The sequence below is a fragment of the Phascolarctos cinereus genome, unplaced genomic scaffold, assembly GCF_003287225.1.
Source record: "Phascolarctos cinereus isolate Bilbo 61053 unplaced genomic scaffold, phaCin_HiC Scaffold_2;HRSCAF=192, whole genome shotgun sequence".
Lineage (NCBI taxonomy): Eukaryota > Metazoa > Chordata > Mammalia > Diprotodontia > Phascolarctidae > Phascolarctos > Phascolarctos cinereus.
In genome coordinates this window covers 329,648,828-329,924,753 of record NW_027555625.1, presented here as the reverse complement: position 1 = coordinate 329,924,753, position 275,926 = coordinate 329,648,828, and the positions used below count along the sequence as shown (strand labels likewise).

Here is a 275,926-nt window from a genome sequence, read left to right as displayed (position 1 = left end):
CCCAGGACTTGGAAGAGCTCAAAAGGGATCTTGAGAAGCAAGTAAGGGAAGTAGAGGAAAAACTGGGAAGAGAAATGAGAGTGATGCAAGAAAATCATGAAAAACAAGTCAACAGCTTGCTAAAGGAGACCCCAAAAAATACTGAAGAAAATAACACCTTAAAAAATAGCCTAACCCAAATGGCAAAAGAGGTCCAAAAAGCCAATGAGGAGAAATGCCCTAAAAAGAAAAATTGGCCAAATGGAAAAGGAAGTCCAAAAGATTACTGAAGAAAATACTTCCTTAAAAATTAGAATAGAGCAATTGGAAGCAGTGACTTTATGAGAAATCAAGACAGTAAACAAATCCAAAAGAATGAAAAATTAGAAAACAATGTGAAATATCTCATTGGAAAAACAACTGACCTGGAAAATAGATCCAGGAGAGAGAATTTAAAAATTATTGGACTATCTGAAAGCCATGATCAAAAAAAGAGCCTAGACATCATCTTTCAAGAAATTATCAAGGAAAACTGCCCTGATATATTAGAACCAGAGGGCAAAATAGAAATTGAAAGAATCCACAGATCTCCTCCTGAAAGAGATCCCCAAAGGAAAACTCCTAGGAATAGTATAGCCAAATTCCAGAGTTCCCAGGTCAAGGAGAAAATATTACAAGCTGCCAGAAGGAAACAGTTCAAGTACTGTGGAAACACAATCAGGATAACACAAGATTTAGCAGCTTCTACATTAAAGGACCACAGGGCATGGAATATAATATTCCGGAGGGCAAAGGAGATAGGATTACAACCAAGAATCACCTACCCAGCAAAACTGAGTATAATCCTTCAGGGGAAAAAATGGTCATTCAGTGAAATAGAGGACTTTCAAGCATTCTTGATGAAAAGACCAGAGCTGAATAGAAAATTTGACTTTCAAATACAGGACTCAAGTGGAACATGAAGAGGTAAACAGGAAAGAGAAATCATAAGAGACTTATTAAGATTGAACTGTTTACATTCCTGCATGGAAAGATGATATTTATAACTCATGAGAACTTTGTCAATATTAGGGTAGTTGGAGGAAAAAATTATATGTATGTATATGTAGATAGATAGATAGAGGGCACAGGGTGAGTTGAAGATTAAGGGGTCATATCTGGAGAATAAAATTAAGGGATGAGAGAGGATGATACTGGAGAAGAAGAAAGGGAGAAGTAGAATGGGGTAAATTATCTCACAAAAAAAAAAACAGAAAAGAAAAGTCTCTTACAGTGGAGGGGAAACAGGGGAAGGTGAGAGGGAATGAGTGAATCTTATTCTCATAGGATTTGGCTTAAGGAGGGAATAATACACATTCAATTGGGTATGGAAATCTGTCTTACCCTACAGGAAAATAGGGGAGAGGGAGAGAGAGAGGAGAGAGAGCAGGGGATGATAGAGAGGAGGGCAGATTGGGAAAGGAGGTAATCAGAAGAAATACTTCTGAGGAGGGACAGGGTCAAAAAAAGAATAGAATAAATGGGAGGGCAGGATAGGATTAAGGGAAACAGAGTTAGTTTTTCACAACATGTCTACTATGGATGTGTTTTGCATAACTGCACATGTACAACCTATATTGAGTTGCTTGCCTTTTCAATGAGGGTGGGTGGGGAGGGAGAAAGAGAAAAAATTTGAAACCTAAAGTTTTAAAAACATATGTTTAAAAAAATGTTTTCACATGCTACTGGGAAATAAGAAATACAGGAAATGGGGTACAGAAGTCTATCCTGCCCTACAGGAAAATAGAAGGGGAAGTGGATAAGAGAAGGGGAGAGATAGAAGAGAGGAGAGACTAGGGGAAGGGATATTCAGAATGCATGCCATCTTGGGGTGGGGGAAGGGGGGAGATGGGGTGAAAATTTGGAACTCAAAAACTTGTGGAAGGGAATGTTGAAAACTAAAAATAAATAAATTTATATCAAAAAAAATGAAAGAAAAGTTTTTGCACAAACAAAGCCAATGCAACTAAGATTAGAAGGAAGGTAGAAAATTGGGAAAGAATTTTTACAACCAGTCTCTCTGATAAAGGCCTCATTTCTAAAATATATAGAGAATTAAGACAAATTTATAAGAACACAAGCCATTCCCCAATTGATAAATTCAAAGGATAAAAAGTCAGAAAGAAATTAAAGCCATCTATAGTCACATGAAAAAATGCTCTAGATCGTTATTGATTAGAGAATTGCAAATCAAAACAACTCTGAGGTACCACATCACACCTATCAGATTGGCCAACATGACAAAACAGGAAAATGATAAATGTTGGAGAAGATGTGGGAACACTAATACATTGTTGGTGGAGTTGTGAAATGATCCAACCATTTTGGAGAACAATTTGGAACTGTGCCCAAAGGGCTACAAAAATATGCATACCCTTTGATCCAGCAAAAGCACTTCTAGGGCTATATCCCAAAGAGATCAAACAAATGGGAAAAGAACCCACATGTACAAAAATATTCATAGCAGCTCTTTTTGTGGTGGCAAAGAATTGGAAATTGAGAGGATGCCCATCAATTGGGGAATGGCTGAGCAAGTTGTGGTATATGAATGTAATGGAGTACTATTGTGCTATAAGAAATGACTTCAGAAAAACCTGGAAAGACCTATATGGTCTGATGCTGAGTGAAGTGAGCAGAACCAAGAGGACTTTGTACACAATAACAGCCACATTATGCAATGACTAACATTGTTAAACTGAACCCTTCTCAGCATTACAAGGACCTAAGACATCTCCAGAGGCCTCAGGATGGAAAATGCTATCCACATCCAAAGAAAGAACTATGGAAGTTGAATCGCTATCACTTATTTTTACCTTCTGTTGAGTTTTGTTTCATCTTTCTGATGATTCCTCCTATTGGTTTTAATTTTTACTTACAACTTCACTAATGTGAAAATATGTTTAATAGCAATGTAAATGTAAAGCCTATATCAGATTGTGGGGAGGGTAGGGGGGGATGAAGGGGAAGAAAAATTTTCAACTTAAAAGCATATGGAAGTGATTGTTGATAAATCAATAAATTAATAAAATGGGGAAAAAATAAAATAATAAAATAAATTTAAAAAAAGAACTTTTTATTCTAAACAAAGTATAAACAGCCACGCTGGGTTGGGGGGAGTAGAAACAAGGGTGAAGGGAAATTGAACATTCTGAGCCAAGGTGAGAGAAGCAGGTATGAGTGTGATGTGAGTTTTGGCCATGCTAGGTTGTGCTTAGGAAAGAGATGTGATTTACTGCCAAGACTGTACTTAAAACCTTCCTGCATGATGGAGTGTGTCAGAGCTTGGGCCTCAGTGGTGTAGCTCTTGAGAACCCAGAGTTACTTCCATACCGCAGTGAGATTGTCTAGAGGATAAGGCTAAGCAATGTGTTGGAGATGAGGCCAGTGCAGTGAAATGGTCAGTGATCAGGGCTCCAAGTCAGAAAGATAAAGTTTCAAATCTTCCCTCTGACATAATACTGGCTGTGTGACCCTGGCAGGTCATTTAACCTATAGTCTCCAAGCTACAGAAGAGTTTCTGTTTGGCATTGGTAAAGAGAATTTCCTTACTAGAGAGCTCCCTATATTAATGAAATCATAGATATTGACTTCAAAAAAAGTTAGAAGTATAAGTTGTAGTTAGGGGCAACTAGGTGATGCAGTGGATAAAGTGCCAGGCCTGGAATCAGGAAAACTCATTTTCCTAAGTTCAAATCTGGCCTCAGATACTTACTAGCTATTTGACCCTGGGCAAGTCACTTACCCCTGTTGGCCTCGGTTTCCTCATCATGAGCTGGAGAAGGATGGTAAACCACTACAGTATCTTTGCCACCAGAAGGGGTCATGAAGAGTCAAACTGAAAAACAACTGAACAACAGCAAATAAATTGGGGCTGAAACAGGACTAAGAAATTATTCAATAAGTAGTAGGTAGTGAAAAGCCACTAAAGTTTTTGATGATCTATAATTAGCATCAGCCTTGCCTTGTGCCACAGTTACATCCTTCATAGACATTCTGAGTCCTTTAACCCCTTTACTCTCTTTCCAAGTGAGTGTTATTCTTGCCTGAAGGTAGCCAGACCTTCCTGATGTCATTGGTCCTCTTCAAGAACAAAGGACAAACAGCAATCTGTCAGTAGTAGTAGCTGATCCACTGAGGACCCAACTGGTCAGTTCCAGTTAGGCAATGCTACTTGCTTGCTTGCTTCCTTCCTTCTTTCCTTCCTCCCTCCCTCCCTCCCTCCACATGGAGAATCATACCCTTACATGTGGGTAGGAATATAAATTTCTAAAAATAGAGCTCTATTGGGCCAGGCTTTGATGAAGCCCATTTGGATTCAAATGGAGCTCCTTGACTATTCCTTGAACCCAAATCACTCTGGCTCTCACTGATTGGCCAATGATGGGTCCCAGCCCAAGCTGGGTTTGGGTTTTGATGGCTCAGAGTGAGTATAAATAGCAAGTGTTTCTATTCTGGCTAGAAACCCTGAGGGTCTTCCCCTCCCAGATTGATTTTTTTTTTTTGAGTAGGTGAAAGGGGCCATTTTTTACTTCATTTCTTACCTAGTCTTAATTACGGATTGAATGTTACCTCAGATGAACTGAGACCTAAGAAAGACTTTACCTTAAAAAGGGCCAAGGTCTCTCCTTGCATCCTGGGCTATCTCCAGTCCTCCTCATCTATGTCTTGCCACTGGACCCATATGGCAGTGGAGGAGAGAGTGAGTCTGGTGACTTTGCACAGCTCTCCCTCACTTAAATCCAATTCACCCGGAAGTCAAGATACCTTCCTGATGTCATTGGTTCTCTTCAACAACAAAGGAAAAACAACAACCTGTTCTTGCCTGAAGGTAACCAGGCAGAAGGGCAGAGTTGGGGATTGGGAAGTGAGGGAAAAAAGACTTCAGAGGTTTTGCCTTCATCTCACACCAGAGATATGGTATCAAAAGATTGGGGGACTCCATGCCTTTGCCTGTTAGAGAAACTGGTGGACGACCACATTACCACGATACAGAGCCATGAAGAAACAGGAGGTAAAAGAAGTGGAGACAAGGGGGAAGAGAGAGACAGAGAGGAGAGACATATAGAGACAAAGACAGAGAGAGGCATAGAGCACCCCCTGAGGCAGGACTTAGGGGTAGTGGGGGCTCCACAAAAGAAACCTTCATGTTTAGGACTCTATGACTTTGAGAAATTTATATATGTATATACACACACACACACACACACACACAGAGACATATGTGTGTGTGTGTGTGTGTGTGCAAAGTCCCTCACATATAAAGACCATAAATGGGTGATTGTGTGTAACAAACACATGGAAACAAGTCTCCCACATTTTAGGTTAAAAAGGGATCAAAACTAGGCATGTAAAATCCCTACAGTTAAGAAATTAGAGAAATAAGGGAGTTTTCCCCCAGAGTTGCATTCCGTAAGAGGATAGGTACCCTACTGACAGGTTTAATAGGAAGAGTTCAAGCATCTGTTTTGTTTCCTCCTTAAAAGCAAGAACAAAACAAATCACTAAAAAATTTCTTTTCTGATATTGTGAACCATGGGCTTTCAAACAGAGAGTTAATCTCTGCATACTGGGGTGGGAATTGAAGTAGGATGAATAGATTTTTCTGGTTTTCCTGGATGGGAGTTCTGAGATGAGAGGGAAAAAAGGCTCATAAAGTTCTCTAAAAGTGTACTAGAAACCTTTCCATCCCTAGAAGCTCTTTGGTGCAAAGCAAAGCACGTAAATGGCTGTTTCTAAAGTGACTAGGAATCAGGATGTGCATGGAAATGTGTGGTGGGTTTTTTTTTTATGTTTTGTTGTTGTTGTTGTTGTGGAGTTCATTTCCAATCAACACAAACATTTCAACTACAGAGAAGAATAAGAAAGAGTGAAGAGACTAAAGGAAGTGGGGGTAAGCCACATGAATGTCTCATAAATAAGGGTGAAAACTTTGACACTTCATAGCACCCCAACCACCATCAAACCAGTTTCAGAGAGACCTTTCAATTAACTAGTTAACCTACAAGCATTTATTAAATGCCTACTATGTATCATGTGCTATGCTAAGTTCTGAGAATACAAAGTCAAAAATGAAATAGTCCTTATTCTCAGAGAACTTGCATTCTATTGAGGGAGACAACAAATATACATATGTAGGTTTTAAAAAGCTTCCTAATCTTCTTCGTGGAATTGTATGAGCTGACCTTTATCAGAAGGGGATACTTCCCATGGAGTTAGATATGTACCCTAGAATTCAGAAGAAACTCCTCTGATTCACCAGGGACTGGGACTACATCATAATGGTTGGTTTAGACCTAAGAGGACAAACTCTTATAGGGAGAACCCTCTCCCTCTATCCCCCTGCCTCAATCTCATAATCTATAAAATGAGGTGTGGAAATACTTTCAACTTTAAGACTCTTTACAAGTATGTTTTCTCCTTTTGACTTCTAGAGAGCCAGAAGTGTTTCTTCTCCATTCCACCACAGCCTTAGTGACCACTTTCAGCAGAAGCACAAGGCAGGTAGAGGCATCTGCTTGCCTAGAGACTGACATTTCTTTTTTTTTAATTAATTAATTTACTTTTAGTTATCAATATTCACTTCCATAAGTGAAAACAAAACAAAACAGAAGAAAAAATAGCAAATAGTACACTTAGATCTGCATTCAAACTCCATAGTTCTTTCTTTGGATGTATATAGCATTTTCCAGAATGAGACTTTTGGAGTTGCCTTAGATCCCTGAGCTGCTAAGAGCCAAGTCTGTCGAAGTCAGCCATCTCACAACGTGGCTGTTATTGTGTACAGTGTTCTCCTGGTTCTGCCCACTTCACTCAGCAGCAGTTCACACAAGTCTTTCCAGGTTTTTCTGGAGTTCATTTGCTCATCATTTTTTACAGCACAATAATATTCCATTACATTCATATACTTGTTCAGCCGTTCCCCAATTGATGGGCATCTCCTCAATTTCCAATTCTTTGCCACCACAAGAACTGCTATAAATAGAGACTGACATTTCTTAAAATTCTAATTTCTAGCAGCCTTCTTCTGCCTCTGTGTGTGTGTGTGTGTGTGTGTGTGTGTGTGTGTGTGTGTGTGCAGGATAGGGACTAGCAACTTGAAAAAGCAATGTTTTACTGCCTTGGGGTTACTTTGTATGTTATTCCAGTTTGAAAGTTTTTGAAATTCGGTCAGACATCAGCCACCAAGAGGAAGATTTCCTTCCTCTCACAATTCTCAGAGAAGAGAACAGCTAATAGGCTTTTGCAAGTAAAGGACTAAAGTCATTCCAAGAAGTGACTGAGAGATCTGGACCTTGACAATCCTCTATAATAATTACAGTGAGTGGCTGGTAACAGTGCAAGTCTGAAGTGAATGGGAAATATCTGTTCAGAAGGCTCTCAGAGGATTTTGACCTTCCCGGGCAATATCATCATGAATGTAACTAATGTCTCCTCAGACACATCCTCATTCCCCACCCTGCTGCACTCGTTTTAGACTTCTTTTGGTTTCTCTGCCATGTTTTTCCTCAGGTACCTCCCCCAAACTATTTTCAGCTTTCTTTTGTATATTGTCTTGTCCCATTAGATTGCAAGATCCTTTAAAAGGCAGGGGCTGTCTTTTTTTTTTCTATTCATACCCCCAGTGCTTAGCACAGTGCCTGACACATCGTAGCTGCTTAATAAAAGTTTATTGACTGACTGACTAATGGGTAATTTGAGTATTTTATGTCCCCTTCAAATATTTGTTCATGTATGTCTATACATGTTATGCAGTTTTGGGGATGGAGGAAATAGAAAACTGTACTCATACCCCTATACCTTTGTGAGAAGAGACTGTTACCAAACCTTAGACATGAGCCATACCTAAGCTTTGTTTTGAGATTGAGTTAGGTGCAGTGCAGAGGGAGAAAGTGACCCCTCTGGGGTCAGGCCTCCCCAAGATCAAACCTGAGTCATATGAATCTAGACTCCCTCTGTGGGGGACCCTGAGCCACAAGGTATACAAGATAATTTCTCATGGGATAGCTACTAGAAGCTGGGAGAGGTAGAGAGAAAACAGATAAAGCCTTATATATGACATAGTATTTAAGCTAGTAGTAAGTACATAGGTAGAAAATGGAAAAGCTGGGAACTAAACCCAGGTCCTCTGCCTCAAAATCACCAGGACTTTCCGCACTGTAATGTAATGAATTTGGGAGAGGGTATGTGTGAGGAGCCTCAGAGATAAGGCTGGGAGGAGGTAGGGAGAGGCTCTAACAGTATCTGGTGGTGCTAGAATGATTGTGTGGGAGTAGGACAACCTCTTGGAGTTTCCCAGCATTCTTACAACCTAAAGTGTATGGGAAAGAGGGGGAGAAGGAAGGGGGAAAGGGAGAAGAGGGAAGAGGTAAAAGGAGAAGAAAGGAGGAGGAGAACACATTCTGAATGTAAGGAGGTAAAATCAATGCTGAGGGGTAATCTTGGTTTGGAAATCCCAGGAGCAACTGCTTTTGAAATTGTCAGGAAAACAGAGGTGGAGGAGGGATGACTCAAAGGGAGGGATGTGCACAGGAGAAGATATACCCCAAGGCTCAGAGAAAGAAGCAAATCAGCGGGCCAGAGATAAGAATTCTTAGAAGTGGGAAAGAGGGAATGGAAAAGAAGGGCCTCTGGATATTTTCAGGTCTAAATGCTGCCTACCAGACCATAGTATGTCTCACTTATCAGAGAAACGGGAAGGCAATGTATCTAGGCCTGGAACCCAGCTTGGGGACTGTCGCAATGTACAGCCCAGGAACTCTCCTCCCTGGTCAATAGAGTGAGACAGGCCAGGGTATCTTACGTCTGGTGAGGAGAGTCTGGCTCTGTCTGTACACTTAGAGTGCAGCCAAGTCATTACAGCCATAGACTCATCCCTGGGAAAGGAAAGACGTAAGTAAGGGTTCATTCTGTGTGTGTGCAGCCCCTGGAGGATAAAATTTTTTTAAAAGTAGAGATGACCTCAATCACTCAGCCAGGATAAATGTCTCTCTTCCAGAGCCATACAGACCATAATACATCCCCACCTTTGCATTCTGTTCCATTCATATTTACATCTTTGAGTAAACTCTCCGTAGAGATGATTCTCAAAGCCAAACCCAATGGAAGTCTTCCTCTGATTCTTTTCAAGTTTTGTGCTTACAAGGGTACTGCTCAATCCATCCCTCTGTTATTGTTCACTTTCATTACATGATTGACCAGCCTCCTTTCCTAGTCATATTAACATAACAATAATAATAATAATAATAATAATAATAATAATAATAATAATAATAATGATACCTTATATAACAGGTACTTTATTGAAAACTAACTGGGAAGGTAGTAGTATAGTTTGGCCTACCAAGTCAAATGTTTTTTCATATCAAACCACAAGCACAGTGGAATCTTTCAGTCAACTGTGAAATGATAAAGATAGTCCACTGTCGAATATCACTTGCAAAAGCCTATTTGTTCCTCACTAATACCCTCATCAAGGGTACTCTGTTATCATTGTTCAGTTGTTTCCATTACAGCTGACTCTTTGTGACCCCTTTTGGGGTTTTCTTGGCAAAGGTACTGGCATGGTTTGTCATTTCCTTCTCCAGCTCATTTTACAGATGAGGAAAGTGAGGCAAACAGGGTTAAATGACTTACCCAGCATCACACAGCAAGTAAGTGACTGAAGCTGTATTTGAATTCAGGCCTTCTGACTCCAAGCCTGATGCTCTAACTACTGTGTCACCTAGCTGCTGTGTACTCTGCATTCCAGTATAAATAACTTCTACAAAAATTCCTTCATAAATGGGAGAGTGGGCATAGGTCAACAGTTGATAACTAATATGCAAATACACATATACACATACATATTTGTGTATACATGTATATACATACACATATGCATATGTTGTATATGGGTGTAGGCACACAAATATATTGCACTTTCCAAACTTTAAAATGTTATATAAATGTTATTAGCATTATTATCATTATTAGTTATTGATATTCTCTCAGTGACCTTTTTTCAGTATTAATAAGATTTGAGGTTTTTTGGTTTGGGTTTTTTTTTTTCTTGCACATTTCCCCAAATACCTGGGCCTGGATTATGAATGCCTAGTGGAAAAGAACAACGGATTCCATTTCCCATGGGGCCTTGCACACCTAGGGCAGGGAATTGGAAAAGAGATTTTTGAAGATTCATGTAGGATTGCCGTGAGGTAGAGGAGGATTAGTGAGATTCTTCTGGGAATAATAGCAACTGGCAGTGATACTTATTTCCTAAGGTGAGCTAATTGGAAGTTTCATGAAGAAAGGGAGTAAGAAAGAGGGTTGCAGATACTACCAGGAACATTTTTCAAGCAGAGATGTCAAGGCTGTCTGTACTGAAGGTTCCAAATTTCCACATTCTGCCTCCCTTCTCCAAGGGAGTTATGAATCTTTTGCAAGAAAGCTACCCTGGGGAGAAGGATAATATAAATGTACTCATTCAGGAATATGGCCGAGATTGTTTTCTGTTGTTTTACTATTCTTTTGGGTTAATGAGATATTACTGGATCCAAAATGCTACTCTATGAAGATATTAACAATAATGGTATTCTCAGTTGATACTAGCACCCTTATTTCCAACCCCTCCAAAAAATAAAGGTTTTCTTAGTCACAGGAATAAGTTGGTTTACTATTCATTTTATCCTGATTAAATGCTTTACTGTTTGAATGCTTTCCTTTGCCTGAGTCTGTTTACACAGTGACCAACTGAATCCCTGGAACTAAGTGAACTTCAAATGTTTCTAGTTTCTGAAACGAGTGGAGAGAAAAGCAAGCCAGACAAATCCAGTGCTTTAAATCTGGTAACGTGGGTCTAACATTGATTGGACCACAAGCTATAATTAGATTTACATAATACTTCATAATTACCAAATGTTTTCACACCCATTCTCTCCTTTAATCCTCACAAGAAACTCCATGAGGTAGTCAATTTAATTAAATTCAGCTTGGATTTATTAAATGCCTACTATATGGCCAGCACTATGCTAGGTTCTAGGGATGCAAAGTCAAAACAAAATGATCTCTGCCCTCAAGGAGCTTACTTTCAATTGGGAGAAAACAACATATATGCAGATAAATATTATATATATGCATATATATACATGTACACAATATATATTATAGAGTAGATAAAAAGTATTTTCATGAGATAACGAGGAAAACTAATATCTTGAATTGGTAGTTTATGAAATTATAAAATTACAAAATAGTACTTGCGGGGAAAGACCATGATTGGCGAGTGGGAAGTGGGGCAGCAATCATATTTTAATAAGACACAGAAGGCAGTGGCAAAAAGTGGAAAGGGATACCAAGGCAAATCGCGCTGTGGGGACAGGGAATGGGATGGTGAAGGGAGGCAGCATGGGCAAAAAGATAGGGAGGAAGAAAGGCAGAGACATCACTCATATAACCATAGATTAGAGTTGGGAGCACTAGACAGCATGGATCCAGTGGAAATGGAAAAGGGCTGGGAGGCAGGAGTCTGAGGTCTCGTTTTTATAGGTTTTTTGGTAAAAACAGGCCAACTCCTATCTGTGCCACCTTAGGGTCAGTTCATTTACACATACAAATCATCTCAAAGTTATCAGTAAAACTTCAAAGTCATCACCCCAAATCTATCAGCCTCTTTTTGTTGTTTTGCTGATCTGGAATTATGGAGGCCTGGATTTTGTCTGGAATTTACATGTCACAGGACCAGAAACCTTGACAAGCAGTGCCTAGATGATTTCTCCTGATTCAGCTCATATTACCAGGATGTAAATTTTAGTTAATATATGATACAATTTATAAATTATACTCCTTTGATCTTTGGGATGCTTTGTATATGACTTCCAGGTTCTCCTTTGCAATCTAATTTCCTACTAAATCTTAGTGATTAAAAGAGGAGTGGACGGTCAGGGAGACCAGAACAAGATAAAATTTAACACATACCTGAAAGGATCAGACAAGGTCTTGTTTGGGAAGTGGCACCTGAACTGAATATTAGTATCATTGATATTGATCAGTATTACTGATATCAGTATTATTATTGCCCCCATTTTACACACAAGGAAAGTAGTTCCCAGGCTCTTTTTCCACCACACCTTTCTTTTGGTGGTTAATGGGTTAATGAGATATTACTGGATCCAAAATGCTATTCTATGAAGATATTAACAATAAGGGTATTCGCAGTTGATACTAGCACCCTCATTTCCAACCCCTCCAATAATAAAGGTTTTCTTAGTCACAGGAGTAAACTGAAGGAACTCAGTGTCACAAGAGATTTATTGTTTTTGTTTTTGTTGATGTTTTTGAGATGGTTCAGTTGATTTGCCCTAGATCACACAGTCAGTTTCTGAGGACGGATTTAAACTCAAGTCTTTTTAACTCCAGATCTAACAGTCTATCTACTTCATAACCTATGAAAGTGTCCTTTGATACTGGATGGAGCCATCATTGCTTCAATGTTGGTAACTTTTCCCTCTGTGGCAGACCATGGGCCCTCTATTCCTTCTTATTCAGTATTATTCCCTTTTATTTTTTTCTATAAAGTCCCTATAGAGGATTCTCCCAATGCGCTGAAGACATCTTCTTATTCTTTTAGTATTTCAAGGGAACCGCTTGGACTGTTTGTCCATTACCTCTCATTCCTATTCTATGACCAGGTCATCTCCTTTTTCATTCATTCATACCCTCCATAATGGCTTCTATACCACTTTTCTTACAGAAGTTATCATTGGCAATATAGCATACAGTCAGATTCTACTAACCATGAATTTTCTATGTCATTTTGGGCTCTCTGTAATCTTAATTCTTCTGAAATCATGATATTCCACAGTTCACAACTATATGGTATCATTGAGAAAACTGGTGTTAAAGAGGTAGGTTTTTGCCATAGCAAGCAACTTCAAATTATTGAAATAATGTCCCATTTCACAAGTGTAATCCAGCCTGATCTCCTCCTAACTTACTAAGTTCAAGACACAGTTCATTACTCATCTGCAGCTTCTATCTAGGATGTACCAACACGACAGCTGTTAAGTCAATCACTGGCAAATAACTACGAAATAACACATTTTTGTCAATTTTGTTTTTCTGATGTTGATAAGAATGATTATATAGTCGACAGGAGGCCAGGGTCAGAGTTAAGAAAACCTAGGTTCAAGCCCTGTCTCCAAAAAAATACTAGCATTGTGACCTTTAGTAAATCACCTGATCTCTCAGTGCATTAGACAATTCTTTAAGACAATAAATTAGTGATGAGTTCATTTATATAGGCAGTATTCACAACAGGAGTTCTGTACATTAATGAAATCACAGGTCCAGACTTAAAAAAAATAACAAAAAACAAAATCCATGGATCTCTTTCATTTTACTATAGATTTCACTGAGCATATTATATAATTTGGCCAGGGGGAGGAGGGGTTATGTGATTAGTAAATATCACCTGCAAATCAATTAATCTGAGAAGATATACATACTGGAAATATAAGTAGATTCATGGAGGTTTAGAAAAATTCCCAAATGACTGATCCAAAGTAGGTTCTTAGTAGGAACAAGGACTTTGGCGGGGGGAGGGCAGGTCTTAATGCTACTACTTTTGGCTAAAGGCTGCTAAGGCATATTTTCTGAAGTTATTCAGGAATGCTTGAGAGTGATGTTCCAAAGAGGACAACCTTGACCCACTCCTATCCCTCCCAACTCTCCTGTCAAAACCTGGGTGATTGGGATCAATTCAGGAGTTTGTTCCTAGTTATTTAGGTTTCTGACAGAAAAAGATCAGATACCTTCAAATTCCCAAAGCATTCACTAGAAAATCAAAAAGAGTTATATCTGCGTGTGGTTTTGTCCTCCCTCAGTTCCCAATCTCACTGCTAGCATTCAAGTAAGCAGACTAGGTAGATTCAAAGGCCATCTGGATTTTAATGCATATCACACAAATATTGTGAAAATACTTAGAATCATGTGGTTTACTTCTCACAGATCAGCAAGGAACATTTTGCAGTCTATCGTTAGGAAATGCCTCAGAGAGAGAAAACTGATGAGAGATACAAGACTATTTGTCTTCCTAAAGATATCTTTGACAGGACTCTCTTACATATTCATGACAAATTCAGAACAGATCTGAAACAAGTACATAAGTGGTAGCAGTTTTAAAAAGCATTCATATTCTGCTGCTATGAGCAGGGAAATGGGGAGTGAGTAACAGCACAGTTGGCTTCCCCTCCATCCATTTCCACATGAGGAAATGGGTAATGCATGTGAGCAGGACAGGTAACAGTTGAGAGAGTCTCTGCCCTCCTAGGAAAGCGCAGTGGGGGAAGTCAATGCAAGGGAGCCCTTGGCTTCTCAGTGTTTGCCTTAGTCTGTCAATCTAGTTCAGCGTATAGACTCCATATGGGTAGGACACTTCTCTACCTTTAATCTCAGCCATTCTCCCACCTGTCCACCAAGTCACAGCCTTTCTTCTATTCTGACTGTTCCTCTGTCTTGCACTTGCTTGGCTTCTTGTCTTTCCTTGCCCCCCAGCCCCCTCTGAGGTCAACATCAGACAAAAAAAATATTACTGGGTAGTTCAATCTCATTAGAACTTAGAAAGTACTGGAAAAAGACTTGCCCACTCATAGGCTGCTGTGTCCCCCTCTCTCTTTGTTCTGTAGCAAACCCTTTTTTGAGGAGCTCCACAAAAATGATTTTATTGATATACGTAAGTATATGTGTATATGTATGTATGCATATGTATGTGTGTATGTGTGTGTGTATATATATATATATATATATATACATACTTACCAATATATGCATATATATGTAAATGTATGTATAAACGTGCATTCTGGCCCCACTCTCGTAAGGTGAGACAAGCTACACCAGCCCTTAGGATTCCAGGGTACACTGAGAAGTTTGTTAGTATCTCTTTTCCCAATGGTTTGAGCCCCCACCAGCTGTTTCCTCCTATTCTTAGTGGCCTATGACTAGCCCTCAGTATTATTTAACCACTTAACAGCAGGTGGCTTTTACAAAGGGATAGATATTTTACAAACACTTTCTCCAAAATATAAATATTTTCTCCAAAATCTCAAGGACATACTATCTCCTATCTCTGGTCCCTGGGACTCAAAAAACTTAGCTCAGTTTTTACATAGCATTAGTCTCACGGAGTCCATGTCCAGATGTGACATAACAGCCAGACAAATCCATTGCAGAACGGTCCTCCCAAAGGCCATGCCTGAAAATCACTCTTTGTACTTTGGGGCATTCATGCTCAGTTGGCTGTCATACCATGATTGAATTCTGACTCCCAGATTGCTATGGCTCCTATTCCTGACCAAGATCATAAACCTATTCTTTCTTCACCTGGAATGAAAAATAAGAAATGAAAAGGCCCAGGAGGCCTCATTTCTAGTGGGCTTCTTGGCCCTGGAGGAGAGGGAGGGAAGAAGGCTCCACGGCTTTTCAATTTACAGCATCATCTCTCATGCGGCACTGTCACGCCACCAGAGCGCAGCTGAAAATGGTGGGCAGAAAGAGGCAAAGAACAAGTAACTGAAGCATGTAAGTCTTTTGGAATGCCCCCAAAACCAATCATCAAAGAGCCTCCCTTTTAAACTATGGTTAGCTGGCTGGAACCAGTTACAGAATGTCTGCTTATTCTCTTAGTGTCTCCAAAGTACTTCTCTGATTCATCAGTATTCTCCCAGAAGGAGTCTCCCTCCCTTTGCACATGGAGAGGCACAGTTCCAGGAGCTCTGCAGATGTGCTAGTCAATCAATCAGTCAATAAACATTTATTAAGCACCTACTGTGAGCCAACATCCCTCATTACGTATACACATACATCACTCACATGTTGATATCAATTTGGCAAATGGGTAAAATATTTCCTACTCCCTTCCTGCTCACATGCAAGGATCTACAGGGAGGGGACAGAAACCAAGGGAAACATTTAAATATGAAAATCCATTTGGTGTACATAGTACCCAGGAAGAAAAAGAATAAATTTCTGAAGGGGAGAGAGAGGAAAGATGTTCTTCAGCTTTCACATGGGATGGGAGATAGATTTCATCAGATCTGCCAACTGATTGGATATGGTAGAAAAGGGAGAAGAGAGAGGCAAGGATGACTTCAAGGTCACAAACTTGGGTGCCTCAACACTTCATCAGAGCATATATCACAAACTAATAGTTTTACATGACAAATACAAATAGACCTATCTCCTCATGAGGAACTTCTGTTCCAAAGATCGTATGAGGAGATTGTGGCTAAGGTACTAAAAAGAAACATAAATGATCTAAAGATCCCAAGTCAAGTAGTTTATTCGGGCAAGAATATTCAAGGAAGAATGTGGCTTCATGGGCAACCTAAGGGGAGGTATAGGCATACTATGGGATATGTACCCTAATCAAGAGCCCAGATCTTTTCAGTTTCTGTCCTTACAGATATAAGATATATATATATATATATATATATATATAGATATATATAAGATATATATATATAATATATATATAGATATATATATATATATATATATATATATATATATATATATATATATATATATATATATATGGATATATATATATATATATAGATATATATATATATGGAGAGAGAGAGAGAGAGAGAGAGAGAGAGAGATACAGATATAGATATATAGATATATAGATATATCAGTGTTGCTGGGCATTTCCTCCCAAGGACCAAGTGGGAGGGAGCCTTTGGGGCAGTCAATCAGCAGGTCATCTGTTCTATCCCTACTCCTACCCCCATTGACCACAAGGGTATTGTGATTAGGAAAGTTTGCTAACCTTGTATCCCTGGATTAGAGGAAGCATGCTAAACTGATTAAGATCATAATCTTGATCCTTCACCTAAATATAGATAACTAAACCAGTAGTGGGTATACAGGAACTTCCCTGCACTTAGGTGGGTCAATCAGTGGTCACACATGGAGTCACTCATTTCTGTTATCTAGGTCCTAGAAATCTGCCAGTTGTCCCAGATGGGCAAGAGAAAGCCTATACTTCCGGGTATGCTCAGTTGTGAATGGCTTTATTTCTGGAATTCCTGGAGCCCCACAGCTCCTGGCCTTTGAACAGAATTGGCCAATTGTGCTGTTAAGGAGTGATGTTAGAGGAAAAAATCACAGAATATCGAAATTGGAAGAGGTTTTAGCTCACTCAGCTCTCCTAATTCAACCTGTTTCTGGACAAGAATCTCAACTCTAACCTCTTTAACATGATCATCCAGTCTTTTCTTGAGGACCTCTAGAGAGTGGGGAGCCCACTTTATCTCAAGGCTGCCCATTCCACTTTTGGGTAGCTCTAATCACTCAGAAGTTTTTCCTTAACTCAAACCAAAATTTATTTCTTTGTTATTTTCTTCCATTGCTTCTAGGGAGGGACCTGCTTATTCAGGACTATGGGTCCTTTGGGTCATTTGCGAAGGAGGCAGGCTGTTTCTGTTGCCTTGACCAATGATTCTTCTATGTTTACCTGAGGCAATCATAAAGAAGGTGAGTCCCAGTTGTCTGGAATTACGTGAGCAGACACATGGCATAAAGTCCCATAGAAATGTACATATTATGAGGTCATATATATGGACACACAGAATAAGCTCATATACATGGGTGCAGCATGAGGTCACATGTGCAGACACATGGCAATAGGCTACCGGGAACAGTTGAAGCTTGGACATAAACACCCAATTCCCTTAACTGCTTTGTTTTCTGAAGAGTGATATTTCTGGCATCTACTCCAGGGTGGGTCAGCCCGGGCAGCCCAGGGGACTGTTGTAGCCAGGCAGATGGGAGGTGGAGGCTGCACCCCGAATGACGAAGATAATTGAGGCAGAAAACACCCCACACTAATTTATTAATCTCTGCTGTCAGCGGGTGTGCCGGGGAGTTTCCCAGGATGTCAGAGGATTGGAAAACAACAAGAAGTGGAAAAGTCCCAGGCAAAGGAGGGTTGGTGGCAGAAGGAAGAACATGTGAAGGCTCCCAATATTCCTTCTTCATGTTTGACCAGGGAGACAGAGAATCTACTGAAAGTGTACCCTTGTGTCAGACTGGCGTCTTCAGGCATTCAGGTCACTCACTGCTGCTTCTATTCTTTCTGAACACAGAAAAAAAAAACATGTGTCCCCTCCTCCCCCAGTCTCCTTTTCCCTAGAGACCTGTTCTACAACACTAGAGTCATAGAACATAGCCTTGGGGAAAAAAGAAAGGAAGGAAGGAAGGAAGGAAGGAAGGAAGGAAGGAAGGAAGGAAGGAAGGAAGGAAGGAAGGAAGGAAGGAAGGAAGGAAAAGAGGGACAGAGAAAGAAAGGATAACTCAAGAAACCATCTAGTCTAACCCTCTCTATTCCCACTCCAAATTTTACAGAGGAAGAAATTAAGAGTTTATGATACAATAGGAAGAGCATTGGATTTGGGATCAGAGACACAGGTTTGAAATATGGCTTTGTTACTACTTCTATGAGCTTGGACAAGTCACTGCTTGTTTCTAAGCCTCATTTTACCCATCTGTAAAATGAGAATGTTAGACTAGATTATCTCTAGGGTCCTTTCTAGTGTCTAATTCTTTGATCCTTAGGGATTTGCCGAAAGGTCCCAGAACAGGGGTGGGGAACCTGTGGCCTCGAGGCCACATGTGGCCTTCTAGGTCCTTGGGTGCCGCCTTTTGACTGAGTCCAAGTTTTACAGAACAAATCCTTTTATTAAGGGGATTTGTTCTGTGAAGTTTGGATTCAGTCAAAAGGCCACACTTGAAGACCTGGAGGAACACATGTGGTCTCCAGGCCGCAGGTTCCCCACCCCTGTCCCAGAGTGAATTAATTGTAAATCTGAAACCTGAATCCAGGACTTCTTCCTTCCAGACTAATGTCCTTCTCTCCCTCCCTCCCTCCCTTCCTTCCTTCCTTCCTTTCTTCTCCCATTCTCCTTCCCTTCCTTCCTTCTTCCCTTATCCTCTCTGCCCCTCCCCCTGCTTTTCCCACTCTCTCTCCCCCACCACTCTCTGTCTCTGTCTCTCTCTCTCTGTCCCCTACACACACATAGATACACAACTCCCCACCTCTTTTTCCACCCTCTCTCATTTTGAGGAAGCAAACCAGTGAGCCAGTGCATAGCAGCATAAACATGTCTTCTGTGGTAGAAGAAGGTTGGGAAGCCTGTGCCATGAAAAAATGGCTACTCTGGGGTAGCAGCATGTGGGAGTTACACATAGGGATTATTTGTCCATAGCTTCTAAGCACAAGTCAGAAACTAAAGTTTCTGAGAGCAGCTTTCACAGACCGGAATGCAACAATAACCAGCCCACTTCCAGAGCTCCTGCAGAAACATATGGCAGAAGTAGACATGTTCCCATTGAGCTCAAGTTTAAGAGCTTCCAAGTTTAAGGGTTAAAGGGTCAGACCTAAAGAGAGATTTCCTGATACAGTGTGTTCTTTGGAGGAAGAAGAGAATTGTTCACTTAGTTCCTAAGGAGACTTTTACTTAAGAGAGAAAAGCTAATGAGTTACTCAAACAGTGAAGTCCGATGGGAAGGGCCTGATGGCTTGTTCAGAAGCCTATAAAATAAGTTTACCTTCTGGAGGAAGTCACAACCATAGGGTAATACTATGAGTCCTGGGAGGATTGTGTAGGGAGGGCTCTATGGTAAAGAGATCTCACTAGAATGACAAAGGTTGCTGTGATAGCAGTTCCAAGTTCCCTTTCCTTCCTGGGGAGCTGATAAGCTGAGTGCTTTATATTTTTTTACATCAAGTTATAGGCTCCTGTGAATATTTTGAGTTTTCTGCATTTCCTGTGGGGTGAACAAGGGTGTCCTATATCCAATTTACATGTATTACCTCAAATACTGATACAGGAATTGGGGACCCATTTACCACATTTACCACATAGACATAAACTGTACCTGAGCTTTATTTTGGACATTTCATTGAGTAACTCTAGGCAGGAGACATGAGCCAAAGAGAGATAATTATCCTCTTGAATTGGACTTTGGGTTCCACATGAGCTCAGGGTCTGGGGGTTGGAAGAGGGAACCTGGCCCATGAGTTACATAATACATGTTTTATTGAGGCTCTTTTTTTATATAACATCACACTTCTCCCTCCATTAGAAACTTTCCTTGCAATCTAAGACATCTCCAAAAGTCTCATGATGGAAAATATTATCCACATCCAGAGAAAGAACTATGGAGTTTGAATGCAAATTGAAGCAGACTATTTGCTCTTTTTTTCCTCTTTTGTTTTGTTTTATTTCTTCTTTCTTGTGGTTCCTCCTACTGGTTCTAATTCTTCTTTACAATGTGACTAATGTGAAAATATGTTTAATAAGAATGTATATGTAGAGCCTATATCAGATTGCATGCCGTCTTGGGGAGGGAGGGAGAGAAAATTTAAAACTCAAAAGCTTAAGAAAGTGAATGTGGAAAACTAAAAATGAATTAACAAAAAAAAAAGAAACTTTCCTTGCAACAAAGAAAAGCTAAACAACCAAAGTAAACATGTCTAACCATGTATATACCTCATCCTAGACCTAGAGTTCACTACCTCTCTACTGATATGAGAAGCATACTCTACCAATAGTTTCCTGAAGTCACGATTAGTTACTGCATTAATCAAGGCAAGATTCATGGGCAGCAGACCCAGGAGAAGCAAAGAAAATGTTGGTGGTCCTAGAGGTTCAGAGGCCTGGATTGCCTCTCCACATATTATTTTCCAATCATTTATCTAATCCTTATGCCATAATCTCAGCAATATCATGCCTTTTGTTCTTCCTATTGTAGATGGCTAAGATGACCCAGGAGACAGAATAAAATACAAGACTCCCATCCAGGCACGCACAATACAAAAGAGAATGTATATGCATAAAAGCTACAAATAAGCTATTATTAGAAGAAATCAACATCATTTTTATTAGAGATGATTGAGGCAGGAATTGAGAGGAATAGGTAGGACATTCAAGGCAGTAGAAATGACAGCACAAAGGTATAGAAGAAGGTGGTCTCAGGAAATCACACCATAGGCCTCTAGAGCTATTCTGTGTAAGGCATTAGTGGTAAGAAGAAACAAACTCTGGAGCAATATGGTGGGACTCGATTGTATAGTATGTTCTATGCAGACTAAGAAGTTCAGACGGAATTCCATAAGCCATGACACTGAAAGTATTAGAACAGCCAAAGTGACATCAGCAACCCACCGAAGTCTTCTGACACATCAACATGGTGTGGAAATGGCCCTAGGACCTCACAGGCTTTACCAGTAAAGCACACACTCTGAAAGGTTTTCAAGTACAGACTGAATAAAGGACCAGCCTAAGCTGAGCTGGGAGAGGCTTATTAAAAGACATTTGGCCCCACTGGAGGAGCTTGTTTCGTACAGAGAGTCAACGATCTCTGTAGGAAGAGGCCGGGCTCATAGTGTCATCACATCGTGTGTCTTTTGCCATTTCATGATGCTGTAAAATAATAGATTGTGATTACATTTGTTATTTTGTTCCTAAGACTAGTTCAAAAGAAAAGCCTTTATTTTTTGAACCAAGAGACCTTGATGAGAAAAGTAATCATCAGTTAGACAATGTAAGAGAGAATAGGAATGATTGATGGAGGAAAGTCCCAGAGGAAACTGGGAAGACTGGAATGGAGTCTGTAGATGGAGCAGTGGAGACTCTGAGAAAAGAGAGGGGTCACATCTTTAAAAATCAGAGAGAAGGAAGAGAGGATAGGTGAAGGTGAGGGAAACAGGAGGAGCTCTCAGATGTTGCAGAGGGCAAGTTAAATCATCTTCTGAGTAGAAAACCAGGAGGTGAGTTCATCTGCTGAGAGAGTGAGGGATGGAGGTGGAGCCAGGAGATGGAGGAGAGACCAGAAAGTTTGGAACAGCCACTGGGAGGAATGCAACAGGAAAAGAGCAAAATAAAAGGGTTATTGAATAGCTTTTTCCTCTGAGAACTTGGGAGCTCAAGCAGCCCAGACCTGTGGTGCCCTAGGATGGTCAGGAGAGGGTGCCATGAGCCCAGACGTCCAGATTTTGAAAAGCCTTTCTGTCCCAGAGCTGAGCCAGAGTCTCAAGGCGTCTTTTGCCTATGAATTTAGCCTTAAAAGGCAAAGCCACAGTCAAACACTCCCTTCATCCCAGCCATCCCTAATTATAAACAGAGGGTGACAAGGGGCTCTCAGGCCTTCAGTTTGCTTTTCATATGACTGTCCCAGTGATGGTTTAGGTGATGGGATTCAAAGAGTCAGCCACACAAGTAGCTAACCAGTAGTTCATTAATCTGTCAATGAGCAAGATTTTATTAAGTCCTTACTATGCTAGGCACTGTGCTTGGCTAGGAATATAATTACAAAAGAAAAAAAAACAATCCCTACTTACAAGGAATCTACATTCTAATGGAGGAGACAAATACATATGCAGTACACATACATATAAAAGAAAATACAGCATAAATATGAAGTGAATGAATATATACAATACATGCACATATATGTATATATTACATATATTCATTCATTTTATATTTATGCAACATGTTTCTATGCGTATATGTGTATTGTATATATGTATGCATATATATACACATATACATACATATATGATTTAAATACAAAGTGGTTTGGGAGGGAGGCCACTACCGGTTGGGAGATGCTTTACCAAGAAAGTGCTGTTTGGACTGCGTCTTTAAGGAGAGAAGTACTCTCTCTAAGGTGGAGGTAAGGAGAGAATGTATTCCAGACATTGGGAATTCCAGCCTGTACAAAGGCCTGGTAGAATTGACAGGACTTGGCAACTAATTAGATACAGGGTTTGGGGGAGGTGTGAGAGAGTGAGGAGTCGAAGATGACACATAGATTTTGAGTTTGGTATACCCTTGACAATCACAAGGAAGCTGCCCAGCTCTCCCAGTGACTCCATATTGTTTTCTCAGGCTTGACACTGTCCCCTAGAGCAAGCAGTTCCAGAGAGAGAAAAGGATCCTGGGTTTGGAGTCAGAAGACCTTGGTTAAAATTTCTGCTCTGCTACTTGCTACTTGTGTGACCCTTGGACAAGTCACTTTACCTCTTTGGGCCTCAGGTCCCTCAATTATAAAATGAAGGGATTGGACTAAATGACTTCTGAAATACCTTCTAGCTCTAAATCTTTGATCCTATCCTATGATTTCTCTTCATATCTCTTAGGTATGCATTCCATTATATGACCATATCGATTTTAGCCACCACATTCCTAGACTTGGTATGCCCTGCCACATGTTCCTTTAGGTTCTTATCCAGTTTCTTCCTAAATATTTTTTTCAGTGCCATCTTCTAATTGCAAATGGCTCCTAGTTGGCAGAATGTATTTACATATGCTATCAAAGTTCATCTATTGTTAAATCGGAAAAGGAAATGAGCCAAGTATGTGGTAAAAATGAGGGCCAAAGAAGAGAAAGTCCAAGCGTGCCACTGGTACCTACTAAATGTAAAAATATGTATAGTAAAGTCTCCCATGAAGTGGGTATATCTTTGGTGGGGAACATATGGCTAATAATCCACAGAATGATAAGACATGGGTGGGTTGCAGTCTTCACCAGTGGGGGAAATATCCATATCAAAGAGATCATAGATCCAATGGAGCATTGAAATGTATCCTGTACTATGCTTTACATGTATCATGTAATACATTCCCTGTTATATCTCAACACAGTAATATAACCATATCCCATATGTAATAGGGAGGTCCTCCCAAACATCCAGAAACACTACCTTAGACCATTGATTGCTCTCTAGAAAAGAACTATTCTTTTCCATCAAAGTGCTGTCATTGTCATAAATGTTTTCTTAATTAAATCATCTCTCCCATCCTTTTCCAATTCCCCCACCAATCTCCTTATGATGAAGGCAACCCTTACCAGTGATGTTGCCAAGGATTTAAAGACTAGCTTCAGGAAGGTCAGCTGCCCCAGAATGTGGGTGGATAAAAGACAGCAGACAGCAATGCTGCCACAGTTGGAGGTGCTAATGAAACTATCCTAAGACACCTAGGCTTTTGTGGCACCCCAAACTCTGTGACCACCCCCTTGCAATTTCTATAGCTCCTCACCTAGCCTGTGAATGATTTCCATTAGAGGTTATCCTCTAGGTTTTGGGGAGTGGGGTAGAGTCCATAGTACTGGTGTTACTGCAAGGGTCCCATTACTGATGCCTCTCAAGAGTTCAGATGCCATTGTCAAGGTGGTGTGAGCTAGGATTGACTCAGTGGTTCAGACTAGTCAGGCAATTAGACAATAAGCATTTATTAAATGCCTACTCTGTGCCAGGCACTGTTCTAAGTGCTGAGGATACAAAGAAGAATAAAAGGACCTCTGTGCTCAAGGAGCTCACAATCTAATATTCACAACATGCAAACGACTGTGTACAAACAAGCTAAATATAGGATGAATAGGAACTATCTGATAAAGAGAAAGTGCTAAAATTCAGGGGGATTGGGAAAGCCTTCCCATGGAAGGTAGAATTTTAGCTGAGACTTGAAGGAAACCAGGAAAGCCAGGAGGTGGAGATTAGGAGGGAGAACATTCCAGGTATGAGGGACAGCCAGTGAAAATGCCTGGAGTCTGGAAATGGAACACCTTGTTCAAGAAACAGGAAGGAGATTAGTGTCAATGAATCATGGAGTACATTTTGGAGGTGTATGTGTAGGAAGACAGAAAAGGTAGGAATGGAATAGGTTATGATGGACTTTGAAAGACAAATAGGCGTTCATTTTTGGTCCTTGAGGTGATAGGGAGCTGCTAGAATTTATTAAGAAGGGAGGGGTGCGTGATCAGAAGATCACTTTGACAGCTGAGGAGGATGGATTGGAGTGGAGAAAGACTTAGGGCAGGTTATTGCAATAGACAAGGCATGAAGTGAAGAGGGTCTACACCAGGGTGGTGGCAGTGTCAGAGAAGAGAAGGGAGAATATTTGAGAGGTGTTACAAAGATAAAATTTATAAGTCTTGGTAACATATTGGACATGGGGAAGGGTGAGAGAAAGTGAGGGGTCCAACATAACACCTAGGTTGCAAGCCTGCTTGACTGACAGGATTGTCAAGTACCCTTGACAACAATAGGAAAGTTAGGAAAAGGAGAGTATTTGAGAGGAAGGATGAGTCCAGTTTGGGATGCATTGAACTTAAGATGTCTATGGGACATCCAATTCAAAATGTCTACTAGGCAGTTGGAGATGTGGGATTCAAAGTCAGGAGAGAGTTGAGGGCTGGTTAAGTAGATTTGAAAAGCATCAGCATAGAAATGATGTTGAAATGAAATGAGACACTTGTAGACTATCTGATACTTAACAAAATTAAAAGAACACATGAAAGGTACTCAACAAAAGATGCAGTCCTGGTTGACACATTCACAACCTCTATTGTGCTCATATGGAATTGCATCTGATCTGAAGAGTGTGTTAATTCTCATAGCAGTAGGACGTGTCAAGTTTGAAGGCTGACGTTTTTATTCCCTGGGTGACCAGAAAGCTGTGATTATGGTTTGAACCTTAGCCTCGTGGACCGATCAAGTGTCAGTGACAGCTTTCTTGCCTTTTAGGGAAAATCTAGCCTAACATAAATGGCAGGGACCCTAGTTGATATTACTCTTTCCACACAATAATTCTGCCATCACTGACCTTGTGACAGAGTCATCATCATCCATCCCTTTGGTATTTTCTTTAACCAAGATCTCAGGAGCTTACCACACAGGACAGTGCACCAGATATTCCCAGGGAGACACACGACAGAGAAACATAAATAGAGACACACAAGGAAAACCGCCAAAGCAGAGGCTCTTCAAAGCCATTTTGCTTGGTCCCAAAAAGGCCTCATCTATCTCTTTTGACTTCTCTCTTCTCAACACACTTATTTCTTTGGTTACAATATAAAGTCCAATCTAGGAGCAAAATCCTAGAGGCGTAGGCAAACTGCCTCCTGGTAGTCTGGGAGAGTAGGAGAGAGACATGTCTTTACTATGAAGTGACCTAAATTTAGAGGTTACCAAAAAGATAGACAAAGAGTCTTTGGGTGAAGGCAACACACAAGCCACATAAAGATGCTATTATTGTTATATTGCTAAGTTTAAACTCTGTCCATCTCTCAGTTGACACAGAGGTTATACACACATACACACATTGTGTTCACTAGAAAGAAAGCAAGCTGCCTTCCTGTTTCCACAGTTTCACTGCTCTGTCTCTCTGATTACAGAAACTAAGTCCAGTGTTCTTTCCACTATATTGACTCTCAATACTAATAGTAATTGCTAGCATTTATAGAGCGCTTAAGAATTGCAAAGTACTTTACAAATATCTCATTTTATCCTCACAACAACCCTGGGAAGTAGGGGTATTATCATCCCCATTATATGAATTAGGAAGCTGAAGTAGGCAAAGGTTAAGTGATTTGCCCACGGCCACCCAGCTAGTAAGTGTCTGAAGCTGGATTCAAACTCCTATCTTCCTGGCTGTAGGCTCTGCACTCTATCCACTGCGCCACCTAGCTCTCTCACTCGGCACCTACACATGAAGGCTGTACAACCACTTCTTTTTTTCAGTATTTTATTTTTTCCCCAGCTACATGCAAAAAATTTTTTAACGTTTTTTTTTTAAAATTTGAGTTCCAAGTTCTCTGTCTTCCTCCCTCCCCATCCCTCCTCATTGAGAAGGTAAGCAATCTGACATAGATTATACATGTGCAGTCATGCAAAACATATCCATAATAGTCATGTTGTGAAAGAAAACATAGACCAAAAAAAGAACTGAAGAAAAATAAAGTAAAAAAAAAGTATGCTTCCGTCTGCATTTAGACACCATCAGTTCTTTCTCTGGGGATGGGTAGCATTTTTCCTCCATAATTCCTTCAGAATGTACAACCACTTCTTGGGGAGAAATTGTAGAGAGAATTCCTACTCATCTGTAGGTGGGAGTAAGGTCCCTTTCACTTCTGATATTCTGTGATTTTATAATCTCTGCTAATATCTTTAAATCTCATTTGAAATGAAACTTTATTTTCTAATGAAACACAGTGTGTGTGTGTGTGTGTGTGTGTGTGTGTGTGTGTGTATGTAACCTATGTGTCAACTGAGGAGAGATGGACAGAGTTTAAACTTAGAAATATAGCAATAATAGCATTTTTATGTGGCTTGTGTCTTGCCTTCATCCAAAGAGTCTCTATCTTTTTGGTAACCTCTAAATTTAGGTCACTCCAGAGCAGTCATGCCAAAGACACAGTTCAGAGAGTGTAGAAAGCATAGTAGAAAGTTGTAGAGGGAGGGTGGCTAACACACCTGCTAGAAACCAATGTAACCACTAGGTATGTTTGAACATAAACATATTTAATACAAAAATAGACATGAGAGACCTTTGTTTACCATTAACCTTTAAGGAGCAGACTCACATCTGGGTACACAAGGACTCTCTTTGGACTAAAGATGCCAGAAAGCTTCAAGATAGAGGTGATGTTCGCTGGGAAAGGCTCCTGACTGTGCCTTCCTGGAAGGTTTGTGCATGAGGTACACAAGGTAGAAACATCTCTCTGGCAACATTTAAAGAGCCAGATGAAAAAAGAGTCAGAAGAGAGAGGAACTGTTGTGAATGTGGAGGAGGGGGAGAAACGGACATGCAAGATTTCTCCCCCTTCTACCAGTTTGTAGGTGAAGTATTGTCCTATAGCAACTAGTGTAGATCAAACTCATTATTTCTGATAAAAATAGTATGGAAAGGTGAACAGAACAACAATCGCCTGTGAAACTTAGTTAAGGTTCCTGGCAGTATGTGATGGCCTCAGGACCCCAGGAATTGTAGCAACAGGCTCTAATAATAGCTAACCTTTATAAAAGGCTTTAAGGTTTGCAAAGCACTTTACATGATGTCTGATCCTCACAACAACCTTGTAAAGCAGGTACTATTGTCCCCATTTTACAGATGAGGAAACCGAGGCTGAGAGAGGTCAAGTAAACTTGTCCAGAGTCACACAGCTAGTTTTTGAATGCTGGTCTTCCCCAAACCTAGCACTCTTCATTGCATCGACTCCTAGTAATGTCTCTCTACTCCCCTCTGTAAGTCACTGAGCTATTCCCTCCCCCTTAGTGTGGGAAGATAGAAATGTCAATGAAAGTGACGTCCTATGCATTGAAGCAGCTAGGGACATGTGAAGAGGTTGGACTGTAGCCTGGAATGGGGAGCAGGAATTGGGGTGGAAGCAATGGCCCTGTTTTGTGTTGTTTGATGTTTCTTAATAACACAGTATCATCTATTTTAAGTAAATTGTTATTTTTGTGCTAGGACGTGAAGTCAAATGATTCACAGAATCAACTACTTTGAGATTTGGAAGGTACCTCAGGAGTCATCTTGTTCAACAATCGCACAAAGAAACCCCCACTATACTGACAAGTGGTCATCAAGCTCATTCACAGACTTCTCACGAGGAGGAAACCACACCCCACCCCCCATCCCACCCCCCCACACAGAGAGTGAGCTCCTGAGGCAATCTGTTCCACTTTTGGATAGCTCTTAATTGTCAAGAAATTTTTCCTAATGAAAATCTTAAATTTCCCTCTTTGCTACTATGTCTGCTTTTGGGACCACACAGAACAAATTGAATCCCTCTTTGATGTGACAGCCCTTCAAATACTTTTACTTTTTTGGGGGGCAGGGGAGGCAATCGAAGTTAAGTGACTTTTTTCAGGGTCATACAGCTAGCAAATATCTGAAGTCAGGTTTGAACTCAGCTCCTCCTGACTCCAGGGCTGGTGCTCTATCTACTGCGCTACCTAGCTGTTCCCCTTAACATACTTTTAGATAGCTATTATGTGTGTCCCCTTTCCCCTCTTTTCTCCCTTTAACATACACAGTTCCTCCAATCAAGCCTCCTATGTCGTGGAATCAGTGCTAGGTAGTGAAGTGGATAGGACACCAGGACTGGAGTCAGGAAAGATCTAATGCAAATCTGGCTTCAGACACTTCCTAGTTGTGTGATCCTAGGCAAGTTACTTAACCTCTGGCTGCCTGACCTCCCAGTGTTGTTGTTAGGATCCAATAAGATAATATTTGTAAAGTACTTTACAAAGCTTAAAGCATGATAGAAATACTAGCTTTGCTGCTGCGGCTGCTGCTAATGCTAATGATGATGATGATTGCCCGCCTCTGGACACTCATCATCATATAAAAATCTTTCTTAAGCTGTGATGACCAAAACTGAATACATTATTTCAGAGTTCTGATGAGATAGAGTACAATGAGTCTATCACCTCCCTGTTCCTAGAAGCTATGCTCCTGCCCTGCCTCCCTTTAATGCCCAAGATTGTATTATCTTTTTTGGATGGCACATCACACTGCTGACTTATTCTGAACTTGCACTCCACTAAAAACCCCCAGATCTTTTTCAGAACAGCTTCTGTCTACCCATGCCTCTCTCATTTAATATTTGTGAAACTGATATTTTTCCCTAAATGAAAATTTTGAATTTATTCCCACTGAATTTGATCTTTTTTTGCAGGGAGGAGAGGAGGCAATTGAGGTTAAATGACTTGCCCAGGGTCATAGCTAGTAGGTGTTGAGTATCTGAGGTTGGATTTGAACTCAGGTTCTCCTGACTCCATGGCTGGTGCTCTATCCACTGGGCCATCTAGCTGGCCCTTGAATTAGATTTTATCAAATCCAGTCCAACACTATACGCTGCCACAATCATTTTGGATCCTGGCTTCATCATCTACTGTGTTATCTATCCCTCCCAGCTTTTTGTCATATACAAAAAAGCATATGAGCACGTCTTCTATACCTTTATCCAAGTCATTAATAAAAATAAACATTTGATATGGAGCCAAATACAAATCTCTGGGATACCCTCCACTGGAGATTTCCTGCCATATTGACTTCAAAACAAGACAATTGCTCTTGGAGCCCAGTCACCTCTCAGATTGTCTAATTTGTCTCATCATCTCCATAATAGGAACATGAGATACTTTGTCAAAAGCTTTGCTAAAATCTATCCACAGCATTTCTCTCATATACTAGGTTAGTAATACTGTCAAAAAAAAAAAAAGAAATGAGGTTAGTCTGGTGTGATCTCTTCTTGTCAAAGCTATGCCAACTATTTAAAAACCATCTTTTCCTTTCTTAGACATTTAGCAATCATCTCTTGAAAGACCTATTCTAGAATTTTCCCCAAGAACCAAAGTCAAAGTCACTCCCCTTTGGCAGGATTCCATTTGCCTTTCTCCAGTTTTATGGTTCCTCTCCTATTTTCCATGGTCTTTCAAATATCACTGACAATTGCTCAGCAAATACAATTGTCAGTTCTTTCAGGACCAGGATATGGTTCATCTGAGCCAGGTGACTTGAGGAGGAGAAAACTTGGGGCTCATGAGCATTAACCAGAACATATTGAACCCAAAATTGACATTGGAAGATTGGAAGGAGGTAGAGCCAAATGTACAGGCAAGGACATAAATGAGGCTGGGACAAGTTCAATATTAAGGTACGTTCTCACAATATCAATAGTGAAGGCCTTGACAGGCAGTGGAATTGAAACTTCTTTAGAGCTCCTAGTCTGCATCTATCAGCCCCTGCTCATGTGCAGAGCTCAGCCAGGCTTCCATAGTTCCCACAGTTCCCACCTTAACATAGGAAGTCTCAGTCACTGGCCTGACAGTCAGTGCCTTTGACCCTGCTACTGCCACCACTCACCATTTTACCTAGTTTAAGGATGGGGCTCCATTGATTATCCCACCCCACTTAAAAGTAATTACCTTTGTTAGCTAAGCATACGTCTTTTTAAAAACAGTTTATCATTTTTATCTTTTAAATAATAGGTATTTTTTTTAAAAATTAACCTGTCCCTCCTATTGCTTCAGATTGAACAAAACAAAAACGAAGCCCTCCATACAAATGTCCAAAAGTGTATGGCCCTTTGTATTTTAAGTTTATCACCTTTCTGTCAGGAGGACAGTAGTGTTTCATTGTTTAACCTTATGATTTATCATTGTGATGACTAAAGTTCTAGTCTTTCAAAATTGTTTTTCTCTATAATGTTGTTTTCATTGTGTAAATTGTTTTCATATTTATGCTCTTCATAAAGCCCTTCCCAGGTTCCTCTGAAATTGTCTATCATCATTTCTTGTCATATTATAATATTCCATTATATTCTCAAACTACAACTTATTTAATCATTCTCTTAAAAAAAGGATTTCCAATTTTTGGCTAGTCTGGGAAAAAGCTAGATTTTTACACATTTGGATCTTTTTTATCTTTCTTTGATTTTTTTGCAGTAGGGGCCCAGTAATGTTATAATAGGGTTTAATGGCATGCATAGTTTGGTAACTTTCTAGTCAAATGTTCCAAATTGCTTCCTAGCTGGACGAATTCATAGCTTCACCAATAGTGTACCTGTTTTCCCACAGTCCTTCCAACATTTGTCATTTTCCACCTTTGTCACCTTTGCCAGTCTGATAGGTATGACATAGAACCTTAAAGTTTCTTTAATCTGTACTTTAATTATTAGTGATTGAGCATTTTTGTGTGATTTTTAATAGCTTGGATTTCTCATTTGAAAGCTGCCATTTCATATTCTTTGACCATTTCTCTGTTGGGGAATGGCTCTTGGTCTTATAAATCTTACAGTCACATATGTGTGTGTGTGTGTGTGTGTGTGTGTGTGTGTGTGTGTGTGTGTGTGTGTGTATTGGATATAAGATTTTCATCAGAGAAACTTGTTGCAAAGATTTTTTTTCCGGTTACCCTTTTCCCTTCCAATTTTTGCTACGTTGGATTTATTTGGGTGAAAACTTCTAAATTTTATATAATCAAAATTGCCCATTTTATCTTATGTAATACTTTCTATTACTTGTTCAGTCATGAATTCTTTCATTATCCACATGACTGAAAACAATTTCTTCTTATAAGAACACTTCTTGATTTAATTAGTCAATTAGAACTGGCTGTGAACAGGGCCTGTGTACCTCTTTGAATCAATCAAAGCCATTGTGTGAGAGAGTTGTCCTATTCTGGGGAACTTGTGTAAAAAGAAGGAGCTATCTCAGAACTGAAGAGGGATTACTGGGGTCTAGAAATAGAGGAAAGAGTAGAGTCATACAGAGCTGATCCAGAAAAAAACAGCAGCCCAGGAGTAGCCAATGAGAGGGGAAAGAAAAGGTGGGCTCAATGACAAAGAAGGGCCAAATGGAGGAGGGTCATTGCCCCTGCAGGCACCTTCAGAGCAGAAAATTTGGGCTGATGCCACTGTTGTACCCACCTACTCAAAGACTGAGAGATGGAGCAGCTAGGTGGTACAGTGAATAGAGTGGATAAACGCCCCGGAGTCAGGAGGACCTGAGTTCAAATCCAACCTCAAACACTTGACACTTTCTAGCTGTGTGACCCTGGGCAAGTCAGTTAACCCCAACTGCCTCACCAAAAAAACAAACAAACAAACAAACGAATGAATGAATGAATGAACAAATGAATGAATGAATAAGACTAAGGGATGTTTGAGAAAAGGTCTGCTTTTCCCCCAACTTCCACCCTCCAGTGCCCATCTATCCATAGCCACTGTCATGTAATCTACTTCCTAATTACCTAATGTACCTGATAACTTGAATCTTGTCTCAGGCACAAAGAGTTCAGGATCTCTGTCTATTTCTTTGTCTCTGTCTCTCTGTCTCTGTCTTTATCTCTGTTTCTGTCTCTCTGTACATATATACATATATATATGTATATATATATTATACATACATATATACATACATATATATGTATGTATGTATATATATATATACACATACATATGTCATATATATGATATCATATCTATATTAACCTGGAAGATCAGACCAAGGCTGGCTAATATACAATCTAACCCACTTAAGCTATATGACCCCAATGATGTTGCCTCCAGCACCACCCTAAACAGGAGGATGTATATATGTACGTACATAAGTATGTATGTGTCTCTGTATATGTATAATATACATGTATATATACATATAGAAATTATGTGCATATACACACATATGTATGTATGTATGTATGTATGTATGAATGTATGTGGATACTTAAGGTAAAAAGCCAAATCTTTTTCTAAATGTTAGAAATTGTTCTCTCTGGGAGTTTAGAGCAATTGTGATTATATTCAACTTTTTATCTAAAATTCCCTGTAGCCACAAAGGAGGGAGCCACATGGATTTTAGGCACCATCATATTACCCCTAGACTTAGACTAAGTTAATTATTGTAACAGAGTGTTATACTAGATATCTCTTTCCCAACCCTATGTTGCATTCTTCTCGGCAATCGACTTCTCCGAAAAGAACCAGCACACCGACCACAGCAATACAGGAAATACATTCTTTGCTGCATTCTAATAAATGTATTCACCTTTCTTTCTTGAAGTCTTGGTCGGGGAAGAAGGAGTATAAGCTCCCATAAGCTTATACTTACATGCACGAAGTCATGAGTTTGGAATTTTAGCAATTTATTCATGTCTATTGCCTCACTAACTTCCTATCTGTTTACTTAGCTATAAAATTGTGGGGTTGGATTAGAATAGGGGCTCTTTACCTTAGAGGACAATTTAGGTATTTTGGCGAAGCACATGGATCCCTTCTCGAGATAATATTTAATCCTGGGGATCCCCTCTCCTACACGTAGAATGCTAGCCCTTGCCACATTTCTTCTTTCCTAAATCCTCACCTTTCCTTTAGGGCCTGGATTTAGGCCTGACTCTTTTTGGAAGTCTTCCCTAGCTCGTTCTATGCCCTCTAAGCCCAGGTTCAGTGAAAGGTGGCATCAGGGGGAGGATGGAACAGGTAGGGAAGACTTCTCAGAGGAGATGGACCTGAAGTTAGGCCCTGAAAGGAGGGGAGAGCACCCAGGGAGGCCAAGTTTCGTAGGTCAGCATTCTAGGTGGAGTAAACAATAGCCTATAGCTCTATAAGTATCCTGTTTAGGGTGGTCCCGGAGACTTTTATATCACATGGCAGCTTCATTGGGGTGAGCTGGCCTAAGAGCGTCAGTGTGGATATTAACTAGCTTTGGTCTGGTTTCAGGTTATGAGGGGTTAAGCACAGAGGATTCATGGTCAGACAGTTTTATAATAGTCATTTCTTAGGAAACCACAGAGGATTCATGGTCAGATAGTTTGTTCACGATCAGTTACAAGAAAACTAGGGAATAGGGACACTGATATATAGATGTGGAGGCTAGCTGGAATATAAGCTCCAAATTAGAGGTTCCACAGGAACATTCTTTTCTGAGTGGGTTCTCTAGAAGAACTGAATTTGTCATAACTCACAAACCAGAGAATATTCTGATACAGTCCAAGGGCATATAAGAAGAGATGATTCTGGCCTGAAAACCATCAGTGAACAGTCTGAAAGTCCAGTGAGTTAGCAGTTACAGGAAATTGAGCATCTGGATTCAATCATGTCTCTCCCACATCCTCAGCGCTACTCTGATCTCCTGCAGTCTGTGCTGCTTCAAGGGCAGCTTCAACTCTAGCCTTCCTATCAGGGAAACTTAAGGGTTAAATACACAAATATTGTGCCCATTAATCCCCAGCAAGCCACCAGTGGTCCTCTGGGTATAGGTGAGGCCTGAAAAACTCTGTGAACTCTATTTTCCCTTGTACATCATTCCCTTGTACAAAAGGAGGACTCACAGCCTTCACAGAATCATGTCATCTCAAAACAAGAAAGACCCTTAACCAAATCAGTACCTGAGCAAGTATGTCCTCTTCAAGATGTGGCCATTTTGCTTCCTCTTGGTGATCTCCAGCGACAGAGCTTGTCCCGCCTTCTAAGGTAACCCATTCCATGTTTGGACAGCTCTAATCATTTGGAAGATTTTCCTCATGTTGAGCCAAAGTCTTACCTTTCCAACCTCCTACCTCTTGTTTCTAGTTCTGCCCTTTGGGGCCAAACAGAAAATGTTAAATTCCTCTACTCCATGGCAACCCTTGAAACACTTATAGAAACTATCATGTCCCTCCTTAGTTTCTTCCCAACTTCCCCCCAGCTAAATAACTTTATCCTTCAATATTCCTCATAGAGCAGAGTTTCTAGTAGAACAGGGACTGGCTCATGTCCAGAATGTATCAGCACACTCGGCTGGTGCAAATTCCCAAGCTGGAGAGGCTTAAGAACCTGATTCCAAGGAGTCCTGATGACATGCAATGGAAATGCCTTGGAGAGACTTGAGTGTGTGTCAAGTATGCAGTCTGTAACTGGTTCTAATCTGTTTATCACATGGTCTAGAGAAGCCTTTTCAATCATCTGTGTAAGTGGAACTAGGGGTGTCTTCAAAAAGGCGTTAATCAGCCTCGGCTTAGGCTCTTGCCCCATTCTCTTTGTCTCTGCCTCGTGGCTTTGCTCCTTCCCTCATTATGTCTGGTGAGAGAAAGGGGAGAGAGAGACCTCGGGGTCTTCTCCTTCCTGAGACCATGTGGCTCGGTGAAATGGACCTTGGTCCTTGACCTCTATATTTATTCTTTTTCATTCTAGGTGGACTCATTAGAGCCTCTAATCTTGTGAGCTTCAAAAGGTCAGGAGGGAGCCCTCATGCACCACTAGGTTTCCATAGCCAGTGCCACATCAATGGCCTAAGGAGCAAGGAGTGACCTTTGGGACCCAGTTCAGTAGTAGCAGAGACAAAGACTCTTGTGGCTGTAATTATACCTTTGGATGTACCTTGGTGGGATCAAGTAGGAACAGAGCTAAATTTGAGCCCGCTTTCCTCAGAAACTGAAGGGGGATAGAGAAGAATATGGCTCTGATGCGGGGAAGGAGGAAATGTTTGTACATTTGTTCTGGCAAAATCTTCAAAATATATATCTTTTTGTAAAATCTAAATGATGTTAACTAGGCAAGTGGAACTGGGGTGCTAGGCACCGGAATCCAACAGTGGTGGTGGTGGTGGTGGGAGCAGAGACAGTGGAGCCTCAAGCTGATGAGCCCAGCCCTTCCTGGATTTCTATAACCTTGAGGGACAGATGTAGCTAGCCTGGCTCTGGGAGCATGACTCAGAGCACATTTACTACACTAGTCATCCAGCCAGTGAGGTTGACTTTCACTGGACTTGTTGAAATGCGATGTCCACAATTCAACACAGTAATTCTAGGACTCTCTGAGGACCTCTTCCCATTCATAGGACCATTAGATCTAGACCTAAAAGGAGACCTTGGTGTACATTCAGTCTAAGACACTCATTTTACAGATGAGACCCTAGAGGCCCAGGGAAGTAAAGTGACTTGTCCAAGGCCATTGACAGAGGTTTTAAGTGTCAGAGGTCACATCTGAACCCTGCCCCCTGCTCCAGAATCAATCTTCTTTCTACTGGACCATTTTGTCTTTCAGGCTTTCTCTGGGCCATCTCTGTGCCGTCTCTGCATGCAGAGAGAGGCTTCCTAGAGAAAGTGGCATTCATCTGGGCCATGAAGGATGAGAAGGGTTTCATGGAGATTCAGATGGAAAGATAAGAAGTTTCAGGCATAGGGAATGTAAGTTAAGACCAAGAGAAAGGGGGCAACTAGGTGGCACAATGGATAGAGCACCGGCCCTGGATTCAGGAGGACCTGAGTTCAAATCTGATCTCAGACACATAACACTTACTAGCTGTGTGACCCTGGACAAGTCACTTAACTCCATTGCCTAGCGAGAAAGAAAGAAAGAAAGAGAGAGAGAGGAGAGAGAGAGAGAGAGAGAGAGAGAGAGAGAAGAGAGAGAGAGAGAGAGAGAGGAGAGAAGAAAGAAGAAAGAAAAAGAAAGAAAGAAAGAAAGAAAGAAAGAAAGAAAGAAAGAAAGAAAGAAAGAAAGAAAGAAAGAAAAGAAAGAAAGAAAGAAAGAAAGAAAGAAAGAAAGAAAGAAAGAAAGAAAGAAAAAAAGAAAGAAAGAAAGAGACCAAGAGAAAGGAAGCCAGATTCAGAGAATAGCAAATCTTCTGGCAGGGCTGTAACATAGAGTATGTGAGGAAGAGGTCTAGCTACACCTTGAGACCAGCTGTAGCCACTGGAAAGTACTAGGGAATGCAGCTAGTGGTTAGCATGGTGGACATGGGGTAGTAATTCACTCTAATACAGTTAAAGCACTTTTCCCTGAGTGGTGAGAAAGACTGTAGTTATTGAGGAGCAGCAAGGTGGCACAGTGGATAGAACACCGGTCCTGGAGTTTAGAGGACACGAGTTCAAATCCAGCCTCAGACACAACACTTACTAGCTGTGTGACCCAAATCACTTAACCCCAAACACCTTGCCAAAAAAAAAAAAAGACTGTAGTTATTGGGGAAAGTATGTAACAACTGGGCTGGTGGTCCATACAAATAGCCACACTTGTGCTGCACCCATAGCTAACCACTTGGCAGTCTTTGGTTCTCTTTAGATAGCAGAAGCCAAAGAACAAGCCAGGTGTGGGTTGGCATACCACACATCCACCTGGCACCTACCACCCACACTACTTCTTTGCTATATATGCATCACCATAACTTCCCAGAAACTGAAAAGGGAGATATTTTCCATTGCTATACCTCAAATAAGAGCAGCTAGGTGGTGCAGTGGATAAAGCACCAGGAGTCAGGAAGAACTAAGTTCAAATCCAGCCTCAAATACTTACTAGGTATGTGACCCTAGGCAAGTCACTTAACTTTGTTTGCCTCAGTTTCCTCATCTATAAAATGATCTGGAGGAGGAAATGGCAAATGACTCCAGCATCTTTTCCAAGAAACCCCTAAATAGGGTCATGAAGAATCAGACACAGCTTAAATGAGTAAACAATAATAACAACAATACCGTAAGTGGAGTCCCTCCACCTGATAACTTCTCACTCTGAATCAATCCTTTACTTTATTGTGTCTCACTCCTTCCCTCATTATGGCAGGCTCACCTAAACTATGAACTATGTCCCTCCAAATTCTTTCCCTTTGCCACTAATTGAGAATGGGTAGGAAGAAAACATTGTCTGAGGTATCCTAAGCTGATGGAAATAATTGGGCCAGATCCCACACCTAGTGAACTGACAGAAGTACAGAATGTCAGAATGGGAACCCACATGTAGCACAGGTGCCCCAGAACTGGTAGAGTCCTTCCATCAATGCCTTTCCACCAAGCCATGGCCTCAACGTCCACAGAGGCATTCTATGGGGAGTGGTGGCTGCTAAGCTCATGGCCTCCCCAGCCAGTCTGCATAAGTTCAGAAACCAGAAGACCCAGTCCTTGACCACATCAGAACAGAGCAGGGAGGTGAGGCAGCATTCTGTTACTTTGAGGTGGGAGATCATGACAGACAGTTATTGCATCAGCCCACTGATCCTCTGCAGACCTCTGCTGGAGTTTCTTTGCGTCTTCCTCACCCCTTTGAATATTGACATTTTAAGAAACCTTGGCTCTCAATCCAACCCAACCTCTGGTTTATGCTTATTTATTTTGAATCTTATTTTGGACCCCACCATCTTTTTTCCCTGGAGGGGCCTTTCCCTCAGCCCTAGTTTTTACCCAATCAAGACTATGTGATGACTCTTTTGTGTAAAAGACAACAGTGAAGGTCTTGGACTAGATAGATAGATAGGTAGATAGATAATTTATTTTGCCCTTACTACGTGAGATGCACAGTCTCTAAAGTCTCTTTTAGTTTCATGATTCTGTGTCCAGAGATTATTATTGGAGAGATGAAACATGCCAGGAGTAGGGGCAGCTAGGTGGCGCAGTGGATAGAGCACTAGCCCTGAAGTCAGGAGGACCTGAGTTCAAATGTGGCCTCAGACCAAACACTCGACACTTACTAGCTGTGTGACCCTGGACAAGTCACTTAACCTCAATTGCCTAAAAAACAAACAAACAAACAAAACAAGAAACATGTCAGAGAGAAAAGGAACCACGGGAAAAACATGCCTTCTTGGTTGAGGGCCAAGGGAATGATGCCTCATGGTGAAGGGCAAGAGGCCACAAGCACCAGTGCTGACTCTTCCAGAGACAATATACCTGAGGCCCCGACAAAAGATAGACTTTCTCTTTCAGACACCAGAAGGGGATCTACAAAGGTAGTTTTCCCAAGATTGGAGACTGGTTTCTGTCCAGTATGCACTCTACTACCCTACACTGCTTTTATGAGAGAAGTGTCCTTGGATTCCTCTCCCCTTTCATATCCCTGGTGGGGCAAGCAGATGAGATGATGGAAGTCCTCCCAGATCAGATGCAGAGGATAAAACAAATAGCACCCCTGGGCTGTAAGAGGTGTAGCTCCTGTGTGGTCATGGTCACTAAAGGAAAGAGATCAGAAACATGGAGAACCCAAAATTTCAAATGATACACTTAGCACTATGATTTTTCTCTTCAGGAGACTTACCTTCCTGGTTCTGGCTGATAATAAAATGAATCTCTCTCAGTAGAGGAGACAACCAAGAAATCAGCTTGGGATTATTATTCCTAATGATTCACATTTCTATCTAAGCACATTAATATTTTTAAAGATCTTGCCCCAAACGTCATAATATCATAGCCCGAGTCAGTCAGCTGATAAACAGTTATGAATCTCCTCCTATTTGTCAGGCACTGTGCAAAGTGATGGAGAATCAGGAGATGGAGTGTCTTGTTTGAGGAGCATCAAGGCCAGTGTCATTGAAGAGCAGAGCACGTGGTGGGGTGTAAGGTGTAAGAAGACTGAAAAAGGGGGAGCGGAGCCAAGATGGCAGAGTGAAAGCAGTGACTTGCTTGAGCTCTCCTCCAAACCCTTCTAAATACTCATAAAAAATGGCTCTAAACAAATTCTGAAGCAGCAGAACCCACAAAAACACAGAGTGAAACAAATTTCCAGCCCTTAAGACAACCTGGATGATTGATCAGAAAGGTGTATCACGCGGGCTGGGAGCACAGCACAGCGTGGCATGGGAGCACAGGCCGCAGCAAACCTAGAGCAGGCCTCAGAGGACTGAATCTCGGGCAGCTGTGGAGGTTTCCAGACTCCTCAATCCAGGAATGCCAAAGACAACTTAGAAGGTCAGTAGGAAAAGTCTGTTTCTGCGGTGCTCAGAGAAGAAGGCAGGGTTTCAGTTCCATTCCCCAAGAGCATGGCCCTGGGGGGGGGGCAGCTGCTTCCCGAGCTTCTGGCCCATAGACTGAGGGGGAATCCAGTGGCTGATCAAAGAGGGATTGCAGGGATCTCTTTGCCAGTGCTGAGTCAGGAATCTCTTGCTTTGCCATTTTTGGATCTGGGTCACAGTTCTGGGCAGCTGTGCTGGGGTGAGGAGGAGCGCTGGCGTGGTGGAGCTTACAGTGGGTGCGGAGAAGAACCCCTCCTCACAGTTACAGGACAGAAAGCAGTACTTGTAGTCACAGGCCAGGAAAGGAGTAAACACCTTGCCCCTTATCATACCACCTTGGAAGAACTGATAATTTACAGGTCCCTACAAGTATCTCTGAAAACAGCTATACAAACCCCCGAAACTTGGAACAGTACATTCTCCACATTGGAAGCAGACTCTTACCTTAACAAAGAGTTTAAAACTCAAGTAATTGGCTGGGATCATGAGCAAGCAGCTCAAAAACAGTCAGACTATATTATCTTACTTTGGTGAAAAAGAAGATCAAAATATACAACCAGAAGAAGACAACAAAGTCAAAGCTCCTACATCCAAAGCCTCCAAGAAAAATATGAATCAGTCTCAGGCCTTGAAGGACCTCAAAAGGGATTTTGAGAAGCAAGTAAGGGAAGTAGAGGAAAAACTGGGAAGAGAAATGAGAGTGATGCAAGAAAATCATGAAAAACAAGTCAACAGCTTGCTAAAGGAGACCCAAAAAATACTGAAGAAAATAACACCTTAAAAAATAGCCTAACCCAAATGGCAAAAGAGGTCCAAAAAGCCAATGAGGAGAAGAATGCCCTAAAAAGAAAAATTGGCCAAATGGAAAAGGAAGTCCAAAAGATTACTGAAGAAAATACTTCCTTAAAAATTAGAATAGAGCAATTGGAAGCTAGTGACTTTATGAGAAATCAAGACACTGTAAAACAAATCCAAAAGAATGAAAAATTAGAAAACAATGTGAAATATCTCATTGGAAAAACAACTGACCTGGAAAATAGATCCAGGAGAGAGAATTTAAAAATTATTGGACTATCTGAAAGCCATGATCAAAAAAAGAGCCTAGACATCATCTTTCAAGAAATTATCAAGGAAAACTGCCCTGATATATTAGAACCAGAGGGCAAAATAGAAATTGAAAGAATCCACAGATCTCCTCCTGAAAGAGATCCCCAAAGGAAAACTCCTAGGAATATTATAGCCAAATTCCAGAGTTCCCAGGTCAAGGAGAAAATATTACAAGCTGCCAGAAGGAAACAATTCAAGTACTGTGGAAACACAATCAGGATAACACAAGATTTAGCAGCTTCTACATTAAAGGACTGCAGGGCATGGAATATAATATTCCGGAGGGCAAAGGAGATAGGATTACAACCAAGAATCACCTACCCAGCAAAACTGAGTATAATCCTTCAGGGGAAAAAATGGTCATTCAGTGAAATAGAGGACTTTCAAGCATTCTTGATGAAAAGACCAGAGCTGAATAGAAAATTTGACTTTCAAATACAGGACTCAAGTGGAACATGAAGAGGTAAACAGGAAAGAGAAATCATAAGAGACTTATTAAGATTGAACTGTTTACATTCCTGCATGGAAAGATGATATTTATAACTCATGAGACCTTTGTCAGTATTAGGGTAGTTGGAGGAAAAAAATTATGTGTATAGATAGATAGGATAGATAGATAGATAGATAGATAGATAGAGGCACAGGGTGAGTTGAAGATTAAGGGGTCATATCTGGAGAATAAAATTAAGGGATGAGAGAGGATTATACTGGAGAAGAAGAAAGGGAGAGTAGAATGGGGTAAATTATCTCACAAAAAAAAAAGAAAAGAAAAGTCTCTTACAGTGGAAGAAAGGGGAAGGTGAGAGGGAATGAGTGAATCTTACTCATAGGATTTGGCTTAAGGAGGGAATAACATACACATTCAATTGGGTGTGGAAATCTGTCTTACCCGACAGGAAAATAGGGGGAGAAGGGGACAAGACAGCAGGGGGATGATAGAGAGGAGGGCAGATTGGGAAAGGGGGTAATCAGAAGTAAATACTTCTGAGGAGGGACAGGGTCAAAAGAAAGAATAGAATAAATGGGAGGGCAGGATAGGATTAAGGGAAATAGAGTTAGTTTTTCACAACATGTCTACTATGGAATGTTTTGCATAACTGCACATGTACAACCTATATTGAGTTGTTTGTCTTTTTAATGAGGGTGGGTGGGGAGGGAGAAGAGAGAAGATTTGAAGCCTAAAGTTTTAAAAACATATGTTTAAAAAAATGTTTTCACATGCTACTGGGAAATAAGAAATACAGGATGGGGTAGAAGTCTATCCTGCCCTACAGGAAAATAGAAGGGGAAGGGGATAAGAGAAGGGGGGGAGAGATAGAAGAGAGGACAGACTAGGGGAAGGGATATTCAGAATGCATGCCATCTTGGGTATGGGGGGAGGGGTGAGATGGAGTGAAAATTTGGAACTCAAAAACTTGTGGAAGTGAATGTTGAAAACTAAAAATAAATAAATTATATTTAAAAAAAAAAGACTGAAAAGGTGGGGGCAGGTTATGTAGGGCTTTGAATACCAGACAAAGGACTTTCTATTTTGTCCTGGAGCCAATGGAGTTTATTGAGTGAGGGAGTGACATAATCAGGCTTGTCTTTAGGAAGATCATTTGGATGGCTGAGTGTAGGCTGGACGAGAGAGACTTCCTAGAGCTAGAAGGGATCTCAGAGGCCATCTAACCCAACCTCCATATTTTACCAATGAGAAATCTGAGCCCCAAGGAGTTTAAGTGACTTGTCCAATGTCACACAGGCAGTAAGTCTTTGTTGATCAAAAGATGGGAAGGAGAATGGGTGTTAGAAAAAGGGGCAGACAAATTACAAAGAATAAGCATGGTCCCATAGAATACATCTCACCTCTGACCTCTATTCATTTGCAGAAGTGAGAGGTCCACATATGAGTAATATTGCATTTAAAAATGTATATTGATCAGTTTTGCTGATTTTTCTCTTCTTTTTATTTAAAAAAAACTTCTTTGTTACATGGGATGATTCTGAGAGGGGAGAGAGAAATACAGAGGGAAACAGGTTATGTAAAAAACAAATGATATACATTTTTTTAAAAATTAAAAGTCATCTTGCTCTTGTATTTGTATACCTAGGGCTTATCTCAGTGCATGAAACATAGTAATTCCTTATTAAATTTTTTTTAAAAGAAAAGGGCACAGACACTAATACCTTGTTGCTGGAGCTGTGAAAGGGTTCAACCATTCTGGGAGCAATTTGCAATCATCCTGAGAAAATGACCAAGGTGTGTATATGAATCGACTCAGAGATCCCAATGCTAGACATTTACCCTAAGACGGTCAAAGACAAAAAGAAAGGTTCCATATACATCAAAATATTCAAGGTAGCACTTTTTGTAGTAGCAAAGAATTATGAACAAAGTATTTGCCTATGGATTGGGGAATGGCCAAACAAATTGTGCATTGCATGAATGTAATGGAATATTACTGAGCTATAAGAAAGGATGAATATGGGGCAACTAGGTGGCACAGTGGATAGAGCTCTGGCCTTAGAGTCAGGAGGACATGAGTTCAAATACAGCCCCAGATACATGACACTTGCTAGCTGTGTGACTCTGGGCAAGTCACTTAACCCCAATTGCCTAAGCAAAAAAAAAAAAAGATGAATATGAAGAATATGGAGAAGGAAGGAAAGATTTATGCGACCTACTGCAGAACCAAGATAATAACATGCACCATAATTAAAACAAGCTAAATGGAAAGAACAGCAACAAAATGAGGCTGAACATTGTGGGATCATAATGACCAAGAGATGAGAAAACATACCTCTATCTCTCCTTTTTAGAAGTGGGTGATTATGGGCATAAAACATTGCATATGCTATTAGACTTAGTTGATGTACTGATTAGTTTTTGATGAAATGCTTTTTTTTCCTGCCTTTTTTTTTTATTCATTGCTTCAGAGGGATGGCTCTTTGGGTAGGGAGCAGAGACATAATCGAAAATGAAGTAATATAAAAACCAAAGATACCAATAACTTTTTTTTAAAAAATAAGGTATAGGAAATAAGTGGGCAACTAGGTGACACAGTGCACAGAGTGCTGGGCTTGGAGCCAGGAAGACCTGAGTTCAAATCTGGCCTCAGACATGTACTAACTGTGTGACCCTGGGCAAGTCACTTAACTGTTTGCCTCAGTTTCTTCATATGTAAAATGAGCTGGAGAAGGAAAATGGCAAACCACTCCAGTATCTTTGCCAAGAAAACCTCAAAATAGGGTAATGAAGAGTCAGACATGACTGAAATAATTGAATGACAACAAGAAAATAAGAGTATCCATCTGGGAAGGGGCTGCTCATGAGGACATGGAGAGGTTTTAAACAAGGGATGCCATGCAGTTCTTATTTAGAAATAGAAGAGACCTTTGAAGTCACTGTGTTCAACTCCTTTTTACAATAAGGAAAATGAAGCTCAGATCAGTTAAGAGACTTACCCAGGGTCACACAGCTACTAAGTGACTGAAAGAGGATTTGAAGACACCTAGGTCTTTTGGCCAATTTTTCTTTTTAGGGCATTTTTCTCCTCATTGGCTTTTTGGACCTCTTTTGCCATCCTGTTTTTTAAGGTGTTATTTTCTTCAGTATTTTTTTGGGTCTCCTTGACACCCAGGTCTTCCATACCATATTGTTTCCACGTGTCCACAAAGGCATCAAACAGGAGGAAATGAGCTTAAATTAAATTACAGTAGGATTTCGGCCCCAAAAGGTAGAACTAAGACCAAGTTGAGGAGGGGAAAAAGAGGAGATGGGGAGAGTTACAAGAATTTAATTTCCTAATAATTGAGTTATCTGAAAGTGGAATGGGTTCCTGGGCTGCCCTGGGAGTCCTGAAGGCTACCCTGGAAGTACTTGAAGGTGCCTGAACTGCTTTAGAGATGATGTAGAGGGGAGCCCTGCACTGAATGGGATGTTTAACTATATAATTTCTGTTTATCCATATACATGTGTGGGTCTCTGTGCGTGTACTTTTAAATGGGTATAGACCGTGCCAGACAGGCATACTTTGCTTTGGAAGACCTAGTGGGGGTTGAAAGAATAGAGCAGACCTCTATTTCAGCCTTCTTGACTGGCTGAAGCAAAGCAGCCTCAATCTCTCTCAGTTAGCTGCCTGTCCCTCAGTTTCCTGGCCCCTTCACGCAGTTCACGTAGCCTGTGGCTACTCCTCCCCCCGCCCATGATGTCACACTCAGGCCCTGGTTTTCCCCCATCTCTCTCCTCCGCCCCCGCCCTATCTCTCCCCCCCACCCCGCCCCTCACTGTGGCGATGCCCAGGGACAGGGTGTCTCCCAGGGAGGGGAGGAAAAGGGAGAGAGAGATTCCTGGCTGCCCATTCGTCCAGAGTAGGGGGCGTTGCTGATGGGAGTTTGTAAGACAACAGCTTCTGAGCTCAGAAAGGGAAAACAGCCATCCAGGGGTGATACTCACTGGAAATAGAAACAAAACGTTCTGAAAGAGCAGTAGTTCTCCATGGACTTAGAAATCTAATGGACCACAGATGCCGGGAGCTCTGTTCTCCAAGCAAGGGGTGGATGCTGGTCAATCTTTTTCCTTGGAGCCCTCTTACCCAAACCTCCTCCCTGCTTTCTTTGCCTCCAGGCTCCCACCACCTCAATCCCCGAAAAGCCAGCCAACACTGTTGCGGGATTATTCTTACTGAATCACTCCTTTCATCTTGTCACCACCCTTACCCACCCCTCAGCTGAAGAAACTTGAGTGTGCTCCTTAAGGTCCAGGATGGAAGACCACCTGGTACGATGGAAAGAGCATGTCTCTGGAGTCAAAAGACCTGGGTTCAAATCCCATCTCTGAAACTTAGTACCTGCGTGACTTTGGGCAAGTCACCTAATCTTATTGGGCCTCAGTTTCCTTATCTGTTAAACAAGAACGTTGGATTAAATGGCCTATGAGGTGTCTCTCAATATAGTGGTGGTTCCCCTGGCTCCCTGCCCCAAATTACCAGACCGGTTTCTAGGCCAGTCACTAAATCATTATGGAAGGGAACAGATTTACTTTCCTCATCAGTGACAATTGCTGATCAATTGCCAACAATAATCAAATGGGCCCAGGGGCCTTGGGAACGGCAGTGCCTCCCCTGGTGCTGTTTCCAGACCAGCATTTATAACCATTCATCATCTGGGGCAACAACTCTGTTGAGAAGGGGTCCGCCAATCTCATCAGCTGCTAATCCACTGGCACACACAGGGCAGGCCAGCAAGGCACCAGGTGGGAGACACAGGCAATTCAGACCACCACGACCACCTTGACCACCATCTCCTCTCAGATCTTGCTGGAGACAGTCCAGGAGCCTATTCCCAAGAACCTTGGGAATAGTGTGATGCATCTGACTTGATGCCCTTGGTCATCATCCTGGGAAGCAACCTCCATGAAGATGCTGCCTGAAAATGCTCCTGCAGCTGCTACAACCACAGCTACTGAAGACCCAGAAAGGGACTTTGTCACCAAAGTCCTACTGGTTCAACATCAGAAACTGATATTTTCTCTGTGGAAACAACATTAAAGAAGGAGCATTACCATCACCTTTGTGGCTGCACCTTAAAGACCATGAGATTTTTCCCTTTGACTTATAGCTGAAACCTTCCCAATATGTTGACTGTCCAATTAGAATGTGAGTCCTTGAAAATAGGGACTGTCTTACTTTTTCTATATATGTCCCCAGCACAGTGCTTTGTGCATAGCAAGCATTTAATAAATACTTCATTCATTCATGATCTACAGGATTAGATGTCTAAAGTCAGATTGGCATTCAAAGCCCCCTATAGTCTGGCCTTGCTTATTTCCTTCATATTCTCCTTATACCTTCCTGTACCTGTCAACCTCATTCCTGCAGCTAAGCTTGTGAGCATGGGGGACAAAGGATAAGTTCCTAATTACGCCTTCTCCCCAACTCCAAAGCCGTCCCTTGGAGCTCATTATGTAAGAATGTAGGGTAGGTGCTCCCTCAGACACTCTGATTGACAACGAGTGCCTGGTTTCAATGGCCAGGGAACTGGTTTGACCCTTTGTTAAGTTCTGCAGTTTCTGTGAAAGTCTTTACACTAAAAGACACCTAAAATAAATTCAATGAGTCATTTATACCCAACCAGTAATCTCCTCTGTAACATTCCCAATAGGTGGCTATATAACCTCAATGTGAACATCTCTGGAAATAGGGGACTCAATGCCTCCTATTCCACTTTTGGATAGCTTTAATGGTTAGAACATTTAGAACTCTGTATTGAGCCAAAATCTGCCATCATAACTGCCATTCATAAGTGTTCATTATGCCTTCTGGGGGTCAAGCAAAAGGAATCAAATTGCTTTTCCATGTGATATCACTTCATATATTTGAAAACAGCAATCATTTCTTGTCTAATACTATTCCCAATTTCTTAATTTTCTGTATGATGGTTTCAAGTGACTCTCACCAAGATGGTTATCCTTTTCTGGATGCAATTGGGGTTCTTCAGTGCGCTTCACAAAATATCATGGCTTGTACATATACAACATTTAAAATTCTTACCTTTTTAGGGAGGGGTAAGGGGAGAGAGGGAGGGAGAAAATGTGGAACTCAAAAAAATTTTTTAATGAATATTAAAAATTATCTTTACATGAAATTGGAAAAAATAAAATACTATTTAAAATAAATAAAATAAAATATCATACCTAGAAATTAACATAATACTGCAAATGTGTTCTGAACCGGGAAAGAATATAATGGAACCATCATCTCCCTCATTCTGGGTACAATGCTTATTTTTATTAATTCAGTCTAAAATTATATTTCATCTTTTAATGCCTCATTGTCACATAGATTAATACTGACTCATACTGAGTTTACAGTCTACCAACACCTCTAGGTCTTTCCCACATGAATTGTTATCTAGGTTCTTCTCCCTATCTTATACTAGTTCCATTGATATTTTTGAACCCAAGGGTATGACTTTACATTGGATAATTAGGTATATCTGAGTTTATTACTTCCTTGAATGGAGCTTTTGGGTGTTCGGGGAGGCCTTGCACCTCTGGTGTGAGAGCTTGCCAATTCCTTTTCAGAGCTGCTTATCCATCTTTGGTGTTCACACTTACCCAACTCTCACCTGTGGTTCCAAGAAGCTGTAGCATGTGAAGCAGCCACACCCAGTAAAACGGTCTGGGCAGACAGGCTAAACCAAGTTGAGGGTAAGTGACAGGTCACAAACTCATTGGTGAGTTAGAGAGAAGTCTATCCCAACCATGTGAAGACTTCACCCGCAGAATGGGTGAATGAGAACTTGTTCTGACAAGTATGAAGGTGGCTAAAGCAGGCACTGTGGAGTTCTTAGAGGCTGGCCAGCCATGGAAGATGCCAAGATCATACACTGCATCCTGGGCAATCTCCGATCTTCTTCACTTCTGTCCTGCCCGTGGACTTCCATGACTCAGGAAGAAAGAACAAGGCTGACAATTTTGTACAATTCTGCATCACTTAAATCCAATTCGCTCAAAAGTCAAGACATCACTTGTGATGTTATTGATCCTCTTTGAAAAGAAGGACAAACAGCAACAACTTCCTTGAGTAGTGCAGACCACAGCCCCTTCACTTCTCATTCTGTGCTATTCTCATCCATTTTTTCCCATGAATCTTTTAATAAGATCCACCTGAAGTACAAGACTTTCCTTTGCTTCTTTTAATATCTCAATCCAATTTGGTGACAAATTCAAGTCACCAGCCCCATATAAACTACATTTCAGGGCACTGGAAGCTGGTGCATGTGACCACTATCTATTGTCAACAAGTCTGTTACTTTCTACTTCTGTAACCTTGGGTAAGTCACTTAATTTCATTGGGCTTTAGTTCCCTCACTTGTATGATGGGGGAAATTGAAGAAGGGGAAGGTTAGATAACCTTCAAGGTCCTCTACAATTCTAAACCTATGATCCTGTGGCCCTATGATCTAGGGTACCAGTGTAACACTTGGGTGACCATCTGTTGTCTCTAATTCTTACTTCATGACCTACCCATCTCTTGACATCATTCATGCCAGTTTGGGAATGTAAGTAACTGCTGGTAATATACTATAGCCCACTTACATATTTCCACTGTTTTTTGGTCACAACTGAGGAGCACCATAGTACAGTGGAAAGCTCAATAGATTTGGAGAAAGAGGACTTGGATTCAAATCTCATTTCTTCTACTTACTACTTGTGTGACTCTGGGCATCACTTAACCTCTTTGGTCTCAGTTTCCTCACCTATAAAAAGAGATGATTGGACCAGATGGCCTCTGAGTCACCTTCCAGCTTCAAATCTATGATCATGTGATTCTACGATTCCTCTGAGATCACGCTATTCCACCGTGATGTTCAACCACATAAAATCATTGGAACAGTAATGTTCCTGAGCCTACGATCTAACTGCTGCATTATCCTCAGGTGTTTTGCCCCTATGGTACCTCTCACCACCCTGTCAAAGTACCTCAAGGCAGAATTCATGATGTACAGACAAAGGTCTTTTGAGAAGTACAAAAATTTAATATCTTTAATTTTTTAAAAATCTTAAATCATCTCTCCTTTTGCCTAGATTAAAGATCAAGTCTCAAGTTAAAGGTTGGCTTGGAGGATCTTGTCAATTCTTCATAGAATCCACCCCTTTCTTCATCATCTGCATTGGATGTCTGTGTTTGAACTGAAGTTATCTTCATCTTTATCTATTTCTCTATACACAGCAAGCACTGCAAGGCAAGACGGCTAATAAAATGATGATATTCTTGCTTGTCCTTATTGCCTCTCTGAAGGCAACAACATATTGCAATCTCACTAATTCTTTATGTCTTCTGGTTTCATTTATAGCAAGAATGTGACTATGGATGTGCCTTGGTTCGTTGAGTATCATGTTGACTCTTTGATTATTGTCCAAAAACCATATGTTAAGAATATCAACAGTTAAATTTGTAGGAGGATTGGGTTCATCAGGGGAACCCTAATCAATGGATTTCCCCGCAGTTTACTTGACAAAATTACAGGATGTTAGAGGCAGGTAACAGAGATAATGAGATACTAAGATTTTTCTCCTTTCAGATTTTGAGTAATTACATTCACATCTTGAAAAGGGCACAAAAGTTTTAATGGGCTTTGTTCTGGGAGTGGTCCTTTTGCACTTTATAAATGGTTTATTTCTTTCAAGTTTTGGTGGGCCAGTACAAAGGAAGCATAACCCTTCTTTTTTGTATGGATAACAGAAGAATCTATTTATTTAGTATTTAATTTTTCCCCAGTTACGTGTAAGAACAATTTTTTAACATTTGTTTTTAAAACTTTGAGTTCCAAATTCTCTCCTTTTCTCCCTTCTCACCCCTTCATTGAGAAGGCAAGCAATTTCATATATGTTACGTATGTGTAGTCATGTAAAACATGTCCATAATAGTCATGTTGTAAAAGAAAACAGCCAAAAAAAACCTCAAGAAAAATAAAGTGGGGAGAAAAGTTGCTTCAATCTGTATTCAGAGACCATCAGTTCTTTCTCTGGGCATTTTTCATCGTAAGTCCCTCAGAGTTGTCATGGATCGTTGTATTGCTGAGAATAGCTAAGTCATTCACAGCTGATCATCTTACAACATTGCTGTTACTTTGTGCCCAGTACATTTCACTTTGCATCAACCCATGTAAGTCTTTCTAGGTTTTTCTGAGAGCATCCTGCACATCATTTCTTATAGTACAGTAGGATTCCATCATAATTACACAACACAACTTATTCAACCATTCCCCAATTGATGTGTATCCCCTCAATTTCTAATTCTTTACCCCCAGAAAAGAGCTGTTATAAATATTTTTTGTACATATAGGTCCTTTTCCTTTTTGCTTTTTATCTTTTTTGGGATACAGACCTAGTAGTGGCATTGCTATGTCAAAGGGTATGCATGATTTTATAGCCCTTTGGACATAGTTCCAAATTGCTCTATAGAATGGTTTAATCAATTCACAGCTCAGACAACAGTACATTAATGTCTCATTTTTTCCCACATCCCCTCCAACATTTGTCATTTACCATTTTTGTCCTATTATCTAATCTAATAGGTAGCACCTCAGAATTGTTTTAACTTGCATTTCTCCAATCAATAGTGAGTTAGAATATTTTTATGGCTATAGATAGCTTTAATTCATCTGAAAATTGATTATATCTTTTGATCATTTATCAATTGGGGAATGGCTCTTATTTTTATAAATTTGACACAGTTCTCTTTATATTAAAGAAATGAGGCCTCTGTAAGAGAAACTTGCTTCAAAAAACTTTTTCACAGTTACTGTTGCTAACTGTATTTCCCTCCATTCTATTTCCCCCTACTCCCATTTATTCTGTTTTTTCTCTCCTTCTACCCTGTCCCTCCTCAAAAGAGTTTTGCTTCTGATTACTCCTTCTCCCAATCTGCCCTCCCTTCTATCACCCCCCCTTCTCTTATCCCCTTCCCCTTCTATTTTCCTGTAGGATAAGATAGTTTCTATACCCCATAAGCATAACTCTTCTTTAATCTCATAGGAAGTGTGAAGAAGTTCCTTAATCAATCCAAAGGAATTATAAAGCCCCTAGCATTGCCTGGCTAAAAGATCTAATAAGTTCTTGTTGGCAAACTCTGAGAGGAGAGTCATCCCCTGCAATTGAAAGGACCAGATATGCAGGAAAGAACCAGCTCTTGTATTTCTTCCAGGAGATCTGTGCTTGGGAGGAGATTTCTCTTTTCTACCCACCACCTCCACCATGACCCCCCACCCAGGCCATTAGCAATGGCATATTGCAGTAGAGCAACTCTCCCAATAGGAGATGCCATGCTGATCCAGAGAATCATTCCAGAGAATTAGCCCTTGAAGCAGAGAGGTGAACTGTGGAGAGGAACAGATCTAGGAATTCCAGAAGAGCAACCTACTCAGCAGAGGGACTGTTCCCACTGAAAGAAGCATGAAGACACTGTGCAAAGACAAAAGACATCTGTTCTCCTCAGTGCCAAATGCGTGAATTTCCTTAGCCATGCGTATTCCCTATGTTTGTACCTCTATGTACTCTATAGTACTGTATACTAGTGAACCTTGTGTGTCCACTTTTCCCACTGGCACTGTGTATATTTGTGGGAGAGTATGCCCCAGATTTATGTAAGGAATGTGTTATTACTGTTTATGCTATGTCATTTCAGTAAATGCCTTTACTTTGAGCTAATTGTATCCTCCTACTGACTAGAATAAAAATAAATTCACCAGTGGGGGCTTGTGAACTCTAGTTTTGGAAGTGGAGACCTTTAAATACCTTGAAGCTAGAATAGTTGTCCCCTGGGAGACTCAAGCTATGACCCTGAAGACCTGAAGACTGGATCATAGGATCACAGATTTGGAGATGGAAAGGACCTTAGAGGCCATCTAATCTAACACTCCTATTTTGTAGATGAGGAAATTGAGGTCCAGGGCAGTAAAGCGATTTGCCCAAGGTCACATGGGGAGTAGGAGAGTCTGGATTGGAACTCAGATGCTCTGGCTCCGCAACCAAGGTTCTTTCCACTGAGAACCTCCCAGCTGGAAGGAGCCCCAGAGGTCCTCTGATCCAACCTGAACTTGAACAGAAATCTTTTCTATGCTCCTGACAAGAGGTCATCCAGATTTTCCTGGAATATCTCCAGTGATAGAGAACTCTCTACCGCCAACAACAACCCATTTCCCTTTTGGACAACTCTCCTTGTAAGGACATTTTTCATTATATTGAACTGAAACCTGCCTCAGCAACTTCCACTCACCACTCTTCTGGGGCCAGTTAGAGCAAGCCTGATCCCTCTTCAACATGACAAATCTTCAGATGGTTGAAGATAGCTATCACATATGGGAATCTCTTGTCTTGGGTCAGCATCTCCATTTCCTTCAATAGATTCTCTTATGGTCAGCTCCATAGTCTTTTCACTAGCCTGGATGCCTTCCTTTGAATACTCTCTAGTTTGTCAATTTTTTTTCAAAAATATGGCACCCTGAACTGAACATGAACTCCAGATATAGTCTGATCGGGACAGAGCACTTGCTGCTGTGCACCAGCAGTGAAAAGCCTGAGGTTTGGGGCCCTTGGATGGAGAGCTCTACACTGTCATTCCTAAAGCATGGGGCATCTACCTTCTCTGAGAAATTCAGAAGTGCCAAACATTTGATCTTGGGTCATCTTGGTGAGCAGCTATTCTCTTTATTAGGGGATCTCTCTGGCTATTCACGGTGGCGTAAGAATGAGTGAGTTCAAATCATAAGGCAACTTATATTTACGTCATTCATCTCAGAAATGGGTGCACTTGCTTTCCCAAGATGAGGACATGGTCTTTCTGCTTCCTTATTCTGTTTCTTTTTGTTCTTGCCCTTAAAAAAAAGTCCTTCTTTTCTTAAATTTGTTTGACTGCTTTACAGAGGATTATCAATGAATAGGTACATCTTGACTTAAAGATCAGACTTTGAGGCCTGCCACCTGCCAGAATGTGCACAGATTGACCTTCACGGGCCTGATTGCATATCTTTGGGCCTTTGGGGTTGGGGTCCTGGTTCTGCCACTTCCTGTGTGGGTGACATCTGAAAAGTCACTTCCTCTCCTTGGGCCTCAGTTTCTTCATCAGTGTCCACATCTGTAAAGCGAGGGGTGATTTCTACGGTCTCTTCCAGAACTAAATTCTGTGATCCTGGATAGAATGGTATCAGAGTGATACCCCCTTCCTAGGTCCATGACCTTAGGCCAAGTACCTCTCTCTGAGTATCTATTTTCTCATCTGTAAAATGGAAATAGTAATACTTGCAGTACTAATCTCAAAGGGTTGTTGTGACAAAAACATTTCCAAACCATAAAGCATGATAGAAATAGGACCTATTAATCATTCACATAGAAGAACTACAAAGCCCCATGGCCCAAACCATCTATATTCCCACCTCTGTCTAGTCACTCCACTTTCACTGCCTTGCCTCCTCCCAGCTTATATTACCTCTTCTCAGCCTCAAACTCTCCGCTTACTTGAAAATTCTATGAGACCAATAGTCTACTGCGGTGGTCCTTGAACTTTTTGGCCTCAGAATCCCTTTGCTCTTTTAAAAATTATTAAGACTCTCAAAGAGCTTTTGTTTATGTGGGTTCTATTCAGGGGTGTGCCGGAGCCAGCTCTTACTGGTGGCTGTGATTGTTAAATTTTCAGCGTATTTATGTTGGAACTGAGGCTTGTTTCATTTATTGTCCTGTTGATAAAAAGTGATGGAGAAAATATTAATTAGATATTAAGCTTAAAAGTATGTCCTGCACATATCCTGTGTTTTTAGATAGCCAGTTATTAAACATTTATCAGTATACTATTGGTTATATCTATTGATATCTAGCATATTAGAAATTAAAACATCTTAATGTTATTAAGAAAATAGTTTCAGACCCCCTGAAAGGGTCTCAGGGCGCCCCTTCCCCACTGGACCACACTTTTTTATTTAATTGTATTTTATTTTTTCCAATTATATGTAAAGACAATTTTCAACTGAATCCCACTTTTAAAAAATATTTAATTCTTTCCAATGATGTGCAAAAAATAATTTTTAACATGCATTTTAAAAAATTTTTGAGTTTCAAATTCTCTCCCCTCATTGAGAAAGTAAGCAATTTTATATAGGTTACACATATGCAATCATGCAAAACATATTTCCATATTAGTCATTTTGTAAAAGTAAACATAGATCAAAGAAAGAAAGAAAGATAAGCAAAGTTTTTTAAAAGTATGCTTCAATCTGCCTTCAGACTCCATTGCTTCTTTCTGTGGAGGTAGATAGCATTTTTCATCATAAGCCTGGGCCACACTTTGAGAACTACTCTTCTATTATAACCATTGCATTAGGGGCTTTCTTCTGATGTGAAGTGCCCAGGTATACTTTGGGGAACCTCCATGAAATGGAACATAATATGAAATGGTGAGGTACTAAAGTTAAAGATAACTATAAATGTACCTAACTTAAAGGGTTGTTGTGATTAATTTCTGTAAACTGTAAAATGCTATAGAAATGGGAACTGGTTCAATTATCAATTACATCTTTTTCCAGGTATCTACCATTCTACTTGTTCCCCAAAATGGTCACTCTTGAGGAGGGCCCCATTCCTCTTATGGCTCCTTATCAGACCTGTTATCTTCAGTGATTTTACAGGGGACCAGGGGCTCTTAGACTCTCCTGCAGGTTCATTTCTGCAGGAATCATCCTCCTGAATGGATCTCCATCCTTCATGCTGGTGTTGGCCTAGTTCAGGCCTGATCAACTCTGGAAAGAGAAAAGGAAAGCTCTTAACTGATCTCATCAAGTAGCGTCTTGTAGTGAATAGAGCATTGGACTTGGAGTCAAGAGTCAAGAGAACTGGGTTCAGATCACACCTCTGACACTTAACTCTCTGAACACCGTTGGAGCCAGCTCAAACTGGCTCCTCAGGGCTAATTGCTAGATTTTCAGTACGAGCATTTACACCTGGGAAATCAGCAAAACCCTACAAGTCAGAACTTTATTGTTTTGTTGATTGTCCAGACTTAAGAAAGTGATGGGAAAACTTATGCGGATGAAACATTTAAGTGTGTCATGGTTATACTTTTTTCAAACTTGTCCCCAGAGCTGGTTGTTAAACATTCACCAGCACACTTCTAAAATGGGGATGATAATACTTGTATAATAAAGTAAAGAAAACACATTGTAAGAATTGATGCTTTGTATAAATTTGAGTCTTTGTGAATTCTGGGAAGGTGGAACCATAACCTCCTCATGCACACTTCATGAATCAGACTCCAAACAGCCATGGCCACAAAATGAACAAGGGTTTTTTATGAGGTGACTAAAGGGTGATTCCACACTTCCTCCAAAAGCACACCCAGCTACAAAGGGAGCATAATAATCCTTGTGGTTTCCTACCCTCATCACCTGTCATTCCTAGTCCCAGATCCTGTCAGGGAGTGAGATAATTTAACCCCCCACAGAAAAATTGATCTCACTTGAAACTCACAGAATGAGGATTAGATTCCTTAGAAAGGAAGCTGAGGAGAAAGAGGTGTTCACCAGCAATAATGGCAGCTCAGTCTCCAATCTAGATAGAATCAAAATCTTGGCCAGATGCTCTCTTCCGTGGCCCATAGTACTCATAGCTTTGACTACTAAGCTGACTCTAAGCTAATGGTGTGATTGCTTCAGAATATCGGGGCATAGCCCAAGATACTAGCTCTGAGACATTTGTTCGGGCACAGCATCAGGATTGGGAGACATTACCTCATGACTGCCCATAACCAGAATGAAGGAACTCTTTTAGTCTGTGTTAGTGGCCTTAGAGAATTTATCAGATTCAGTGAACAGGGTGTTGGAATGTGTGTGCCAAGATTTGCACATATGAACTCATGGGTCACAGAAGGTGCCTTACTAATCTTTAATTGCTATCGGTCACTTCTTAATCTAACCTTGGATTTTCCCCAACAAAATTTAAGTAGAATACTTCTTTCTAACTCATTCTGAACCTTATGTTTGGAATCAAAAGCCCTCTGGATATGTATATGCCTCTGGGCTTCTTGCCAGTTTAGCATCAAAGGCCCTTGTAACTTCTTTAATCTGAAGTTATGGGAACTTTTTAGCTTAGGGAATCACAGGCCATCTTCTACAGCATGCTATTGAAGTAAACTCCCATAAATTTTAGCTCTTTTTCCTTCAAAGTTCTTGTTTTCCCTTAAGCACAATCCTTCAGAGTTCTTCTTTTCCCTTAAGCTGTACTGTAGTACAGCTCCCAGCACATAACATGGTGCCTTGTACATAATAGGCCCTTAAGAGATATGAGATAAAAGATTTATTTATTGAGTCAAATTGAATTGAAATACTGTTTGTCTTTTTCTGATCAAAGAGAAGTAATTTTTCCTCCTCTTAAAATTAACTATCCTGTGAAACCAGAGCTTAGATTATAACATGAATAATCATGTTATAGAATAGGAAAAAAAAACACTTGTTCTTGAAGGCATTCACTTTTCCCATCCAAAATGCAGTCTATGCCCTCCCTATACACCCTCCTGCTGCCTGCTACTCATTCCCTTTTGTGCTGTTCCCATCTTGGAACTACCATATCTGGAATCTTATATGTCTATAACCCAATAATGTCCAGTTTCCTAACTAATTGGCATCACTTTGCCTGTGACATCAGAAACCAGCAAATTTATCAGATTCCTCTGAGCAAAACTCCCCACACTCCGCCCCACAAAAAAAAAATCTGAGTTTTTCTGATTCCTAAGCTGTTTACATGCACAGAATGAAGATGGGCTCAGTAGTCTCACCCATGGAACTGATGCTTGTGACTTAGTGACACCTTGGTATAGCCATGGATCAAGTAGCTGAAAGTAGCCTCTCCAAAGTCCATCATGAATTCCTTCTTCCTGCAATGGTCTGAAGAATGACTGGTGATATCTCTGATTGTATTCTTCCTCTGCCCTTTCCCATATAGCTTTGAAGGCATCAATCTCAAATCCAATTGTGGGTAGGTGCTATGGCTGCTCAATTTTAGAGATGTCAACTGCTGTCTCATCATGAAGAGGGTGGATGTTGCCCTGATAGTCTTTTCTTGATTTTCTTACCCCATCTCCATCCTAATTTCACCCATGCTCTCTTGGCCTCCTCCAGTTAAGTCTGCGAGGTTAAGTCTATCTCCTTTCAAATATAACATAAAAGATAAAAAGATCAATTACTTTCAGGACTGCCTGATTTAACATCATAGAATCATAGCTATAGAACTGGAAGGCCATTGAGTCCAAACCTCTGATTTTACAGTTGAGGAAACTGAGGCCCAGAGAAATTAAATGATTTGCTCAGGGTCACACAGCTAAAAAGTATATGAAGTGGAATTTGAACCTAAGTCTTCCTAGCTCCAAGTTTGTCATGCTACCCTCTATACCACTGCCTTATATGACGTCTATAAGGCTCTATTTTCTCAGCAATGAACCCTAAAAGTTTCCTTAGCAACATCACATTTACAGAATGTGTTACAAAACTGCTTTCTGAAGAAATGGCTGCCCTCCTGGTAACCCATCTCAATGACGAATCATGAGGTCACATAGCAACGCACGTACACATCAGTGCTTCTTGGTTTCCTAGTGGTCCCAGGTAACAGGAGCAGTTTGGGGAAGAGATAGGCTTGATTTTTGCCTCTACCCCATTGCTATGACTCACCTCAGGGATTTTCCTAGGGCGATTACTATCTCTTCCTTCTTTCCTCCACTCCCGCAGCCCCTCTCAGGCTCATTACAGACTTTTTCCCTCTGTTCCACACTGTCTACTGTGAAGAATCCAGTGCACGCTAGACCCATTCAGCTTGTCCCCAATGTAACAATGTAACTTCAGCAGGAGAGGGTTGAAATGTCTCAGGCCAGGTATAGTAAAACAAAAGGCTGAGTTACCTCCCAAGAAGCCCTTGCCAGGCAATCAGGGTGTCCAAGGAGGTCATTTTCATCTGGATAGGGAGCCCCATTCTACCAATGCAATTCTGGTCCATCTACTGAAGCATCTACTCTGCAACTTGTGGTCTTAGAAACACTTAGAGGTGACAGAGGTGAACCTTGAACCCAATTGTCTAGACTCCTAGGTTAGCCCTCTATCCATTGTGCCTTGATGCCTCTCTGTATTCGTGTACACATCATTTCCTCCCAGTAGAATGAGATCTTTTTGTTGGCATGGACTGTTTTTGGTTTTGTCTTTGAATCCTTAGTCCTTGGTGCTTAACAAAATACTTGTTGAATGAATAAACTATGTGATCTTGGGTGAGAAAGATTTCCTTTCCCTGGGCCTCAATTTCTCTATCTGTAAAATGAAAATATTGGACTAGATGACCTCAAAGGTCCCTTTGAGTTCTTCCTATTCAGTGGGAGTGGGCCTAGGGAGACAGATTGATAATTCTAGGTCTTCTGGATCTCATGTTTCTCAAAGACATTCATTATGTGGCTTCTTACAATTAGGTTTTTCTTGAAAATATGTTTCCCTGGTATCCTCAAAGTATTAAAAGAACCAGGGAAAGGCACATTAGATGTATCCCTTATGAAGGATTTCTGGAAAGATTTAGACAGAGATTGCACACGATTAGAAGCCAGAGAACGGCTATGATTTACACAAGAAAGGACCCATATTGATGAGCAGGAATCCATTGAGGCCTTGAAATATAGATGATGGGCAGTAGGAGAGAAGACAATCTTAATGGAGCGATTCCCTAATGATGCCTCCCATCCCCTCCATGGCATCAGCCACCTAATGAGGTTTCATATATTTCCAGTCCTGGTGCCAAAAGCTACATGGCCATCCTGTGACAGCTGGTATTAGACTCTGGTTAGAACATAGTTTAGGTTTTTTCTGCTTATCTGTCCAGTTTCTGGTGAACCCTATTTCACAGCCCTACCTAGTGTGAGGGGCAGCCAGTCCAATTGAAGTAGGTTCCTTAGTCCCCTGGTGAGCTAATTTCAACAGTACTGGTCTCCTTCCCACTCTGCTCTCTGCTTAGTGACTAGGTTAGGGGTGTTTATGCTTCACTCCCTCCCGCTGGTCCAAGTCCATGAAGGTTATTCTGATCCTAGTCCAAAGATCTTGGAGGCCCCCCCCCCAGACTCCCACATATTTGTCTGAGCTTACGCTTTTGGTGACCCGCTGAAGTCATCTCCCCGTCAGGCCCGTCACCTCTCCAGCTTCTTGCCTAAGCCCAGCCATGTGGTTCTGATTAGAGGCTGGAGCTGCAGCCAGGCCTGACTCCCTCTGTCTCTGATGTTTCCCATTAAGGGTGGGACAAGAGAAATACTCTCATCCAGAAACAAACCCCATTAAATAGGATTGAGAAATAAGAGCTTTCTGGTCCCTCAAGTATTCACTAAGCAGACATAGGTCAGTTGGTGGAGTATATCTGTAACCTAATGGGACTAGCTATTCAGAGTATGGTATAGCATGTAGCACCTTAGACAAAGAAGTCAGAAGACCTGGGTTCTAGTTTTTGCTCTGTCATTTTACCAGTTACAGGCCTCCTCACTTTTCAATCCATCACCACATAATTGTCAATTGATATTTCTAAAGTTCCAGTCTGACCACGTCATTCACCTACCTCAAAAAACTCCAGTGATTCCATATTGCCAGTAAGACAAAGTACAATCTCCTCTGTTTGGCATGGAAAATCCTCACAATCTGGCTCTAGCCAGTCTTTCCACACTTATTGCATTGTATTCTTCTTCCTACCCTCTACATTCCAGTCAAACTCCCCTGCACGCTGTTCCCCATATGTGACATTCCATCTCCTATCTTTGAGCAGATCGTCCCTCCTATGCCTGTGATACTCCTCCTCCTCACCTCTGACCCTTAGGAAATTAAGTTACTGTCAAGGCTCGGGTTAAGTGTTATCGCCTGCTCGAGAGCTTTCCCATCACTCTCCCCACCCCTTGTCCCCAACACACACACACACACACACACACACACACACACACACACACACACCCCATTATTTAGATACTTCCTCATCCATTATTCTGTATAATTTACTTCTCTGTATACATATTGTGTCCCTGCAATAGAATTAAGTTCCCTTAAGCAGGGATTCTTTTCATCTTTGTATTTCCAGCGCCCTACACATCATCTCAGACTGGACTTGTGATATCAGCAGTGTAGGGAGAGCCACTGAAGAACTTTCTCTACCCCTACTGATCAGCACTTTCTCTGAAACTTAACTTCCTTAGAGAGTTGCTTAGGACACCAAAAGCTTCAATGACTTGCAATGTTACATAGCCACTGTGTGTCAGAGGTAAGTCGTGAACCCAAGGTCTTCCAATTTTAATGCCAGCTCCCTAGCCATCGCAGTACAATGACCTATATACAGGCATACCTCAAAAATATTTTGGGTTCGGTTCCAGACCACTACAATATAGCAAATATCTCAAGTCATACAAATATTTTGGTGTCCCATTGCATATAAAAGTGATGTTTATTCTATACTGTAGTGTATTAAGTGTATAATAATATTATGTCTAAAATTCTAATGTACATATTTCAGTTAAAAATACCTTATTGCTAAGAAAAAATGCTAACCCTCTTCTGAAACTTCAGTAAGTCATAATCTCTTTGCTGGTGGAGGGTCTTTCCCTGATGTTGATGGCTGCTGAGTGATCAGGGTGGTGGTTGCTGAAGTTTGGGGCGGCTGTGGCAATCTCTCAAAATAAGACAACAAAGAAGTTTGCCATATCTATTAACTGTTCTTTTCACTTGAACACTTAGAGGTCATTGTAGGGTTATTGACTGGCCTAATTTCAATATTTTTGTGTCTCAGGGAATAGGGAGGCTAAAGAGAAAGAGAAAGGTTGGAATGGCCAGTTGGCAGAGCAGTCAGAACACACAATATTTATCAATTAAGTTCACTGTCTTGTATGGGAGTAGCTCATGGCACCCCAAAACAATCACAATAATAACATCAAGATCACAGATTACCATAACAGATAATAGTAATGAAAAAATCAAATTACCAAAATGTGACGCAGACACAATATGAACACATGCTGTTGGAAAAATGATGCCAATACATTTGTTTGACACAGGATTGCCACAAACCTTCCATTTGTAAAGAAAAGAAAGGGCATCATCTGCAATGCACAATAAAGCAAAGTGCAATAAAGCAAGATATGCCTGTAATTCATAGTAGCCACTTAATATAAATAAATATGAAGAAACTATTAGGAAGAAGGCTGCAGGGCTTTGACACAGACTGCAACTGCCTGAAAGGTACTGTGACCAGCTAATCTTTCTGGCGCAGTGCTGAGTTCAGGTCCCAGACTATTATCTACCAGATAAAAACTTCATAATGGTAACCATCATGGTGATGGTGATGGTGACACTAGTGGGAATGCTCTCACCATAGGCTGAGAAGACATATACAGATTGCCCTGACTTAGATATGCAAATGTGAATATTGGTATTCAGTACCTGGTAATATATATATATATGTATATGTGTGTGTGTGTGTGTGTCTGTGTGTGTATACATATACATACACACACACACACATACACACACACACACACACACATTCTAATTTGGAACTATTTATGGGGGGAAAAATCCTGAAATTAAACTGGACAAGTGTGTTTTGAAAATATCCCAGCATTCTTAGTGGCACTTCACTCTTCACATAAAAGTCATTTCCCTGTGGATCTGTCTTTGCTGACAATAATTCCTTTGGCCATATGTACAGAACTTCCTACTCATTTTTTTTGTTGTTGTTGTTCTATAATCAATTCTCAATAAACACTTTCCCCTACAGAATTCATCTCTACAACAAAGAAAAACAGGTAAGCAAAATAAAGTGATACAATAATGATATCTGACAGTGCATGCAGCAATTCATACTCCTAGTCTGCCACGTCTCTACCAAGAGGAGGGCAGTGTGCTTTGTAATCAGTACAGAGCTTACAATTTACAAAATATTTTTCCACACTTCATCTCATGTAATCCTCCTGATAGCCCTTGAGAGAAATAGAGATAGAACAGGTCCTATAAGCTCCATTTTGCAGAGGAGGATACTAAGGCCCCAGAGAAATTAGGTGTCAAAGAAAATTCTAACTAGACTTGTCCAATGACAAATCAGGCTGCCTCATGAGGTAGAGAACTCCATGTTGCTGGGAGTGTTCAAGCACAGGATGTGTGATTCCCTTGTGAGAGAAGCTGTAGAAGAGATTCCTGAGTTGGGGAAAAAATAAAATGGATCCTCTCCAAAGTCCCTTCCTACTCAAGGATTCTTACAATCCCAATATCATGGGGTTTTAGGGATAGGAGAGGCTTGGAGGACCTCTAATTCAATCCCCTCCTTTTATACATGGAAAAATTATATTCATAGGAGTCAATTGACTTGCTAAAGCTCCTTTCTTGTGCTATTGAGTGGCTTCTTCCTTTGCACAAGGGCCAACCTGACCAGTCCGTTCTGTTGGCCACCACTGTACAGCTTAGCAGGGCTGGGTAAGGTCTCACTGAACCAGGATTGGAACTCGTGATCTCTAATTCCAAACCCAGCATTCTTTCTTCTATTCCAAGCTGTTTTCTCCTCTGAGTTTATAAGGCTAAGTTTCTAGGATTCTATGCCTGAAATTATATCATATCAGCATCCAGTATAGACATAGCCTGACACAATGAGGCCAGAACTCAATGTTATGCCCCTGAGAACAATGAAGATTCCAAAACTGAGCCTCTGAGCTCCAGGTTGCTCAGATTGTTCAATGACAGGTACCTCTGAAAGGGTTGAATAAATGCCAGGATTTCTTATTCCTGTGATTGTGAATCATGAGTCAGACCCCCAAGAAAGCTTAGGGACCATCTAATCCGAGGTGGGGAACCTGTGGCCTCAAGGCCACATGTGGCCCTCTAGGTCCTCAAGTGCTGCCCTTTGACCAAATCCAAACTTCACAAAACAAATCCTCTTAATAAAAAGATTTGTTCTGTAAAACTTGGACTCAGTCAAAAGGCCTCACCCAAGGACCCAGCAGGCCACATGTAGCCTCGAGGCTGCAGGTTCTCCGCCTTGATCTAGCCCAATCTTTTCATTTTATGGAGGAAGAAACAATTTCAGAGGGGTTAAGTGACTTGACCCAGATCACACAGGTGAGTTGGGATTTAAATCCATGCCCTTTTCCTACAGGTCCAGTACGCTTTGTACTTCGCCATATTGATTATCTTTGGGGCTTCACTGTTATCAGAGGTTGATAAGTGCTATGGGGTGCTGCTATTACTCTCTGACCACCTCCTGATCCTGTAAGGCCCACAGCATCCCAGGGGATCTGCAAGGGGCAGTCACCTCCAGGTCACAGGACATGGATAAAACTTTGAAATTATTGGAGGATGGGGGGGAGGGATGATCAATGAACAGAGGTGGCAGGACATGGCTCTCTGAAGAAGGTTAATTTGACATTGAAACTGGAGTCACTGTACTTAAGCAGAAGAGTGACTGGGTACAGTAGTTTCTAGGGAGGGGAGCTTAAATCAATCAGAACTCATTCTTCTTGCCACAGAGTGGCTTCCTTCTTTGCATTTGACCAGCTTAGCCAGTCCATCCCATTGACTATTGAAGGCTAGTAGGTCTGGATAGGGGTCAATGACACTTGAAGTTAGAGCCTAAGATTTATGGGGTCTCAGACACAGGAAGTGAAGATAAGGAGACTCAGTTACTGAAATTATAGCATAGAATGGGGACTCGGTCATAGTTAACCCTCTGCTGGGCAGATCTAAGGATGCAGAGAACACCATCTAAATTAGTCACTGTACTGGGCAAGAGAGTTAGAATAAATTCATGATTGCTTTTGCAGTAGCACGGAAGCGGAAACAAAGTAGACGCCCATTGATTGGGAAATGGGCTAAATAAGTTGTGGTACGTGAACATAATGCAATATTACTGTGCTGTAAGGAACAATGCCTATGATGAAGAGAAACATAACCTGGGCTGAGCATGTTTTGAGTGTTCCTGGTTTGTCTAACATGGAGCCTAATGCATCCCCTGCCACGTGGGTGGGCAGCCTCCTTTAATTGGCTGCCTGCAACTTCTAAACTGGTCAGATTGAGCTATTTGCCCTCGTTTTGATGCCACTCTTTTCTGCCATCTGTCAGCTACACTTTGCTCTTTTCATCACAGTCTGGATGTCATGAACTGAACCAGTGACAGATGAAGGAAAATCCCTCCCCTGCTTTCCCTGTTTTACGTTAGCTCTGGGTCTGGGAGTATCTGTTTCTAAGTTGTGTTGTTTGTCCTTGGTTTCGGGTGCCCAGTGATAGGTGGGAGCTCAAGCACCGGTGACCTTGGAGTCAGGATTGCAGATGCAGTCATGTCTTTCAGCCCATGTGGAATGGAAGCCCAGAGAAGTCAAGGTGCCTAGAACTGGGGCCCAAGATGGGCCAGTGCTCTAGAGGAACTGAGCTGTACTAGAAACTGATACCCTTTCCCTCTCCAAAGACTGCAGTAGCACAAACTAGGGGGAGGATTAAGCCTCCTATGGGAAGAGTAGGGTTGCATATTTTTTTATTATACTATTTGAAATAAACTTTCCTTTGTAAAAGCTCCACAGGGTTACACAGAGAAGCATCAGAAGATTTATATGAACTGACGCAAAGTGAAATAAGCAGGTAGGTGGCATAGTAAAAGAATTAGACTTGGCTAAGTTCAAACCTTTCTCAGATACTTACTAGCAGGGTGATCCTGAACAAGTCATTTAATCCTTAGTCATAGTTTCCTCATCTGTAAAATGGGAATAACAGAATCCAGGGCACACTCTCCCATTAATGTACACATCATCAAATGAATGAATGAATGAATGAAGCATTTATTAAATGCTTACTAGGTGCCAGGTGCTATGCTAAGCATAGGGCATACAAATACAAAAGGAAAGATAGTCCTCACAATCAAAGACCTTATATATTCTAACAGGGGGAGACAACACGCATAGGAGAGTCTGGGGTGGGGGGGGGACTTTTGACTTGAAAGTTATAAAGCCAGTAAGTAGTACCATAGCGAATAGATTGACACACACATGTAGAGTGGTACATAAGTAGGGAATGTGTGTGTGGTTAGAGCACAGATGGGGAGCGGCAATCTCAGCTTTCAGTGCTAAAAAATTTCCAATACCTTCTAGTGGTGTCATTATGCTAATTCTGCTACCTCCCAGGGTTTCTGTGAGGATAAAATGAAAGAATATTTGTAGAGCATTTTGGAAGCTTTAAAGCACTATATTTTGTAAGCTTTAAAGCACTATACAAATGCTAGCTATTATTATTATAAGTAGAACCAGGAAAACAGTAGATAAAATAACTACAACAGTGTAAATGGAAAGAAGAGCAACAAAACAATTGAAAATGAATGCTACAAAATTATAATGATCAAGCTTGGTCCCAAGAAAGAGATACATGAAAAAAATGTAACCTCTCCCTCTTCTTTGAAGAAATGGGGAGGCATGGGCATGGAACATAGATTTTTTCTAATATGTTGATTAGTTTTGCTAAACTACTTTCCCCCCTCTTTTTCATTCTTTGTTGTGGTTCCTCTCTCACAGAGGAGGGGAGGGAAAGCAAAGTATAGGTGATATTACAGTAAAAGATAGCAATAAAAATTTCTTTCCTAAAAAAAGGAACGTATTTGTTCATGGTGTTTAAAACCTAATTCAAGTCTTCTCTTGAGATTGTAGAGAGCCTGTCTTCTTGTGGATTCAGTCACCTTTGTTTTCCCAACTCACTGGCTTTTTTGTACTGCAGGGTTAAAGTTGTTTTCCAGTGACTTGTGGCAATAAACTTCAGGGAAACACTAGGGCGTTAGTTCTAGCGATCCTCCCTGCAGCTGCCTGACCATACATGGTTTCTGGCTGTGGACTCCAGGGAGGGGGACTGAATGAGGAACCCTCCTCCCCACCCTGGGGACCCACAGGTTTCAGGAACGGCTCACCACACCCTGGCTGAGCTTCTCTGAAATGGAGAGGGAACTTCTCAGGACTCCCTCCCAAATTCTGTCTTAAAACCCTGAGCCTTTGGGTAGCATGGAGCTATCAGGTATTAGGAGCCAAACCACCATCTTGCAGAAGGGGGCCATGGGTTCAAATGTTAAGCAGAGGAGATTAGGAGGCAAGAGACAAAAACTAGTCCTGGTTCTGTACTGGCTCCCTGTGAGACCATGGGTACTTAATTTTCCCCAAGTGCCTCATCTGCAAAATAGGGATGATTACTCCTGCCCTGCCCCTTCTATAGGATTGTTAAAAGAATGGATGTTCTGGACCTCTGGGTTCTGTGCAGCACTAGCAGCATCTCCATTTATAGGTAAATGTCTATAGCAAGTATCTCAAGTTTAAGGTACTTTAAAGAGCCATTTCCACTCATAAGCTATAGTTTGTTTTGGGGGGGGTTGTTTTGTTTTTTGTTGGCAATTGGGATTAAGTGACTTGCCCAGGGTCACACAGCTAGTAAGTGTCAAGTGTTTGGCCTGAGGCTGGATTTGAACTCAGGTCCTTCTGACTTCAGGTCCATTGCTCTATCCACTGCACTAACCTAGCTGCCCCAAGCTCTAGTTCTTTAGCCTGGTATGTTTACTTTTACAAGTCAGCCAGAGAGCACAATCAATTCAAAGCAAAGGCCTTTAGTGAAATGCATAAGAAAAAAAAAAACACCTTCTAAACACAATGAGTAATATTTATTATACAGGCTTTCTTGAAATGGCAATTTATTGTTTTATATTTTGAACCTTCTCTTTCTTTTCTTATCTTTCTTGTATTTGTTTTAATATTTAAGTTTATAATATGTTTCTTCTTATTGTGTATTTAAATTTAAAATAAATTAATAATTAAAAAAATAACAGTAACACATTTCTCTCCATAATCCAGGGCACACTCTTCCATAAATACACATCATCAAATGAATGAATGGATGTAGAAGCATTTATTAAATGTTTACTATGTGCCAGGTACTGTGCTAAACATGGGGTATATGAATATAAAATGAAAGATAGTCCCTGAAATCAAAGACTTTATATATTCTAATAGGGGGAGACAACATACAGAAGAGAGTCTGAGATGGGGGTGGGGGGACTTTTGACCTGAAAGTTATAAGGGCAGTAAGTGGTACCATAGGGGAATAGATTGACACACACATGTGTACATGGGTACATAAATAGGGAGTTGTGTGGTTAGAGCATACATGTGGACAGGGCAACCTCAACTTTCAGTGCTAAAAAATTTCCAATCCCTTTTAATGGTGTCATTATGCTAATTCTGCTGATCCTGCTCCATCCTAGCAGAATATAGTGTCTGCTAGGCAGGAGTCTAGTGGTTTAAGTCAGGAGAATCTCTACTGGGCACCTAGTTATAGAGCTTCTCTGCTGCCAGCTTCTGGCTTCAGCTAGGGTCTTCATTTGAAAAGTTACACCTTTCCCATAAGAGTAATAACGAGCTAAACAACCTCTCTTTTAGCTTAAAACTCAGTCTTAACCTTCAACTTTTTTAGGGAAGAAGTCTCTTCAAATAATAGTTTATTTACTTTCTTCCTTTGTATCAGACTACGGAAATTCCCAAGCAGCTTTTCTTACCATGATGAGAATGAGATCTATCAGGTTCCAAAGCCCTGGTTGTCATCAACTTTTGCTCCCTTATGAAGAGTCTTTACCATCAAGGGTCAAACCCTCTTTTTGTTGATAATTTATTTATTTTTAGTTTTCAACATTCACTTCCATAAGATTTTGAATTTTTAATTCCCCTCCCCCAATATGGCAATCTGATATAGGCTCTACTTATACATTCATATTAAGTATATTTTCCCATTTAGTCATGATGTAAAGAACAATTAGAACTAATGAGAGGAATGAATGGAAATTAATGGGAAAAATGAAGCAATAAAACAAAACAACAAAGGAAAAGGAGAGCAAATAGTATGCTTCCATCTGCATTCAGACTCCATAATTCTTTCTCTGGATGTGGATAGCAATTTCTATTGTGAGTCTTTTGGAGTTGTCTTAGATTCTAGAACTTCTGTGAACAGCCAAGTCTATCAAAGTCAGCCATCACACAATGTCAAACTCTTTTTAAGTACAGAACAGCTAGTTAGCTAGGTAGAATCCACAGACATTAAATCTGTCTTTAAACTTGATCTTCCTGCTTACCAAAGGCAAGGATTTTGAACTAAGCCACTATCTTATTTAGGGTTATAAAGTCCTTATAACTCCTGCTTAATTCCCTTGTGAGAATTCTATGTTTTAAAACCTGTTTCAAGGGAGCTTTGCCAAAGTATTCCCACAGGATTACATGGGTCTCCATTAGCTTGGTTTTCACTCAGACCTAGATATTTTGGGTCTCTATTGCAAAGGAAAAGAAGAAAGTCAAGGAACAAAACTCCATAAGTGGAGCCAAGTGAAAGCATTGCGACTCACCTAACCCTTTTCTTTCAAATGCCTGCTCTTATTATATGAATGTGGCTGACAATAAGCTCCAGCCTCTGAGGATCCCACATCTAAAAGCTCTAACCGGGATGTCCTGAAGCTGGCTCCCACTGGTTTGGGAGAGTTGATTGTCAAATTTTCATTGTGAGCATACACAGCTTGGAAACTGGCAAGTGCTACAAATCAAAACTTGATTGTTTGTTCTATTGATTTCTAGACTTAAGAAAATGATGGAGAAAATGTTAATAATGAAGACTAAACTTAAAGCTATGTTGTATATATATTTATTTTTTCCAACTGTTCAACATTTACCAGTATACTCCTGAGTATAAAGCACTATACACGTGAAGGAAATAGGTTTAGGACCAAACTGGTATAGTGATCTTTGGAGTCAGAGGACTTGGATTAAAATCCTGCCTCTGTACTATCTGTGTGACCTCAGGGAAGTCACTTAACCTCTCTGGATCTCAGTTTGCTCAACTATAAAATGAAGAACTTAAACAAGATGGCTTCTGAATGCCTTCCAATTCTAAATCTATAATCCTAGGATGCTGTTGTTAGCCTGCTATAGCTGAAGGGAATAATATGTTCATGCACTGTGTGATTCTGTGCTGAATAAGGGTTTCCTACTCAAGTAGGCATTGGATGAGAAATCTCAACTTCCTTCCAAATGAAATTGGGTGAGTCTAAGTGCTGGAAATAGTGCAGCTGGCTCTATGTGTGCTAAGAAATATGTGTAGTTGGGAAATCCTTGATGAGCAGGATGGCCAATAGCTGGGAAGGCATTAACCCCTCCTAACACTTTCTGAGCCATCAGCCATTATCTTACTCAGAGAACTAGTCATGGAGCAATGGCACTGAGTTCAATGGTCAGACCACTGGAGGATCTTTAGTTCACTGCTAGTGAACTTCATTCCTTCAAACAAGGGTTTATTAAGTATCTGCTGAACTGTAAAACACCATACTTGGCACTGAGTATGCAAATTCAAAATGAAAAACAGTCCCTGCACCCAAAGAGCTTATATTCTATTGAAGATACAACACTTACACAAATAAGTAAATACATTTAAAGCAAATTATTCCCTAAAAGAAGAGAGCAAATTCCCTCTCTCAACATGGGTATCTGGAGAAAAGTAATTAAACTCAATAAGTTTGTTATATCATATGTATCCTGTATTCATAGGAGTTGCAGGGTGGGGAGTGAGGAAGATATCACTAATATTTTGTGATTTTTTGTATACTAAGATATTTTTCTAACAATGACCTTGGTTTCTAGTAAACCATTCCCCCAGGTGAGTGGTATAAATCCTAATTTAGATCCTCATCACCTCCCACCTAGATCACTGTAATAGCCTCCAAATTAGTCTCACAACTTCCAGTCCTTCCCCTACCTAATCCATTCTCCAGGTCAATCTGTGGTCAAAAGCTAACCCCTGAGCACAATCGGCCCTCACACAAACATACTGGGGCTCTTGGTAAGATAGCATGGATAGTTCAAAAAGAGTCAACTCCGCTGCTGGACGACTTTCAACATGTGCCCTGTTGAATTTAGGAAAATCATGAGGATCTTCTGCATGCATGGTTAGGAAGCCTTCTATGAAGTTGACACTGTGTAGAAAGAATAAGAGGGTAGAGAAATGAGCATTGTGCATATATGCATGCCTTGCATCTGTACTTTCTTGAAGAAAGGCAATGTGGCTTAGGGGACTAACCTTGGAGTAAGGACAACCTGGGTTCATGTCCACTTCTACATATTTCATCTATGTGGCCATCAGCAAGTCACATACCCCTCAGCATCTCTAGACAATGAGTTGCAGACCTGATTGGTTCAATGAGTTTCTATACTTGGAGTTCCCTAGAGGACAAGAGAAGCATTTATACAATGAAAAGAACTCTGAGGGCTTTGGAGACAGAACACCTGAGTTCCTATCCTGTCTTCATCTCATGTTACCTGTGTAATCTTAAGCAAGTTCCTTGACTTCTCTGGGCCTTCATTTTCTCATCTAAGTTTTGGACTAGATGGCCTCCAAGTTACTTTCCAGCTCTAAATCTATGACCTTCTGGTCCTACATGAATAAAATCACAGGTCCAAAAAAAGAAGAAAATAAATTATGCTGGAAAACAGGACCAGATATGAGAGAGTAGGGCAGACCCTATTCTTTAACTTATGTGGTCATTTATTTTGATGTGCTGTGTATGATCCCACAAGCCACATGCTCTAAAACCCAAGATCCACCCTTTGCACATGTCCAGTGCATGTGCTTAGAGCCAAGTGGGACCTGCTGAATGAGGCAGATAGCTGAGTGATGCTTGGACCTCCAAGGATTGTGACCAGGCAGAAATAAGAATTTGAAAAAAATAAGTGAGAGCTCAGGGCGTGCAGTTTTTGCCTCATCAGGACAGAAAGTCTAATTCACATGGCCAGACAGGGTTCAGACAGCCTCTCTGCTGGCACTAGATCACAACATGGGCTATGAAGTCATTAAAAAATTGGTCCTTTGGGTCCTCGGCTCTGTCTCTGGCCTGTGATGGATGGATAGGCTGGACCATGCGTTAAACCAAATAATTGTATCTAATTATTATTAACAAGACCCAGAACAGTTTGTCTAAGGGAAACCTTTGGGGAACTCCACCCAGTCCACAGGCCACTCCACACTGGAAGAAGGGAGCTACTAGTCACAGGGTGGACTACACTCCAGGAAGACTTGATGTCCATAGATTAATGAGGAGAGCCAACCTTGGATTTGAAGACTTCATCACACTTCTTCCTGCTAATATTGTTTGAGCAGAAGAAGATGCTAACAACAACACCAATATCCTATTAAATTTTCCCATTTGATCCTAATAACAGCCCTATAGGTATGTACTACATGTATTATTACATTTCATAGATGAAGAAACTGAAGCTCACAGAATTGAAGAGAGTTATTCAAGATCACATGACTTGTAAGTGGCCGAACTAGACTTTGATACGGTCTTCTAAAATCCAAATCCAATGCCCACCTGCAGCTGCTGGAAAGAGACAAAAACGTTCTTTCCCAGGGTTGATATGAGAGGGGGAGTGGGGAGAGAGAGAGCAGGAATATCTTTCTATATGCCTTGCCAAGAAATTCTATATTATTCATTCTTGATAATTGATCCAATCATTAGACCTAAATTTTATTTTGAAAATCAAACCTTTTTCCCCATACATCTCCCTTGCTAGGCATTTATTCCCCAAGGAGGTTAAAGACAAAAAGAAAGGTCTTATATTCAGCTAACAATAAAAACCTTCATTATAAAGGATGACTCACTGGGAGGAAACAAGGGAATTATATATTTGAAAATAAATGTAATGTAAAAAAACAATAATAATAAAGGAAAAAGGAAAAAGAAAACCTGTTCAAGATATTTTAACATTATATAGTTTTGAGTAGAGAGAGGTATTTTTGTATTTTAGATGAAATTTAATAACAGACAAGAGAGGTGAGATATACGAAGGGGGCAGAATTTAGAGTCTGTCCAACTCATAATTCTACGATGAAGGGCAATTCAGTTATTGAACAAGATCAATTTATTCATAGCTACATAGAATTATTGTTGGACATGTGTACATTATTTCCATCCATTCCTTCTAACCATTCATTCATCCATCCATCCAACATATATTCACCCACCTATCTCTTCACCAAATAAAATTTTATTGAGAGGTTACTATATACAAGACCCTGCACCAAGGTCTACGGACCTAGACACATTCTAATAAGCTTTTTTCACTTTCCACAAATTATGCTTACCTCCCATCTCTAATTCTGGTGGCTTCTCTATTAATGCTCTCTTTTTCCATTCAGAAACAACTGGGTCTCAGAATTGCATCAAACATCTATTTACATCTTTTAGGATTTCATCATAATGGTACCCAAGATAGTGTACCCTATAGGGAACACACAGGACCAAGGGCTTTACATTTCTCTAGTCATCTCTATAAACAGGGAGGGGTTTGCAGCATCAGTTTGGACTAGGAACCTGCCCTGCCCCCCATTCAGGGAGGCATCCCTCTGATGCCTCATCTCACAAAATCTCTGATGATTATGGATAAGGAAATAGAGATAGACAGAAGTCAAATGACTTGTTAGTAAGTGTAAGCTCATCTGAGGTTTGGGGCTCAGATGACCTTTCCCTCATGCTCACATTCCAAACATAGGATTTACTACAAGGATCCTGGCTTGAACACTCTTCTTTCCTTTTGTATTGTACCCAACATTCAACTACTCATTCCAAGCATATATAATAGCTAATTGACATATTTCATTGTCTCCTCTCTTGCCCCCTTTTCCATCATTCATTTAATAATCACTATATACTTCTGTTGCATACATTCCCAGGTGCTTTTTCACTCACTCAACAATTCAATTTAATTCAATTCAGCAAATCTGTGTACCAGGTACTATATTGGGGGTTAGGAATATGAATACAAAACCAAAATAGTCCTTCCTGTCAAGTTTACATTCTTCTAGGATTGGGGAGAATGTAGCATGCATACATAAGTATGATACAAGATGACAAGAGACAGAAGAGATCACTAATGACCAGCAGATCAAGGAAGGCTTCATGGAGGAGATGGCATCTGAACTAAGCCCTGAAGGATGATAAAGATAATGACAGGGGAAGATAGAGCAAATTCATTCCAGGCTTAGGGGATGATCTTAGCAAATGCACTGAGATCAGATATGAAGTGTGTATCTTGGGGAACATTTAGAAATACAGTTTGGCTAGAACAAAGAGTTCTAGCCTTAATAGGCTTAAAACTGTACTACAACTTTTGGGATGCCCTGTATAGATTTGGAATTTTTATCCATTTAGATAATATTTGGACACACTGTAATAGATGGACTCACTAAGGGAGTGAGAATGATGATGTGTTGAAATTGTATCTTCTTCTGGTCCCCCTCACGACCCCTCCTAGTTAGTACAGCAAGCAAATTTATAAGTAGCCAGTATTAAGTAACAATAGCAGGAAGTAAGATTGCAAAGGGGAACCTAGAAGTGACTTATAGACTGTTCCATAGATCAAAGGAACATAATGATTACTTGCCAGACCTCATCATAAATTAACTAAAAATCACATCTTGAGACTCTGTGCTAAATCAGGGGAATCCAGCTAGGATTTGCTGTCAGGGCCTTTTGGACCTGCTCACTACCATGATCTGTAAAACCTCAGCTAAATCCAGACATCTGCAATAAGACCAGCGGAACACCAAATATTGCTGAAAAGTCTGAGATTATATGGATATATTAATGAACTAACCATTAAGTATCACTGATAACTTTGAGATGATGTGTTAATGAACTAACCCCAAGGTGTCATGGATAAAAGCTAGTCTGCCCCCCTAAAACCCTATAAAAATGAGACCCCAAACTCCTGTCCCCTGAGTACTCTTCCATCTCCTAAGGGTCTATGCTGCCCAGCACTCCCAACTCTAATCTATGGTTACTTAAGTCATTCTCTATGATTCTCACCCTCCACATTCTGTTCCCCATGCTGCCTGCCTTCCTCCACTACCCATTCCCATCCCCATTCCCATACTGTCTGCCTCTGTACCTGCATGCTGTTTGTCTCTACTTTTTGTGCCATTTGCCCCTTACTCTCTGTGCCTTTTTAAAGTACAATTGAAGCTTTACTCCCCACTGCCATCATGGTCTTTCCCAGCAAGTACCCAAAAAACCAGTTATACCTGCCCGTGTTTAATAATTTCACAAATTAATTAGTTCAGCTGAGAAAGGGGTTTAGTATAGAGTCCCAGGAAACACTAATGCTAAAGGTTTGGAAAATAGATGATGATTAATGCCATAATGTAATATCACGTAGCATTTTAACATGAACAGGGAGGAGAGGTGTCTGAATACCGTTAATTGACTAGTCCTTGGGTCTGGCCATTCAATTAGTTCCAGATTCCTCTAATGCTTATTAATGTCTAGCTTACTTATTTCTTTTTTTTAATATAAATTTATTTGTTTTTAGTTTTCAACATTCACTCTTACAAGTTTTTGAATTCCAAATTTTCACCCCATCTCACCCCTCCCCCCACCCCAAGATGGCATGCATTCTGAATATCTCTTCCCCTAGTCTGTCCTCTCTTCTATCTCTTTCCCTTCTCTTATCCCCTTCCCCTTCTATTTTCCTGTAGGGCAGGATAGACTTCTGTACCCCATTTCCTGTATTTCTCATTTCCCAGTAGCATGTGAAAACATTTTTTTAAACATATGTTTTTAAAACTTTAGGTTTCAAATTTTCTCCCTTCTCCCCTCCCCACCCACCCTCATTGAAAAGGCAAGCAACTCAATATAGGTTGTACATGTGCAGTTATGCAAAATATGTCCATAGTAGACATGTTGTGAAAAACTAATTCTATTTCCCTTAATCTTATCCTGCCCTCCCATTTATTCTATTCATTCTTTTGACCCTGTCCCTCCTCAGAAGTATTTACTTCTCATTACCACCTTTCCCAATCTGCCCTCCTCTCTATCATCCCCCTGCTGTCTTGTCCCCTTCTCCCCCTATTTTCCTGCAGGATAAGACAGATTTCCATACCCAATTGAATGTGTATGTTATTCCCTCCTTAAACCAAATCCTATGAGAGTAAGATTCACTCATTCCCTCTCACCTTCCCCCGTTTCTTCTCCACTGTAAGAGACTTTTCTTTTCTGGTTGTGGTTTTTTTTGTGAGATAATTTACCCCATTCTACATCTCCCTTTCTTCTTCTCCCAGTATAATCCTCTCTCATCCCTTAATTTTATTCTCCAGATATGACCCCTTAATCTTCAACTCACCCTGTGCCCTCTATCTATCTATCTATCTATCTATCTATCTATCTATCCATACACATAATTTTTTTCCTCCAACTACCCTAATACTGACAAAGGTCTCATGAGTTATAAATATTATCTTTCCATGCAGGAATGTAAACAGTTCAATCTTAATAAGTCTCTTATGATTTCTCTTTCCTGTATACCTCTTCATGTTCCACTTGAGTCCTGTATTTGAAAGTCAAATTTTCTATTCAGCTCTGGTCTTTTCATCAAGAATCCTTGAAAGTCCTCTATTTCACTGAATGACCATTTTTTCCCCTGAAGGATTATACTCAGTTTTGCTGGGTAGGTGATTCTTGGTTGTAATTCTATCTCCTTTGCCCTCCGGAATATTATATCCCATGCCCTGCAGTCCTTTAATGTAGAAGTTGCTAAATCTTGTGTTATCCTGATTGTGTTTCCACCATACTTGCATTGTTTCCTTTTGGCAGCTTGTAATATTTTCTCCTTGACCTGGGAACTCTGGAATTTGGCTATAATATTCCTAGGAGTTTTCCTTTGGGGATCTCTTTTTTTAATCATGGCTTTCAGATAGTCCAATAATTTTTAAATTCTCTCTCCTGGATCTATTTTCCAGGTCAGTTGTTTTTCCAATGAGATATTTCACATGGTTTTCTAATTTTTCATTCTTTTGGATTTGTTTTACAGTGTCTTGATTTCTCATAAAGTCACTAGCTTCCAATTGCTCTATTCTAATTTTTAAGGAAGTATTTTCTTCAGGAAGCTTTTGGACTTCCTTTTCCATTTGGCTAATTTTTCTTTTTAGGGCATTTTTCTCCTCATTGGCTTTTTGGACCTCTTTTGCCATTTGGGTTTGGCTATTTTTTAAGGTGTTATTTTCTTCAGTATTTTTTTGGGTCTCCTTTAGCAAGCTGTTGACTTGTTTTTCATGATTTTCTTGCATCACTCTCATTTCTCTTCCCAGTTTTTCCTCTCCTTCCCTTACTTGCTTCTCAAAATTCCTTTTGAGCTCTTCCAAGGCCTGGGACTGATTCATATTTTTCTTGGAGGCTTTGGATGTAGGAGCTTTGATTTGGTCGTCTTCTTCTGGTTGTATATTTTGATCTTCTTTTTCACCAAAGTAAGATAATATAGTCTGACTGTTTTTGAGCTGCTTGCTCATGATCCCAGCCAATTACTTGAGTTTTAAACTCTTTGTTAAGGTAAGAGTCTGCTTCCAATGTGGAGAGTGTACTGTCCCAAGCTTCAGGGGTTTGTGTAGCTGTTTTCAGAGAGACTTGTAGGGACCTGTAAATTTTCAGTTCTTGCAAGGTGGTATGATAAGGGGTGAGGTGTTTACTCCTTTCCTGGCCTGTGACCACAAGTATTCTTTTCTGTCCCGTAACCATGAGGAGGGGTTCCTCTCCACAGCCACTACAAGCTCCACCACACCAATGCCCCAGCACTGCCGCCCAGAACTGTGACCCAGATCCACACACGGGCAAAGCAAGAGATTCCTGACTCAGCACTGGCAAAGAGATCCCTGCAATCCCTCTCTGATCAGCCACTGGATTCCCCCTCAGTCTGTGGACCGGAAGCTTGGGAAGCAGCTGCCCCTCCCCCCGGGCCATGCTCTTGGGGGATGGAGCTGAAACCCTGCCTTCCTCTCTGACCACCGACAGAAACAGACTTTTCCTACTGACCTTCTAAGTTGTCTTTGGCATTCCTGGATTGAGGAGTCTGGAAACCTCCACAGCTGCCTGAGATTCAGTCTTCCTAGGCCTGCTCCAGGTTTGCCTGCTCCAGGTTTGCCTGCGGACTGCTCGCCAGCCCAGCGCGATACAGCTTTCTGATCGATCATCCAGGTTGTCCTGGGTTGGAAATTTGTTTCACTCTGTCTTTTTGTGGGTTCTGCTGCTTCAGAATTTGTTAGAGCCATTTTTTATGAGTATTTGGAGGGGTTTGGAGGAAAGCTCAAGCAAGTCACTGCTTTCACTCCGCCATCTTGGCTCTGCCCTAGCTTCCTTATTTCTACCGTGTTATTTTTATACAAATGTTCTCCCCCGTACTCTCTACTGTTCTTCCTTCCCCTCCCTTGCCTGGGGTCACATAGCTGGTAAGTATCTGAGGTAGGATTTTAATTCAAGCCTTAAACTTCACATTGGGAGCACTTGAGCTGAGAATTAAAAGGAGGTAGAGGTTCCAAGAGATGAAGATGAGAACGAAGAATATTCTAGGTATGGGGGCAGCCTTTGAGAAGGTACAACATAGGAAGAAAACTGTTATGTATGGGGAATAACAAATAGACTGTTTGGCTGGAGCACAGAGTGTGTGGTATTGGGAGAGAAGATGGAATGTGTAATCCTGGAAAAATAACAGGTTTCAAAGGGCTAGTGAAACTATCATAGTAAAGTTGGTATTTTACCTTAAATAGGGAGTCACTGAAGATTCTTGAGTAGGGAACTCACATAGAATTTCAATTTGGTGGATGTGGGGAGGATGGATTAGAGTGAAGTGAGAAAATAGAAAGCTATTGCGATTGGTCAGTTTATGAGTGCCTAAACTAGAACAACTGCCTTGTGAGAAGAGAAAAGGGGAGACATGGGAGAAGTGGTAGAAAGATGGAACCAACAAAACATAATGACTGTGGAGGAAGAGAATCAGTGAGAATAAAGAGTTGAGAATGATTCCTAGGTCACCTGAGTGACTTAAAAATTGTTGGTGTTGTCTAGAGAAATAGGGAAGTTAGTGAAATAACATAGATGCCTATCAACTGGGGAATGGCTAACCAAATTACAATATGTGAATGTAGTGGAATTTTACTGTGCTAGGAGAAATTATAAATACCAATAGCAGAGAGAAGGAAGGAGAGATTTATGGGAACTGGTGAAAAGTGAAGCAAGTAGAATCAGGAAAATAATAATCATAATAACAATAATTTAAATGGAAAGTTCAAAAATAAAAAGAAACTGAGTGCTGTATGCTTATAGCAACAAAGCTTGTTTTAGAAGGAGAGAGGATGCTCTTCTCTCTCCTTTGTCAAGGTGGGGAGCCATGGTTATGGAAAACTACGTACTGTCAGATTCAGTTGACGCATCTATTGGCTATGTTTAACTGATTTTTTTCTCTCTTATACCTTGTTACAAGGAATGGTTCTCTGGGTTAGGGAGCTGGAAAGATATATTTGAAAATGAAGGTGATGAAACAAAAAGAGAAATGAATAAAAAATCTTTTGTAAAAATAAGGAAGTTAGGAATCAATTGACAATCATTTATTAATTGCTTGCTATGGTCTAAGCCTGTGCTTTTACGAAGAAAGACAGGAAAGGAGAGTTGGGTTAAATGTACACACTAATGAGTTTTGTTTTGGATTTGTTGGGTTTGAGGTGTCTATGGGACATCCTGGTACAGATGTCTGGTGGGCAGCTGGAGATGCACTAGACTTCAGGAGATAAGAGCTGGATGTGTAGATTTAGGAGTCAGCTGTAGAGAGATAATAGCTAAACTTGGAGGAGCTGATGAGATCACCAAGAGAAGAAATATGGAGAAGGGAAAAAGAGAGACCCTAAGGAAGAGCTCTGAGGTACACCATTACTTGGGGGAAGAACATGAATAATGATCTGGCAAAAGAGATCTTGGACTGTTCATACAGGAAAAAAGAGAATCTTGACATTGCAGTACTATATAAAAATCTAAGAAAGAAAGAGTATTGAGAAGGAGACAGTGACCAATGATGTTTAGAAAACAAAAGCTGCAGAAAGGTCAAGAAGAAGAAAGTTTTTTTCTTAAAAATTTGTCGGTGAAAGTGAGGGAAGGTATAGAGACAATAGATTGAGGACCCTTGCCCTCAAGGAACTTATATTTTAGTAATGGACAGTAACACATGAGAGATTGGTGGCCAGGAAAAAGAGCTTTGGTCTGGGGACTCACAAAGATGATAAGTTGAGGTATAAGAGTACTCTATCAACATGATTACTCCAGAAACAAGAAGTGGAAAGTGAACGGGGCAGGGGTGAGGGGAGGAAGTGGATTGTAAGAGGGTACAGAGGTAGATAGATGGTAAGGTGGCCTGAATGGTGTCTGGACGGCATCTGAAGGTGAAATATGGTCAGCTTAGTGCTTAGCAAAGTGCCTGGCATATAGTAGGTGCTTAATAGGTGTTTATTGATTGATTGAGATATCTAGGGCAATAATAGATATAGGGATAATATATACTCATTCAGACACCAATCAAGTAATTGTTTGATGTGGAATATTGGGAGGCTCATTTGGAGTATTTCCTATACTCTGCCATCTCATTCACTTCTGAGTGAGTGTGAACCACTTCCATCTTATGCATTCCCTTTACCAGCATTCTGTAGAGTAGAATATAAGCTCCTTGAGGGCAGAAACTACTTCATTTTTGTCTTTATATCTTTATGTCCTTATGCCAGGTAGTAAGACCATACAAAAGCTATTATTTGTGAATATTGTATCAATGGCGTCTGATCCTGAATCACTGTAGCACCTCTTTAGTTAGAGCCATAGTCACTCGAAACAGATCAACCTCACTACAGCTTCTCAGATAAAGGTCTCATATCTCAAATATATAAAGAACTTTGTCAAATCTATAAGAATACGAGTTAATCTGCAATTGATAAATGATCAAAGGATATGAACAGGCAACTTTTCAATGAAGAAATCAAACAATTTATAGTCAGATGGAAAAAAATGCTCTAAATCATTATTGATTAGAGAAACGTGAATTCAAACAACCTTGAAATATCATTTTACACCTACCATATTGGCTAAAATGATTGAAAGGGGAAAGCAACAAATGTTGGAGGGGATGTAGAAAAATTGGGTCACTAATTCATTGTTTGTGGAATTGTGAACTGATCCAACCATTTTGCAATTATGCCCAAAGAGTTATTAAACTGCCTATAACCTTTGACCCAGCAATACCACTAGATCTATTTCCAAAGATGCCGAGGGAAAAAGGAAAAGAATCTAAGTGTTCTAAAATGTTTATAGCAGCTCTCTTTGTGGTGGCAAAAAAACTGGAAATTGCAGGGATGTCCATCAATTAGGAAATGGCTGAATAAGTTGTGGTATATGATCAAGATGGAATACTACTGTACTATAAGAAATGATGAGCTCAATGGTCTTAGAAAAACATGTACTTGTATGAAATAATGAAGCGTGAAATGAGCAAAACCAAGAGAACATTGTATACACAGCAATATTGTTTTAAGAACAATTTTGAGTGAATAAGTCATTTTGACTATTATAAATATCCAAATTAACCATAAAGAACATATGAAGAAAGATCCTATCTGCATCCAGAGAAAGAACTGATAAATAGAAGTATGTATAGAATAATTTTATATGTATATGACTATTTGTGTCTGTGGTAGCCATCTCCGGGGGGGAATGGAGGTAGGAGGGAAGAAAAAAGAAAAAATATAAATTTACACAATAACTTTATTATATATTTAAAAAGAATAGCAAGATGTATATAATAGATCTGGAGTTTTGTGTGCAATCATCTTTTTAATTATACTATGATATGGAAATGCTTGTTTTATTCCAGAAGTTAAAAATAAAATGAATGTGAAAAAATAAGTGCAAGAAACTCCCTCTTGATATGAAGAGCCTGGGATAAATTTGGAGGACCTCTTACTCCTGTGGTTTTTTGCTCCCACCCAGAAGAAAAATGGAAATTTCATTCTTAGGTAAAGGTCATTTCTAGCTCCCCCCCAAGCTCTCAGGATCACCAGACTTCAAATTAGAACAATTTTTTGTTTTAAGTCTACCAAGATACACCTAGGAACTATACAAATCCAACTACAAAACAACTTTATGGCAATGAAGATAGATCTAAATAATTGGAGAAATATAAATGGCTCATGGGTAGATTGAACCAACAACATAATGATAATACTAACTAAAATAATACTTATTCAAAGCCACAGCAAACTACCAAAGGATTACTTGTAGAACTAGAAAAAAATAATAACAAAATTTATCTAGAGAGGTGATAGCTCAAGAATCTCAAGGGAAATAATTAAAGGCGGGGGGGGAGAAAGCAGCGCATCTCAAATTATAGTACAAAGCAGTAATCATCAAAACAATGTGATAGTGGTTTAAAAACAGAGACATTGTTTAATACAACAGATAAAAACACAGCTTAGAACAGCAAACATCTAGTAGTCTAGTGTTCAGTAAACCCAAAGACCACAGTTACTGGGGTAAAGAATTACAATTTAACAAAAACTGCTGGGAAAACTGGACAGAAATTTGGAAGCAATTAGATTTAGAGCAACACTTCATAACACATACCAAGATAAATTCCAAATGGACACATGACCAAGATGTAAAAGGTCACATCATAAACAAATTAGAGGAGCAAAGAAGAAATTATCTTTAAGATCTACAAATAGGGAAAGTGTTGATGATTAAACAAGGGGCAGATAGGATCATGGAAGAGAAAGTAGAAAACTGTGATTACATAAAATTTAAAAATTTTTGCACAAAGAAATGCAACTAACATTAGAATGGAAACAGCCAATTTAGAAGAAAAAAAATCTGCTAGTTTCTCTGATAAAGGTTCCATTTCCAAGATATATAGGGAACAGATTCAAATGTATAAAAACAAGAGCCATTCTCCAGTTGGTAAATGGTCAGAGGATATGAACAGGCAATTCTCACAAGAAGAAATTCAAGCTTAGCTATAGCCATATGAAAAAATGCTAGAAATAACTTATGACAAGAGAAATACCAATTAAATCAGTTCTGAGTTTCTACCTCATACCCATCAGGTTGGCAAACTTGACAAGAAGTGGAAAATAAATGTTGGAGGAGGAGGCAGGAAAACAGACACAGTGATGTACTGTTGGTGGAACTGTGGATTGGTGTAACCATTCCAGAAAGCAGTTTGGAACTGGACTCCAGAAGTTACTAAATTGTGCAGCCCTTTAACCCAAAAATACTTCCACTATACCTACATTCCAAAGAGATCAAAGAGAAAAGAAAGGTCATATTTTTGTGAAAATATTTAAAACAGCTCTTTTTGTGGTGGCAAACGAAGGAGAGAAGGACTGAAAAACTGAGAAGTGGTTGAACAAATTATGGCATATTAATATAATAGAATTCTATTGTGACATAAGAAACAATAGAAACAAATGGAAGGGAATGGTTTCAGAGAAACTTGGGAAGATTTGTATGAACTGATACACAGTGAAATGAATAGGACTAGAAGAACAATTTCTATTCCAAGAACATTGTAAAAAAAACAATCTTGAAAAAATTACAATGTCTTATTGATTACAGAGCAATAAAGATAAAAAATACTGCTCACCTTCTGACCAAGAGGTGATGGACTAAATATGCGAAATTAGACACATATAGTTTCAGATATGGCCAATGTGGGAATTTACTTTGCTTTATTATACTTTTTTATTTTTAGGGCAAGAGAAGGGATTGAGAGGAACAGAAAATAAATATTTTTAGATTGAAAATAAGTTAAATTAAAAAAAAAAAGAACAGTTCTATATACCTGTAGTGGGGGTTAACTGGCCTTTGAGAAACAATCCCTGAAGCATGTGCTTGCTTAGTTTTAGTCCAAGAAAACATGTAGATGATTCAGCAGTTTCTACTTTGTTATAACAAAAAGTCTTCTAATTGACTGCAGAACTGGAAGAGCTGATGATTCATGAGTTTCTGAGCCAGAATTGAGGATGCAAACAAAGGGGGCAACCTGCTCATCTCTAAATCTCTTTCCTTTTTCTAAGGAGGTAGAACTACTTTAGAGCCAAGAGGAGATAAAGGCAGCTACTCTATCTTCTATCTGGCCATGGTAGCTAAGAGTATGTCTTGCCTAGGCAAGTGTGCACATGGGATGGGGCTCCTTTCTTTTGCGTTTTCTTCCCTGGGTAAATGACCAAGAAGCATTCATTCTTAAGATACATTTGTCCAAGCAGCAACCTTCTGAGTTCAGGAGATCCAGAAGTTCAATAAGAGATCACAACAGTAGCCAAAAGTGGCATTAGTAGCCAACAAAACGATAGTGCCTGACAGTCATAGAAAAAAATCACTCAAGGATGATGGCTTCAGAGTGTGATTCTTGAAGAGATGGTACTGACTATAACCCCTAGAAAGGCACCTCAAATCTCAGCAGACAGCTGCACCTAAGTATTCATTGGAATGCTATGAAGAGAGATAAGGACTTCCAGAGCCAGGTGTCAGGTGTCCTTTGCCACATACATTCTCCAATATGTGCCTCACTACTGTTATACTTGTAAGTCTGAACTTCCTATTCCCAGGATCCTGGCATGCAATGAAAGAGTATGCTCCCAGTTTGGAGAGAATGTTTTATGCCAACTGTTTGTTCCATACCTTCCCAGTAAGTCTTATTTCTAAAAGCAGAGGCATCTATGAATAAATCCGAGCATGTTGTTATTTCACATTCTCCACAAATTCCACAGTGATCATTTTCCTTTATTTTATAGTATTTAGTCACAGATACCTGAACTAGTTTATCAGATCTGCAGGCTGTATTTCTTTCTGTTTTTACTGCTTTGTTGTTGTTGATGTTGATGATTTATCTGTTTATGTTCAAGGTCTTTTGATTTTTCTTCTTGAAATCTTTGGTAATTTCAGTCTCTTTCCCCCTTGCTTTCCTTATCACTTCTGTCCTGGCTTTCTCCCCTCTGATTTTTGTTTCCTTAGTGGCTGGATATCAAAGTATCTCAACCTTCTCCTACACCAAGTAATTCATGGTTCACCAGCCTAGGTCTCTGCCCCAGCTGACTTTTGGGTGCCCAGAAATGGCCACATCTCAGGGCTATACTCTTTCCCCCACACTTGGTGGAATGCTGCACAAACCACCCCCCACCCCCCCACATATACACACACATAGAGTGTCCTGTCCTGGTAACTTGTCCCACTACTTCTGTCCCTCAGTTCTCTGGACCAACACTGGCAGTTCAGTGCTTTGCAGCACTGGTGTATCTGGGTTGCAGCCCCTGAGAAAGCTTTTGCTTCTGAATGGCTATAACCATGCTGGCTGTCAAGACCTGAGAAAATTTCCATAGCCTGGAGCCATGATCTTCATAATACTGGAAAAAAAGGAGGGGGGGACCAGGGTACAGGAGTTGGTTTTGATGTAAGTCTGTGTCTTTTCCTTAGGTCTGCTAGTGCAGCCTTCCTGCCAGTAATGTGGGAGGTGGGGAGAGGGTGCTGAGTGAGCTCAGGGTCATCTGTTTTGATAAGTCTCTTGAAGTTCTCTTTTCTTTCTTGGATACTTGCCCTAGAAAGACAAAGGATTTCTCAGTTGTTATTACCGACTGGATAAATGAACGCCTTGGTATTCCTGAGCCACCAACCACCATTAATCTCTGTCTCTTTCTCTGCTTCCTACCAGTTGATCTCTCATCTGATAGTTTTTTTGTCTTTACTTTGTTATTCCTTAAAGAACAAGCAAATGCATCTCCTCCTACCAGAAGGAGCCTCAAATTTGTCTTTTTAAAAACTATGTATAATTCACAACTGTGCACAGTTGTCCTTCTAATCTTCTTCTGTGTTATATTCTCTCACTTTCCAACATCTTGACAAGAATCAAGTTTCTTTTCTATTACTTTAGAACTTCTTTTCTTCTCCATCAAAGCTATGCTTCTTGTCTCATGTGTTTTTTGAGGAGAAGCATTTCAACATCCTAGATAATCTTGAGTGCTGAGAGGTGCTCTTTGAATCCCTACGCCTTTTTCCAGAAAGAAAAATGGACTAAACTTGGAGCATCCGTAACAATCATTTAGCTATGGCAGAAATGAAAACATTGCACAGTCAATGCAAGTGACTACAAATTCATTGATCTCCATGTTGATTGAGAATTTCAGTCTTTTTTTTTTTGGCACACTTTTGCATGTTTAAAGAACCTCCTTAAATCCAAGCACCTCCTTAAAACCTTTACATACTATTATTGTCTTATCATAATTGGACAGCCATACCAAGTTCATTTCCTTAATCCCAATAACTTCACGGCTCCATTCTACCTCTCTTCCTCCATATATCAAACTCCTGTCTGATTCACCCACTTGTCCCAAACATTAATTCACTGTGCTAGTTTGCTTTACCCAATAATTTGTTCCACTTGCCTTTTCTCCCCTTTCCTTGCCAACTACTTTCTTCTTGAGTGCTTCTCTTGAGATTTTTATTCCTAAATCCTACTCCTCTCTAACAGAAGCAGGGAGTAGAATCTACGCCTGATGATCATTCTCTTCTGCAGATTCCTCTCATCCCCAAGTTTGATCTTTGTCCTTCTTTACAAATCTAAACCCTTCTAATTTACCTACATCATTCTATTCCTCTCATTTAGCTCATAACCTCCTCTTCTCCTTTTCCTTCTCTCATAAACTTCTTCCATGAAGACTCATATCTGAGACCATATAATGTCAAGAGATTCTACCTCTACTACCATAGTCTTCCCCTCTCCCTTAGGGAACTGTATATTTTCCATAACTCACAGTACTCATTTGGGTGGAGCCTTAGTAGGAAGGAGTGATCGGGGAGTCAGAGGCAAAGTTCACTCCTCCACTTTGGCACACTAAACTGCAGTGTTCTTTTGCCAACAACTCTCTTCCAGTCACTGCTACCTATTGGTTTTCTAATGTTCCATTGTTATTGTTCAAAGTATGGATGAATTCTCTGCTGCTTGTGCTAATTTTGGCCTATCAATTAACACCAAGAAAATAGAGATTTTCCCACCAATCAGCATCACGTCATCCGTACATGGAACCATTGGTTAAAGCAAATGGAGAAATTTTGAATGCTGTGGATAAGTTCACTTACCTTGGCTGTATACTTTCCAGGGATGTACACATAGATGATGAGGTTGATCAGTGTTTTGGAAGCTCTGAGGAAAGTGTGGGAAAGAAGATGTATTAAACTGCCTACGAAACTGAAGGTCTACAGAGCCAATGTGCCGACCTCATTGTTGTATGCCTGTGAAACCTGGACAGTATACCAGAGCCATGCCAGGAAACTGAATCACTTCCATATGAATTGTCTTAGGAAGAGTCTGAAGATCATCTGCCAAGATAAGATACTGGACGCTGAGGTCCTCTCTTGAGCTGAACTGCCAAGCAATCAAACTCTACTGCAGAGAGCACAACTCTGATGGGTTGGCCACATGACTTGAATGACAAATGTATGTTTGCCTAAAAGACTATTTTATGGAGAATTCACATAAGGCAAGTAGTCACACGGAGGCCAGAAAATGCAATACAAAGACATTCTCAAGGTCTTTCTGAAGAACTTTAGAATCAGTTGTGATACATAGGAGACACTGGCACAGGACTTCCCGAGATGGCATGCCCACATCAAAGAAGGTGCTGTGCTCTATGAGCAAAGCAGAATTGCAGTAACTCAAAAGAAATGTGGGTTGCAGAAATTTAGAAACATCTCTACTCCAAATGTTCACACAGACTATTTCTGCTTGACCTGTGGTAGAGCCTTCAGAGCTCATATTGGTCTTATCAGTCACAGTTGGACATACTGCAACTTGACCCCAACATAGTGATGTCATTTTAGTCCTCTTCAAGAACAAGGGATAACAACTGTTACCTTTTACTCCCAACACTTATTGTGACTCCTCAGAGTTTTCCATTCTGCTTCCCTCCACTGTTTGGCTTTCCTCCTCTAAATACGACTAGCTACTCTCTTGTCCAGGGACCAGCTCTCAAGCATCTGACCTGTGGCTCCTCTGCTAAAAGTATTACAGTTCTTTCAGATCATGGGCATTAAATGCTTCTGGCCTACTTAATTCAGTCTTTTTTCCAATAGAATATAAGCTTTTTGACACAGGGACAGTTTCACTTTTGTTTTCATGTTTAAGCTGCCTAGCACCTAATAACCATTTAATAATTTTTTTTAATAATAGATAAGTTGATTTTTTTTGTTGTTTTACACCTAGGTCCCCAGAGCCCCACTCTCTTCCTAAAGAGCATCTTCCAGTGGTTCTGGTCATACCTCTTTCATGTGTAATTGGGGCAAATCACCAATGATGGCCAAAGTGTTTCTGCTTTTCTTGAGTTTGTTCTTCTCTGATCTAAAGTGAACAAATATCCAGGCACAATTGACCAGGTTACAACTTTGCAAACTTTGAAAGGTCAAAAGAACCAATAGATGTCCCACTGTCAACCACAGTTAGAAGCAAAGTCTAGCAAAAGTAGTAGGAGTAGGGGCAGCTAGGTGGTGTAGTGGATAGAGCTCTGGCCCTGGAGTCAGGAGGACCTGAGTTCAAATCTGACCTCAGACACATAACACTTACTAGCTGTGTTACCCTGGGCAGGTCACTTAACCCCACTGCCTAGCCAAAAAAAAAAAAGTAGTAGGAGTACAGAGTCAGATGTGGAAAGCTAGTCACCTGAGAAAGGTAAAAGATTCAGGGAAAATCTTAAAGAAAGAAGCTACGGCTATGCACTCCAGAAAGGCACTGATTCCCACAGCCCATCAGAGAGGTATATTTAATTGGATCATCAGGAGATTACCCAAGGGGAAAACGGACTCCCAGGGCTAGGAATCTTGAGGTATTACTCAGTCCCATGTCTTCTCTATTCATGTATTGTATTTTAACTTTGAGCTCACCATCTCTAGGTACTTAGCATGTGCAAGGGGAGGGTATGATATGCTCTGGTTTGGGGGTGGGGAATGGTTTTACAACAATTGTCCTTGCTATGTCTTCTTCATAAGTCCGATTTGTAAAAACTAATGGAATTCAACTGTTTGAAAACGAGAAGCACCTTAGAAGCTCATTAACTACAATGTTGGCTACCTCCGTGACCCTCATCATTACCTTTAGAAACATGAACAAGAGTATCATTGCTCTCCCAGGGAACCCAATTTGCCAGTGCCAGTGCCCAGCTAGGCAGTGAGCCTAGAGGGGCTGCTACTGATAGATTGCTCAAGTGAAACTTCATTTTATACTCTTTATGAGTTTATAATGATCCAGTTATCCCTTCCCAGCACTTGGGTAGTGTACCTCCAGTTGAGACATCTTCCACGGAGGCTTTTGGAGTCTGAAGAATTATGCCTGCCAAGTTTAGGAGCTGTCGCCTAGATGAGGAGGATTTTTTTGTGTGTGTCTGCACTGTCTCATAAAGGATTATCTAGTAAGGCTTGGAGTAGCTGAGATGTGTGTTTGTGGAGGGAACATGTACAGTTTGTCTTTTGAGGTACTGAGGGAAGTTAGAGAGTTAGATGCTTTATTTAAAAAGAGCTTCATTGGTTAGGATAGTGTGGTTCTGGGTCTTGGAGTTTTTCTACTAATAAAACTGTGTCATAAGAGTGTTCAGGCAATGGACATTAAGAGAAGACACCTTGGGGGGTTTACAGAAAGGGAAATTGATGCACCCCACTGACCAATAGGACTGAGAGTTCTTTTGTATAAGAAGTCCCTGAAGACTTAGTTCTTCCTCTTCCTTCTTCATTCCATCTACAATGAGTGTTCTCCTTGGTGCCCTGTCAGCTTCCACTATGATAGCAAGGATAAGAAGCAAGCACAAAACACTTTTCTTCAAATGAGATGTAGGAACACATCATAGGAGAGGTATTAACAAAGCAAATAAGGAGCAGCTGGGTGATGCAGTAGATAGAGGAGCTAGAGAAGGCTTCTGGAAGAAGTGGCATTTGAGGGGCAGCTAGGTGGCACAGTGGATAGAGCACTGGCCCTGAAGTCAGGAGGACCTGAGTTCAAATCCACCCTCAGACCAAACACTTGTCACTTACTAGCTGTGTGACCCTGGGCAAGTCACTTAACCCCAATTGCCTAAAAAAAAGAAAGAAAGAAAAAGGTGGCATTTGACCTGGGCCTTGAAGAATGGGGAAGAGCAAGATAAGAGGAGTGGGGGAAGGGAGGGTAGAGAGTGAGAGGTGAATGAATTTCAAGTGCAGCGAATAGTATGAATGAAGGCTTAAAGGCAAGAAATCATGGAGCAAGTTCAGGGAATCCCATGTAATACAGTTTGGCTGGAACCTGGAATACACTGAGGAGAGCACCATAAATTAAATGAAAAAAGTAGAATGGAATATGAATGGAATAGAATATTACTGCATGTTAAGAAGCCATGGATAAGAAACCTTATGTAAGCTGGTGCAAAGTGAAGTGAGCCGAAACAGGAAAACAATATACTTAAGGACAAAACAATGCAAATGTAAAGAGTAATTTTTAGGGGCAGCTAGGTGGTGTAGTGGATAGAGCACTGGCCCTGAAGTCAGGAGGACCTGAGTTCAAATCCGACCTCAGAACAAACACTTGACACTTACTAGCTGTGTGACCCTGGGCAAGTTACTTAACCCCAATTGCCTAAAAAAAAAAGAATTAAAAAAAAACCCTATGAAACTGAACCCCGTGTAAATAGAATGATCAAGCTTAGTACCAAAGGAAAGATGAAAAAATGCACCTTCCTCCCTTCATTGAAGAAATGGGAAAATATGGGTATGGAGCATTGCATGTACTGTCATATTTACTTGATGTTTCAATTAGTTTTGCTGAACTGATTTTTTTTCTCTTTTTAGGGCAGGCTCTCTGGATAGAGGAAAAGAGAGGAATATATTTGGAAATAACAGTGGCATATAAGATACCAATAAATTGGGGCAGCTAGGTGGCACAGTGGATAGAGCATTGGCCCTGAAGTCAGGAAGACCTGAGTTCAAATCCAGCCTCAGACCAAACACTTGACACTTACTAGCTGTGTGACCCTGGGCAAGTCACTTAACCCCAATTGCCTGGAAAAAAAAGATACCAATAAATTGTAGTACAATTGTGGAAGGAGTTGAATATGAAGTAAATTAAATGTAAGGCAAGGAAATATCTGTTAGAATTCAGAGATGAACTGCATGTGTTTCAGTATATGTATCTACATGTACACATGTATATTGTTACTGTGGATAAACAACTGTGCATACATATGTGTTTGAATGCCTGTGTATGAATATGTACATACATGCATTCAAGTGTCCCAGAATTGTAGGTTCCATCTGGGAGGTGTGAGTTCCTTTCTGACTCTTATTTTTGAATCTTGACACAAATTATTTTGGAGCCTCTTCCCCTTGTGGAAAGAGAAGACTGGCCTGGGTCCCTTCACTGTGTCTAAGGTTCTCCCTGGGATGTCACTGATATCTTAGAATCTGGAGCCACCCATGACTCCAGAGATTAGTAGTCATTCTGGGTTTCAAAAGCAGCATTGACCAGAACCAATTGTCTTGGTCTCAGAAGCTGGTAGGATAAGATGTGAGCCACCATCATAAAGAATGAATGGTGGGGGCAGCCAGGTGGTGCAGTGGATAGAACCTAGGCCCTGGAGTCAGGAGGACCCAAGTTCAAATCCAGCCTCAGACACATAACACTAGCTGTGTGACTCTGGCAAGTCACTTAACCTCAATTGCCTCACCAAAAAAAGAAAAAAAAAAGATTGAATAGCTGTCCTGAGCTTCAGAGACTATACGGGAACACTGAGATCAGTACAAAGAAATAGAAACATAGGCTCATAAGATCATAGATTTAAACCTGGAAGGTACCTTAGAGACTCTCTGGTCCAGGGGTGGGGAACCTATTCTGTAAGGTGTGGGTACAGTCAAAGGGCTGCACTTGAGGACCTAGAGGGCCATGCATGGCCTTGAGGCTGAATGTTCCCCACCCTCCATCTAGCCCAACCACTTCATTGGTAATTTGCCCAGGGTCCCACAGGTAGTAAGTAGCAGTTGGAGGATATACATATAAGTCCTCTGGCTCGAAAGGCAACATTCTTCACACTATACCACATTGTGGGTTATGTGTCCATTGACAGACCAATGTTGTGTGCTGGTCCTTCCGGCAGCCCCAAAGACTGTCCTAGAGATTGCTGCTGGACAGTGGAGTCCTTCCCACCTGCTCCCAGGTTCCTCTAGTACCACAAGAGGAAGAACCCAGCTGAAAACATACTGAATGGGTGGTCAGGGCATTTGAGTTCTCTAGGCCCGTTTCTTTAATTATGTCTCTGTGTAACCTTGGGCAAATCACTTAAACTCTCTGGACCTCTGGTTTTATAAGTTGTTCATTAGATTTACAACTGGCTCCTCTAGCCCAAGCCCTTTATTTTACAGATGAGGAAACAAGTTGTGACTTGTCCTTCTGGCTAGAAAGCCCTAGTGGGTTTCTAGCCCATTGTTGAGGAGGAATCTCCTGGAGCTTTGGAAAGGAGCAGGCTTGGCTTCAGCCAGGTTTCCTCCCAGTCCTTTGACCAGAAAAGGATTTTGACAGCATTAAAGGATCTGGAAAATGTTAGACTGCCTATCTTCCCATTGGTTTCATGGCATCATGCCCCTCAGGACAGCGTCAGATCCTTTACCATCTGTGTCCTAAGCAGCGTTCCTGGATCAAAGGGCAGGAACAGTCTGGTTAAGGACAGTCTGGACTTGAAACTCTGAATAGGAGCCCAGCAAGAAAACCATACCATGCCTAAGGGGAAACTTTTTGAGCCTTGTCCCAAATGAGAGAAAAGGTCTTTCAGCAACCAGAGCTGTGAGTTATTTCCGTGGGCTGACTAAGTTTAAGCTCTCTTTCCCTTGGACCTTCTATGTACTCCTAGGAAAATATCTCACGCACTTTTGAGGAGATGTTTTGTACCAATTATTTTTATTGTACAACTTTAGTAAATATCCCTTTCTAAAAGCTACTTAAAGCATTAAGGATCTCAACTGAAGCTTGGCGAGAAGCATATCAATGGGGGCTCTATTCAATAGCATTAGTGTCATCTTTGACCAATCAAAGGTACCTCTAGGACTTTGAGGAGGAAATATAGCTTGCAAAGTCCTGGAGAGAGAGATGAGACAAGGATGCTCTAGAGCAGAGCTTCTTGAACTTTTACCACTCGTGACCCCTTCAGCACTTCTTAAACTGTGTATGGGGTCATGACCCACAGTTTAAGAAGTGCTGCTCTAGAGCATACGTGAGCTACAAATAGATAGTATTCAAAGTGAGGAAAATAATAGCCCTGCCATCCTTTGCCTGATCAGCCTACATCTTCAATATTTGTTCAGTGCTGTGTACCACATGGTAAAAAGGACATTGACAAGCTGGAGAAGGTCCAGAAGAGGGTGACCAGGATTGGCAACCAAGCCCCAAGAAGGCCAAATGAAGGAATTGGTGGTAATTGTCTCACAACGTGAGCTGTTTAGTACATAATGGAATCATTGTTGTTTAGTCATTTTTTTTAGTCATGTCCAACTCTTCATATCTCCTTTTGGGGTTTTCTTGGTAAAGATACTGGAGAGGGTTTGCCATCTTCTTTTCCAGCTCATTTTACAGATAAGGAAACTGAGGCAGACAGGGTTAAGTAATTTGGCCAGGGTCACAGAGCTAGTAAGTATCTGAGTTCAAATTTGAACCCAGGTCTTCCTGACTCCAGCCCAGCACTCTATCTACCGTGCTACTTAACTGTCCTATAATGGAATGTACTGCTTTAAAAAGTAAGTGCCCCATCACTGAATCAGTGATCCAGGATTTTTTATGCCCCTATGTTATGCCAAAAACACTATGCTAGAAGCTAAGGATACAAAGACAGAAAAGAAATAGTTCCTGACTCCAAGGGGCTTACACTCAAGCAAGGGATGAATAATTAGCGATTGTAAAGGTTTCATGCTTTCAGGTAGAAATTGTACTAAGCAACCTCTGACATCCCTCCTAGATGTAGTGTTCTAGGAGTTGAATATTACACAAGTTTAATTCCTGCTTTAAATTCTGCTCCTTCCCCCCTTCCTCGAGCTCTCCCCACTTCTCTCTCCAAAAGACATTAAAATATAAGCTGCTCAGTACAGAATTGTACAAACACGAAATTGTGTCCATATTTCCCCTCTCTCCCCTCCATCCAGCTGGGCTCAGTTGTTGACAACATTCCTTCAGGACCCAGCTGTGATTACAGACCAGAAGTCTGGAATTCATTAGTGGAAAACTTGCAGCCTTCTTTTTCTGACTGGCCTGGTTACAGGACGGCAAAGCAAACAGAGTTGAAATCTCCCAGGGAGGGATGGAGAAGAAGAGAGGGGAGGGGAAGGAAAGACAGGAAGGAGGTTCCTAACTCCCTTTCACAGGACCCTCATGAGGTGAAAGAAGCAGCCCCAGCTTCCTTTTTTTAATTTTTTTTTTTTTGGTTGAGAGGAGGTTCCAGGGGGATTGGGTCTGGGTGAAAGGCTTGCCCATTTCCTTAGCCTTTTCTCAACTCAGGAGAGATCTTCAACAGGAAAGAACTCACAGAAAGTGACTGTAGTTCTTTACCAATCCCACCAAGCCATCTAGCTGCAGAAATATTGTTGACATGTTTGCAGAATATATTTAAAAGCTGGAACTTTCCCCTACCATGTGGTTTAGTTAGTTTGCTGAAAAGGGACTACCCAGACTTTTTCACTGACCAGGCTTATATTCTTGGGCAAATAACTGAAAGAGGGAGGCCATTGAACTGGGGAATGGGTTGAAGGAACGCAGTTTTCTCTATTTTAAGATAGTTAAGGTCCCTGTTCGTGATCACAGGAGAACGGGGTCATCCTGACTGACTTGGGAAGGTTCCTTGGCTTTGAAGTCTCCTACACTCCCTGAGGCCCTGAAGACCCCTGCTGGCAGTTCCTCCTTCCCTTTCTCAGGCTACTTTCCTGGCCTTCAAACCCTGACCTCTCCCCAGTGCCACCCTGTTGGAGCTCACAAAGCACAGGATGTAGGATGAAGGTAAAGAGAACCAGGTGGGTGAATTTGGCTGAACATACCATGGTGGTTTCTTTCTTTTTCTTCCCATATCAGAGGAGGAATGGAATTTCAAAGCCTCTCCTTAGTGAAGTGGGACAAAGGCATTTGATCCAATTTTGAATGTTTCCAATCTTACAGATCCCATGTTCAGAGCTTTAAACTCCAGCCCGTGGGTGTTCGTTCTTTTTCTCTTGGGCAAGAAAGTCCTTGTTTGTGGAATCTGAGATTCCACATATGTCACAAAGAAAGTTCAAAAGGACCCTGGGAGGTCTACCATGGCTTTGGAAAGATCACTTTGATGAGATAAGTACAAAGGAATCAGAAATTCACAAAATGTATTTCCTTTCAAATGGGCCAGTTTAAAAACTGAAGGGAAAAAAGTATCAAGTAAAACTATTTCGGATTTTATTTTTTTAAAGGGACCATTAATGGACCATTTGTATTAGCCAGAACATAGAGGAAGGTATTTCCTTACTCTAGTCCTGAACTAAAATAAACAAAAGGGAAAAAAAGGAGCTACCTAGCAGCAGATCAATGAGGGTCCTGTTAAAGATTGATGCTGGCCAATTGCCACAGTGGGAAAGAAGATAAGAGTTTCTGTTTACATTTCTGTCTCCACAGCTGATTGGTTGTTGAAACAAGAGGTTCTTTTGCCTTTCTTCAGGCCTTAGTAAATGAAAGCTGTTTCTATTTCAAACCAGCTTTGTTACATTAGTCACTTAATAAATGTTCAATTGAATTAAATCAAGGCAGAAGACCTTTATTAAGCAAAGAATTAGCGTTGAGACCCAATGATTCTTTAGACAGAAATTGCTCCCTGAGTTTCTGATCACAGTTTCCCTTTGCTTCATCTCTTATTCTTCTTTCTCCACATCCAGCTCTCTAAGTCTGCAATAAATCAGAGAATCTTGGATCCTGAAAGATCCCGAAAGAGCCTCAGAGACCATCTAGCTGAATCTCCCAGCCATCTCTTTTCTCCAGCCTCTCTGATATCACATAGGCTCTGCTTAAACACTCTTGGTCAGGGGTGGGGAACCTGTGGCCTTGAGGCCATGTGTGGCCTTCTAGGTCCTTGGGTACAACCTTTTGACTGAGTTGAAGTTTTACAGAACAAATCCTTTTATTAAAGGGATTTTCAACTTCACTGTTGGATAGCACCAATTATTAGGAAATCCTTCCTTAACCTGGAATCAAAATCTCCTTCCTTGTCACTTCCATCATGTAGTCCTAGATCTTCCCTAGAGTCAAACTCCTAGGATGAATTCTGTATTCCCCATGACTGTCCCTCATGCCTGGAATTTATTTCTTCCTTATTACTTCCTCCTCCTCCTCATAGAATTCTTCTCTTTCAAATGAGATATTTGTAAAGCACTTAGCACAGTGCTTGCACATAGTAGGTGCTTGATAAATGCTCATTCCCTTCCCCTTCGCCTCTCTCCATTACAATGCTGTTCAAATGCCATCTTCTGAAGGAAGTCTTTCCTCCCAACTGCTATTGCAGGTAGCATGGTAGACCTCCCAGGCTCCTTCCCAGACTATCTGTATTAACTGCTTTGTATATATTTGCATATATAAACTTTTACATTTATGCTGCATAGATTTTTCTATGAATTTGTTTCCCCCATTAGAATGTAAGCTCCCTGAGAGTAGAGATTATTTCATTCTTTGTACTTATAGCCTCAGCACTTAGGTCAGCACCTGGCACTTACTAGATACTTAATAAATACTTATGCATTGACCCATTGAGATGTCAGCCTTTTAACTATGTGAAAACAGCAGATTATATTCCTCCTAAATCTTCTCTTCCTACGGAAGTGAAATTTATACTTTTCCCTTTGGTTTTCTAAGGGCCAGTAGGAGTTTACCAGAGGCTACTAGAAGCATTTTGTTTTTCAAACGCTCAGGCTCTACTTGTTGGCAAATCCATTCCCAGTTGCCCTAACACAGAGCCTCTCAAGTCATCTCAGCTGTCGATACGCCATCACCCAATGGTGAGTGTTTTCTCCTCTAACGGCTGCACCCTGGACAAGCATCATTATTTTTACTTCTTTCCAGCCCTATTCCTCCACAGTGGCTTTTTCTCTTAAACTCAGTGATCTTCTGGGAGGCCTCCTGAATTAATTCTTAGTTGCTGCTTTGTGGATGCCATTCTTACTCGAGATTTCCTTCCCCTTCCACATAACTGAATTGACCAGGTCTTCCTCTAGACCATCTTTCTTGCTCATCCAATGAAATATTCAGAAAATGGTGGGTTGAACTCTTCTGCTAAAGGGAATTTAGAAGTTAGAATGTGGGGATCACTGTATACAGCTGGGCATACAAACAAAAAAGTGTACATAGAAAGACCACTTGAGTGTGGCAATATTGTGATCCTACACCTTTATCCTATACTTCTTTTTTCCAATTCAATAAGCATTTAATTAATAACTTATGACATTCCAGTCTAGAAGTAGTATGAAATAGTTAAAAGGATGGTTTTCAGGTCAAGAAGACCTGGGTTCAAATCCCTCCTCTGACACATATTAGCTGTGTGGGCAAGTCACTTAACATCTCAATGTTCCAGACAGTTCTCAGACTCTGAATTATAGATGTCTTGGCAATCTGTATCAATAACAGTTAAGAGTTTCCACTCCAAATGTTCCCCACACTGATGAAATCACAGGTCTGGACCTAAATAAATCAACAAATATGTCATGTGCTATGTTAGGGTATTCACAAAGAGAGAACAGTCCCTGTTCTCAAGGACTTTACATTCTACTAGTATACTTTCCTCATATTAACTCTTGCAGCCTAAACCCTGGAACTAACCTCGTGCCGATCCTACCTTGAATCTTGTTGTTATTCCTGATTTGGACCCTGCCTCTACTTTAGACACCCCTTCCTTTCTCTGCTCCATTCTACTCTATGATGTGTCTGTCTTCTTGATTTGGGTTTGATGGCACTGGGATTCTGACCCTCAACCATGCAGGAATTTCTTATCTGCAATTTCCCCCTCATCTAGCTCCCAAATCAGTGAAGGTTCACTAGTCAGCCTAGATCCCATTCACTGACAGCCTTTGATAGGCCTCTATCCCAGCCCTGTCCCCAGCAGATGACTATGGAATCTTCCCACCCTCAGTTACACCAGTCCTGGTGGCTAGGATGGAAACCCTTTAGCACTAGCTCTCACAATACTGCTCTACAGTAGCAGCTGGACCAAGATGGGTTAGCCATTGTGCATGAAAAGAATACTTGTTAGTGAACATAGTTGGATACCTAAAGTAGGGGTGGCATGGAATGGAGCAGCTCTATGAATGCCCCCAAGAAATTTTTTAGTCAGACAGCAGGTCTTCCTGGATCCACTGCCCAGTGGAGTTTAATGGGTGAACAAGTCCCTGATAAAACTTTGAAGGATTATTACAGATATTCCACAAGTTTCCCAAATACCTGATTCATGTCCAATCTTCCAACCAAGACATCTACTGGCTGCAGCAAAGGAGTGTCTCCCAGGTGGAGTATTCCAGTTTCTTTTGTGTCCTAGTCCAGGATTTTCAGTGGAACCAGTTGGCCTTATGAACCAATTTCAGCAAATCAGTCAATATTTATCAAGCACTAACTCTGGGCTAGGCACTGTGCTAATTGGTACAGGCTTAATGGATCCCACCTACGATGAAATGGAGAGAATAGAGCCAATGGGGACCCTGCCCAAGTCTCATGAAACAGTGACAGACACCCCCATTTGCAGCTCAGAAAATAAAAGATTTCTCATGAGCTATATTTAATTTCACTTTAAACCTGTGCGTATTGAGAAGCAATCTAGAAAAACCCATGTAGCATTGCAGGAAAGAAAGGAGAGAGATAGTGTACAACCCAAAGTGACGCCAGCTAATCCCTCAGGTTATTCATAATCTCCCATCCAAAATCTCCTGGTATCTATTTTCTTTTCTCCACCTCCTTTACCCAAATGATTCCCTCTCAGTGTCTTGGCCAGACTGCTCTCTCCTCTAGTTTGCCAAACGCTCCAGTCCTGGGTCCCAAACTAGCTTACTATCCTATACAGAACCTACAGTTCATTCCTGAGTCTCCTCAACCAATCCCAACACATTTTCTGTGTAGCCACTTCATTTAGTCCAATGGTTTCAATCTTTATAAACTTGATTGAGTAGGTTATTTGTGCTTCGTTTAATGCCTTTGATTAATTGATTGTGGAAATCTATGCCTTGTTCAGTAGCAGCTAGGTGGCACAGTGGTTAGAGACCTGGGCTTGGAATCAGGAAGACTCATCTTCATGAGTTTGAATCCATCCTCAAACACTTACAAGATATGTGACCCTGGGTAAATTACTTAACCCTGTTTGCCTCAGTTTCCACATCTGTAAAATGAACTGGAGAAGGAAATGGCAAACTGTTTGCAACCCCCAAAATGGGTCACAATAGAGTTAGACATGACTGAACAACAACACCTTGTTCGTACCTAATTCATAGCTCGGACTGATTCAATACAGAAACCCCAGCCCTCTATAATAATTGATAGAATACCCCTTTATATATGATATGATGCAAAGTGGGGGTGAGGAGGGAAGGAAAATCATGGAAATGAAGTACAAACTACTATACAATCATATGATGAAAATTGAATGAGAAGTGGGAAAAAGTCCTGATGGAGACTTAAAGGGAGTAATGGAGAACGTATTTTACATGTTGAAATTAACTTAAAAGGCAAATCATTATGAAGCAAGTCTAGCTTATATCAGTGTACAACTTTAAGTTTCTAATTTTTATGATCTCACAAGAATGTACATAATGGGTTCACTGATCCTTCTCCTTCCCTCCAGTCTCTCTGTGCCCTTCATGAAGAAAAAGAGCAGGTAGTTAAGGCTCTCAACGTGACTCTCAGATCCTTAACACCAGTACAAGGCAAAATCATTGCCCTCTATGTCAGCTCTCTGCCAGACCAGCTGCATCTGTATATTCTCTTCACTAAGCTGGGTTTGAGGAGGGCCTGTAACTTGGTTTGGATCTGGTAGGGAGATAAGTGGGGGATGGCATTTCAAACTAGGCAGCCTGAGGACAGAGTCATTCCATTGGGACTCTGCATGTCCCCTGTGGCTTCCCAGGACTTTGTAAATTCAATCTTCTTGTTTATTCATTCTTGAAAAGGACCATGACATCAGGAAGGTGATGCTATGACATGCAAGTGAATTAGCTTTAAGTGAGGCAGAGCTGTGCAAAGTCACCAGCCTCAAATTCAATCTTGAAGGACCTGCTGAATCAGAAGTAGTTTGCCTTGATCATGTCTTAATCCAGTAATCCAGCTTAGTGAAAAAGGACTATCTGATATTTCTGGTACAATAGTAAGGAATCAGGCAGAGAATAGTTAATGTATGATCCTGCTTACTATCCAGTTCTCTTACTGCATAATGATACCTCCTTCATACTGAATACTCCCTTCTACTCAAACTATGGATTTTTTTTTTGCTCTTTTTCCCCGTTACTCACCTCTACACCAGGTAACTAGCTGAGAGCATTGCAGGCTGTCTACAGGAAATCTTACAAGCCATAAAGAGGCCTACAATGGACAAAGAGATTGGTATAGTGACTGATAGTGATTTCAAGAGAACATGATGGTGAAGTATGTCTCCCTTTGCAGAGATGTGGTGAATAAAAATTACAGAGGTACCCGTTCTCAGATATGGCCAGTGTGTTAATTTGTTTTGCTTGTTAGAGTTTTTTTTTGGGGGGGCGGGGGAGGGAGAGGAGTCATTGGGAAATGAAAGTAATATAAAAAAAAAAAGAATAGTAATAAGACATTTTTAAAAGAAAAAAAGGCAAGGTGGCCACCTGGCAATCCTATGGCTGCAAAGTAGATGAGCTGGAAAGGGAAGAGGATTAGTTCACATAATATATTTGCAGTTTCATGTGCAATCATCATTTTTTAAACATTTTACTGTTATGGAAATGCTTATTTTATTTCATAAATTAAAAATAAATCAAAAAAAGAAAAGGAAGGAAAGGAAAAGGAAAGAAAGGGAAGGGAAGGGAAAGAAAGGGAAGGGGGAGAGGTGGGATATAGCATCAGGTGAATGCAAATTCAAAACTAATGTAACAGGGGGAGTGGATAAGGAGGGCCCAGTTCCTAGACCATGCGAAATATCCTAACTTTGCAGCAAATCTACAACTAGGTTGATGGAAGGCCCAGTCCTTCCTCAATTCGGGGCAGGCTCAGGTATTCTGTTTCCTGTTTTTTTTACTGTGTGGTGATAAAGATACTTTTAATTGGCTGCTGAGCCAGAAATGAGTGAGCATACAAAAGGTTCTCTCAATTTACTGATGCGAAACAAGGCAAGAACTATGGTGGGCTTCTGAGTCAGAGAGACAGAGAGACCTTGGGGCCTCTCCTTGGTCACCATGTGGCCATGAATGCATTGCACCCCTGTTTCCTCTGTCTGTATGATGTTTTTTCTTTCCTGATTTAAGGTGACTGAGCATCTCTCCATCTTCACAGTTCTGTTTCTAATGAACTCTAGTTTGTTATTTATTTTTTAGTAGAACCATGATTTCATTGGTGTAGGGAACACTTGGTGAGAAATTCCATCTACCAATGCAGAATGACATTACCTCTGCAATTTATACTCTTAAAGAGTTTCCTGAGGCAATGAAATCTTGAGTGACTTTCTCAAAGTCTGCAGACCCCAGGTTAAGAACCCCTTTTCTAAGCCTATATAGTGTTTTACAAATCTTAAAGAGCCGTATAGGTGTTACCTATATATTGACTCTTCCCAGATGGTCACTGTTATAAATCCAATTGAAGGCACTATGAAGCCATATCTTCCCATTCTACGTATAATAATAATCTTTGTTCAGTTCTTTTTCAGTAGTGTCCATCTCCTCATGATCCCATTTGGGGTTTTCTTGTCAGAGATACTAGAGTAGTTTGCCATTTCCTTCTCCAGTTCATTTTACAGATGAGGAAAATGAGACAAACAGGGTGAAGGGGCTCATCCAGGACCGCATACCTAGTAAGTGTCAAGCCAGATTTGAATTCAGGTCCTTCTGACTACAGGGCTGGTGCCTTATCCACTGTGCCACCTAGTCGCTCCTTGGGCAAGTAATTTAATCTGTCTGGGCTTCATTTTCCTCACCTATAAAATGAGAAAGCTGGACTAGGTTGCTTCTGAGGTCACTTCTAGCTCTAAATCTATCATCCTAGGAGAAGAGTAATGGAGAAATCCCAGCATAGGAGATTCAGGGTTGTGGTATATAGTAGTCTGATGGGCTACTAGCCAATCAAGGCTTGTGTTTCAATTACAAGGTGCTAGAAATGAATATATTGTAAATAGTAAGGGTTCTAAGCCTACAGGTACTTATTGAAGGATCTTTGGGATTAAGTAGAAATCATCAGATACATGGTCTGTTCTGGTTAGCCCTGCAGTAGCAGTACTAATCAATGTAGCCAAAGCTAAGACTCAACTTTTTGCATGCTAAATATGCCAATGTGCATACTGTTATGAAGGATCCTGCCCTACACTAAGCTGACTTGCTTCCCTTTATTTCTTATACCTCTTACAGACTCACCAGAGGAAGAAGGTTCTGGGAACATCTGTTAGATCAGATCTCTGGTAGCAGGGATGATGGATCAATCTCCAAGAAGCCCCAAATGGAGCATGGGGTCCCCATGAAGACACCAAATAGTCATCTGTTCATCATATGTAATGCTCCCTAGGTCAGTGAGGCAAGGTTGTTTCCCTTCCTCCTTTGTTCTGTGCAGTTAGTGGGAACATAAATCAACAGATTTTGCTATTACTAATTAATAGGAAGTGAGATCTATCTAAGGAAGAGAAGCAATATATATTATAATCCAGTCCTTTGTCCCAAATAAGACAAAGGGTGCTAAATGGTAGGCACCAATTAATCTGTTTCCAGACTAAGTACATGATTGACTCTTTTCTGATATAGCTTTGTACAAAATGTCTTCAGAATGATGGCAGAGCCAAGGGAAAGCTGTAGATAAGACCTTAACCTTCCAGGTAGAAAGGAGAGGGAGGAGCTTGAGTCCAGAGAAGCAGGGACTTAAGCAGAAAAGCAAAGCTTGAGGCATGAGTACTTGATTGTAACGGGTATCTGCAATGTGGCTCTTCTCAACGATACAATGATCCAAGACAATCCCAAAGGACTCATGGTGGAAAATGCTATCCACATCCAAAGAAAGAACTGATGTCTGAATACAGACTGAAACACATTATTTCCCTCTTCTTTTCTTTCTTGTTTCCTTCCTTTTTCAAGTCTTCTTGCACAAAATGACTAACATGTAAATGTTTTACATGATTTCACATGTATAACCTATATCAGATTGCTTACTGTCTCAGGAAGGGGGAGAGGAGGGGAGGATAGAATTTGGAACTCAAAACTTAAAAAAAACACAAATGTTAAAATTTGTTTTAACATGTAATTGAGGGTAAATAAAATATTATTAAAAAAAAAAAAGAATGGCAGAGTCATTTAACTAAGAAGGCAAAGTCCAGATGTGGACTGGGGGCAGAACCACAGATTTAAATAATGATTTTAACACTTTGAGGGACAGTTTTTATATTTTCTCTATCTTAAATTCTGGACTTGGTCATCCAGCATGAATTTATTGTTGTTATTATTATTGTTATTGTTGTTGTTTGTTTGTTTGCCGAATGGCTTTCCTAACCACTCGAAGCCACTGGAAGGGACGAAAGAGGGGGGAAAAGTTTGGGGGGCTTAAAGCTGAATGAGTTCTAGTGGTGTCTGATGGCAATAGGGCAACTTTTGAAGAAGGGTCTTTGAGAGCATATTTGAAAGGACCAGTTGACTGATGGCTCAAATATAATGCCATTTGGTAGATAACTCAGATTTTACCTGCCCTATTGAAGGAATTAATGAAATGATACTCTGGTCTCCTGTAAGCTTAAGGAAATCAGTACAGGGGCTGATGTGTACTTCTTATACTAGTCTAGTGCACCAATGAGCTACACACTAAGTGTCCCATGCATCGTACATCTGTGTCACATGACTATCACATCTAGACAATGGATTTAGTGACAACTGCTATCCTCCATATAGAGCAACAAGCTAATATCAGAAACCAGAAAAGGTGAGAGACAGAAGCAGGGTCAGAGAAGGAAGCTAGGTCAACACTAGGAATTTACAACATCTAAGAGAAGGATGGTGAAAGGCAAAGTCCAGGTTTCAGACTACAAGAAAGATTACTAGTACTATTACCTCATGAAACAATGAAAAACAGTGCAAGGAAAAACTAGTTTCAAAAAAATTTAGAGAAATAAAGACATAGAGGCCTTTTAAAAATACAACACTAGAAAGATAAAAAAAAATTGGAAAAGATCTGCAAAGATTCCCGTCAAGGGGATTTGGATTCTAACCACATTCATTATCAGATGTAATTAGAGAGGATGAAAAAATAATAGAGGGAAACAAAGGTAGGAAAAAGCAGCTGGGCTAGCCTTGCTAGATGTGGCATAATTTGAAGGCATTGAGATGTCAATTCTCAAATATCTGAAGTTGAGGAAGATACAAAATACATGGGAAAATGCACACATCCACATATATACACACACACACAGAGGTGATCAATAGAACGTATATCTACTTTTCCATCTGTACAGGGTGTCCCAAATGTCTTAGTTCAGCTTAAAGTTCTAATAGCTTGACACTGCACTAAGACTTTTGGGACACTCAGTATAAAGGTTTCATAAGGATAATCTATATATGCATCAATGGTATCCTTAATGAGGGTACAAAAAGGAACAGACAGGCTTTTATAAGCAGCTTTCCATAGTAGAACACATCTATACCATCACAAATGATCAATAATAGACGATCCAACTGTGTTTATTCTTTGCTAACTATAAAAAAAGACTTTGATTTGGTAGAGACAGAGAGGTGGCAAAGTAGATAGAGTGCCAGGCCTGGAATCAGCACAACTCATCTTCTTGAGTTCAAATCTGGCCTCAGACATTTACTAGCTATGTGACCCTGGGCAAGTCACTTAATCCTGTTGGCCTCAGTTCCTCATCTGTAAAATGGGATGAAATAAAAAATGGCAAACTACTCCATCATCTTTGTCAATAAAACCCCAAATGGAGTCATGAAGAGTCAGACCCAACTGAAAAACTACTGAACTTGGAAGCAAAACACTACCTACTGCCTATCCTCCAATATGATGTCTCTCATACATGTTTCATGTTCCATGAAATGTTTAATAGAGAAAACCTTGCTTGAAAATGCTCTGATAATTAATATCAGGTAAGAAAAAAAACAAGGAGATGCATCAATGCCAAATGTATCTTCCACTGAGGTGGAAGAAGATCCAGCCCCACGTTCAAATCAAGGAGGGATTCTCTATAAATAGTGAGATCTTCTAGGTTGTCCTCTTTGTAGATAACATTGTGGTACAACAAGCCCTAGAATACTGCAAATGCTCTTAAAGGAGACCCATAATCACTCAAAAAAAATTTGACCTAACTGTTCACTCAAGTAAAAAAAAAAAGTACACAAAGTATGCCTATTGTTCAGAACATGAGATTAGGTTAGACGGACAACCTATAGAGTTCATTTATGTCTATCTATTTATCTATCTATCTCTGTGTGTGTGTGCACGCGCGCACGCGCACATGTGCATCTTGGGCAAACACTGCAAACGGCAATTATTTGGGCTCAGAATTGAGCAAGACAGAAAGGGCAGATTAGATCACTTTTTTTTTTCAAATGAATATTGCAAAAATTCATTTAATGACTCCAAACTTCCTAAAACAAAAGCCCATCTTTCAAACATCAGCATTCTTCCAGTGTTCTTGTATATCTGCAAGATATGAAACAACAAAGTCTAAGACAGGGAGAAAGGCAAAGCCAGGTTTCAGACTGCAAAGAAGCCTACAAAATGAATCTATCCTATCTCCAAAGGATTGAAGTTGAGTATCACCCAAAAAGTAAAGAAGCTCCTGGAAGATGTGAATAGGATACAAAACATTATAAACAAAGAAATAAATTAAGGAGAAGCAGAGGAAAGGTCATCATCAAGGATCTGTATAAGCAAAAAAGAAGATGGATTGATTATATAGCTGGAATGAGGCATAACTGATAGCAAGCCCATGTATTCTATTATTAGCCATGTTGGGTAGACTTCCTATGGTAAATTTATGGGAGATTATAGACATAGGATAGGCAAGTAGGAGAGGGTGACTGTTCACACTGGTGAAATCATAGATCCACTTAATTATTTGAAAGTTTAGGTTGGATTGAATAACAGGCTTGGTATCACACAGCAGGGCTCAGAATCAACAGCACTATAATAGCACTTAAAAATTGGAAGGGATCTTGGAAGTTGGCTTTTGATTTTTTAAAAAAATTTTGAAATTAAACACACACAAAAAAAGTATTTCCATATACATAGCAAAACATAAAAGGATTCTATATGTAAATGTGCATTTATACCACTTGCTTAAAGAAAAAAAAGTATAAATTCTTCATGCTACTTTCAAAACTGTCCTGCTTCTCTGTGCTTCCTTCTGAACTGCCTTTTGCTCTCTTCTGTGCATTTTAAGAATGTTTCAATGACTCTCTTTTTTTTCATTATTATTACTAATTTTCCTTCTCCTGAAGCCCTCTCCCAATTAACTGAAAGAAAAAATTTTTATAACAAATAAGGATATTTAGATAAACTTAATCCATCCCGTGACCACGTTCAAAAATACAGGCCTCTGCATCTTGTGTCTATCACCCTCTATCAAGAGATAAGTAACACACATCATGGGTCCTCTGGAAACATAACAGGTCGTTGAATTGATCAGAATTCTTAAGTCTTTTAAAGCTCCTTTTCTTTACATTGTTGCTGTCCTTGTATAGATTGTATTCCTAGTTCTGCTCATTTTACTTTATATCAGTTCATACTAGCTAGGATTCTTTGAAATTGTCTTTTTCCTCATTTTTTATGGTGTGCTAATATTTTATTATATCCATATTCCACAGTATGGTCAGCCATTCCCCAATTGTCTAAGAGGCATTCTAAGACATATCTTATCAGGGTGGGGAACCTATGGCCTCAAGGCCACATGTGGCCCTCCAGGTCATCTGAATCCAAACTTCACAGAGTAAATCCCCTTAATAAGAAAAAGACTCTTAAATTAAGAGGACATAGTGTTAGAGACCTCCAAGACCCTGGATGGGAGGTATATCTGAGTATTCCTACTCTAAGCTTTCTGACCACCCTGTAGTTTCCTTGGGAAACCCTCTGCTCTTGCTGTCTCTGGACACAGAACCTTGCAGGCTACATGTGTTCCTGGCTGATCTTAGTTTCACTAAGAGGCTCCCTTGCCCTGCTCTGGCTTTGTTTGCTGCCCCCTTTCCTATGTCCAAGGGCTTCTGGCTGCCTCTTGGGTAGTACTGGAATGGAAGAAATCACTTGCCATAGTTTCTCGTTGGATGTCTTGATTATTGTTCAGTCTGGCGAAAACTCCAGACTTTTACCAGAGTAGGTATGTGGGAACTCTGCAGTCTATCTTACCATCTTGGTCAAAAGTCTTAGAGGTTGGCTTAAACTTTACTATTATCTTTATTTTTTTAATGAGTTTTATGTGTATTCATCTATCAAATTTGAATAATTTTGTAACATGTGGTAAGGAAGAAGACTTAATTCTGGTGTGAACTCCTGTGGTTGCTTTTAAAATTATATCCTTTTTTATTACAAAGGATATCATTTCCTATTAAATTAATTCAGTTTGTATATTTGCTGATATACAATTTTATACTATTTATAAGCTAATTGCTTTTCCCAGGTTTTGTTGTAATTTTTTAACTTTTTGTTCTATGGATGCCTTTTATCTTAGAATTACATTCATTTCTAACTCTGGGTCACGTGAGCAATAAGACGTTAGACTAGAAATTTTCTCCAATCACACAACTTCTCAAGCTTCTCCAAAATAGAAATTATGCACTAAAGATAAAACAACTTCAGCTGTTTCCATGGTACAGAACATCCAGAATCCAAAAGAAAGTTTTAAAAAAAAAGACCCAGAAACTGATGCTCACTGACCCTGAGCTCACTCAGCACCCTTTGTCTACCTCCCATACTACTGGCAGTGAGGCTGCACTAGCAAACCCAAGGACATGATACGGACGTACATCAAAACCCACCCCTGGACGCCAGTCTTTCCTCCATCTTTCAGTACCATGGAGACTGTGGCACTTACTCTGGGCTCAACAGCCAGGTCAGCCACTGCCCTTCAGGAGTAAATGCCTACCAGGAGTTACAACCAGGAAGAAACAGTACAACAAAGTCCTGACCTGGTAGTGCTGGGGAAAACAGGCTCTAAATTGTCTATGCTGGCCCCGAGAACTAAAGAACAGAGGAAGCAGATCAGGCCACCAGGAGAGGCCATGGATGTGGGGGGCTGTGCAGTGCTCCACCAAGCCTAAGGGAAAGTATACAATATCCAGGTGGGGCCAGTTCTGACCACTCAAGAATTAATTGGGGCAGAGACTTAGGATGATGAACCATGAATTGCCTAGTGTGGGAGAGGCTGAGACTCTTTGAGATCTAGCCCCCAAAGAAACCACAATCAGAGGGGAGGGAGTCAGGAAGTGAGTGATAAGGCAAAGGGGAGGGGGAAAGGGAGGGAGAGAAGAGTAAAAGCACCAAAAATTTCAGGAAGAAAATTTAAAGACCTTGAACATAAACAGATAAATCAATAGGAAAATCTGTAATAATAGAAGGAAACCTGGCCTCCAGAACTAGTAAACAAGCTCAACATCTATGAATAAATACTGACAAATAAAGGAAAACTATCCAACACTTGATGAGACGAGGACTTTGTGGAATGTGAGGTAAACATGGAATAATAACATGCTACTTCTGAGTGGTTTAAAAGAGAATGAGAATCACAGGAGTAGAATTTACATCCCGCACAGCAAAAACTATGGGCAGAATAGAAAAACTTGAATTCGCAATGACAAGCTTCATCAAAGAAACAAAAAGGGGACTAGTAGATAGAGAATACAAATACACAGAAGTGAAGGGCACCCTAGAAGAAGAGAAGTAAAAACCAGTAACATTAAAAGAAAATATGCTCACTGTGCAAGCTAAACATACTGAACTCAAGGACAGGATGTGCATAGATATTCTAAGGATGTCTTCCTGAAGAATATGGCAGGACAAAAATATTAACACCATAATAAGGAAATAATGGAAAAGAACTGCCCAGAGCTTCTGAACATGTTAAATTCCAATGGAAAGAATTCACAGATCACCTCCAGAAGAAAAAAAAGAAAGAGAGAAAGAAAAAACTAGGCTGCAAATTCCAAGACAGTGGTTAAATTTAATAATTCAGTTCAGAAACAAGTTCCCTAAGTTATCAAGAGGAACTTTTAAATAAAAAGGAAAGATCATTTGATTAATGCAAGGTGATTCCACACCCACTTTAAAAAGAGAGAGAAAAAATGGAATAATGTGTACTATAGAGCAATAGAGCTCTGGATACAGCCCAACCAGAACGCAGGAGTTTATCTTGCAAATCCTGAGTCTAGCCATATGGGACAAAAAATGGATGTTCAACAGTAAAGAAGAGTTTGACACATTTTTAGAAAAAAAACAGAACTGAAGAGATTATTTGCATCTTGAACACCCCCAAACAAACAGAAATGCAAGTGGAGTGAATAAATGAGCAGGCAAGGACAATAACAACAATGGAATGGTAATAGAGTGAAGACTTCTTTCTAAATGTACACAAGGAGTGGGGGAGGTTGGGGGTGGTGAAGGCAGAAATCTGTTGGAGGTAACATGGAGGAGGTTGATGGGAGTATTATGGACAGAAACCTGTGAAACCTCACCTACATGTGAATGCTTCTTTTGCAGTACTACATTACAAATTGGGAGGATACCTGAAAGGTAGAGGAGAAGATCAGATGGATAAATAAGAGTGAGCGATGTACCATGGTCAAATCAAGAGCTAGAAATAAAGGAAAGGTGATGTCTATGATCTCAGAAAAAGAAGAATCTAAAGGAAGGGAGAATTGAGAAAGAAGGAAGGAGGCCCTGCTTTGGAAGTGGTGGGGGGTTCCACTGATGAATAATACTGTGGGTGAAGAAAGATAATCAGTAAAAAGAGATGAGGACCTAACACTGAAGAAGGACTGAGGGATTTGCAAAGTCTACTTGTCCTGGGAGTGGGGGAGTTGGAATCTTTGGAGGTAATTGGCACCTGGAAGAGTGGGAAAGCATGAACACAAGGAGATTTCTAGGCAAATGAAGAAAAAAAGGTCTATAAGAAAGAGTATAGATCAGTGGTGGGCTGCATGATCAGGGACATATTGGGGAAGGGGACCTACCACGGAGTAGTGTCCTCTTTGACATCTATAATAATTGCCATTGTTCTGGAAATGAGGCACAATGGAAAAGGAGAATATATGAGGCAAGCACTTAGGGGGAAGAGCCTAGCATGGATACCTTAGAAGGTATAGAGAATACAGAAGAATACAGAGAAAAGCAAGTGTCCAGATAATGATAAGGGTCATGAATCAGAATGAAGGTGTAGAGTAAGCAGAAAGAGAAGATGGAAAATGAAGAGAATGAGAGAAATCCGTTTTAGAAAAGGGTACAAAAAATGAACTTTAAAAACTAAGGAACAGGACTAGCTGAAAAGGAGGAGATGAAAGAAGAATATCAAATGAGAAGAGGGGATCAGGAGTGAGGGGAAGAGAGCCAAAGGAACCCTAATTGCAACTCCTTCCTCTGACTAAAGATCATATTTTTTGCGATATTGGCTGCCTTCTCATTAATTCAGGTCAACACCTTATAACAACAATTTCTTTTAATTATTTATTTAATATTCCCTCCCCCAATTACATGTAAAACAATTGTAACACTTGTATTTAAATTTTTTGGCTTCCAATGTTTTATTTTTTCTCCCTTCTTTATTTTGTTTAGTATTTTATTTTTCCCCAATTACATGTAAAAATGATTTTAAACATTTATTATTAAAATTTTGAGTTCCAAATTCTCTCCCTCCGCACCCTGCTCAATGAGAAGACAAGAAATTTAATATAGATTACACATGTGTGGTCATGAAAAACACACTTCCATTTTAGTAACATTTTAAAAGAAAACATAGACCAAACAAAACAAGAAAAATAAAGAAAGTAAAAAAAAGAAGTATACTTCAATCCGCATTCAGACTCCATCAGTTCTTTCTCTGGGGATGGACAGAATTTTGAATCATAATTTAATTTAATTATTTTATAATCAACTTAATTATAATTATTGATTATATATTTTATTATATATTTATACATATTAATTACATAATTAATTTAATTATAATTCTTTCAAGATTGTCTTAGATTATAATATTGCTGAGAATAGCTAAGTCATTCACACTTGATCATCTTACAATATTGTTGTTACTGTGTGCAATGTTCTCCTGGTTCTACTTATTTTACTTTGTTCATGTAAGTCTTTCCAGGTTTTTCTGAGAGCATCCTACTCATCATTTCTTATAGCATAATAATATTCTGTCACAATCATATACCACAACTTGTTCAACTATTCCCCAATTGATGGGCATCCCCTCGATTTTCAATTCTTTGCTACCAGAAAAGAGCTGCTATAAATATTTTTGTGTATATGGATCCTTTTCCTTTCTATTTTTTGTATCTTTTGAGATACAGACCTAGTAGTGGTATTACTAAGTCAAAAGATATGAGTGGCTTTACAGGCCTTTGGGCATAGTTCCAAATTGCTCTGCATAATCAGTTCACAACTCCACCAAAAATTCCCCACATCCCTCAAACATTTGTTGTTTTCCTCAGAATTGTTCAAATTTGTATTTCTCTAATCAATAGTGATTTAGAGCGTTTTTTCATGTGACTGTAAATAGCTTTCATTACTTCATTTGAAAACTGACTTCAATTAGGCTTAAGGGCGGAGCCAAGATGGCGGAATGAAAGCAATGACTTGCTTGAGCTCTCCCCCAAATCCCTCCAAATACTCATAAAAAATGGCTCTAAACAAATTCTGAAGCAGCAGAACCCACAAAAAGACAGAGTGAAGCAAATTTCCAGCCCAAGACAACCTGGAAGGTTGATCAGAAAGGTATATCGCGCCGGGCTGGGAACTCAGCTTAGCACGGCGTGGACACTCAGGCTACATACAGCGAACCTAGAGCAGGCCTCAGAGGACTGAATCTCGGGCAGCTGTGGAAGTTTCCAGACTCCTCAATCCAGGAATGCCAAAGACAACTTAGAAGGCCAGTGGGAAAAGTCTGTTTCTTCCGTGCTGAGACAGAAAGGCGGGGTCTCAGCTCCATTCCCCAAGAGCGTGGCCCTAGCAGGGGCAGCTGCTTCCCAAGCTTCTGGCCTATAGACTGAAGGGGAATCCAGTGGTTGATCAGAGAGGGATTGCAGAGATCTCTTGCTTTGCCCGTATTTGGATCTGGGTCACAGTTCTGGGCGGCGGTGCTGGGGTGAGGAGGAACGTTGGTGTGGTGGAGCTTGTAGTGGCTGTGGAGAGGAACCCCTCCTCATGGGTTACGGGACAGAAAAGAATACTTGTGGTCACAGGCCAGGAAAGGAGTAAACACCTCGCCCCTTATCATACCACCTTGCAAGAACTGAAAATTTACAGGTCCCTACAAGTCTCTCTGAAAACAGCTACACAAACCCCTGAAGCTTGGGACAGTACACTCTCCACATTCGAAGCAGACTCTTACCTTAACAAAGAGTTTAAAACTCAAGTAATTGGCTGGGATCATGAGCAAGCAGCTCAAAAACAGTCAGACTATATTATCTTACTTTGGTGAAAAAGAAGATCAAAATATACAACCAGAAGAAGACAACCAAATCAAAGCTCCTACATCCAAAGCCTCCAAGAAAAATATGAATCAGTCCCAGGCCTTGGAAGAGCTCAAAAGGAATTTTGAGAAGCAAGTAAGGGAAGGAGAGGAAAAACTGGGAAGAGAAATGAGAGTGATGCAAGAAAATCATGAAAAACAAGTCAACAGCTTGCTAAAGGAGACCCAAAAAAAAATACTGAAGAAAATAACACCTTAAAAAATAGCCTAACACAAATGGCAAAAGAGGTCCAAAAAGCCAATGAGGAGAAAAATGCCCTAAAAAGAAAAATTAGCCAAATGGAAAAGGAAGTCCAAAAGATTACTGAAGAAAATACTTCCTTAAAAATTAGAATAGAGCAATTGGAAGCTAGTGACTTTATGAGAAATCAAGACACTGTAAAACAAATCCAAAAGAATGAAAAATTAGAAAAACCATGTGAAATATCTCATTGGAAAAACAACTGACCTGGAAAATAGATCCAGGAAAGAGAATTTAAAAATTATTGGACTATCTGAAAGCCATGATCAAAAAAAGAGATCCCCAAAGGAAAACTCCTAGGAATATTGTAGCCAAATTCCAGAGTTCCCAGGTCAAGGAGACAATATTACAAGCTGCCAGAAGGAAACAAAAAAGTATGGTGGAAACACAAATCAGGATAACACAAGATTTAGCAGCTTCCACATTAAAGGACCGCAGGACATGGAATATAATATTCTGGAGGGCAAAGGAGATAGGATTACAACCAAGAATCACCTACCCAGCAAAACTGAGTATAATCCTTCAGGGAAAAAAATGGTTATTCAGTGAAATAGAGGACTTTCAAGCATTCTTGATGAAAAGACCTGAGCGGAATAGAAAATTTGACTTTCAAATACAGGACTCAAAAGGAGGTAAACAGGAAAGAGAAATCATAAGAGACCTATTAAGATTGAACTGTTTACATTACTGCATGGAAAGATAATATTTGTAACTCATGAGACCTTTGTCAGTATTAGGGTAGTTGAAGAAAAAAAAATTGTATGTATGGATAGATAGATAGATAGATAGATAGATAGATAGATAGATAGAGGGCACAGCGTGAGTTGAAGATTAAAGGGTCATATCTGGAGAATAAAATTAAGGGATGAGAGAGGAGTATACTGGAAGAAGAAGAAAGGGGGAGGTAGAATGGGGTAAATTATCTCACAAAAAAACAGAAAAGAAAAGTCTCTTACAGTAGAGGGGAAACAGGGGAAGGTGAGAGGAAATGAGGGAATCTTAATATCATAGGATTTGGCTTAAGGAGGGAATAACATACACACTCAGTTGGGTATGGAAATCTGTCTTACCCTACAGGAAAATAGGGGGGAAAGGGGACAAGAGAGCAGGGGGATGATAGAGAGGAGGGCAGATTGGGAAAGGGGGTAATCAGAAGCAAATACTTCTGAGGAGGGACAGGGTAAAAAGAAAGAATAGAATAAATGGGAGGGCAGGATAGGATTAAGGGAAATAGAGTTAGTTCACAACATGTCTACCATGGAAGTGTTTTGCATAACTGTACATGTACAACCTATATTGAGTTGCTTGCCTTTTCAGTGAGGGTGGGTGAGGAGGGGGAAGAGAGAAAATTTGAAACCTAAACTTTTAAAAACATATGTTTAAAAAAAATGTTTTCACATGCTACTGGGAAATAAGAAATACAGGAAATGGGGTGCAGAAGTCTATCTTGCCCTACAGGAAAATAGAAGGGGAAGGGGATAAGAAAAGGGAGGAGAGATAGAAGAGAGGACAGACTAGGGGAAGGATATTCAGAATGCATACCATCTTGGGGTGGGGGGAGGGGTAAGATGGGGTGAAAATTTGGAACTCAAAAACTTGTGGAATGGAATGTTGAAAACTAAAAATAAATAAATTTATATTTAAAAAAACCAAATACCGACCCGCCCCCTAATAATACAGTTATCCCTTCCACGTCTGGGAGGTTAAGGACACAGCACTCCTGTGATCTGGAAAAATCCATGTAAAAGTTTTTGGCCCTCCTTTCCTACCAGAGAAGAAGTCTGAATTTTTTCTTTTTCTTCTATGGAGTGTTTATAGTACCTTGTTGTAACATTTGGGTTAAGTATTTGTCCATAGGATATATGTAGCTCAATGTTAAGTAAAATAGTATATGAAAAAAAAGAAAACTCACTTCATATCTTTTGATCATTTATTAATTGGAGAATGGCTCTTATTTTTATATTTGACTCAGTTCTCTAAATATTTGGGAAATGAGGCCTTTATCAGAGAAACTTGCTTCAGAATTTTTTTCACCATTATGACTGCTACTTTTATTTCCCTCCACCATATCTCCCCTATGATTATTCTATTCTCTCTCTCCTTTCACCCTGTTCCTCCTTGAAAGTGTTTTGCTGCTGACTACTGCCTCCCCAAATCTGCTCTTAGCATATTGCTGATTGCTGTCAGCACACTCTCCCTTCTCTTATGCTCTTGCCCTCCTACATTCCTGTAGGGTAAGATAGATTTCTACATCCAACTGAGTGTATATATTATTCCCTCTTTGAGCCAATTCTGGTGAGAGTAAAGTTCAAATGTTCCCCACCATCTCCCCCATCTACCCCTCCACTGTAAAAAGCTCTTTCTTAACTCTTTAATATGAAATAATTTACTCCATTCTACTTCCTCCTTTTTAGATGCCATCCCTTCATATTCAACTCATACCTGTGCCCTCAGTCTATATATACTCCTTCTGGCTGCCCTAATAATGAGAAAGTTCTTATGAGTTACAGGTATCATCTTCCCATGTAGGAACGTAAACAATTTAAACCTTATTAAGTCCCTTATAGTTTCCCTTTCCTGTTTGCCTTTTTTTGTGCTTCTCTTGAGTTTTGTATTTGAAAATCAAATTTTCTATTCAGTTCTGGTCTTTTCATCAGGAATACTTGAAAGTCCTCTATTTCATTGAATACCCATTTTTTCCCCTGAAGGATTATAGATGATTCTTGATTGTAACCCTAGCTTCTTTGCCCTCCAGAATATCATATTCCAAGCCCTCTGCTTCTTTAACGTAGAAGCTGCTAAATCTTGTATTATCCTGACTATAGCTCCATGGTATTTGAATTGTTTCTGGCCGCTTTTACAGTATTTTTTCCTTGACCTGGGAGTTCTGGAATTTGACTACAATATTCCTGAGAGTTTTCATTTGGGATCTCTTTCAGGAGGTGATTCAAGAGGTGGATTCTTTTAATTTCTATTTTACCACCTGGTTCTAGAATATCAGGGCAGTTTTCCTTGACAGTTTCTTAAAGATGATGTCTAGACTCTTTTTTTTTTATCATAGCTTTCAGAAAGTCCACTAATTTCAAAATTATCTCTCCTGGATCTACTTTCTATGTGAATTGTTATTCAAATGAGATATTTCACATTGTCTTCTTTTTTTTCATTATTTTGATTTTGTTTTATTGTTTCTTGATGTCTCATGGAGTCATTAGTTTCCACTTGCTCAATTCTAATTTTTAAGGATTTCTTCAGTGAGCTTTTGTACCTTTTTTTCTATTTGGCCAATACTGCTTTTCAAGGAGTTTTTCTCCTCAGTGAATTTTTGTACGTCTTTTTCCATTTGGCCTATTCTTGGTTTTGAAGGTATTATTTTCCTCGATACTTTTTTATGCTTCCTTTACCAAGCTGTCTCATTTTTTCCTGACTTTCTTGCGTCACTTTCATTTCTCTTCTTAATTTTTCCTCTACCTTTCTTACTTGATTTTAAAATCCTTTTTGAGCTCTTCTATGGCCTGAGATCAATTCATACTTTTCTTTGGATGTGGGAGTTTGGACTTTGTTCTCTTCTTCTGAGTGCGTATTTTAATCTTCCTTGTCACCATAGTAACTGTCTATTGTCAGAATTTTTTCTGTTTTTTGCTGATTTTTCCTGTCATTTCTTAACTTTTAACTCTTTGCTAAAGTGGGACTCTGCTTGTAGGTGGAGGGTGCACTGGCCCAGGCTTCAAGGGTTTTGTGCAGCTGCTTTCAGAGATACTTCTAGGGACCTGTAAGTTTTCAGTTCTTCCAAGGTGGCATGATCTAAGGAGAAGTGTATACACTACTCTCTTGGCCTGAGCTTTGGTCTGTGAGAAACCAAAAGCACTTTTTTTCTGCCTTGGAACTGTGACCAAGGTCCCTGCTCCACTGAGGCCACAGGGTCTGGCATGCTACTGCTCCTCCTTGCCGTGGGAATGCCACCAAAGACTGTAACCCAGATCCAAATATGGGCAGAGTCCTGCCCCCAGTGCCAGCAAAGAAGCCCCTGTAATCTTCCTCTGACCAATTATTTGACCACCTTGCTATCTGTGGCTGAGAGCCCTGGAAGCAGCTACTGCCAATGATTCAGTCATTCCCAAATCCTGCTCCTGGTTTTCCTGGGCCCAGTCTGCTCTGGTGTGGCCTACACTGGACTGGGCTCCACTCTCACCCTGGTGTGATGGACCTTTCCTGCTGACGTTATATGTTGTCTTGAGCTCAAAAATCATTTTGCCACATCTTTTTGTGGATTCTGCTGCTCCAGAATTTGTTTTGAAGCATTATTTAAAGTTGTTCAGAAGGGTTTTGAGGAGAACTCAGATGAGTCACTGCCTTCTCTCTGCCATCTTGGCTCCACCCACCTACTCCCATAACAACTTAAAGGAAAAAGAAAAAAAAATAGTTCAATAAAACCAACATTTACATTGAGCCATGTTGCGTGTCTTGCCAACAAAAGGAGGGAGATACATTTTCTCAACTTTGCCCTGTAGTAAGCCTTGGTCATTTTAATTATGGGTTTAGTTTCACTTTATTATTCTTTTTTTCTTTGTTGAAGTCATATATATCATTTTCCTGGTTCTGCTTATTTAACTCTGCATCAGTCCCACATAAGTCTTCCCATTTTTCTTAGAATTCTTCCTGTTCACCATTTCTTTTGACTCAATAATATTCAGTTACATTAATGTATCACAGTTTGAGCCATTCCTGAATCTATGGCACCCAAGTTATTTCCATTTCTTTACTATCACAAAAAATACTGCTATGAATAATTTGGTACATATGGGATTATCCTTTCTGACTTCCACTTTTTAGGAGTTTCTGCCTACATGTGGATATTTTAGTTGTTTTTTTCCAAATTGTTTTCTACAATGGTAGGATCAAGTTACAGTTCCACCAACAATGCATTAGTAAGTATGTGTTCCCACAATCTTTGCATCATTGACTATTTCTGTGTTTTGTTATCTTTGCCAATTTGTTGGGTATAAAAGTAAACTTCAGGATTGTTTGAATTTGTTTTTCTCTCATCAGTGATTCAGAGCAATTTTTCCTATGTTGTTAATAATTTGCAATTTTTGTTTCATATCCTTTGACCACTTATCCATTGAGAAATGCCTATGGATTTCCTATGTATTTAACATTTGTCTTATTAGAGATATTTGTCAGTCAATTAACATTTATTTAGTATCTAGTATGTACCAGGAACTGTGCTAAGTATTGGATATTTAATAGAAAGTTGTTTTTTCTCAGTCAACAATTTCCCTTCTCATATTGGCTATATTTATTTTAATTGTGCTAAAAGCCTTTCAATTTCATGGGAAGTAGTGGTTGAGAGTTTGAAGGCATTTGGCTGAAAGGAAAACTATTTCCTTTTGGATAGTACTTTTGTAGGTGGTGTCACACTTTCCCAACTCCTCCCTTTTAGTATGATTCTCTAACTGCCACCTTCATTTCCAGCCCAAGGGGAGAGGAGAGATTTACTTGAATGCCCCTTAGGAAATGAAACCAGAAGAAGGAGATATGCCTCAGGCCTCTAAGGCAACTACCTCTGAAGGGAATTCCTGTTCCCTATTCACCAAGCAGCTTTCCCTCAAATACTAACATTAGTTCATTCTTCACTCAGGTGAATGTCTGAATTCTTTTTTATTTCTGCTTTCAAAGACTTTACTATGTTTCCAATAAAAAAAACTCTAGTTCATTTCAGCCCCCAGGCAGTCAACCAACCCTGTGGTGTATAGAGTCTCTCTCTCTGTCTCTATGTCTTTCTGTCTCTCTGTCTCTCTGTCTCTGTCTCTGTCTCTCTCTGTCTCTGTCTGTCTGTCTGTCTGTCTGTCTGTCTGTCTGTCTCTCTCTCTCTCTCTCTCTCTCTCTCTCTCTCTCTGTGTCTCTCTGTCTCTCTGTCTCTCTTCCATCTCTCATCTTTCCTCTCTCTCCAATAACAAATTGGGGTTAGCCACAGTTTTATTGTAATATGGCCTTTTTAGAGACAAAGTGAACAATGATGAAAAAACATAAATTTTGAGGAACAGAAGTTAGCTTTGGAAAAGATACACACTCTTCCAGGGTGAAAGAGGAGAGGTAGTTTTTCATAAAGGAGGACAATTGAAGTTTATTCTACTCTGACTCCAGGTAGTCCCACATAGTTTGGAACTTGAAGGTGAGAATGGCAGTAATAAGCAATGACAACAGTAATTCCAGTGGATTCCTCTCATTTCTTTCAGTCACCCTCATAAAGTGGGTGATGATGATTAAACCTCTGTTCACCTCCACCCCTACACCATGGCTGAAGCCACTTGGGCGTGGAGGCTGTGGGAGAGGGTCCAATACTTGAGGCCATAGTGGCAGTGGCTGCTTTGGCAACCAAAGCAAACTGGCCTCCCAACCTCCTCTCTGTCATCTCCTTTGCACACACTGTATTTTCATCCCCACGTCCACTCGGGATAGCAAGTCTTGCCTGTCAATCATAGTCTGCTCTTATCAGTTTATCTGAGGGTTAACTGATAAAGAAACTGAGACACAGAGAGGTTAGGTGACCTGCGCCAGAGCATGTAGCTACTAAATGTGTGAGGTGAATAGAAAATTTGACTTTCAAACACAAGACTCAAGTGGAACATGAAGAGGTAAACAGCAAAGAGAAATCATAAGAGACTTATGAAGGTTGAATTGTTTACATTCCTGCATGGAAAGATGATATTTATAACTCATGAGACCTTTTTCAGTATTAGGGTACTTGGAGTGGGGAAAATTATATGTAGATAGATAGATAGATAGATAGATAGATAGATAGATAGATAGACAGACAGATGGAACAGGGTGAGTTGAAGATTAAGGGGTCATATCTGGAGAATAAAATTAAGGGATGAGAGAGGATTATAGTAGGAGGAGAAGAAAGGGAGAGGTAGAATGGGGTAAATTGTCTCACAAAAAAACAGAAAAGAAAAGGCTTTTACAGTGGAGGGGAAATGGGGGAAGGTGAGAGGGAATGAGTGAATCTTATTCTCATAGGATTTGGTTTAAGGAGGGAATAATATACACATTCAATTGGGTATGGAAATCTGTCTTACCCTACAGGAAAATAGAGGGGGAAGTGGACAAGAGAGCAGGGGGATGATAGAGAGGAGGGCAGATTGGGAAAGGGGGTAATCAGAAGTAAACACTTCTGAGGAAGGACAGGGTCAAAAGAAAAAATAGAATAAATGGGTGGGCAGGATAAGATTAAGGAAAATAGAATTAGTTTTTCACAACATGTCTACTATGGAAGTGTTTTGCATAACTGCACATGTATAATCTATATTGAGTTGCTTGCGTTTTCAATGAGGGTGGGTGGGGAGGGGAGAAGGGAGAAAATTTGGAACCCAAAGTTTTAAAAACACATGTTTAAAAAAAATGATTTCACATGCAACTGGAAATAAGAAATACAGGAAATGGGGTACAGAAGTCTATCCTGCCCTACAGGAAAATAGAAGGGGAAGGGATAAGAGAAGGGGGGGAGAGATAGAAGGGAGGGCAGACTAGGGGAAGGGGTACTCAGAATGCATGCCATCTTGGGGTGGGGGGAGGGGCGAGATGGAGTGAAAATTTGGAACTCAAAATCTTGTGGAAGTAAATGTTGAAAACTAAAAATAAATAAATTTATATCAAACACAAAATTAAAAAATTTAAAAAAATACTAAATGTATGAGGTGGAATTTGAATCAAAGTTTTCTTAAATCCAGGTCCAATGTCCTCTCCATCAAACCATGCTACCTATTTGTTTTCCATTCTCTTTCACTTATTGGATATTTAATCCATTTGCATTTAAGGATATGGTTGTTAGATTTGTCTTTTCCTCAATATTTATCTTGAATTGATTTGTGTAGCCTTCTTCTTGCAAGTCTCTGCAATAAATTTTGTTCAAATGACTTTGAGACCAGTCTGTTCCCACAGGCTTATTCTCTTCACCCTATCCCACCCCCAAATTCCTTGAATTTACTTAAATTATTAGTCTATCTATCTATCATCCTTTCCTATCCACCCCCTTTGGATCTTTTCCCTTTTCCTGCATTGGTAAGCATGTGGTTCAAAATTGTATCTTTCTTTTCTTCCCCAACCTTTAATCTTAAGCAACATTTTTTTTATCTGATTTTCTAATAACTTTTATATTATCTTGTCTTTCTTATTTCTACACTCTTTTAAGGCTATCCTGAATTCTGTTCACTCATTTATGGGCTATACCTTTATTCATTCCCTCTCTACCTTATCTATGCCCCTTATGAAAAATAGAGATTCTTGGGTAACAAATTTGAGTTATCCTATTTCTTGCTACATTTGTAGATCTTACTTATCTTCTTCTCCTCTCCTTTCCTCCCTTTTCCCTTCCTTTCCACTTCCCTTTCTTGTGCTCCCTCACCTTCCCCATTCTTTTCCTCCTATCACTCCTCTCTTCTCCTTTTCTATTCTCCTTTCTTCTCCTCTCCTCTCCCCTCCCTTGCCCTTCTCTGCTTTTTCCTTGTCTTGTCTTCCCTTGTCTTGATTTGTCTTCTCTTCTCTGCTTTTAGGTTACAGACTCTTCATTTGAGAAAATACTTGACAAATGCCAGATATGGCAAGCACCAAATAACATTTTGAATGATTTAAATTATCTGCTATTGATGTAAGAATTATCCATGAATCAGATGTCCATGCACATTAAGATCCTCAACTTGTTACAACTAAGATCAGAATCAGCAAAAGGCAGGAAGAAAATAATGAGGATAAAATATGGCAAACAATTGAAACAACTTAGTCCTGAACATGATTTAGCCAGTCAACAAGCACTTATTAAGGCTTATTCTATGTCAGGCACTGGGCTAAGCTCTGAGGATATAAAGAAAGGCAAAAAATAGTATCTATCCTCAAGTAACTTGCATTCTAATGAAGGAGCCAGAGAAAGAACAGTCAGTTAACATAAATGAGAACAGAAATAACATCAACAAGGATTATAAAAAATTTATGCAGAAATTTAACCAACATAAATTAATTGCCACAGAGTCCCAAAGAGACCGTAAGGTGTCCTAGTCAGCAAAAATCTGCATTACTTGCCGAAAAGAGAAAGATAACTGCCAAACTCAGAATATACAGTAAACTCACTTGTAGAATCTTACAGAGAAAGATGATTATGAGCAGTGTTGTCTCACAAATCAGAGAGAAGCAGCGGAAGGTAAAACCAATTGAAAGAAAGCTTTGGTAAGACATCGAACTGAGTTAAGTAAATTCAAATCAACAAGCATTTATTAAACACCTACTGCTATATGCCATACACTGCTAATCACCAAGTGTACAACAGAGGCAAAAATATAGTCTGTGCTGTCAAGGAGCTCATAGTCTGATGGGGAGAAACATGCAAACGATTATGTATAACTAAGATATAGATAAATAAATGAAGATAATCTCAGAGGGAAAGGACTAGCATTAAGAGGAACTGGGGACTGGGCAGGGTGGAGCCAAGATGGCTCCTACATAACGTAGGATGTAACCTACATAAATTCTGTCAACATTTCCCTCCAAACAACTTTAAAATAACTCCTCAAATCAAATTTTTGAGTGACAGAGCCAACAAGAGGTCAGAGTGAGATATTTCTCCAGCCTAATAAAATTTGGGAGGTTGGCAGGAGAGGTCTATAACACAGGGCCAGGAGCCCGCCTAGAATGCAGAAGCAGTACCAGTGATGGGCTTTAGAGGTAGCCGCAACAGTGGCAGCAATAGCAGCAGCTTCAGGAGCTCTCAGCCCAGAGATGGTAAGGGAGGTCGGACAGCTGGTCGGAAAGGGATTACAGGAAACTTTTGGTGGCACTGGGTGCAGCTGGTGCTGATTGGCAACTCCACTGCCCACAAGCAGTTCTGGGTTGCAGTTCCAAGGAAAGAAGCACTTTCTTGTAGTTCACAAGGGAAGAGGGGCCCTGGTTGCCTTCCAAGGCCAAGAGAAGCACTAGCACTTATGGCTGTAGAAGAACAGGGGACTTGATCACAGCTCTAGGGCCAAGATGGCTATTAGTACTTGCAACTGCAGGGGAGCAAGGCCCCTTCCTGGATAAAGACCAGACAGCAGACCAGGAGAACAGTGACCATATCTCTCCCCAGGTCACAGCACTTTGGAAGCACCGAAAACTTACAAACCTCTAGAACTAGCTTGTAAGACAGCAGTATAAAAAAAAGCTTGAAGCTTGGGACAGTGCCTCCCCATCCCCATGGGAAAGGAAAGATGGAATAGGAAAATTTTCTCATATAACAGAGGCACGTAAAGAAGAATTTTTATAGTGCAGAGGAAAAGGGAGGAGGGGGGCAAGGAGTCAATGCTTAAACCTCAGTCTCATTGGAATTGGTTCAAAAAGGGAAGAATATATACATATATATATTTAGTTGGATATAGAAGTCTAGCTTATAAAATAGGGAAATAGGATGAGAAGAAGAGAAGAGATATGGGGGAGGGATAATAAAAGGTGGGGGAATTAAGGGAGGCAACAGTCAAAAGCAAAACAGACTTTAAAGGAGGGACGGAATAAAAGAGAGAGAGAAGGATAAACAGAAAAAATGGGATAGAGGGAAATACACTATTAATAATCATAATTGTGAATGTGAACAGGATGAATTCAGCCATAAAATGAAAGCAGATAGCAGAATAGATTAGAAACCAGAATCCAATGATATGTTTACAAGAGACACACTTGAAACAGAAATAAGAGTTAAAATAAAAGGCTGAACAGAATCTATTATGCTTCAGCTGAAGTAAAAAAAAAAAGACAGGGGTAAGCAATCATGATCTCAAACAAAGCAAAAGCAAGACCTAATTAAAAGAGATGATCAAGGAAACTACATTTTGCTAAAAAGTAAAAATAGAAAATGAATCAATATCAAAAAAAAAATTATACCAAGTTTCTCCGATAAAGGCCTCATCATCCCAATATATAGAGAACTGAGTCAAATTTATAAGAATACAAGTTACTCCCCAATTGATAAATGGTCAAAGGCTGTGAACAGGCATTTTTCAGAAAAAGAAATCAAAGCTATCTATAGTCATATAAAAAATGTTAATTGCTATTGATTAGAGGAATTCAAATGAAAACAACTCTGAGGTACCACCTCACACCTAACAGAAATGTCAAATGCTATAGGGGATTAAAGAAAATAGATACACTAATGAGTTATTGGTGAAGTTATGAACAGGTCCAAACACTCTGGAGAACAATTTGGAACAATGTCCAAAAAGCCATAAAATTTTGCATGCCCTTTGATCTAGCAATACCACTACTAGGTCTATACCTCAAAGAGATCAAACAAAAAGGAAAAGGACCTATATGTACAAAAACATTTATAGCAGCTCTTTTTGTGGTGACAAAAAATTCAAAATCAAGGGGATGCTCATCAACTGGGGAATGGCTGAGCAAGTTGTGGCATAAGAGTTTGATAAAATACTATTGTTTTATAAGAAGTGACAAGTGGGTGGTTTCAGGAAAAAAAAATGTGGCAAGACATATGAACAGATGCAAAATGAAGTGAGAAGAGATCATTTTATACAGTAACAGCAGTGTTGTAATGATGACCAGCTGTAAAAGACTTGGCTACTCTGATCGATTCAATGATCCAAGACAATTCCAAAGGACCCATATGGGTCAACCTGTAGCCCTATACCTCATAGTACAATTGACAACTCTCAATTCCCAAGTTGCCTCCTCTCCCCCAGCTGTAAGGGAAGGCATAGTGATTGGCACCATTATCTTAGGATATAGTAAAACGATGTGGCAGACATAGCAGACACAATACTAGTAGCTTTGAGAGGGGCACCACACCGTTGTGGCAGAGCCCAATACATGGTATAGGAGAAGAGATAGCTGCTTTGGATGCTGGTCAATGATGCACTGACAACCTCATCTGGAAGGACGTTTGTTCACCAGTATATAAAACCTATAGCCTTCTTATCTCCCCTTCCAGGTATTCCATACTCATTAGATCATCTTCTCCCCAACCTTACCCCACCCCTTGGGTTTTTTCCACTTCACAGAGGTAAGTGCTTCAGGTAGATCACTAATACTAAAGTTTTTGAAGCTAATCTAATAATCTTCCCTTCTCCTAGCCTTGGATGTTGGGAATTGAGTGGCCAGAAGGAAAGAAAACTTTGCCTTCCTTAGGGCCTACTAGGAGCTAAAAAACAAAGAGATTTTATTATTATAATAGCTTGGTTTTCTTAAATAGCAAGTTATAAATGGTAGATTTGCAGTTTCATGTGCAATCACCTTTTTATTGTACTATATTATGGAAATGCTTGTTTTGTTCTGTAAATTGAAAATAAAATTATTTTTTAAAATGATAACTTTTTTTCATTTTAGAAGGCTCCCCTCCTGGGCCAGTTCATGTGCAAAGTCCTTGCTTTAAAATCAAATGGGATGGAGACCTTGGAGCAAAATCTTGCAAGGAATTTACTACAATATAGATATGAATCACTATAGCAACTTGAGCTTGCTAAGGCTTTGATTAAAAAAAACACTTTGCTGTGAGATTTATATGTGAAATGGGAATGTTTTCTGAAGTAAATTGTAAGAACAGAGGAGAAGGGAAGGGAGAATATTCTTAAAGGTATTCAGAGCAGATGTTAAGGCCAATCCAGAGGAAGCTAGGAAGCCCAGCCCCTATTACCCAAAAGGCAGATTTCTTGTGCCTGGGTCAAGTGGCTGGGGGGTGAAAAGTTGTGAATCTGAGGAAAGAACATGAGACCAACATGGCAAAGGAGTAAGGCAAAACCAGAGTGTGGAAGAACTCACCCCGCAAACATAGAAGCCCACAAAGCATGTCTCTTGAGTTCTCCTGCCTTCACCTTTATTGGGCTCAGTATGGAAAACAGAAGAACAATTCCTACTGTGGTCTGGCTGTTTGTACAATTGGATGCCAGGAGATAAATTGTTTGTGACTGCTGACTTGAGAAGGAAGTGGTGCCCATCTAAATTTGGGCACTGTTGCTCTGGACCTGTGGAGCAGCCTTACATATTTATTTATTGTGAAAATCATTATTAGCTTTTGTTTTTATATTACTTTCATTCTCAATATATCTCTCCCTCTCCTGTTGCCCCAGAGCCATATCTCATAACAACAACAACAAAATCAAAAATAAAGAGAAAAAAAAAACACAGTTCAGCAAAACTAACCCACACATCAATTATGTCTGTCAGCATATTCCCCCACCTCCACAAAGAAGGAGGAGATGAATTCTCTTATTGCTTCTCCTAGGTCTGGATTGGTTATTGTAATGACAGAGTTTTCCATTTTGATGTTTGTCATTCTTGCCATTTACATTTGTAATGGGGGTCTGCCACATGTACAGACCCTGTCAGCTTGCTCAGCTGATGTAAAGGATGCTAGGGAGATGCTTCTGAGAGAACTGGGATGGTTTGTAAAGGAAATGTCTTGGAGAGACTTCAGAGTCCATGTAGGTATATTATAACTGTTTTTTTCTGGATAAACATGTAGTTGGGAAGAGCCTTTTTTGATTGGCTGTGGAGCCTGAATTGCAACTGTCTTCAAAAAGCCCTGGCAGCTTCAGTTACTGCCTCTGTCCTATTTGCAGCTGAGGGTGCTCAGTAACTCTTGCTCTCATAGCATCTAGTGAGAAATCACAGGTAAGGGGAATAGCCTCAGGGCCCTCTCTCCACTACCACCACCACCACCACCAACAACAACAACCACCATCACCGCTACTCCCAGTCCATGGTCCTGAGTCCTTTTCCTGAGGAAAAGATGTTGCAAGCTTGGCCTCTTTGTGCATGCATGTCATACATTGTTGTAGACCTCACTTTGCATCAGTTCATAAAAGTCATCCGTTGCCTTCTTATATTCTCCATATTCATTATTTTTATGGCACAGTAGTAGTCTACTACATTCATTTACCATAATTTGTTTATTTATTCACCACTGATAGACGTAATACTATGTAGTAAGAAAACATACTCCGTGAGGAAATTATTGTGGAAAGTATTTGAGTAAGCATCAGTGGAAAGAGAAGCAGAAGTAATGTTCTTACGAAAGTATACTACAAACACCCTGGACAGAAAGAGGAACTAGATTTAAGAGTATGGGAAACAGATCATGAATCTGGCACAGGTAAGTCAAACCAAAAGTAATGTGATATTCTGTAAAAATTCTGAAAACACAAATGGAAATAATTCCCATGAGTGGAAAAGGGAGAGCTATCTTAAGGGTCTCACATGTCTTCAAGAGTTTGATGATTAACTCAGATTTTTTAGAAATACGTATCAAAGGTGGAAACAAGAATTATTCAGTGAAGATGAATATAAGAAAATAAAATGGTCTTATAAATCAGATGCGCTAGCACCAACTGAGACTGGTAATGAATGAAAAGAACAAAACAAAAGACTTTTAAAGGTATGTTTGGGGCAAAAGAAAGATCTAGATCTGCTTGGGATGAGTGGGAAGACAACAATGACATATGATGAGAAGGTAGAACTGTTGTTCATTTTTCAGTTGTTTCAGTCATGTCTGACTCTGTGGCCGCATTTAGGGTTTTCTTGCAAAGATACTGGAAATAGTTTGCCATTTCCTTCTCCAGCTCATTTTACAGATGGGGAACTGAGGCAAACAGGATTAAGTGACTTGTCCAGGGTCACATAGCTAGTGAGTGCCTAAGGCTAGATTTGAACTCAGAAAGATAAATCTTCCTGACTCCAAGCCAGGCAACTCTATCTACTGTAGCACCTATTTGCACCAAGGTAAAACTATTCAACTCTTAACTATGAATCTTTGAAACTTTTAGAAAGAGCTATTAGAATGATAAATCAGAGGAATGTGTATATATGTGCACATATATGTATATGTATATATGTATGTGTTTTATATATATATATATATATATATATGAATATAAACACACATCTGTATATGTGTAAAGATTTGTATATATGCATATACACACACACACCGAGGTTCTGTTGCTTCTGTCTTCTAGGCCAAGGAGAAACTTCTTTGAACTGGGAAAGATGGGGAAATGGTAACCATAGAAAAGTAAGGAGATAGAAAAGGTACCTAGCTGCCCTCAGTGAGTTAAAGTAGCAAGCCCCAATAGACCACATCCTAGGGTACTGAAAGAACTGGCAGATGTGATTTCTTGAGTGGCTATGCTGAACTTTGTAAGATTGTGAAGGAAGGAGGTGCTGCAGACTATATAGAAAGGCAAACACCAAGCAGATTTACTGAAAAAAGAAAGAATGTGAAAGATGACAATTATAGACTAATAATGGCAAAATTCTGGAATGTATTATTACAGGAATAATTTATAAGCATTTAGAAATGGAAAACTGTGATCACATGGCATCTTTATTCAGGATAAGTCATGTCAAATTAGCCTCATTTCCTTTTTTGAAAGGGCTATTAGGCTGATAAACCAGGAGAATGCCATATATATATGCATGTGTATATGTCCACACATCTATATGTGGATATGTATATAGGTATGTATTTATATGTATATGTACATCTATGTACATATACCCACACACATAAACATACACACACTGAAGTTTCAGCCAAGCATCAGACAAAGTCTTGTATGCTCTGTTTGTGGATAGCACTGGCTGTCTCCCATGCCTTCCTTCTCACCTCCACCCTTTGGAATGTCTGGTTTCCTTTTAAGACTCAGCTCAAAAGCAACCTTCTTTCTAAATGAAGCCTTTCTCAATGTGCTCCGCCACCAACTGCTAGTTCATTCCCTCCCCCAAACTAACTTGGATTCATTTTATATATGTTGTGAATATGCTTAAATATGCACATGTTGTCCATTTCATTAGAATGTAAGAGTCTTGAAGACAGGAGATATTTTATTTTTATCTGTGCATTCTAAGTGCCCAGCACAGTGCCCATAACATTTATTTCTTTAGGTTTGTTGTTCAGTTGTGTCCAATTCTACGTGACCCCATAGACTTTTGTCTATGGGGTTTTCTTGGCAAAGATACTGGAGTGGTTTGCCATTTCCTTCTCCAGTGTGTCCTTTTTACAGATGAGAAACTGAGGCAAATAGGTGTTAAGTGACTTGCCCAGGATCACACAGCTATTAAGTGTCTGAGGCTGGATTTGAACTCAGATCTTCTTGACTCCAAGACCCATGTTCTATACATTATGCCACCTAGCTGCTCCCACATAAAGAACTGTGTAAATTCCTGCCACTGAGGCAGATTGCCAGAGCATCCATAGTTTATCATCTTAGCCATTTGGGACGCTGAGAGGTTAAGTGACTGGCCCCTGTTCACACAGCTCCTATGTTTCAGAGGAAGAATTTGAACCCAGGTATTCCTGATTTGAAAGCCAGCCCTTCAACCCACTATACCACATTGCTTTTTGATTAGCTCATAGAAAGCATTTAATAAATTCTTGTCTGTAGCTAATATGGAAACGTGTTTTGCCTGACTTCATATGCATATTTGCTTGTCTTCTCAATAGGTGGGGGAGAGGATTGGAAGGAGTGAGAGAATTTGGAACTGAAAATTACAATTTTTTAAAACACTCATTCAATTGGATAAATTAGCAGGGTATTCACAGAATCTGACATACAGTAAGCATTTAATAAATGCTAATTGAGTCATTAATTGATTTGATCACATCTTAGACATGTTCCTTTTCTTTAGGAAAGTTATTCTCTGGGATCCTGTATTATTAACCCTAATCAAAAACAAACATAGTAGGGACACTCTCTTCTCCCTGGGGATGAGGGTTCTGAAAAAAATTAGAGAAACTGGTAGGTTTTTTGTTGTGAGGTCTCTGAGCAGAGTAAAATGGTAACTCTGGTTCCTTCCTTCCCAGGGGGACAGAGAGCTTTGTCTCCCCTCCTTCCCAAACAACCCAATTTCTTCACTTCATCGAGACTATCCTCTGGGTTCCAAGACTGCTAAAATCTATTTCCCTTTGAAGTTCAATATGGTTAGATTCTCTTCCTGCATTCACATAGCTAGGTTGCTATTAGTGCCAGTAATGAATTCCTTAACTGGACAGCTGTATTTGAATTAACACTATTAGAAGTTATAGCAATGTAAAATACAGTAATTGGTTCCAGCCCGATGGAAATATGCTGTGAGAATTTGAATAAAGCAGCATTTCATGGGATTTATTATTCATGCCAATCACAGCCTAGCTGCATTTCTCTTCATTGTAGGTTTTCTAATCAAGGTTCATTACCCCACTGTCCAGTATGTTAGAATAGTGATTCTTTTTGGTTTGGTTTAGACTAGGTGGCTGGTGATATTTCTTCCAACTTTAAAATTCTATGGTTCTGAATCACAAGGGAAAGAGAAGGCAGGAGTGAAATAAAAAGTCTGGAAGTAAAGAGACAGGCAGAACATTGGAATTAGTGTAGGAAACTGAGTAACTCACTTCTAGGTTGCTGAAATCAATTGCGTGGCTGAAGAAATGCTAGAGTGAAAATGTTTTTCTCATTAGCAAGTGAGAAAAAAAATGCTTGAATCCCTAGGTCGTGTTCAAGAGCATTGAATTGAGAGTCAGAGGTTTCAGTTCTCTGCCATCAACTTATTAAGTGACCTTGGACAAACCTTCACCTTAGTTTTCTCATCAGAAAAAAGGGTAGTGGGTTGGACTAAGTAATCCCTAAAATCCCTTCTGACCCCAATATTCTATTCTACATTAGACCAGCTCAGAGAATTGGAGTCACTTCCAAGTGACTCTGATTAACATTGGACTCATTTTTCTGAAAACTACCCAGACCCCGCCAGATGGGTTAGGCTGGAGAAATGTGCAACTTTCATGTTAGGCACCGAGAAGTATCTAATTAGTCACTAAGTCTTGGCAATTTTTACCTCCAAAATATGTCACCCATCCACCCCCTCCTTTCCATACTCACAGCTACCACCCAAGTCCAGGTCTTCATCACCTTTCAGCTGGACTATCCTTAATTCTCTGCCCCTCCAATCCACCCTTCATCCCACTGCCAAACTACAATTCATGGATTACTCTGACACATCATCTTTCTTCTGGGAAAAACAATAACAGCAGAAAAAAATTGATGACTCCTCATGATATACTAAGGTACAAATCCCTTAAGCTGACATTTAAAGCCCTTAGTCTGATGTCAACTTACTCTTTCAGATTACACACACACGAGTACACATATACACTGGACCTGTAACTCCATTAATGTTGGGAGCAGCTGATGAGGAGTGTCTTGTATCAATACAGAACCATATCAACACCATCTCTCTGACTGAGCCGTTTAGTTGACTTGGGCTACTCAGAGGATAAATGACTTGCTCAGAGTCACACAGTAAGTCTGAGAGATGGAACCCAGGCACTCCTGACTTCTGAGAGTAGCTCCCCTCCTTTCCGATGCTTTGCCTTATTTCCCAATAATAAGAGTTTGTATTTTTGTAGCACGTTACAAATCATTATTATAACAGTTCAGGGAGGCAATCAGTACAAGTTTATGCTCAGTTTATCATCAAGAAAGGTGAGGCTTAAGAGAAATCCAGGGACCTGCCAAAGATCCCATGCTAAGTGGAAGAGTCAGGACTCCAAGCTAGGCTTGCTAATTGCAAGTGCACAGTGCTCCCTCTTCATCATGGTCAAGCCTACAGAATTCCTCTTCACAGACCTCCTGGTCTTGCCTACCTGGACTCCACTCTGTCCCCCAAATATAATCTCCATTTTCCTGATTCAGTGTCTTTGCTCGCTCCTCCTGTATGGCCCAGAATGCCTTCTTCCTTACTTGTACCTATTATCTTTTAAGACTGTTCAAATGCTAGTATCTGTAAGAAGATTTCCCTCATTCCTGCTCATCAAGTAGAAGGGGCCTCTCCTTTCTCAGAAACCCTACAGAAGCTTGTTGCTACACATCTTATGGTATTGAATACCTTCTTCTGCATAGGAGTTATCTATATACATTCCCTAGCCTCTAAACTAGTCTGTGAATTCCATGAGATCAGGAACTGAGGTCCACATTAATCACAGCATAAAGTAGCAGACAATCAAAATTGGGAGATCAGAGACAAGAGTTCTATTCCCAGCTCTACCACTAATTTATTGTGTGATCTTGGACCAGTCACTATTCTATATCTTTCATCCCCTGGTTTGTTTGGGTTTGGTTTGGTTTTGCCAAATCCAGAAGTTAGATTAGATCACCTCTAATGTCTCTTTAAACTCTCAAAGCTGTGATTTTTGTCTCTTTCTGAGCACCCAGATCAGGGTTGGACATAAAGTAGGTGCCACTAAATATATGCCAAATGAATGAAGAGGGAAGGAAAGGTCTGTGGGGACAGAGTCTGGGGCTACAGAGGAAGATAATCTTTTCCTAAGCCAGTGAAACAATAAGGTGTGTGGATCTGTCCACAAAGACCTGAAACGAAAATTAGAAGTTGTAGTGTTTGTAAAAAACATCTACTCAGACACCTCAGTGAGGCTTGCCCAGGATAAGACAGTCCAGGAAAATGAGTTCTAAATTGTTGCCATGGTTTCCATTTGCAAAACGAAATTGAATGTTTCTCTGAATTTGCTCAAACCCTGTAGGATTACAAAGAGCTTCTGTGTGAGGAGAATGTGAGAGCAATAGTTTTCAAAAGCAGAGGATGACTTTATATGCAATTATCCAGCTTTTCTCCTCCAGGAAGAATGAGGCCAACCTTTCCTTCATGAAGATCCAGGGCCTCTATTCAGGCACCTCATGATTATAAATAAGTAATGACAGTTGGGACTAGAGGATACTCTTGGCTTATAATTCGCCAGATTGATTCCATGGGAGAAGCCTGTACAAGTGGACAGAGACACACAAACACACATTGTGAGCGTGGAGCTGTTGGCTGAGAGCTGTGAATTTTAATATTCATTTTGTGTGGATATTCAACACCATTCAGCCAAGACTTCAGGGAGTATAATTTTCCCCCCAAAGAGAATACATTTACTGAAAATGAACATTCTTCTGATATTTTAAGTGAAGGGGGTGAGGGTGGGGGTGGAGGGTGACAGCAGCCAAAAAGCTGGTGCTATTTCAGGCTCCATTAACAGAGTTAAGAATGAGGGAAGTGATAGGTCTGATGTCCTCTACCCTAACTAGACCCTGTCTAGAAGGACACTGAGCAGCTGGGGCACCTCCAGGATGGGGAGAGGATGCAAATCCAAGTCATGTACAACAACTAGGTTCAAATAGGTACACTAAGTGTGTAAGGCATCAGAGGGCTGAGGAGATCCTGGGGAGGGTATCCTGAATGAAAACACAAAGAGGGAACAGGCAGCATTTTAGAGATCATTTTCTACAAAATCACAGTCACACAGACTGATTTCTATTGCTCATTGGTTTTCAAAAAGCATTTGACTGGGTAAAATAAAATTAAGTCCCATGTGCTCTCCTCAGGTGAGGTAACTCTAACACATTTGTTAAAATTATGCAAGTTTCCATAAGGAAGGGTGGAATAAATATTTTTAAGTGCCTACTCTGTGCCAGGAATCATACTAAGTACTTTACCAATATTGTCTCATTTGATCTTCACAACTGCCCTGTAAGGAAGATGCTATTCTATTGTTATCCCCATTTTATAGTTGAGGAAACTGAGGCAGACAGAGATTAAGTGACTTGTCTAGGGTCATATAGCTAGTAAGTATATGAGTTCAAATTTGAATTCAGGTCTTCCTAACTCCAGGCCCAGTGCTCTATCTACTGTATTACTTAGATTCAACTACAGAATAATTTGGTTCAGTGAGCATAAGATTTTGGCATCAAGCCAGATTACAAAATGGGGAGACATACCTAAAGTATTTTTCAGTGTCATGGCAGATGCCCTAGGAAGAGTTTAGACAGGATTCCCTTTTAACATCCAGACTCTTCACATGCTCCTAATCACAAATTATATTGTACTAACTTCATTGAGTTCTAGAATACTACAAAGCCTCCTTAGTAAAATCCACAGAAATGGGAACGAGTGTAACCATTCACAGTGGAAAAGTAAAATGGATTTAAAATGCATTTTTCTCACACCATGACAAGTGACTAAAGGTCCATTGGATTAATCCATATCTCCTCTTTCCCTTTTCCTTTCCCTCTTTCAATCTTCTTCTGGTTTTCCTCCCTCAACCTCATTCCCTCTCTTTATCTTTCACTCCTGATCTAATACTCCCCCTTTCCCCCTCCCCCTTCTCCCCTACACAAATATGTTCTGCTTGGTTTCAAACCACATGGAACCCTGTGAGCCTGCTTCACAAAATGCATGATGTGATAGAGGGACCCTCATTGATTCAGAGTGTTCATAGGTTTGACTATTTCCTGTCAGTTTACTGTATGGGGCTGAAAAACTTTTTAATTGGTAGCTGAGCTTGAACTGAGCATGAACTTGAACTTTTATATAAAAGTACAAAATCTCTCTCTCTTTCTGTACGTGTGTGTGTTTGTCTGTCTGTCTGTCTTTCTGTGTCTCTGTCTCTGTCCCTTTCCCTCCCTCTCTCTCTGCCTTTGTCTCTCTCTCTCTCTCTTTCCCCTCCTCAATGACTGTCTGTCTGTCTGTCTGTCTCTCTCTCTCTCTCCATATTTTCCTTCCTCCCTCCCTCCCTCCCTCTGTCTATCTCTCTTTCCTCTCCTCCTCCTCCTCCTTCCCTCCCCCACCCCCAGTGGGAAGCTTCAAAACTGCAAGCCTCCAGTAGAGAGATAGCAGGCACTGTCACTGGCTGCCTTATCTCCTACTCAGGCTACCATGTGGTATGAAAACTATGACCTTGTGAGCTTCAAAAGGTCAAAAGAGCCACCAGAGGTCCAGCAGCTGGAGTCAATAGTAAAGTCTACTAGTACTCAAGCAGCTGGGTCTGGTGAAGAGCCAGGCCTGAGGAGTGACCTGCCTGATCCAAACCAGTACCAGAGACACTGTGCCCTGAAAGAAAGGGAGGAACTGGTCCACTGGCTATAATTCAGCCATAAGTGAACTTGCTGGGGGTGGAGGAGGATGGGGAGTTGGACACCACCTTGTTGATTCCATCCTCTCCAAGGTTCAAGAGGGTAGAGGAGAATGGGCTCCCAGTTTCATAGTATTGGGGTATTGCTTTATCTTCCTGGTAAAATTAATTACCTTTCTAAAAGCTAATTAATATTAATAGTTGATTGATGATGAGGTGAGATCAACTGGTCAAAATTATATTGGAGCAGTAATCATACATTACATGACATTGGGAAAATATTAATTGCCAAAGATATTGGAAGGAATATGCCGGACAGGAGCTTGTGAGCAATAGTACTAGACAGCTCTTTGGAGCTACCCTTGGAATTCTTAAGGGAAAATAAGCCAACAGCTGGAGACCCAACCTACCAGTGCAGGAGTGAAGAGAGAGGGTGGGAATTGGGAGTATGAGCTCAGAGTCTATACATGTAATATATGTGTGTATGCATATATACATAGGCATATAGAAATAAATATATACATATATGTGTAATTCTTGGCTCAAAGGGACAATTTTATGGGTCTCTTTCTTCATCAGTGAAGACTGTTTACTCAATACCCCATGCCTATGTGAGGGGCCAGTGGAACTGATGAGAGCTAATGAAAAGGGGTCTTCTCTTTTTTCTGGGCTCCTCTAACTTCCAGCTTCAAGAGGAAAGATGTAAGATTCAAATCTTTCTTCAGATTACTGAAGGGAGAAAAACTCTGGAAAGCTGTTGACCTGAGAGGAGCTGACAGTCTCCACCATGGCCCCATCCCCAGCCTGTCACATTTTTCCTCTTGGGTGGATGAGATAACAGCACTCTCTTTCTGGGTTGAACCAAATCTGGGGTGGGGAACCTGAAGCCTCAAGGCCACAGTGGCCCTCTATTCCTCAAGTGGGGCCCATTGACTGAATCCAAACTTCATAGAACAAATCCCCTTAATAAAAGGATTTGTTCTGTGAAACTTGGACTCAGTCAAAAGGCAGCACCCAAGGACCTAGAAGGCCACATGTGGACTCAAGGCCACAGGTTCCCCAACTCCTGAGCCAAACTATCTCACTCTCAATGCGAGAATTTCTTCACTCTATATTGTTTAGTATATACATTCTCTTATGTACACTATCTCTGATTTCTGTTTGCTATCTACTTGAATAAACGGGTTTGCTTTCTATTTGCTGTGTATCTTTATTGTGGAACCAGCAATACTGAAATGATGAAACTGGGAGCCCATTCTCCCCTACCCTCTTGAACCCTGGAGAGGATGGAATCAAAGGTGGTGCCCAACTCTCCATCCCCTTCCCCCACCTCCCCTATTCTCCCACCCACCCCCACCCCCAGCAAGTTCACTTATGGCTGAATCATAGCTAATGGACCAGTTCCTCCCTTTCTTTCAGGAATGGTGTCTCTGGTGCTGGTTTGGATCAAGAAGGTCACTCCTCAGGTCTGGCTCCTCAGCAGACCCAGATGCTTTGAGTACTAGTAGTGGGAAGAGGAACAAGTCTTGAATATAAAGCTTGGGCCCTCCTTTCCCATTAATACATACTGATCAGAAGATTAATTGCACCTAAAATTACTCTTAGACTAACAATATTTAAGGAAACAGATAGATATTCTAGACTGGTACCCCCTTTCTATGAGGAAAGGAGAGTAGCCAGCCTCTGGCTTCAAACTCCTATTTCCCTTTCTGGAAGGAATCAAAGTCCCCTTGGTGAAGGGTGAGGTGGGATAGAAAGAGATGCTACAGTCTATTCTTGCCTCCCTTCAAGCCACTTCTAGACATACACCCATGTAGATGTACATAATCTACTAGGGCAACAACAAAGCAACACATATATACACATGCTGCCCACACACACACACATACATATCCCATGAGCCAGGACCAGGAGATCAGGGTAGATCCCATTTAAGAAATTGTGTATTATTGTCAATAATCCCAAATTGTTTGCTACTGCAAAAACCCATTTCTTGAACATCAATGTTTTTCTAGTCGTGCTCTAGGGTTACAAATCATAGAATATCGTAATCTCAGAAGGATCAAAATTACAACAACAATGAAAAACTATGTGGTATGTAAGGTAGGCTAAATCATTATTGCTAATGATGACTCATGCATGTTAAGGCTATCGGGGACATATGACTAGAAAAGGGAGTGGCTTGGTCATATATTGAGAGTGAGAAACAATAGAAAACCTCAGTAGTACATTGTTCCCTTCAAGATATTAAAAGATCTAGAAAGCCCATGTAGGTGTTACCTTGTAAGATTGATAAGTTGCCAGAGAGTGGGTGAGAGTGGAAGTACTTTATATATGTAAGATTATCTTGCCAGAGAAGAGGGGGGAGGCACCTTCTAACATATAAAAGTAAATGAAGAAATTCTTGCTGCAAGATCAAGAGACAGCAACGACATTCTAAGATCTTTGAAGATAGGTTCTGTATCTCATTTGTCTCTATAAGCTGGTGTTATGCACACTTATGCAAGTGTTATACATAGGAAGTTCTCAGTGGAATCATGGAATCTCTGAGTTAGAAAGGAGCAGGCTTTGTGAGGATAGAGGTATAGTGGGAGTTGAGCACAGTTAGGGTAGAAAAAGAAATAAATGGTTCAGGTGCGGTATTAGAGATAGGAGGAGAACCAGGAAAATGAAGTGTCACAAAAGCCAAGAGAAAGAGAGAGCTTCAAGAAAGAAGAGATGGTCAGCTATCAAGATTTGAAGCTACATGACATGAACAATTTGTGATGGAGATCAGCAGTTGAAATTGCTATTTGCATTTCGTAATGCTTGCCATTCTCATGCCATCTAGACAGTGTGAGAGAAACAGAGACAAAGGAGATACCAATCCAGCCCTACAGGAGTTCACATTCAAGTAAGAGGGATAAGGCATGCACATGCCGATGCTTCAGGGATCTGTGCTGTGCTGCCAGGGGGTATGTCGTCTCTCCGCTGAGGCAAATGGCATGTATCTATGGCTCTAGCAGATGTTTCTTCTAGAGTTGCTGTGGCTGAAAATGTAAGTTCCCTGCAGCCAACGTGGCAACAAACCTCTCCAAACCTGGGCTGGTCCTTGGACAACATTCATGCACACAGTTCATCATCAGGCCCAAGTCTGAAACCTTTGCAACTTGGGAGGACCTCCTCGAACTTGTGATCCGCTGGCAGTCTCAGAAAAGTCAGGGCAGCCTCCGCACTCTGGTGAGGCATTGGGGCATTTAGTGGGTCAGAGTGGTGAGGGAGTTTCACCACAAGACACCATGCTGATGGGGGTGGAAAATGAGAGAGAAATGCTGTCCTGTACCCTTACTGCCCTTGGATAGCTCTCAGGGTTATCAAGCTTTCTTTTAAGGTCCACACAGAGGTATAGCCAATCTTTGGCCAACCTATGGCAAGCAGTCCCTCTAATTCCATTAAGGAATCATTCATTCTTCATAAAGGGATAACAGAGGGAAGATACATTTTTGTCCTTCACATAACACTTTAGCACATCATCTTTGTTATCTGCCCCTTACTTTCTGTGATTACATCAATGAGGTTGAACCAACTGTCTCCCTTCCCAGACCCCACCCCCACCTATATAGGACTTTAGCGGAGGCACAGGCACACACATGCATAGATTGGCCTTGAAGAATGAATCATTATTGTTTAGTTGCTACAGTCATGCCCAACTTTTCGTGACCCCATTTGGGGTTTTCTTGGCAAAGATAATGGAGTGGTTTGCCATTTCCCGTTCCGGCGAATTTTACAGATGAGGAACTGAGGCCAACTAGGTTAAGTGACTTGCCCAGGGTCACACAGCTAATAAGTATATGAATCCAGATTTGAATTCAGGAAGATGACTCTTGCTGACTTCATGCCCAGCACTTTATCCACTGTGCCACCTAGCTCCCCCTGAAGAATGAGCAGAGTTTATATAATAGAGGAAAGGAAGAGGAAGATCATTCCAGTGGACATACAGACAAATAACTGTCTAACAGAGTGTGATAGATGCCTCAATCAACACAATAAACCAAAGGCCATTGGATTTCAGGGGATAGAAAGAATATACCTAGCTGAATACACCATTAAGGAGAATATACCAGAAGAACTGGGCAAGTGTTTCATCTTTTGATTTCATATAGTTTGAGGTTCAACAATGGAATTGGTTGGCACAATTTTGCATTTGAAATGGGATGTGTAACAGAAATAGGTAAGATGAAGAGCATTAACACTAAAGAAGGAGATGCATACATCTTAGCTTTTACTCTAATGCTTTCTGTGAATCACCCTGGGGTGTCCTGGATATGATTAGATACTGTAACAAAAATGAAATTTCAATTAAATATATATATAAGACATGGCCACGTGTACCTACCTACAGGCTCTTGCCAAGCAGCTTAGAAGCTACTTGTTTGGTTTATTCACTCATTTGACGCTTGTGGAAAAGACATCGGTGAGGAAGTAAGTCACAGTACCTTGCCTTCAAAGGGCTCCCCGGGGGGAAACACAAGCATAGGAATAATTATAGGGCAAGGCAGAGTGTGAAAAGGGCCATAAGTTTGGGCTAGAGAGGGGTTCCCAGAGTGGGAAAGATCACATCTGACTCCAGGATCTGGAAAGGCTCCTGTTGCTCCTTCTGTCTGGAATGTCATTCCCCTTCTCTCCACCCCCTCCCATGTCAGCCTGTTGAAATCTCTCCCATCTCTGACGGTACAGAAAATGTCCTTAGTCTTCCCTGAAATGATCCCTCACAAGACGGGACCCTTTGTTCCCCTGGATCTTTACATAATTTTAAAATTACTTTTCTGTACTTTACCACACTTCACCTCTTAATATAGTGATCCATGCAGGGCCTCTGGAACTTCAAGCACATCATTTCTCACTGACAGGCACCAAGAAACATGGTTTCAAAAACAAGGCCACAGCTGTAAAAAGAGCAAGCATGGCCCCAACTATTGACCTTTGTACTAGGTGCTTCCTGTTTCTGGACATCAGCTTGCATTCTGTATTTAACCAATCGCTCATAATTTAAGAGAATTAAAATAGATTTTGTTTTGAAAAATTTGCAACAGTTCTTGAAATACCTAGAGGCACGCTGGATGTGGGTCACTGACCTCTGGTTTTAATTTGTTATGACCTGCTCTTCCTCTGGAGTCCTTTCTAACCCTCCTGGGTTTTGTTTTTTTTTCCTTTCTTGGGCCCTTTCTACTTAACCCTGTTTTCCAGGCTTATTCTGTTATATGTTCCATGATCAAGTTCTCCATATAGTACCTTGGGAGGAAAGGCCCAGGTCAGAGAACTAACAGCTGAGGAAATAAATGCCCAAGTTAGTAACTAGAAAAAGGCATAAGATCAATAGACTATAAATTCCTTGAGGGCAGGAACTCTTTTTAGTTTTGTTTTTGTATCTTCAGAGCTTAGTACAATGCCTTGTACTGAATGGAGCTTAAAAAATGCTTGTTGGGTCATGGGGAGATAGAATCCTGCTGTGATAAATACTCTATCAAAGGATTATAGCTCTAGAGCTGGAGGGGATCTCAAAGACTGTCAAGTCCCACACTCACATTACATAGGAGGAAACTGAGTCCCAGGGAGGTTAAGTGACTTTCCTGAGGTCACAGAGGAAATAAGCATCAGAGATTGGACTGTATCTTTACTTACACCATCAGGAAGCACTTAGTATGTGTCAGGCACTATGCTAAGCCCTGGGTATACAAATACAAGCAAAAAGAAAGGCAACCCTCAAGGAATTTGCGATCTACTGGGGAAAGACAACACATAAAAAGGAGCTGAAAAGATCAAGTGGATGGAGGAACTGCTTCTGCCCTTCATCTGTCTCTCTCTGCTCCACTGTTCCCCAGCCTCCTTTAACCCCATCCCTGCAGTTTCTGAACCCTGCTACCTACTTTGTTTTCAGAATCACAAAAGCTCTTTTTTGTGGAAGAACATTAGAGATCATCTGGTTCAAACCCCCTCCCAGTATTATAATTCCCTCTACTACAGCCTTGACAGGTAGTCATCCAGTAGCTGCTTGAACACTTCCACTGGGGAGGGGGGAGGGGTTTCTAATCTCCCCGACAATCCATTCCATTTTGGGGCCTTTCTAATTGTTTGAAAGCTCTTCCTTATGTTGAGCTAAAAATGTACCTCCCTTATTCCTTCCCCCTCCCCCACATTGCTCCTAACTCGGTCCTCTAGGACCAAGAAGACTAAATCTAATCCCTCTTCCACTTGAGGCCCTTCAATCATTAGAAGACAGGGTTCATAGCCCCCTTAGTCTTCTCTTCTCTAGGATAAACATCCCCTGGTTTTCTAGTTTTAAGTGCTCTCCTTAAAATATGGTGTCTAAAAACTGGACACAATACTCCCAGTTCTGATTGATGCAGAGAGGCCCATCAAGATTCACCTCCCTCTTCTCTATACAGTTAGTGTGAGCACCTAATAGTCCATGAACCTTTTTAGCAGCTGCATCTTGCTGCTGGCTCATATTGAGCTTATGTTCATGAAAACCCCCAAGTGGCTGGGAAAACTACTTCAGATCCATTTCTGGAAAAGGTTCTGGATCTCCCATTGAGAAGTATCTGGCCTACATTAGGCCCTGAGGGAAATTATTCTTAATAACAATTTTCTGGCACCGAATGATCTTACAACTGAAACAGGATTTCCCCTTTCTTTCTTTGTGACTCTTCTGCCAGTCCGGTAACAGCAGGCAGTGGCTGGCATTCTTGTGTCTGTGGGAATTGGATTTGCTTTGTCTTTGAGTCCAGTTGCTAGAATTAAGAACCAGAAGTATATTACCTAAAAACTGAGGCCTCCAAACATTGAACTGTCATGCCTCCTACCTCTCCTGAAAATACCATCCTCTATGCTCCTCAGACCCTTTCCTGTCTTCCAAAGGAGAACTACCAGGGTAAACTGATAGCCAGTGAGGCTGCCTAGGGCTTAGGCTTTGTGCCCCTGGAGAGAAAGCAGTCAGAAGAAATAGCAAAGAGACAAATAAAAGTGCAGTTGGAATGAGTATTGGGTTTAGAATTAGAAGATCTAAGTTCATATTCTAGCTTTGTCACTTAATACCTGTGTGTCCTTGGGTAAATCACTTCATTTCTCTGTGCCTCAGTTTCCTCATCTGTAAAAAGATGGGGTTAGACTAGATGGCCTCTTAATATCCCCTCCAGCTCTAAACCTATGGCCACCATGCTTCAGCTGCCTTCTCCCTCCAACCTTTTGGCCTTCTCCCCTCAGTGAGCTTTTCCTGGAATCTCCATTTTGAGGGAGGGCTCAGAGAAGCCATTACTCATTCTCAGAACTTTGCCACCAGGCCCCAACATCGGTGCCTCCCTCTAAGCTAATTTTTCGACCCCCTTTTATGCATTGTCTTCTCCCTTTAGACTATAAGCTCCTTGAGGGCAAAGGACTGTCTTTCTTTTCTCTTGCATTTGTATTCTCAGTGCTTAGCACAGTGCCTGGCATATAGTAAATGTTTAATAAATGCTTGTTGATTTGACTTGTCCTCCAGCGCCTATCTCCATAGATACCCACTGCGGCACATAATCTGTCTGCTGACAAGCATGGCCCTGGGAAATCCCATTCTGTAAATCAGATGTCCTCTCTTCAGACACAGCCTCCTTGGAGTGCTCCTCCCCAGACCGACAAGGCTAAAAGAGTGAGCAGCTACAGTCAAGGCCTCTCAGGGCCCGACTCACCAGCAAGGTTCATTTGAATAGCACCGTAGAGACCAGCCTCCAGAGAGGAGAGGTGGAATTCTGACAGCTGTAATAAGATGAGCTAAAACTCCAATACTGCTGAATTCGCACATACCATAGCTAGAAAATTATGCTTCTCAGGATGTCACTATTTGTTGGGGTTTGGCAGAGACTGATGGCACCTGTAGCTTCAGCATTCAGGGGTTGGTTTTTTGAGGGGGTCACAAGAGACCTCAGCCCTGAAAACATGAACCTCCTTTCCCCAAGGAAAGGAGGTCCCATACTTATGCAGTACCAACTGACCCCTGTGTATATGCCACAAATTCAACACAAATTCTTGGGAACCCTCCTTGGAAAAAATTCCAAATTTTAAAAAAATTACTTATATCTTTAATGATTACATTACTTCATTTCTAAATATGTCACTTTCTCCTCTTCTCCCCAGAGGCCCTCTTCTTGTAACAAAGATTAGGAAAGCTGGATGGAAAGACAGTTTTAGAAGAAGGGGAAATGGCTTGGGATCTGCTCACCAGTTAGATATCCCCAATTCTAGCAAAGGATTGGAAAAATAAGTCTGAAGCTCAGGAGAAGGGTCGGGACTTTGGGTATGATACCTTCAATGGCTCCCTATCATCTAGGCAAAACCATAAATTCCTCAGCCTGGTAGATAAAGCCCTACATAATCTGGCTCCCACCTAACTTTTCAGACTTATTTCATATCACTGTACTTCATGAATTTTGTGTTACAGCCAAACTGGACTATTAGCCGTTCCCAAAACATGACATGCCATCATCTCCCTTCTTCATGACTTTGCACAGGCTATGTCCCAGGCCTGAAATGAATTCCCTCCTTATCTCTGCCTTTTACACTTAATAGCTTTCTTCAAACTCAGCCTAAGTGTCACTTCCTACAGAAAGCCTTTCTTAATCCTGCTTCTCTCCAAATTGCTCTCCCCACCCTCCTGAAATAACTTTGTACTCATTTCCTTGTTGAATGTCCCCCAGTGGAACGTAAATTTCTTTAGGGCCCAAACTGTACCCTAGTCTTAGTGCTTAATAAAAGTTTATTGAATATAATTGAATTGGTAGACATGATAGTTGAAGGCATTGATTGATCTGTATGGAAATATTCTCTTAGCACTAGTGCCTCACATAGGTTAGATAACCATAGAATTTCAGAACCACTCCCAGGACAGCACCCTAGGGAGACGGTGAGCGCAATAATCCCAGGCACCAGAAAACACTCAACCTGATCAAAAATGTTCCATTCAGTCCTTTTGAAATAACCAAAGAACAAATGTAGAACAAATGTGATATACATACAATGGAAAACTGTGCATTGGGAGTCCCGAGCCCTAGGTTCTTTCACTAATTCAGTCTTTGACCTTGTCCCTTCATCTGTTTTGGCCTTGTTTCCTCCTCTGTAAATTGAGTAGGTCTGACCAGATGACTTCTAAAGGCCCTTATAGCCCTGATGTTCCGTATATGAAGGGGACAACTAGAAAGGGGGAGGTGGAGTTAGAGAAAGATAGCCATAGTAAACAAATCTTCCTTTCTTTAGCCCAGCCTAGTCTGGAGTACAGGCGGTAGAGGGAAGGGCTGAAGGAAGTTCCTTGCTTTATTACTGGCCTTTGCACTGAGTCATGTGCGGGGGCTGGCGAGGGGTGCGATAGATAACGCCCTGTGAGCTGCTACAGCCAGAAGCCAAGGAATATTTTCCCGGGGTGAGGGGGGGTCCCCCCCCAAGATTGGATATGTATATAGTGCACTTTCGAAACCCCAGAGAAATATATTAAACAGGTGTATTTATGACAAAATCATAAAAAGACCCCATAGCGATGGTGCGAGGGAAGGTAACTGCAGGCTGTCAAGGTACCCCTTCCCCCCGCCCCATGCAGCCCCGTTCCCCCTACTTGAACAGCAGGTAAGTGGAGATGCCTCCTCAAGCCAGCTCAGGGCTCCCCTTGGGTGGGCTAGCTTTCCAAAGGTGCCCTGGGAGCTGTTCCCAGCTTCCCACCCCCCCAATATGGCTTGCACCTAATTCCCAGACACTTCATAAATGCTTTCCTGGGTCCCACTTCCTGACACCGCCCTCCGCCCCCCACCCACACCGCCCCCACACAGCCGTCCGGCCATCTGCTGTCCACTATACCACGCAGCGCCGCCACTGCTGACGCCACCCACTAGGCTCAGAGTTCCCGCTCCCTCTCTCTTCCTCCTTTTCTTCCCTTTTCCCCCTCTTTCGTTTTCCTCCATCTCCCCTCCTTTGCTCACTCCTCCCCTTTTCTCCTCTCCCCTCCCCTCCTGTACAACTCCCTCTATTCTCTCTCTTTTCCTCATTTTCAGTTACTGACTCTCTTACCCTTCTTATTCTTCTATCCTTCATTACCCCCCCCACTTCTTCCTCTGGGGATCTTCCCTCCCACCCTTCCACGGTTCCCAAGACAACCTGCAGCCAATGAGGAGCCGGAAAAGGAGGTGCAGCCGCTGCTCAGAGCCTTCACTCCCCAATCCACCTCCCATACCACCCCCCTCCCCAACTCCACTGGCTGGCCCCGCTGCACATAAGAGGCGTGCTTCGGGGCGGGCGCGGGACGTTGTGAGGGAGTCGAACTAGCGCAAGGAGGGAGAGGGAGAGCCAGAGGCGCCGAGTAGAGCTGAGCTGAGCTGAGCTGAGCTGAGCTGAGCTGAGCAGAGCAGAGTCGAGTCGAGCAGAATCGAGCCGAGCCGAGCAGATCTGATAGTCTAACAGTGGACGCACCACCAGGACAGCCGCCTGCACGAGACACAGGACTAGACGAGGCAGAGCCGGACCCTACAAGATGTGCGGTGAGTGAGGCCGAAGCGGATCGAGCAGCGGCTGCAGCTGCCGCTGCCTCCGCCCCTACTGTCCAGTAGCCCAGCTCTGCCCGACCCAGCCGGCCCCCGCCCTAGCCCCGGCCCCTGGCTGGATCGCGCCGCAGACTCCGGAGTGTCGGGATCTGCCCGCTAGCCCCGGATCATCGGGATCCGCCGGAGAGCGGAGCTCTAACCTGTCCTGGCCTTGGGGAGAAAGGGAGCCCCGAGCCGCACAATAGAGGTGTTTCCTAGCCCTAGACAGAGGGATCTGTTCTGCTCCAAACAGAGAAGGCTGCCCATGGCCTCCGCAGAGAAGTATGACCACCCTACCCAACAGAGGAGACCGACCCCCAATAGAAAGGAGTACCCCAAACAGTCATCTGAACCCCCAGTAGAGGAGGAAGTCCACCCCTCCCAGGAATGCTCTTCTGTTAGAGGAGTATGTCTACCGACCCAGCAACCCCTACCCCGTAAAGGACTTTGTCAAACCCACCAACAAAGGAGACTGTAGTTAACCCCCACATCAAGAGGAGAATGTTCAACTCTCCCTGCAAAGGGGTTTGGTACCCTATATGTCCACTCCCGCAGAACATATAGATCTGTCTAGTTACAGCCCTCCCCCCCAATAGAGAAGGTCCTGCCCTGCTTAGCTGAGGCCTGCCCCCCCATAATACTTCCTTCATCTCTGAAGTTCTGTCATTAATAAAGGAGATACCCCCAGAATCGTCTCTTCCCGCGACCAACCCAGGCCTGTCTCTAAGAAGGTTTCCAACACAAATTCTCACCAAGCTTCTCACAAATAGGGAGAACCCTCCCTACTCTCCACACCCCATGACCCAGAGCTGTTGAGATATAGCAGTGATTTTCCTTTCTCCCATGCACACATATTCCTGAGCCTGGAAAAGCATAACTCACCTCTTGTCCTTTATAATGGGAGCAGTGAATGGACGTGCCCATTCCCTTAGCCTGGGAAACCCAAGGATTCTAAATTCACTTTTGCCTCACCTATCCCCCACCCCCAACTCCAGAGGTGTTACTGAGCAGCCCCCTTGTGCTGTCACTTTCCTCCCCCTCTTTCTTCTCCTCTTTTCTCCTAATCTTTTCCCCTCTATTTCCCCTTCCCTTCTAGCAGATAATGGGAGTCCCGGATTCCTTTTCTATTTTAAGGGGGCAGGCTGAGCTGGGATGAATGTTTAGAAGCTCAGTTCTTGTTGTAATCTAGGCTTGAAATAACCTTTTGGTTTTAGTAGCTTTTCTTGTTATTAACATATTGCTAAACAGGAAATGTGATTGGGTGGGGGGGTGGGGACCTGGTTCCTTTTAATAAGGTTCTTGTGTGAGTCAAGGAGGACAGTGGTTCCCTTCAGGTGAAGGCACAGAAGTTTGCCTTCCTCAGAATTAATAGTATGGTATCATGGAGAATGAAGGACAGAGGGAAATAAGTTCTACTGGCTGAGCTGTGAACATGCACACATCTGTAATTCCTTTAGACTTCCTCCTGGCATATTTGCAGCCAGTAAGACCCTCTGGAGAGTAGGAACAGGATAACTCCTGCTGGGACAAAAGGTCACTGTGTGTCTTTTTTTTTTTCTAAAGTAGTATAAAGTTACTCAAAACCAACAAAACGTGGCTGAATACCAGGTCAAACTTTTTAAATTATGAAAGGTCTCTCACTGAGACCTTTCACTGTAACTTGTGTGGGCATTGCAGTGTTTACAGGAATTGGACCTAATGAAGGAGAAAAAGAGACTTTATATAGAATGGTTACACATTCCCTACTATTCATGTTAAAAATGGATTTAGATGAATAAAAATACTGATGGCATTTGTTTTTAGAACTAATAAAATGTTAGAACTAGAAAGGCCCTTAAAAATCATATTCCTCCACCTCGTCTTAGGGATAGGATATACAAAGGGAAAAAATGAGACCCAGGGAGTTTTAGGGACTTGCTCAAGTTAATACAGTTAGTTTAATGGTGTTAACATCCAGATCTTGTGACCAGTGCTCTTTATATGCTTTACTTTAGGGCCTTTGAGAAGCAGTATGTCTCAATGGGCCAAGCAGGACTTCAAAATCCTGAGCCGTCTCAGCAAAAGTTTCAGGAAGTACTTTCGTGTCATTTGTCATTTACAAAATAAATAGGACCCCTGTAGAGAAAAGCCTTTTCTTTTGTTTTGTTCCCAAAAGAATAAAGAGGCTACTTGGTGAGTATTTACACTTGTGGAGAAGAAAGGAAGCAGTTAGAGGTTGTTTCCTTACCCTAGTGATACTTTGAGGACCACCTTTCTAGACTGTATTCTTAAGAGGTTTCATAGATTTTGTAGTTAATGAATGCTTGTTGATTGTGCTGGAAAAGAATTTTGCATTTAGATAGTACAGCCCTCTCATTTTACAAATAAAAGAACTGAGGCTGAGAGAGATAAAGAGGCTTGCCAGAGATTGAACAGATAAGATTCAAAACCAGATCAGAATCCTGTGCTTTTTCCTTTATGCCATAATGTTTATCCTCCACACCCTGAAAAGTTGCTAAAAAGCAACTCCATACCTTGGCCAGAATAAGTTTTCTAAAATATTTCCTTTATCCTGCTTCTCCTCTTTCTTAGAAATGTCTGGCTCCTTATTGTGACAGTTAAAATTCATACTTCGTACCTAATATTTAAGGTCCTCCACTGTCTTAGCCTTACCACCACCCTTCACACCAGTAGAATGATTCTGCTACTCACCTGTCCCAACCCAGCTATCCAAATCTCTTTGTCAATGTAATCCTTCTCATCCAGAACACCATTACTATTCTCTATATGCCTAAATCACACTCAGTTTCTAAGGACAGGATCAAGGGCCAATACCTTTTGGAAAAACTTAATATAGCACTTACTGTCCATGCCACATATATATTGCCTCACAATACTAGTCATCTTTCTGTGTATACAGTTCCCACCTCCTTAAGGAGATTGCAAGTTTCTTGATAGCAGGAACAATCTTACCTCAGTGAATGTGTTTTGCGTGCACTATAGCGTCTTGCACACAGTAGACACTTAATAGATGTTTGTTGGTTGACTTACCATATGCTAAGGACTAAGGAGATTCAAAGATTAGATAATATGCCACGCCTGTTTGCATTGGCTTATAGTCTACACTTACAGACTTACAGTCTAGGGAGGGTTAGGAAGGCAACATATGACATTTATATAAATAACTATAATATATGGTAAGGGTAGAAGAGATTCAGGGAAGGAAAGAATATCATCAGCTTTGGTGGGAGGAGAGAAAATAAAGGTCTTATCATGTTGGTTCAGAAACACTTATTTTTATCCTCCGTAGTACCTTGTCCATAGTAGTATTGATTCATTGATTCATTTATTTAACAATACCCACTGTGTGTAAGTGCCCTGAAAGGCAGTGGAAGATAATCATAGTGAACATTTATATCATGCTCTAAGATTTTTAGCAAAGCGCTTTACAAATATTATCTCATCTTCACAACAGCCCTGGGAGGGAGGTGCTATTATTATAATACCTCCCTTTACAGATGAGAAAATTGAGGCAGACACATTAAGTGACTTGCCCAAGGTCACCTAGCTAGGAAGTATCTGGGGCAAAATTGAGCTTAAGTCTTTCTGACCCCAGGGCCACACAGAAATAGAGAACTATATTATACAATACTATGTTGCAAGTACATTTAAAATGTTAGAAACAAAGCCTGAAAAGCATTTTGAGGTCTGAGTGGGAGATCAGGGAAGGCTTCATGGAGGATATGGCATTTGAGTTGGCTTTAAAAGAAATAGATGAGAAAGGGGAATGAGGTCCTAGGATGCCAAGCAAAAGAGTTTAAATTTTTTTCCAGAGTAGAGGTTGAAAGAAAACAATCTTAAAAAAAAAGGCAAAGAAAAGTTGGTGGGTTTTTGCCTATTTGAGAAGCCTGTGGGACATTCAGGTGAAGATATCCAACAGGCAGTTAGTGATCCAGAACTGGAACTCAGGAGAGAAATGAAGGCTGGATATATATCATCTGCATATATATGATCACTGAACCCATGGGAGCAGATAAAGTAACCAAGGGAGAAGGTATAGAGAGAAAAGAGAAGAGATAGAGCTTGGGGCACACCAATCTACACATAGGTGAAGATCCGGCAAGAGTCTGAGGAAGAATGGTCAGGCAAGCAGGGAGGAGACTAAGAGAATGTGGGATCACAAAAACCTAAAGCAGACAGAGTTAGAGACAGCTAGGTGGCACAGTGGACAGAGCTCTGGCCTTGGGAGTCAGGAGGACTTGAGTTCAAATCTGGCCTCAGAGACTTGACTCTTATTAGCTGTGTGACCCTGGGCAAGTCACTTAACCCTGATTGCCTCACAAAAAAAGTCAAAAAAGAAAAAAAGGACAGAGTTGCGTGCTTTTGCTTGGTTTGGAGTAGAATTTAGTCATTAGATCTTTATGTAAGCAGAATTATAGTCTCAAAGGATTGTGACCCAGTAGAAAGAAGATGAGACTAGGAATTAGAAAATGTGGATTCTTAGTCTTTGTCTTGCTATTTTTCCTAGGGCAAGTTATTTTAACCCTCTGGGATTTAGTTTCCTCATCTGTAAAATACAAAAATCTGACTAAATAATCTCTAAGGTCCCTTCTAAGTCTGACACTTTATGGTTTTTATAATTCAGTTCAACATGGGTGTGTTGATAAATGTGTAGCAACCAGGTTGGGGGGAGGGAGGAGTGCACACAAACTTTTAAGTTTAATGTGTATCATTAACAACTTTTTAAGCCTTAAACCATCAACAAAACTTGATTTGTTGTAGTGATTGCTGATTTCTGAGGTGTAAATGCTCATGCTGAAAATTTAACAACTGGCTCTCAGCAAGCCAGTTAGAGCTGGCTCCAGCACATCCCTGAATTCAACAATTTTTAGCATTTATTGTATGCAGAACACTATCCTAGGTGTCTGGAGAAATACTAAGTTTCATGGTGTTTGAAATAGAGAGAAAGGATACATATCATGCTAACATAGAACATTGTGTGATAGTTTTGAGAAACACATAGCAAAATACTATATGAGATCAAAAAGAATGTTAATGAATGAAGATGGATGAATGAAGAAGGATCAAAGGAGACTTCATGTAATAAATCTTGAATCATGTATAAAGTATCGTTAGGATTTCAAAAAGTAAAGAGAAGGAGGGAAGGCATGTCATACTTAGGACATCACATGAACAAAGACTTGGAAGCAGAAAAGTGAAGGCTATATTGGGGAAAGACGATAGTCTAATTTAGTTAGAGTGTATGAAGGAAAGTAATGTAAACTAATACTGAAAGGCTAGGTTGGTACCAGTTTATGTGGAGGGTCTTGAATACTAAACAAAGTCATTAGAACTTGACCTAATAGGTAGTAGATAATTACTGAAATTTTTGAGCAAAGGAACAGTATCACCAGATCTATGCAATATTCCAGAATAACTTTCTACTCAGTGGAAGTGCTCCCTCTGCAACAGACCCATATTGACTGAAATGGTGGACTAAAGGTGGTAATTCAGTCTTGACAGGTAGAAACTCCAGCCCTGTTCCAACACTTCTAGTTAGAGAACTCATTACCTTATAAGACAGCCCATATCAATTTTGGACAGCTCCAGTTGTTAAAGACATTCTTCCTTGTATCGTGCTGAATCTGTTTTCCTGTAGTTCCCACACATTTGTCTTAGTTTTGTGCTCTAGAGCTACATAAAATGTCTAATCCTTCTTCTACATTGCTATTCCTTCAATATTTCAAGATAGTTATTAAGTTTTGAGTTTTCAAGTTACTTAAGTTATTGTTACTTTATTTACGTTTCTCTTCTCCAGGTTAGGCATTCCTAGTTCGTTCAACAATTCTTTATATAAAATGATTTTAAGACCCTTCTGGATAAACTGCTTTTCCAGTGTCTCTTTTAAATGCAGCATGAAGAATTAAACAAAATCTTCCAGTTATGATCTGACCTGTATAGAATACAGTGGGACTATTATATCCTTGTTCTGAATACCATATTTCTGTTAACACGGACTAAAATCGTATTAGCTTTTTTTGGCAGTCACATCAGAGTGACTCACTGAGTACCAAATTATGGTCAGTCAATTCCCCTGTCTCTGTACTTGTGCAGCTAGTTTGTTGAACCTGAGGGAGGGCTTTTACATTTATCTGTCAAATTTCATCTTACTAGGTTCAGCTCATCACTATGACTTATTTGGATATTTTAAAATATTGATTGTATTGCTTAGCATATTGGTTTTCATTTCTAGCTTTATGCCACCTGCAGATTTGATAAGAATGCCTCCATTCTTTTGATAACATTAAATAGATCAGGATGATCTACAAACTTCTTGAAGAAATGAGAGGGTCAGTAGAAAGACTGGAGGAAAAAAATGGACCTTGGAGAAAAACATACACATATGCTTCTTTATCCACCAGGTAGGGAAGATGGTGGCCAGACCAGATGATAATAGCTATGCACATCTTCTTAGCTGTGACATAGGTAACCCGGTGGATTATGCATGAAGCCTAGATTCAAGAAGACCTAGTTCAATCTGACCTCAGACACTTACTAACCACGTGACCCTGTGTAAGTCACTTAACCCTGTTTGCCTCAGTTTCTCATTTGTAAAATGAACTGGACAAGGAAATGGCAAACCCTCCAATATCTTTGCCAAGAAAACCCCAAATGGGGTCACAGAGAGTTAGGCAGAACTGAACAACAACGAAAATATCATCAGCTCTGACATAAATATATTCATTAAACAGCCTTCAAATCTACAGTTTTGTTTCACAAAACCAACCTCTAACGTTCATGTCAGTAGCAGGGAGGTCTTTTCTATAAATTTAGTGTTCCCTAGGGTGTGGCAATCAGGACTTTTCCCCTGTACACAGAAGGTTTAGAGGGCAATGGCACTTCTTCAGCAGTATAGAAATAACTGAGCTTAGTACCTAGTTAGCAGGAATAGCTAGATGATGATGCAAAGTGAAGTGAGCAGAACCAGGAGAACATTGTACACAGTAACAGCAATATTTAACAATGATCAACTGAAAGACGTAGCTACTCTGATCAATACAATGATTCGAGACAATTCCAAAGGACTCTTGAGAGGGAGAGAGAATGGATAAACTCTTGAGTGCAGACTGAAGCATAATTTTTTCACTTTATTTTTCTTGCTTTCTTATTTTTGCAACATAGCTAATATGGAAATACATTTTACATGATTTCACATGAATAATTAATATCATATTGCTTGCCTTCTCAACCAGTGTAGGAGGGACTGTAGGGACGGAGAATTTGAAACTTGATTTTTTTTAAATGAATGTTTAAAAAATGTAAAAATAAATATAGAATGAGTTTTTTAAAAGATTTTTTAAAAATAAAAGAAAAACTAATTGAAATAGAAAGCTATCTGATGATACCACACTCCAACTGAGCCCCTTCCTAATCCATCCCTGTGTGTGCTTTTGTGCCTGATATCCCTTCCCTGGGACTCCCCAGCATGAACCTAAGTGTTTTCAGTACCTTCGGTACCATGGGAGCTTTCTGTCACACTATCTGCCAAATCAATTTGTCTTAAAAAGTTAACTTGAAGGGTATTGTGTGCTGCTTGCCTGGGTTATCAAAATTACTATTCATGACTCCATATATGTGATTCTTGCTTAATCTCCCTTGTCTTTTCCAAGTCTATCAAAGATGTGAATCTGTAAGGAGATGAATAACTTGATCACTAGTTTTAGAAAGTTTAACAGAATGAATATTGTATTGTTTTTTATTATAGGATTTGAACCAGGTCCCTCTAACTTCAGAGACAGTGCTTTTTGTACCACTTGGTACAATTAGCTTGATGTAACCTCCCCAAACTCTCAGTAACATATTAAAGCTGGAAAAGGATCTTAAAGATGGTTGGTTGTTCAGTCATTTCCTATTCTCTGTAACCCCATTTTAGGGTTTTCTTGGCAAAAATGTGGGAGTGGTTTGCCATTTCCTTCTCCATTTCATTTTACAGATGCGGAAACTGAGGCAAATAGGGTGAAGTAACTTGCCCGGGGTCACACAGCTAGTAAGTGCCAGATTTGAACTCAGGAAGACGACTCTACCACCCATCTGCCCTTAGAGAAGAATAATTTAAATTACACACAACCTTTTCTTTTCCACTTTGCTTCTTGGCTTCTTGATTTAACTTAAACATTTATCCATTTTTGGCTACTGAGAAAATTAAGCTCATAGATTTTTCATTGTCCCTGGGAATTAGGAGATTCCTCTCTTTTTGTCCAAAAGAGATTGTTCTGTTTCTCTGTGTGCCTGTATTAGTTAAAAATAAAATAAATAAATTTTTCCTGCTTATGGTTTTCTAGTCTTCATGACATCCTTCTTGAAAACATTACTTTTTCATTGATAATAGGAAAGTCTTAATTAAGATACTGCAATTTAGACACGGTCCCTCATCGAACTTTAAAGCCAGAATGGGACCCTTGAAATCAAATCTTTTTTGGAATTCTGTTGGTGGTTGAGTTGAAAACAGAAATGAAAAGAGTAAAATAATTTGTTGATATTACAGTTAATGACTATACTTATTTGAACTTTTGTGAATCTTTATAAGCAGTAGAAGGATACTTCCCTGATGGAAATATTAAACTTTCTCTACTAATTCATATTCTGTCTTTATGGACCTTACATGGAGGTTGGGACCATCTGGAAGATTCTGAAGATGAACTATGCTATGCAGGGTAAAGAGTGTTTGTTTTGGAAGTAGAGCAACTGGGTTCAAATCTTGGTTCTACCGTATCTATCCTGTACGAAACTGGGTCACTTAACTTTTCTGGATTTCTTCATCTGTAGGATAAAAGGTTCGCACTAGATGTCGTTTAAGGCCCCTTCCAGCTCTAAATGTATATTCTCATACAGTCCTAGTACACATATAGTGCATACACACACACAACACACACACACAACACACACATACATATTAGCTGTGATTTGTTTTTTCAGCTTTTCTTAATAAATTAGATAACTATCAAGAGGAAGTCTTATGTAAACTATATGTATTTGCTAAATAAATAAACTATATTTAAGAAAACTTTAAACATCTGGAATCATCCTTGTGACTTTGTGTCTTTCTATATGTTAGATAAAGAAGAATGTTCCACATTAAAATCAGCTTACTAATCTTATAGCTCAGAGAAAAGGCAAGTAACTCGGGATAAAATAAGAAACTGGATGACTGATTACATATAGGAATTTATATGATTTCCTTGCCCTGAATCTTAACATTGTTGTAAGCCCTTTTTTGGGAGCAATACTAGAAAAAAATATGCAATAGGAATAGTATAGAATTAATTCCTCAATACCAAGTAGAGAAAACAAGCTAAATTATGAACCTGTGTCAGTTTGTAAGTGACTGGGGGGGGGGGTCACCAAAGAATCAGACTAACCAGTCTGGTTCTGGTTGTTGCCTTTCATTCTCGAAGAGGATCAAAATGACATCACTATGTTGGAGTCAAGGTACATTGTGTCAGACCGGAAGAACATACCAATATGAACTTAGAAGGCTCTACCACAGGTTGGGCATAAATAGTCCACATGAACATTTGAAGTAATGTCTCTAGATTTGCACATCTCATGTTTCTTTTGAGTTCCTTCGCCAGTGTCTCTCATGTTCCACTTCAGTATCTCCCATGAGACTAACCAGTAATGTATAAATCAATAGGCCTTTTATTACAGATCATGTGTGTGTATTTTAAACTCACACAAAGTAAAGCAAAGCCCCATAGGGCAAGGAGAAAGCAGAGGCAATAAAGAAAGGGTACAACCAGTTTCATTAGGGAGATATTAAGTGTGGTGATAGTTTTCAGACCAGAACAGGAGACAAAAGGGAGTCAATGATGTTCTTTTAGAGTTAGCCCTTGGCGTTGGCATACCCAGTTTTACCAAGTTCTCTGTCATGCCTAGTTGGTGCATTATGCCTCGGTCACAATTATCTTCTTAAAAGCATGCCTTGCTAAGGCCACTGGAAGTTATGGATTTTATAGGGAGGGGGTGGAATCTCATTTTGGGGAGTATGGTTGGCTTCCACACCAGTGCTACAGGTGGGAAGATGCTGGGTAATGAATGATGGTGGAGGCCCTGACTGGAACAAATATCTCCTACAACCATAGTACAAAATAGTGTGGTGTGGGTGTTAGGCAGGAAAAGGGGACACGCCCAGTATACACACCCTAGGTGGTACACAAGACTTTTCATTGGGATATAGGAAGAAAATATTAGAACTCCTCTTTTAAAATTTTTAATCTAAAAAAAGAAAGAAAGAAAACAAGCTTTACTAATACTTAATGCATAGATTGCCACAGGTACTTTCTCTTGGTCTGTATTTCTAGATGGTCATGCATCATGTAAATAAAGTATTGGGTGGGGAGAACAGTGAGAGTTGCATAATATGAATAGGTAGATAGTAGTGGCGCCCTCATTTATTCACTTTCATTGTGTTGTGTCATATGCATCAAGTTAACTGGATCTATGTATCATCTAGTTTTAAGGAAACATCCTCACAACATGCACAAGTGGCTGTCCAATTTATACCTTTTTCATCAATTTAATAGTTGTACATATCAGACTCTCATTTGTAATCATACAGATGATAAAGTTTAGTAAAAAGATTTTCCCACAGGTTTTAATCAATTTATTTTGTTTACATTCAGGGTTATAATTGTTAAGTTTGATTTTCTTCCTCCCATATTGTGTTACATTAATTACATTTTTTTACCAGTTCACTAGTATCAATCCAGTCCTAGATCCTATATACCGGTACACATATACCCACATCTGAACACTCTCATCCACACAAAATAGATTCTTGAATTCTACTTTTACCAATATGCTTTTAAATCTTCCCTCCCTTAAAGAAAACAGGACCAAAAGAACAAAACATACAATGATTAGAATATGTAAATGAAGACAACAAAACTCAGGTTAGACACAATGGATGATTTCAGCCCCAAATTGCAAAAGTTAAAACATACATCTTTTCTTTTTACAAGTGGCAGATTACCCAAATGGAAAGTTACACATATTTTCAGTCACTATATTAGGCACTTGTATGGAGATAGAGATATACATGCATATACATATGTGTATGTATATATGTATATGTGTGTGTGAATATATATATACACACATATATATATATATTTAATGGAAGATACTCTAGTGAGAGGGAGTATAATTTATTTGGAAGTGACTGATGTGTCCAAATAAAATGTATACATGTTTAACTTCTCTGTCTTTCCCCTATTTCTAGGAAGAGATGTAGTTTAGGAATTACTCTTTCTCTACCCCATTCACTAACCTCTTCATTAGTTTGAATTTCATATATGGCTACCACATTCAAGGTACAATAATGATCTTCTTTCATTGAGATTATCTGTTTTCTACTGTTCTTCTCTCAAGTTTTTCACATGATACCTAGACATTTTTTGCATGATGGAACATCAAATAGACAATAATCTTTTTACCCCTTAGACAATGTAAACATTGAGTTACTAAGACAGATGGTTGGTTTGCCTGGCAAAAATTTTGACCCAGTGCTGCCTTCTTTTATAAGAAAGTTCAAAATTCCTCAAAAAATTATATTTCCTGACAAAATAGCTTGTTTTGCTATACAAGGTAATATTGGCATAATGGCCAACTCTCCTTGCATTTTTTTTAAGCTTTTTAAAAAAATTCTGTATTTATGAAACATCAAATAAAATGAACATTTCTATATACATAGTGAAAAAAACACAGAATAAAAAGAGGATTGTACAGGAAACCGTGACTCCATTATGTATAGTTTGCTTTTCTCCATAAATATATAACAAAGTCCATGTAACTTTTGAAGCTTCCTTGCTTGTTTATGATCCTTTCTCTTCTGTGCTTTTTTAAAAAAATGCTTCAATGACCCTCTTTTTTTTGGCTACCTTATCTGTAGCTTTCATAATTCTTCCATCCACCCTAAATGTTGCTTTTCAGTATATTGCATTCTATCTACTACTACTGCTTTTAATTGTAGTTGAGGAATGGTACATGAGTCGTGTGTGTGTGTGTGTGTGTGTGTGTGTGTGTGTGTGTTCAATTTATATCAATTTGATTTCTTCCTGGCTGCTTCTAAGTGCTTCTCTTTGTTGTCACAACTCTGGAGTTTATTCCCTAAATTTCTGAATTAGTAAAATTTAGGGTTCTTCCTACCTGTTGGCAGCCTATGCATTTTATTGATCTGCAGTTTGCCCTCTGTTCTCAATACTTCCACAGAAATTTCTTAAATAATATCGATGTACTTTGTTAAGTAGTATTTTTCGGGAAGAACAATAATTTTCCGATTGTTTTTCTGAGCTATGTCCTTTAGCTTCATTACCTTTGTTGAGCTCTCATTTTTTTTTCCAGTTGTGCTGTTGTTTAATTTGTTCTACTGCTTAGGCAATTTTTTCATCCATCTGGATCATTCTATTCCTCAGAGGATTTTATTAAGATTTTTCTGCCAAACATTCCAAACTGTTTGAGTCCCATGTTTGTCTTTTTTTGTTTTTTTTCTTTGTTGATTTTAATTCCATCTTTATAGATACCAGATCTTCCTTTATATCTTTTATTCAAACTATTAACCACTGGAGATTTTTGTAATACATTCAGTTTTGGTTTTGGAGGTCTTGTGTTATTGTGGTCTTTCCTTCTGCGGCCTTCTTGCTTTCTTTTGTCCTATAATGAGCTTTTTGTTGTTGTTACGCACTTTTCTCTATTTTGCAAGTTAATTTTCCCATGTGGGTTTATTTCCTTTCCCCTCTTTTTTATTATTCTTTTTCTTTACTTAGTGCATGTTGTCGTGTTGAAATAATCTTAAAACCCCTCGACGTCAAGTCTCATTTTTCTTGCCCTTTATCCAATCTCTAATAAAGAGATACCCCCTTCTCCTTACCAAGGTCAATCCTTCTACTTGTACCCATGATATCATCTCCTCCAATCTCTAGCAGATTGCCTCCACAACCATCCCCCCACCCCAATCTTCAGTATGGCCATATCTGCTAGTTCATTTCCAAATGTCTATCAACACACCTATTCTTTTTTATAGCATTTCATTTCTTCCAATTACATGTAAAGATGATTTTTAACATTCTGTTGTTTTAATATATTTTTGAGTTCCAAATTTTCCTCCTCCCCTGCCCCTTCCCCAAGAAAGTAAGTAATTTGATATAGGTTATATATGCAACACTCCTATTCTTAAAAATCCCTCATCTCACTTACCATTACCTTAAGCTATTATCCTATATCTCTTCCATTTCACAGTCAAACTCCTTAAAGAAAAGGGCAAATAAAGTTTTTTTCAAACTCATTGCCTCCACTTCCCTTCCTTTCCTTGCCTCTCCTACTCCTTGCAGTCCTACTTCCTACCTTATCACTGGACTGAAACAACATTCTCCAAAGGTACCAATGATCTCTTAATTGCTAAATCCAATGACCTTTTCTCATTCCTTATCCTTCTTGAATTCACCGAAGAGCACCAGAACACTCTGTCCTTTCTAGGTTGTTGTGACATTGCTCTGTAGTCCTCTACCTACCTGTCCAATCACTCTATCTCAGTCTCTTTTGCTGGGTCATCATCTATATTCCATCCCTTATCTGTGGGGTTATCCTCAAAGTTCTGTCCTGGACCCTTCTGTTTATTCTATCTTGGTGACTTTATCCAGGTTTGATGATCATTTCTAGTCAGGTGACTCTAAGATCTATATATTTAATTCTGGCTTCTTTTCTAAGTTCCAGTCCCACATCATCTACCGCCTAATTAATGGACATTTAGCACTGAACATCCTATAGGTATCTCAAACTCAAATATCTGAAAGAGAGTTCATTATCTTTTCTCCCCAAGCCCATTTGTCTCTGAATTTCCCCGTTTCTGGTGATGACACAACCATCTTTCCAATAACCAAGGTTCACATCCTCAGAATAATCCTTTACCTCCTTTCCTTTCCTCACTCTATCTATCCAATCAGTTACCATTCCTGCTCATTCTACCTCCATGATTTCTCATACATCCTTCTCTTTCTTTATACTCTGACAAGCACCTTAGTTCAGATTCTCATCAACTCACCTGGACTATGGAATAGCCTCCTAATGGGTATCCCTGCTTCAAGTCATGCCCCTGTCCAATCCATCCTCCATGCACTTGTCAAAATGATATTCCTGAAGCACTGGTCTGACCATTTCATTTCCCTACTCATCTATTTCCGGTAACTATCTACTGCTTTTTGGATCAAGCACAAACTCCTCAGCTTGTCTTTTAAAACCCTTCCCTACTAAGCTCCACCCTGCCTTTCCAGGCTTTTCATGGCTTCTCACACTCTGCTGTGTAGCCAAACTCAACTTGCTGTTTCTCACACCTAGAATTCCATCTTGGGGCAGCTAGGTGGCACAGTGGATAAATCACTGGCCTTAAAGTCAAGAGGACCTAAGTTCAAATCTGCTCTTAGACACATTAACATTCACTAGCTGTGTGACTCTGGGCAAGTCACTTAACCCTAAGGACTGTTTCACCCAAAAAAAAAAAGTCTCATTGAATCCCATCTCCTGTCTCTGTGCCCTTGCATGGGCTGTCCCCTGTGTCTGGAATGCATGCCTCCTCAGTTCTCAGTAAGAATCTCTACTTTCCTTGAAGGGTGAGGCCTCTCCTGATCTCCCTTCCCCCTACCTCAATTACTTTTACTTAGTATATATACAGGGTATCTTAAAAGTCTTAGTGCAGTTTTAAGCTTACTTAAGCTTTAATAGCTTAAAACTACACTAAAACTTTTGGGACATCTGTATACATTTCTATATACTTTTATGTGTACATGTATACAATATAATTTTTGTCTTTCTATCTCCTGAATCTAGCATAATACATTGAGTAGGCTCTGTGAAAGATGGAGGCAACCTATTAGTTCTTAGACCATTGGAGACCACTCTGAATTAAAGTAAGCCCATGAAGTTTGGACCCACAGCACCATGAGGTAACCATGAAAGTTATAGGGCTTGAGTCCATCCTAGGTGTGCTCTGGTTTACCACAGGTGCCCTACCCTGAGTTGGGGCCGCATCAAAAGGAGGAAGCATGGGCTTCCAGGTGAGAAAGGTTCCAGAAACATTTCTATTAATCACAGTGAATAGGACTTCCTTTGTTTCAGATTCTGTGCTCATTCTAAGGTGAATATTTTGGCTTACTCCTAAAGCTGCAATTTAGGCACTCCCTAAAGTATGTCTTAAAAATACCAGCAAAATATTTTTGCCATAACTTAATTTTTTATTTTTCTAAAAATTATTAATAAATTTCATGGTGATACAAGGCATTTCCCTACAAATAGATACCCTTTCAAAGTACATTCCCTGAAAAAAAAAATCTATCAATTGCTAACAAAAAGAAGGGATTTGTCCTTTCAGTTTGACAAAGTGGTTCAACATCAACCATCATATTTATCTACAGTTTTGTTGCCTGTCAAAGTTGACTTTGTTCATTGTTGAAGTTACTGTATATATTCTTTTTTTTTTTAGGCAATTGGGGTTAAGTGACTTGCCCAGGGTCATACAGCTAGTAAGTGTCAAATGTTTGGTCTGAGGCCAGATTTAAACTCAGGTCCTCCTGACTTCAGGGCTGGTGCTCGATCCACCTAACTGCCCCATATATTATCTTGAATAGGCTTTTTTCACCCTGTTTCATTTCAAACAAATTTCTCATGTTTCCCCAAATTCTCCATATTCATAATTTCTTATGGCACAGGAATATTTCATTTACATGCCAAAATATGTTTAGCTATTCATCAGTTGTTGCTAGCCATAATTTTAAATCTTTTTTTTTTGGTTAATTTTTATCTAAACTCTAGATGTAATTCTGACTTGTGCATTTGCAGTGATCTAAGTCTTTCCAGTCCCAAGATCATTTTCTGGGGGCAGCTAGGTGGCGCAGTGGATAGAGCACTGGCCCTGAAGTCAGGAGGACCTGAGTTCAAATCTGGCCTCAGACCAAACATTTGACACTAACTAGCTGTGTGACCCTGAGCAAGTCACTTAACCCCAATTGCCTTTAAAAAAAAAACCAACTATCCAAGATCATTTTCCTTAGCAGATAAAACAAAGGGAAAATAAGAACTGAGCTTTCTCTCTGTTATTGTTTGTCATCCCTTCTTCTCTTAGCAGTAATCCTATCCTTTCTTTGATTGTCTTCTATCCCCCAACACAGCTAAAAACAAACTCCACCCTTTTTGTTATTCTTATAAAATGAACCTTAGCTCATTTGGAGACTTAACACTTCTGGATTGTGGAAAAGAACAAAAACAAAAACAGGATCATGCCATGCTTTTGCATTTATCCTGTGTTCAACCTATCCTTGCTGCTATATTCTGTACATCTCCTTTTTGAGAGAGCCACCCTTTTCCTCTCATTGAAATTGTTTTTCCTGATGTCTTCAAAATTTTGATCTTGAGTGTTTCCTATTCTTCCTAGGTTGACATCTCTTGTAGAAATTGTAGTTAATATAAATATAAATATAGATGTGTATGTAATCATAGGATATGTAGAATATAGCAATTTATATATATATATGTATATATATATATATATATATATATATATATATACATACCCTTCTGATCTCTTTTTTCTTTTTTAATTTAACAAGCATCTGGGTTTTTTAAAAGGTTTTTGATCCTTTTTTAGAACACAATAGTCACTTCTGGTCATTAAACTTTCATTTTTAATGAAGAAAATAAGCAGAACCAACCACATAAAGTCTGCCTCACAACACATGCAGCATTCTCTACCCACAGTCCTCTACCTGTCTACCAAGAATAGGAATATATATTTTGTCTCTGGTTCTCCTGGACAAAGATGCCTTTTCTTTGCATTAGCAATATTTAGTAGAGTGCCTGGCACACAGCAAGCATTTCATAAATGCTTGTTACTGGCAGGCTTATAAAGGCGGAGACTTAAGGCAAACATGAGAAGGCTATTCTAACAGTTCAGGCATGAGGTGATGATGAGAGCCTGTACCAGAGTGGCAGCCAGTATCAGAGGAGAGAAAGTGTATATTCAAGATGTGGCACAAAGGTGAAATTGACAGGCCTTGGCAACAGATTGGATATGGAGGTAAGAGATAGTGAGGAATCAAAGATGATACCTAGGTTGCACGAGTCTAAGGGACTGGGAGAATGGTGTTGCCCTTGATGGTAATAGGGTAATAAAGAGGTTTAGAGGGAAAGATAATGAGTTCAGTTTTGAATGTGTTGAGTTTAAGATGTCTGAAAGTCAGTTGGGGATTCAAGATTGAAAGTCAGCAGAGAGGTTGGAACTGGATAGGTAGATTTAAGAATTGTCATCATAGAGAGAGTAATTAAATCCATGGGAGCTGGTGAGATCACCCAGTGAAGTAGTACAGAGGGAGAAGGGAAAAGGTCCTAGGCAGAATTATGTGGGGTTTTGAATGAAGTATACCCATCCAGAGTTATGTATCATATTCTAGTCGTGTATTACATCTCAGTGATAGCTATGAAGTCAGTTCCTCATGAATTAAAACATCTAGGTTATCTTGCTTGTTGGCATACCCTGTGCATTGTAAATAGACATCTGGGGCAATGGATCATAGGATCATAGATTCAGAACTGGAAGGAACCTTAGAGTCAACTTCCAAGTCCTTCATTTTACAGATAAAGAAAATGAGTTTCACAAAGGTTAAGTCCTTTGCTCAAAAAGCTCCAGAGGTAGCTTTGTGTCTGAGGCGAGACCCAAACCTAGGTCTTTCTGACTCTAATTCCAGTACTCTCCCTACTACACCTCACACCGGATCCTTTGTCAAATTTTTATCATCCATATGGTTCCCTTCTTGGATTATGTCTCCTGTGTATTTCTGGGTGTGTCAACCGCTATTCTTCTTCCTAAACTCTCTGGTATATAGCTTGGTGTATAGACACAGACAGCTTCCTCCCTCTGCCTTCCTTTTCGGGTCATATAGCTAAAGCCATAAAGTACTTTAGAGGTCATCTTGTACAACCCTTTCACTTTACAGTTGAGGAAACTTGGACCCAGAGAGGTTGTTGCAGATGTCAAATACATGTACCACAACATTCCCATAGCCAACCTGAACCAGATTAAAATGTAATTGGAAAGTATTTAACAAAATAAGTTAAAATAAAATAAAGATAATACATTTTAAAACTAAGTCAATATGACACTCTCAGGGGTCCTTGGGTGTGGACTAGTGCCCTCTGTTTCTCTTTGAATTTGAAACTACTGGGTTAAATGACTTGTCAAAGATCACAGAACCAATAAAAAGCATACCTGGGCTTCAAATACAGGTTTCCCAACCCAGAACTGCTTCCATGTTTAATGTCTTTTAATTAGGAAAGTTTCCTTCTTCTCTTATTCATCATATGTCTTGATTATATTTTGAGCTGATGGAGGGGATCTGGTCTTTGATGGAACCTTTAAGTCATCTTACAGATCTACCCTGGATAAACCTATAAAAGAGAAGCTGTTCTGCAGTCAGAACTGGGTTTTTTATTCTGGGAGCCTTAGACCTACTCATTTGACTCAGGCCTATAGATAAAACATCCTTATAAAAAGAACCCAACTCATTTTTGCTGAGTTCAATCCCTATGGGGCCAGGTTATCACTCCTCTTTCCCAAGAACTTTCAGTATCCATGTTAAGGGGAAGGGCTATTGTCTTCTGGTCTGACTTAGGCTAGGTTTCTCAGTGTACCCCAAATTTCAGTGGGTCCCACAACCTAGTCATAGGGGCCTTATAAATCTCTTTTTTGGTTGGTCTCTTAGGAGAGGCTTGGAATCTTACAGGCTACCATCATGGATGCTTCCTAAAAGAAATTCCAATAATTAGGAAATGTCTTTTTAAAAAAGTTAAGAATATTGGATAAGTGCTATGTTGGTATGATACTAATAATGATGCATAATGAGAATCAAGTGGAAAGGATGTTTTATTGAGGCAAGAGAAACACCGAAGAGGCGATGTGGTGTTGGATAGCTATAGAGCCTAAGGGACAGTAGAGGTCATGGGGCTCAACCCCACCATTTTGCAAATGAGGAAACTGAGGCCCATGGAGGTTAAATGATGTGTCCAGGGTTATACATGTAGTAAATGCCAGAAGTTTGGTTTGATCCAAGCTTCTGTGACTCTGGGGCCATCTATTGCAGGTGCAGAATCAGGCTTATGTTATCAGGCATAGCAGTGGGCTAAGGTTCTTGTTTTTGTTTTTGCTGAAATGCTCATCTTTGTACAAGGCAGGATTCTATTGAGAAATTATAGTGAGATTTCTTAAAGCATCAATAAAATGTTTGTAAAGAAAGGAGAGCATTGGAGGTCTTGAATTCAGGAGAGAGTTGGGTTGAATTACTGGCTCTGATATATACTCTTCATGTGACCTTGAACATGTCACAAAACCTGAGTGTCAGTTTTTTCATCTATAAAATAAGTATAATAACACTTGTGCTTCCTTACGCAAGATTTTTGTGAAGTGTTATTTAAAATGATATGGCATAAATGTAAGGCACTATTACATAGTTAAAGAACAAATAAAGAAGAAAGTACTATATATGTTTAATGTTGAAAGTTATATTTATTCAGTGGGGTGGAGGGGTGAGGTGGGAATGTGAACTTTTCAGCTGCGCAGCCGGAAGCTCTTATGTTCAGGGACTTCAGTTGAGCCTCTGTTTTTATGTACAGAAGCATAGCTTGAGTTCCTTAGAAACAAGGAATCTTTAATAATTATAGCACACTGGTAACATTGTCAAGAAAGGCCTCCAAAAGGCTGTTTTCTGCAACTTTGTAGTCACAAAGACACTACACTAAACATACATGCCTAACATATCTTTAAATGTATCATAAAATTTGGTACAGAAATGGGTGAAAGAACATAAGTGAAAAGAGTAGCATTAGCATTTCTGTCTTTGGATGTAGGGTAAAAAGTTTCTATTTTTAAATGGTTGTGTGGCTGGTGATCATTTATGGTTGTTTGCCTCTAGTCATATAGGATAGCTGTTAATTAAGTTCTATTTATTGAATTTCATGCAATATTAGATGTTATTGCCAAGAAACCAGATAAGAACATCAACCACTTGTGATACTATAAAAAGCATTACTAAGATCCATTGTCAACAACATAACATTTAGCTATAAAAAGATCTGATGCTAATTATTCTAGATCTACTGGAATTTTATTATGGCCCCATGCATTTGTTGTCAATTGACTGATTGAATCCTGTGCATGGCTTTGTGCTAGGCACTATAAGGAATATAAAGGTCATTAAAACAGTCCCTCGTTCTCAAGAGGTTTGTGGTCTAATAGGGGTGGGGAGCTTGCAACCCCCATGTGGCCTCAAGGCTGCTGCAAATTCTCTACCCCTGGTCTAGTACCTGAATTTACATATCCTTCAACATACAGGAGAATCAATCTCAATTAATTGAGAATTTGGGAGATACAGTGATTCATATATTTTTCATACTGAAGATGGCATAAGAGTCTTAATTCTTTCAAGTGTAATCAAGCCACAAATGCATATACATTTTAAATGAATGAGACCATGTGTAATATGTACTGTATACAAATATAGTCAACATTCAATTATCTAAGTGTAGATTATCCACAAGACATGTTTAATCCCAAATATACCCATTTTTCATCCCAAAAGGCAATATAGTATAATTGATAGAGTGCTAGCCTTGAAATCAGGGAGACCTGGGTTCAAACGCTACCTCTAACACTTACTAGATATGTGACTTTAAGCCAGTCACTTGACCTCTATGTCTCAGGCAACACCCTTGGATTTATCTACTAAGCCATAAGGAGCTTGCCACAGGGGTCTTGATTTTAGTTAGGAGGGAGTTCCCACACCAAAAGATCTGAATAAATCACAGATCCTTAACTATGCTTTTTTTTTATCAACACCCCACAGAGTTGTTCCTCTGTGTGTTTAGGAAAGAAAACTTTATTTGAGGATTAATGAGGCAAAATGTAATTAAGAAGGAAAAGCTTTGAAAAAAAAATTATACATTCCAGATTCAGATAATTTTTTAATGAATTGTGCCAATTGCTTCTCTCTATTAAGTCAGATACATTACAATAGAGAGTTCATGAGAGTTGGAAGGATCTTAGCGATCAGCTGTTCTAACTCCCCCCTCCCCATTTTACAGATGAGAAAAAGTTGTTTCTAGTTAAATTCTTCTTTTTATCCATTTCAGTCTCACAGCTATGATGCTTTTTATAGGATAACATTCAGATATCATTTTGAAGTCTTGCATCTTGACTTCAATTTTAATGCATGTTACTGTCTAATGCATTCCAAGTAGCTTATAAATATTTATTTATTTATGTCTTTTTCCTGTTTCTCTTTTTGCCTTTTGATAGGAATCTTTGCCTATATGAACTACAGAGTGCCTCGAACAAGAAAGGAAATTTTTGAAACATTAATAAAGGGTCTTCAGAGGCTAGAGTACAGAGGATATGATTCTGCAGGTATGACTATTTCTCTGCTAAAATTAGCATTAATATATTTGCATTTGTTCATTCCCTTTTTTAAACATCCATTTTCTTGGTGCTTCTCACAATCCAGGCATTTTCTGGTATGTTTTTTATTGAAACCTTTTGGAACATTGTGATACTGATTTTAGCCCTAAAATTAATCTAATCAAGTACTTAATTACAGTTGGAAGATAGAATAATAATCCCTCACTTCAATATAAGACTTTAAGGTTTGCAAAATACTTTACATGGATTATCCATCACAGTAAGGTAAGTATTATTATCCCCAATTTAAAGATAAGGGAACTAAGAGACTTGTCCGTGGTCACACGGTGTCAGAGCTGGGTTTGAACTCTTCAGACTCAAGACCCAACACTCCTTATATTTTAGCACATTGTGCTACCTCTCTGGAAACTCCTTCACTTTCAATACTTTCAAGTAGGTATGATAAAGGCATTCCTTCCACTAATACTGATTTTTTTTAAAAAAAAAACCTTCATGCCTTAATAGATCAATCAATAAGCCTTTGTTATTGTTGTTCAGTTGTGTCTGACTCTTTGTGACCTCATTTGAGGTTTTCTTGGCAAAGATACTGCAATGGTTTGCCATTTCCTTCTCCAGATCATTTTACAGATGAGGAAACTGAGGCAAATAGGGTCAAGTAACTTGCCCAGAGTCACACAGCTAGTAAGTGTCTGAGGTCAGATTTGAACTCAGATCTTCTTGACTCTACATCTAGCACTCTATATCCTGCACAACCTAACTGCCTTAATATACCTTTAGTTAAGTGCCCAGTATGTGCCTCCCAGTGACTGAGCTAAGTGATGGATATCCAGAGACAAAAGTAAAATGATTTCTGTCCTCAAGTAGCTTATATTCTAATGGGAAGATACATCCATATATAAGTTTATATAAAATGCATAAATACAAATGTTTTTTGAGGGTTTTATGGAAAGCACTGGGAAACGTTACCAGCTGAGTGTATCAAGAGAGACCTCATGTAGTGCTTAAGTGAAGCTTTTGCTGCTAAGACATGGAAGTGAGGAAGGGTTGCATTCCAGACTTGGAAGGTGGGGGGGGGGGCGGGATCGACCTGTGCGAAGTAATAGAGACAGGATTGTTTCAAGAAAAAAATTTTTTTTAAATTAGACCTGCAATTGCATTGGTTTGACATAGCTAGGAAGGTATTCTATGGGGAAGTGATATGATCAATTCTGTGTTTTAAGCAGCTTCTCTGTAATTTATAGCCTTAGGGAGTTTCCTGAGCCTCTGAGAGTTTAAATGGTTTTTCCATGTTTTGGCCTTGACTATGGGGCAAGCCCTTTATCCACTCCCTTCAGTAAGTTAGTGAGGCCAAAAAATTCGCCACCTAGTGGCCAACTTTTTGTTGATGAGGCCCTTCCCACTAAGCTAGTCTGCTGTATGTAGGACACTAGGCTCCTCCTGGAAACCTCTCCAACTTAGAAAGGCTTCCCAGTGCTTGCAGGCCTTTGAATAGGATCCTAAGCTGTAAGACAGCTTAAATTTCATCAAGTCCAACTCCCCAGTTTTATAGACAAAGAAACTAAGTAATATGTAAGAATAAGTAGCAGAAGCCTGAATCAGAACTTCATTTACCCAGGCCAGATATGGGGAACCTGTGGCCCTCTAGGCCCTTGCATGCAGCCTTTTGACTGAGTCCAAGTTCTACAGAGCAAATCCTTTTATTAAAGAGATTTGTTCTGTGAAGTTTGGATTCAATAAGAAGGCTGCACTTGAGGACCTAGAGGGTCACTTGTGGACTCAAGGCCGCAGGTTTCCCACCCCTGCCCTACACTCTGCTGCCCTGGTCTAGCCATTAAGACCTTGTTGTCATTTCCTTGCTTCAGTAAAGCATAAATGTCTTAGAAAAGGACATGTTTTTGTGTGGTGTATACCTCAACTTTAATCGGTTAATGACCTACATCCAAAGCCAAATAATTTCCCCAAAAGAATGATTTCTTTAAAAAAAAAATCAAAGAGGTTTTCTTTTAACTTGACAATCCAATTAGCCAAAACCATTTATGAATATGCCCTGGGTGCAGAGTCCCTTAGTTGGTGCTGTGAAAAACTGCAGAAATGGTCTTCTCCCTCAAGTAGTTAGCTATTAGTCGAAAGGAGAAAAGAAGAGAAACATACTTATCTTATCCTCTGTTCCTGTTACCACTAGATTAAAGACCTTTGAGGGTAGAGACTTTGTCCAGCTACCCATATTCCTAACTAGTTCTTGAAATAGGGTCTTCGTTTAACAGTGCACTCTAGACACTCAAGAAAGCTTTGCTGTGTGGTGTAAAATGAACAAATCAAAGAGCAGACAGATAAACAACTCCATATATCAAATAGTAAGAGTTCTGACTTTGTCCCTTATTAGCTGTTTGACCTTGGTCAAGTCACTTAAACTATAGGAGCCTTAGTTTTCTTACCTGTAAAATAGGGATAAAAATACTGGTACATCCTCTCTCATGGAATTGTTGTGAGGGAAGTACTTTGTAAACCTTGAAGCATCTTCATAAGAGTTATCCTCAAGTATTATTTTACAGAATTCTGTGTAAGTGCTAGAAAAAATGGAGTGATAGACAAATATGGATGAGGTGAGATAAGAATTTCAATGGAAGACATAAGTTTTTTAATGAGAATTTTGAGAGGGGATATATAGAGTACCCCTTCTGAACTGCTTCCCCAACTTGCACTGGGTTGCAGTTACCTTGTGGCCAAATGTCAATTCTGTGAGGCTATATACTGTAGCTCACAAGCCCCCAACAGTATGCTTCCCATTAACCGTTGGTCACTAATCTCAATTAGCTCTTAGTAAAGGCATTTTGTCAGATGGCATACCAAGATTGTTACTTATAAAACAATCCCCTGTCCTTACAAATCTGGGCACCTCTCCCACAGATACATACACGGGAAGAATGGGTTCAAACTTGGAGTACCAGGTAGTGAATCATACATGCAGGATACACTTGTGGCAAGGCAGTTCACAATTTCTGGTACTTCAAGTCCTGGAAGCCCTTTCTGTTTTACTAGAGAGTCCTCATTCAGGGTTTCCAGCGTCTGCTTTTCACCACAGTCCAACTCTTAACATCAAAGTTACAATGCTTGAAGCTGCTTCCTCTGTCTATCTTTTTCTGTGTGTACCTGTGCTGTGTGTTTCTCCTCCTCCCTTATCTTCTATTGGTACGGTAACTAATAAGGATGAGGATGGGGAAAGGGAAAAGCCTCTCCCTGCCTTACCAACTCCTGATATGTTTGCAGGGTTCTCTTCCACAGCTGCCTCCAGCTGTATTGCTTACTTTTTTATGTCTAGGACCACGGGGGCATTACAGATTCCCTTAGTTGATCAATAGATGTTTTCTGTGAGATGTCAGTTGCCTTCATCCACTGGTCACCAAATCTTAATGTCATAGTGCTTTTGTAACAACACAGACCCACTCATACCAGTTGGGGTCTGGGGCACTTACCCTCTCCCTTTCCGACTGGAGGAATCTCTGTGGTCTGGGCTCACTCAAGTATCAAGCACTACAATAAACTGGCAGTGTCCTTAGGAGCACTTGTTCCCACTAAAGAACTCCTCTACTCTGGATACACATGGGCAATCTCCAAAAAAATACATAGAGGATCCAAATATTTGGATAAAACCCCTACAGTACAGCACTCCTGCTGGGCTGCTCTCCCAGCTTGCAGTCAAACTCAAAGATTGAATCTCCAGTGGGTGGCTACTATTTCCAGCTCTAGGGATAACTCTATGGGTGACTGGCCTGTGTGTGTGTGTGTGTGTGTGTGTGTGTGTGTGTATTTTTTCTACAAAACTTTGTGGTAATGAAAGCTAAACAAAAATTCAATTAATATAAAAATAATCTATCTTAAATTACAGGTGTGGCAATTGATGGAAATAATAATGAAGACAAAGAAAGGCATATCAAGCTAGTTAAGAAAAGAGGAAAAGTCAAGGCCCTGGATGAGGAACTTTATAGTAAGTGGGGAAATCTGAATTACTATAATGAGTGATATTTGAAATATTTTGTTCAATTTATACTTTTATCATAAGAGATGCTCCTATCTGAAAATGGCATAGCTTGAAGAAATAAAGAATAGTACTATTATCTGCAAAAAATAGATGTTTGAAAAGAAAATCTCTGAAAGGCACCATGTTTCTAGGACTAAATGAAATTAAATAGTGTCTTCTGAGCTTAACTGTAATTTGAAAACTTAAAACAATTATGAGTGGAAAAAATACTGGACTGAAGGTCAAAAGATCACAGTTTTAGTCTTAGTTGTAAAACTTATTAGCCGTGGGACCTTATCACCTATGTAACCTTGAGCAAAACATTTATCTTCTTTGGAACTCATTTTCCTCGTCTGTAAAATTAAATGGTTGGGGTAGTTGGCCTCTGGGTTGCCTTCTAGCTGCAGCTCTATGATTCTATAAACTAGGCAACTCATATAACCTTTCTGAGGTTCTATTTCTCCATATGTAAAATAGGGATATTACTTGCCCTGCCTATATGACAATGTTATTTAGGGCAACAAATGAGATGATGTATGTGACCATATTTTGTGCACAGTACAGTGAAATGCAAATATAAGGGATTATTATTATTATTATTATTATTATTATTATTATTATTATTATTATTATTTAATATAGAACAAGAAGGAATGGACTTGAAAGTAGAATTTGAAACTCACTTTGGCATTGCTCACACTCGTTGGGCAACCCATGGAGTCCCCAATGCTGTGAACAGTCACCCTCAGAGATCAGACAAAACTAATGGTATGTACTGTTTTATGATCTGGAAATGTTGATGAAATTAGAAAATTAAGTGGTTTCATAAACTTTCTTATTCTTTATATTATTCTGTATACTTTTAACTTATTCTGATAATGATTTTTGATAAGTAGTTATACAAAATTCCAGCTGGAAAAAAGTGTCAAGACCTACTCAATGAGTATATGATAAAAATTTTATGCAATTGGGAAGCACTATAAAAACAAAATCTTTTCATTCCACAATTAAATTGAGAACTTTGAAACCAAAGAGGAAACTTTTTCTGCGTAACCAGTCTTACAGGCTTAGTACAGTAAAGTAGTAGGTTGGAAATCAGTGATGTCAATAAATCTGAATAGTCTATTGTAAACAGATAAAGGAGCATTGGGGGACCTTACCATTTTTGGGTACTAGTTACTATAACCAGGTACTTGTTAGAGATCAATGCACCCCTGACCCACTAGACAAAATCCATTAATCCATACCTAGAGTCAGTTCACAGACTCTCTGAGTTGGAAGAGACCTCCAAGTACAGCAAGATGAACCTGTAGCTAGGCATGGATTGCCTCTACAATATACCCAACCAGTGGTCACCTAATTTAGCCTTTACTTGAAGGTTTGCAGTGAGGAAGACCCCACTACTTCAGAAGGCAGCTCATTCTGCTTTTGATTAGCTCTGGTTCTTAGGATGTTTTTCCCCATGTCAAAGGTTGGTGCTGAGGCATAAAGCACTACTACTCTAGCATCTCTCTCTCTCTCTCTCTCTCTCTCTCTCGCTCTCCCCCCTCCCCCCACATACACACCTACATATAAAGGCATGTATGTATGTATATTGCAAAAGATACATTTATACACAACAAAGAAACCAGTTAAGTTTATATAGGCTTGCATGGATCCTCAGAGGAACTGTTTTACATCATTTGCTTCTGGAGAGGCAAAGAAATATAGCCCCACCCCAGGGCATGTGGCCACTTTACATTATACAATGGGCATATAGATTTACAAAACTGTCACTAGGCCCACTCTTTAGCAGAGAGCATCACAATATAAATTCAAACAACATGCTTCTGCATTTCCCAAACTTTGGAAAAAAGGACTGCTTGTACTAACATGGCTGTGTGTGTGAATTGTCATGCCTTCTATCCAACATAATTCATCTCACCAGAGAAAGATGGAACACCAGGGGGCAGTGAAGCATCAGAGAATTTGGTCAGCAGCCCATTTTCTGGAAGATTTAGAACCTGGTGATCTGTCTCTGAATAGGATTACAGGACTGGGCCTTTTCATGAAATTAAACGGGGAGGTTACGATTGGCCTATACTAGATATTTCATCACAGATATTGCCCTGATAGTGGCTGTTCATTTATAATGGAACAGTGGAAAGAGTATTGACACTGGAGGTGATAGATGTTCAAATCAGTCCTCTAACAAGTACTACCTTTCTGAGCTTGGGCAAGGCACTTAAACTACTTAGGCCTCAGTTTCCTCAACTGTAAAATGAGGGTCAGGCCTTTAAAGTCCCTTCCAACTCTAAATCTATGAACCTATAATGTCACCACAGTTGTTAAGAATTTGCAGCATCTGTCCAATAAATTTCAGGACTGCCGAACTGCTGGGGTAGTAGCAACAAAACCATGGGAACATAGGATGCATTCTAGCAGAAATAAAGGTTGAGGCCAACACCTCATGCCATATAGTATAATAAGCTACAAACGGATCCATGACCTATAACTATAAAAAATAAAAAAGTTACATGAAAAAATTAGAGAAGAAATGAAGGGGCTGTTATTCAATAGAAGAATCCTTTACCATAAAAGGAATAGGGATGACCAAAAAAATATGAGAAGGTAAATTGTAATAAAAGCAATAAACACAAGACTTTTTACATCATGTACAGTTTTTTGTTTTTCTTTTTTGTTTTTGTTTTTGTTTGTTTTTGCTAGGCAATGGGGTTAAGTGACTTCCCAAGGGTCACACAGCTAGTAAGTGTTATGTGTCTGAGGCCGAATTTGAACTCAGGTCCTCCTGAATCCAGGGCCGGTGCTCTATCCATTGCGCCACCTAGCTGCCCCTATCATGTACAGTTTTGACAAACTATGAAAAAAAAAGAATTTGCAGCATCCATACAAACCGATTCTCTGTATCTCTCCATATAAAAACACTTATGCAAATTTGTGGTTCCTGATAATCATTTATTTTAAATGAGATCATTGACAGCTTCTATTTTCTTGAGGGAAATGTTCTGAGAATTATTCAAACTACTCTGTTATTTATTGTAATGTATCCATAATTGTATTTCTAATGTCTTTTTCTTTCAGAATTTGTTGTTATACACAATGGAATCATCACAAATTATAAGGATCTAAGGAAATTCCTGGTATGTCATGGCTAATCATTAACTTGAAAGTTACACTTCAACATACTGAACATTCTTGGTCATCATAGGTTTAGAGGTGGATGGGATTTAATGAGTAAGATTCTCCCAGTTTACATTCTTTTTAAGAAAGTTAGGAACTTTGGGAAGATGAAGGATCAGTAAACAAAGGAACATTTAATAAAATATAGCAGTTACTCTATTATCCTAAGCTCGATATCACCACTAGCTTAAAATAATGCTTTCCAAATCTGGAGGGTGTTTTTTTGTTTATTTCATTGTAAACTTGATAACATTCTCAACTAATACAAATAAACAAAATATGCACTTGAACCACAAATGAAGCCATTAAATAGGAATTGTTTATAAGAATCACCTCTCAGCCAATGATCCATGCTGTTATCTCCATTCCCAACCTCTCCAGTATCCCAGCCTTATATCCTTGATTCTAGCTGATGTCACATTTCCAAAACTGTACTGATCATCTTCCCCCAGAAACATCTGCCCTTTTACTTAACTTCTCTGTTTCTTTTGATGGTGTTACAACTGTCCCAGTTATCTAGGCTTGTGATCTGAGTATCACAGTTTGATTTTTCCCTTTCCCTCACCTCTCAGAAACCATCAGTGACTTTCCATTGTCTGCTGAATAAATTGTAATCTTTAATCTGATTCCAACCTACTTTTCCATCTATATCTTACTTTACTCTTCACATAATCTACATCCAAGTCAAAGTGGATTCATTGTCTCATTCTTATCCTGTCTCTTCCTATTTCTTTGCATTTGATTACACTATGTTTTAGTAAAGCCTTCTTTCTCCCACCTCCACTTCCCTCAGCTGAATTTCTGCCCATTCTTTATAGTCCAATTCAAATGTCACCACTGGCTTGAAAGTCCCCTTTGACACCAACCTCAAATTTGTATTGTCTTTTCTCCCCTTACACTTCACTTATGTGAGAAATGATTATTCATAATTAATATCTTGAGGAGATTCAGAGCTCTCTCCTTTTTCCAAAGTCCTGATTTTAATGTGTCTTAAAGGACATTACTGATAATGAGATTGTACTAACTCTCCTCCATCTTGGTCAGACCCCACTCAACCTTATAAGAAATTTAACCTAAGGTGGGGTGATCTACTCAAGCTTGGGTGGAGACATATCCTTTTGTCTAGATAGGCCAAGGCTGTGGCTAGTCTTGAGTACAGAGAGAATTTCTCCATCCAAGGAGTCACTCTCAACCCCCCATTGAATACCTAAGGGTATATAAACTGTGAGCTTGCAGCCATGATTGGCTTTGGTCTAAGAAAGGGCCAAATAACCATCCTTTTATTAATAACCTGCTGGCCTTATTAATAAAATGATTAAATTACCCAGAAGCCTTGTCTCTGAACCTTTTTGATTGTCACACAGCAATTGTTTCCACCTTTCTTACATACTTATGCATATTTATTCATTGCATAACAGGTCTGCTGTTAACAGCATGTAATTCTCAATTTTTTTATCTATCTCAGCACCTAGAACCATGCTTGCTTAATAGAGAAGGTGTTTAATATATATCAGTTGAATTATTGAATGGTTAAGTGATCTAGACCAAAACTACCTATTTTTATAAACAAAGAAATAGGTCCCCAAAAGTATAGGAACTTGTCTAAGGTCATAAAGCTTAGCAGTAGTAGGTTCAGGACTAAAATTAAAGTCTCCCAACTACACTAGGCCAGTGCTCTTTTCATTGTACCACGATGAATTCTAGAGTTAAGTGATTTGCTCAGGGTCATACACCTAGTAAGTATCTGAGGCAGGATTTGAATTTAGGTCTTTCCTGACTCCAGTCCAATGCTCTATCTGTTGCCCCACCTTGCTGCCTCCAAGATTCATGATTTCATCAACTTGGGGTTCTTCTTCTGCTGACAAAAATTTGAATTTCACTATAGTTTAGAGGACACTCTTCAAAAATCTCTATGCCTGAAAAATGTATCACCATGTAACCAACCCATCGTTAGCGCTAGGGCTGAAAGGGACCTTAGAAGCCATTTAGTCTGAACTCCTCGTAGATAAGGAAACTGAAGCCAAGAAAGTTTTAGGAACTTGCCCAAGATAACATAACTCATAAGTAATCAAACCCAAGTCTTCCTGACTCTAAATCCAGCACTCTGGCCACTAGACCAGGGGTGGGGAACGGCCACGCTTGGCCCTCTAAGTCCTTGGGTATAGCCTTTTGACTGATTCCAAGTTTTACAGAACAAATTTTTTTTTTATTAAGGGGATTTGTTCTGTGAAGTTTGGATTCAGTCAAAGAGCCACACTTCAGGACCTAGAGGACCACATGTAGCTTGGAGGATGCAGGTTCCCCACCCCTGTACTAGACCATATGGACTCCCTAATCAAACAACAACCACTTATTAAGCATCTAGTATGTTCTGTGTGCTAGGAATATAAAACCCAAACTGAAATAGTCTTTCACTTCAGAGCTTACATTCTATTAGAGGGTCAACATGTGTGTGTATATGTGTCAATATACATGGTTTTGTTTTATTTTGTTTTAATTCTAGGTCATCTATTTTATTTTTGATGATATTTTACTTTTTTCCCTAGTTACATATAAAGACAATTTCAAACATTCGTTTAAAAAAACTTTTGAGTTCCAAATTTTCTCTCTCACTCCCTCGTTTCCCCCCTCATTGATGCAGTAAGCATTTTGATGTAGATTATACATGTTCAATAATGCAAAACATATTACCATAATATATATGTTTATATAGATTTAACTATATGCAAAATAAATACAAGCTAATTTAGGCAGAGAGGAGGCAGTAGTACTTTGAGTTTTTCAAGAAAGGCTTCTTGCAAAAAGGTGATATTCAAGCTGAGCTTTGAAGGAAATCATGGATTTACCTAATGGGAAAAGTTATGTAATCTAGGCATTAGGGACAGGTAGACAAAGAGATAGAGAGAGGAAATGGAGTCTCATGAATGAAAAACACCAAGAAATCCAGTTTGGCTGGTCAGTAGAGAGTATGAAGGGAGAATAATATATAATGCTGAAAGGGAGGGTTAGAGCAAGGTTGTAAAGAATTGTTAATTACCAAATATAGGATTCTGTACTTGATTCTATAGGCAATAAATAGAGAGTTATTGCTATTTATTGAGCAGGGGATTAACATAGTCAGACCAGGGCTTTAGGAAAATCACTGGCATTTTTGTGGAAAATAGTTTGAAGGAAGAAGAGACTTGTGGCAGGAAGACTGATTAGGAGGCTATTGCAATGTTTCAGTCAAGAGGTAGCAATTGATTGGGTATATGGGGTGAGGGATGTTTCATCTCACATACCCAAGGGATATGACTGACTCCAAGATTTTGAATCTGGGTGACCAAAATTGTAGTGGTGCCCTTGGCAGAAACAGGGAAGTTTGGAAGAGAGGTAGATTTGTGGGGAAAGTTAACGAGTTCTGTTTAGGACATGTTGGGTTTCAGATGCTTCCAGGGGCATCCAATTCAGAATGTCCATTAGGCAGCTGATGATGTGGGACAGGAGAAAGACTAGATAGGGCTAAATGTGTAGATCACGAAGTCACATGCATAGAGATGATAACTAAACCCACAGGAAATTACCAAGAGAGAAGAGAAGGCCCAGGACAGAAGAGGACCTTGGGGGAACACTCACAACTAAGGCTAGATATGGTTGATAATCTAGTAAAGATTGATTTGAATGGTCAAATAGGTAGGATGAGATCAAAGAGAAAGCAGAATCAAAAACCCCCAAAAGAGACAGTATCTAGGAGGAGAGGATGGTCAACAGTGTCAAATGCTACAGAGAGCTCTAGAAAGGTAAAAATAGAGAAAAGGCCCAGAAAAGGCAATTAAGAAATCATTAGTAATTATAAAAAGAACTATTTGAGTTGAGTGGTGAAATAAGAAGCCAGATTATGAAGGGCTGAAAAGCAAAAGGAAAGGAAATGGAGGTAATGAATAATGAGAGTAGACAACTTTTTCTAGGACTCTGAATATGAAAAGGAGGAGAGCTGTAAGACACAAGTTTGAAGGTGAAGATCTGGTAGTGGTGATCTCTGAGAAGCAGCATGAAGGAGGAAAAGAACTGGATTTGCAACAAGAGGATCTGAGTTCAAATCCAGCTCTTCAACTTACTTCATATGTGACCTTGGGCAATCCACTTAAGTTCTCTGAATCTGATTTCTCATTTATAAAGTGAGGGGGTTGGATGAGATCAATGAGTTCCCTTTCCTCTCTATGCTATAAACTTGGGCTGGCATACAATAGACCATGGTCTTCATCTAGTCCTGAACTCACAGCTTTTCCAGTTTAGTAGAAGCACCAGAATCTTGTGCTTCTCTGGAGTAGGTTTCAGGTCTTTATGATTATTTCCATGCTATGATAATTGGATCAGGCTTAGAGAATACATTTATTTTTACCTAAATTTATCCTAATGCAGAGGGAGGTGGAGTGGAAGAAGTCCTAGCAAATCTATTAGAGTAATTGGGTTATAGGATGTATCACAGTGGTTAGCTGATATTGCATATACAATTAAATATTTCAGGAAACCAAAGGCTATGAGTTTGAATCTGAAACTGATACAGAAACCATTGCAAAACTGATTAAATATGTATATGATAACAGAGAAAGCGAAGACATCAGATTCTCAACCTTGGTAGAAAGAGTCATCCAGCAGCTGGTAAGTCAAAATGCACCTTTGCACCCTAACTCAGTCATAAAGATATGGGCTCATTTACCCATAGGAATTGACTCAGAATAGCTCCTGTATGATAGATAATTGCTTGTGTAGGTGAGTGTCAAGGGAAGTCTTGGGAGAGCAAGGTGAGAAGGTACAGAGAAGATGCATAGACTGTGCATCTACTGGGATTGATAACATTGCTTCTCCAGTGTGAAGTTTTAGCACACTTTGATATTTTCAAATTAATATTCTGACAAAAAGAAATTACTTTGGGAAAAAAAACTTTATTGTCATTACTCCTTTGCTAAATGTATATCGGTTATACCAATGTAGGCTTTTGGCCTAGTTCCTTTTATATGGATCTCAAACAAAGAGGGCTTAACTATTTTCGTTGTCTGTAGGGTGAAGTCATTTCTATACCGCTGGTGTTATCTACTAATTCCAGGAAGATTTTTTGGTTTCATTTGGTTTTGTTTTTTCCCAACTTGTCACATTCATCTTTCTAATCTTAGCCTTTTGACAATTTCTAGTTGTTTAATAAAGCCAACACAGGAAGGCAAGCTTTAATCAGAAAAAGACTGTTCCTTCTTTTTTTTTTGTCTCCTTATGTTTCTGGAAAGGATAAGTTTAGACTTGGTGACTTGAGGACTTTAATTCCTAGTCACTTCTTGCTGTATGGTCATGGTAAACAGGTATAGGATAGAATTGTAAAAGTTTGGAAATCTAAGTAGTCAATTTTAAATCATTATGTATAATAATCTCTGATAAATATACATATATGTATATACATACATATATATAGTTTAGAGTTTAGAATTGAAGTGTTTTCCTCTCCTTTGATACACTCAAGATATTGTTATCAGCAAACATCTTTTAAATACCTATATTAACTAGGACAGTGTGGTAGGCATTGGTGATACATGTCTTTTATTAAGTGGTTCAGAATTACCCATTGATTATCATGGTATTCTTTATTAGTGTATTTTGCCAGGTCTTTATCTATCTCTACCGATAAAGATTATGCTCGAGTAATTTCTAGTAAGTGTCAATGTAGGTACATGAGTGAACAAGGGGTCATTTGCAAGCTCTATTTCAGGCAGATGTTGGTGGTGCCATGTGATTCTTTTTAGCCATATGTGCATTTTCCTCCAGTTCTGTTACGTATAATTTCAGGAAGGAGCATTTGCTTTGGTTTTCAAGAGCATCCATTACCCAGGAGAGGCTGTCACTACCAGGTTAGTTGTGTGGGTGTGTGTGTGGGTGTATGTGTGTGTGTGTTTGGGGATTTTTGGAGAAGCAATTGGGGTTAAGTGACTTTCCCAGGGTCATAAGGAGAGTAAATGTCTGAGATCAGATTTGAACTCAGGTCCTCCTGACTCCAGGGCCAGTGCTTTATCCACTATGCCACCAAGCTGCCCCTATGTTAGTTTTTAAAATGCATTTGTATTTTTTATTGTAAAAAACAGCAATAAAAATTTGGGAACTTGATTGGATCATTTCAAAATTGTACATTAAGTTTTAAATAGCAGAACCAGTATGACCATTTTATTCTTTGTGAGGAAAAGTGTTTGAGAACTGACACATAAACAAGCTCAGGTACTTACTAGCTGTGTGACCTTTACCCTCTTTGCCTCAGTTTCCTCATCTGTCAAATCAGCTAGAGAAGGAAATGACAAACCACTCCAGTATCTTTGCCAAGAAAACCCCAAATGGGGTCACAGAGTTAGACACTACCAAAGTGACTGAACAACAACAAAACCATAAGCAAGCCTGAGTAAAAGTACTTTTATTAATTACTTGAAAATGTATGGTTAAACTTGAAGATGAAATTAAAGCTTTGGTTTTTTTCTTTCTTTCTCCAGCCATAAGGCATTGGGAAGGGGAAACCAAATGATAATGATAGGGCTGATTTGCTGGTTGAAATTTCTTTGGGTTTCATTGTTTTAATGTTGAAAAAGTGCTTAGCTCCTTTGCATCTTACACAGTCACATTTCTTTGTCTTCAGGCAGAATAGATGAATAGAGGGAATCACTCCTCTCCTTACCTTTATTGTGACTAGAACCCTATAGTTAAGGAAAATCGGTGTGAGAATCCTTTCTCTTTTCCTCTGTGACTTTTGAGCATTAAGCCTATCTTAATGAAGGAGAAAAGGTACTTTCATACGTCTGTGTGCTAATCAATCAGATATAAGAGAGTACGTATTGCTCAGGCTGGCATTGCAACTTCCTTTGCTCAGGGACAGTGTTACTTCCCCACTTGCAATATTTTTTTTTTGGTCTGGACCTGTGATTTCATTGGTGTAAAGTACTCCCAGTGAGAAAAATCCCACTAAGCGATGATTTGAAACTGTTCTGCAACTGTCTGTTTTAGAGAATTGGCTGGGGGGGGAGGGACTGAGAGGCTAAGTGACCTTCCCAGAGTCATACATCCAACATGTGTCCAAGGGTGGCTCTATCCACCGCACAGTGCCTCTCTAATAATACCACTACCTCACGTTTTATAACATGATGAAGTTTTCAAAGCATGTTTACAAATATGATCCTTCTATCCCAATCTATGGATGAGTAAATAAGCACAAAGAAGGTTCTTTGTGTTGCCTAGTGTTACCCACCTAGAACCACAGGACCAGAATCCAGGTTTTCTGAAAGTGATGGAGAAAATGTTAATAATGCAGATTCAGCTTAAAAGTGTGTCTTGCAAACTTTTTTTTTATGAGATCTGATTGTTCACACTCTACTAGTCACATCCCACCTATTAGATCATAACTTTCTTCAGGAACTTACTGGTTGTGTTTCATTTTTGTGTAAAACACTATGTATCACAGAGTCCCACCATATAATCTATTTATGGGGTGTCTGACCCCTATAGTGCAGCCAGGAATTATGCTAAGCTGTGCAAATACAAAAGAGGCAAAAGACAGTACCTGCCCTCAAGGAGCTTACAATCTAATGGGGGAGACAACATGCAAACAAGTATATACAAAGCAAGCTATAGACTTGATAAACAGGAGATAATTGGCAGAGAAGGCATTAGAATTATGAGGGATTAGGAACAGCTTCCTGTAAGTGATGAGATACATGAAAGAAGCAAGGCAAGTCAGGAGGTGGAGTTGAGGAAGAAGAGGCATTTCAGGCGTGGAGGACAGCCAGAGAAAATTCGATAAGCCAAGAGATGAAATGTCTTGTTTGTGCAATCGGCAAGAGGCCAGTGTCACTAGATCGAAGAGTAGGTAGCAGGGAGTAAAGTATAAGAGGACTGGAAAGGTAGGAAGGGGCTGGGTTATGAAATACTTTGAATGCCAAATGGAGAATTTTGTATTTGATCCTGGAGGTCATGGGGAGCCAACAGAGTTGACTGAATGGGGAATGACGTGCTTGGACCTGCACTTTAGGAAAATCACCTTGGTGGCTGAAATCAAGGACAGTTTGGAGTGGGCAGAGACTTGAAGCAGGTGGTCCCACCAGCTGTCTACTGCCATAGTCCAGGTGTGAGATGATAAGGGCCCGTAGCGTCAGAGGAGAGAAGGGGGCATATAAAATATGTTGCAAAGGGGAAATTGAGAGGCCATAGCACAGATTGGCTGGCAGGCGGGGGGCGAGGGGAGGCACAGGAAGAGATAATAACAGGATCATGAGAACTAAGGGCCTGGGAGGGTACTATCCTCTACAGTAATAGGGAAGGTAGGAGAAGAGGAGGATTTGGGGGCAAAAAGAATGAATTCCATTTTGAACATGTTTATTTTAAGATGTCTACTAGGCATCCAGCTTGAGCTATCTGAAAGGCAGTTGGATTTACTATCACCAAAGTCTTATTAGAGCTTTGTTGCCTCATTTTAACAGATCAAAAGGAATGTATGTGGGCTAGATTCATGTGCCATCAAAGCAGTGAATAGTTTATTCATCCAAGTTGCCTAGAAGCCTTCTAAATAAATATCTTACACAAATGTTGCCTTAGAGTTCATATTACTAGAGACAGAAGTCTTGATAGACTTTTAAAAATCCTTCCTCTCTTCTATAAAGGCAATTTTTAAAAAACCTCATACATTTGTTAGTGATGACTGAGATTTTACTCTGATAGAAAGATTCTGGCTAAGCATTCTGTGGCTGTTTTGAATCCTGAATTCACTATGAGTTACAAAATGAAATGTTCTCTGTTGATGTTATTCTGAAACACGGAATTGGCTTAAAAGCCAAAACTAATAAATATGAGTATGAGCTAGATTTTTGTAAAAGGACACAAAAAATTAAAAAGGTATGGGATTGGAACGAAAACTTCTTTTAATTGAATGCTGCCTCTAAACCAGAGAAATTGCATTGCCAGCAATAAACATAGTTGAAGAATCCCTTTTCTACAAGTTCTGAAAGAAGTGGGGGAATACTTCTTGTAGGTTGGCATAAGTGAGAGTAACCAGGGCCCAGGTTGGGGGAAGTGAATAAGCTTGTTAAACAAAACTACTAGCATTTCTTGAACTTGTAGAGAAATCTAAACATGAATTTGACTACTTTCCTCATGAAATGAAATAGTAACAATTGCCATCTGTCTGCTTCAGAAAAGTTATGTACCATTACTGAAATCATAGATTTGCAAAGCTCTTTTGAGTTTCCTCATTGGGCCTGAAAATATCTACATAAGGTCAAGGAAAAAATCCATTGGCTTTAGTACATTGTACTGCATGCCCCATATGGGAAATTTGGCATTTTCATAGAATCTGAATTGGGTAATGAATAGAGGAGGATGTTATTTCAAGCACTGTTTATTTGGGGGCATCCTGCCTCTAAAAATCTAGTATTTTCCTCCAAATTCAAAACTTGTTTTTAATTAAAGGTATTTGTCTCAATATACCTATATGCAAAACATTTTATGTGTGATGTTATTCATTGTTACCTATATGCAAAATATTTTATGTGTCATGTTTTTCATTGTTACATTAACAGGAGAGGGAGCCCACTGCTCATTGGAGTTCGTAGTAAATATAAACTTTCTACTGAACAGATCCCCATATTATATAGGACATGTAAGTTATTTATAAAGCATGTGAAAGTTACAACTGTTGGCCAGTTCCTCAAGACTCAGCAGATGTACTTAATGCATGCCAGCTCTTTGCGAAATATGGAAGAAATACGTAGAGAGGATGTAAACGGAGAGGGAGGGAGAGAGAAATGGAATGTGTGTATGTGTCTAAAACTCCCTACTATCATCAGGTGACTTGACAGACATGATCCAACTTTTCTGAATCTTCTTCTGTAGCAGTTTAAATATTTCTGTGGGTAAATTTTGAGGTTTGTGATTACATTCAGAATTTGACTACTATAGCTAATAACCTAAGAAATTCATATTTCTCTTCCCGTGTCAAACCCACAAAATAACTGAATTCAAAAGATTAAATTGATCCCATAGTTAATGCATATTATTAAAATTTTCTATTTTAATACACTGAATCTTTAGAGTTATGAAATCAATGAAATGATTTTATTTCCAGGCAATATTGAGAATGTGAAGAATATATGTAAAACAAGGATGAAGAGGCTTGATAGCTCAACTTGTCTTCATGCTGTTGGGGATAAAGCAGTAGAGTTTTTCTTTGCCTCTGATGCAAGGTAGTGAAAACTTTTTTTCTTTTGCGGGCTGGGAAATTGGGGTTAAGTGACTTGCCCAGGGTCACACATCTAGTAAGTGTCAAGTGTTTGGTCTGAGGCCAGATTTGAACTTGGGTCCTCCTGACTTTAAAGCCAGTGCTCTATCCACTGTGCCACCTAGCTGCCCCTTTTCTTTACTTCTTAGGACTAACAAAAGTTCTCAAGTTTTCCTAACAGGTGCAATACTGTGGTTATTTCATGAAGAACTAAGACCTGCTATGTCTTGTGTTTTGTGTCTTCACCCCCCTACAATAAGCTCTATAAGATCAAGGACCATGTCTTGTCTAAACATCACATCTCACACAATGCCTAATAAATATTCATTGTAGTATTGTATATCTTCTAATTCAAGCTGTACTCAGACACCTACTATATAAAGATCTCGCTGTTTTATTATATGTGCTCAGCAATAGCTTTGTTTGTGTTAACATGGTCCTTTCTCCAGAACTGTATCATAAATCTTAAGTGTTGACTTCTGAGCTTCTTACCATTTCTCTAATAATCTGTGAATGAAGGGTCATTTTCTTTGCGACCAATATATAGTATGTTTGGCAGAAATTTTATAGATGTAATTGAGTAGCCACCATGACATTTGTACAATAGCTAGCATACAGTTATTATCTCTTTTAATGATTACAATACTTAATTTGGAATTTAAGTAAATCCCATTTCCCTTCCATTTCAAGACAAAAAGACCCAAAATAAAAATCATTTTTAAAAAATTTTTATTAATTTATTTTATCAACAATCACTTCCATATGCTTTTGAGTTTAAAATTTTTCTCCCCCTTCCTCCCCACTACCCTCCCCAAGACAGCACACAATCTGATATAGGCTTTACATTTACATTCCTATTAAACATATTTTCACATTAGTGAAGTTGTAAGAAAAATTAAAACCAATAGGAGGAATCATCAGAAAGAGGAAACAAAACTCAACAGAAGAGGAAAAAAATGATAGTGATTCAACTTCCATAGTTCTTTCTTTGGACGTGGATAGCATTTTCCATCATGAGGCCTCTGGAGATGTCTTAGATCCTTGTAATGCTGAGAAGGGTTAAGTTTATCAATATTAGTCATTGCACAATGTGGCTGCTATAATGTACAATAAAGTTCTCTTGGTTCTGCTTACTTCATTCAGCGTCAGACCATACAAGTCTTTCCAGGTTTTTCTAAAGTCAACCTGTTCATCATTTCTTATAGCACAATAGTATTCCATTATATTCATATACCACAACTTGCTCAGCCATTCCCCAATTGATGGGCATCCTCTCAATTTCCAATTCTTTGCTGCCACAAAAAGAGCTGCTATGAATATTTTTGTACATGTGGGTCCTTTTCCCATTTGTTTGATCTCTTTGGGATATAGCCCTAGAAGTGCTATATTGCTGGATCAAAGGGTGTGCACATTTTTGTAGCCCTTTGGGCATAGTTCCAAATTGTCCTCCAAAATGGTTGGATCATTTCACAACTCCACCAACAACGCATTAGTGTTCCAATTTTCCCACATCTCCTCCAACACTTATCATTTTCTTGTTTTGTCATGTTGGCCAATCTGACAGGTGTGATGTGGTACCTCAGAGTTGTTTTGATTTGCGTTTCTCTAATTAATAATGATTTAGAGCATTTTTTCATATGACTATAGATGGCTTTAATTTCTTCATCTGAGAACTGCCTGTTCATATTCTTTGACCATTTATCAATTGGGGAATGGCTTGTGTTCTTATAAATTTGTCTTAATTCTCTATATATTTTAGAAACAAGGCCCTTATCAGAGAGAGTGGTTGTAAAAATTCTTTCCCAATTTTCTACCTTCCTTCTAATCTTAGTTGCATTGGCTTTGTTTGTGCAAAAACTTTTCAATTTAATGCAATCAAAATTATCCATTTTGCTTATCATAATGTTCTCTATTTCCTATTTGGTCATGAATTCTTCTGTTCTCCGTAGATCTGATAGGTAAACTATTCCTTATTCTCCCAGTTTGCTTATAGTATCAGCCTTTATATCTAAGTCATGAACCCATTTTGATTTTATTTTGGTATATGGTGTGAGATTTGGGTCTATGCCTGGTTTCTGCCATACTCTTTTCCAGTTTTCCCAGCAGTTTTTTTCAAAGAGTGGGTTCTTACTGCAGCAGCTGGGGTCTTTGGGTTATCAAATAATAGATTACTATAGTCATTGACTACTGTGTCTTGCATATTTAACCTATTCCACTGATCCACCACTCTTATTTTTTAGCCAGTACCAAGCAGTTTTGATGATTGCTCCTTTATAATACAATTTAAGATCTGGAATTGCTAGGCTACCTTCCCCTGCATTTCTTTTCATCAGTTCCTTTGATATTCTGGACCTTTTGTTCTTTGTTATTATTTTTTCTAACTCTATAAAATAATTTTTTGGTAGTTTGATTGGTATGGCACTGAATAAGTAAATTAGCTTAGGTAGGATTGTTATTTTTATTATATTAGCTCAGCCTACCCATGAGCAACTGATATTTTTCCAAAAAAATGAAAGTTATTGTAGAAGCACCCTTCCCCCCCCAGACAAAAAAAGGCAACTCTTTCCTTTCTCATTTGTTTTCATGTGTCTGTTGTCTCCTATGTCTCTCTCCTTTCCTTCCTACTTCATTGTGGATCCCCATTACTAGTGTAAGAAGTTTGTGGTATAGGATTCTACCATACTAACCTTCTGTTGACCTCTCTTTATCTTCAGTGGAGGCAGCTGAGTGGCGTAGTGGATAGAGTGCTGGAAGACTCATTTTCCTGAGTTCAAACCTGGCCTCAGACCCTTATTAGTTGTGTGACCCTGGGCAAACCCTGTTTGCCTCAGTTTCCTCATTTGCAAATTGAACTGGAGAAGGTCACAAAGAGTGACTCCATCTTCAATGGAGATTCATTGAAAAATGGGGAGAGATAGGAAGATAGAGTTCAGTGCAAGACAACAAGTAGAAAAATCTGCATTGTCTAATGAAATTAACTTCCCTCTATGTTGAATGATAAAGAGGGTTCAGGTATGGGATATCAGTAGAGCATGCACCCAGGCAATTTTTGTTATTTTTTTAAAAGGTGAACATTTAATGAATAATCAATCATAAAGGACGTTCTTTTTATTGATCAGACGAAAGAAACTAAAACTTAACCAAATTTAATTTTTTTAATTAAAAACAACTTAAATTTGAAGAATACAAACTTTGCAAAGAGCTTTTAATAAAATTCTCATTCATAAAATTTTATTTTTTCAATTAAATATTCATTTCCTCTCTTTTCCACAGTTCTTTCCCCCCACTCCCATTGGAAGTAAAAGAAAATTTCTGTAACAAGTATTCATAGTTAGGCAAAACAAATTCCCACACTGGCAATGTCCAAAAATGTATGTTCCAATCTGCACATTGAGCCCAACATTTCTCTGCCACAGTGTGGATAGAATTCCTCATCATAAGTCTTATGGAATCATAGTTGGTCATTACATTGAACAGAGTTCTTAAGTCTTTCAAGGTTGTCTATTTCTATAATGTTATTGTCACAGTATAAGTTGTTCTTCTGGTCCGGATCACTCTGCATCAATTCATACAAGTCTTCTGAGTGTTCTCAGAAACTGTCTATTTCATCATCTCATAGGATAATAGTATTCAATTATATTCATGTACCATATTTTGCTCTCCCATTCCTCAATTTATGGCAACCCACTTCTTTGCCATCACAAAAAGAGCTGCTATAAATATTTAGGTCTCTTTCCTTTCTTTGCTCTCTTTAGGCCTAAGAGTAGTATTGCTAGGTCATCAAATTAGGTATCACTTTTGGGGCACAGTTTGGAAAGCAAATTGCTTCCCAAAATGGCTAAACAAATTGACAGTTTTCCCCACCACTACCACCAATTTATAAATCATCAAAGAATATGAACAGACAATTCTCAATGAAAGAAATCTAAGCTATCAATAGCAGCCATATAGAAAAATGCTTCAAGTCACTAATTATTAGAAAAATACAAATTAAAGCAACTCTGACATGTTGCCTTACACTCATCGGATTGGTGAAGTAGACCAAAAAAGGGGAGTTTCTTTGAATAAATCTTCCTCTTACCCCCAAAATGCAGAATAACCTTTTTAAAAACAAAAAATAAAAATAAATCATCTTCCTGACTAGACCTTGCTCCCTTATCCCTGTAATTTGCTATGGAGGACCAGTGTCGGGGTTTAAGGACTGGTGATCAGAGGTGCATCTTCTCAAAATTTAAATCTTTAACTTTTTGCCTTCCTTACCAGTACCATCAAAATCCCAGGGCCACATACTACAGGCTAAGCCATAGAAAATAAAGTGGCCAGAGAAGTCTTAAACCTTGATTCCTGCCCCCCTCCCACCCCCATCTCTGCTTTAGCCTTACAGAGTAGAAGAGCAAGAGGAGGATTCCCAGGGGTAGGAAGAAGAAGAAAAAAATAGCTCACTTGATCCTAATATAAAATGGGCTCTGCCATGCAGAAATAGTATCATAGATTAGGCAACACCATAGTAAAAAAAAAAAAAAGGTCATAGAGAGGCCCTAGACTATGGGGTGACCAAGTCACTAGACTCACTTCCTTCTTTCTCCTGCTTGAGAACCTCACAGAGATGGCAGAAGGGAAACAAGAGAAATTGGGGCTATAACAACTAGGGAACCCCAGAGACTGGAAAAACAACCGTAGTCTCTGACAAGCTCCAGATCCTAAGTAGCCCCTGAATAAAAGGGCTTCTGGCACATTAAACTGTGCCTGGATGTATCCAGAACACTTCATATGAAAGCCTATGGTATATCTTAAAGCCAATCTCCCACTCCCTGTATTAGAAAGAGATTTCTCTCACAGATTTTAATCTGATTTCTATATTTTCCTCAAAAACAGTGCTGATGGAGCACTGGTTTTTTTTTCCCAGTGAGTTATTGAATTAAACAGCACTTATTCTGAAATATTAGAGATAGTTCTGAATTCTCAAGCCTATTTTCCTTCCTTTAGTGCTATCATTGAACACACCAACAGAGTAATTTTCCTTGAAGATGATGACATTGCAGCCGTTGCTGATGGGAAGCTCTCTATTCATCGAGTGAAACGTTCAGCTAGTGATGATCCATCTCGAGCCATCCAGACTTTACAGATGGAATTACAGCAAATTATGAAAGGCATGTATATTATCTGAAGTCTCACACATGGTGCCTGATTCATGACTTAATGTATTTTTAGCTTAGCCTTTCCTAAATAAGGGCTATATTAGGATTATTAGAGGAAAGGAGTCAGAAGTAATGGCATTAGGTCTTTTTTCCCTCCAGGTAACTCCCAAGTGCTCAAGTTAAAAATAAGTTCCAGAACATCATTTCTCACAGGATAATAGTATTCAATTACATTCATGTACCATACTTTGTTCATCCATTCCCCAATTTATGGTAACCTACTCCTTCCATCACAAAAAGAGCTACTATAAATATTTTTGTACATATGGGTCCTTTTCCTTTCTTTGTTCTCTTTAGGCCTAATAGTGGTATTGCTGGGTCATAACTTTTGGGGCACAGTTTGGAAAGCAAATTGTTTTCCAAAATGGCTGAACAAATTCACAGCTTTCCCCACCACTACCACCAACTGATAAATTTCAAGGGATACGAATCAACAATTTTATTGCTTTTAGAATCCTGTTCTGAAGTGTTAGAAATGGAACTTGGTCTTATTGTAAATTTCTCGGGCAAACTCCCTCCATGTAAGCAGCTCAAAATCCAGTGCAGCCACTTACTACATAAATGGCCTTGGGAAAGTCACTATACTCTTTGTAGATTTTAGTTTCCTCCTCTAAAATGGACTATTTCATTTCTAAGGTATTCTCTAGCTCTAAATCCTACCCTTTTCTTGCTTTTATGTTGTCTTTGCAAGTCTAAGTGTGGTTGAGATCTCCATCCCTCTTTTTGAAATATTAATTATAGCCTATTTTCTGCTTCAAGACGTCTAGACATATAGTTTGTCATCTTAATCATATGATATTTTCATGGAAGTTGAGGTGCTAATGGAATAACTCACTAGTAGAGAGGAATTTAAGGGATGCCATAACCTCAGAGGAAAACCAGGTTTCTGTTAAAATAAGGAGTCAAAGAAATTTTGGTAGAATTTTAGGAGATAGGGGAGTTTTGTGAATAGGAGGGAAGGTTCCAAAGGGCCTAATGGTATAGTCTGGGCAATGGATAAACTACTTTGGGACTGAGAAGAAGAAGAAAAGATTAGATTAGAGAAGTAAGCAGTATTATCAACATAATAGTTTGCATTTATAAAGCACCTACTATGTGCTAGCTAAGCCCTTTACAAATATTGTTTTGATTGATCTTCACAACAATTATGGGAGGTAGGTGCTATTACCATCTCCATTTTGTAGTTTAGGAAACAGGCCAACAGAAGTTAAGTGACGTGCTGAAGGAGATACACCAAGTAAGTGTCTTGAGGCCAGATCTGAATTTTTGAATTCATGTCTTCCTGGAACTGGTACCAGTTAGCATACTACTTGAAACTAAGGTGGTGAAACTGGATGACCAGATGAAGACCCAGCATAATAGGACACAGATTAATGTGGCAGATGATTAAACTCTAGGTGATGCACTGCGGAGTCAAAGGCAGAATCTAGCACGCTGGTGTTTTTATTTTTACCAACTCAAGCTTTCATCTTTAGGTGTGATTTCAATGAACAGAACAATGGGGCCCTAAGTTCCTAAACATTTCCAGATCCCAAATAATGGAGAAGCAAAGGCCTGGACTCCCTGGGATTATAAATCAGGAAAACTGTTCTAGGTTCAACACTATTCATAAGGAAATTGTTTCATTTTCTTGGGCATACTCACTTTATACTTAAATATATGTGGATTTCTTAAAATTTTTTTTCTTGGTTCTTTTTGTCCTAACTAGGGCACTAAGTTCTCAGTTCTCTTTGTCATCAATACCAGAATAAAAATGCCTTTTTCTGATAGAATTAAAATTAGGAAAAATTAACTTATTTAACACTAACCTTGTTTGTTTACGTAGGTAACTTCAGCGCCTTTATGCAGAAGGAAATCTTTGAGCAGCCAGAATCCGTTTTCAATACCATGAGGGGCCGAGTGAACTTCGAGACAAACACAGGTGATTTAGATAATTAATTCGTAATGAAAGTTACAGCCTCAACCTTCAATACTGGGCATACTCATCTGAGTAAGAGAATTGACATTGATTTTCATGTTCTGTAGTTTTGTTAGGTGGCTTGAAAGATCACTTAAAAGAAATAAGAAGATGCAGACGACTGATCATCATTGGCTGTGGAACTAGTTATCATGCTGCAGTTGCTGTAAGTAATCATGACAAGAAGTAGAATCAGAAATTATTCTTGAACAATAATTCACTGAGTTTCCTTCAAGATTTGACATGGGATCCTCATTACACAATGCAAAGTACACTTCCTTCCATACATTCTCTTGACTCATCATTGCAAAATTAAATTACTCCCTTTCTTGGGTATCATATTAACTACACATATTAACTATACTTAAGTGAAATCAGAGCAGCACAGACGTAGCCATGAAATTTTTTTAATCAGATTTTGCATTAAAAGTAGAACTGTTCTTCTATCACTTGGTTTCAACTCTTGGGGTTAACATGTTATTCTAACTCTTAGACTCGACAGGTGCTGGAAGAACTGACAGAGTTACCTGTGATGGTGGAACTTGCTAGTGACTTTCTGGACAGAAATACACCTGTATTCAGGGATGATGTTTGCTTTTTTATAAGCCAGTCAGGTGAGTATTATCAGAGTCTTCATTTGTTCATTATGGATTTTCTTATTTAAACACAAAAATTTAATAGGCAAACAGCTCAGCCACTTTAGTTTTCCATTTTGGGCTCTGAATCACATGGAAGCACATACATGTATACATGTGTGCACACATACATAACACATGAAGGACTTTAGAATGGAGAATTTTCTTTTCATTTCCTCTTTCAACCTCTGCCAGGCTGAGTCTATATTGTACAATACAGAACATCTGCTTCAAATAGGATCACCATTTTATGACCAAGCACATGCCCATTAATTCATGGTTAGCCCAGATCCTTGCAGCGTCTCCACAGTTTATAGATCAGCTAAGTAGGCATTGGATATTCTGCTTGCAGCATAAACAGTCACCTCTCCTGAGGAGGAGTGGGAGACAGTGCAGTATTGTGAAAAGAGCAATAGACTGGGAGTCAGCTCTGATTTACAATCCAGGATCTGCCACTATGTAACCTTGTACATAAAAGTTACTAATCCTTTCCTAGTTCCTGGTATATGCTTAATTTTCCTTGTCTTTGAAATAAGGAGACTGTATATTGCTAAGGTCCATTTTAGTTCTGATACCAAGAAAACCCACAGAAAGGTACTCCTTTAATATATGGGATTATCTGTAGTTTGTCCTCAAACTTTATTCTAAGGAATTTTTGCTTATTATACTTTGGATTTAACTTGGAAATAATCTGGGAAAATGACTATTTTCCTTTCTATACATACATGAACACTGCATTTGGATCAAAGTAAATTCCATGCATGAGGCACATAGAATAAACATGAAATGTGCTTACTTTGTAGGTGAAACTGCCGACACAATTATGGCCCTGCGTTATTGTAAGGATCGCCGAGCTCTAACAGTTGGTATTACAAACACAGTGGGGAGTTCCATATCCAGGGAGACTGACTGTGGTGTGCATATCAATGCAGGGCCTGAAATTGGTGTGGCAAGCACAAAGGTAATTTCTGTTCATTCCAGCTTGTGTAGCTTTCTTTGGTATCATTTTCCGATAAATCAAAGAATAGGACAGAACAAGGCATCCTAAATGTTTGATAGACGAGGTGACCAATTTGTGTTAACAAATGCCATTGTTAACACACTTAACTTTTATACCTTGAGAATTGGATATTACTTGAAAACCCCTTTTTTGGAGACCATGTTATAGTAGTAGAAAGAACTGAACTAGGAGATTGCAAAGTCTAGATTCTCATTCTAGCTCTGTCATATGACTTCAGGTAAGTCAATTCTCCTGTCTAAGAAAATTTTTCCTCATCTGTAAAGCGGATATGATATGTAATTTGTTTACCTCATAGAGTAGGTTTAAAGACAAAATTAGGATAATACGTATGAAAGCACTTAACTATAAATCACTATACAAATGTGAGGTGGTATTACTATTATCTACAGGCTTATACCAGTCAGTTCATCTCCTTAGTAATGTTTGGCCTGATGATGTCTGAAGATCGAATTTCCTTGCAAAGCAGGAGACAAGAAATCATCAATGGACTGAGATGTTTACCTGGTATGTTAGTTATATTTAAAACATGAAAACATTTCCAGTCATATTTGGGGAACAACTTTGAAAAATCAGATTTTTAGAAGTAGACAGCTAGTGGGAATATGGGAAGGTTTCCTGGTATAGCCCCATGGTGAGCATGTTATCTGATTTACCTCCGAGCTCCAGCTCTGGCCATGTACAGCTAGAACTAGGCTCACATTCAGACCACTCCAGTAGAGCTGTGCCCAAATATAGAATAGGGATAAGGCAAGATATGGACAGAGGCTGAGGGTTTTCTTCCCTTTCCATTAAAGGTAAGAGGAAATGGGTTTATTTTAAAATATAATCTCCTTTAGGTGAAAACCACACTTGAAACAAAAGACTGAGGTCATCATTGCTTTCTTTACAATTTCAAATGTATCATAACTTTCATTAGCAACATTTATAGAAATATAAATAATAGTGTTTCCTTTTTGTCTGCATACTCTAGAGATGATTAAAGAAGTTTTGTCTTTGGATGAGAAGATCCATGACTTGGCCCTTGAACTTTATAAGCAAAGATCCCTTTTGGTGATGGGGCGTGGGTATAACTATGCTACTTGCCTGGAAGGAGCTTTGGTAGGTCTTTTTGGTTTTGGGTCTTTTTCTTCCTCTATGCATACAGAGCTTTCAGCATGATGCAGTGTGCCATTTTATATTTACTGAGTGGCTGTCCTAATGACTCCTTTGGGGTTTTCTGGTGTCTAAAGTGTTAAGGCAACTACTGTTGATAAAAATGCAAATCCCTCCATGCCTCCTTACCCTAGGGTCATTGCTTTGGAACTGGAAGAGACCCCAGAGATCTCCTAGGCCAACCCTCTCATTTGATATCATTTGTTAAAAATTCTCCAAATACTTAACTGGGCTAGCAAATGATAAATGCATGTTCAATGAGTACTTGGGACTATTGTGTGCCATAGTTCTCAGTACATGCTATGGGACTGTGTGGGAAAACTCTGGGTATTTCTTATCAACAGAGTGGGGGGAAACTTAGTGAAATGAGATGGTGGATCATTCTGGTGCTGTTAACCCAAAGTCACCATTCTGTAGGAAATAACCAAAAGTAGGAGTCATAAGCCAGGGTATCATGACTTCTGTGTTCAGCCTTGGCTTAAAGACAAAGGATAACCTTAGATACACACAACCACTAAATGTATATATTATACCATTAAATGATCAATAAAGAAGGTGCCTGTAGAGACACAGATACAGGGCTATAAGATCTTAGATTGTAATATTGCCCTCATAGAGGCAAGCATGGGATATATACATATAGTTTAAGAACATATAAATTAGAGATATCAGTCAATAAGTATTTATTATGCACCTACTATATGTCAGGCACTGTGCTATGTAGATTATATACAAATTATGTATCTGGATTAATACTTTCGTGGTATTCCTAATGGTAATACTCCAAAGCTGAATGCAAAACTTGCATGCCTTCTTACCTTAGGATCATTGATTTGGAACTGGGAGAGACCCCAGAGGTCCTCTAGTCCAACCCCTTCAGTTGATAGATGAGGAAACTGAGGCAAAAGGGTTAAATGATTTACTCAAGATCACAGAGGTAATAAGTAGCATGATTGTTAATCCTGGGTTTCCAAAAGTCCTCCATAAAGGATTTGTCCAGCCTGGAAGCAGACTTCCTTGGGTTATTTAAAATCTCAAAAGTATTAATGCAGCATTTGGGAGATCAAATTGTCATTTCTCATTGCTTTTTTGTTTTTTTTGGTGAGGCAATTGGGGTTAAGTGACTTGCCTAGGGTCACCCAGCTAGTGTCAAGTCTTGAGGCTGGATCTGAATTCCATTCCTCCTGACTCCAGGGCCAGTGAGTGCTCTGTCCACTGCGCCACCTAGCTGCCCCTCATTTCTCATTCCTACTACATGACTGACCCACTTCCTTTTCCTATTGGACATGTTCTCAATTTTATGCCATTTATCAGGTACTCAAGATCTCTAGGTAAAATGCCAAAGTGTAGGCATACCTACTATGTGTCTTTCCATCATCCCTTAGATCACTTGTAATTTTAATCCATCTGAGATTACTACATGATGTTTTGCCACTTCATATCACTGGGAGAATATCAATGTTAAAGAGATTGGGTTTTGCATCATTGAGCAGTTTGGGATCATTGAAAGCATGACAGTTTCTCAAATGCCCTAAATCAAGTGATGCAGCCTGATTTTTCTCCTCCTGCTCAGTTTTGAGAACTGCTTATTGTCTATCTACAAATGTCTGTCCTAAATCAGTAGTGACAGACAGTCTATCCACCTGCATTTCATTGTTTGTACAATATGCATTATTCTTACGCTTAGTTTTTTCAGTGTGAATGGTTCAACTAATTTCTTGTGCATTACTTTGTATTTCACTTATGGGAGAGCACTGTTCCAGAGTTCAGTGCAGTTAATACAATATTATCTCTGCATTTGCACTTACCATCGATAGAATCTTTTTTGTTTGGATCCTTTTGGCCTCTAGGTGATGCAGTGGGTAGGGTACCATGCCCAGAATCAGGAAGACTCATCCTAATGAGTTCAAATCTGGCTTCAGACACGTACTAGCTGTATGACTCTGAGCAAGTCACTTAACCCTGTTTGTCTCATTTTCTTCATCTGTAAAATGAGCTGGAGAAGGAAATGGCAACCTACTCTAGTATCTTTGCCAAGAAAACCCCAAGTGGGGTCATGAAGAGTCAGACACAACCGAAAGGACTGAACAGCAACAATTAGACCCTGTAGAAGACATCTTCCATTATGCTAACAACCCTCTTAGGTTAGCATTTGTCTCCTTGTTTTGTATTTCACTAGATAATATTCAACGGATCATTGAAAAAAGTTAACTACATAGTTTTATCTGTCAATCTCAAGTAATTTTCACATTCATGGTCACCTTGTTTGAGGAGAACTTTCAAGACTGAATTTTATTCTCATATTTTTTAACTCAAGGAACAGTAGCTATTGTAGGATCCACAGCTGTGTGACATTCTGCTGAGTTTCAATATGATTTCCTAATGTTTTGTGGCTGCATTCAATTTTACCTAGACATGACTAATGAATGTGGTGAGCTCTAGCAATTCATCCATGAAAGTCTGCCTGTTCCCTCCTCATATTTAGATCCAAGCTACCCTCAATGCATGCACAGACCAGTCACATAAGGATTTTTTTTTAATAAGAAAACATATTTAAGTTGACAGTTGAAGTTTCATGGCCATAAAATCACTACTATTTCTCTTTAATGTAAGGGTGGTAAGGAGAGAAATATCTCTTCTTTTTAAAATATCTTAAAATTTTGTCCCTGAGTGTCTTTAAGATTATAAGTTTTTGCCTATGTTTGGTCAGGTCCAGCCTGTCTTCCCAACTTCACCTTCCTAAGTGCCATTGCCGTTTCCTTACAAGCTTGTACTCTGAGTCAGAATCTCTTTGGCTGTCATGCCTTTCTGCTTGGCAAGGAGATTGTGTTTGCTGGCTGAAGTGGATTAATTCCTGTTTTGCTTCCTAAATTTGGTGATTATTTTTTATCAGATAAACTTTTCTTAGAAATGGCAATGGGGGAAGAAAAGGGAATAAGCATTTATATGCACCTACTATGTGCCAGGCACTGTGCTGAGTACTTACAAATGTTATCTCATTTGATCCTCACGACAACTCTGTGAGACAGGTGCTATTATGATCCCCATTTTACAGTTGAAGAAACAGGCATATAGAGGTTAAGTGACTTGCCCAGGGCCACACAGCTCTTAAGTATTTGAAGCCAGATTTGAACTCAAGGATTCCTGACTCTAGGCCCAGCACTGTATATATTGTACCACTGGCTACCTCTAATAGATAGAATCAATATTTCTCTTCTATCCATTTTCCATTTTTCAATGCCAAGTATGTGTTTAAATGCATCTTATTGGAGCTACGATATTGGAGTATCCAGTGTTATCTTCTTATTATCCTTCTAACTTGTTGTTTACTATGACCTACCTCTAATCCATCAATGATTTTATAGCTGATGGTGAAATAATTATGTGTGACTCTGAGCAAGTCACTTAACTCTGACTCAGTTTCTTCATCTGTAAAATGAGCTGGAGAATGAAATAGCAAACCACTCCAGTATCTTTGCCAAGAAAACCCCAAGTGGGGTCATGAAGAGTCAGACACAACTGAAAGGACTGAACAGCAACAATTAGACCCTGTAGAAGACATCTTCCATTATGTTAACAACCCCCTTAGGTTAACCTTTGTCTCCTTGTTTTGTATTTCACTAGATAATATTCAACAGATCATTGAAAAAAGTTAACTACATAGTTTTATCTGTCAATCTCATGTAATTTTCACATTCGTGGTCTATCATTTTCTAGCCTTATAAAGACTTTTTTTACATAATATGGTACACAAAATAAAAAGATATGTCTTTCTAATGATATTAAATTCTCTATAATATGATACAATTTTTGTTGCCCTTCTGGCTTTGAAAAATATTCATGACATACAGATATGAGGCTTCTGAGTAATCTAGGTCTTTGACATCCTCCATTTCTTGACCTCAAACCATATTTTTCAGCCTAATTTTTGCCACACTCCCCAGTACTCACTTTCACACTGAACTTAGAGAACTAGGATATCTGTTGGCTGAGTTTGGAAGATCTTATTAAATTCTTTATAGAATTTCTCAAAAATCTTTTGCAACAAATGTTGACACATAAATAGCAATTATCTTTCTTGTTATCTGTTTGCACATTTGCCTTGCACCCAAGGCAACATGATTGAGGGTCCCATAAACTGCATTTCATATTACCTCTGAGTACATTATGAAATCAACTTGATGACTCTTCAAATTCACCTAAGATGAATTTGGCTTCAGATCATCTTCTTTAGGTCGTAGGCATTTCTGCTTTTCCCTAAAGCAAATCATTATCCTGTCTGTCTTTTCCAGCTAAGACATCTCATCTTTCTTAGAATTGCGTAGTTATCTTTCTGAATATATTCTGAAACCAAAAAGACTAACTCTTCCTTTGTTTCTAGCAATAAACTTCCTCTGATCACCCGAGGTTTCTTGCTCTTATAGCTACAATTTGTAAAATTTTCACTTTTTTCTCTAAAAAGTCATTTAGAGTCATTTCCTTCTCTCCCATCCCATCCCACCCAGTTGTTTGACTACTTTTGTATGGCTGAGTTTCCTGATTTATAGCTCAGTTTTCCCTAGAACTACCTTTAAAACCCTTCTCTATATACCTTAAAGTTATAGAATCCAATTTGGAACAGTTCCCCATGCCTAGAGTGTCCTCCCTCCCTATCTGTCTTTCAGAATCCTTATTTTCCTTCAAAATACAACTCAGTTGCTTTCACCCTAACTGAAAGTGTCTTCTTTAGATTTTCTAAAGCAATCTATCTACATTTCTCCTTCGTTTTCATCACTCCCTCTCTTGTATACTATACTTACATGGAATGTAACCTCCACAAGGGCATAGACTGTGTTCATTTTTTTTTAATTTTTCCCCAGAACATAGCACCATACTTTGTTCTAGTTGAGCGTTAATAAATGTTTGTTGATTAAATTGAACAAAAATTTCAATAGAATTTTCACTTTTTTATTCAATATAGTTAACCTTGCTTGAGATACATAAATAGTAATAACTTTTAACAAATTTATTAATTTGGGTCTTGTTGTAGCTCTTTAATAAAGAATAATCATTTATTACATCCTATACATTTACAGGAAGTATGTTTTGGTAGGAATATTAAATGAAAAGACTCTTGGGAAGTTGTCAGAGTGAGAGGTTACCAGGGACCCTGGCTCCTCATGATTGCTATCAAAAGTAACAATAAAAATTCCAGTTAGACAAATATAGAGGCTTCAGAGGAACATAGGATTCCTGTGAAGTGTTAATGCCATATAGCAGAATTAAAGGGAATATATCTCTATTCTATTAATAATTAAATAATTAAATTAACCTTTTTCAGGAAATGGACTTCGTAAAGTGGCTTATTTGAGTGTTTATTGGGAAGTGTCTTTTTGTCTGGAAAGAAGGAAGGAAGGTACCAAGTACAGAGCTAGGCTTTTTAAGTTTAGATGAAAAGGAGTGAAAAGATACTATGACAATAGGGAAGAATAGAGGATCAAATGAGGGTTTTTAAAGAATGAAGTAGAATAGGAACATTTGTAGGCAGCAGGGAGGAAGCCATTCATTAGAGAGAGATTAAATCATAGAGAGTGATGGTGAGAGTTTGTTGAAGATGAAAAGGCACAGGTAGAGATCTCAAGGCATGAGATGACCTCATCATCAAAAATTGCAGTGAAGGAGGAAATAATAGGGAATGATGTCAGAGGGATATATAATGATAAGAAGGTGAGGAGAAGGGGGTTCTAAGTGAATGGATTCAATTTGGGGGGCAGAGTATGAGATGAGTAGCTCAACTGAAGAGGGGTGCCATTGGAGGCAAAAAGAGAGGAGAAAAGGTTTGGAACAGCCACTGTGGTCAATGGGATAGAGATTCAACTCTCTATTAGGAAGAGTAGAAGGATTGTTTGCTGCAGTGAGGGCCCAGTTGAGATTACATGACATAAATTTGTAGTGAGCCTAATTAACCCAGTTTTGTGACTTCCTCCAGCTCAGTTAGCAGCATGTGAATAAGAACAAAGGACGCCAATAGTAGATGTAATCCCAGTATAGGGATTTAGTAAGGCCTGGTTGGGCAGCTAGGTGGTGCAGTGGATACAGCCCCAGGTCTGAAGTCAGGAAGACTCATCTTCCTGAGTTCAAATCTGACCTTAGAAGCTTACTAGTTGTGTGACCCTGGGCAAGTCACTTAACCCTTAACCCTGTTTGCCTCAGTTTTCTCATCTGCAAAATGACCTGGAGAAGGAAATGGCAAACTACTTCCAGTATTTGCCAAGAAAACTGCAATGGAATCCCAAAGAGTTACACACAATTGAACAACAACAAGGTATAATCAGTAAGGCAAGAGAGCAAGGAATTTGAGAGTAGTCAATAGTGTGGAGTCAAAATGGTTCACCAAGGAATCAAGATTAGGAAGGAAGGACAGTATAGGCAGTGTAGGGGTGATAGCTTAGGAAAGTACTAAGGGGTAGAAGAACTGGGGGTCAGAGTGAGGATAAAGATTAAAGGTCATAAGGCATAGAGACAGATGAAATGATAAAAGATTACGATCAGATAAAGGGATTTTGGAGTTAATGAACATGAATAAAGTGCTGGGCCTGGAGTCAGAAGACTTCAAATCCAACCTCAGACACTTACTAGCTGTGTATGCAATACACGTCACTTAACCTCTATTTGCCTCAGTTTCCTAAATTATAAAATGAAGAATACCTGCCTTACAGGGTTGCTGTACAGCTCAAATGAGATAATACTTATAAAAAGCAACACGGTGCCCAATACATAGTAGGCATTACCCCTCGAAGTGGGATATTTATGTCTCATGGCAAGATCAAAAGTATGACCGTCTCTGTGTGTGACTAAGACAGAGTGGAGGAATCGGTTATGAGAATTGAGTAGACTGACCACCTGGGAAACTAGAGGAGCGAGGCTTCAACGCAGTCCTAAAGTCTTGCCTCTTTTGTTCTTTGTTCCTAAACCATATTTTTTTTAATGTTTGACAAAGTACTTTTATTTATGTTAAAGACATTAGAAAGCTTAGAAATAAATGGATTTTTCCTTAATATATTAAAAATATTTATTAAAGCCCAAGAATTAGCATGATTCGAAGTGGAGTTCCTGATTAGAACAGCAGTGGGGGAAAAACTACTTAGCAGTATGGAAAACAGTAAATACAAGAATTACAGAAGAAAAGTTTTGCAACCTTGGTGTCATCCTCGCCCTCTCACTCTTGCTTACCCCACATATCTAATCAGTTGTTGTTTTGTATCTTCACGGCATCTTCTGTGTTATTTGTATCTATCCCTTCTCTCCACTCATGGTCTTCATCACCTTTTACTTGGACTATTGCAGTAGCCTTCTAATTGGTCTCCTTGCTCAAGTCTTCCCCCTGCAGTCCATCTGAGCTAAGGTTGCTTTTCTAAAGCATTGGTCTCGTTTATTTAGCTCCCTGCTCATTGAGCTCCAGTAGTTCCTTGTTACTTCCAAGATCAAATGTAACCTCTTTTTTTGCCATGTAAAGCTCTTCTTTTCCTGGGCCTTTCATAAGCCTCCAGTCCCCTTACAAGTTATTATCTGCTAAACCATATTTATTTTCCAACATATTTTTAACTGTCCTCAACTACTCTCATCTTTGTTTTGAAGTCACTCAGTATCATAGTACATGTTGATTTTATTTCAGAGGCTCTCAAGTTCTTAATAGAATTTCTCTACCTTTTCACCTTCTGTAACAGACACTGGTACATAAGCTACAATTATTTTCATGGTGGTCTTTATTATATAAATTGTACACCTGGTTCTGCTCACTTCTCCTGCATCAATCCATACAAGTCTTCCCAGGTTTCTCTAAAAAACATCCCATCAACCTGAGTTCAAATCCAGCCTCAGACCAAACACTTGACACTTACTAGCTGTGTGACCCTGGGCAAGTCACTTAACCCTAATTGCCTAAAAAAAAACAAATTAAAAAATCCCATCTATCATTTCTTACAGCATAATACTATTTTCTTACATTCCTATACCATAATTGGTTCAGCCATTCCCTGATTCATGGGTATTCCCCCTTCATTGACATTGTTCTTTGCCATCAAAAAAAGCTATAAAATATAAGGTATTATAAAATATTTTTGTGCATATGAATATTCTTCCTCTTTTGTTGTCTTTGCTTTATAGACCACTAGTAGTAGTACCACTGGGTCAAAGAGTTTGCACAGTTTAGCAACTCTGTTTCCATAATGATTGTGCCAATTTATAGTCCCATGATAGTGTATCAATGTGCCCATTTTTTTGGCCATTCCCCCAACATTTGCAATTTTCTGGTTTTTGGTCGACTTTGCCAATATGGATGAGAACGAGGTGGTACCACAGACTACCTTTAATTTGCATTTCTCTAGTTGTTAGTGATTTGGAACTTTTCTTCATAAAGCTATTGATAGCTTGGATTTCTTCCTTAGAAAACTGCCTTTTGGAGTTTGAATGCAGATCAAAGCATACTATTTGCTCTTTTTTTTCCTCTTTTGTTTTGTTTCCTCTTTCTTGTGTCCTCCTATTGGTTCTAATTCTTCCTTACAACATGACTAATGTGAAAATATGTTTAATAGGAATGTATATGTAGAGCTTATATCAGATTGCACACCATCTTGGGAAGGGAGAGGGAGAAAAATTTAAAACTCAAAAGCTTATAGAAACGATTGTTGAAACCTAAAAGTAAATTAATAAAAAAAAAATACCAGTGGCAGACTGGCAACAACTTTAAAAGTTTTCAGAAAATTACATTCCTACCAGTCTTAAACCTTGATTTAAAAAAATACTCTTGCCTTCCCAGACTTCATAATATTTCTTTTGTCTCACTATTGAAGTAATTGTTGAATTTAATAAATGTGAATTTCAGTCTCAAAAAAAAAGAAAACTGCCTTTGGATATTTTTGACCATTTATCAATTAAGAAATGCCTCTTATGCTTATAAATTTGAATTAATTCCTTATATATCTTGGAAATGTGGAACGTGGACCCTATCTGAGGAGTTTCCTGCAAATATTTTTCCCATTGATCTGTTTCCCTTTAAATTTTTGCCAAATTGGTTTTGTTTCTGCAAAAACTTTTAAATATGACATAATTAGAATTGTCCATTTGATCTTCTTTTATTCTCTCTCCCTTATTTGGTTATGAACTCTTCAACTCTAGCTATAGATTTGAAAAGCAGTTTCTTTTTGCTTCTCTAGTTTGTCACATTTACATTTGAGAAGACCTTTGTATATGATCAATGGACTTTCTGAAGTGCTTTTTATGTACCAATGCTTCAATTGTCTGCATGTTCAAGGAAGCTACTATGTTAATTACATGAGTTTCCTGTTTAATGACTTAATGTATTTTACCTAACCAATAATCTATAAACATTTATTAAATATTTCTAAAAGGAGAATTTGAGGAATGTTTTCTAATACACTCTAATCAAATGATCCAACATGATTGTAATTAAAAATAAGATTGTATATACTTTCAATTGATTAATAAAAAAAAACAGTAACAGGAAGTTAGAAGTGGAATGAAAACAATTACATCCTACCAAGGGAAATTTGCTTCATGGAAATAAGGTGGGGTTGTCTAAAGTAGCAATGTGTTAGACTAACCTGAGATAATAGTACGTGGTTTTAAATTATTGGCGTCTAAAACAAAGGAAGTATTTGACAAATGGCTAATTGAAATATATTCATTTTTCTTTTCTATTCACTTACTAGAAAATCAAAGAGATCACATATATGCATTCAGAAGGCATCTTAGCAGGAGAGCTAAAACATGGACCCTTGGCCCTAATAGATAAGCACATGCCAGTTATCATGGTCATCATGAAAGATCCTTGCTTCACTAAATGTCAGAATGCCCTGCAGCAGGTCACTGCTCGACAGGTAATTGCAGATTCTACTAAAAACTAGGTTTATATTCGTTCCTTACTTCACATTGGAACATGGGCCTTGCTAATGCTTTCTCTGATCATTTGCTTTGAAGTGGGCTGCAGTGAGCCATCTACACACTCTCCTTAATCCTCTATATTGGAATAACAGCATACATTTGGGGATGAGGATGCAATCTGTCAGGGTCATAGAATAGTATAGTCTGCTGAAATGTGGCATTGTGATGTGGTTTTGTAAATAGTTATACAGTCTGCTGATAACTCATGAACAAAGTAACTTCAGATTTCACCAGTTTAGGACACAGGATGAAATGTTGGCTGGGTATGGGGAATTTCTCCTGTGTATGTTTCAGTTTTGGAAACTTGGGAGAAGCCAGAAAAGAGATTATATTGAACAGAGAAAAAAAAAGCCAAACCACAAAATTTCCATAGACATAAAAGCAATACAAAGGTTAGAGTTTAGCAAGTAAATATGACTCTTGTGGAAAGATGCATGGATTTTGAGTGAGAAAATTAGAACTGGTGTCAGGATCTGGTCCAAATCCCAGCTCTCTGGCTTGCTGCCTTGTGACTCCAAACAAATCCTTTCTCTGAGCCACAGAATCCTTTTCTGTAAAATGAGGGGGTTGGATCAGGAAAAAGAAGAGGGGGTATAAAGAAAGGTGGGAAGCCCAATGAGGAGTTAAATGTATTAGTGAATGACATTTTGAGGACATGTCAGGAAAGATAGGAAATTGAAACCTAAGAATTTCCTACCCATTGGAAGATGTCTGATCACCTTACCCATAAATAGAACCACAGGAAAAAGCTCAGTGACAGCCACACCAAACTTAACTCAAAAGAAATTTATTGAATGGAAGGAAGGAAAAAGGGAGGGAGGAAGGATGGAAGGAAGAATATTAAGGGCTTACTATGTTACTCTCTGGGAATACAAATATGAAAGCAGTCCCTGCCCTCAAGAAACTTGCATTCTAACGGAAGAAACAACACACAAAAGGAAACTACTTTCTACGTTCAGGGTGTCTGCTTCATGATAACATTCGTATTTGTTTTAGGGTCGACCGATTATATTGTGTTCAAAGGATGACACTGAGAGCTCAAAGTATGCATATAAAACTATTGAACTGCCACATACAGTCGATTGTCTCCAAGGAGTCTTGAGTGTTATTCCTTTACAGCTCCTTTCATTCCACCTGGCTGTTCTCAGAGGATATGATGTAAGTCTAATCTATTCTTAGATTTCCCAATTAGGGCAGTAAGGATGAGGGCACTTGTTAATGCCTCTCTCTTCAGATGGAGAGGAAATGAGCTACTTATAAGAGTGATGCATCAGTTCTATTAAACTTACTGTATTCTACTTGAATGAAAAAGCTCTTCTCTGGTTTTTCAAAGACACTTTTGGCATAGAAATCTATACAGTAATGGATTCTAAGTACCTATACTTCAGGAGATGAGTCATGTTCTGCAAATAGAAAGAGTATGCAGTTGACAGTCTTTTTGCCTAAGCAACATTTGTGGTATTAGCTAGAATTTCATTTGCTTTTGAATTATAGATTATAGGAGAAGATTATTAATTCCATCATATTCTGTCATGCTAATATGTAGAGTATATTGCTGTAATATGTCGTATACTGAGATCCTGTGATTTCTCATTCTAGGTGGACTTTCCTAGAAATCTGGCTAAATCTGTAACTGTGGAATAAGAACATGAGATTTGGGGGAGATACTTTTGCCACCCAAGTATTGCAAAGCTCTACAAACTCAAAAGGCTTGTAGGTTACATGCCTGTCAATAGAATGAGAAGATAAACTGGAAAGAGAATGTGTTCTACAGTACAATGTTTAATTGCAGCTTTAAAAGCTCTCAATGTGCCTTGTACCCAAGTGCTTTTGCTTATAGCAAATACTGTTTCTAGATGTCCTGGAATTGCCAAAGGAGAAGGAAAATCATTGTTTACATATGGTATACAGGATGAACTTTTCTACTACTGTGCAATATATATATATGTGTATGTATGTATACAGCTCTCTTCAGAGTAACTGTGAACATTTTTTTTAGCCAACATTTTAGTTTTAAAAGACAAGATATTTATAACTACAGTTGTATAGCTTCTAAGTTATTTTTTTAGTATGTTGCTTGTCTATAGCGTTGGTAATGCCCAGCCTGTAAATCCCAAATGTGCACCAGGGCTTTGTCTGTTTGGGACCCCAATCTACTACAGGTATAATTCACAATATAGCTTTGAATGGAAAAGTGTCACTTTGCTTCCCTTCTTACTTTCTTGACTTAGATCTCTAACATTTCTCACACCACTGCAAAGCCCTCATATCTTTGGTAATTCTTTGGCAATTTCCCTCTCACCTTAATTTCCTTAAGTTCTCAAACTTCAGTCTTATCTAACAATAGCTCTCCTAAAGCCAAAGCAATGTTTTGGTTCATTAAAACTGCTTGAAATTAACTCCTTCAGGAAGATAATTTCAAGCAGGCTACCTTGATCTCTATTTATGAGTGTACAATTAAATTACTATGCAATCAAAATAAAGATATTGCAATTTTTTTTTCTTGTGTAGTCTTTTACCCGGTTCCTTTCATGCCTTTAAAATAATGAGTGTATCTAGCATCTCTAGGAGTTGGACAAGGCCTCCTCCTCCAGGGACCTCTCTAATAAAGTGTTACTCTTGGATTGTAGATACCCTTAACATAAAAATAAGAAATTCCTTCAGCTTTATAATTTACATAAAACTGATTCCTTAGGTGTAAGGTCTCACCTGAGTATGGGCATTACAGCATGGTGGAGCAGTCTGGGAGATCACACTCAGATAGTACATAAGCTATTGGCCAGCTGTTTTGTCACCAGGGGAAAATAAATCTAACCATTTCTCTACATCTCTATATGTTAGCTCTTCAAATACTGGATTATCGCCATGTCTGCGTAATTTTTCAAAATACTTTAAATCAAGTTGTTTTGCTAGTAGGAATGACAATTGAGGTTATCTCCAATCTGTTACATTGGGAATTACACTAGGTGAAGAGGAACATGGGAGCTCTAGCAGTGTTAGCAAAAGCTCCTATGTTGCAGTAGAAAAAAAGACTGATCCTGGGTCCCACCTAACCCAGCTCTAACACTTACCAATGATGGAATGTTGAATAAGTCATCTATTGTTTCTGATCCTCTGAACAGATGGAGAATTCTCACCCTGCCTAGGTCAGGTTGAGGCTGAAATGAAATGATGCATGTGAAAGCACTTTGTAAACTACAAAATGTTATCTACATTGAAAACATTATTATCTACCCCAAGTCCTACCAGTCACTTTGCTTCATAATAGTGCCACTGGATGATGGATGGATGGATGAGAGACATTATTATACATCAGTGTTTACTAAATAGCTACAGCATTCAATGAGGGCTAAAAAGAACTGAGGCATTATAAGATCCACGTCTTTTCCTCATTCCAGTCATGTAGCCCAGGTCCAATTAACGGGCAAGAGAGTGTAACTGTTATCAAACGAGACTATTCAAAAAGAACAATAACTGGGTTAAATGGAATTCTAGGAATAATTTTTGCTCTTAAAAAAAGTCATATAAAGAACAAGTATATACAGTGGAGAGAGAGATTCCCTATAGATCTTCTAAGTATTCCTGTTTGTGGATGTCATGCTGACTGCATTAAACTCCAGAACATTATAGAGCCTCCTAGATGAGATCCATGATTACTCAAAGGAGATCATACTAACATGGGAAAAACCAAAGGTATGAAAAATGCCTGTTATTCAAATCATGACAAGCAGTTGGATGGCCACTTCATTGAATCAGTTTATCAGTAGTACACATATCTGGAATGAGCACTGAAAATGGACAGTTAATTGAGCCCTCAAACTGAATAATTCAATTGAATAAACATTAAGTACCTACTATGTGCCCAGCACTGTGCTAGGTACTGGGGATACAAATAAGAAAAAAGAAAGTCCCTGCCCTTGAGGAGCTTACAGTTCAATAGAGAAAGACAACACACAAAAGGAAATTGGAAAAGGTGGAGGAGACACCAGGGGATGCTCTGCTTGGGGGCATCTTGTGGAGTTGGAACCAAGCAAAGCTGTAGATATAAAGTGAGCTGGAAAGGCCAAATGCTGCCTTCTATGAAGGAAAGCATTGGGAGGAGTTGAGTACTTCACCCTCTCCCCCACTCCAGTCCTCTAATCAGAGGGGAGAGGAGGCTGGGGGAGGTGGGAAGGAGTTGAGTTAGTAGCATGAGAGATTTGGGGTGCTCAGCTTATCCTGAGAGGAGCATCTTGCTTCCTGGAATTGAAACCAAGCAGAAAAGTGGAATAAGAGGAAAGGAGCAAGCTGGTGTAATTTAGAAATGATACAATGCCTTGAATGCTCCCAAGCTGTTCCCTGGCTCAAAAAGAAATATCTTTTTAACATATATATGTTCATCTGACAATGCTACATGTTTGTGAATCTTTGAACATTTCAATCACAGAAGAATCAAAGTTGCAGGTGACCCAAAAGGCAATGAAGAAATGCATGGTGAGTACAAGTTGGCTTGGCTATTTCCATTAATGACACAAGAAGCAGTGTAACAGACACCAGCAAATAAATGTATGACTGGGAGAGGAAGTAACTGGGCTGGTTATGACGAGAAAGGGATAATAGATGGGCAGGCCAAGTACTCAGCTGATAACCACAAGACGTAAAAAAGGCCCAGAAGAAGAAAGCCAAGAACTCCTCATGTGTTTTGGTAGGCTCTTCAGTGGATGATCTATGGGGAAACAGGGACAAAAATGGAAGTACACGGTAGCTTGCAATCTGCACTACTAGAGGGAACATCTATGTTAATGAGACCACCAATACACTGAAATATATATTTATTCAATATACTATATTTAAAAAAAGAAAAGCATTTTGCTATTCCATACTTCAGAAGCCCAATGCCCTCAATCAATGAACCAAAGGATACCTGAGGAAATAATCTCATAAAAGCACATATCAAAATGCCAATCCCCTAAATTCTTCTTGGGATTCTAGGTGAATTCAAGTTCCCTATCAACACAGCAAACACCAATCTGTCTCTGATTTCACTGGTTCTCCAATCCTGGTTATCACTGCCTCAGGTGCAAGTGGGATGCACTCATATTACCTTTTCCTGCCCCCTCATTCCTGTTGTAAACAATTCTACTCTTCCCTGTAACCAATCCTGGACAGTTCATCCTTCATTAAATCCATTGCATCATGCCCTTTGGAACCCCTGTTCTAGTCACAAAAACTCTCCCTAACAGTCTCTAACTTCTCAAATAACATTAATTTCACTTCTTCACTTTAAATGAAAACTGATCATTCCCCAAGATGCAGCCTTCTCCAATGGAAGCTACTCTTTCCACTATCTCTGACTTTCAGGGCCAAGTAGAAGGCAGATGTACTGATTTCTTCTCCTTCTCTTATTTTACTTCTTTTCCCTCTTTTGAGGTATAATAATTTCTCAAAAAGACCTTTTTCAACACCCATGTAGTTCATTTATAGCATTCTATACCCATACTAATTGTTTTCCTCTATGAATATCTGATTCATTCTCTCAATTTCCTCAATAACTTCAGTACCTAGAGCTTCCATACTTCCATCCCACCTTAATTCTGCTATGATCTTCAGGGATGTCAGTAAACATGTTGACAACATCAATAACTTCTTAATCTCATCTCCAGTGACCTCCTCCATTCTATTTCAACTACACACCTACATGGTGACACTTTGGACTTCACCATATCACAAAATCGCACATCCTCAGATTCAGCCTCAAAGTCATCTTCAATGCTTCATTCACACACACACACACACACACACACACACACACACATACATACACACACACACAGCATCCAATCAGTTGCCAAGTATTACTAGTTCCACTGCCTTACATCTTTGGTATCTGTCCCCTTCTCTCTATTTACACTACCACCATCCAGTCTCTCCCCTCTATAACTCACTCCCCACACAGTTGCCAGAATAATATTCTTGAAGCACAGGTGTCCAGCTCACAAGAGCCAGAAAGCAGCAGTAAAATTCCTGAGTATAGGCCATAAAATTTCTGTATTTTTATACCTAGCACAAACATTCAGAACTCAAAAACTTGTGGAAGTGAATATTGAAAACTAAAAATAAATAAATTTATATTGAAAAAATAAAAAATAAATAAAAAGAAACAAAAAAAAGAAAATACTTCCTTAAAAATTAGAATAGAGCAATTGGAAGATAGTGACTTTAAGAGAAATCATGACACAGTAGAACAAATCCAAAAGAATGAAAAATTAGAAAACAATGTGAAATATCTCCTTGGAAAAACAACTGACCTGGAAAATAGATCCAGGAGAGAGAATTTAAAAATTATTGCACTATCTGAAAGCCATGATCAAAAGAAGAGCCTAGACATCATCTTTCAAGAAATTCTCAAGGAAAACTGCCCTGATATAGTAGAACCAGAGGACAAAATAGAAACTGAAAGAATCCACAGATCTGCTGAAAGAGATCCCCAAAGGAAAACTCCTAGGAATATTGTAGCCAAGTTCCACAGTTCCCAGGTCAAGGAGAAAATATTACAAGCTGCCAGAAGGAAACAGTTCAAGTACTGTGGGAACACAATCAGGATAACACAAGATTTAGCAGCTTCTACATTAAAGGACCGCAGGGCATGGAATATAATATTCCAGAGGGCAAAGGAGATAGGATTACAACCAAGAATCACCTACCGGGCAAAACTGAGTATAATCCTTCAGGAGAAAAAATGGTCACTCAGTGAAATAGAGGACTTCCAAGCATTCTCGGTGAAAAGACCAGAGCTGAATAGAAAACTTGACTTTCAAATACAGGACTCAAGTGGCACATGATATTTATAACTCATGAGACCTTTGTCAGTATCAGGGTAGTTGGAGGAAAAAAATTATATGTATGTATATGTAGATAGATAGATAGAGGGCACAGGGTGAGCTGAAGATTAAGGGGTCATATCTGGAGAATAAAATTAAGGGATGAGAGAGGATTATACTCAGAGAAGAAGAAAGGGAGAGGTAGAAGGTAAATTATCTCACAAAAAAAAACAGAAAAGTCTCTTACAGTGGAAGGGGAGACAGGGGAAGGTGAGAGGGAATGAGTGAATCTTATTCTCATAGGATTTGGCTTAAGGAGGGAATAACATACATTCAATTGGGTATGGAAATCTGTCTTACCCTACAGGAAAATAGGGGGAAAAGGGGACAAGAGAGCAGGGGGATGATAGAGAGGAGGGCAGATTGGGAAAGGGGTAATCAGAGTAAATACTTCTGAGGAGACAGGTCAAAAGAAAGAATAGAATAAATGGGAGGGCAGGATAGGATTAAGGGAAATATAGTTAGTTTTTCACAACATGTCTACTATGGATGTGTTTTGCATAACTGCACCTGTACAACTTATATTAAGTTGCTTGCCTTTTCAATGAGGGTGGGTGGGGAGGGAGGAAGAGAGAAAATTTGAAACCTAAAGTTTTAAAAACATATGTTTAAAAAAATGTTTTCACATGCTACTGGGAAATAAATATAGGAAATGGGGTACAGAAGTCTATCCTGTAAATAGAAGGGGAAGGGGATAAGAGAGGAGGAAAGAGATAGAAGAGAGGACAGAGTAGGGGAAGGGATATTCAGAATGCATGCCATCTTGGGGTGGGGGGAGGGGTGAGATGGGGTGAAAATTTGGAACTCAAAAACTTGTGGAAGGGAATGTTGAAAACTAAAAATAAATAAATTTATATTAAAGAAAAAAAATAAATTGATACTGAGGAATAAAATCCTAGCAATTGAATTGCTGGGTCAACAGGTATGATCAGTCTTGTGACTGACTTTTTATTATTATATTAAAGATAGAGTTTGGACTTTTAATTTCATCAGTACAGAGAACTCTCAGATGAGAAAACTCTGTCTACCAATGCAGTTCAGCACCATCTCATCAATTTATTATCTTAGAGTGTTTCCTAGACCACTGAGAAGCTGGATGTTTTGGTTTGTTTCTTTGGTTTTTTTCCAGAATTACCCAGCCAATATGTTTCAGAAGTGGGATTTATAACCAGGTCTTCCCAAGAGCTGAGGGCAGCTCCCTAACCACATATGTCACTATGTCTGATTGTTCTCTCCCAAAAGTTGGTACCAATCTACAATACTTTCAAAAATATAATAGAATACATTTCTCCACAGTCCCATCAATGTTGAATTCTGTTCATTTTTTTGCTATTTTTGTCATTCTACTAAATATAAGGTTATATAGAAATTTGATACAACTAGGTGGTTCAGTGGAGAAGTGCTGGTAATAGATTCAGGAAGACTTTAGTTCAGATTTATCCTCTGACTCACTAACCATATGATCCTGGGCAAGTCATTTGATATAATTTCCTCATGTGTACAATGGGGATAATAATAGCATTGTACCCCCAAAGGTGAAGACCAATTGAATGTATAAAATGAAAATATGGGCAAGGTACTTTGTAAACTTTAAAAGCACTATATAAATGCTATCTATTATTATCATTTTATCTTAAGGTCATTTTCCATTGTATTTCCCTGATTATTAAAGAATTTGTTTCCATTTAATCATTGTACTGTGGGAAGTATATATATTGCATTTATATATGTATATATACACATATATACATATACATAATTGTATAATATGTAGATATATCTAAGTATTTATTAAATACTTTCTATATGTCAGACAACATGCTAAATCCTAGAGATAGAAGGACAAAAACGATACAATGCCTGCCCTCAAAGAAATTACATTCTTTTGTGGAAACAATATATATGAGATTATTTTAGGGGCAGAAACTAGTACCTAGTGGGATCTGGAAAGACTTCATGTAGGAGGGGGATCCATTTGAGTTGAACTTTGAAGGAAACTTGGGATTCTAAGTGGCAGAGGCAAGGAGGAAGTACATTCAAGGCAAGGGGTAGAGGAGGAATGTCCCATGTGGGGAACAGTAAGAAAGGCAGCTTGGCTAAACCAGAGAGTACATGAAGGCACCTGCAAAGAGCAGCTGGGGCCAGGTTGTGAAGGTCTTTAAAAGCTGAATACACAAGCTAATGTATGATTTTAGGTGACACTAGGGATCCATTGGAGTTTACTGAGTAGGGAAGTAAGATAGAACTATGCTTTGGTAATATCGCTTTGGCATCTGTGTGGAAAATGTATTAGAGAGGGGAGAAACTTGAGTCATGGAGTCCAGTTTGTTCAGTGGTTTTTCAGTTGTCTGACTCTTCATGACCCCATTTGTGGTTTTCTTGGCAAAGATACTGGAGTGGTTTACTATTTCCTTTTCCAGCTCATTTTACAGATGAGGAAACTGAGATAAACAAAGCTAAGTGATTTGTCCAGGATCACACAGCTATTAAGTATTTGAGACCAGATTTGAACTCAGGAAGATGAGTCTTCCTGACTCCAGGCCTGGCAGTCTATCCACTGAGTTAACTAGCTGCCCTTGGAAACCAATTAGGTTATTGTAATACTCCAGAGCTTATACGCTCCAGATATCAGACTTTTATCTCATGCATTTATTGCAAATATTCTCCCAATCTTTTTTTCTTTTAATTTTAGAGGAATATCTTTTTGCATAGGTCAAATCTTCAACAAGCATTTATTAAGTATCTACTATGTGCTGAGTATTGTGCTAAGGGCTGCAGACATAAAGACAGAAAAAGACAATCCCTGCTCTCAAGAAACTCATGATCTAATGGGAGAGACAACACACAAATAACTATGTAAAAATACACAGGATAAAATGTAGATAATCAATAGGCAGAAGGCACTAGCCTTAAGGGGGATTAGGAAATACTTCCTGCAGAAAATGGGATTTTAACTAGACTCGAAGGAAGCCAGGGAAGCCAGGAGACCAAGGCAAGGAGAGAGAGAATTTCAAGCATGGGAGACAACCAATAAAAATGCTCAGACATAGAAAATGGAGTGTCTTTTACAAGGAACAGCAGGAGGAATAAAATCCTTTTACCTTTGCCCTATAGATATTTTAAAATTTTTACTTTGTTCAGTGAGTTTCACGTATATCTACACTAGTCTCTTTAAACATCTTTGCTTTTTCTTCCTCATCAGAATCAGTTAGGTTTGTTTCATCAGAATTTTCCTCTTGGGACCACTGTATCCCTCTAGGGTCATCTTTCCCTGAAGAACTTTAGTACAGGGGACCCTGTCTATTGTTCTCTGTAAATTCTTTAAAATCTGCTCTCCCAAAATCTAAGATACCATGTTGGCCCAGCTTATTCCTCATTATCTGTCATAAACTCTAAGGCAGAGTGATTATTTCCTTCTAAGGTTTTCATTTGGTCTGAATCTGGTCCAGAATAGCAGATTCCCTTGCCACTTCTTTTCTCTTTTTGAAGAATGAAATCAGCATTAAGAAAAAGAAAATTTAATATTAGCTGCTCTGGCTTTTGGTAGAGCCCCAAGTTTGAATTCTGATCTTTTGGGTTTATGAGTCTAGGCTAATCATTTCTCCATTTTGAAGTCACTTGCATTTTTTTGTGATATGACTTCTGTTACGAGGAAAGTCCTTTGCAAACCTTAAAAGCAATATAGAAATGAGTTGCTGATTTTCCCACAAGTATGTTCTTAATATACATTATTATTCCACTGCCCGTTTTACTTAATCTGTTCACTTTATATAGGTTATGTCCTTCCATGGCCATGTTCCAATCATGAGTCACATCCTACCAAATCTCAATGATGCCCAAGAGGCTGAATCTACCTCCTTATATTAAGATATCTAGTGCAATTTTTAATCTAAACTTTGGTATTTGTATATAGACATCTGAAGTTACGGGTTTTGTTAATGTCTCTCTTCTTGCATATTGTCTGAATTATTTATTCTCTCCACTGATATTTTTCTTTCTGTATGCTCACCTCTGTGGTATCTGGTTTGGCAGATACGTAAGCAGTTATCAACTTCCTTTCATTTTCAGTTTTAAGCCTGCATGATTAAATTCACATGCGTCCAGTTAAATATATTTATTTTTCCCAACCCTCATTAGATACACTCCATCACTGAATCATTCCTACATCTTAACCAAATCTCATCCTCAGATATAACAGTTTCTTAAGAAATTGTTCAGTCCTCAAATCTGTTTTTCTCTTTTGAAACCTCTACAATTCTTTTACTCATAATTTCAAAACCTTTTCATCCCCTCAAACTACTGTCTTCCCTTTCAGTTACCTCTACTTCCTCATCTCTAATTCACTTCTCAGCTCTTTTCAATTTGTTTTCCAGCCCCACTTCACTACTGAAACTGCTCTCACCAAGATTATCCTGAATTACTGAACAACATTATCTACTGCCAAACATGAGGGCCCTTTCTTAGTCCTCATCTCCTTTGATACCTCTTCAGCCTTTGACATTGACTGCTTTCACCAGCATCGTCTTATACCATCTCTTCCTTTGGCTTCCATTCTTTCAATGAACGCTTCATTCTTCCTAATAACCTGGAAAGCAATTGATCTTCTTGAGTTGGGAGACCACTATAAATTTGTGCAAATCTCTCTGTGGCTTACCATAAAAGGATCTATGCTCTCTATACTTGCCATAACTGAGATTTTGAGAGGCAAGACTTGAATTCAAAGTAGTCCTTGGTTTGAATCTTGACGCTGCATCATGGGCAAGTTGCAACCTGAGTCTCAGTTTCCTCATCTGTAAAATGGGGTTAATAATAACCCTAGTATCTACCTTACAGAGTTGTTGGGAGGCTCAAATAAGATAATATGCATTAAACCCCTTAAAATTTCAAGGGGTTCTCATGAGTCAAAGTTTTCTCTTGCTTTTGGTGCTAGCTTTGGGGGCCTATTTGCTATTCGAGGGGCTTAATTGCCAGTAATTTCTAGAAGATACTTTTATCTGTATTGGGCTTTTCTCTTACTCCAGGAAACTACTTGCTGCTTTGATCCATAATTAGCAGGTTTCTGCCAAAGCTGAAATGCAAACAGAAACTAAGCACAGCTGTTGTCTCTAAGAAGGTCTTAAGTAGAAATCCAACTTCCTGCCACTCCTTCCTTTTCTCTCGTTGCCCAAGTGAACAGACTTCAAACACCTTACACTTCCTTCAAATCTCTTTGCTGTCTCAGCATCTTTCTTTATTGTAGTCCAATATATGCATATAAAGATGTCTTTGTTTGAATCCCTCTAGCCTCGTAAATATAAAACTTTCGAAAAGTTCCAATGCTCCCCTTCTTTGTGCCCTAGGCTCTCACCTTTCAAAGGCCCTGACTTCCTTTTGGGAGAGCTGGAAGTGAGGAAACACACGTTTATTAAGTGCATGGTGTCAACCTGAAATTTTAATGAAAACAGTCTATATAACAAAATGAAGGTCTTTAATCGAGGTAAAGGAGTTGCAGCTTGAGGTACCACGCAACAAGTGCTGGGGTACCCAAGAAGGGGGGGCTGGGAACAGGGTTTACCTAGAGTACCGAGGCAGAGAATGACTAGGTTGCTGTGGAGGGGGTTAGGTATCTTACAGTACCACCAGATAATTTGTTTTGTATACCATACAAAAGTCCTTAAAGAAAGCTTGGAAATCTGGGGAGGGGAAAGTTACAAAATAATCAGAGGCCAGAGTAACAATATCTGCTCACCCCCAGGCATGTAAGTGTCTGAGGCCAGATTTGAATTCATGAAGATGTCTTCCTGACTCCAGGCCACTGCACCACCTAGCTTCTCCCTTTCTATTACATTGCTAAGCAAAGCTCCTTTTACTAATTGCTAGGTGGGCTGCAGATACCTCATTTCATTTCAATCTTGAATCTGAAACTGAACTACCAGACTATAATCTTTCCTGGCTTTTAACACCAGCCCCAGGCACCTCACTGTGCCATCTTCTTAACTGCTGCCATGCACCTTCCTAACCTGGAACTACCCCATTATGACATCTATCGGCTGTATTGCTGCACCAGTCCTTCTCCCACTTTCCACCTCTTGCTCTGGGAACCATGATCAAATCAATACCATCATTGCTTATAGAAAGGATTCAACTGATTGATCAAGTCTCAGAGATAGCTTTCTTGTTTTAGGGAAAAAAACTAGCCTAGTCTACAAGGCAGAGACTCTTGTAGATATTGCTGCTACTACACATGGCCAGATAGATTTTTTTCTATTTTTAATAAACTACCCTCTGCCCCCCAGGGGAAAAAAAAACTTTGCATATATTTTATTTTTATATAAGTATGTACATGTTGTCCCTTCTCTGCCAATAAAATATAAGATTCTTCAGGGCAAGGACTCCTTTATTATATCTTTGTATCCCTTTCACTTAACATAATACCTGGCACATAGTAGGTACTTAAAAATTATTGTTGAATTGTCCATTCTTTAAGGCACTCTCCCATCTCCCCTAATGACTTAGTCTTCCTCTCTAATTCAATACCAGCCTTTTATCAACCTCAACTTCTATGACTATTTTTCAAAAGTCAAGTTGGCCCTTCTCTTTGAAAGGCTAATCTCTCTACGTTCTGGCTCCAACCTTCCTTTCTAGCCTTATACCACATCCTCCTCCTCTGCAAGTTCTGCCTCTTGTCCAAATGAACTACTTACTGACTGTTCTGATTTAGTGAGACAGCGTTAGGGTAATGGATAGAGCTCTGACCTTGGAGCCAGAAAGACCTAGGATTAAATCCCAACACAGTTACTTACTAACTACATGACCATACAACTATAAGCAAAGCACTTAACCTCTCTAAATCTCAGTTTCCTCACATGCAAAATGGAGAAGGTCATACCAATCTCACAAGGCAGTTGTGAGAATCAAAAAAGATAACACATGTCATGTCTAAAATACTCTCCCCTTCATTTGTTTGTTCATTCAGCAGGCATTTATTTTATTTTCTGCCAAGCATTATACCAGGGCTGGGGATTCAGTCTCATTCTTCAAAGAGCTTATATTCTATTGGCTAAGGAAGAACACGCACACAAAAAAGTAAATACAACATATTTACAAAGTATTCATAGGGGCTCATGGGCTCTAGTAACTGGGAGGTGGCACTTGAGCTGGGTTTTTGAAGGATGCCAGAGAGTCTTTGGGTCAGAGGTGAGGAGAGAATGCCTCCCAGGCATGGAGGATAGCCCAAGCAAAGGTATATCTGAGGGAGATGAAATGCCATGTATGGGGAACAAGAAATAAGCCGGTCTGGCTGAAACATAGAGTGTGCATAAGGAAGTAATGTGCAGTAAGTCTGGAGAGTTGAGCTGAAGCCAGATTGCAAAGGACTTTAAAAAGCCAAACAGAGGCTTTTATACTAGAAGCAACAGGGAGCCCCTAGAAGCTTTTGAGCAGGGTAGCACCATGGTCAGAACTTTACTAAAGGCAGCTAGGTGGCTCAGTGGATAGAGCGCTCTTTCTGACATCAAGAAGGCCTGAGTTTGAATCCAGCCTCTGACATTTACCAGCTGCATGGCCTGGGGCAAGTCACTTTACTTCTGCTTGCTTCAGTCTCTTCGTCTGTAAAATGGTGGATAATAATAGCAATATACCTCCTAAAGTTGTTTTGAGGATCATATGATATAATATTTGTAAAGTGCTTAGCACATAAAAGTGCCTGGCACATAGGAGGTCCTATATAAATACTAGCTATTATTATAACTTTGGTAATATTAGCTTGGCATCTATGTGGAGGACATATTAAGAGAGAAGAAAGACTGGAAGCATGAGACCAATTAAAAAGTTTTTGCACTAGTAGAGGCAAAAGGTAATGAGGGCTTGAACCAGGGTGGTGACTATGTGAATATATAGAAGGGAATAGATTTGAGAGATTTTGGAGGTATATTCAACAAGATTTGGCAACTTATTAGATCTAGGGAGTGAGGGTGAGATCAAAGAGCAGAAGATGGAAAAATTAAAGTGAGCAGAAACAGAACAATTTATCCAATAACAGGAATATTATACAGACAAAAAAACTTTGAAAGGCTTAGGAACTCTGTTCAACACCATCATGAAAAGGATTCAAGATGAAACACGATACCAACCTCATGATAGAGAAGTAATAGATTCAGAGTACAAATTGAGATTTGTTTTTAACATGGCCAATGTGCAGAATTTATTTTGCTTGATTATACATGTTTGCAACAAGAATTGTTTTTCTTGCTGTTTTTCAATTGGGGGAGAGAGATAGGAAGGAGAGACTGAGGATCTGAAAATAAAATAAAATTTAATTAGAATCTTTTAAAGAAGAGGATGATTTTGCCTTCAACAGAAGGGTAAAATAGGGACACACAGAAGAACTGGGGTGAGGAGGGTAGGAAGGAGGGAATGAGGATATGAAAATAAAATAAAATGTAATAAGCTTTTTTTAAAGAAGAGTAGAAGATGATTTTAAGATGGAAGACCTGGGAGAAGGGAGAAGCCATCAACAGAAATAGGGAAATAGGGAGACACAGATGGGGGGAGGGAGGAAGGAAGATAATGAGTTGTTTTGGACATGTTGACTTTGAGATGCTTAAAAGGACATATAATTTATATCGGATTGACAGCTGGTGGTGCCAGACTGATAGAGTTCAAGAATGACCGGAGCTGAATACACATGTGGGTACGTGTATTGCATATATTATGTATACATATATTGTATATAATACATGTGTATGCAGTTTGAGTCTTTCCTGAACTCCATCAGTCTGGCACCACCAGCTATCAATTGGATACCATCTCTGCACAGAGATAACTGTTTAATCTATGGGAACTGATGAGTTCACCAAGATACACGTAGGGAAATAAAAGCAGAGAGCGCAGAACAGTAGCTTGTCCATAGCAGATGATTCACCAATGCTGGTCGAATGAATGAACTACCTCTCATCTCGGGTAGGCAAGCAAGACAACCGGATTCCGGTGTCTACCTGGCCCCACATGGCTGGGTGACGTTAAGATCACTTGCCCTCTCTGTCCATCGAAGGTGACGGGATCAATGTTTACTTCCAGGGCACGTCCAGAACACCTACAATCCGAGGTTCACGGGAGCCCCTCCAGTCCAGCTCTGCCACAGCTCGGGCCAGAGGCTGCCCTCCCGGCAGCCCCGGCTCCAGGGCCCCGCCCTCTCTCAGGATTGGCTGCGCCGGCCCTCGCTTCGCGCTCAGTGATTGGCCGCGGTGACCGTCGGTCGGCCGAGCTGGGCCCCGGCAGCTGAAGACGGAGCCATGAGCGGAAGGGCCTGAGCTCGGCTCCCAGCTTTAGCCTCGCACCCACTGCGGCGGCGGCGGCGGCGGCCCGGGAGCTGGGGCTGAGCCCTGAGCGCCGCCGGCCCGCCGGCCCGGACAGCCGCGGGGAGGGCAGGTGAGGCGGAGGGAGGCGGGGAGTGGCCAGGCCGGGGCGCGAGAGCTGGGCGGAGAGCCGGCGGCCGGGGCCGGAGGGTGGGGGGTGAGGCGCCGGGTTCTCCTGGGGGAGGGGGAGGGGATGAGGGTGGGCGCGAGCCAGCGGCGGGGCCCTGGGGGCTGCGGCGGCCGGGGCAGGGCCGGGCGGGCTGCGGGCCCCGGGAGGCCGGCTGCTCCTGGCACCGCGCCCTGCTCCTCCTCCCCTCCCGGAGAGTGCCGCATTCTGTCTGACAGAGGCGCCGGAGGGACCCGCGCCCGTGCCAGCGCCGCGGAGCCGGGCCAGGGCCGGGTCCGGGGCGCCGCATCGCCAGGCTGGACCCCAGCGCCGCTGCTCCCGGCCCGCCTGCCTTCGTGACCTTGGGCCAGCCCCTGCCGCCCCTCTCTTGGCCTCCATGAAACGAGGGGTTTGGAGTCGACGATCCCAGGCCCCCTCTAGCCCCAGATCTTCGCAGCCCGGCCCCCTTGGGGCTGCCCTGCTGGGGCGGCTGGACACCCAGGTACTCCTGTGTCCCGCCCTGTTGCCTCCCTTCCCAGCTGTCATTCTTGGACTCTCTTCTTCCCCCTCCCCCCATCTAGAGCCTCCCTGGGGACCAGTGCCTCCCACTCCACACTCCTTTACTTGATCTTGAAGAAACAAGCACTTGGGCTTTTCATCCCTCACTCACACTCATTCTATGAAAAGGTAAAATAGGGGAAACATACTTGTCACCTAAATTAAAGTCACCTAGATTGAAGTCTCTCCTCTCTTTCCCCAAATTCTTCAGTTATTACTGAAAAATTGTATAGGATATCAGACTGAGGTGTAAGTGAGGATAATTCACATTAGTACTAGTGTGTAAAGTGTTTACCAACAACCCTGGGAAGTAGGTAGAGCATATGTTATTCCCATTTTACAGAGTAGGGAACTGTGGCTTGGAGATCTTAAATGATCGGCCCAAAGTCACACAGTTTAGTATGAAGCAGAGTGGAGAATCAAACCCTGGGCAGACCATCTTGGCATCTCTCCTAGGAACCTTAGTGTCCATCAGTTTCTCAGAATAGCGGTGCTGAACAGGATTTGGAGAGGGCTGGAATGAGAGAGTGAGGCATTGTAGAGTGACTTAAGTGAGGCCTTAGGCAAAGTTGTATTATTGCTAATTTAGCTCGTGTGGACCCCTCATCAGCATTAGTACATTTTGAGCGTCTTGGATTGGGTAATGTTCCCAGTTTCTTCTTAGGGAACCTGCTAGACTATCTTAGTGAGTGAGGCAGAAAATGCCTTCCAGGAAGAACCTTGTGTACTAATTCCAGGCAGAGACTGTTAGGGCTGTTTAAGAAGAGAAATGATTTGGCTCTTAATTTAAGCATCTTATTTCAGACTAACTTTTATATGGATTTAACTAAATGACCTCTAAATTTTTCTACACCCCCCTCCCCTTCTGGCTTCTTTATGGCTCTTTAGCACAGTGAAATTCATTCTAACTTGTTGCCACTTTTTATATCCTGATACATTTCCTTTTGTTGATAAATTTCCAGAACCAGCAGTGAGATGAATGTTAACATTGACAATCTTTTAGCTAGTAATTTGCTACAATGCAAGAAAGCATTTAGCCTTGATTCAGTCAAGGTTCTTTCATTTCTCTGTGCAATCTTTTCTTTTTCCTTTCAGAGCTCTCCTTGTAAGTTAAAAATCCCATTTTAGCATAGTCTTCCCTGGGAAAATCTTGATTTTCTTGAACATGTCACATTTTGTTCTCAAACTGTTACCAATTTAAATAAACCAGATCAAATTATCAGACCACTTAAATATTAGGTAAATTTAATCTTTGAAAAGTTCACATGTAAAACATTAAATGTCATATTTGTCTCCTTTGTAATTCAAATCATATTTCTTCCATTTCATAGTGTTTGAAATTCATTGACCCAAATGTCAAATATGGAGCATTTATCAGCCTTTACCAAAGTTTCCAAAACTAAGCACAATTCAGGCTTAAATTCCAACATTTTTTTTCTTTATAATATTTGCTGATCCGACTGTTGTGAGGCTTATTTTTCTAAGTATATGGGGAATAGGATATCTTTATTGACATTACATACATTTTACCTTAGTGACTGAATTGTAATAGTGAATAGATAAGAGTTCTTATGTGCTAGCAACTGTACTAATAATCTAAATAATTGTCTAAAGTCTTGTGAAATTTTTCCAGCTTAAGGTAGGGAAAGGGAAGGAAACCATGCAGATTTTTTCAGATTTTTCTGTTGGTATTTGTTTGAGTTTGAAAAGTCAAATCCCCTTGAGAATAACTAACCTTTTAAAATATCAATTTCCTTAACACTTGAAGAAATTAAATATTGAACATTAAAGTAGCATTTGATGTACATTTAACTTTATTTTAAATATTCCCTTAGTAATCTAGGTACTTTCTCATATTCTTTTTTTTTTAAATCTCTTATACCAATGTATTTTGTTAGGATGACTTCCTCAAAATTCTGTCTACCCTTATAGTTACCTATAAAAAGTTAAGCAACAATACCTAATACAGTGATTGCAATTGACATTACATGTCATTTTCCATTTTTGTGATTTATTGTTTAACAGAAATTAAGGATGTATGCTTTAACTTTAATAATTTGAAATCAGCTTTGTCTATTGTACTTAACTTTAGTTTTGCTGCCTTTTATTATTACCTTTAATACATACAGTGACTTAGGATCATAAATTTAGAGCTGGAAGAGACCTTAGAGGACATCAGTTCCTATTCTTTCATTTTACAGATGAGAAATCTTGTAAATTTGGGAGGAGTTTGGCTTTTTTGACTAAAAGTCTTTCCGCATTGCACTGAATTTTTCACATTTTCCGTTCTCTCACTACATTTATATACCACACTTCTTTCAGCCATCACCTAGTCATTGGGCACATAATTTCTTTCCACTTTTTAGCTATTAAAAATACTACTTCTATGAATATTTTGGTACATGCAGCTCCTTTCTGTCATTGACTTCCTTGGGATATACATCCAGTATTGAGATTTCTGAGTAAAAAACTATAAATGGTTTGTCTACTTTTCTTGAATAATTCCATTTTCCCTAATTCATGCCTTCAGCAGTGAAGTAGGAGGCTTTGTCTTTCTGTATCCCTCAACATACTTTCACTGTTTCATAAGGAAAGACATTTGAGGAAGAGGGAAACAAGGTTGAGGAAATAAAGAAGTAGTAATTTTCTTGTAACAATATAGGGGAAAGAGGCCAGGACTTGGAATTAGGATTTGAATCTTGTTGCCTGTGCTGGTTATGTGCCCATGGACAAATTACTTAATGTTTCTGCCTTAGTGGGCTTATCTGTAAAATAGAGATGATACTTATATACTTCACTCACAGAGTTGTAAGAATAAAATGAGGTCACGTATATCAAGAACTTTGTGAATTTTAAAAGTATTGTATAAATGTCAACTATTAATAGGCATTAACAGTTTTCTATTGTGAGTTTACAGTTGTTAACTGGAAATATGTCCAACATTAATTAAACTTGAAGCTCACATGCATAGAGTGCTTCAAAGTTTATAGAGAGCTTTCCTCAGAACTATTCTGTGGAGTAAGTAGCTAGCACAAGTATCATTATCTTCAAATTGTAGATTGAAAAACTAAAGTTAAGTGGGTTTACACATTTGATTCTGACATGCAACCAGTTGTGGACTCTTATCTGATCTTATTCCATTGAAAGTTGGGGTGGTGGAAGGACATTAATCTACATTTCTACATACAATTGAACTTTGATTCAGTGACTATGATTATGTTTAAAGAATGATTAGTTCTCATACTATAGTTTATTACAAAAAGAAAGCAGATGAATCATGCTGTATAACCTTGGGTAGGTAATTTCAACTCTCTGGATATAAATCACTCAGATAAAGAGGTGAGACTCGCTGATGTTCCTTTCTAGTGCTAAAACTTGATATAGCAAGCATTTTCTTTAGTCTTAAATATCTAGCATCAAAATTTTAGAGTTGAAATGGGTTTTTTAAATTTAGTCCAATACTCTCATTTTGTTGATAAAGAAACTGAGGCCACAGTGGTTAAATGACTTGTCTTGGATTGAGCGAGCAGTAGCTGGGTGGAGGCTAACACTCAGGGTTATTGCCCTTGGTCCAGTGTTCTTGCTATACACACCTTATGAGTTAAGGAGGTTATAAAAATGTGCATTTTAGGTTTTTTATCTTTTTTATTGTTTCTCAGAGCTATTCCCATATTACTAGTCATTCTGTTAGTTCCTACACTCCCTTTCAGTTAGATTTTGCAGGGAATGCATATTTAGTACATAAATATGTATGCTATTTAGTGTCCTTCCACTAAAGTCCTACTCTAATAATCTCATCGTCTGTAGAGATGACTCTGGATTCTTTAAGGCTGTTCCACCAGAATGAAAGTTCTGACAAGTCCCACTAGACTAGAAAGGCTTAGGGTATTAGTCCAGTAACACAATTTTTGCCTGCTGACTGAGGACCAATCTACAAAATTTGGAAAGGTTCATCATCAGAAAGTTGGCTACCGTATGGTTAGGATTTTCATTTTGTTTATTTTGTTTTTATTACAGCAGCTCATAAAACCCATCCATTGAGATGTGAAAGAGATGAGGATCTGCTTTGGTGGAGCAAATGCCCAAATTGTGCAGTCACAGTTCCTTGAAATACTAAACTAATTAATATATTTGTAAAAGAAACAGAAAGTCATTATAGTTTAGAGAAAAGCAGCTATCCAGTACACCAGCAAACATATTTTAGGCCACAAAAACGTTATTGGGCTAAAGATATTTTTTGACCTATTTGCCATTATTTAGCAAATTAATTTTAGCTGCTCTTTGGGGATAAGGTAATCTTGATAGGAACATAATATAAAAGAACTCAATGTAATAAAAGCATAGAAATCAGAGAGCAGTAGTAGAGGGAAAAGGAGAGGTGGGGTGTGTGTGTGTGTGTGTACATACATATGTGCATGTGCGTGCTTGTTTGTTATTTAACCTATTCATGCCATCCTCACTGACATGATAAAACCCAAATTAATTAGATTTCAGCCTCTTCCTCCAATGCTGTGTTTGTATGGCATGAAGCGAGTCACAGAATTAAAGTTCATAGTAAGGCTTTTGCCACACCCCACCCCCAGTACTCCTAGGTGATGGACTAAGATGAGTGTAGATTCCACCCAAACATCTATAGTTTCTAAATCTCTAATAAAATGTCGTCCAAATTGATAACCAGGTTTTTAAAATTGTAACTTCCTTCATCAAAGATTTAGGAAGGTAATTTCATCTCTTACAGCACAGTGAAAACGATGTATATAAAGTGCTAACTATAGAGTTCCCAGTCACTTAGTATTTTGGTTTCTCACATTTACTGTAGTAAAGGAACTGAGACCTCTCCACAGGGCAGAACAACAACAACAATTAATAATAGCAGCTAACATTTATATAGTGCCTACTGTGTGCCAGGCACTGTGCTACGAGCTTTACAAATATCATCTATAATCCTCACAACAACTCTTCATTTTTACGGATAATTGAGGCAAGTAGAAGTGAAGTGACTTGCCCCGGGGCTTACAGCTAGGAAGTGCCTGAGGCTGGATTTGAACTCAGGAAAATGATTCTCACTATTATGAAACACTAAAAAATGGAACAGAGGTAAATCAGTTGTATAAGTATAGAATGAGGGAAGATAAGGTTTCTTAGCATTAGGTGTGTACACATGGGCAGCGGCTAAGGAGGGAAATAAGGATTTTAGTTTGATCCTAAGTTTTATATGAGACAGTGGGATATGGTTACAAAAGGAACTAACAGTCATAAGCTGCCCTAGCAGGAGAGTATACATTTCACTCACAGTCCCACTATATTCTGGTCTGATAAAAGAAATCATATATCTCTTTCAGTACCATATTTTAAGGGTAACATTGACAGATCAGCATGTACCCAGAGGAAGGATACAGTATGATGAAGAAATGATGCCAATTGACTAATGGTTGAAGGAATAGGCTATGTTTAGCTTAGGGAAGACAAGATAAGGAGCTAATGTGGTAGCTAAATTCAGATATTTGAAAGGTTGTTACATAGATGAGAAATTAGGCTTATTCAGTGTGTATTGAAATTTCTAAACCAATTGAAATTATAGAATGTAATTTTGGCTCACCATATAAAGAAGTTTCTAACCAATAGAGTTTTCAACATACTGCAAAAGGGGTTCTCCTTGAGGCTAGAGGTTTTACTACATTATATTTAAGGCCCTTTCTAATGCCAACATTGTATGATTCTGATGGGAATGAAGAAGAATTATATAGAAAGGTCTTAGTGCAGCTCTAGATAGATGAGAGCTACCTGTTGAACTTGGTGTCTGTCTTCTACACAGCTTCACAAGTACTTTTTTGTCTAGCATAGTCCCTGGACAGGGAACAAGTTGTAGTAGTATTAAAGCCAGAGAGACTTGGATTCAAACCCTGCCTCCGACACACACAATATCACTTGGGTGACCCTAAGCATGTCCCTTAACTTCTCAGTGTTCTAAGCAGCTCTCTAAGATTATAAGTTGAAAAGGTGTCGACCTGCCTTGGCAGAGGAAGTTTTACTTATATGGGAATTTTCCATACCATTGAAATCATAGGGCCAGTCTCTTTTTCCTATCCTACAGTTTCTGGCATACAGTAGACACTTAATAAATATTTGTTGAATTTTAATTTGCTCCTTGGAAGTTTAACTTTATTGTGATTCTTTCTGATATGGTTAAACTGATTAACTTAAAAACCTCAATTTTTAGTCGTCATAAAAATTTTTGTGTAGTTACAACTAATTGTTAGTGTTTAGCAATAAAACAGAGGCAAATAGATTTGAAAAGCTATGCCCCACTCCTGACCTAAATGTCTGAGAGGCACTCTGTTTCTGTCAGCTGTTAATAGCTGAAGCTGGTACATTCTGCTCCCAGTTCTTGTAAGTGATTCTGGCTCTGAGTTTGGGAGAAATGAAGAATTAGATCAAATCCCATAATTTTTGTTATACAAAGTATGAAAATGTCCAAGCTTCAGCCAGTGTTCTGCTTCATTCAAACTACATAGACCAGTGTTTGTATTAGCAAATATATCCGTTTTCCAAGCAGCATTTGTGAGTATTTTCTGTGATGGTCATGGAAGCAGCCAGTACTTGGAAATACTGTCATATAAACGTCACTCGACTAGAAGTTGGAAACCTGAGTTCAAGTCCCAGAGCTGCATAACCTTTGATAAGTTATTTCACCTCTTTGGTTCTTTTTCCTTTTCTAAGGCAAATAGGTGTCACAGTGGATAGAAGGCTAGAATTGGAATCAGGAAGACCTGGACTCCCCATTCTGTCTGGATGCTAATTTTCTGATTCCCATTTCCACTGAAGAAGATAGCCCATAGCCCTGTTACACTGTGGCCAAATACCCCCTTCCCAACAGTTATTGGTTGGGGCATGGCCTCTCAAATAATTTGGAATAGCAGGGAGTTATCAACTACAGTTCTGGTAGGATGATAACCACTGGGTCTTGCTATCTGTCTTGCCATGTGCCCTCAGACACTTCTTAGCTGTGTGATGCTGGGCAAATCAGTTAACCTCTATTTGCCTCAGTTTCCTCCTTTGTAAAATGGGGACGATAATACTACCTTCACGGGTGTTGCAAGGCTCAAATGAAATAATAATTTGTAAATTGCCTTGCAGATATTAAAGTACTAGCTTAAAATGCTAGCTATTAAATGCTAGAGTTTTTAAAAATGTGCAATGTATTATCTGCATAGTAATGTTTTACAGAAAGCACCTTTTAAAGTATAAAGCACAGTGTTTTGTACATTTATTACTATTATTATTAATTGATGGTGAGATTGGCCAGACAAAATATCTGGAGCCTACAAATTATAAACCCACAGCACTCCTATATTGAGACAGTCCAGGAAGTTAAGGGAAGTGCTGGAACCAGATGAGGCTAGGCTGGTGATAATTTCAGCAAGGATCACCTTCTCACAGTATTTCAGTGAGAAAACTCTTAACCTCAGGGGGAGCTGTACCAGATCAAGCATAGTCACACCAATATTCTGAAGCACATAACAGGTTTTCCTATTAGCTCTTTCTGCCTATACAGTTTATCCCTTCCCCTATAGCTTCTATAGCCTTCTAGCTAAGTGCCAACTCCCCATTCCCTGGTCATTTCTAGACGCATCCTCCTTGTCTTGCTTCTTAGTCTAACCTTTATCTTATGGTCAGCTGAGGTTAGAGAACTAATTTGTAATGGGCCTAGTCAATAGCTATTACTTCCTTCAACTTTATTTAGTTGCTCAGGAACAGGAAGAAGAAGAGGAGGTAGATGGTTGGTTACCCCGATTTGATGGGTAACAGGGTCAGGTTGGCAAAAGGTCAAGGAAGCTGAGGACTTCAAATGGTGAAGGACATTTGAAATGACACAATAAGACAGTACAGGTAATGTGTATAAAATGCTTTGTAAACCCTAAAACTATATAGCTGTCAGCTATAACTTTTTATTATTGCTAAGCATTTATTAAGCATCACCCTTATTCTAAGAGCTGGAAATACAAAAAGAGGTAAAAGACACTTCCTTGTCCTCAAGAAGCTCACAGTCTAATGGGGGGAAACAAGCGAAACTCTGATTGAAAGAACACCTGAGTTCAAACCCTAGCTTTTACACCTTCTACCTGTTGACATGGATTCCACCTGCTTCTTCCTCTGTAAAATGAGGATCACAATACCTGCATTGCCAGGTTATCACAAGGTTATGGGAAAAGCTCAATGTAAATCTTTTAAACTCAAATACTCAAATGGATATGTGATAATATCAGTCAGTTCCCAGCAGCACTGCATTCCACTTCTGCCTGTTCATCCTGTATAGTTCTTGTCCAAGTCTTCTCAAGAAGCTTACTCAGTATGTCAGAGGATTTTCTCAATTTCTGCTAACATCGTAAGGGCTCCAGTAAAACAGTGGCTATCTGCCTCTCATTCCTTACCTTTGCCATATGACCAGCCCACCTTTTCTTCCTATCGTACATTTCCTTGATGATATTTTTTTATTCCTGTTCTTCAGAGGTCATCATTCATTATATGTTACATGCTGCTCACACCCATATGCTTCTCTATTGCTTTCAGTGTTGTACTCTTTTTTTTTTAAGTTCTTAGGGGTGTTCTATTCCTTGTCTTGCTGACATACAGGAACATCAGTCTTAATATTGGCATTCAAAAGACAGACTCTTTTTTCATTCTTTGTTCTCTTAGTTGCTCCCTATAGACAGTCAAGCCAAACTATTGAGTGCGTACAGATTTCTTCCAGGAAGCTCTGCATTGTTTTAGGGCTCAGTGCAACCAGTGCAATGTCATCTGCTAATTAGAACATCTAGAAAAACTCATAATCCACAAAAAAATATTCTTCAATGTTTATGCCAAACCTCATCTACCACAGTGATGCATACGGTTACCTGATGTTTGGGATCAATGTCATTAAACAATGTTATTTTTATATCTTTTATTGAATGATTTTGATGTCTTGATGAGAGATACCTGTTGGAAAAAAGCCTTTGAAATGGAAAAACATAATTAAGTGCTTATTATGTATAAAAAATGACTAAGTCCTGGGCTTACAAAGTAAAAAGCTAGGCAGTTCCTATTCTGAAAGAACTCACATTCTAATTGGGATAGACAACAGATATTGAAGGATTCTGTACAACGAATATAGAAAGGTCCAGTGGTCTTTGTCATGTCATAGGGACAGGTGAATGAGAAAGCCCAGCAGTTGAGATACAAAGGCAGGTCATATGGTAATGCCCATGAATGTGGAGGGTATTTTGGCAGGACAGATGGTAAATCTCCAGGTAGAATTTAGGGAGCAATGATAAGACAGATAGTAATGCCCAGTGGTTATCATCCTACCAGAACTGTAGTTGATAACTCCCTGCTAATCCAAATTATTTGAGAGGCCATGCCCCAACCCAGCTGTTGGGAAGGGGGTATTTGGCCGCAGTGTAACAGGGCTATGGACTGTCTTCTTCGGTGGAAATGGGAATCAGAAAATTAGCATCCAGACAGAAAGGGGAGTCCAGCATCTGCCAGGTAGTATTTTTAACTTGTAGCTTTTGGAGGTATCAGTCATTTATACTTTATGGTTCATCTGCCTCCTTGTTGTGGTAATTCATGTTCTCTCCTGGTTTATCTTTTGTCAGCCTCTCCTGCAGTGATTGAGTAGGAGGTGCCTTCTGGATTCCCTCTTTATGCTGTCTTTTGGCTTCTAGAAACTGTTTCTGGTGGATTTGGGCCAAAGTGGGCCTAGCATGTCTACGTAGAGACACCTGTTTTTATTTTGTGAGGTTGGGGTATCATTCGTTGTTAGAGATGAAAGGGATCATACATAGAGATTATAGACTGACCACCTGATTTTAAGAGAGGTAGAAAAGGAGGCTTATGAAGGATAAGTGATTTGTTACACAGGAGGTCAGTGGTCTGGGCAATATCTGTGAGATTACAGAGTTGGCAGTAACATCTAGGTCTTCTAAAATCTTCCATATTACACAGAATATTACAACTGGAAGAGACCTTAGAACAGCTGTACAACATTGTCTGCTTTCTTCCCCAAGGCCTTGTAAGGGGTACAGCTCAGGGAGTAAGAGAAGGAAGCTAAAAGCAGAGGGACTGAGACTCAGTCCTGGTTCTTTTTACTTCATTAAATCAACAAACATTTATTATTCACTTACCGTGTGCCGGGTACTATGCTAAGCAATACCCCCTCCCCCCAAAAAAGGGCAAAAACAGTGCTTACCCCTAAAAAAGCTTACATGGAGAAGACATGCACATGATTAGCTGTATGTAAGCCAAAGACTGTAAATACAAGGTAAGCTTATTGATAAAGACACTAGCCACCAGTAAGATCACCAAAGACCTCCTGCAGGAGGTGGTGCTTGAGCTGTGTCTTGAAGGAAGCCAAGGATTCTTAGACGTGGCAGTGAGAGGAAAGCATCCCAGGCTTAAAAGACAGCCAGTCCACATAGGAGGGAGGTGTGATGCACTGTGGATGATAAACAATGAGTACAACAGTATGGATGGATTGTAGAGTCCATGGAAAGGGGTAATGTTAGCAGTATGGCAGAAAAATAGAATGGGTCTAGATGAAGAAAACTTTGAAATGCCCAACTGAAGAATTTATATTTGACTTGAGATAAGAAGCTCATTGAATAGGGAAGGGAAAGGTTACGTGGTCAGATATTTACTTTAGGAAAGTCATTTTGGCAGCTCCCACTGGAACACACATTATCTGGAGAGGATCATAGCAGATCATATATTTAGAGGGGTCACAGGATCCCAGGGTTTGGCAGTGAATGTGACTTGGCCCCAGCCCTTTTTACAGAAGACGAAACTGAAGCCCATGGAGGGACAGTGATGTCCCAGGTCACAGGACCCTCAGATTACTGCCTTCTTCCAGATAACAGAGGCCTGGAGACTGCTTCTTTTGAGCCTCTAAGGTACAGTGAGAGGTGGTCTTTATCTTCTTACAAGTCCCTTTGGTAGAGTTCCTTCTGGTGACCATTACAGTGCCAGGGCCAAGATAAAGACATATATCGATATATAGATTTTGATATGTAGATGGAGATTCTTGTTGAAAAAGAGGTTGTGACATTTTGCTGTAGTGAATCAAATCTTTTTTACAAAACAAATATCTCTTTCACCTGTACAAAATCTTTGAGTTATCTGTACATGAATGGAGGGTATCCTTGATGAAGGTATTAGTGGGAACATGCAAACTTTGGAAAGAGATATTCATTTACATGATTGCACATATATATGAAATCACTTATGTCTTAAGAAGAGGAGAGGGGAGGGAGAAAATTTGCAACTCAAAATTTTTTAAAATGAATGTTAAAAGTTGTCTTTATGTGTAATTGGGAAAAATGAAATATTCAATTATAAAAAGATATTCAATAGTAAACCACAGCTTTATTGTTTCACAGTTGATTGAAAGATGTAGATGCTATAAAATCTCATTATGCTTATTATTTATTGACTAAATCTTAAAAGCACTATATAAAATATGGTATGTTATTAGCTTCTATAATAATATATGTTCCAAACCATGTCTTTTCAATATTTCTGCTCCATCTCTTACTCCTTCACTTTCAGTAAGAATATTCTTTTCTTTCCCTCAGTCCCATTTCATCTCTTCTGTTCGTTGCCTTTATCCCAGTTGTTAGTTCTTTCAGTCATTGTCACTTTCTAGCCTGCTAATTCCTATTTTCTCAATCCACAGACACATTCAGGCCTTTCCTGGCCTAAAAAAAAAATAAATAAAAACCCAGAGCCCTTCCCTTGGCACTATACTCAAGCCAACATCTTCTCTCCTTCACTGTTCAACTTCAATAAAGCGTAGTTGTCACTCATCACTTCCACTTCCTCAACAGTAGTTTACTGTTTAACCTCAATAATCAGTCTGTCTTCCATCTCCATTATTCTTCTGAAACTGCTTTTTCTTTTTCTTTTTCTTTTTTTTAGGCAATTGGGGTTAAGTGACTTGCCCAGGGTCACACAGCTAGTGAGTGTCAAGTGTTGGGTCTGAGGCCAGATTTGGACTCAGGTCCTCCTGATTTCAAGGCCAGTGCTCTATCCACTGCGCCACCTAGCTGCCCCTGAAACTGCTTTTTCCAAAGGTATTACTGACTTGGTCACTAAATCCAAAGACCTTATCTGTCTTCATTCCTCTTGACCTCTTTATAATAACCTACCCTCTGCTCCCTTAGCTTCTGAGACTATGTACTCTTATAGTTTTCATCCCATCTTTGAAAGCTCCTATTGTGGCTCCTCATCTGCTTCTTGCCTTTTAAAAATCTACGTGCCCAAAGTTAGTCTGCGCCAATTACTCGTTTTCTGGGGCAGGATTCAAACTCGAGTCTTCTTGACTCAGCACTGTACTGTAACATCTGTCAGCCTGTCCTTGCCTGGCTAACACTGTCTGAGTAGAGTGTCCAGGAAGAGATCTGATGATTCATTGTACGTACCTTCTCTTTGCTCTTGTCTTTCTCTTTACCCAGATCCGCATGTCATCTGACCAATTATCTATCTGTCTGTCTCCAGTTTTATGTATATGTATGTGTCACAGAATCTGAGAGTTTTAAGAGACTTTAGTGGCCATACGGTCCAACCCTTACATGAAAGCAATCTTCAGTACAACATACTGGACAAATAGTTGGTCCAGCCTCTGCTTGAAGATCTCTAAGGAGGGAGATTATGGGGAACTCACCAAGAAGCAGTCCGTTCCACTTTTATACAGCTCTGATGGGAAAATCTTAATCTCAGACTTAAATTGGCATCTTTGTAACTTCCATACATTATTCCCAGTTCTGCTCTCTGGCACCAAGCAGAACAAGTCAAATCCCTCCTCTGAATGAGAGTCCTTCAAATGCTTGAAGACAGCTATTAGGTGTCCCTTCTCTTGTCTTCTCCAGGCTACATGAGCAGCACGAGAATGGGAGTTGTTAAAAATTATAGTATTCATCTGAAAGATGTAGGTAGTGATTCTGTCAAAAGACATGGAAAAGCCACATTTCCCCATCTTTTAGGTAATTCTAAAAATAGCAGACAGTTATAGATAAAGAACTAGTGATAGAAAAGATAGGATTCTATTATTGGATTTACTATTTGACTTATTTACACAAAAATGAAAGTTTGAAAATGATTTACAACTAAAATAAATCATCACCCTTTTGGGGGGAAGGGAATAGGAGGGAACTGTATTTCCTTATGGAAGGAATCATAATCCAGATCACTCTGACTCTCAGTGTTTGGCTAGTAATGGGCCCCAATCCATTTTTGGGGTTTTGTTGGCTCAGAGTTAAGTGTAAATAGCAGTTGTTTCTGTTCTGGCCAGAAATCCTGAGGATCTTCCCCTTCCAGATGAATTTTTTTTTAGTAGTTAAAAGAGGCCATTCTTTGCCTCATTTCTTACCTATCCTTAATTACTAAATGGGTGTTACCTCAGACAAACTGAGACCTTATCTTAAAAAGGCTAAGGTCTTCTGCTATATCTGGGGCCATCTCCAGTCATTCTTGCCACTGGACTCAGATGGCTCTGGAGGAGAGAGTGAGGCTGGTGACTTTGCACAGCTCTGCCTCATTTAAATCCAACTTACTTTCAAGTCAAGACATCACTTTCCTGATGTCATTGGTTCCCTTTGAGAATGGAGGACAGACAACAACAACACAATAAACAAGTGAGGATAATTCCTCCTGTGGTCAACCTGATAACATATGGGCTGGTCCTTAAACAATAGGTGTACATTCTTTCATTGGTCCTTTTTAACTTAAAGCTTAGTCATCATGATATGAATGTCAATCTGTATACTTCTGTATCTGAGTCTTTCAGCTCCCAGGGTCATTGGAGTTGGCCTTAATGAAGAATCAGTCCTGTATTACTTCTGAACAACACTCTACACAGAGAAGAAACATTAGAGTTGGATTAGGAGGCAGTCTGGTTTCTGTAGAAAGAATGCTTGATTTGGAGTCTAAAGAACTGGGTTGTAATCCCATCTTTTCCAGAACCCTATCCTGTCAACTCTAATACCTTCCCTCCAAGATGATCTCCAATCTATCATGTATATGGCTATGTTTGTGTTTATGTACATATATACTATATGTGATGTTTGTACATAGTTGTTTGCATATAGTCTTCCCCATTAGACTGTGAGCTCCTTGAGAGCAAGGACTGGAAGAAGTTGGAGGTATCTTTGAAGTACTTTCTTTTGTCTCTAAGCCTGATTTGTATAGTTCATTAAATGATGATACAGAAACAGTGCCTCCCACCTCCAGCTGAAACAGGAGATGCAGGAGATATATAAGGAAACTAATAACAGGAAAATAGTGATACAATCCTATTATGGTAGCACTAACGATTCTAGTAATAATCTATACCTTATTTTCTCCAGAAGTAGGTGCTTGAATTCTAGCTTATTAAAATTTAATTCTACAGGAAAAGAATTGCTTTCTTTTCTTTCATAATGAAAGGATTTATTTATAAACTGTCAAGATTTCTTGAGGCACAGGTTGCAGTGTTAATATGTCTCTTAACAGGTTTCTCGAGGCAGCTAGGTGGCACAGTGGATAGAGCACCGACCCTGGATTCAGGAGGACCTGAGTTCAAATATGGACTCAGACACATAACACTTACTAGCTGTGTGACCCTGAGCAAATTACTTAACCCCCATTGCCCAACCAGAAAACCCCCAAAACAACAGGTTTCTCAATAAAGCTTACCAAATTGTTTTATGTTGTATAGTTATATACATACACACATACATACATATCTCAATTCTGGAATGGATTATATTCTAAAAGTTCCTTATTTAGAACTAGAAAGTAATTTCACATAAATAATATATGTAGATTAGGCTCCTAGCCTACCTCACAAAAATGATAGCACATGTACCTACTTCTTTCAACTTTAAACCATTGTGGTATTTAAACCATTGTGGCCCATCTGTATTCTGGGATGGTTATTGACAAAGTATAGATCTTATAGTTCAGGATCAGATGGTGGAGGTTAGGCCTGGTTGAGGTGGCACACAAAGGAAGAGAGAGCCAGTCGAACCTCCTGCTCAACCTTCCTTCCTCCATGGAGCTGGAGCTCATTCAGTGCTAGGCAAAGGAAGAGTAACTGGGGTAGGATCTCAGGTGTAAGGGGCTGAAATCAGTGTTCCCAAGGATGAGGGAAAGAAGATTATGGGGGTCTAGGTCTGGATTATCTCTGCCAGTATAAAACTTCTGTCCTGGGCCAGTACCCTGTTACCTCCCTTCTTTTCTTCTGAAGCCACGTATTGCTTCTGACCAAGATCTCTCTCTTCTCTGTGGCTATTCATATCTGAGAAAAGTATATAATTGAAGATTGCTTTGTGATAACATATGGGACTTTATGCCTCAGAGTGCCAAAAAATGCCACAATTTTCATCTTCACTGAAAATTAATTCTCATGAGTAGTTTCAAAAAATTGAAATAAGCAACTAAAATTGATAAAAATAAATGGCTCACATAAGCATGTATATTTAAGTAAGAATCCATGTATATTTTGCTTTTCTTAAAGGAAATCAAACGGTACCAGATCTTTGGAAAACTACGTGGCACTGCATCATGAGTGACAATAAATGTGATAGTCATTTTTATAGTGTGCAAGTTGCAGATTCAACTTTCACAGTACTAAAACGTTACCAGCAATTAAAACCAATAGGATCTGGAGCTCAGGGAATTGTTTGGTAAGTAGTACGCTTTGCTATTGTGAAATGGTTGGGGTGCAATAAAAGGTAAACCTGACTTGCCAGAATTTAAAATGCTTATATGGTAATGCTCTATTTTTTTACTACAGGATTATGAGCTAAAATTGAATCTGCTTCTTGCTGTAATTAAACATAGTGAAATTATTTGCAGGATACAAACCTCAATTCTTAGACCTCTACATAAATTGTAATAGGTAGTAATTTTTCATTCCTTATTTCCTTTTTTGTTTTGTTATTTTCCCCTAATAGTTATAATATAAAAGTATATGATTTGACAGTGAGTTGGTGAGAGTTTCTGGGGTTTGCTCATTTCTTCATCATGGCCACCTTTTTTTCCCCCCCTACCCCCTTTTATTCCCAATCACTCCTATCCATTTCTAGGAGCCATCAATGCAGTGCCTTGCCAGTAACTGGCAAGATGAGGCAAGTCAGTATCATTATCACTCCATGGAGTAACCAGAAAGGGATGCTGTGTGAGGGGTTGGGCTGGCCGTCTCTTCTTTGGTGTGTTACCTCAACTATGTCCAGCCTCTACTGTCTGATCCTGAACCTTAGTCTCTTGCATGGTAAGACAATGAGCTGCCACTACATCATTGGGCCAGCTAAAGGTAAAGTTTTTCAAATTTTTTCTAGTCTACAGCTACCAGCAATTCCAAAACACTTTTTTTTGTCCCATATTTTACTGGGCAACAAGCTCTTTTTTTTCCCCTTAATGAATGGAAGAATGGTCTGTGCTGTTTTCAAACAAAGAAAAAATACAAACTGGTAACATAAACTTAAGATGAAGAAAAAAGCGAATTCGTAGTTAGAGTTCCATTTTGAGTTTATACCCTGAGGCAGTGTGAAAAGAAGAACCCTTTGGACATTTTAACTGAAAGTGTTGAGTTTGATTCTTTTGACTGGTTGCTTAATGATAGGCTTATTTAGCTTTCTTTCATCTGTTGTAGTTCTTGAGTGATCTGGGAAAAAATATGTGAAAGAAGTCCAAACAGCTAAGCATGATTTGCAGCCCATAGTTTATTTAAATGGTTACAAGAAAAAGGGACAGATCTTTGGAAGTAATTCATAGGTGTTTTCTAAAATGGTGGTCTTAACTTTCAAATGGTACCATTTTGTATTTGAACTCAAATCCAGTGTGTTATGAGAAAGTTACCAGGGAATGCATGCAAATTAAGAACAATTTCTTATTCTTAATGTGGCTTTCTGTGAGATGAAACAAACTTTTGACTTATATTCCATCTTATCTTTTAGAGCCAAGCATTTTGACTCACAGATGTATTTTCCTGAAAGTAATCTTGAGGTTACTTAAAAATACCTTAATTTATGGCTTGTCATCTATAAGGAATTTTTAAGTAATATATAGGCTAGCTCAGGGCAAAAGTCAATAGTTGTCAGGATGAAAGCTCTGTATTTTTATAAAAGAGAAACAGTGAAAAAGAACTACCTGGTTATGATAGTATTCATCACTAATAATTAGCTATGCTAATTATAGAATATTAATTTTATTTGATGATTTTTTTTACTCCTGGTTTATATCAGTCATTTTAATTTAAAGAAAGAAGAAATTTTGATGAAATTTTTCATTATGAATTTTTGTTTGAACAGAATCAACTAAATCAGAAACAAAATGCTTAAGGTTTATTATCATCCTTCCAATAATAAAAACTCTGATAGTGGTAGTAGAAAAGACAGTTTTGATTTTTCAGAGGCAGATATGGTGTAAGGGCCCTGGATTTTGAAATCGGAGGGCCTGGATGTAATTCTAGGCTCTAATACATTCTGGCTTTGAAACTTTCTTGAGCCTCAATTCCTTCTTCTGTGAAATAGGAATGATAATGCTTATGAATGACCTGTCTGACTGATTTGTAAGGAAAATGCTTTTTAAATCTTAAAATGCAATAGAAATATGAATAATTTTTATTCAGATATTTACAGTCATGTAAAACACTGAAACTACTGGGTAAGATGCCATAAACTGAGAATATTAATCTTTAATAGAGGCTTCTAATGCTATATTCCAAGTAGAATTTTAAAAATTTTCATTTCATAACAATTATTTTGCTTTAGAAACATATTAATGATTTTTAATAGAGTATTACAGTCAGGAAGGAAAAGAACCTGATGAAAGGAAGGATCGATGCATTGGAAAGGGAGAGATGTTTCTGGAGCACGTTCCCCAAACCTACTGAGTCTCCCTTTTTTTGTTCTTATGGGGCACTAAGGATTCCCTATCACAAAATCTTTGTTCTCCCCTCTTCACTCTTCTTTAATCCCCCACTTTGATTTACCATATTTATTTCTACCTCCATACCTTTGTTTCTTCTGTTCCCTCTGCTAAAAAAGGAAAAAAAAGGAAGATGTTTCGCCACTTAATCTATCCTAATCCTACCCATTCTTTGAGACTGAAGACTCATCAGCTTTGTGAAAACTTTTCCAAATGTGCACATCTTGGTGTCCTTTGCGTTATTGTGAAGATCTCTGGCATGTAGAGACAATCTGTATCACAGTATCTTGTACTTATGAGTACATGCCTGAGAAACTATGCCACTAACTAGATATGTTATCTTAGTTGTCACTTCCTTTCTCGGGGCCCCAGGACCTCCTCTGTAAAACTGAGGAGTTTTGAAAAAAGATTATTTATTCCAAGCTCTAATATTCTGTCATTTCATGTGGGTGGTAAGTGAGGGAGCCAGCACTAGAACCCAAACCTTCTGATGCCCAACACCAAGCTGTCAGCTTAAACAAATTGAAAGAGATGTTAAGATGTTAATATTGAAAACATTTTTTTGCTGTTGGTTTTTGGGGGAACGAGGTGGTATTTTAATCAGCTTTGTCTTCTTGGTATAGTTGTGATATACATAAATATTTATGGAATTATTACAAAGTTTTCTAGCACTAATATTTAACTCCTTTTCAAATGTGCAAATATCCAATTTCTTACCCTTCTTCAAAAATCCACCCTGTTGAATCAAAATAACAATGACTATTTGATTTCTAAATCAGTTCTGTGAAATGTTTAGTCATTTTAAAAAGTTATTTTAGGTCTGGCAAAATTGGAAGATGTAATTAGGGCTTTGTCACAAAATATATGATACATCATTCTTTTTTGCTTTCTCCAATACTATATAAGTGAGAGAATTTTGTGCTAATCTTGTTATTTTTGCATTATCTTAACTATTCTTTCATGAAAAAAAAAGCCACTGTATGAACTTTGGTAAATCTCTTTTCCTTAATGGGCCACAGTTTGCTTATCTGTAAAATGAAAGTGTTGAACTGTATCTAAGGTTCCTCTCAGTCACAGTAGTCTGTGATTCTCTGTGGAAGTTACTGATTACCTGCTTTATGTGTTTCAGACTTCAAATTCTGATACAAAGCATGCTTTTGTACAGGAAAGTCTTTGTTGCTTTTACATTTGGGCCTCTTGATGTTAGAGAGAGAGAAAACACTGGACTGGGAGTCAGGAGGTTTGGTTCATAGCTCCAGCTCTGCCACTGTTATAATATGGTCTGGGGTAAGACACTTAATGTCTCAAGCCTCAGCTTCCTTGTGTATAAGATGAGCAGTGTGGACTAAATGATCTTTACAATCCCTTTTGGTGCTAGGGTTCTATATTATTCTACCTTAAAGAAAGCAATTTACTATTTGCCTTCAAACAGGTTGTCAAATTGAACAAACAGTACTTTGGTTTATACTACTTTACAAGCCATAAAGAAAAAGTTGCTTAGGACGAAATAGCCTTAGGTAATTAGAATAGATAATTCAAGGCTATGCCATTGTGAATAAAATCTGTGATAGGTTTGATTCTTCTGTTTTGGTCATCTTGAAGTTTGGTATAGACAGGAAAAAAGATACTAGAGGAAAAAGATCTTGAAATTGACCTCACATGTTTCCCAGCTCATGGAATATGAGCATATCTGCATATATGTGGGAAACATACTATTTCACTTCAAAAGTTCTCTGATTTCGTAGGTATGGATATTTCCTCCACCTGCACCTCCAGTGCAGATCACATCACAATCCCTTGATGCATTAGATGGTTTCATGAGTTTGTGGTTTAAAAAAAAAATGAATGCTTAGCAGTCCACCTTCTCATTCTGTTACCTAGAATGCCTTATGGACAGCATATGACCCTGTGGCCTCATGTAGGACCTGCCATGTATATGTATATGCGTGTTTAGTTTAGCATACTTCTGAGAGGCTTATCATAAGAAAGTTGCCTACAAGATCGGGAAACTGTTATCATTATCATTATTTTGTTACAATAGCTTATGAAACTATCTACTAAGATACAAAGGGGTTGCAGTCTAAATGGAATGATGGCTGTGCCATCAACTGATAAAATCATAGCTCTTTTGAAATATTTTCATGTACATGTGCTTATGTTTTTATATACACATATACATAAGAACTCTGGCTGCACTCTGAATTGGCCTAAGTATAAGCTGCACTCTTTCCAAAATCTGGCTTGTGTAAAACTTGAGTGTGGACAACTATTGATATATATCTACATAGTTTTATCTTTACTTCGAAAAAACGTGTTATTAAAGGGATACTGCCTAGATTTGGACCAATTCTTTTTTTTTGTGAGTAGGGAAAGGTTAGGGTTGGTTTGGGGGGGAGGGGTGCATGCGTGTATCTGTGTGTTTTGCAAAATCTAGGCCTGTGATTTCATCATTGTAAGGAACTCTAGAAGAAGAAGCTCCCTCAGCAAATACAGATTGACTAATCCTGTATCTGATATTCCCCATGTAACCTGGGCAAGTCGCTAACCCTTCCTGAGCCTCATTTAAAATGAGGTATCGGGGTGGGGGGAGGGAGCTAGGTGGCTCAGTGGATAGAGCACTGGCCCTGAAGTCAGGAGAACCTGAGTTCAAATCTCACCTCAGACCAAACACTTGACACTTACTAGCTGTGTGACCCTGGGCAAGTCACTTAACCCCAATTGCCTATAAAAAATAAAATAAAATGAGAGATCAGGACTAGATGGGCTCTGAGGTACCCTGTACCTTGGACACATACTGGTTCTGTTTCCCTGGGCAAGTCATTTAAGTCTCATTGCCTTCAGGTAACTCCCTAAGACTAAACTATATAGTACACTTGCTCTGCAATGGCAGGGGGAGTGTCCTTACCAGGAATTCTCTATGTGGTTGAAATGAAATCACAGATTCAGACCAAAAAGAATTTTAAAAAACAGCTGTGAGATAGGCAATGCAAATGTGTGTGTCTGTCTCCCTGGACCTCTATTTCAGGAAATGCTTACATTATGATATTTCTCATTTCTATTTTTCCTGTTGCACATTTCATCTCAGATGGACTAGATTATGCTTCTTTCTCTCCTCTTTTGTGGTTCCTAGGATGTATAAAAATATCAATTTGTGATAGCTGTTTTTCCCTAATTGAAATTTTAAAAATTATAACCTTTTGTATAATATTATATGCCTTATTGCCATAAATATATAATAGGTAACTGTTGACTTGAATATAGTTTCAGTGGCCTAAATTCAGAATTCTGTGTGCGAAAAATAGCTAAACCATGCATTATATGTTGACGTAGAATTGTTTTACCTACAAACTTAGTACTTTTGTACTTGAGAGAAAGTAGGAACAGTGCTAGACTTAAAGATCTACCTGAGTTTAACTCCTGGCTTTGCCCTGGGCAAGTCATATCCTTAATAGATTCAGAAGAGCAGGACCCTCCTGTGCAGGGAGATTAAATAACTTGCCTAAGGTCACACAACTAGTAAGCGACAGAGCAAGGACCTCAATGAAATGGGAATAATTGTACCTATGTTGTTTATTTTATGTTAGACCAAACTCATTAACATAGGCAGAGAGCCTTTGAAACCATAAAGGGCTAGAATTGTAATTACTATCTACAGAAGGTCAGACTTATCTGTCAGTGGTGTTTATAAATTTAGGTATGGAAACAATTCTAATAGAATTCAAATTCAAGTGGTCTCTATACTTCTTGTTTAAAATGTTACCTGTGTTTGATACTCCAAATTAATTTATCATTAGTACCTAGTATGGGGCCTTGCATATAGTAGAACTGAAACAAATGGTCAGAACTTGTTCATTTTCAAAGACATTTCAGTGGTTCAAATGACTGTCTTCATGTTTTGTATATGAAAATAAAGTTAAATATATTGTGTAAATCTTAACTTTTACCCAAAGCTGACAGTGAACTGTTTGTTATGTTTCATAATTGCAGTGCTGCTTTTGATACAGTTGTTGGGATAAATGTTGCTGTCAAGAAATTAAGTCGACCATTTCAGAATCAAACTCATGCAAAGAGAGCTTATCGTGAACTCGTTCTGTTAAAATGTGTCAATCATAAAAATGTAAGTTAGTAATGTTTTTCTGAATATATTAACATGAATGACATTCTCTGTTCTCTGGGAGTTCATGGATGTTTTTGTTAATTAGGTTTAATCTCTAAAGGCAAATTAAGGTTAATACTAGCTGACATTTAAATGATTTTCAGGTTGAGCTATTATAGATATGTGCTTATTTATAAAGTTTAAAGTTATATTTTATGGGAAATTAAATTTAGCAAAGTCACATGTTCTATATGCAAGAATCTGGAAAACTTGATTAAGTAACTGCCACAGCAGTTATTCTTGCCCTTCTCATCCTTGCCTTCCACTTATGTGAATTGAAAGTCACATTGACCAACCTCAGTCTGCTTTTTCCTGGATGCTTGCAGTATTTTTTTTTCTTTGTTGTAGGAATTTGGGAATTTTCTTTTTGGAGTTTCTTTCAGGGAGTGATTTGTGGACTGTTTTGCTCTTCACTTTGCCTTTTAGTTCTAGTAGATTCGTTTAGTTTTTGATTTCTTGAAATATGATATCCAAGCTTTTTTTTTTAATCATCGTTTTTTAAGAAGTCCAATGATTCTTAAATTATCTTTCCATTGTGTGATTTCCTGGTCGGCTGTTTTTGATCTTACATTTTATTGTATTTTTCCAATCGTTTGGGTAAGGTTTATAACTTCTAAGTTGTTTCTTCCAGTTCTTTTCTCCATAGTTGTTACTTCATCTTTTTAAACTCTTGATACATTTCTTTTAGGTATTCATGTAGGTAGTCCTTGCAGAAAATCCATTTTTTTCCTTTGAGTAACTGTTTACAGTTGTTATGAAGTTACCCCTTTGCGGGGGGGAGTCTCTTGATTTACTTTTTTTATGCTAGACTTTTTTTTATACTGTACTATTTTCTTTGACTTACTCATCTTTCCAGCTTTAGTCCCTTAACCATTGTGTCAGGATCTTGCTCTACCTTCTAGGTAGGGTAGTTGACCCTACTTTGGCTTGCCCTGGCTCATTTAGATTTCTGCGCTCATCCCCACCTGTCAGAATTAGGCCCTCCTGTGTCTTTGAGATTGACAGCTCTGGATCTTGAGGGCCTTCCATGACATCTCAGGGTAGAGTGTTAAGGATCTTAGAACCTTAGGGACCAGGGCTATCCCAGTATGAGTGCTGCTGCTCCCTAGGGCTTCCAGGGGTTTCACCTTGGAGTTTTCTGACCATCCTAGGAATTTTTTTTTTAACCTCCCTAGGTCTTTCTTGGTAGGAGGGTGGGAGAGGGCTCTATATGTTTTTGCCGCCTCCAGACACAGAATCTTGCATAGCCTGTATTATACAAATCTCTGGCCAATGTCTGGTTGTGCTGAAGGGTTTGTTTTCCTGGGCTAGCACTGACTTTGGTGATGGCCCCTTTTCCTTTTGTCTGTGGACCTCTAGCTGGATTTTTGTGCAGTTCTGTCATGGAAGAAGTCACTTAACTATAATTTTTTATTAGATTTCCTGATAATTATACTGTCTGGTATACACTTCAGGTGTTTTCTGGAGTTAGGTAGATGACAGTTGGGTAGTATGTCTCTGTTCATGCAGTCACCTTCTCTATCCTATTACAGTCTGTTAAATGTTAAAGTAGTTTGATTGTTCCAATGTTTAATTTTTGCTCTGCTTTAAAATATTACTTTAACTGAATTGTTGATTATACCCAAAAGAGTGTGCTAAAATAATCTATAATGAAAGGTTCCAATTTAAAGTGAATTTTCTGTCAGTGTTTAGTAACTGAGGTTAAAAAAATATTTCCTGGTATTCTAAACAACAGTGAATTTTCTCTTCCCAGATAATTAGCTTGTTGAATGTGTTCACACCACAAAAATCTCTAGAAGAATTTCAAGATGTGTAAGTATTCTTATTTCTACTCTTGTCTTTAGCTAATAGATTTAAACGTTTAAATAGCTAGGTAAGTAATATACAATAGAGATTGAGAAAGGTAGCTATTTTCCCAGCTGTCACTTTAAAGAAGTATGTAATAAAAAACTCCTCTTAAGTATAGTCTCCTTCTTTTGACAATTCCTCTGTTGAAATGAAACTTTTGCAGGTATACTGTTCATTCAACTAGCTTTCTTTGATCATTAAGACTAAATGGTTATAAATACATCTCTGTACACTGTAGAGAAATGCTTGAAAAGACTTCTTCAAAATAAAACTAATTACCTTCCTTAGGAAAAAATACATTATAACTACAATACCAGAAGGCTTTGTTATATTCATAACCAAATATTGTTAGTAACCAAATAATGTCTTTCATTATAGATCTTTTTTGGAATATTAAATTACACTACCTCTGGTCAGCTAGTGTAGTGTTGCATGCTTATTTACAATTACTGCATGAAATTGATTAGTAAATCAAAATGCTTTCCTCTAAAACTCATGAAATAGAATCTTAATTTTTGTTGTATTAATGTATATTATGTTAACACTTATTGGCATATGGAGGCCTTTGGAAGTAGTCTGTTGTAATAGATAGGAATGCTGAGTTTGGAATTAATATAACCTGGATTCATATCCTATTTCTAAACTTTATTTATTCTTTGATCTTGAGCAAGTCCTTTGATTGCTTTGTACCTCAAGAATTTCCTAGGATTTATCTATTGAGTTTTATAGGAGTTATTAATCTGCCCTGGTTGAGTTGGAAGAAGGTCCTGCAAGCTGCCGAAATCACATATCCTTTGCATTTTCCAATATTGAATCACATGGCATAAGTTATTAATTTAACAAGAAACTATAGGTTTCATTTGTGTTCTTTGAAATACAAGTTTTTAATTGACCATGGCACATTCTTTATTTCTCTGATACTTGATCATTTCATATATTTATAGAATCCTCAAAAAATAATGCAGTTTTTTTATTTTTTAAGCTAGCCAATGTAATAAGTAACCAGATAAGCTTTATTGTGATTTCCTACAGGTTTCAGTTGAATATACATCCTTTAAATAGCCATACAATTCTGCTAATGTACATATGTGTAAAAGGGAATTTCTTATTCCTTTCTAGGTATTTGGTCATGGAATTAATGGATGCTAATTTATGCCAAGTGATTCATATGGAATTGGACCATGAAAGAATGTCTTACCTTCTTTATCAGATGCTTTGTGGTATTAAACATCTCCATTCAGCTGGTATAATACACCGAGTATGTAGTGATATAACATTGATGGGAATTATTTTTAGTGTTATAAAAAAATATTCTTTTTGTCTTTACATTGCTTGCATTTCCCAATACATTCCTCTCTTCTCCCCCAACAAAAAGTCATCCCTTATAACAAAGAATAAAAAAGAGGGGGAAAAAAAGCAGTTCAACAAAACTAACCAACAAATCAAAATAGGCTGCTTTTATATGCAGTGTACCACAGAAAGAAAGAAAGTGCCTTTTCATACCTGTTTCTTCCTGTGGGCCAAGCTTGGTCATTATTATTTTTCAGTACTCAGTTTCCAAATTTTTTGCTATTGTTTTTTCCCTTTACATGTTGTAACCCTTCGTGCTGAATATTGTTTTCTTAAATTTGCATATGTTCATAGAAATCTTCCCATGCTTTTTCACATTCATCTTATTCATCATTTCTTAGCATAGTAATATTCCATTACATTAATGTACCACAATTTGTTTAGCCATTTTCTAATAAGTGGGCATCTATTTTGCTTCCAGTTCTTTGCTGCCACAAAAAGTGCTTCTATGAATACTTTGGTGTATATGGGACCTGTTTTTTTCCTTCTTATCATTGACCTCCTTGGGTTATATCTTAGGGTATATGCTTAGGAATGGAATCTCTGAATCAAAGGGTATAGACATTTTAATAACTTTGTTAGCATAATCCCAAATTGCTTTCCAGATTGGTTGAATCATTTCAGAGCTTCACCAACAGTGCATTATCGTGTATGTTTTTCTACAACTTTGCCAGTATGTGCTATCTTCATCCTTTTTTCACTCTTACTATTTTATTAGGGATAAGGTGAAATCTCAGAGTTGCCTTGATTTGCATTTCTCTTGTCATTAATGATTCAGAGGATTCTTTCATGTGGTTGTTAATAGTTTGCAGTTCTTTTAAAAGCTTTTCTTTTTCTACCACTTTCGCTTTTGCATTAGTTTATAATGTAAAACCCTAATTCTTGAATTATTAGAGAATTTTTTAAATCACATTTTAGAATAGAGACATCAAGTATACTAGCAGGTTGTATTGTATTAAATGACACTATGTTAGAAATAGGAAAGAGACTCTTTTGTTTTTAATAAGTAATCAATCATCAAAAAGATAACAGTTTTAGAAACAGATGAAACTGTTCTTTGAAATGTTACTCAGGTTGTCCTAAAAACGCCTTTATAATAAAATGGCTATGTGTGCTAAAAAAGAATTATCAAGGATATATTTCCTAGGTGATATTCTCAGTTCTTAGATGTGTATGATTAATATAAAATATTTGGGGGTGAAAGTTTGGGTAGTTTATCACTTAAAAAATAAAATTCATAGAGTTCCTCTTGTGTGAGGATTTCCAAAGCCTTTGGGATTCCTACCCCAATTTTTTCTTTTATTCAGCCCTGATTCCTAATGCCATTCATGTCCAGAAGCAAGTGAATGATGTCCCTAGTGTTCTATACAGTTGGCTTACTGCTCTTTAATCAGTAGTTGCATTACCATAGTAACAGTGCAACATCTGCATTCCCCTTAGCTCTTTTCCTGTGGTACAAGGCCAACCAACAAGGCCCTACTAGCCCCTAAAAGAAACTAATTAAGGAAGGGTCAGAGATAGGGAAGGGCTGTAGGGAGTTGGAGGACACTTGCTGAACTGAGACCTTTTCACTTCTTCCTTAAATGTCATAGAATCATATCACTCAAAGAGAGAAAGGCCCAAAGAGCTGAATGACTCCCTAGTCACCTGCTTTTTCTACCAGCTTATCCTCAAGCCACTCCCCTGATTACCCCTAAAAGGCTTTGCTCTATTATTTCTCCTCACATCATATAAACTGTGTTCGTCTAAACCAATCTTTTAACCTAGGGTGTACAGATTTCCACCCGAGGGATCCAGGGATAGATTTCAGGGTATCTGTGAATTTGTATGAGGAAAAAAATTAGATCTTTATTTTTACTAATTCCTAACTGAAACTTAGTATTTTCTCCAATTTTTTTTATTCACTTAAAAACATTATTCTGAGAAAGGGTGCAAGGGCTTCACCAGATTGCCAAAGGGGTCCTTGCTACTAAGAAAGATTAAAAGCTTTCCTATTGTTCTCTACAACCTCCCCACTCCCGTGATTAATTACAAAAAACTGCAGTGTTAGAGTATCACAAATGGTTTAGTGGAAATAGGTTTGGTTTTTGAGGTCAATGGCCTTGGAAATGTAAATGCTTTAGATTTACTCATTTGCCTGCAAAATAAATGTATCACTGGAATACAGACTACTGTATAGAAATAGTAACACTAAAATATTTCCATTTTAATTACCTTTATTGCTTTAGGTCCAAGATTTAAATATAGAGTAAATAATTTCCACTAATAGAGAACAGGGATCATGAAAATTGAGTTAATAACAGAGTTGAAATAGGAGACTCTCAGAGTTAGAAAGGACCATAGATATTTTGTAGTTCAACCTGTACCTGAGCAGTAATGTATTCTGCAATATCCCTGACAAGTGGACATCCAACCTCTGCTTAATCACCTCCAGGGACAGAGAGCTCACTATTTACCTAGGCAGCTCATTTCACACATAGATAACTCTGATAAGGATGGTTTTCCTTTGTCTTGAACTGACATCTTCCTTTCTGCAGCAGATACCCTTGCTGCTCAGATACACTTAAAAACTGTTACAATATCCCTTAAGTCTTATCCGTGCTAAACTTCCCCACTTTCTACAACAGATTCTTCAATGGAATGCTTTCCAGTCTTCTCTCCATCTTAATTACTTCTGTGGATTTGGTTCAGTTTAATATCCTTCTTAAAATTTGATGCCTAGACTTACTATAAATGTGACGTCTCTGGGGCTGAGGTCACGTCAGTCGCCACTGCTTTAATGGTTCTACAATCCACTTGAAAATAAGCTTGAAAATATAGAAGCAGGAGTGATATCATCTTATTGGAAAGATAATGTTTATGGCATTTCTTTATTGCATTATTGATTTGGGCTATAATTGAGCATTTTCTTAAAGTTTCTTTTTTAATTACATACACATTTATAAATATATATATATATATATTGCATATACATATACATTTAATTGCATATGCATATATATGACATATATTTGAACAGATAACTCTCCCTTTATGATAACTCTGCCTAGGTATGTTGCCAGTAATGGGATTTTTGGGTGGGAAACTTAACTGGTATATCAAATATAGAGCCAGGCATCCTGAGCCACAGGAAACATTCTTATAGTGGACTGCAAAGCATCAAGAAGGGAGGAGAGTCATAATGGAAGACAAACTCCTGAAGTTTGAAAAAGGCAGCAGGGTTCTAAAGAAAAAATGCATCTGGTTCTACAGAAAACATACCCAGGTCTCCACCTTCCTCACTTGACAATTTTCATCCCAGTCCTCTGGGGGATTTTTTTTTTCCTAAGAAATGTATCTGACTCCATAAATGATGTCAGTGAGGAAAATGGATTTGCTTCATGTAAATTCTGTTTTTCCTGTACTGTATCTGTTCCATAAAATAAGAAATACCTATTTTAATAAATAGAAGTTCTATACAACTCATTTCTAATATTCTGTCATCTGATAACTATGAACTTAAAATTTAATTTAATAAAAAGGTATGTATTAGATACTTGCCATATGCAGAGCACTTTGCTAAGCTCTGGGGAAGCAAATAGAAAAGCAGGACAGATTACAAGTACTTCTGTTAAAGTATTGCATAAGCCAAAATATATGTAGCATTTTCCCATATATTTTTGAATCATTGTACTAACTTAATTCATTGATTTATTAGGATTTGAAACCCAGCAACATAGTAGTAAAATCAGATTGTACGCTCAAGATCCTTGATTTTGGCCTGGCACGGACAGCATGTACTAATTTTATGATGACTCCATATGTAGTCACACGCTATTATAGAGCACCTGAAGTTATCTTGGGGATGGGATACAAAGAAAATGGTAAGTTTCAGATTTTAATGAGAAAGTTGATATTCTTTAAAATTGTATTGCTGATTTTATTATTCATTTGTTACAGTGAGTTTGAATTTGAATGTACAATTGTGATTGCTTATTGTTCTAAATTTGGTTATGGCCTTGTGTAGAGAGGTCACTGTAGTTCACACTTACAAAGTCATTCATTTTTTACCCATACTGGTAAAAAATAACTTATTTCACAATTTATTTTTAAATCTGAAAATAATTCCTGAGATAAGAAAGTTATTTATAAAGTCATTCATTTTTTACCCATACTGGTAAAAAATAACTTATTTCACAATGAATTTTTAAATCTGAAAATAATTAATTCCTGAGATAAGAAAGTTGTTTTCTCTGTATTTAACTTTTGTTTTTTTCTTAAGATTCTATATTATTTTAGAAGAAACTAAGCCTATTTTAATCACCCATAAAGAAAAGAGGCCTAAATTCAGCCCAGTCACAAGTTACAAAATTAGTTTGTTTTCACTGTTAAATCATAAATATTCTCAAACCTATTCCCTCCCTTATACTGACTTGCACTCAGTCATAATAGACCTGATAAAAGGTGCTTTACTATTGTGTTGTTAAAGAAATGCCCCACACAAATGAAATAATGGAAAACATCAGGCTGCTAGCTTCTCTTTCCCCCCCCCCCGCCTTATTTATCCCCATATCTCCTCATAAATGTTATGCTCCTGGACAAAACTGTTCATGCCTTCTGTGGCATGGTGATAAGAGTTCAGCCTGGGCTTAAAAGAAGGTGTATTACATTATCATGCAATAATTACTAAAGAGAAATGCTTGAATGAAGTCACTTCTTCCTGGGCCTTAGGGGTTTTTTATGTGTAAAATGAGGGTATTGGACTTAGATGATCTCAAAGGCCTTTTTTGGCTCTAAATCTATCAAATTGGGATAAACTTCTGGAACTGCTTTGTCAATATAGTGCTGTCTGGAGCAGTATAGCTAAAGGGAGCCCCCTTCTGGATGCTTCAATTTGTAATATTTCCATTTGAATCTGAGATAAATGCCTTAAGTGTAATAATGCCCATGCGAACTTAATCATATTTCAGAACATTATAAAAACTCTGAATTAAGTTAATTTAAAAATATTTGAGGTAAAGTAAGGATGATGGACTTCTTTCTGTGTTTCTGTTGTTTTGAAGTTGTGTTGGGGAGTAAAGGGGCATGGGGTACTCTATCGTTAACTTTTTAATCTATGTTCTCATTGCACCTGGCGTTGGGTAGTGGATATCTGGTCTGTTGGGTGCATTATGGCAGAAATGGTCCTTCATAAAGTCCTGTTCCCAGGAAGAGACTGTATCCTTCACAGTGGTTTCTAGAATTATAAAGTAAATTGCTCAGGTTGGAAAATGGTCTTTAGGTTAGTTTACATGTACTTTATCAGCATGTTTTAACAGCAGCATTAAGTGTTATAGTCAGTTACAACTGAATTACTGTCAAATTGAAAATAAAAAAGCTGAGTTCATGTTGTGTGAAAGTTCATCATTAGCTAGCTATTTATTTTTCCATATTTATGTGTCTGGTATAGAAGCTAGAATTCCTTTTTTCCCGCCTTTATTTTGTTCATGGCACTTCATAATTTTATCATTTCATTTTATTTTCAGTTGATATCTGGTCAGTGGGGTGCATCATGGGAGAACTGGTGAAAGGTTGTGTGATATTCCAAGGCACTGATCGTATCCTTCCCCAGTCATCCTTGAACCCCAGCCATACTTTCCATAACCACCAAAGGCAAAATGACTTTCTTTGTCTGCAGTAGATGAGAACACAAAAAGGAAAACATCATACTTCTTGAGTATGTGTTTGAAATGGTCTTATTCTGATGTTTGTTAAATTAGTGTCACTAACAAAGTTGCACATATTTAACTTTCATTCCTGATTATTTTACTATGCTAAACTCTACTGCTTGAATAGTAATGTATTTACTCCAGGAGCTATTGCATTGGATGACACATTGGCATTTAATTGCATTTAAAAAGGCATGTAGATATGTAGGAATACAACTGTATTAAAAAACAGGATATAAATAAATAGCCCACCAAATTATTTAATTTATCTAGGAAAGTGGCTATTTCAAACTCATGTGGTTGTGCTTAAAAGATTTTACTAATGTGCTGTATTTGTTAAAATTATCAATATGCACTAAAAAGGTTCTTTTTAGAAACTAGAATTTGAAACACATTAAATGAGACCCAAATAGAAAGTATGCAAATGAGATAAAAAGTTGTGTCAAATTTCCTGGTTCTATTCTAATTCTTATTTGGGAAAACTTTTTTTAAAATCACCCCTGTTTGTGTGCTTTTTTTTTGTTCTTTGTGTTTTTTAAACAATGATTATTTTGCTCTGGCACATTACAAATACACTGTAGGAACATAAACTTCAAAATTTTAAATGAATAGATGGTCAGCTTATTCATGTTAACATCGTTAAACAGAAAAAAAATCAAATTTAATACTTCCTATATGCCATTTCTTGTCTGTAGAGTCATGCTTTCATCTTGTGAATGCTTTTCATCCTAGTCATTTTTCTCATGTGTCATTTCTCATTATGATAAACATTGAATATTTTCATTAGTCTTCATTTTAAAAAATTATTAAAATAGTTTATATCAATTGACAGCTATTCTTTGCTTTTCTAATTAATCTTATCTTCAGTATCATATACATTATGTCAACATACTTTTTCTTGTGGTCTTTTTATTGGGGTGATTTTTCAAGGTCAAGTAGATAGAGCAAGTTCTTAAGGAACAGATAATGTTTTGAAGGGGTTTTTTTTGTTTTGTTGTGGCTGGCTTTATGAATACTTTTATGTATTATCTATTTTCTAAGTATTTACCATGAACTTAGATGCTGTGTTATATTTCAGCTTTTCTGAGCAATTGTCTAGCAATTATACCCTATGTCAAGGTCACCCATTTCAGTGACTAAATAGATTTTTATTCTGAAAATAAATTCAATTTAAAAAAACTTTATATATATATATAAAACATATAAAACAATTAAGCTGTTTTGCCTAATATTGAGTGAATTAATATCCTGATAATTAGTCACTTTTTTACTTTTGTGCATTTTATGTCTTAGCTTATTTTGTACATTAAGAGAGAATTAAAATTTTAAGAAGTGCAGAGATGAAAAAAGTGGTACTTTATAGGAAATGAAAAAGATTGTTAGGAGTTAGGTTAGACTTAACAATTCCACAAGAACAGTAAATAGTGTTACTGTAGAAAAAATAACGGTGCAGAGAAGAGAATCAATCTGGTGTACTTTCAAAAAGAATAAATATTTAGGTTTTTCTGTCATAGTTTAAATAAAAAAGAATACAAATTTATAGACTCTTATTATGTCAAGATGTGGCTGGAATATAACACTGGATTTAGAGTCAGACATTTGAGTCCCAGCTCTGTCATTCACCAGGTCTGTGACCTTGGGGAAATTACTTTACTTTCCTGGGCCTCACAGAAACAGAGTCAGTGATACTTGTACTGCCTACCTCACAAGGCTGTTATTAGAATCCAGTGAGACAAGATGTATGAAATGCTTTGTAAGCCATGAGCCATGAGCGTAGACTGTTATTTTTGTGAGCAGCAATAATAATAAATGAGATTACTAGGACCTGCCAGATCTTGTATTCCATTGTTGTCATAGTTTTTGGAACTCTCCATGAGACATTTTACCTAACTTTTAATGAAAGTTAACTATGACTTCTGAGAGGCATCCTGGCAGTAGAGGTATGGAAGTAAGTCATCCTCAGAGCTTGCAAGACCAGGTTCCAAGTCTTGCATTTGTCATGCACTGGCAGTGACCCTGGGCAAGTCATTTAACTTCTTAATGCCTCAGTCACCTCTATAAGACTGTAAGTTATAAAACAGGTGCCAAATCTGCGTTGGAAGGAGTTTCCTCACCATAATTCTCTGCACCATTGAACAGGTCTGGTCGTCTTTCTTCTCACCCTTAGCCTCCAAAATAAGCCCCAAACAAAAAACAGGAGTTACCTATAATTTTTGTCTTAAGCAGTAATCTTTAGTCACAAGAAAACAATCTTATTGGAGCCAAAAATGGCAAAGCAGTATTCATTAGTAGGTAGCTTGATAGGTTTAATCAAAGACTACAGAAAATAGAGAATTTCAGAGTTGCAAGGGACTAGCTACCCGTTTCATGAACAAAGGAAGCAAGGCCCAAGAGAGGTAAAGGATTGAGGTAGGTAGGGGCAGAGCAAGAACTAGAACCTGGATTTCCTAGGTACATTGCTACTTCTCCTTTAAAATTAATCATATGCCATATGTCAAATAGTTTGTAAAGTGCTCTCCATAGTTATGTTTATCTTAAATAGTCAGAACATTGAATTCTGAGTGTTCATGTTTAGATGGTATTTTTAAAATAATAGTGGAATCTCCATTCATTACTTGTTGGTATACACATATTTACGTTAGCTCTTTTTTTTTCCCCTCAATTATACTTTGTGTAATCTGGTTGTTTCAGTTATATTTTCTTAAAGAGGTCCTACAGATATTGATCAGTGGAATAAAGTTATTGAGCAGTTAGGAACACCATCATCAGACTTTATGAAGAAATTACAACCAACTGTGAGAAATTATGTAGAAAACAGGCCGAAATATCCTGGTATCAAATTTGAAGAGCTTTTCCCTGATTGGATATTCCCATCAGAATCTGAACGAGATAAACTGAAAAGTAAGATTTTTTTTTCTTATGCTTGCATTCCCTAATCCGCATGAAGTTTTTTTTTCATATTTACATTCCACAATATGAACATGTTGTGATATATATTTACCTCATCTGTAAAATGAGAATAACATCAGAATACATTAAAATCTTGTAATTATACCAGCAATTGGAATCCTCGAACACCTTGCCACTTCTCAAGGACATAGAAGTCTAAGATGAGGAGAATCAATGTCAGGATGAATACCTAAAACCTGAGATTTCTGTTCTCAAAGTCTGCCTTTTTGAAGCCTTCAAGCAAAATTTAAAAGCTTCATAGAAAGATTGTGCATATGTTAATTACAGAAAGTGGAGTTACAAAGATGGGAATTTCACACTTTTTCAGAACATCCAAGTAAAGTGTATTTTAAATGTAGTTTCCCATGCCAAATTACCCCAGTCATCTTAATCATTTGCCTCTTCAGAATCTGACCTTGAGGGAGCTCAGAGAAAAATTATCACCCTTGAACCCAAAGCAAATTATATCATGTGATGATCAGAGGAACCACAATCCTTATTTGCCTGTAGTTATGAACCTTGCTGTATGCAAAAGCCCATAGCTCTAATTTATGCATTGATTTTATTTGGTTTTTTTAAATTATAATCCTCTAAATTTTTTTTAAATTGCTAGAATTTCTTCCCTCAAGTACTTTTAAAAAAAATACCTTTGTGTGGTGGAGTTGAGAGGCCAGGTTTATACATTTCCAGCACCTAGCATAGTCAGTGCCTGGCACATAGTAGACACTTAATAAATTCTTTTCGATTGGTTGATTGATGCAGTCTATTTCAGAGAAAACACTACATTCCTCCTCTGGAAATTGGGCCTTTTTTAACTTGGAAGATAAACTTGGTAGGAAAATGGCCCATCTTATGCATTTATAGATATTGGTTGCTGATGACTGTTTTCATCATGCTTCAGTAGTCGACTCTCAGTTAATCAGAAAGTTACGTTGGGCAGAATCCCAAATTCCTGACCTTCCTGGTTAACCAAGGTTTTAGTATAATTGTTTTTAAAGTTTTTGTGTAGCCATGGGGGAGGGAATAACTAGGGGCATGACACCAAGTTTTAGTGCTTTATTCCCCAGAAGGAAGAGCCAAAACTGTCCACCTTCAGGACAGTTCCAACTCTTTGGGCCTTTTTCTTTCATTCATTGTCAGAGAATGCTGCCCTTTCCAGATATTACAGTCGACATGTAGCCTGCACAGAGCCCCATCCATGAGTGTATTCTTTCTTATTTCTCCTTTTAAAAAAAAATAGGATTTAATGTGTTTTTTTTTCTTAAGAAATATTTCAAGATTGTTTTAATGACTGTGGAAATGATTTTAATTTTTTGAAAGTCACTTAGGAATTTTGAGCTTGATGTCAGAAACTTCTTTAAAAGTGGGTACTCTTAACATTTCATAATCTGAGCTTTTTATCTTTTCCTTCTGTGATGCCATATTTAACTTTTTTATCATGTGTTTTTAATTTTCAAATTAAAACTTAGTTTTTAAAATGATATACCTTCTTTTTCTTCCTAGCAAGTCAAGCTAGAGATTTGTTATCAAAAATGCTCGTGATAGATCCTGACAAGCGAATCTCTGTTGATGAAGCTTTGCGTCATCCCTATATTACTGTTTGGTATGACCCTGCTGAAGCAGAGGCAGTGAGTATTGATGTAAAGTGACCTAATAGGTCTTTTCAGTCTCTGTGATTTTATGGATAGAAGCAAGGCATATCCTAGAAGTTAAGGAAGTTTAACACTGCTGTGTGTAGATCTCTCTCTCTTCTCCTATCTTTTCCTTCTCCCCTCTATTTTTTCTCCTCTCCTTTCTCTCTCCTCTCCCCATTCCTCTCTTCTTTCTCTCCCTCTCTTCCATAAATTATGTGTGTGTATGTGTGCATAATTATGTATTGATACACATATGTGTATATGTATTAAACACACATATATCACATAAATATTATATATGTGATGGTTAAATAAATATAGGCAATCCCTGGTTTATACACAACTTAGACATACATGTAGGAATCAAGAGTGTCTAAGTCTAGACCTCTCACTTCCTAAAAGGACCAGTACTCCCTTTTTACTCAATTTATAACTGTTAGGTGTGAATGCCGTAGACAGATACTTTCTCCTATACAGATGTAGAGGTATAGTTAGTAGCTTTCTCTTATGCAGATACAGGAATGTGGGGAGGTTATAAGTTACTGGTGCCAGCAGCGCATACCTATTGCCCATTCCTAGCAAAGCTCTAATTCTCTGCCTTTTCCTGCTCTCTCTACCCTGCCTATTGCTAATGCTGAGTTTGGGAGGTATGTGTTTGCCATCCTTGATCAGAACTGGAAATGCATTATCCCCAAAGAAACCTCAAGCTCTCTGCATGCTTTGACACTTGACTCTCCCTTCATCTTGGATATTGTCTCCTCCTTTGGTTTTTGTGGCGCATCTTTGCCATGATTCTCCTTCTACTTACCTGGCCATTTCTTAGTCTTCTTGCTGGGTCATGATCCAGATCCTATCCTTTCACCATAGTTGTCCCCTAAAACTCTTTCCTGATCCTGCTTCTCTTCTCTCTCTCCCCTCTCTTGGTGAGCTCATCATTTCCTGTAGTTTCAATTATCTTTATCCTGTTAACTGCCAAATCTATATATTCCTCTCCAACCTGTCCTCTAGACTCCAGTCAGTCCTGCTTCACCAGTTGCTTATTAGATATCTCCACCTGAGTGTGCAGTAGACGCTTCAAGTTCAGCATAGTCAAATTAGAACTCTTTATCTATTCTGTGAACCCATCTTTCCTCCATACTTTCCAGTTTCGTTTTTTCTGTATTGTTTCCAATTACATGTAAAACCATTTTTAGCATTCATTTTTTTTAATTTGGGTTCCAAATTCTCTTCCTCCCCCCTCTCTAAGATGGCAGGCAATTTGATGTATATTATACTTTTGCAGCAATGCAAAACATATTTCCATATTAGTCATATTGTGAAAGAAAACACAGACTAAAAAAAACCCACAAAAAAATGAAGTAAAAAAACAGTATGTTTTGATTTCTATTCAGACTTCCATCTGTTCTTTCTCTGGAGGTAGATAGTGTTTTTCATCATAAATCCTTCAGAATTGTCTTAGATCGTTGTACTACTGAGAATAGCTAAGTCATTCGCAATTTGTCGTCACACAGTATTGCTGTTACTATGTATGACGTTCTCCAGGTTCTGCTCACTTCACTTATCATCAGTTCATGTGAGTCTTTCTAGGTTTTTCTGCTCATTCATCATTTCTTATAGCATAATAGTATTCCATCACAATCATATACCACAGCTTGTTTAGCCATTGTCTAATTGGTGGGCATCTCCTCAGTTTCCAACTCTTTGCCAATACAAAAAGAGTTGCTGTAATTTTTGTACATAGAGATCCTTTTCCATTTTCTTTTTAAATCTCTTTGGGATACAGACCTAGTAATGCTGTTGCTGGGTTAAAGGGTATACACAGTTTTGTAGCCCTTTGGGCATATTCCAAATGGCCCTCCAGAATGGTTTGTTCAGTACACAACTCCACCAGCAGTGCATTAGTGTCCCAGTTTTTCCACATCCCCTACAACATTTGTCTTTTCCTGTGCTGTCATATTAGCCATTCTGATGGCTGTTTTAATTTGCATTGCACTATTCGTAGTGATTTAGAACATTTTTTCATATTCTAGATAGCTTTGATTTTTTTCATCGGAAAATGCCATTTTATATCCTTTGACCGTTTATCAATTAAGGAATGACTTATATTTTTATAAATTTTACTCAGTTCACTATATATTTGAGAAATGAGGCCTTTATCAGAGAAACTTACTATAAAATTTTTTCCCACTTCTTTCCTTCTAATTTTGGCTGCATAGGTTTTGTTTGTGCAAAACTTTTTTAATTTAATGTAATTAAAATTATCCATTTTATATCCCGTAATGCTCTCTAGCTCTTGTTTGAACCTAAATTCTTCCCTTATCCATATATCTGACAGGTAATTATTCTATACTTCCCTAATTTGCTTGAGGTATCACCTTTTATGTCTAAATTATGTGCTTATTTTGATGTTATCTGGATATATGGTGTGCCATATATCTACTTTCTGCCAAACTGCTTTCCAGTTTTCCCAGCAATTTTTTTCATGTAGTGGGTTCTGGGATCTTTGGGTTTATCAGACACTTACTGTGGTCATTGCCTCCTGCGTATTTGTGTACCCAGTCTGTTCCACTGATCCACTCTATTTCTTAGCCAGTATCAGTTTGTTTTGATAATTACTACTTTATAATACAGTTTGAGATCTGATATGGCTAGGCAACCTTCTGTCATATTTTTTTCCCTTTAATTCCCTTGATATTCTTGACCTTTTGTTTTTCCAGGTGAATTTTGTTATTATTTTTTCTATCTCCACACAATAAGGTTTTGGTAGTTTTGATTGGTATGGCACTGAATAAATGCATTAATTTAGGTAGAATTGTCATTTTTTATGGTAGCTTGGCCTACCAATGAACAATTAATACCAGTTGTTCAGGTCTGACTTTGTTAGTGTGAAAAGTGTTTTGTAATTGTGTTTATATAGTTCCTGGATTTGTCTTCTCAGATAGACTCCCAAGTGTTTTACACTGTCTACATCTACTTCCCTATTTCAGTCTAGGGCACCACCATTCTTCACAGAGTTAGAAACCCAATTTTATAACTTCTCAGCCATCTTGAATTCTTTATTCTCCATCATCCCCTAAATCTAATCAGTTGCAAGCCTTGTCAGTTTTACCACTACCACACCTTTTGCATCCATTCCTTCATCTAATGTGATTACCCAACTAGTTCGGAATCTCATTACCTCTCACCTGGATTATTGCAGTAGCCTCTTAATTGGGCTCATTACTTCTAGTCTGTCCTTACTTCAATCCTTCCTCCACACAGCTGCCAAAAAAATCTTTCTAAAGTACATCTCTGGCCATGTCAGTCCCTTATTCAAGAATCTCTAGTGACTCCATAATGCCACTAAAATAAAATAAAACTTCCTTCCTTAGCATTAGCATTTGAAGATTTTCACAATCTGGCCCTAGCCTTCTTTTCTAGACTTATTTCGTATTACTCCCCTTTATGTACTGTGTCCCAGCCAAATTGGCTTACTTGCTGTTTTCCAAACAACCTTCTATCTCCCACCTCTATAGCTTTGCTCATGCCTGGAATGCATTCCCTCCTTGCCTGTACCTCTGGGAGCCATTACCTTTCCTCAAGTTCTACTAACTTCTACTTAGGTACCACCTCCTTCTCATAATCCCACTCATTAGTCTTCTTTCCCTTCTTTGATGATCTGTATTTACCTATGGACAAGTTGCATCCTCTCAGTAGATTGTAAATTCTTTAAGGACAGGGACTGATTTTTGTTTTTGTCTTTCTATCTTCATTTCATTGCATGTGGTACATGTTTAATAGATGCTTATTCAGTATTAGACTTTGGGGAAGTCTCTTAGGAATTCCTTATATATATTAGATTTTTGAACAACAGACTTGGTTTTTTTTTTTCAAATTTAACTTTTAGCCACCACCTCAAATTTATGATGCCCAGTTAGAAGAACGAGAACATGCTATTGAAGAATGGAAAGGTAATCACACAAGTTATTTTGACCATCAGTTATAGACATTTTTATCAGTATTTCTTGGCACAAATACATTTTGTATAGTATAATTGACTTAGAGTCAATTTAGTCTTTATTTTGTGAAACTGTGGGACTGTTTAGAATTAGTTAATAGTTTTATCCCCAAATTCTTATGTTAATCAGCGAGTTTATTGAAATGGGGTTTTTTAAGCTATTTTGTTTTCAGTTCTTGTTAAGCTAGATCCAGAAATTTTTAAAAGTCATTTATATCACTTGTTTTTAATAAAGAAGAAATTTTAAAAGATATTTATTTTTACTAAAATGCCGTTGTTTTAAGACTTTGAAGAGGTTTGGTAGAGATTTCAAGTATTTTTTTGTTGGTAATTAAAGCATATGATTACGTGGTAGTAATACCTAGAACATCTTTTCTGTTTCTTGCTAAACCTGACATCTCTCAAAGAATTTGTAAAAAATCTTAAAGATAAAAAAATCTTAAAGATAATTTAGTCCAGTGCTCTCATTTTCCAGACAAGAAAACCAAGACCCAGAGAAAGCAAAACACTGAGTGAAATTGAGCAATAAAAAGGGCTTAGCAGAAAGAACACACTGGGTCTGGAGACTGAAGACCTAAGTTTAGGTTCCTCTCTGCCACTTAATTAATTAGCTGTGCATCCATGAGCAAGACACTTATTTACTCTGGATCCTTGGATCCTAATCTTTAAAATGAAGAGCTTGAACCAAATGATTTTTGAAATTCCTTCCAGCCCTAAATTCTGTTTTCCTCCTCAGTCGGTCAGGATGAGGCATTGGATTAAAACTGGTATTTCCTGACTTGTAGCATAGAACTTTTCCCCCTAAACCACGCTGTGTGAATGATAGATAGCAACCTTAGCATGGTATACAAGTACATAAAAGTTACTCATGATTCAACAGCAAATTAAAACCAAAATGCTATCCATTATATATTATAGCTTACTTAATCATTATTTAGTTTAGCCATTGGATACCTCATTTGGTGTTCTTCCTGTAATGTTCAAGTTTGTTTGATAGTATTAATTTGTTGTCATAAAAGCATTTTGAAAAATTCATTTGCATATAAAGATACTGTTAATGATTATTATATCTTGTTTTGTTTTATTTTATTTTGAGCCTGACCTATGATTTTATTGCTATAGGAAGCTCCCTCTGACAGAATGGGTCTATATCTGCTCTGCAGCTCTGGGACACTGAGAGATTAAGTGTCTTACTCAGGGTCACTCAGCCAGAATGTATCAAAGACAGGGATTGAACTCAAGTCTTACTGATTCCAAAGCCTGCTCTATGTCTCTGACCTATACTATATTGCTTCTCATTAGTTTATGTTATTATTTTGTTAACTATTCTAAATTCTAAATTTTCAATTATGTTTTAGAAATATTATTGTCCTGGTATTACATTCCCCACTTTTTTTTTTAATGTGATATGTAGAGGTCTGAACTCCATCTCTAGTACTAGACAGGTAAATCTGACAAAAGTGTCTTGGGCTCAGATCTGCCTACAGTCACAGCACTGAAATGGAGCATGTTTGATACACAAGACTATAGCCTAGCATAGTATTCAATTCAGGGACGTCAAAAATAGGTCTTTTATCCTAATGAAAGTTAATTTTGAAAGTTTATAGAAATATAAAGAAACTAATGAAACATTTTAACTTAAATTTTTATTTGAAGAACTAATATACAAAGAAGTAATGGACTGGGAAGAAAGAAGCAAGAATGGTGTGGTAAAAGATCAGCCTTCAGGTTAGTGATTAGTTTAATAGTTTTACTTCTGGTAATCTTGCTTTAGCCAACTTAAATACCAACAGTGTTTTCTATATTAATCATTATGGTTTAGGCAGTTGTTTTTAAAAAAGAATTTGCCTCTTAGCACTTTATTCATTCTGATGATTGTAAAGTTATCTTCTAGATACACACAATCCTCTATAACCATGGCTACACAATCAAACCAAGCAGAGAATTAAAGTAGTTCCAAGGACAAATTAGCCTTTGTTTCTTTAAACACTTTTGCCCAAATTTCCCAACTGATTGTGAATAATCATTCTATTTCACTAGTAGTAGTCTGGGACCTGTGAGCACCTCTTTAAAGTACAGAGGCTCAATAGATTACTTTTGCACATGTAAAGAACAACTAGGTGGCCCAGCGGATAGAGTACTGGGCCTGGAGTCAGTTCAAATCTGGCTTCAGACACTTATTAGCTGTGTGATCCTGGACAAGTCACTTATCCCTATTTGCCTCATTTCCTTATCTGTAAAATGAGCCAGAGATGGAAATAGCAAACCACTGTAGTATCTTTGCCAAGAAAACCCCAAATAGGGTCATGAAAAATCAGACATTTCTGAAATAACTAACAACAGGTATACATGCTTGTGAACTGTGGCCTGACTTGCTCTTTTCTACACTTGCTACCAACATACAAAAAGAAGATGTATGTAGAATATGTTGATGACTTTCGTTTTTGTATTATAAACCAACAAATAGTGTTCAAAGATAAAAGATTACAGTGTAACTTAAAAATGAACACAATTTGGGAGTTGGGTGAACACTACTTGTCCAGGGCTCATTCTGGTCAGGCCAGGCCATAAAGCTGAACATTAAGAATGAAGTGTCCTGTTCTGCCTTAAGAAATTTAAATGTTATCCCTGAATTTTTTAAAAATCCCAAGCCCCTGGTCTTTATGCCATTTTCCTTTGGGGCAGACTAATCTTTGTTGCAGCTACCTGTTGTTATTACCCAACCTTAATCTTAAAGATGTGCTTTTTGACTTACACTTAAGTAGAGTACAGTGTAGAGAAAATACACCTGAGGGATTTCGAAACCTGATTTTCCACAAGCCTTTTTAAGAACAATGATATTTGGATAAATGCAGTGATTTTCCTTTTAAGTTTTCTTGAAATTAAAGTGTATTTTTAGAACACAATGGAGTCTACTCTTATATGATCAAAAGGCAGCATGATAAATAGAAAGCTAAAAACACCCGAGTCTTTAGTCCTGCTTCTGACATATCCTGGCTTTGTGACCCTGGCCAGGTCACTTAGCCTCTTGTACTGTAAGCAGTGCTCTAAGTTGAAGAGGAGGTGCTGACCTGCACTGGTAGAGGTAGTTTTCTCATCTGGGTGTTCCTTATAACATGAAATTGCAAGTCCAGGCCCTAGCCCTATATATGGCAGTGTGCTTGATGCCAGACTATTGGGAAAAAAAATTAAAGTGTTTGTGAAAAGACATTAAATCTAGGGGATTGAGGAACCTAAGAATGGGGAGAACTTGGGAAAAGATTTAAAAGTTAGTGTTGACTAATTGCATCCTTTGTAAGATTGCTTTTCTGCCTCCAAAATTGGGATTGGGGAATTGTCATAAAGGGGAAGGAAAATAAGTGTCATTTGTCCATAACCCTCACTGTTTTGCTTGTTTTTGTAACAATGTCTTGCCTCAGATTTTATTATATTTGGTTTACTTAGCACAGATGCAGCAGTAAATAGCAACACCACTCCTTCTCAGTCCTCATCTATCAATGACATTTCATCCATGTCAACAGAGCAGACGTTGGCTTCAGACACAGATAGCAGCCTGGATGCCTTGACAGGACCCATTGAAGGTTGTCGATGATAAGTTAAAAATTGCAAACTTGCAATTGGAAAAGAACTCTTGATTCCATGCTTGTAAGTTCATGGAACCAAGCAGGAAAACTCCATGTTCTGCATGTCCTAGTCAGTGCAATGCCTGTGTTCTTACTCAGCTGTAATTTGATTGCCTGCTTGATGTTATAAAAATGAAAGCAACGCAATGTCTGACAAAAAAATTCACAAGCCAATCATAGAATATTTCAGGTGAGCAATTATAGTAGTTGGGGGGAAAAGATGATTGTGATATCAGCAGTGACCATGTGTCTTTAGCAAACTTCTGGACTGAACAAACATGTGCCACCAGAAGCTTGCTTTATTTATTTAGCTTTGCTTTTTGGCCTGTCTTGCATTCAGAAATGTGGTGTGTAAAAGTCCAGTGATGCTCCACACAGTGTATTTTTTCAAGCCGTTTCTTATTCCTCCTGAGTAATGTGGTGTCTACGGTAGAAGAAATAAATAGTCCTCTGAGATGATTACACTATTATTTCCTATTTTGCTCTCTATCATAGTATGCTTCATTCTATAGCTTTTTTTCTTTCAGGAGAACAGGCATTTTAAAAGTATATGTTTAGTAATAAAAAAGGCAGTTGCTTTCCATGAATTAATGGCATTCAAGGCTGAAGATGAATTATTGTAATATATATGTATACATATATATGTTGATGTTGACCACTACTCAAGCAAAAATATTTACAAGGACATTTGTTCTTCTTAAATTGCTCTGTCCTGTGTTAATGTGTAAATTTGACTTTTCAGTATGCCAAAGGATGTTTTGTTACATGCAAAGTCGCATCTGACTTAAAAGCCTGTCCGTTTAACTTGCCCCTGATCTATTAGTACTCTAGATATCTTAGTTTGCAGTGCTTTAAGGAGCCTCATGTCTCCCAATAAATGTATTGTTACAGTTACTCATAATCCATGGCACATGGATTCTTAAATTCGTTATCTTCATCACTGATAGAGTAGATTTTTGCAAAATTCTGGCAGGGTGGGCAGAGTGCTGGACGATGTGGTTCCCAGTTCTCCTCTGATGCTTAATAGGCACACACTTGACTGGGGGCAAGTCACTTAATATCCTTGAACCTCAGTTTCTTTACCTGTTAAAAGAAAATAATTTACATAGTACATGTCTCACAGGGTTGTCTCCAGGCTCAAACATGATCATGTATGGAAGATGTGTTGCAGATTTTAAAGTAATACAATTATCCTCTTATGTGAAAAGTCAAATTGATCATTAATTTGAAGTTAATAGTGGTTTCTATTCTAAATTAAGAAAAACATTGATTATGACCCCTAATTCATATTTTATCTGTTTTTAAATGGAAGATGCTTAAAATATTTTTTAGAAACTTCTGGCTTTTTTTTTTTACTTTTCTGAAGGGTCCTGGGAGTACTCTTTTTTTTAAAACTAGCAAATTAGTTTTTGAAGTATGACTTTGGGATTTGAGGGGGCACGCTGAACTACAGTTAATAAATAAACTGATAAGAGATTTGTAACTTGTAATTAAACTGCTCACCTGAAAGAGATACTTTGAATATTATTCATGTGTTTTTATATATGTATACATATACGTACATATATATATATATATATCTCAAAGTTCATTAAGACACTGAGTATCTAAATGGCATTGCAGAAATGGAGTCAGTTAAAACAATTGCATTTCAACTATGTTGCTCATAATTTTTCCCCCTCAAGAGCTTATTTTTACAGACTAATATCTTGTTTTTAGTCGTTTTGGAAGCTGTTTGGACTGAACATTCAGTAGAATGTGTTTTGAGGAAGTATTTTAATAAGAAAAGGTCTGTTATAAATACTATACAAAAATGAGGTTTTGTCTACACCAGTTAAGTCATATGGTTGGTCTTATCACTGGAAACTGGAGCCTTTGGTGGACAAGAAAGCAAACTTACATGAATCTCTGAAATCATTTATTCTGTATTGAATGTTACAAACCAGACAAATTCAGCTAAGAAATAAACACTTTGGTGACTCTAGGATTCCAGCAGAAATACCCATTATAAAAATTAATCGTCAGTTGTTCTTAATGTGTTTGAGGGGGGAAAAAAGGATATCACTATGCATATTAAGATGGCCCTTTCTTTAACATTTATTGTGAAGAGCAACAAATCCACCATGCCTATATTTCTCTTTTTTTTAATGCACTTTAAAAAAAATTGATGATACTTTGGTAACTTTTCTGCTTTGGAAGTTTGTCTGAACAGAAGCACCCTGAAGCTTAAGAGGGTACTTCCTCCTGTTCTACCAAAGGATATTTGTGAGTGGAATCCATTGTAACTTGTCCATAAATTACCCTGCTGACCATTTATTTTCAGGTGCAATTCCAGATGTTCATTTTCATTGACAAAGCGTAGTATGATTTGTATAATGATTACTGTTGGCACCATCTTTCTTCTTATATGTTACCATTGCAGTAGAATTCTGTGAATTTGCTCTACGTGACAGATCTAAGACTTTTAAGACCCCATGCTGGAGGTGGAGGCAACATGTTTTTCAGAATGATACCTCACTGCAGTTTTAGAATTCCTGTCCTTAACCCCTGGGCTGGCTGACCTTTTGGTTCTCATACAATGTGAATTGTTCTAGTTTGACCTTTCTTGACAGTTACTAAAGTTGGATAGAATATTACAAATTTTGCATGTCTTTTTCATCTTTGCTGTTTGTCTTGTTTAAGTAACCCTTTGGGGAGTGCATTCATATAACCCAGATAACTTAGAAGAATCTTGAAATTGGAAATTTGGGCTTTTTTATTGGCTCAGGTTTTAGTCCAAGAGAAAAGTGGTTCTGTTCTGATTTCACATGCCAGTTCCCAAGCATGGAAAGCTCTCAGAGCACCGTGGCAGGTCAGCTCAACAAACATCAAGTGTGGACCATGTGCAGGGCACAAATGTAGGCACAAGAGGTACAAAGATGAAATAAGACAGAGGTGCCTTCCTTCAAGAAGTTTAGGATGTAGCAAGGGCTGGAGAAATCTGAAACACTGATTAGTTTTTTTAATAGCAGTTCTTCTTGGCCCTGATCATTGGCATGTAAATTTCAGAGGAGCAATAATGGAATAACAGCTAAGGGAGAAAACTCTATGGAATATTGAGTGTAACCTTGGTTTAATCAAGGCTTAATGTTGTCCTTTGTGACAAATTCATCTGGGTAACTCATGTGATAACTACACTAAGTATGGTCACAGCCACTCATGACCAAATATACGTTCTGGTGATTAATAAATATGATCTTTAAGATCACACATCCCAAAATTAAATAGATTTATCTAAGTTTTTATCATTTAAAAAAAATGTCTATCCATTTGGATCAGTGAAAATTCCTGAGGCCAAATTTTCAATTACGGTCCCTTTATTTGTACCTGTATCGAAAGGTAATAGATGGAAAATTGCAGCAGCAGATTGTGACTTCTTAGATTTGCAAACATACACTCACTCACAGACACAACGTGTAGGGCCTCCCTCACCCCAGGTGAAGCCTCCTTAAAAGATTGTGACCAATGGAATGCTTGTTAGCTGTCATTTGTGTTTAGGTCTTGCTGCTTAAAAATCCTAATGGTGCTTGCAGTTTTGCACATGAACCATTTCATTCATTGAGGTACTTTAGGATGCTTATAATATAGCATCATAGGCTTGGAAGGTTCCTCTTTCTTATAGCTAAAAAGCAAAACTATCCCTGATCATCCCAGATAAGTGAGTATAGTATCAATCTTATTTTAAATATATAGGGGAAAAGGATCTAATATAAGCATGACTTTGATTTCTCCCTTATTGCCATCTTACCTATCCCATTTTAAATTTAGCAAATAGTTATTTTCACTTGCATATTTAAGAGTCCAATTCTGGTCTTTTATTTAAACCATACTTTTTTTTTCATTTAAAAAAATTAATCTAAAAATTAACTACTTGATCCTGTCCAGAAGACTTTCTGATCATGTATGATGAATTTAAGCACTAGTTTCCTAGTTGTTACTAATTGTATTTTGCAAAAATATAATTATAGACTTTAGAAAACCATTATGTTGTTAAAGATAGTTTCCTTGATTTTCAGAAAGGAATGTAGAGCTACTGTATATCTCCCTGTTAGTTTCTGTCATAGTTCCTATGTTTTTTGTATATACTAATTAGGTCATGGCTGCCACTTTTCCTTGGGAAATTTTAAAAGAGAGGCTTTAAATATAGATGTGGTCATTTTCTTTCATTGTGCATAGAGAGAATGCAGGTTAGATGGTGACACAGTAGCTGTTAACTGGCTTTTTCTTGGTCAGAGAAACTTAGGGGCTGGGAAGGACCTTAAGTCATCTGATTCAAACCCTTCATTTTATAGATAAGGACACTCAAGCCCTGAGATGAAATTATTTCAATACAAGACCACATATCTGGTTAAATCTTGGCAGAACCAGAACTAGAGCACAGATCTATTGATTTTCTGCTTAGGGCTCTTTCAATTGAGCTACCATGCAGCCTTTCATTCTTATGGCTCCATGGAATGGCTGTTTCTGAGGTATTTGATGTTCATACCAGAGGCAAGACAGAAAGTTTATTAGAACATCCTAACTTCATTTTATACTACTTCTCCCCTCTGCATCTTTCTCATCTTAAAGTACAAGGGAGATTTTCAGAGTCCTTATTCTACACCTCAGGGCCAGCTGGGGTTCTTATTGAAGAGCGAAGGAAAGAAAGAAACTCACTACAGGTCAGATGTTCCCCTTTCCTTTCACCTTTCCTGTCTGTTATTTAGTAACAAGTTTGCAAGGGGACAGACTTTAATTTAACATTAGAGCTTCACAAAAACATGAATGAAACAAGGTGTTAGCTATATATTTAAGGACCATGTTCATTATGGGTTTTTGACTAGCTAGAATATATAATTTATTCTTCACTTAATCACTTTAAACTTATGATGCTCTCCTAAGAATGTTATCTTCTCTACTCCTCCAAAACTTACCCATATTTCATCCTTGATTCCATTGAAAATGGTATGCCTTTGTCTTTGTGCTGCATATTTGGATTTCATAGAATCTCGGAGTTGGAAGATACCTCAGAGGTCATCTAATCCAGTCTATAATTAAACAAGAATCCCCTGTATTATGTCCTCAGTAATGGGCCATCTACCCTCTATTTGAACATTTCCAGTGACTGAGACTCCCTACCTCACAAGCCAGCCCATTCCAGTTTTCAGTGATTCTACTTGTTCTAGATATGTTGAGCTAAAATTTGCTTTTCCATAACTTCCACCCAGTGATTCTGATTCTGCCGTTTGGAGCTGCATAGAATTAAGAACCATCCCTCTTCCATTTGAGAGCCCTCCAGGTATTTGAAGAAATGCAATACTTACTTCCTTTCCTTAAGCCATTCTTCATATGACTTGATTATATCCCACTTAATTACATCCATTATATCCTGGTTGACTTTCTCTTGATGCACTTCATTTTTTGTCAGTGTCCTTCTTAAAATGTGGCACCAGAAGCTGAAACAGTCCTTCAGTTGTGGTCTGAATAGTTTAGAGTTTAGCAAGACTCCCTTGTTCTGAACCCTATACGTATAGTAATAAAGATCCTAAGGTTGTTTGTAGCTTTTTTTGGCAGCCATATCACTGTTGACTCATATTGAGCTTGCAATTATCTGAAACCGCAGTTCTTTTTTAATGTGAAATTATGTTAAGCCTCGTCTAAGTGCAGAACGTTTAATTTGTGAACCCATTCTTCCATCCTAATGGAATAGTTTTGGGTCATATGTCTCAACTACCATTTTATCTCCCTCCCAAATTTGTGGATGATTTATCTATCCATAGATTTGGTGAGCATGCTATCCTTTGTCTTCACCCGAGTCAGGATAAAAATGTTGAACTAAGTAAAGCTGGAGACAGTGTCCTATTTCTGTGATTCATATTCTGTGATAATACCCTGAGGCACATTACTAAAAACCTCCCTTGAAGTTGATGTTGATTCATTAATCAACATTTTTTTGCTTACAGTAGTCTAGCCAGCTAACCTTAATACAGTCACCTAACCCACATTCTTCCATTTTATCCACAAAGGTATCTTGAGGCCTTTTGTCAGAAATCTTACTGAGATATACACACACACACATATACACATACACATACATACATGCATGTATATGTGTATATACCTACATGGATATCTGTTCCCTAATTCCCAATCTAATAAACCTATTTGAAAAATAAGATGAGGTTAGTTTGACATAAGTGCTTCTTAGAATCCAAGTTTGGTCCTGGGAAATCATTGCTTCCTTCTTTTTTTTTGGTTGAGGCAGGGAGCACCAGCTTTTACTTTAGTGTCACAGTCTGCTTTGGCTTTGTCCTGTGTATAAAATGAACATTGTTGTTGAATAGTTCAGCTCATCCCAATGTATTTTAATCAGTGAGCAAATTCTGGGGGTGATAAGGAGCAGGACAGATATAATATTAAGTCCTAATACCACTAATTTGTATTCAGCATTTTTTACTTTATTTTGGTTACACTTTGTGATTTCAAAAGGAATGATGTGTGCTTTGAAGTCTGTAATCCCTGTAAAGTTACATGAAGTGGCTTACATTGCCCATTCCATTGGGCTTCGTTGATGCCGCCCTTTTGTCCCTCTTGTTGCCTGTTCAGTACAAAAATGTTTTATGTGATGGCCTTGACGATTTTGTCTCATGCTGGATATAATTTCAAGAAGTTTTACCACTTAAGACACATTGTTTTTTACTGATGGCAGTTGTATTTCCTTGTTTTCATTTGATTTTAAAGTAGGCTAGCGTTTCATAAAGAATGTTGTCAATAGTTAAGTTTGAACTGCTAGCTATATCATATGAAATTTTATTTCTTAAAAGCCTTTTTAAAGAAGTAAATTATCTTACTAAAAACACTGTAAAAAAAATAAATATTTGAATGGCAAACATTCAACTGTCTGTGTTGTTTGTTTAACTCCTTTTCAAAGTTTAAGGTCCAGAATGCTTGCCATTACTTGTGATAATGTCGGCCAAGGATTGCATGGATAATTTGAATTTATGGAGGATCCCCAAAACTTATTGTAGTGAGTAATTATTAGCCACCAAACACTTTTTTTCTAAACCAGAACTATTGACAAGAATAGACTAATTTGAGAAATATTACCTGGTCCTTTGACAGAGGTTCTAATGATTATAAAAATGCTTAAAGCAGTACTTCAAACAATAAACCAAAAAACAGAGTAAACCATACTGATTGATTGAACTCTAGTCCAAAACAAACCTTGATATTGATTTCTCACTGAATTGCAGTAACCAAACCCAAGCTGATTTCCCCTTTACTAGCACTGCCTCTCCCCCCAAAAGAGCACCTAGTGAACCATATCAAATTAAAATAATCTGTAAAGGATGATCACTTTAGAGCTGGAAAGAGCCTTCTCATCTGGTCTAACTTTTTGTTTTACACTTAAAGAATCCAAGGCCCCATATGTAATCATAGAGAAGAGATTTGAACCTTGGTTTTCTGACTCCAAATCCAATAATTGCAGGGTAGTTAGTGAAAATCATGCTGTATATTTTCATTTGTTGACAGCCACAAAGGAGTACATATGTTTACACGGTATAAAGGTCACTCAGTTGCTTTTGTGAATAGATAAATTTCTTCCTAGGATGCAGCTGTTCCTTTGTTACCTTTGAATTCTCCTTAGAATCAAAACAAAAAATTTGGCAAAAGCACTTTAATTTAGCTATCTTACAGAACACAGCATAACATGCCCCAAGTAAGGGAAGACTGAATACCTGAATCTAGGCTTTGTTTCTCAATGGGACCTCAAATAACTAAACCTATAACCACAGGAAATCTTACCCTCACCTCCAAATGCGTGGTAACAGAACTGCTCCCATATTTGTAATTTAAGGAAACAAGACAATTTACAGGTGTTGATGAGGCATGGCCCATGGCTCTAGGAATCCCAGGATGGCCTGCTCTGAAGATCTGCCATTCTACAGAGAGTATCCTACTATCAGGATGGTATCCTGTTACATATAGCCTAGCTATTGAGATAGGGTGGTAGTTGAAAATGGATAGAGAAAGGGGCTAGAAGGTAGCCTAGTTACATAGGGAAAGAAGAGACTTTAAGTGTAGGAAGGCTATTGAAACATAGATGGCAGATTTGTAAAATGTTTCCCCCAAAAAAAAACCAAAACCAGTATGTTTTGTGGGTTAAGGGAGGGGAAAAGAGGTTAGCAAAGTGGATAAGAGATAGAACTGAAGTCCAATATTACTGCAGAATATTAGAAACTTGTCACAATGAGTCACTGCTATTTTGTTAAGTTATTTGTATAAGACATTTTGAATTTTATACTATTTACTTTCACAATTTTCCTATAAAAAGTAGTTATCAGACATCTCGTAATTTCTGTGTAGCCATTAGCTGTGTTAATAGTACACATAGGATAATAGTGCAGTAAGGTAAATTTGGAACTGGTTGAGTGACCAGATCCTAAGTGGTAATTAATTTCAGCCTGGCAGGAAGTCTTTAATGGAGTATCTCATTGATTAGTCCTTCACCCTGTTTCATTGTGATTAGTAACTTAAATGATGCCAAAATGACAATGCTCATCAAATGTGAAAATTAAAAGAAAAAATCTGTGAAGAATTTCATGAGCTAACATGTTAGTAGACAGAATTAGAATCCAAAAAATGTTGACAAGATGAAATGAGAGGCTGAACCTAATGAGATGAAATTTTATAAAGATAGGGCAATAGTAGAGAGATTGCAAGGTAGTCATAGACTCCTCCAAAATGACAGACACACCAAAAAGAGCAAAAGAAATGGACAGACAGAAGAGCTCCAGTGTGATAAAAAGGATTATAGATCAATTGAGAGAAAGGTCCGAAGCATCAGAAACAAATGATGCGAGATATAGCAAGAGATGGCTTCAAATGAACAAATGACACATTTAACAAATTAAAGCAAGAATTCATACTGGCAAGAAAGTCACAGGAGGACAGAAGAGAACTTGCCACAGTTAAAACATACAGCAAAGATCTAAAACTGAATGATGCTTTTTTTAAAAAATGAGATGAAGAAATATAAAAACTAATGTGGAGAATATACTTGCCAATAGAAATAGACAACCAAGAGTAGAATACAGGTGAGGGCAATCACAATGTAATGGAGGTTGAGTGTGGGGAGAAGAAACTTAGAAAAAACTGGAAAAGGGTCTGGAAACTAGTTTCAAAGAACAAATCTGGACTATATTACTTGAGATAGCAAGTTCACTATCACATGCCAGAGAATTTAGAAAAAGGGAAGAATTTGGTCACAATATTGCATTATTTTTTGAAGTTTTCCAGAATTCTCTAAATCAGGGATCGGGAACCTGTGGCCTTGAGGCTACACATAGCTTTCTAGGTTCTTGGGTACAGCCTTTTGACTGAGTCCAAGTTTTACAGAACAGATCCTTTTATTAAGGGGATTTGTTCTGTGACATTTCATAACATTCTTACAAATAGCCATTCAATGTCTTCAAGAAGCTTGAATTTAAACTCTCCCAGAAACATTTATGTCCAAATTCAAAACTACATTCAAAAGGTAATGATCATTTAACCTTCAAAAATTAAAAGATATGATGGAATATTGGTCAAGATCACAGAACACTTTTTTTCCCATAAAAGGCAAAAATGATTGGAGAAATTTTAATACAATATAATTTGTTTTCTGAGTGATCCAAGGACACATAATCAGCCTTCAGAAAATTTGACAAGAGAATAAATATTTCAGAATCAAAGCTTCTCTAACAGTTTCACATGGAAATAGACATTTCATAGCAGACTTTGGTAAAGAGTAAAAACATTAAAAATATATCTATTTATCCCAGTGCACACTTTTAGACCAAGATGAACCAGTTAATAACTTAGTGTGAGTGCTTGCCCCAAAATATTGTATTGGCTAGTTTATTGATTGTTACAAAACTGTGGTTTATTAAGCAAAATAATAAGATTATATAGGATGATCCCAAATTAGAACATGAACCAAAATTAAAGGAAACTTGGACAGTTGGAAGCATAAAATACAGGAATTTTGTTTAGTGGTATTTTCTTAAGTTAAATAGTAAAATTAATTTTATATTCCCTTTTGCCAACAATAATAAGTTAACTAAGAATGGTAGAAATAAACAAATTTGACAGTTATACTAAATATAGATGAATTGAACTCTCCAATTACAAGATTACATCATGTATTAAAGATGATCCAATAATATGTTGTCTACAGTAAATACATCTATAAATACATCTAACATAGGAAAACAAATTTTTGTCCAACTTTTCAGTTTAATTCTATTATATAACTAGGTCAAAAGTGGAAGTAACATTGAGATGTCAGATAAGAGTGAATTTATACCTGAAAGTATTGAGAGAAAGACAAAAAAATTCTATTATGGTTAAAGGCATTCAAAATGAGAGTGTAATAGTTTGACATTTTATACATCAAATGATATAGCAGCAAAATCTATAAAGGAAAAGCTTTGAAAATTCATACAAAATTTTAAAAGCTCCACTATCAGAGTATGATATAGCTTTTAAAAATACCATAATAGTAACCCATGTTTATAGATTTGACATTTTCAAAGCACTTCCCTGTGAAGTAAATTATGTATATCGCTATTTAAAGGTGAGGAAATTGAAGTTCAGAGAGATGAAGTAATTTGTAGACACAGAGCTAAATATCAGAGTTTAACTCTACTTAATCTGACTGCAAATCCCAGTGATCTTTTCACTATGCTATGATGCCTTCCTGTAGGCTGTAGGATGTGGTGGAGGATAAATAAGAAAGGAGGGAAAAAATGAGGAAATAATGTACATTTTTTCTAGTACATGTGACTCACAAAAAATTAATTTGCTGGGTTATGTTAAAATTTTGGAAAACAAACTGAGCTGTACAGATAGAAAATCGGAGAATAACCAGAGTTAGAGTAGAAATTAATGAAATTGAAAATAATTTTAAAAAAAAATTAAGCCCAAAGCCTTTTTTAAAATGATAGCTTCAATTAAAATGAAAAGGGTAGAGACAAGTAAAATCACCAAAATTAGGCATGAGACATCAAAATGAGTACAAGAGAATCAAGAAAAGTATCATACTACTGTGGTAGATAGAATAAGAAAGACCTTTGTTCTAATCTGCACACTGACACTAGTTATATGACCAAAGGCAGGCCACTTAACTTCTAATCTGCAAAATGGGGATAATGCTTCATGTAGTACCTATCTTAAAGGATTGTTGTGAGGTTCAAATGAGCTCACACATGGGAATGGCTTTGCAGATTTCAAAGTACTACATACATGATGATTAGTCTAACAAATTCGAGAACTGAAAAGAAATGACAATCTGCAAAAATAAACAATACTTATTTTTACAAAATAGGAAGTAGATAATCAGAATGAAACAATGCCAGCAGACTAAATCAAGCCATTAATGAGTTTCCTGCAAAGAGGCACTAGAATCAAATTCATAAGTAAGTTCTACCAAGCCTTCAAAGAACATGTAGTTTACATATTAGATTATATTTCTTAATAGAGAAAGACAGTTTCTTTTACCCAGTTTCTTCTATGAGACATGTGATTTCAGTCCCTAAATGTGACAAAGAAAATACTGAAAAAAACATAAGCAAATATCAATAATATCAGTAAGTATGTTAAAATACTAGCAAGTAGAGCACAGTAATACATAAAACATTTGTTATCAATTAGGACTTACAATTGGAATTGAAGTATAGTGGACTATAAAGAATCAATAGTAATAGTTCATGGAGGCAGAGCCAAGAGGGTGGAGTGGCAG

At 38.9% G+C, this 275,926-nt stretch overlaps 2 protein-coding genes and 1 long non-coding RNA gene across 5 annotated transcripts; all 3 read left to right on the top strand.

Moving 5' to 3' along the window:
• The first annotated feature begins 94,079 nt into the window (after positions 1-94,079).
• On the top strand, positions 94,080-103,055 carry LOC110216829 (uncharacterized). Its single transcript, XR_002326887.2, has 4 exons — positions 94,080-94,625; positions 96,478-96,620; positions 100,118-100,283; positions 102,177-103,055. It is a non-coding gene; the product is annotated as an uncharacterized LOC110216829 (long non-coding RNA).
• Positions 103,056-144,525: 41,470 nt separating this feature from the next.
• On the top strand, positions 144,526-206,575 carry GFPT2 (glutamine--fructose-6-phosphate transaminase 2). Its single transcript, XM_020998831.2, has 19 exons — positions 144,526-145,169; positions 166,582-166,689; positions 170,588-170,686; positions 171,362-171,487; positions 173,801-173,859; positions 178,406-178,540; positions 179,714-179,775; positions 183,475-183,554; positions 184,020-184,137; positions 189,159-189,322; positions 191,196-191,291; positions 191,396-191,493; positions 191,821-191,941; positions 192,766-192,923; positions 193,373-193,487; positions 193,954-194,081; positions 203,846-204,013; positions 205,074-205,235; positions 205,677-206,575. The coding sequence occupies exons 1-19, from the start codon at positions 145,163-145,165 to the stop codon at positions 205,719-205,721; spliced, it is 2,049 nt and encodes a 682-aa protein (XP_020854490.1). The 5' UTR covers positions 144,526-145,162; the 3' UTR covers positions 205,722-206,575.
• Positions 206,576-220,168: 13,593 nt separating this feature from the next.
• MAPK9 (mitogen-activated protein kinase 9) lies at positions 220,169-271,036 on the top strand. 3 transcript variants are annotated; one of them, XM_020998611.2, is made up of 12 exons: positions 220,169-220,345; positions 236,469-236,637; positions 242,870-242,999; positions 244,792-244,850; positions 246,006-246,144; positions 249,934-250,099; positions 251,361-251,432; positions 254,642-254,824; positions 256,376-256,500; positions 260,393-260,456; positions 262,160-262,231; positions 263,953-271,036. In XM_020998611.2, exons 2-12 carry the CDS (start codon positions 236,516-236,518, stop codon positions 264,093-264,095), a joined length of 1,275 nt encoding a protein of 424 aa, XP_020854270.1. In that variant the 5' UTR covers positions 220,169-220,345; positions 236,469-236,515; the 3' UTR covers positions 264,096-271,036. The 3 variants fall into 3 exon arrangements, with proteins under 3 accessions (XP_020854270.1, XP_020854269.1, XP_020854271.1); XM_020998610.2 differs by lacking the exon at positions 251,361-251,432 and adding an exon at positions 251,741-251,812 and having other exon boundaries at positions 220,171-220,345; XM_020998612.2 differs by lacking the exon at positions 251,361-251,432 and adding an exon at positions 251,741-251,812 and having other exon boundaries at positions 220,171-220,345; positions 263,948-264,058.
• Positions 271,037-275,926: the final 4,890 nt, after the last annotated feature.

What these genes read in the sequence shown, in the direction of transcription:
- GFPT2 (XM_020998831.2), top strand. An exon ending in ATTACAGCAAATTATGAAAG is followed by an intron (nt 189,323 to 191,195) that starts GCATGTATATTA and finishes TTGTTTACGTAG; the next exon opens with GTAACTTCAGCGCCTTTATG. An exon ending in GTTATCATGCTGCAGTTGCT is followed by an intron (nt 191,494 to 191,820) that starts GTAAGTAATCAT and finishes TCTAACTCTTAG; the next exon opens with ACTCGACAGGTGCTGGAAGA.
- MAPK9 (XM_020998611.2), top strand. Translation starts at nt 236,516, where the DNA reads ATGAGTGACAATAAATGTGATAGTCATTTTTATAGTGTGCAAGTTGCA. An exon ending in TGAACGAGATAAACTGAAAA is followed by an intron (nt 254,825 to 256,375) that starts GTAAGATTTTTT and finishes TTTTCTTCCTAG; the next exon opens with CAAGTCAAGCTAGAGATTTG. An exon ending in TGCTATTGAAGAATGGAAAG is followed by an intron (nt 260,457 to 262,159) that starts GTAATCACACAA and finishes TTTTATTTGAAG; the next exon opens with AACTAATATACAAAGAAGTA.